Genomic DNA, 288,358 nt, shown 5'->3' on the forward strand with positions numbered 1-288,358 from the left:
TGGTTTAATCTCAAACACGGGATCACCCTTGGGTGGAGGAGGATCCCCTAGGATTTCAACAGGCAAATTGTGTTTCAGAATAGGTCCCTGTTTAAAGAATACTTCATCTATTTCCCTTCTTTCGTTCATAAACATATCATTCTCATGGTCTAGCAAATATTGTTCTAAAGGATCATTAGGAGGCACAGCAATAGAAGCAAGACCAACAATTTCATCTTTTCTAGGCAATTATTCATCACGGGGTTGTCTATGAAATTTAGAAAAATTAAACTCATGAGACATATCACCCAAACCAATAGTAACAACATCCTTCTTGCAATCTATCTTAGCATTAACACTATTCAAGAAGGGTCTACCAAATATAATGGGACAAAAGCTATCTTGAGGGGAACCAAGAACAAGGAAATCAACAGGATATTTAGCCTTCCCACACAAGACTTCAACGTCTCTAACAATCCCAATTGGTGAAATAGTGTATCTATTAGCAAGCTTAATGGTAACATCGATATCTTCTATCTCAGCTGGTACAATATCATGCACAATTTCTTTGTATAAGGAAATAGGTATTTCACTAGCACTAGCACCCATATCACACAAGCCATGATAACAATGATCTCCTATTTTAACAGAAATAACAGGTATTTGAGAGAAACCAGAGTAACCATCTAGAAAGCAAAAATGTGTATGTTTGGATAATATTTCTAGCATTTGATCAATGAAAGGTAAGGGGTAATGATATTTTTAGTAGCCTTATTTAATTCGCGGAAATCAATTACCATCCTATAACCTGTAATAATTCTTTGCGGAATCAGTTCATATTTATCATTAGGAACAACAGTAATACCTCCCTTCTAAGGGACACAATGGACCAGACTTACCCACTGACTATCAGCAACGGGATAAATTATACCTGCCTCAAGGAGCTTTAATATGTCCTTTCTTACTACTTCTTTCATCTTATGATTCAGCCGTCGTTGGTGATCAATAACTAGTTTGGCGTCTTTCTTCAAATTTATTTTGTGTTGACATAGAGTGGGACTAATGCCCTTAAGATCATCAAGAGTATATCCAATAGCAGCACGATGCTTCTTCAGAGTTTTCAATAATTTTTCTTCTGCATGCTCTGAAAGGTTAGCACTAATAATAACAGGATATATCTTATTTTCATCAAGATAAGCATATTTAAGAGTATCAGGTAATGGTTTAAGCTCAAACACGGGATCACCCTTGGGTGGAGGAGGATCCCCTATGATTTCAACAGGCAAATTGTGTTTCAGAATAGGTCCCTGTTTAAAGAATACTTCATCTATTTCCCTTCTTTCGTTCATAAACATATCATTCTCATGGTCTAGCAAATATTGTTCTAAAGGATCATTAGGAGGCACATCAATAGAAGCAAGACCAATAATTTCATATTTTCTAGGCAATTCTTCATCACGGGGTTGTCTACGAAATTTAGAAAAATGAAACTCATGAGACATATCACCCAAACCAATAGTAACAACATCCTTCTTGCAATCAATCTTAGCATTAACATTATTCAAGAAGGGTCTACCAAATATAATGGGACAAAAGCTATCTTGAGGGGAACCAAGAACCAGGAAATCAGCAGGATATTTAGCCTTCCCACACAAGACTTCAATGTCTCTAACAATCCCAATTGGTGAAATAGTATCTCTATTAGCAAGCTTAATGGTAACATCCATATCTTCTATCTCAGCTCGTGCAATATCATGCATAATTTCTTTGTATAAGGAAATAGGTATTTCACTAGCAGTAGCACCCATATCACACAAGACATGATAACAATGATCTCCTATTTTAACAAAAATAATAGGCATGCCTACCACAGGTCTATGTTTATCTTTAGCACCAGGTTTAGCAATTCTAGCAGTCTCATGAGAGAAATAAATAACGTGCCCATCGATATTATCAGCAAAGAGATCTTTAACAATAGCAATATTAGGTTCAACTTTAACTTGCTCACGAGGTGTATAAGTTCTAATATTACTTTTACGAACCACAGTTGAAGCTTTAGCATGATCTTTTATTCTAACAGGGAAAGGTGGTTTCTCAACATAAGCAGTGGGAACAACAGGATCATCATAAGTGATAATTTTTTCTTTAAATTTAATAGGTGCAACTACTTTTGTTTCAATGGGAGGATTATATTTAAACCACTTCTCCTTAGTGAGATCAACATGAGTAGCAAAGGATTCATGGAAAGAAGCTACTATCTCAGAGTCAAGTCCATATTTAGTGCTAAATTTACGGAAACATCGATATCCATAAAAGATTTAACACAATCAAAATTAGGTGTTATACCTGACTCCTTACCATCGTCGAGATCCCAATCTTCAGAGTTGCATTTAATTCTCTCCAATAAATTCCATTTCTCTTGAGAGCTCATGATTGGGGCATGAATATAACATTGACTTAAGCCTCCCCATGCTTGAGCGATGCTTTCTCCTTCGCGAGGCCAAAAATTATATATATAATTACGATCATGATGAACAAGATGCATAGGATAAAACTTCTGGTGAAATTCCAATTTCAATCGCTTATAGTCCCATGATCCCATATCATCACATAGCCTATACCATGTCAATGCATCTCCCTTCAAAGATAAAGGGAAAATCTTCTTCTTGATAACATCATCGGGCATACCTGCAAGCTTAAATAATCCATAAACTTCATCCACATAGATTAAGTGTAAGTCGGGATGTAATGTTCCATCTCCTGCAAAAGGATTAGCTAGCAGTTTCTCTATCATACCCGAAGGAATTTCGAAGTAAACATATTCATTTTCAGTACGTCCAGTAGGTTGAGGAGAAACTATTTGCTCTACCGGTCGGGGTGAAGATACCCCGAACTAGCCCCTCAAAGGATTACTTTCCATAGTAACAAGTGACAGTAAATTTCAGCACACTATATAAATTTTTCCTTACCAAATTCAACCTACCAAAGGCGCTTCACTCCCCAGCAACAGCGCCAGAAAAGAGTCTTGATGACCGACAAGTATAGGGGATCTATCATAGTCCTTTCAATAAGTAAGAGTGCTGAACCCAACGAGGAGCAGAAGGAAATGATAGGCAGTTTTTAGTAAGGTATTCTCTGTAAGCACTGAAATTATCAGTAATAGATAGTTTTGTGATAAGGTAATTGGTAGCGAGTAGCAAGTAATAAAAGTAAATAAGGTGCAGCAAGATGGCCCAATCCTTTTTGTAGCAAAGGATGAGCCTGGACAAACTCTTATATGAAGGAAAGCGCTCCCGAGGAAACATGGGAGTTATCGTCAAGCTAGTTTTCATCACGTTCATATGATTCGCGTTCGACATTTTGATAATTTTATATGTGGGTGGACCGGTGCTTGGGTGCTGTCCTTACTTGGATAAGCATGCCACTTATGATTAACCCCCATTGCAAGAATCCGCAACTACAACAGAAGTATTAAGGTAAACCTAACCATAGCATGAAACATATGGATCCAAATCAGCCCCTTAGGAAGCAACGCATAAACTAGGGTTTAAGCTTCTGTCACTCTAGCAACCCATCATCTACTTATTACTTCACAATGCCTCCCTCTGGGCCCAATCAATGGTGAAGTGTCATGTAGTCGATGTTCACATGACACCACTAGAGGGATGACAACATACATCTCATCAAAATATCGAACGAGTACCAAATTCACATGACTACTAATAGCAAGACTTCTCCCATGTCCTCAGGAACAAACGTAACTACTCACAAAGCATATTCATGTTCATAATCAGAGGGGTATTAATATGCATAATGGATCTGAACATATGATCTTCCACCAAGTAAACCAACTAGCATCAACTACAAGGAGTAATCAACACTACTAGCAACCCACAGGTACCAATCTGAGGTTTGGATACAAATATTGGATACAAGAGATGAACTAGGGTTTGAGATGAGATGGTGCTGGTGAACATGTTGATGGAGATTGAACCCCTCCCGATGAGAGGGTCGTTGGTGATGACGATGGTGATGATTTCCCCCTCTCGGAGGGAAGTGTCCCCGGCAGAACAGCTCCGTCGGAGCCCTAGATTGGTTCCGCCAAGGTTCCGCCTTGTGGCGGCGGAGTCTCATCCCGAAAGCTTGCTTATGATTTTTTCCTCGACTTAAGACTCCATATAGCAGAAGATGGGCATTGGAGGGCCACCAGGGGGCCCATGAGGCAGGGGGCGCGCCCAGGGGGTAGGGCGCTCCCCCACCCTCATGGCTGGTGGGTGGTCCCCCTCTGGTACTTCTTGCGCTTAGTATTTTTTATATATTCAAATAACTTCCATGAAATTTCAGGACTTTTGGAGCTGTGCAGAATAGGTCTCTAAGATTTGCTCCTTTTCTAGCCCAGAATTCGAGCTGCCGGCATTCTCCCTCTTTATGTAAACCTTGTAAAATAAGAGAGAATAGGCATTAGTATTGTGACATAATGTGTAATAACAGACCATAATGCAATAAATATTGATATAAAAGCATGATGCAAAATGGATGTATCAACTCCCCCAAGCTTAGACCTCGCTTGTCCTCAAGCGAAAGCCGAAGTCGAAAAATATGTCCACATGTTTAGAGATAGAGGTGTTGATAAAAATAAAATACAGACATGAGGGCATCATGATCATTCTTATAACAACAACATATATTAGAGACCTACTTGGTGCAAAACTGGGTTTAGTATATAGGTAGATATGGTGGACTCTCACGACAAAACTGGGTTTAGGGATATTTGGAAGTACAAGTAGTATCTCTACTTGGTGCAAAGAAATTGGCTTGCATGAGAGGGAAAGACAAGCTCAACATGTTGGATGATCCATGACAATATAATTCATCTCAGATGTAAGAAAACATAACCCATTACGTTGTCTTCCTTGTCCAACATCAACTCTTAGCATGTCATACTTTAATGAGTGCTCACAATCATAAAAGATGTCCAAGATAGTATATTTATATGTGAACCTCTCTTTCATTATTACTTCCTATTAATTGCAACAATGACCAAAACTATGTTTGTCAACTCTCAACAACTTTTATTCATCATACTCCTTATATGTGAGCTCATTACCCTCCATAAGATCCATATGATCTCTTTATTTCTTTTTATTTCTTCTTTTTTATTTTATTTTATTCCCTCAAGATCATAGCAAAATAATCAAGCCCTTGACTCAACACTAATCTTTATTATATAGCTCATGGACTCGATTACATAGAGGGATCATAAAGCAAAACTCACAACTAGATCATACTAAAACTTTATTCTACTAGATCAAGATATTATCAAAAGGATCAAACTAAGAAAAACGCTAAAGATAAAAGTGATGGTGATATGATACCGGGGCACTCCCCCAAGCTTGGCAGTTGCCTAGGGGAGTGCCCATACCCGTGCGATTATGTGTCCTTTGTTGATGAAGAAGGCGTGGGTTTTTTTGATGGCATAGGCTTCTTCCTTAATTTGCGCTTGAGGACAAAATTTTGATCCCTTAGATCATCGATCTCCTGCTCAAGGCTTAATATCTTCTTGCATAATTCCTGTTTGTTTTCCTGCAAGAGGCGAAAAGGGATAAACTCGATCTTAGGTTTCTTTGCTCTATCAGGGAGGCTTGACTTTTTGAACTCCACATGCATGTCCCCAGGTTGAGGTAATGGGACTTCATCTTCATCTGAGCTCGTCTCCTCTTTTCCCTTGGGTTCATAGTCCTCTTTTTCTTCCCTAGTCCAACCACAATGCTCCACGTCCCCATAGACCTTAGGAGCTGCGAGGTAATCAGCCACATAGCTTTCTCCTTCCGAATCCTGGGACGACATATTGCTCTAATCTGCAGCAGGAATAGCTAGAAAGAAAGACAGAGGATATTTGCATGATACGGTGGTCAAAACCTTCAGGAGATTGTATAATGATTTTTTACCGACCAAAAGAAGTATCGTGAAAGAAAACGGAGTCCGGAAGGCGCACGAGGTGCCCACAAGGGAGGGGGCGTGCCCTCCACCCTCGTGGAAGCCTCGTGTCCTTTCCGGTCTGCTTCTTATTTTCCTATTTTCTTAAATATTCCAAAATAGAGAAAATTGCCATTAGAACTGTTTTGGAGTCGGTTTACTTACCGTACCACATACCTATTCCTTTTCGGAGTCTGAAATGTTCTGGAAAGTGTCCCTTATGTATTCCTCCGGGTTACGGTTTCAATAATATTGGTTTCAACATTTATGGGATTACTTGAGATAAAATGTTTGATTCTTTGACCGTTCACCACCTTTGGATTTGTGCCTTCGAAGTTGTTGATTTTTATGGCACCGGAATGATAGACCTCCTCGATAACGTAAGGACCTTCCAGGGGAATTACCATGGGTTTTGATCTTTCTTCCGTCATTGAACCAATTGAGGGTTTAGATAGCTTAAAATTACCTGATGGTTCTGTGGTGACTGATCACTCACAAATGGAGGGCATTATATGGAATTGTTTTAAAAAACAGAATGGGTTCTTCTAGGGGAATTACCATGGGTTTTGATCTTTCTTCCCTCATTGAACCAGTGGAGGGTTTAGATATTCTCACTAAGCCTTTTGAGAAGGAGGAAATGGACAAGATTGTCAAGCATATGCTAGTTGATAAAGCTCCAGGCCCAGATGGTTTTAATGGTCTCTTCTTCAAAAGGTGCTCGCACATTATTTCTCAAGATTTTTATGAACTGGCCCAGGCTTTCTTTGATGGCACTGCTCATCTGGAAAATATCAATGATTCATATATCACTCTGGTGCCTAAGAAGCCTTCACCTAAAGAGGTGGGTGATTTTAGGCCTATCTCTTTAACAGGAATGGGTCTTAAGTTCCTATCCAAGATGGCAGCCAATAGGTTTCAACAGGTGATTATGCAGTGTGTTCACAAGAACCAGTATGGGTTCATAAAAAGCAGAACAATTCAAGACTGTATTGGGTGGACTTTTGAGTATTTACACCAGTGTCACCAGTCCAAGAGACAATAGTGATTCTTAAATTGGATTTTGAGAAGTCTTTTGATTCCCTTGAGCATGAGGCAATTATGCAAATATTGAGATATTGGGCTTCAATGAGAAGTGGATTCTTTGGATGAAGCAGCTTTTGTCCACAGGTACCTCATCTGTTCTGCTTAATGGAGTTCCTGGTAGGAAGTTCATATGTAAAAAGGGTGTCAGACAGGGTGATCCGGTCTCTCCCCTCCTTTTTGTCCTAGCTGCTGACCTCCTGCAGACTGTAATCAATGACATGTTCAGAAGGGGCATTCTTCATCTTCCTATACCTTGTCATGACCAGGATTAGCCTGTGATTCAGTATGCTGATGACACTTTGATTATCTTGCCTGCTGACAAGGACCAACTTATAGCTCTGAAAGACATGCTTAAGGTTTTCTCTATGTCAACTGGTCTTGATGTGAATTACCACAAATCTTTTATTATTCCCATCAATGTGGACACTGCTGTCATGACAGAATTAGCTGCTGCTTTTGGATGCCAGATTGGGAAAATGCCATTTACCTACCTTGGGTTGCCAGTAGGAACTACAAGGCCCAAAATGGTGGATTTTATGCCTTTGGTGGACTGCATGGAGAGGAGAATGACAGCTAGCTCCTCTTTTTTAAATCAGGGGGAAAGATTACAGTTTCTGAACTCTGCCTTGTCTTCTATGCCCATTTTCTTCCTTTGCAGCTTGGCTGTTCCTACTGGAATTCTAAAGAAATTGGAGAGAATACAGAGATAATGCCTCTGGAGGAAGGATAGGGGTGAGTCTACCCCCTCACTTGCTTCTTGGGACCTTATTTGCAGACCAAAAAACAAGGGAGGCCTTGGTATTCTTAATCTGGGTGTTCAGAATGTGGCACTTCTGCTCAAACATGCAAATAACTTCCTTAATAAAAAGGATCTCCCATGGGTGTCTTTAATTTGGGATTCCTACTATCATGGCAGAGTACCCCAAGGAACTCCTGATTGTGGCTCTTTCTGGTGGAAGTATATATGCAAGGTCATGCAAAACTTTAGGGAGTGTGCTTGGGTTCAGATACATGAAGGAGACACTGCCCTCATGTGGTCAGACAAATGGCAGCTTGATGAACAGGTTTCTAGTCTCCAATCCAGATTTCCTAGGCTCTTTTCTTATGTTAAGGACCCCTGGATCACTGTTAAAGAGTTTTTGGACTCTCAGGACATGTTCCAGCACTTCCACCTTCCTTTGTCCAGCTAGGCTTTTGATGACCTGAACACTCTTCAGTCTTTGTTGGATGGCCACAATAGAGAACCTGGGTCCAAGGATATTTGGTTTTGGAGTGGCACTGCCAAGGGATACTCACCAAAGTTGTTTTACTCACATACTTTTGTGTTAGAGTCCTTCAACCATTTGACAGCTTGGATCTGGAAGTCCTCATGTACAATGAAAATAAAAGTATTTGCTTGGATGCTTATTATGGATAGGTTAAACACCAAGGACATGGTGGAAAGGAGACATTGGCATTTGGAGGATGGAGTAAATTGTGTTCTTTACTTGGAACTACTTGCAAATTGATTGGTCATCTGGTGACTCTATGGCTGAGTTGGTTATCAATGCTAGCAGGAGCTTCAGGAAACCCTTCTTCACTGAAGTGGTCTTTATAGCATGCTGGAATATCTGGATTGTCAGGAATGCTAAGGTCTTCAGGCATGAGAGAGCTGGATTCAATAAATGGAGAAGTGCATTCATCCATGATATTACCTTAATGCAATATAGGGTGAAATCTGCCTATAAGGATGATCTCCTTAGATGGATCTCATTTCTGCCACCTTGAGGCCTGTAATTTTAACTTGTTTCTTCTCCTTCTTCCCTTAGAATAGCTTGATTACCTCTTGTAATCCTCCTTTGTACTTGTACTTGCACTCTCTTTTAATAAAGTTTTGATATGTTGTGGGGGCTTTTCCCTACAGTTCCCAGTCAAAAAACGTAAGGACCTTCCCATTTAGAGAGAAGTTTTCTGCAAAAAATCTTAAACGAGAGTTGTATAACAATACATAATCACCTACATTAAACTCACGCTTTTGTATCCTTTTATCATGCCATATTTTAACTTTTTCTTTAAACAACTTGGCAGTTTCATAAGCCCGGGTTCTCCATTCATCAAGTGAGCTAATGTCAAAAAGCTTCTTCTCACCAGCAAGTTTGAAGTCATAGTTGAGCTCTTTAATAGCCCAATATGCCTTATGTTCTAATTCAAGAGGTAAGTGACATGCTTTGCCATAAACCATTTTATACAAAGACATACCCATAGGATTTTTATATGTAGTTCTATAAGCCCATAATGCATCATCAAGTTTCTTGGACCAATTCTTTCTAGATCTATTAACAGTCTTTTGCAAAGTTAATTTGAGCTCTCTATTACCTAATTCTACTTGACCCCTAGACTGTGGGTGATAAGGAGATGCAATTCTATGATTAACATCATACTTAGCAAGCATTTTACGAAAGGCACCATGAATAAAGTGTGAACCACCATCAGTCATTAAATATCTAGGGACTCCAAACCTCGGTAAAATAACTTCTTTAAGCATCTTAATAGAGGTGTTATGATCAGCACTACCAGTTGGAATAGCTTCTACACACTTAGTAACGTAATCAACAACAACTAAAATATGTGTATACCCATTAGAGGAAGGAAATGGTTCCATATAATCAAAGCCCCAAATATCAAATGGTTCAATAACAAGTGAATAATTCATAGGAATTTCTTGATGTCTACTAATATTACCGATTCTTTGACATTCATCACAAGACAAGACAAACTTACGGGCAGGCTTGAAGAGAGTAGGCCAATAAAAACCGGATTGCAATACCTTATGTGCAGTTCTATATCCAGCATGGTGTCCTCCATAAGCTTCGGAGTGACACTTGCATAGGATCTATTCCTGTTCATGCTCAGGTACACAGTGTCTAATAACACCATCTACTCCTTCTTTATAAAGATGTGGGTCATCCCAAAAGTAATGCCTTAAATCATACAAGAACCTTTTCTTTTGCTGGTATGTGAAACTAGGTGGTATAAATTTAGCAACAATATAATTAGCATAATCAGCATACCATGGAGCAGTCCGAGAAGCATTTATGACATTTAATTGTTCATCAGGAAAGCTATCATCAATAGGTAGTGGGTCATCAAGAACATTTTCTAACCTAGACAAGTTGTCTGCAACGGGGTTCTCAGCTCCCTTTCTATCAATAATATGCAAGTCAAATTCTTATAGCAGGAGAACCCATCTAATAAGTCTAGGTTTAGCATCTTTCTTTTCCATAAGGTATTTAATAGCAGCATGATCAGTGTGAATAGTTACTTTAGAATCAACAATATAAGGTCTGAACTTATCACAAGCAAATACAACTGCCAAGAATTCCTTTTCAGTGGTAGCATAATTACTCTGTGCATTCTCTAGAGTTTTACTAGCATACTGTATAACATTCAATTTCTTATCAACTCTTTGTCCTAGAACAACACCTACAACCTAATCACTAGCATCACACATAATTTTAAAGGGTAAATTCCAATCAGGTGGCTGAACAATAGGTGCAGAAATTAATGCTTACTTAAGTATTTCAAATGCTTCTACACAATCATCATCAAAGACAAAAGGAATATCTTTTTGTAATAGGTTAGTCAGAGGCCGAGAAATTTTTGAAAAGTCCTTAATGAACCTCCTATAAAAACCGGTGTGACCGAGGAAGCTTCTTATACCTTTAATGTCCTTGGGACATGGCATCTTTTCAATAGCATCAACTTTAGATTTATCAACTTCAATGCCTCTTTCAGAAATTTTATGCCCCAAGACAATACCTTCATTAACCATAAAGTGGCATTTCTCCCAATTCAGAACAAGATTAGTTTCTTCACATCTCTGCAAAACTCGATCAAGGTTGCTCAAGCAATCATTAAAAGAGGATCCATAAATGGAGAAATCGTCCATGAAAACCTCACATATCTTTTCACAAAAGTCAGAAAATATAGCCATCATGCATCTTTCAAAGGTAGCAGGTGCATTACATAAACCAAAAGGCATACGTCTATAAGCAAAAATACCGAAAGGGCAAGTAAAAGTGGTCTTTGCTTGATCATCAGCTGACACAGGTATTTGAGAGAAACCATAGTAACCATCTAGAAAGCAAAAATGTGTGTGTTTGGATAATCTTTCTTGCATTTGATCAATGAAAGGTAAGGGGTAATGATCTTTTTTAGTAGCCTTATTTAATTTGCGGAAATCAATTACTATCCTATAACCTATAATAATTCTTTACGGAATCAATTCATCTTTATCGTTAGGAACAATAGTAATACCTCCCTTCCTAGGGACACAACGAACAGGACTTGCCCGCTGACTATCAGCAATGGGATAGATTGTACATGCCTCAAGGAGCTTTAATATTTCGTTTCTTACCACTTCTTTCATCTTAGGATTCAGCCGTCGTTGGTGATCAATAACTGGTTTGGCGTCTTTCTCCAAATTTATTTTGTGTTGACATAGAGTGGGACTAATGCCCTTAAGAACATCAAGAGTATATCCAATAGCAGCACGATGCTTCTTCAGAGTTTTCAATAATTTTTCTTCTTCATGCTCTGAAAGGTTAGCACTAATAATAACAGTATATATCTTCTTTTCATTAAGATAAGCATATTTAAGAGAATCAGGTAATGGTTTAAGCTCAAACACGAGATCACCCTTGGGTGGAGGAGGATCCCCTAGGATTTCAACAGGCAAATTGTGTTTCAGAATAGGTCCCTGTTTAAAGAATACTTCATCTATTTCCATTCTTTCATTCATAAACATATCATTCTCATGGTCTAGCAAATATTGTTCTAAAGGATGACCAGGAGGCACAACAATAGAAGCAAGACCAATAATTTCATCTTTGCTAGGCAATTCTTCATCACGGGGTTGTCTAAGAAATTTAGAAAAATTAAACTCATGAGACATATCACCCAAACTAGTAGTAACAACATCCTTCTTGCAATCTATCTTAGCATTAACAATATTCAAGAAAGGTCTACCAAATATAATGGGACAAAAGCTATCTTGAGGGGAACCAAGAACAAGGAAATCAACAGGATATTTAGCCTTCCCACACAAGACTTCAACGTCTCCAACAATCCCAATTGGTGAAATAGTATCTCTATTAGCAAGCTTAATGGTAACATCGATATCTTCTATCTCAGCTGGTACAATATCATGCATAATTTATTTGTATAAGGAAATAGGTATTTCACTAGCACTAGCACCCATATCACACAAGCCATGATAACAATGATCTCCTATTTTAACAGAAATAACATGCATGCCTACCACATGTCTATGTTTATCTTTAGCACCAGGTTTAGACATTCTAGCAGTCTCATCACAGAAATAAATAACATGCCCATCAATATTATTAGCGAAGAGATATTTAATAGTAGCAATATTAGGTTCAACTTTAACTTGCTCAGGAGGTGTATAAGTTCTAATATTACTTTTACGAACCACAGTTGAAGCTTTAGCATGATCATTTATTCTAACACGGAAAGGTGGTTTCTCAACATAAGCAGTGGGAACAATAGGATCATCAGAAGTGATAACTTTTTCTTCAACTTTAATAGGTGCAACTACTTTTGTTTCAATGGGAGGATTATATTTAAACCACTTCTCCTTAGGGAGATCAACATGAGTAGCAAAGGATTCATGGAAAGAAGCTACTATCTCAGAGTCAAGTCCATATTTAGTGCTAAATTTACGGAAAACATCGGTATCCATAAAAGATTTAACACAATCAAACTTAGGTGTTATACCTGACTCCTTACCTTCGTCGAGATCCCAATCTTCAGAGTTGTGTTTAATTCTCTCCAATAAATTTCATTTGAATTCAATAGTCTTCATCGTAAAGGAACCAGTACAAGAAGTATCGAGCATGGAGCGATTGTTGTCAGAAAGCCGAGCATAAAATTTTTGAATAATCATTTCTCTTTAGAGCTCATGATTGGGGCATGAATATAACATTTACTTAAGATCCCCCAAGCTTGAGCGATTCTTTCTCCTTCGTGAGGCCAAAAATATATACATATATATATATATATAATTACGATCACGATGAACAAGATGCATAGGATAAAACTTCTGCTGAAATTCCAATTTCAATCGCTTTAGTACCATGATCCCCTATCATCACATAGCCTATACCATCTCAATGCATCTCCCTTTAAAGATAAAGCGAAAACCTTCTTCTTGATAACATCATCGGGCATACATGCAAGCTTAAATAACCACAAACTTCACCCACATAGATTAAGTGTAAGTCGGGATGTAATGTTCCATATCCTGCAAAAGGATTAGCTAGCAGTTTCTCTATCATACCCGAAGGAATTTTGAAGTAAACATTTTCATTTTTAGTAGGTCCAGTAGGTTGAGGAGAAACTATTTGCTCTACCGGTCGGGGTGAAGATACCCTGAACAAGCCCCTCAAAGGATTACTTTCCATAGTAACAAGTCACAATAAATTTCAGCACAGTATATAAATTTTTCCATACCAAATTCAACCTACCAAAGGCGCTTCACTCCCCGGAAACGGCGCTATAAAAGAGTCTTGATGACCCACAAGTATAGGGGATCTATAGTAGTCCTTTCAATAAGTAAGAGTGTCGAACCCAACAAGGAGCAGAAGGAATGGATAAGCAGTTTTCAGTAAGGTACTCTCTACAAGCACTGAAATTATCGGTAACAGATAGTTTTGTGATAAGGTAATTGGTAACGAGTAGCAAGTAATAGTAAATAAGGTGTAGAAGGATGGCCCAATCCTTTTTGTAGCAAAGTAAAAGCCTGGACAAACTCTTATATGAAGGAAAGCGCTCCCGAGGACACATGGGAATTATCGTCAAGCTAGTTTTCATCACATTCATATGATTCACGTTCGGCACTTTGATAATTTTATATGTGGGTGGACTGGTGCTTGGGTGCTGTCCTTACTTGGATAAGCATGCCACTTATGATTAACCCCCATTGCAAGCATCTGCAACTACAACAGAAGTGTTAAGGTAAACCTAACCATAGCATGAAACATATGGATCCAAATCAGCCCCTTACGAAGCAACGCATAAACTAGGGTTTAAGCTTCTGTCACTCTAGCAACCCATCATCTACTTATTACTTCACAATGCCTCCCTCTGGGCCCAATCAATGGTGAAGTGTCATGTAGTCGATGTTCACATGACACCACTAGAGGGATGACAACATACATCTCATCAAAATATAGAACGAGTACCAAATTCACATGACTACTAATAGCAAGACTTCTCCCATGTCCTCAGGAACAAACGTAACTACTCACAAAGCATATTCATGTTCATAATCAGAGGGGTATTAATATACATAATGGATCTGAATATATGATCTTCCACCAAGTAAACCAACTAGCATCAACTACAAGGAGTAATCAACACTACTAGCAACCCACAGGTACCAATCTGAGGTTTGGATACAAAGATTGGATACAAGAGATGAACTAGGGTTTGAGATGAGATGGTGCTGGTGAAGATGTTGATGGAGATTGAACCCCTCCCGATGATAGGGTCGTTGGTGATGACGATGGTGATGATTTCCCCCTCTCGGAGGGAAGTGTCCCCGGCAGAACAGCTCCGTCGGAGCCCTAGATTGGTTCCGCCAAGGTTCCGCCTTGTGGTGGCGAAGTCTCGTCCCGAAAGCTTGCTTATGATTTTTTCCTCGACGAAAGACTCCATATAGCAGAAGATGGGCATCGGAGGGCCACCAGGGGGCCCACGAGGCAGGGGGCGCGCCCAGGGGGTAGGGCGCGCCCTCCACCCTCGTGGCTGGTGGGTGGCCCCCCTCTGGTACTTCTTGCGCTCAGTATTTTTTATATATTCTGGAAATAACTTCCGTGAAGTTGCAGGACTTTTGGAGATGTGAAGAATAGGTCTCTAATATTTGCTCCTTTTCCAACCTAGAATTCCAGCTGCCGGCATTCTCCCTCTTTATGTAAACCTTGTAAAATAAGAGAGAATAGGCATAAGTATTGTGACATGATGTGTAATAATAGCCCATAATGCAATAAATATCAATATAAAAGCATGATGCAAAATGGGTTACAGAAGTACCAAAGGGGTGCCCCAAGGGGGGCACAACTCACCTGGGTGCCCTGGAGGCCCAGGCGCGCCCCGGTGGGTTGTGCCCACCTCGGTGGCCTCCCACACCGCCTCTTCGCCCTATAAATTCCCAAATATTCCAAAAACCCCGAGGGTAACCTTAGATTAGAAGTTCCACTGCCGCAAGCCTTTGTAGCCACGAAAAACCAATCTAGACCCCGTTCCGGCACCCTTCCGGAGGGGGAAATCATCACCGGTGGCCATCTTCATCATCCCGGCGGCCACCATGATGATGAGGGAGTAGTCCACCCTCGGGGATGAGGGTTTGTACTAGTAGCTATGTGTTTAAACTCTCTCTCTCTCTCTCTCTCTTGTGTTCTTGAGATGTCACAATCTTGATGTATCATGGGCTTTGTTAATATAGTCGGATCATATGGTGTTTTCCCTTTGAAATTTCGTTTTATAGGATTGAATACTTTTATGGATTTGAAAGCACTTGATATATGTCTTGCATATGAATACTCGTGGTGACAATGGGGTATTATATTGATTCACTTGAGATATGTTTTGTCACTCAACACGCAGATTCCTGAGGTGACATTGGGGTAATCTATGCATATGGGTTGATGCACGTTCTCGTCTTTTGTTTCTCTGGTAGAAATCTTGGGGCACTCTTTGAGGTTCTTTCTGTTGGATTGAGTATTATAATGCTCAATTTGTTTTGGTGTTATTTTAGTACGAACTCTTGATAGATCGATTGGAAAGAATAGCTCAGTGTTATTTTAGGACGAACTCCTGATAGATCGATTGAAAAGAATAACTTGGTGTTATTTTAGTACGAACTATTGGATAGATCAATTGGAAATAATAGCTACAAACAACTTCTTCTTATGTTCTCCGCTAGATAAGAACTTTGGAGTGATTCTTCATCTCACTTTGAGGGATGGTTATATGATGCAATTAGATTAGCATTGTCGAGAGATTGCACTAGCGAAAGTATGGACCCTAGGCCTTGTTTTCAAGCATTGCAATACCATTTGTGCTCACTTTTGTTACATGCTACCTTGCTGTTTTTCATTGTCACTATCACAAAATCAATATCTACTATCATTACTACACTTGTATTACCATCTCTTCGCCGAACTAGTGCACCTATACAAATTACCATTGTATTTGGTGTGTTGGGGACACAAGAGACTCTTTGTTATTTCATTGCAGGGGTGTTTGAGAGAGACCATCTTCATCCTACACCTCCCATGGATTGATAAACCTTAGGTCATCCACTTGAGGGAAAATTGCTATTGTCCTACAAAACTCTGCGCTTGGAGGCCCAACACGAGTCTACAAGAATAAAGTTGTGTAGTAGACATCAAGATCTTTTTCGGCGCCGTTGTCGGGGAGGTGAGTGCTTGAAGGTATATCTTTAGATCTTGCTATCGAATCTTTTAGTTTCTTGTTTTATCACTAGTTTGGTTTATAAAAAGAAAATTACAAAAAATGGAATTGAGGTTGCCTCATACTATTCGTCTTTATAATGTCTTTCATGAAAATGATGGAAAGGAAAATTGTGCTCAATTGTTAGAAGAAGAATGCTATGAAATGTTTGGCATAGAATCCAAGAATGATGAGCATGATTGCAGTGTTGCTAGTATGAATTCATTTAATATCCATGATGCTAGTGATATGCAAAGCCATAAGCTTGGGGATGCTATGTTTGATTAAGATGATATTTTTATTCCCCCATGTTTTGATGTGCAAATTTGTTATAATGGTAGAATGCTCCTATTTATGATGATTACAATGATGAATGTGGGTTTGGAAGAGTGTCAACTCTAGGTAATGATCCCACTAGTTTGGAGGGTGTTGAATCTTATCACAATGATGAAAGTGGATTTGGAGAGGTCATGACTTTATTTAGTGATGAATCCACTATTTTGGAAGAGATTTCAATTGATTATGAGAACAAAGTTTCTATCTATGATGATTATGGTGATGACATGTTTGCTATAAAGAATAATGATAATCATGAAACTTGTTGTCATTATTTTTAATTTTTAATCTCATGATAGTTATTTTGTTGAGTTTGCTCCCACCACTATTGATGGGAATAAATTTGCGTATGTGGAGCATAAGAAAATTTCTATGCCTGTGGATCATGAAAAGATTGCTTTATGTGATAGTTATATTGTTGAATTCATTAATGATGCCACTGAAAATTATTATGGGAGAGGAACATGTGCTTCTACATATCTCAATAATATCAAGTTTCCTCTCTATGTGTTGAAAATCTTGAAGTTACACTTGTTTTGCCTTCCTATGCTAGTTGATTCTTGTTCCCATAAGTTGTTTGCTCACAAAAATATCAATGCATAGGAAGTGGATTAGACTTAAATGTTCTAGTCATTTTCTTCATGATGCTCTCTTCATGTTTCAATTCTTATCTTTTATGCGAGCATCATTGAAATCATCATGCCTAGCTAAAAGGTATTAAAGAAAAGCGCTTGTTAGGAGACAACCCAACACTTTTACCTACAGTTTTTGTGTGTTCACATGATTATGGTACTGTAGTAATCATGTTTTACTGCTTTTGTTTCAATAAAGTGCCAAGTAAAGCCTTTGGGATAGTGTGGATGATAGTTGACTTGAATCTGTGCAAAAACAGAAACTTTTGTGCTCAGTCCAGGAATTTTCAAAATTCACTGGAAAGTAATTTTTGATCTGAATTTTTTAAAAGTTACATATACAAATTCCTTATGTTTTCCTAATTTTTCAGAATTTTTGGAGTAGCAGAAGTACGGTTGTTTTCCAGATTATTACAGACTGTTCTGTTTTTGACAAATTATTTTTTCAATGCATAGTTTGCTTGTTTCCTAGTTTCTATGGCTTATATTGCTTAATATAAATTGTGGAAATGATAAGGTATTGTAGTAATTGTGTGAGAACAATTATGAATCTTGTATTTGACAGTACCAAAGTGAACGATTTTTCTTTATCATACTAACCTATCTCACGAAGTTCCGTTAAGTTTTGTGTCATTGAAGTTTTCAAGTTTTGGGTGAGATATCGATATGAGGAGAATAAGGAGTGACAAGACCCTAAGATTGGGGATGCCCAAGGCACCCCCAAGGTAATATTCAAGGAATATCCAAGCAACTAAGCTTGGGGATGCCTCGGAAGGCATCCCCTCTTTCGTCTCCAACATTATCGGTAACCATACTTGGAGCTATATTTTCATTCGTCGCATGATATGAGTTTTGCTCAGAGTCATTTTATTTTGTTAGGATTTGCTTGCTGCTATTTATAATAATGTTTTGCGTCTTTCATTTCAATAAAAATGTCAAGTATCGCCTCTGCCATGCTTATTTTACAAGTCTATCTGTGGCTGTTTGAAAACAGAAAGTTTATCGCTGTTGCAAAAATTCTCCAGAAAATTCAGAATGTGATAAAATGTTGAAACTTTTTGCACAATAAGCTGTAATAAAGTTTCTAAAATGTGGTAATTGTTCAGAAATTTTTTGAGTCAGGGAAGTATGGTTCCTCTTGCATCCTTTACAAACTGTCCTGTTTAGACAGATTGCTGTTATGTTTGCATGGTTTGCATATGTTTGCTTGTTTAATGATTCTATTTGAGGATAGGAGTATTAAAAATTCAGTGGCATTTAGTATGCAATGTTAAATAATAATTTTAGTAATTTTCTACAGTAGAGAATGATAAGGTTGTGCATTGATTTATACTAACTTATCTCACGAGTTCTTGTTGAGTTTTGTATGGGTCAAGTTTTTGAGATTGAGGGAAAACCGTGATATGAGAGGAATTAAGGAGACAAAAAAGCTCAAGCTTGGGGATGCCCAAGGCATCCTAAATCAACATTTCAAGAAGTCTCAAGCATCTAAGCCTGGGGATGCCCCAGTAGGCATCCCACCTTTCTTCTTCAACAATTATTAATTAGTATCGGTTGAGACTAAGTTTTTGCTTCTTCACATAAGTTGTGCTATTCTTCGAATGTCATTTTGTTTTGTTTTGATTGCTTTTTTAATAAAATACTTAGATATGAAAGTTTTTAAATAAGAGAGAGTCCTCAAATAGCTACCCATTTACTTAACTACTCGTTTGATCTTCACTTATATCTTTCTGGAGTAGTTTGTCATTCACTCTCATGCTTCAGTTAGATTACTTTGAGAGATGAAATTTTTTTATGCTCATGTTCTTCACTTAAATTTAGCTTGTCAAAAGAAATGGCAACATATGAAACTAGTCCCAAAGTGATAGATATTCAAGAGGGATATAATAAAAACTTTCAGGAAGATCATTGGACATAATAAACTTGATTCTTTGTAATAGTTTTGCGATATGATGATATAATATGTGACTCATGTTAATAGTAATTGTTCTTTAGTAAGAATATTGGTGTTAAGGTTTGTGATTCCCTATGCAAACACGAAAGTCAATATCGGTGTCAGTTATGCTTAATGCTCGCTTATGAGTTTCTTGGTTGGATGCTTCTCAATCTTTTTGCTAGCGTTCGCTTGTACTAAGTAGGAATACTACTTGTGCATCCAAAATCCTTAAACCAGTTTTGCCATATGAGTCCACTATACCTACCTATATGCGGTATTTCCGTGTCGTTCTAAGCAAATTTGTATGTGTCATCTCTAATCTTCAAAATAAATTTCCTTTATGTGCGGTATTTCCATGTCGTTTTATGAAACAGTAGGTGGTGGCTGATATTTTTCCATGCTAGATGTGTTATTCTCAAGATGAGTGTTTATTCACTTGTCATTGCATGAGGGTACGACATAGGTATTAGGGATGCCCAGTCCTGAAATGAAAAATGAATTTACTTTATGTTGTCAAATAATAAATTCCTAGAAAAGTGTTGGTATGGACGACACCTATGGATTCGGTTAGCCGTGGAATGTGAAAGTATGGTGGAAAAATGAATAAACTTTATTTTCTATTTGGGAACCGCCTATGATATATCTAGCATGGAAAGTATTGAGAACTACTCGATCGTTTTTGTTGACAGGAAAGGCATGCCACCCAAAAAAAACATCTCTCAATTTCCTCTTTGAGCTCTGGCACCTCTAAAATTCCCTACTCCCCTCTATGAAGGGTGAGGGAGTCCTGGCTTAGGGGGTGTTCGGGTAGCCGGACTATACCTTCAGCCGGACTCCTGGACTACGAAGATACAAGATTGAAGACTTCATCTCGTGTCCGGATGGGACTTTCCTTGGCGTGGAAGGCAAGCTTGGCGATGCGGATATTCAAGATCTCCTACCATTGTAACCGACTCTGTGTGACCCTAACCCTATCCGGTGTCTATATAAACCGGAGGGTTGTAGTCCGTCGCAATCAACTCCATACACAACAATCATACCATAGGCTAGCTTCTAGGGTTTAGCCTCCTTGATCTCGTGGTAGATCTACTCTTGTACTACCCATATCATCGATATTAATCAAGCAGGAGTAGGGTATTACCTCCATCAAGAGGGCCCGAACCTGGGTAAAAAACATCGTGTCCCTTGTCTCCTGTTACCATCCGGCCTTGACGCACAGTTCGAGACCCACTACCCGAGATCCGCCGGTTTTGACACCGACATTGGTGCTTTCATTGAGAGTTCCTCTGTGCCGTCACAATCAGGAAGGATGCCTCCTCCCATCTTTAAAGACGGCGCCGTTGCTAAGGGAGCCTTGGCTGTCGGCCAAACCCTCCGGCTAGGTGGTTTCCTCATGACCGCTTGTTCGGCTGTTGCGCCGACGGTGACCTCTCGGGTCATCAAAAGCAACCTACACGTCAGCTCGGAGCTCGTCGAGCAGCTAGATCCAATGGAGCTCTCTTCTGTAAACGAGCTCTTGGATCGCATCGCCGCCCTGGGGGTCGCTACAGATTACGACCAGGTTGGGTTTAAACCCGACCTAAGAGAAATTAACTCTCCCCAAGTCACCCACCACGTTGCCGTGGTAGAGGCGCAGTGCGGCGACCCTTCATCTATTTTAAGGACAGCTACGTCCGAATTCCCGACTCCTCCAAGCCGGATACCCGCGGAGAGGAGGATGTAACTCAAGACTTGAGCTTAGGATCAGGCAACGGGCTAGATTCGTTGGACAACATCCAAGAACCTGAACTTCAGAGTTCGGAAACTCTTCGGCCTCCGAATCTTGGATTGGGTGAGGTTTCAGATTCAACAACACCCGCCCACCCGAACATAAGCGATCTCTCCCAAATCAGGCAGAGGCCCGAGGAAACAGTACATCATTACTGGGCCAGATTCCTCCAGGTTATGAACAGGATAAAGGATTGCCGCGAGGGAGACGCAATCTCAATTTTCTGCAGTAATTGCACGGACGAGGGAATCCTTAACGCCGTAAGTCATCGTGATATTACACGCTTCGCTGACTTGGCGTCCATAGTACAAAAATATTGTGCGATGGAAAGCGCCTGGAAAACCGAAATAAAATTTTGGGATAATCCGTCCTTGAATAGTAATCCCGTCCGAACTAAGAGGGTGCATCATCATAGGACACCCGGGATAAACACCAAAAAGCCAAAACCCTCTACAGGGCATGGAACCGTACTGGAAAGGTGGCTTGATGGACCCTGTAGAATCCACAGTACAGAGGACGCCACACCAACTCACAGCCTTAGAGCATGTTGGATACTCCGGCAGGTGGCCAAAATTGGCGAGGACCTCTTAATTCTGGAGGCCGCAGAAAGCCAGCCCGAGGACACTAGTACCGTTCTCACAGTCTTCGAGACTTTCGCATCAAACAGTATGCGAAAAAGAACACTCCGCAGCCTCGCCGAAGTCTATCAAGTTGCAACAATAAATCCATGGAGCGACACTGCTATTACCTTCAACGCAAGTGATGAACCTAGATTCCGAACAGCCCGAGCACCAGCCGCATTGGTCCTCAGTCCCATAGTGAACGGCTTTCGCCTCACCAAGGTGCTCATGGATGGAGGCAGCGGACTGAACCTCATTCGGGAACCTTCAAAAAATGGAAATAGTCTGGAACCGCATCGAGCAAAGCAGCACAACCTTTAGAGGAATAATCCCCAGTCGGGAAGCACGCTGCATAGGAAAAATCACACTAGATGTGGTGTTCGGCACGCCGGATAATTACAGGTCTGAAGAAGTCATGTTTTAGGTGGCCCCGTTCAAAAGCGGATATCACGCTTTACTGGGACGGGAAGTATTCTCAATCTTCCAAGCAATACCCCATTACGGGTACATGAAGCTTAAGATGCCCGGGCCGAACAGAATTATCACTCTAGCTAGTGATCCGGACGTAGCACTCCGCGCCGAAAACAAGACGGCCGCATTGGCCCTTGAGGCACTATCCGAAGCCTTAGCGGCCGAGGAACTGACTGCGCTGCGCTCCACGGTTAACAGGGATGATGTGATACTTGATAAGAGATCCAAATCCACATCCTTTCAAGCCAGCTGACGAAATAGTCAAATTCCAGGTCCATCCAACGGACCCGAATAAAACAGCTTCCATCGGGGCACGACTGAACCCTGATGTAGACGCCGCACTGCGAGAGTTCCTACGAGAGAACTAGGACATTTTCGCCTGGCACCCTTCAGACATGCCAGGGATCCCACGCAGGCTGGCCGAACACAGCTTAAATACCCTAAAAGGATTCAAACCTGTCAAACAAACCCTTCGGCGTTTTTCCGAATCCAAGAGACAGGCTATGGGAGAGGAGCTAGCCAAGCTATTGGAGGCCGGATTCATTAGAGACATAAAACATCCAGACTGGCTAGCAAACTTGGTGATGGTACCAAAGAAGGACAAATCCTGGCGCCTGTGTGTCGATTTTAAAGACCTCAACAAGGCTTACCCAAAGGATCCCTTCCCCCCTCCCCCGTATTGATCAAATTATCGATGCCATTGCAGGACATGACTCGTTGTGTTTCCTCGACGCATACTCCGGATACCATCAAATCAAGATGGCAGAATCAGACCAAGCCGCAACAACATTCATCACACCATACGGCCCATTCTGCTTCAACACAATGCCCTTCGGGCTGAAAAACGCCGGCGCAACATATCAGTGCATGATCCAGACATGTCTGGCAAATCAGATCGGCAAAACAGTGGAGGCGTATGTTGATGATGTGGTCGTCAAATCAAGACATGTCGAATCTCTAGTAGACGACTTGAGGGTTACATTCGATAACCTCCAAAAATATGACATCAAGCTCAACCCGAAAAAATGCGTCTTCGGCGTTCCAGCCGGAAAGCTCTTGGGCTTCATTGTATCTGGTAGAGGAATTTAAGCAAATCCAGCCAAGATCCGAGCTTTGTCACAATTGGATATCCCAAAGGACCTCAAACAAATACAAAAATTAACCGGATGCATGGCGGCTTTAAGCCGCTTCATCTCCCGCTTGGGAGAAAAGGCACTACCCCTCTATCGCCTCCTTCGGCGCACCGAACACTTCGAGTGGACGGAGGCCGCCATGGCCGGACTTGATGAAATAAAAGCCATATTGGCAACAAACCCAGTCCTGGCCGCGCCGAACACCGGCAAACCAATGTTACTGTACATTGCAGCAACACATCAAGTTGTCAGCGCAGTGCTCGTTGTCGAGCGGGAAACGGATGGACACAAATTCCCCCTTCAAAGGCCGGTCTACTACATATCCACTGTCCTCACTCCATGCAAATCACGGTACCTGCATTATCAAAAGATTGCATACGCGGTATTCATGGCATCCCGGAAGCTACGACACTACTTTCAAGAGTGTTCCATAACAGTAGCCTCGGAAGTACCACTCAACGATATTATCAACAACCGCGACGCAACGGGCCGGATTGCAAAATGGGCCATCGAGCTTCTCCCATTCGATATAACCTATAAGCCACGGCGAGCTATTAAATCGCAAGTTTTGGCCGGCTTCGTCACAGAATGGACGGAGGTCGAGCTCCCTAAAGAGTACGGCACATATTCAAACTGGATTATGCATTTCAACGGCTCCTAAATGTTGGCTGGACTGGGGGCTGGCGTCGTCCTGACATCCCCCACAGGAGACATAGTCCAATATGTGCTCCAAATCATGTACATGGATTCCAACAATGCAGCTGAATATGAGGCCCTCCTACATGGTCTCCGGATAGCAGTATCCATGGGTATCCAGTGCCTAGAGGTACGCGGGGATTCAAACCTCGCGATATCCCAAATAAATGGAGACTTCGACGCCAAGGATCCAAAAATGGCAGCTTACCGCAACGCCATCCTAAAAATGTCAGCTCGGTTCGAAGGGCCGGAGTTTCACCATATAGCCCGAGAAAACAATCAAGCAGCGGACGTCCTGGCACGCATCGGAGCAAAACGTGATGCGGTCCCCCCAACATCTTTTTGGAAATATTGTTCAAGCCATCCGTAGCGTGGGAGGGGGAACCCGCAAATAACAGCCCGGACCCAGCCGCACCACTCGATGCCGAACAATCTGACACAATTGGAGGCTCTCCCAATGAAATTACACCTTCAGCCCACGTAATAATGGCGGTCATCGCCCCATGGACAGAACCATTCCTAGCCTACCTTACTAGGCAAGAACTCCCGGAGGACCAAAACGAGGCCCGCTGCATAGTGCGGTGATCTAAATCCTATAGAGTCCATGAGGGAGAGCTTTATAAGAAAAGCACTACCGGTGTCCTTCAAAGGTGCATCTTCGAAGAGGAAGGGCGGAACCTTCTGGCTGAAATTCATGCCGGACTCGGTGGTCACCACGCCGCTACTCGGTCCCTTGTTAGCAAGGCTTTCCGTACAAGCTTTTATTGGCCGACGGCCCGGGCAGACGCTCAGGTCCTAGTCCAACGATGCGCTGGTTGCCAACTTTTTGCCAACCAAAGCCATATGCCACCCACCGCACTCCAAACTATACCCATCACCTGGCCTTTTGCGGTCTGGGGGCTTGACATGGTCGGACCCCTTAAAGGTGGGACCGATAGGAAAAAATACTTACTGGTCATGGTGGATAAATTCACCAAATGGATAGAAGCCAAGCCTGTTAAAACGGCCGAATCCGGACCTGTGATAGACTTCATATCCGGGGTTGTACACCGTTATGGCATCCCCCACAGCATCATAACTGGTACAAACTTTATCGCCGACGAGGTAAAACTCTGGTGCAAAAACATGGGCATCAAGCTCGATTATGCTTCCGTCTATCACCCACAAACCAACGGCCAGGTCGAACGTGCAAATGGTCTTATCATGAGCGGCATTAGACCCAGACTGGTGCGGTTCCTCAAGGAATCTAAGACGCATTGGGTAGAGGAGCTCGACTCCGTGCTATGGGGGCTGTGGACCACGCCAAATCGCACCACCGGATACACACCATTTTTTATGGTGTACGGCGCAGAGGCAGTTCTGCCCTGCGACATAATTCATGACTCACCTAGAGTGCGCATGTACGAAGAAGGAGAAGCCGAGCTCGATCGGTAGGACAACTTGGACGCCCTGGAGGAGGAGAGTGACGTGGCAAAAGCCCGTTACGCATTTTATCAACAGCAGGCCCGAAGGTATCAAAGCAGAGAAGTACGGGCCAAAAATTACAATGTTGGCGAACTAGTTCTACGCCTGCCGGATAAGAAGAAGGACAAACTCAAGCCCAAGTGGGAAGGTCCATTCATAATCGACCAAGTCCTGACTGGCGGGGCGTACCGCCTGCGAGATGCGTCGGATAACCGACTCGAGCCGAACCCGTGGAACGCCACCCGTCTCCGAAGATTCTATGCCTAGCGCCGGACTCTGTGTTCGTCTCCTTCCTCTGTCCATTTTTTGCATTTTTCTGTCTTACATTTCTCTCCTTCCCCTCTTTTATTTTATAGCCCTTAAAGGCTCATCTAGTGACGTGCCACTCGCACTCATTAAACCTGGGGGCTTCTTTAACAGAAGCTTATTTATACGGGTTTCACGCCCAACACATGCGTCAAACTTCTGCATGTACCTTTTTCTTCACCATTATATGCATCGATATGACTTAAGTTTTGGCCAAGCTGGGTTGCCTGGCTCCTTTGCTTACCCCTACGTTCCCGATTGTTCGGCTAGGCGGTAAAGGGAGCACCTCTGCGATTGTTACTACCGGGTCAGCCGGATGTGTACCTCAGACTGGGTGAAGCCGAAAGCTAGCGTTCTTAAGGGAATATTCGGTCGGTGAGATAAAAGATGATCTTTTTACTCATTTTATGCACCCCCAGATGCTTTTTCTGCGTCTTTTTACGCAGTCCAGACATGCACTTTAGGGCATGCCTCCCAGCGAAAGGAACCCCTAACGAAACTATTCTCTCTGGAAGATGTTTCTTACTAACCATGTAATATAACATAACTAGTTGGGCACTTGTCTGATAAAGCACTAATGACCCCTACGCCTGGTCTCCACGCATACCATGGTTCTTATATAACCACTATGGTATTCGGACACACTCCGGACCGTCAGGTCCCGAGGTTGAAGCGAAAAGGTCGGCAACGACAAACGATCTACAATCCGGCTAGAAGGCATTACACATGTCAATTCAAAATTACATAGTCATTCTGACTGATTGTATTCCTCTTCTATACCATCTAACAGGTTGTCTAATTTACAGTCCTGCTGGGAATACTTCGCGGCCAACTCTACTTGGCCATACACTAAGCTCACAGGGATCTCCTTCCCGTCAGGCCCCACTGGTCCGACCTCAGCCATGTGGTTTGGGTCAGACTTCGTAAAACGGGTCTTCACCATGGCCCAGGCTTCCCTAGCGCCTTGTCGGCAGGCCGATATCTTCCACAACCGGAAGCACCGCCGAGCTCCCTTCAGCTTCTCCGCAAGCTCTCCAAGGCCCTCGGGCATGGAGTGGTCAGGCCATAAGGCTTGGGCAACACCTCGCATCACCTGCCGAATTCGCTCGTGCAGTTGCATGAGTTCGGGAAAAAGGTCACCCATAGAACCGGGCATTTCCTCTGCAGGACAACCTGTGAGCATACCTACAGACATTACTCTGTTAGTCGACTTCCTCGCCGAACTCTTTTTTTTTCAAAGTTCGTTCAAGCACTTATTGAATATGCCGCGTCGAAGCCGCTGATTCTCCCTCGTGGAGTCCGACAGCTGGCCACAAACATCTTTAAGTTTGACGTCCAGCCTGGTGTTGGCATCCTGAAGATCATTCTTCTCTCGCCTCACCTTTGTCAACATACTCTCACCGGCCTTTAGCTGGCGTAAGAGTTGTTGCTTTTCCGGATCGAGTCCGGCGCCATCTGCAACATGATTTGTCAGATTTGCACCCACACCGCACAATACTAATCTTTCGAAGCGTATCTTACCTCGGGGGGTCTCTTTGGGCTCCCCTGCTGCGGCTAGTGCGGCCTCTAGTTGGGCCTTGCACTTTTCCAGCTCCTGGGACAGTACGGCATTCTTCTCTGTAAGAACCTGCTTATTAAATGATCCTTAAATCAGTTGCTCTAACTATTTCAAGTCTCGGGGGCTACTGGTATACCTATATTTGACCAAAATTTTCTTACCCGTATGTCTTTTACATGCTACTCCGTGGCTCTGGCTAAACCATTTTCAGCGGCACGGAGGTACGCATCTCCCGAATTAAAGGCATCTAAAGCCTCTTGGGAGAAACAAGCATCGCGTAGACCTGTCCGGTGACGCCTGTGGTTCATGGCACTCTCCACTTCAGAATTTGTGGCAGACAGCCTGTCCGCATCCTCTGTCGGAGGAGCGTCCGGTGCGCGCCTTGTGCTCACCTCCGCTTCCTGGCCAGACGTTGGAGCCTGGCTGGTGGGGGCGCGATTGGCAACCTCTCCGGATGTAGTCCGGCAAGGTCTCTTCGTTCTGAAGATAGCACGAACATTAATATGCCCTGACAGAATAGCACCAGGGAAACAGAGGGTGCGCTATACCTTTGCACCGGCATCTCAGTTCGGACTGCATTCCTTTTTGCCCCATGGGATCCTGCGGCCCCTGGTTGGCTAGCCGCCGCAGGTTCGGCCTCCTGCCTCGGAAATCTCCCCTGTAAAACACGGTTGTCATCAGAAACACCGGAATACGTGAGAGTGGAATCTCTCTCAAGGGAATGAGACTCCGGTTTCTGTCACCTAGGAGGCCGGGATTAACCCTGGGTAATCCGCCGTAATGGCTACCAATGTATTGTCCTTGCTTAGCTGATGGAACACTCCGTCGATAAGCTCCACCGATATGTCTGGATCCTCTTCGGAGTCCGGATTGAGGGACCGTTCTGGGTCCTCGGGCTGTGGAGGGCGGCTGCTTATATCCTTTACCTCCTGTCGCAGTTCCTGCATCGAAGTCGTTAGACTACCTATCTAACCATGGGAGTATAAAACAAACGGGCAAGCACAATTGTTCACTTACCCAACTTGGAGGACCGTACATACTGAATCCGGCCCGCGGGTTGACACGGAGGAATTCCTCCTATTCTCCCTTGTACAAAGAGGATAAGATCTTTACTAAGGCGGCGGCTGAGGCCGGCCCCTTACGACCATAACGTGTGGCGTCATCCTCCCCGTTGAAATCCCACATGGGGTGGCCTCTATATTGAAGCGACTGCACCCCCCGCATAATGCATGTGGCCATGACTCCAATCATGGTTAGTCCGGAATGAGCTAACAGTCTTATCCGGCCCATCAGGTAAAGGATGTCTCTGTCACTTTCTCTCTGAGAGCTCCGCGGACGCCATCTCAAGCGTTTCTTCAATGGAGCACTGTTGAACTCAGGGAGACCGACCCGGATAGGGTCCGGTAGCGGGATGTCATCTATATAAAACCATTCCAAAGGCCAGTCCTCGGACGCCTTCTTTGGGGTTCCGGATAGGTATCCGGTCCCGGCGATGCGCCATACTTCGGATCCGCCCACTTGGTATATAGACCCCTTTTGAGAACGGGGCACCAGGCAGAATAACCTCTTCCACAGCGCGAAATGAGCCTCAACGCCTAAAAATAGCTCGCAAAGGGCGACGAAACCCGCAATATGCAATACGGAGGCGGGCGTGAGATTGTGCAGCCGGAGGCCGTAGAACTCCTGAAGCCCGTGGAGAAATGGATGAATTGGAAATCCCAGTCCCCTTATTAGATAGGGAACGAGGCACACCCGCTCTCCTTTAGAAGGATTGGGGGTGCTCTCCGCTTGTTTTCCACCATTGTAGGTGGCGAGACCGGCTCGGACCGGGACCATGTATGCCTGAGGGAGAAATCCCTTGGCCTGAAGCGACACTAACTCGCTATGCGGGATGGTGCAACTCTCCCAGTCCCTGGGCTTGGGACCGGAGGGGCGAGGGGAGGAGCTGCGACAGGTGGTCATGTTCGAATGGACCTTTGCTGGAAGCGCTCTGATGATAACTCGCGGAAAGGAGAAGATGTGGTTTGGACCTAAATCCCCATCCCGTTAAATAGGCGGCTCGTTTATACGGCTAGGGGTGTGGATGTAAAAACGCCCCGACTTTTCGCATTCGTTTGACACATGGAAGACGGCCATTATTGGGTGTGGAAGCCGAGGAACACTACATTACAAAAATCAGACATTATTCCTACAGGTACACAAAATTTGGAGAAGAACCCGCCTTGCAATGCCGAACAATCTGCGCATCGGACTCGTCATCATTGAAGCCTGGTTCGGGAGCTACTGAGGGAGTCCTGAATTAGGGGGTGTTCCGGTAGCCGGACTATACCTTCAGCCGGACTCCTGGACTATGAAGATACAAGATTGAAGACTTCGTCTCGTGTCCGGATGGGACTTTCCTTGGCGTGGAAGGCAAGCTTGGCGATGCGGATATTCAAGATCTCCTACCATTGTAACCGACTCTATGTAACCCTAACCCTATCCGGTGTCTATATAAACTGGAGGGTTGTAGTCCGTAGGCAATCAACTCCATACACAACAATCATACCATAGGATAGCTTCTAGGGTTTAGCCTCCTTGATCTCGTGGTAGATCTACTCTTGTACTACCCATATCATCGATATTAATCAAGCAGGAGTAGGGTATTACCTCCATCGAGAGGGCCCGAACCTGGGTAAAAAACATCGTATCCCTTGTCTCCTGTTACCATCCGGCCTTGACGCACAGTTCGGGACCCACGACCCGAGATCCGCTGGTTTTGACACCGACAAAGGGCCTCTCTATTTACTTTATGCAATTTTTATTTTTATTTTAGTCTCCATTTTCTCTCATGAAGCGCCATCTAAGGGGCACTATAATCTTACTTGAGCATTGGGTGTAGCTAATATGCGAGTGCGTTTCATGAATGGATCAATGATTGAGCATAATGGGGGAGGGATAACTTGCTTTAGTGTTGATATTTTGAAAGACATGGTTGCTTGTTCATATGCTTGGGTATTAAAATCTTCATGTCAAAACTAGACTATTGCTTTGAACCATATAAAAGTCCAAATGTCCATGCTAGAACAGAAAAGAATATGTGATGAACATGTTAGGCAACATTCCACATCAAAAATTCTGTTTTTATCATTTACCTGCTCGAGGACGAGCAAGAATTAAGCTTGGGGATGCTGATACGTCTCCAACGTATCTATAATTTTTTATTGTTCCATGCTGTTATATTATCATTCTTGGATGTTTTATAGTCATTTTATAGAAAATTTATATCATTTTTTGGGACTAACCTATTGAGATAGTGCCTAGTCCCAGTTGCTATCTTTTGCTTGTTTCTTACTTCGCGGGAAATCAATATCAAACGGGGTCCAAACGCAGCGAAATTTTTTGGAGAATTTTTATGTACCAGAACACCCAAGATGGGCAGAGAAGTAGCAGAGGGGTGCCCCGAGGGGGGAACAACCCACCTGGGCACGCCTGGAGGCCCAGGGGCGCCCTGGTGGGTTGTGCCCACCTAGGGGGCCTCCTGCACCGTCTCTTCGCCCTATAAATTCCCAAATATTCCAAAACCCCGTGGGTAACCCTAGATCAGATGTTCTGCCGCCGCAAGCCTCTATAGCCATGAAAAACTAATCTAGACCCCGTTCTGTCACCCTGCTGGAGGGGGAAATCATCACCGGTGGCTATCTTCATCATCCCGGCGGCCAACATGTTGATGAGGGAGTAGTCCACCACTGATACGCGTCGTTCCTATACAAACGGTTTTTAACCCCTTTCCGCGATGACATTTGGAACCGTCGCCTAGTGAGTGTGGGCGATAGGGGGGTCCTTCCCACATGGCCCAGAAACCGTCGAGGATATGCCCTCATGGCACACACGCTCGGCAAAATGAGGTCGTGTGCGACTGACGAGCGCTCAAATACAGAAATAGGTACAATAGAGGTAAAAAATACAATTATACAGCGAAATTGTTTCCGGTCGCAAGTACATCCCACATAGCCAGTCCCCGCTGAACGTTTTTGTTCGTATGTACATCCCACACAGTCGCTCCAAGGAAAACATTTCCGTTCACATATACATCACACACAATTTTTCCCGTTAAATCATTTGCGTTATTGAATGTATCACACACGATCCGTAGAAGAAACTATGTGGCAAAGGTTGTCCACCACACACAATTTTTATGTGGTAAACGTTTGCACAAGGTGTCCTAACGCAAACTATTTTCAAGAGAAAGTCGTGTGTGATTGTTCATTGATCCAACACGTTTTATTCCTAGAAACTATGTGCATTGCCTGAGGTCATCGCCCACGGTATTTTTTCAACAACCGTTTGCAATAGCAAAACCCAATTAGTAGGCTAATTCGCCATTAGCAGGCTAATTGTCCTATTATTAATAATCCATTTATTAATCTAATTGACATTCATATTAAGCACATAATATATTTAATTTCCTTATTAAGGAAGCAAAATTTCATAATTGAAATACATCAGAGTACAACATGATATAGCTTCAGCACTCAGCTACCCCATTACACAACTACACCAGCACCAAGTTTCACATGCAACGTGTAGAACCTTTCAAAATTAGCATCATAGATGGTATATAGACAGATGCATCTCATCTGGAAAACTGCTGAAGCGGAAGGCGAATATTGAGCCTTCATTCATGTTGAAGGTCTTTGCAACTTTAGGCCAGTGCCTGTGCATGATTGACCATCCGTCCTTCGCCCTCTTTAGGAACATTTCAATATTGAATTGTGGGTGTTGTATGAAAACCTACCTCGCCTCCTGACCATAGAGGTGGTTTGAGAGGTAATCATCAGTGAACTGCTTTGGAAAGGCCTAAAAACAAGGATGTGCATAAATATCTTCTCTATATTCGAAATGGGGCAAAGGAATAAAAAAGGCAAGGTATAATAGTTAGTACCATCTTGTAGTGAACTGATGTCTTCTTCATTGTGCAGACAAAGATCTTGTTGTTTTTTGTCGCTAATATCTTTATCCTCACAATCTTTCTGAGTTTCTTGATTTGATTCATATTCATGGACAACTCATTTCCCCATATGAAAAAGGGTCGAATAGTGGGTCAAAACCTCTGATAGCAGGACCTACATGTGCAAGACGAAATTGTTAAAAACCAAAATATTAGAATAGTTCCTGCAGTTGCACAATAATGTGCTATTAGACAAGGGACCATGCACGTGCTAACCTTGATTGTAAACCTCAGTGCTTCCCATTGTTTTCCTGCAACACATATGAGGTAGTTAGTCATCAGGTTAAATATTTACTATAGCCAAATTCAACTTATTCCTCACATGGTATACAATAATAGAATGCACCCACAACTATTGAACATCGCACTACAGAATTGAACCAAACAGTTAACTAAAGACCACAACACAAATAAAACCAAACGTTAACTGAGCACCACATTGCACAATGTATAACCAAACCAAGCATGCTTGACAACTTGGAAATATAGTAATTGTATTCGTTTCTCATGTATTTTGTAAAGATAAATTCAATTTATTTCTCACATGGAAGACAATACAAAATTGCAGCCTGAAGAATTGAACATCACATTTGCAGAATTGAACCACACAGTTAACTGAAGATGACAACTAATTAACAAAACAGTTAATAAGTGAGCACCACACTGCACGACATGTAGAACATATACACTAGAGCAACAGATTGCATGGTAAAATTAGATAGCACAATTCACTAGAATTTGTGAAGGAAAGGCAGGAGCAGCACACACAATGGGTAAACTGAGCATGCTTAACTGGCGTAGCTAGCAAAAGGCAAGGTGCTCCTCCAAGATCTGGGGGTCGGCATGAATGGCAGCCACCGCGACCTCATCTGCGCGTGCGGCCATGATCTGCTTCTCCGCTACCAAATGCTCCTTGAGATCCTGGCTATACTGTGTGTGCACCATGGCTTAGGGCCACGCTTATTTGGTGGAGGGGCCGGTGATTTGGGTGGAAGGTTTCACTCTCACGCCGGCGGGCGTGGCATGTGGAATGTGGACAGAGGAGGAGGATCGGGGTCGGGTGTGGATTACCTGTCTAGATAGACGAGGCCGAGCAACGTGAAGGAGGGTCGCCGACGAGGAGGCGGTGCTCCAAGCAAGGAGTGAAGGTTTCAACTTGGAAAGGAAGGCAAAAACAGGGGAAATGTGGCTTTTGGTAAGGGGGAGGGTGCGGGGAGGTAGATATTTCCGCGGAAGCCGAAAATTTGGAATCGCTTCAGTGAAAAAACTTGCGCGCAAAGTGTCATCAGACACGGTCCCTTATTCAGAACTGTGTACGATATGTGAACACCACAAATGATTCAGATAGCTTAACCTGTGTGTGATGAGTTTGAATGTCAAAAAATTTGGTTCGAATTTCCATGGTTACAGTGGTCATCCACGTCATTGCATAATTTGGGTACACGAAGGAGACTACATCACACCCACACTTCTTAATCAAGCAAGTTCAACAATTAAACAGAGCTAGCTGACCTAAACATTACTCTAACAAATTAAAGACCGGCGCTCTTAATTAAAGAAAATAAAGAGTACTACTACGGCGGTGCTTGTCGATCTCCGCCGCCGTCTCCATGTCTATCTCGCGCCCGACGGTCTCCTGGGAAGGGGCTCCATGGCATCCATCACACCATACTTGGCAAGCATCTCACCATGCGCGTCTGCCATCTCTTTGGAGAAGGCCGCCAAGAGCTGGCCGTGGGCGGACGCAATCTGGGCTTGGACGGGCTCCATCATCGCAAGGTATGCGGCAGAGGAACGGATGGCTTCTCGAACGCTCTCGGCAATTGCCAGCTCTTCGGCCGTGGGTTGCCAACCGTTGTCGGAGAAGCTTCGCTCAATTTGTGCGGTGACCGCGAGGAGCTGGGCATGGGCAGCCTCGACATGGTCGTGGGCGGCCTCCATCAGGGCTAAGGCCACTGCTGCGGAACGGACAGCTGCTATGCCGCTCTCGCCAGTTGATATCCCTGAACCAGATGTTGCTGCCGCCACCTGAGAAGCAACAACGGCCATTTGGGCTGCCATGGCCGCCCGGTCGCAGATTGTGGCCGCGCTCATGCACCTTGTTAGAATGAGCATGGCGGCTGCGGCCGCGCTCTCGCCGGAGTGGGCCACCGAAGTTGCCCTTACGACGCGGGTCCACGTGCCCATCTTTCACCGACGACAATTAAATAGTGAAATGATATCTGGGAAGCGAGCTAGTGTGCTTGAGACGCCGGCTGTGGACTGTAGCCGACGCACCTTCTCGCGTAAGCCATAGGCATACAATACACCGATGGTGCTCCAGGATATTTTGTGCTGCATCTCACATGGTTGGTAATAATAAACTGTGTGCGATCTATTTGATTTTTCATCTTGATTTGAATTACATAATGGGGTCACAGTGGAAATGGACGATGTTTGAATTGCTAGACCTTTTATCTGGAGTAAAAATGCAACTATATGTGTGTCATAAAAGAATTGGAATTATTCAGGGTTCATTTGAACATTTTATACATTAAATTGGTTTTCTAGCCATTTCAGGTGCACAATTCAAAATTAAACTACATGCACATGCTCCAGTGCACCAACATGGGTTGTAAAATCATATATGTGTGCATGGGCTTATGCTTATCTCCCATGCAAGAAATGGGGATGAAATTCGAACACCACGGCATCGTGGCTCTCCGGCAAACATCGACGTACTTGCTTTTGTAATTTTAGTAAATCCAAAATTCATCCGAAATTCATAAAACTTGGCATGCTATCATGGAGCGGCATCAACATGTTGTGGTAAATTTTTTGTCCCATTGGGGGCAGGTTTGGGTATAAGCTTCTCATAAACCAGAGCTTCTCACAACAAGTGTGATGGTTTCGGTAGGGAACGTTTCACCTTTTCTGGACGAAATGATTTCCGTTGCCTCTTCTTGATTTCAATTTTTTTCCTAGTGTCAACATAGAACAACAGGAGTGTTGTGTCAATTTTGTGGATTTTTCGGGCTTCGCTTGGACATTTTTATACATTAACTGAGATTTCTCTACATTCATGTGGATAATTCAAATTTGAACTATAGGCACATGCTCTAATGCATATAAATTAGTTCAAAATTCAAATATGTGTCCTTGGTCGCCCGCTTAGGTCCAATGCAAGAAATGGGAATGAATGTCAAATACCCTACCACCGTCACTTGGCTGCAAACATTGAGATACCTAGTTTTTAAATTCTAGTAAATCCAAAAATTGTCTGAAATTCATGAAACTTGGCATGCTATCATGGAGCGGCATCAAAATGCTGTGGTAATTTTTTTGTCCCATTTGGGGCAGGTTTCGGTATATGCTTCTCACAACGAGCATGATGGTTTCCGTAGGGAACGTCCCACCTTTGGGGACGAAACGATATCCATAGCCTCTTATTGCTTCCAATTTTTTTCTCTTGTCAACATAGAACAACAGGAGTGTTGTGTCAATTTTTGTGATTTTCCGGGGTTCGTTTGGACATTTTTATGCATTAACTGAGTTTTCAATGCATTTATGTCCATAATTCAAATTTGAACTACATGCACATACTCCAGTGCATATAAATTGGTTGAAAAATCAAATCTGTGTCCTTGGGTGCATGCTTAGGTCCCATGCAAGAAATGGGAATGAATTTCAAACACTAGGGCACCGTTGATTGCCGGCAAAACATTGAGATGCATGGTTTTTAAATTCTAGTAAATCCAAAACTCATCTAAAATTCATGAAACTTGGCATGCTATCATGGAGCGGCATCAACATGCTGTGGTAAATTTTTTGTCCCATTTGGGGCAGGTTTGGGTATATGCTTCTCACAAACCAGAGCTTCTCACAACAAGCATGATGGTTTCGGTAGGGAACGTCCCACCTTTCGGGACGAAACGATATCCATTGCCTCTTATTGCTTTAATTTTTTGTCTCTTGTCAACATAGAGCAACAAGAGTGTTGTGTCAATTTTTGTGATTTTTCGGGGTTCGTTTGGACATTTTTATGCATTAACTGAGTTTTCAATGCATTTATGTGCATAATTCAAATTTGAACTACATGCACATGCTCTAGTGCATATGAATTGGTTGAAAAATCAAATCTGTGTCCTTGGGTGCATGCTTAGGTCCCATTCAAGAAATGGGAATGAATTTCAAACACCAGGGCACTGTTGATTGCCGGCAAAACATTGAGATGCCTGGTTTTTAAAATTCTAGTAAATCCAAAACTCGTCGGAAATTCATGAAACTTGGCATGCTGTCATGGAGCGGCATCAACATGTCATGGTAATTTTTTTTGTCCCATTTGGGGCAGGTTTGGGTATATGCTTCTCACAAACTAGAGCTTCTCACAACAAGCATGATGGTTTCGGTAGGGAATGTCCCACCTTTGGGGACGAAACGATATCCATTGCCTCTTATTGCTTCCAATTTTTTTCTCGTGTCAACATAGAACAACAGGAGTGTTGTGTCAATTTTTGTGATTTTTCGGGGTTCATTTGGACATTTTTATGCATTAACTGAGTTTTCAATGCATTTATGTGCATAATTCAAATTTGAACTACATGCACATGCTCCAGTGCATATAAATTGGTTGAAAATCAAATCTTTGTTCTTGGGTGCATGCTTAGGTCCCATGCAACAAATGGAAATGAATTTCAAACACTAGGGCATCGTTGATTGCCGGCAAAACGTTGAAATACTTTATTTTTAAATTCTAGTAAATCCAAAAATCGTTTGAAATTCATGAAACTTGGCATGCTATCATGGAATGGCACCCGACATGCTGTGGTATTTTTCATGTCCATTTTGAGAGAAGGAGCACTCGAATAATGACAGCCAACAAAGGTATTTTTGGAAAAATAGCTGCCACTGTAATATCTCAAATGTTTGTATAATCCAAACCATGTGCGTTCTATTAACCATTCACATGAAGCCACATGTCTTGGTTTTAAAGGCTTTAGGAGGTGCCGTGCGGACAACTACTTGACCTTGACTGAATGGGAGGCATGCAAGCGCAGTCCGGTGCGCAGGCTGACCATGAGGCGTGCAAGCTGTCCTCGAATGCGTAGGCTCACCGAGAAGCGTGCAACCTGTACGCTAAGGAGGCTCACCGGGAAGCGAGCCCTTTGACTTCCATGGCCGCCTGCCTTCCTCTCCGTGTGCGCACCCCCCTCAGCGGCATGGGACGCCGCCGTCGAACGCTACCTCTCAGCACCGCCAGCTGCCGTCCTCCCGCCCCCCGCCCGTCGACCCCGGGACGACATGATGCAAAGTGAGAGTAGGATTTGTGCATCTATTCAACGCAAATGGTTCTTTTGGATGACCTGTGTGCAACCACTTACAAACAATTTGGTGCGATTTGCATGTGTCATATTGGGTACGTTACCATTTGTCAAATGGAAAGATTGACATTTGTTGGTCTAGTAACATTGCCATTTGTCAACCTTGTAACACTGCGATTTGTCGAAATATTAAGCTAAAAATCACTAGCAGTATCTAATTTTTGCAACTAAAATCCAGCAATTAAGCATATATTTCATTCATAGATTAAACAGTCGTTCTTAATTTATACAAATAGTTTAACTCGACAGCTGAACCAACCAAACTTTTCCCCAATTATTGCCAACCATGTACTGAAATAGCGAGTTCAACTATATATACTAGCTAATTTTAAGTACGTTATACAGCTCCAGCACATCTATAGTCAGATGAACTGAACTACTGCGGAGGGGCTTTGTACTACTTCCAACTGCCTCTCCTCTGTCGAGCACGCTCAGTAAGATGCGGAGGAGGAGGAGGAGCCTACCAACGAGCTGGGCAACCGCAATATGGTGCCTGCCGCTATTGCTGCTTCAGCGACGCTCACCTCGAACGCCCTCTGCCGCTCCAGATGACCCCTCTCGAAGTGGTGGTTCTCCTCGTAGATCTCCTAATTCCTCGCCTCTAAGGCGGCGTGTGCCGCGGCCACGGCGGTGGTAAGGATCTTTGCGTACTCGACGAGGCGATCCTCCTCCTGCCACAGGAACTCGGTGTAGCGCGCAAGGTCTCTCATGCACGTGTGGGCATCCACCTCCGCCTCCTGCCTCGGGCAGCAGTGGCGAAGTGTGTGATGACCCTGGCGGTCGACGGTGGGCTGGCGGCCATGCGTTCGGGCTGCGGTGGCAGAGCGGGTGATGGCCATGGTGGCCGGCAGTGGGGTGGCGGCCACGACTACCACCCCCGCCTTCTGGCGGTGTCGGCGGAGCGGGTGATGGCCCTGGCTTTCGACGGTGGTGTGGCGGCAACAGTGACCGGCAATAGCTGCCGACGGGCACTGACGGTAGAGCGTCTAGTGGGTGTTCCGTGCACACCCAACAGGGACGCCACGCGCACTACACTACGCCGGGGACTACGCCGCCCTCGCGGTGTAGCCTCCCAGCTGGAGCTGTCCTCTGATGACAGCGGAGTGGCTGACCGACAACAACAGACCAGTGCCATTGGCAATTGTGGGAGAAGCAGATGAGATAAGCTATATCGAGGGAGGGGAAAATGTGACGCGGGACTCGTCGGCCGTGAGGGCTTTTATAGCAGGCCAATAAGCATTGGGATTTTGGGGGATTTCACCGAGTCGGGAGGGAAGCTTGCGCGAGAACCTGTAAGGTTGCGTGGGAATGGGCTCACCGACGATTCATTGGCGCCACCGTTTGGCCAAAAGAACGCCCCCACGCACTGCGCAAGCCTGCGCTGTAAGCCGTCTGCAGCAGCGGGGCGACAAGACGTGCGAGAGGAGGACGAAAGGCCACATACACATACGGTTAATAAAAAAGCATTTGCCATTTAATTACCTACTATACCCCCGTCCTGGTTTATAAGTATGATTTAACTCATAAAATACGAATGCATGTCGCCAAAGATTATATAGTTGGATTCATATTTGAACATAGTTTCCAATTATATAATTTTTATAACATGCATTAACATTTTTTTGGTTAAATTTGAGGGCAAAGTATGACACATAATATGAAGGGGACTATAGACTAGATGGAGGTGGTTGCACACGGACGCTCTCTACGCAGCGACGCAACTGTCGGCCGGCTTGTAGGCGACCATTTCTTGCATCTTCAAGTGCTCTATGCGTGTGGTTGCTTGCGGTTCAGGCGGCCGCAGCGTGCTCTGCTCGCGTCCCGCCGCGCGCGCTCTGGTCTCGCGTCCGTCCTGGTGCTCTTCCCACGTCCCTCCACGCGCGCTGCCAGTGTTTGGGGCCAGCACACGATCACATACGTTCGTGTGCATGTGCTTGCGCCGGGCGCGGCGCGACGATGGAGTTACCCGCTGCAAAAACTGCCATGCGGACGCGCCGAGAATCCATGCTGCCTGGCCCCCTTTTATTCATATGGCCATTTACCTTCATCTCTCGTCTCACACGACACAATAAGCACACCCACAAGGACACATACAGAGAGGACATCCAATGGTTCCAATGGCGCTTCCCGTGGCTCCAATGGCGCTCCCAGCGACCAACGACGACAATGGCGGGAGTTCACCACACAACACGTCGTGGACACCCATGTGAGGGGGAAGGCTCTCTCGGTGGTGTACACGAACGATCCGGTCTCGGTGGAGAGCTCCATCCAAACTATGGAGTAGTTCCTTGCCGAGGACAAGTACCAAGTGATCGACTTCGGCCTCGAGTACACCATGGGTCGTGCTGGCCACGATCAGTAGGTTGCCGTCGCCTAGTTGTGCGTGTGACATGACGTCCTTGTCTACTACTACCACCTGGCCACAATGCCTTGCGAGCGTTTCTCTAGGTTTATCAACAACTTCGACTATAGTTTCACTGCGGTGGATACCACCAACGATCTAAAAGCGCTCAAGGTTTCGGGCTTAAAATGCCTGAATCTTGTCAACATCCAGCACGACTACAAGGTCTGGGGCAGCGAGAAAGACAAACTGAACTCCCTAGTTGACCTTGCCTAGGCCATCATCGACCCCTACTACATGAAGATGAAGAATGAGAGCAATAAGGACATGAACGCCTAGCATAGTGTGTGGCATAAGAGACTGGATGAACAACATGTCAAGTACACGGCCATGGACACCTACACAAGCTACGAGATGTACAGGCGGATCGTTGACATGAGGAATTGTCTTCTTCCTGACCCGGACGAGGGATCGAGCCACATAGCAGTGGCGTGAGCGTCACAAGAAGTAGATGACTAGATGATCATTTCTCCTACTTTAGAATGCATGCAATTGTTTATTGAGGTGTGTGCGAATGATTTGTACAGTCACTTATGTAATTGGATGTTTATTTCAGTTATATATATACACATGTTATTCTACTATAGACAGAGCAAATCACACGGCTTATTCACAGCAATCATCTATGTTATTATTGGTCTTCTCACACATCTCTGATTACGGACCTATTTGCCACGTATCACACACATCTTGTTCAGTTGAACCATGTCCATTGTGTTGCCTAATCACACACAGTTCATCCTAGTGAACTGTATCCTATACACGCCTTCATTTTGCTGCCCGTCTCTTTTGTTCCTCCTCATCCCAACCAGTTAATTGAACTGAACCATATGCCCTGCATCGCACACGCAACTAAAATCTAAACCATGTTTGATGCATCCATCATCGCAAACATTTTGCACCTTTTTGACAGTTTTTTACACCACCGTTTGCGATTATGGCATCGCACATAGTTTCATCAAAGGGTCTCTGATCATAGTGTCGCGTTTGGACCATCCTGCAGTAGTGCATCCTTGGGGCTGAGGGTTTGTACCAGTAGCTATGTGTGTAATCTCTCTCTCTCTCTCGCGCGCGCGTTCTTGAGATGTCACGATCTTGATATATCGCATGCTTTGTTAATATAGTCAGATCATATGGTGTTTTCCCCTCTCTATCTTGTTGTAAATTGAGTTTTCCCTTTGAGATTTCGTTTTATCGGATTCAGAGCACTTGATATATTTCTTGCATATGAATACCCGTGGTGACAATGGGGTATTATATTGATTCACTTGATATATGTTTTGGCACTCAACTCACGGATTCCCGAGGTGATATTGGGTTAATCTATGCATAGGGGTTTATGCACGTTCTCGTCTTTTGTTTCTCCGGTAGAAATCTTGGGGCACTCTTTGAGGTTCTTTGTGTTGGATTGAGTATTATAATTATGAATTTGTTTTGGTGTTATTTTAGTACAAACTCTTGATAGATCGATAGAAAAGAATAGCTCGGTGTTATTTAGTACGAACTCTTGATATATTGATCGGAAAGAATAGCTACATACAACTTCTTCTTATGTTCTCTGCTAGATAAGAACTATGGAGTGATTTTTCATCCCACTTTGAGGGATGGTTATATGATCCAATCAGATTAGCATTGTTGAGAGATTGCACTAGCGAAAGTACGGACCCTAGGCCTTGTTTTCAAGCATTGCAATACCGTTTGTGCTCACTTTTGTTACATGCTACCTTTCTGTTTTTTATTGTCACTATAAAAAAAATCAATATCTACTATCATTACTACACTTGTATCACCATCTCTTCACCGAACTAGTGCACCTATACAAATTACCATTGTATTTGGTGTGTTGGGGACACAAGAGACTCTTTGTTATTTGGTTGCGGCGTTGTTAGAGAGAGACCATCTTCATGCTACACCTCCCACGGATTGATAAAACTTAGGTCATTAACTTGAGGGATAATTGCTACTGTCCTACAAAACTCTATGCTTGGAGGCCCAACACGAGTCTACAAGAATAAAGTTGCATAGTAGACAGCACAGAGTGGCTGGATCATCCCCTCCAAACGACATTTCTGAAGGGGCGACGAATCCATTCCGTGATCTTGGTCCTTCATGATATTGTCCATGAGGTTAAGACATGAGGACATAAGGTTGTTTTCTTCAAGTTGGACTTCCAGAAGGCCTGTGATTGTCTAGATTGGTCCATCTTGCGGTTAGTGCTTCAGCGGCAGGGCTTTGATGATAGATGGTGCTCTTGGACCATGCAGTTGGTTCGGTCTTCTAATACGACAATTAATATTATTGGTGAGGTGAGACCATTCTTTACGTCCTCTGCGGGAGTGAAGCAAGGGGAACCGATCTCACCACTCCTCTTCAACCTTGTCGTGGATGCTTTAGTTGGCATCCTGGATAAAGCTAGGGTGGCAGGTCACCTCTCGGGGGTAGTTGGTCACCTGATCCCTGGTGGAGGGGTCAGTCACTTACAATATGCTAATGACGCCATGATTATGGTGGAGGGGTCGGACCTGGACATCGTGAATCTTAAGTTCCTACTACTCTATTTTGAGGCTATATCAGGACTAAAGATTAACTTTGATAAGATTGAGGTTATCGTCCTGGGATTTCTAGTGGGAGAATAACAACAGATCGCGGACAACTTAAACTGCAGACTGGACTCATCCCCCCATTACATACTTGGGAATGCCGATGGCCGACTCGAAGATCCTCATGAATGCGTTCGACCCGTTGGTGGGACGAGTGGGATCTTGGGCCGAGCCCTGGCGTGGGCGGCGTACCTATAAGGTTAGAAAATCGGTCCTTATTAGCTCTAACCTAGCGAGCCTCCCCATGTACATGATGGAGTTGTATATCCTACCGGAGTGCATTCATAGCTCTTTCGATAAGGAGGTCGATAGGTTCTTCTGGCAGGTCGCCAATGGCCGCGAGAAGTATCACATGGTCAAGTGGGAGTACATTCGTATGCCCAAGGACCGGGAACTCCTGGGCACTATGGCTTCCCACCGTATGAACATTTCGCTCATGTTGTGATGGGTCTAGCGGATACTATGAGGCGAGGGCGACATGTGGCTATAGCTCCTTAAGTAAAAATACCTTAGGGGTGAGCCTCTTTTGGCCTGATCCTTCTCGGGAGGGTCCCAATTCTGGTGCTCCATCCAAAGGATCAAGGACGACATCCGTCTAGGGATCTCCTTCTCGATAGGGAATGGGGACGGGACCTAATTTCACCTGGACCCCCGGTTAGGTACAGAGCCACTAAGGGTTAGCTTCCCTGGCCTGTTCTAGATCTACGCGGACCCGCTATTAATTGTTTCCACAGACTTCCGATCTGGATAGTGGAATATTCAGTTCCGTCATACTTTTGGGCAAGCAGAGAGTGATGAATGGACTAGACTATGGGCAACCCTACCACAGGTGCTCCTGGACTATCCGGACACTGTGTCGTGGCGGATCTCACCGATGACTGAGTTTCCGTTGAACACGGCATACCGGGCATTATGTTAGTCACCACCCACCCCTGGCTTCCCCCCTTGTGGAAATCCCCTCTGCCCTTGAAGATTAAGATTTTTTGTGTGGCAACTATTATGAGACCGCATCCCTTCGGGGACTAAGGTACTTAAGAGGCATGGCCCGGGTGATGGCTTGTGTCCCTTATGCGCGATATCAGAGACTTGGACCCACATCCTATTCTCCTGTACGGTGGTGCGGGTCCTATGGACGTTTGTCCATGAGGCACTAGGGCCCTGAACCTCACGGAGTTCCTCCAACCCAGTGATACACACCGTACGTGACATCGCCCCTTATTTTGGCTTATTTTTGCGATGATGTGGTGGACTCTTCGGACGACACGTAATAAAATGGTGATTGAGCGAGTCTTTCCGAGGCAAACGTCTGACTCCTTCAAATTCCTTACTTCTCTGCAGCATTGGCACCCGCCCTTGAGGCAGCGTGACCGCGATCGACTTGGCCTCATGCTGGACATGATTTTGGCTACAACGTGTCGACTGTAGTCCTCATAGGGCCGCTTGTCGGCAACCACTAGGTGGCTTTTTTCGTATTTCTCTTATGTTTTTTGGGCATGATTGTGTTGTAGTCCTAATATGTCAATTTTGCATCATGCTTTTATCTTGATATTTATTGCATTATGGGTTGTTATTACACTTTAGGATACAATTCTTATGCATTTTCTCTCTTATTTTACAAGATTTACATGAAGAGGTAGAATGCCGGCAGCTGGAATTCTGGACTAGAAAGGAGCAATTCTGAGATACCTATTATGCACAACTCCAAATGTCCTGAAACTTTATGGAGAATTGTTTTGGAATATATAAAAATATTGGGCAAAGAAAGATCAGAAGGGGACCCACCAGGTGGCCACAAGCCTGGGGGTCGCGCCCTACCCTCCAAGGCGTGCCCCTTGAGCTTGTGGGCCCCCTGGGTAGCCCCCGGTGTCCATATTCTACTATATGAAGGGTTTTGACCTAGAAAAAAAATCATAAAAAGGCTTACGGGACGAAGAGCCGCTGTCTCAAGGCGGAACCTGGGTAGAAGCAATCTAGGGCTCCGGCAGAGCGATTCTGCCAGGGAAACTTCCCACTTGGAGGGGGAAATTGAAGCCATCATCATCACAAACGATCCTCTCATCATGGGAGGACCAATCTTCATCAACATGTTCACCAGCACCATCTCCTCTCAAATCCTAGTTCATCTCTTGTATTCAATCTTTGTCGTGGGTTGCTAGTAGTGTTGATTACTCTTCATAGTTGATGCTAGTTGGTTTATTTGGCGGAAGATCATATGTTCAGATCCTCAATGATATTTATTACCCCTCTAATCTTGAACATGAACATGCTTTGTGAGTAGTTACTTTTGTTCCTGAGGACATGGGAGAAGTCTTGTCATAAGTAGTCATGTGAATTTGCTATTCGTTCGATATTTTCATGCGATGTATATTGTCTTTCCTCTAGGGGTGTCATGTGAACCTCGACTACATGACACCACACCATGATTTGTGCCTAGGGGAAGGGATTGGGAATTAATAAGTAGATGATGGGTTGCTAGAGTGACAGAATCTTAAACCTTAGTTTATGCATTGCTTCGTAAGGGGCTGATTTGGATCCACATATTTCATGCTATGGTTAGATTTATCTTAATTATTCTTTCATAGTTGCGGATGGTTGAGAGAGGGGTTAATCATAAGTGGGAGGGTTGTCCAAGAGTAAGGAGAGCACCCAACCACTAGTCCTCCCAAATATCAAATTATCAAAGTAGCGAGCACGAATCAGATGAGCATGATGAGAACTAACTTGACGATAATTTCCATATGTCCTCGGGAGCGTTTTGCTTTATATAAGAGTTTGTCCAGGCTCCTTTGCAATAAAAAGGATGGGCCACCTTGCTACACCTTTGTTACACTTGTTACCTGTTATTCATTACGAATTACGTTGCCATCAAACTATCTGTTACCGATAATTTCAGTGCTTGCAGAAAACTTGTTTTCATTTCCTTCTGCTCCTCATTGGGTTCGACACTCTTGCTTATCTAAAGGACTACGATTGATCGCCTATACTTGTGGGTCATCAAGACTCTTTTCTAGCGCCGTTGCCGGGGAGTGAAGCGCCTTTGGTGAGTGAAATTTGGTAAGGAAACATTTATATTACGTGCTGAAATTTATTGTCACTTGTCGCTATGAAAAATAATCCTTCGAGGGGCTTGTTCAGGGTATATTTGATACCCACAAGTATAGGGGATCAATTGTATCTCTTTTCGATAAGTAAGAGTCTCAAACCTAACGAGGAGCAGAAGGAAATGACAAGTGGTTTTCAGTAAGGTAATGTCGGCAAGTGCTGAAATTGTAAGTAACAGAGTAGTTTGATAGCAAGATAATTTGTAACGAGCAAGTAACGATAATAATAGCAAAAGTGCAGAAAGGTAGCCCAATCCTTTTGAGGGAAAGGACAGGCCAAAACAATCTCTTATAATAGGCGAAGCGTTCTTGAGGGTACACGGGAATGTCATTTAGTCACTTTCATCATGTTGATTCGATTTGTTTTCGCTACTTTGATAATTTGATATGTGGATGGACCGGTGCTTAGGTGTTGTTCTTATTTGAACAAACCTCCTACTTGTGATTACCCCCCTCGCAAGCATCTGCAACTTTGAGAAAAGTATTAAGGATAAATCCTAACCATTGCATTTGTCGGTGTTCTGGGAACGGGGGTCCCCAGACTTGCCTGCCTGCGGCCCATGGCGTGGCTCTGCAAGCGGGCTCGTACGACCCATCGTCATCAACAAGCATTCAAGACCCTCGTGAGGGGACAAGCCTCGCGAGGCGGACGAAACAAGACCTCCTCGGGAGTGGCCTCACCAGGCTGGCTCGCGAGGGGCGGAGAGATCAAGGCAAGGCAAACCTCGCGAGGTTCCAATGACATGAGCCATGACGATCGAGACCAGGCGGGCGCCAAGCGGCGCCAGTGCGCACAGTGTCCTTGTTTCCTCTTTGGTGCTAAGGAGGCAAGGGCAGGCGAGGAGTACCGAGGCATCAAGCAAAGGTTTCCATATTGGTGCAACAAGACAAAGACCAGCAGGACGGCAAGACAGAGGTCACCATGGAGCCCAAGGCGGCGTCACCACCAGAGACTTTGGCAGGCGAAGACTTCTTTCGTCAGGATAACATGTACTAGTTGTCCCCTTTCAAATTGCCCATTGTTGGCTCCCTTCCCACTCAATATTTGGGAGAGGACCAGAGCCTCTATAAATAGGATTAGACACCACAGTAGGAGGCGGACTAAGCCTCAGCCATCTCATCTCGGACTAGATCCAGCCCATCCTCACACCCACCAAATACAAGAACACCTCACCTCAGGATGTTGTTCTTCCCCTTGCACTGTTCATCCTCACCTCGAGAGGCAATCCACCACACCACACTGGAGTAGGGTATTACACCACAACGGTGGCCGGAACCAGTATAAATCTTGTGTCTCTTATGTTGCGAGTTCGTCGATCTTGCCTTTGAGATCGTGGCGAGGTTGAGGGTGTGAGTTGGTACGGGGAAATATTCACGCACCCCAGTGTTCGAACCTTGAGGGTTTTGCCAGAACCCGAGATCCTACATTTGGCACGCTAGGTAGGGGTGCGCCGGAGTTTTCCTTCCATCGATTCGCGCTCCACCATCTTCACGCCCATTCTCCATGGTTGGCGCCGCCCTTCCGACTGGATCTATGGGTGTCCACAATGACGCTTGGGGGCTCCGAGCCCTTTCTCCCGCCTTGCGGTAGGTGCAGGGGCCACGCAAGTTCAAGCCAGAGATGCCGCCGCGCTACGACGGCGCGGCGGACCCGTCAGCTTTCCTGCTGACGTATGAGGAGGCCGTCCTCAAGGCCGGGGGTGACGACAAGGTCATGGCCAACTGGCTTCCCATGGCCCTCACTGGCGCACCGCGCGTCTGGCTGCTCAACCTCCCCGGATCCACGGTGGCATCTTGGGAGGAGTTGCGTGGCCTCTTCGCTGCATGCTACACGGCGCCGGCGCACCACGCAGTTGCAGCCCTCCTCGTCGGCTCGCAAGCACCACCCTCGGATTGTCATGTCAAGCCGTTCTTTCGCCAGATCGGCGCCACTTCCAAGCGCCCGGGGGCTCCGCTGGGCTGGGCCGCGCCCGAGGCCGACCTCATCTTCGACTCAGGGGATCATCCCGTCTCCACTGTCGGCTCGGGTGTGCTCCCAATGCTTTGCACGCCCACCATCTGCAATGTGTCCGTCACCAAGATGCTCATCGACGGCGGCGCCGGCCTCAACGTGCTCTCCGTCGAGGCCTTCAGCCTTCTTCACGTACCGCTCGAGCGGCTCCTCCCTAGCAAGCCTTTCTCAGGGGTTGGTGGAGGCTCCGCCCACTCCCTGGGGCGGATCTGCCTCCCCGTGACCTTCGGCACGTGCGACAACTACCGCACCAAGCTGATGGACTTCGACATCACCCACATCGGCCTCCCGTACAACGCCATCCTTGGGTACCCGGCCCTGGCTTAGTTCATGTCGGCGACCCATCTGGCCTACAACCTCATGAAGATGCCCGGGAGCAAGGGTGTCCTCACAGTAGTTGGGTACACCAAGGAAGCCTTGATGACGCTCAAGCTTGCCCTCAAGACTGCCGTGACAGCGCAGCCTGCCGACGCGGATACCTCCAAGGCCAAGGGAGCCGCATCAACCAAGAAGAATCATTTTTTCACTCAAGACAATGCAGAAACCAAGCAAGTGCCAGTCGAGGAGGACGGGTTCTCGGGGGCATCCTTTACCATAGGCGCCAACCTCGAGCCTAATCAAGAGGAGGCGTTGGTGAAGTTCTTGCGTGCAAACAAGGAAGTGTTCTCTTGGGAGCCGATCAGCTGGTAAGGGTCCCAAGAGGGGTGATAGAGCACCACCTGAAGGTGTGCCCCAATGTACGCCTCGTAAAGCAGAGGGAGAGGCGGTAGTCCATGGAGAAGTAAGCTTTCATTGTCCAAGAGACCCGCAAATTGGAGGATGTGGGTGTCATTCGCGAGGTTCGGTACCCCGAGTGGCTAGCAAACCCCGTTGCCGTGCCCAATAAAGGCGGGAAGGAGAGAATGTGCGTTGACTTCACCAACCTCAACAAGGCCTGCCCTCAAGATCCATTCCCTCTTCCATGCATCGACAAGATCATCGACTCCAGTGCCGAGTGCGACTTGCTGTGCTTCCCGGATGCGTTCTTAGGATATCACCAGATCAAGATGGCGGTAGAAGATGTGGAGAAGATAGCCTTCCTGACCCTGTGTGGGGTGTACTGCTACACTTGCATGCCTTTCGGGTTGCGCAACGCAGGCGCAACCTTCCAGTGGCTCATGCACATCGCCTTGGGTCGGTAGCTCGGGAAGAACACTGAAGCCTACGTCGACAACATCGTGGTGAAGTCTCGGGAGGAGGGGACCTTGATCCAAGACCTGGAGGAGACCTTTGAAAGCCTCCGTCAGGTGGACTTGCGACAAAACCCGGAGAAGTGCGTGTTTGGCGTCCCTTCTGGTAAGCCGCTAGCCTTCCTTGTGTCCCACGGGGGGATCGAGGCCAACCCAGAGAAGGTCAAGGCCACTGAAGACATGAGTCCACCACATACCCTCAAGGAAATGCAGAAGCTTGCCGGACGGGTGACTGCGTTGGGGTGCTTCATTTCCAAGCCGGGAGAGCGCGCCCTACCCTTCTTCAAGCTGATGAAGAAAAGAGCCCATTCGAGGGGACCCCGGAGGCCGACCGAGCATTTCAAGACCTCAAAAGACACCTGACCAGCCCTCAAGTGATGGTGGCGCCACGACCTCTCGAGCCCCTAGTGCTTTATCTTGCTGCCACTCCCCACTCCGCCAGCGCGGCTCTAGTGGAGGTTCGGGAAGAACACCAAGTGAAAGGCGCATCACGCCGAGCTACGTCCCCAGCAGAGATGACGCAAGACCAGGAGGGCGCCGCAAGGGCTGCAGCAGCGACATCAAAGGATCAAGCTCAGCAGGACGACACCTCTGAACCCGCAAAGGCCCCGACAAGCGATCAAGCATTGGGGGCTCCACCACCTCAAGAGGCACCCCAACTCCCGGGAGGCGCAAGCCTCATCAGCGCAGCTGCCCTTGTCGAGCACCTAGTATACTTCGTCAGCACAGTGTTGCGGGATGCAGGAGCACGGTACCCCATGCCTCAGAAGCTCCTACTCGTGCTCCTGGTGGCCTCACGTAAGCTGCGGCACTACTTTCAAGGCCACCCCATCAAGGTCATCTCGGCCTACCCACTTGAGAGGGTGCTTAGGAGCCCCAACTCCACCGAGATGGTCGCCAAGTGGAACATCGAGCTGCAGGCATTCCAGTTGGAGTTCAGCACCACCGGTGTCGTCAAGGGAGCCGCGCTCGCCGATTTCATGGCAGAATGGATGGACGCCCCGGCGCTTGAAATAGGCGAGGACCGGGCCCTCTCACCTGGAAGTGAGGCTCCCAACGGCTGGGTCATGTATTTCAATGGTGCCTTCGCGCGCCAAGGCGCGGGGGCTGGAGCAGTGCTCATCTCGCCCACTCAGGACAAGCTCTACTATGCCATACAGCTTTGCTTCCAGCAGGGCGAGAAGGTATCCAACAACATTGCAGAGTACGAAGGCCTCATAGCTGTCCTCAAGGCTGCGGCGACACTGGGGGTGAAACGTCTCACCATTAGGGGCGACTCGTAGCTCCTCGTCAACTTCTCCAACAAGGCATACGAGCCGAAGGACAAACAAATGGAGGCATACCTCGCAGAAGTGCGCAAGATGGAGAAGCAGTTCATGGGCTTGGAGTTGCAGCATGTGCCCCAGGGAACCGACAAGGAAGCTGACGACATCGCCAGAAGAGATCCAAGCGACAGCCCCAATAGCCCGGCATCTTCGAGGAGCGGCTCTTCAAGCCATCGGTGACACCACCGCTTTCAAGGACAGCGCAGCCTCGGGAGGAGCGCCCGCAGCCACCTGCCACGGGGTGCCCCAGCCTGTGGCCCGTCTTTGGGAGCGCGTCTACTCTTGGCGCTCGAGCCCCAGGAGGGATGCTGGACCAAGGAATTGAAGGAATACCTGATGCAAGGGACGCTGCCGGAAAAGGAGGAGGATGCGGAGCGTATGGCCTGGCAAGCCACGACATACTGCATCTACGACGGTGAGTTATACAGGAAGCGACCAAATGACGTTTCATTGCATTGCACGTCCAGGGAACAGGGGAAAGAGCTGCTAGCCGACGTACATGGCAGGGACTGCGGGCACCATGCGTCCTCATGAACCCTCGTTGGCAAGGTATTCCGTAGCGGATTCTACTGGCCTACGGCACTCAACGACGCAGCTGAGCTGGTGAGATCCTGCGAGGCCTGCCAATTCCACGCCAATCAAATCCATCAGCTAGCTTAGGGCCTCCAGACCATTCCACTCTCGTGGTCGTTCGAAGTCTGGGGACTGGACATCCTGGGCCCATTCCCTCGAGCGCACGGGGGCTACCGATACCTCTATGTTGCCATCGACAAGTTCACCAAGTGGGCGGAGGTGGAAACTGTCCGTACCATCCCAACTGGTTCTGCGGTCTAGTTCAGCAAGGGCCTCGTGAGCCGTTTTGGAGTCCCCAACTGCATCATCATCGATAATGGCTCACAGTTCACCAGTAATCTCTTCAAAACATACTACACTAACCTTGGAACGCAAATTTGCTACGCTTCAGTGGCGCACCCCCGGAGCAATGGCTAGGCTGAATGCGCCAACGCGGAGGTCCTGAGAGGCCTTAAGACCAGGACCTTCAAGAATAATCTCGAAGCCTAGGGCAGGGCCTGTCACGACGAGCTGTAGTCCGTGATGTGGTCCATCCGCACCACCTCCACCAAGCCCACGGGCAAGACCCTATTCTTCCTCGTCTATGGAGTAGAAGAGGTCCTCCCTCATGAGGTCAAGCATCATTCCGCACGGGTCCTGATGTTTGATGAGACACAACAGGACACCACGCGGGGGATGGACCTCGTGCTGGGGGAGGAACGCTGCCGCGAAGCTGCACTATGGGTGGCAAGATACCAGCAGGCGCTGTGGCGGTACCATTGTCGCAGCGTCCGCTCCAGGACGCTCGAGGTGGGTGACCTCATCCTGAGGCGAGTGCTCTCTAGGGAAGGGATGCATAAGCTCTCACCCATGTGGGAGGGCCCGTTCAAGGTCGTCCATGTCTCCAGGTCTGGCGCCGCGTGCCTGGAGACACATGACGGGGTACCCATCCAGAACACCTGGAACATCCAGCACCTCTGGATGTTCTAGGTCATGTACTCTATTAAAAGGACGCCTTAATATCCCTTTGTTTCCAATAAGACCCTACAGCCACGGGAGGGTAGGACAAAAGATGTCATGCAAGTTCTTTTCCATAAGCACGTATGACTATATCCGGAATACATGCCTACATTACATTGATGAACTAGAGCTAGTTCTGTGTCACCCTAGGTTATAACTATTGCATCAGGAATCGCATCTGACATAATCATCCATCACTGATCCATTGCCTTCGAGCTTTTCACATATTGATCTTTGCTTAGTTACTTTTCTGTTGCCACTGTTACGCTTGCTACAAAACTGCTGCCAGTACTTTTGCCATTGTTACCGCTACTATCATATTACTTTGCTACTAAATACCTTGCTACAGATATTAAGTTTCCAAGTGTGATTGAATTGACAACTCAGCTGCTAATACTTGACAATATTCTTTGTCTCCCCTTGTGTCGAATCAATAAATTTGGGTTGAATACACTACCCTCGAAAACTGTTGCGATCCCCTATATTTGTGGGTTATCACTTTATACATGTGATTACCTTTGTTATAAATCCTCGAGTACTGTGTGTGTCAGCATACCGATCCGGGGATGACACTTAAGAACAGAGACTTGATCCATTCGGGTCGGGTTGCTACAGTTCCTGAGGACACGGGGAAGTCTTGTTATAAGTAATCATGTGAATTTGGTATTCGTTTGATATTTTGATGAGATGTATGTTGTCTCTACTCTAGTTGTGTTATGTGAACATCGACTACATGACACTTTGCCATTATTTTGGCCTATGGGAAGGCATTGAGAAGTAATAAGTAGATGATGGGTTGCTAGAGTGACATAAGCTTAAACCCTAGTTTATGCATTGCTTCGTCAGGGGCTAATTTGGATCCATATGTTTCATGCTATGGTTAGGTTTACCTTAATTCTTCTTTTGTAGTTGTGGATGCTTGCGAGAGGGGTTAATCATAAGTGGGAGGCTTGTCCAAGGAAGGGCAGCACCCAAGCACCGGTCCACCAACATACCAAATTATCAAAGTAACGAACGCGAATTATACGAGCATGATGAAAACTAGCTTGACAGTAATACCCATGTGTCCTCGGGAGCGCTTTGCATTATACAAGAGTCTGTGCAGGCTTGTCCTTTGCTACAAAAAGGATTGGGCCACCTTGCTGCACCTTGTTTACTTTTATTACTTGTTACCTATTACGATTTGCCTTATCATAAAACTACCTGTTACCAATAATTTCAGTGCTTGCAGAGAATACCTTGGTGAAAACCACTTGTCATTTCCTTCTGGTCCTCGTCGGGTTCGACACTCTTACTTATCTAAAGGACTATGATAAATCCCCTATACTTATGGGTCAACAAGACTCTTTTCTGGCGCCGTTGCCTGGGAGTGAAGCGCCTTTGGTAAGTGGAATTTGGTAAGGAAACATTGATATGGTGTGCTGAAATTTACTGTCACTTGTTACTATGGAAAATAATCCTTTGAGGGGCTTGTTCGGGGTATCTTCACCTCGACCGGAAGAGCAAAGTGTTGCTCCTCAACCTACTTCACCTACTGAAAACATTTATTATGAAATTCCTTCAGGCATGATAGAGAAACTGCTAGCTAATCCTTATGCAGGAGATGGAACATTACACCTCGATATGCACCTAGTCTATGTGGATGAAGTTTGTGGATTATTTAAGCTTGCAGGTATGCCCAAGGATGTTGTCAAGAAGAAGGACTTCCCTTTATCTTTGAAGGGAAAGGCATTGACCTGGTATAGGCTATTGGATGATATTGGATCATGGAACTACAACCAATTGAAATTGGAATTTCATCAGAAGTTTTATCCTATGCATCTGGTTCATTGTGATCAGAATTATATATATAATTTTTGCCCTTGTGACGGAGAAAGTATTGTTCACTCTTGGGGGAGGCTTAATTCAACGCTATATTCATGCCCTAATCATGAGCTCTTAAGAGAAATTATTATTCAAAAAAATTATGCTTGGCTTTCTCATAATGATTGATCCATGCTCGATACTTCTTGTTCTGGTTCCTATATGAAGAAGGATATTGAATTCAAATGGGATTTATTGGAAATAATTAAACCAAATTCAGAAGATTGGGAACTCGACGAAGGTAAAGAGTCAGGTATAAACCTTAAGTTTGATTGTGTTAAATCTTTTATGGATACCGATGCTTTTCTTGATTTTAGCACTAAATATGGACTTGAGTCTAAGATTGTAGCTTCTTTCTGTGAATCTTTTGGTACTCATGTTGATCTCCCTAAGGAGAAGTGGTTTGATACGTCTCCAATGTACCTACAATTTTTGATTGTTCCATGCTATTATATTATCTGTTTTGGATGTTTAATGGACTTTAATATACCTTTTTATATTATTTTTGGGACTAACCTATTAACCGAAAGCTCAGTGCAAATTGCTGTTTTTTTGCCTATTTCAGTGTTTCGCGGAAAAGGTATATCAAATGGACTCCAAATGGAATGAAAACTTTGTGGGGATCTTTTTTGGAACAAACGTGATCCAGGAGACTTGGAGTGGACATCAAGGAAGCAGCAAGGGAGCCACGAGGCAAGAGGGCGCGCCCCAGGGGGGGCACCCCACCCTCATGGGCCCCTTGCAGCTCCACCGACCTATTTCTTTCTCCTATATATATATATATATATATATACTCTTATACCTTAAAAACCTTCGGTGAGAGCAATGAAACACCTTTTCCACCGCCGCAACCTTCTGTACCCATGAGACCCCATCTTGGGGCCTTTTCCGGCGCTCCGCCGGAGAGGGATTCGATCATAGAGGTCTTCTACATCAACACCATAGCCTCTCCGATGATGTGTGAGTATTTTACCACAGACCTTCGGGTCCATAGTTATTAGCTAGATGGCTTCTTCTCTCTCTTTGGATCTCAATAGAAAGTTCTCCTCGATCTTCCTGGAGATATATTCGATGTAACTCTTTTTGCGGTGTGTTTGCCGAGATGCGATGAATTGTGGGTTTATGACTTGATTATCTATGAGTATTATTTGATTCTTCTCTGAATTCTTATATGCATGATTTGATATCTTTGCAAGTCTCTTCAAATTATCGGTTTAGTTTGGCCTACTAGATTGATCTTTCTTGCAATGGGAAAAGTGCTTAGCTTTGGGTTCAATCTTGCGGTGTCCTTTCCCAGTGACAGCAGGGGCAGCAAGGCACGTATTGTATTATTGCCATCAAGAATAAAAAGATGGGGTTTATATCATATTGCTTGAGTTTATCCCTCTACATCATGTCATCTTGCCTAAAGCGTTACTCCGTTCGTATGAACTTAATACTCTAGATGCATGCTAGATAGCGATCGATGTGTGGAGTAATAGTAGTAGATGCAGAATCGTTTCGGTCTACTTGTCACGAATGTGATGCCTATATTCATGATCATTGCCTTAGATATCATCATAACTATGCGCTTTTCTATCAATTGCTCGGCAGTAATTTGTTTACCCACCGTAATACTTGCTATCTTGAGAGAAGCCACTAGTGAAACCTATGGCCCCCGGGTCTACTGTACATCATATTAGTTTCCCGTCAACTAGCCATTTCTGTCGCTGTTTATTTTGCAATCTTTATTTTCCAATCTATATCACAAAAATACCAAAAATATTTATCTTATTATCTCTATCAGATCTCACTCTCGTAAGTGACCGTGAAGGGATTGACAATCCTTTTATCGCTTTGGTTGGGAGGTTCTTGTTTGTTTGTGTAGGTACAAGGCAACTTGCATGTAGTCTCCTACTGGATTGATACCTTGGTTCTCAAAAACTGAGGGAAATACTTATGCTACTTTGCAGCATCACCCTTTCCTCTTGAAGGGAAAACCAACGCATGCTCAAGAGCTAGCAACAAGGATTTCTGGCGCCGTTGCAGGGAAGATCTACGCACAAGTCAAGACATACGAAAACTCTTATCCCTCGCATTACATTATTTGCCATTCGCCTCTCGTTTTCCTCTCCCCCACTTCACCCTTGCCATTTTATTTGCCTCTTTTCCGTTCGCCCTTTTCCCGTTTGCCTTTCTTTCGCCATGGCCGAATCAAAAAGGGGTAAGGCTTTTCTCCTGAGTTCTAGCACTTTGGATAGACCCTCTTTCCTTTCTAAGCTCATAAATAATGATGCTATGGAAAGACCTACCGGGGTTATCAATGAGAGTTTGGATAATTTCGATGAAGATGATCCCAGAATCTTTGGTTATTTGCATGATGAGTCTTTGAAAGACACTTGGGATAGGTTATTAAGGATCTGAGCTAGCTATGTGCCCCAATATCAAATTGAGATATAACTAAAAAGCTTTTATGTTGGCTTACCCTCTTCATTCAAGCAAGTTTTGGATTCTATTTTCGAAGAAGGTATTCTTGAGGGGGATGCCATAGATACCTATGAAAAGATGAAAATTATATTTGGCCACCCCATGAGTGAGAAGGTTGAATTCACCTCTCTTTTGTGCTTTTATCAAAATGAAACTATCAAAGAGATGAAGGCTAGCTTAGATGCAAATTTCCATAGTGTGCTTAATCTTTCTTCCACCATTAATGGCCATGTGCTTTCTCAAAATAGAAGGATAAATTCTATATATAAGAAATTTTCTCTTTTCTTTCCCAACACCAAAGATGGTAATACCTAGATCTATTCTTGATTTTATGCCTAGCTAGGGCCGTTAAACGATAGCACTTGTTGGGAGGCAACCCAATTTTATTTTTGTTCCTTGCTTTTTGTTCCTGTTTAGTAATAAATAAATCATCTATCCTCTGTTATGATTGAGTTTTTTTATGTTTTAATTAGTGTTTGTGCCCAGTAAAGCCTTTAGGATCTTCTTGGATGATTGTTGTTTTATCTTGCTAAAAAAACAGAAAGTATGCACTCACGAGAATAATTTTCATTTTTAACCAGGGAGCAATAAAATACCAATTCCAACTGCAGTAGATCAATATACAAATTATTTAGTACGTCCAAATTTGGTATAATTTTTGGTGTTACAGAAGTATTCTAAACCTACATATTACTACAGACTTTTCTGTTTTTCGTGTGTTGTTTGCTTATTTTGATGAATCTATGGCTAGTATCAGGGGATATGAACCATAGAGAAGTTGGAATACAGTAGGTTTAACACTAATATAAATAAAGAATGTGTTTAATACAGTACCTTAAGTGGTGATTTGTTTTCTTATACTAACGGAGCTCATGAGATTTTCTGTTGAGTTTTGTGTTGTGAAGTTTTCAAGTTTTTGGGTAAAGATTTGATGGATTTTGGAACAAGGAGTGGCAAGAGCCTAAGCTTGGGGATTCCCAAGGCACCCCAAGGTAAAATCCAAGGACAACCAAAAGCCTAAGCTTGGGGATGCCCCGGAAGGCATCCCCTCTTTCTTCTTCGTCTATCGGTAACTTTACTTGAGGTTATATTTTTAGTCACCACATGATATGTGTTTTGCTTGGAGCGTCTTGTATGATTTGAGTTTTTGATTTTTAGTTTACCACAATCATCCTTGATGTACACACCTTTTGGAGAGACACACATGAATTGGAATTTATTAGGATACTCTATGTGCTTCACTTATATCCTTTGAGCTAGATAATTTTGCTCTAGTGCTTCACTTATATTTTCTTTTTAGAGCACAGTGGTGGTTTTATTTTGTAGAAATTATTGATCTCTCATGCTTCACTTATATTATTTGAGAGTCTTTTAGAAAATCATGGTAATTTGCTTTGGTTATGAAATTAGTCCTAATATGATAGGCATTCAAGATGGGTATGATAAAAAACTTTCATAAAAAGTGCATTGAAGATGGTGATATTAGAGTCATGCTAGTTGAGTAGTTGTGAATTTGAGAGATACTTGTGTTAAAGTTTGTGATTCCCATAGCATGCACGTATGGTGAACCGTTATGTGATGAAGTCGGAGCATGATTTATTTTTTGATTGTCTTCCTTATGAGTGGCGGTTGGGGAAGAGCAGTGGTCTTTTCCTACCAATCTATCCCCCTAGGAGCATGCGCGTAATAATTCGTTTCGATAACTAATAGATTTTTGCAATAAGTATGTGAGTTCTTTATGACTAATGTTGGGTCCATGGATTATACGCACTATCACCCTTCCACCATTGCTAGCCTCTCTAGTACCACGCAACTTTCGCCGGTACCATGAACCCACCATTTACCTTACTCAAAACAGCCACCATACCTACCTATTATATCATTTCCGTAGCCATTCCGAGATATATTGCCATGCAACTTTCCACCGTTTCATTTATTATGACACACTCCATCATTGTCATATTGCTTTCCATGTTCATGTAGTTGACATCATATTTGTGGCAAAGCCACCATTCATAATTTTCCATACATGTCACTCTTGATTCATTGCACATCCCGGTACACCGCCGGAGGCATTCACGTAGAGTCATATTTTTTTCTAAGTATCGAGTTGTAATTCTTGAGTTGTAAGTAAATAAAAGTGTGGTGATCATCATCATTAGAGCATTGTCCTAGTGAGGAAAGGATGATGGAGACTATGATTCCCCCACAGGTCTATATGAGACTCTGGACGGAAAAAAAGAGGCCATAAAAAGAAAAGGCCCAAAAAAATGAGAGAAAAAGAGAGAAGGGGCAATGCTACTATCCTTTTTCCACACTTGTGCTTCAAAGTAGCACCATGATCTTCATGATAGAGAGTCTCTTATGTTATCACATTAATATACTAGTGGGAATTTTTCATTATAAAACTTGGCTTGTATATTCCAATGATGGGCTTCCTCAAAATGCCCTAGGTCTTCGTGAGCAAGCATGTTGGATGCACACACACTTAGTTTCTTTTGTTGATCTTTCATACATCTATAGCTCTAGTGCATATGTTTCATGGCAATCCCTACTCACTCACATTAATATCTATTGATGGGCATCTCCATAGCCCGTTGATACGCCTAGTTGATGTGAGACTATCTTCTCCATTTTGTCTTCTCCACAACCACCATTGTATTCCACCTATAGTGCTATATCCATGTCTCATGCTCATGTATTGCATGAAGATTGAAAAAGTTTGAGAACATCAAAAGTATGAAACAATTGCTTGGCTTCATATCAGGGTTGTGCATGATTTAAATATTTTGTGTGATGAAGATAGAGCATAGCCAGACTATATGATTTTGTAGGGATAGCTTTCTTTGGCCATGTTATTCTGAGAAGACATAATTGCTTTGTTAGTCTGCTTGAAGTATTATTATTTTTATGTCAATATTAAACTTTTATCTTGAATCTTTCGGATCTGAATATTCATGCCACAATAAAGAGAATTACATTGAAAATTATGTTAGGGAGCATTCCACATCAAAAATTCTATTTTTATCATTTACCTAGTCGAGGATGAGCAGGAATTAAGCTTGGGATGCTTGATATGTCTCCAACGTATCTGTAATTTTTGATTGTTCCATGCTATTATATTATCTGTTTTGGATGTTTAACGGGCTTTAATATACATTTTTATATTATTTATGGGAGTGACCTATTACCGAAAGCCCAGTGCAAGTTGTTGTTTTTTTTGCCTATTTTAGTGTTTCACAGAAAAGGAATATCAAACGAAATCCAAATGGAATGAAACCTTCACAAGGATATTTTGGGAACAAACGTGATCCAAGAGACTTGGAGTGGACATCAAGGAAGCAGCGAGGGAGCCACGAGGTAGGAGGGCGTGCCTCCCACCCTCGTGGGCCCCTCACAGCTCCACCGACCTATTTCCGTCGGATGTTGGGTTCCGGCAAACCCTTAAGGTTCGAAGATTGGGGTGCACACGAAGTCTTTTCCTCCCACCAATCTACGCCCTAGCTCGCTAAGATCTCGCGGACGAACTCGACGAACTCGCAACACAAAAAGACACAAGATTTATACTGGTTCGGGCCACCGTTGTGGTGTAATACCCTACTCCAGTGTGGTGGTGGTGGATTGCCTCTGGGGCTGATGATGAATAATACAATGGGAAGAACAGCCTCCTGAGGTTGAGGTGTTCTTGGCTAACTGGTGTGGGGGGGGATGATCTTCAGGCTCTCCCTTTCTCTCTATCTCTCTGTCTCTCTGTCTCCCTGTCGTCGTCCATGGTGGCGGCTAACTCTATTTATAGAGGCCCTGGTCCTCTTCCCAAATATTGAGCGGGAAGGGAGCCAACAACGGCGGGCAAATTTGAAGGGGGACAGCTAGTACAAGCTATCCTGACAAAGGCGGTCTCCGCCTGCGAAAGGCTCTGGTGGTGACACTGTCTTGGGCTCCACGATGACCTCCGTCTTGCCGTCCTTCTGGTCTTGGTCTTGTTGCACCAAAATGGCAACCTTTGCCTGATGCCTCAGTAGTCCTCGCCTGCGCAGGCCTTCTTAGCACCAAAGAGGAAATAAGGACGCTGCGCTTGCTGGCGCCCGCCTGGTGTCGATCGTCATGGCTCACGTCATGAGAGCCTCGTGAGGTTTGCCTCGCCTTGATATCTCTGCTCCTCGTGAGCTTGCCAGATTAGGCCACTCTAGAGGAGCTTGTGTCGTCCGCCTCGTGAGGCTTGGCCCCTCGCGAGGGTCTTGGATGCCTTGTTGATGAAGATGGGTCGTACGGCCTGCTGGCTTAGCCACGCCACGGGCCGCAGGCAGGCAAGTCTGGGGACCCCCGTTCCCAGAACGCCGACAGTAGCCCCCGGGCCGAAGGTGCACTCTGGCTCGGCTTCGTGGCGAAGCCAAGGGTCAAGTACGGAGCACCGCGGACCCCCAAAAACCTGCGGCCTCAGTTGACGCGTGGCGGTTGATTGGACGTGGGCGTCTCCGCTTCCCCATGCTGCCTCGGCGACTGCACGATTTGACGAGTCCCTACGACATGAAAGGGAAACCATCATTACCTGCGATCGTGAGAGGTGCCGGTTGGCCTTCTCTTGCTATAAATGGGGAGGGGGCTGAGCCCCCGTTGCCCATCTCTTCCTTGCTCGCTTGCTTCTTCCTCCTTGCTCCGCTGCTAACATCAATGGCACCTATCAGAAGGTTCTCCACCGAAGAAAAGGGGAAGGCCCACTGAGATGACCTGGAGCCACTTCCGCCGAAGAAAAGGGCGATCCACCACCGTGACGAAGCGGCGGTGCAGTTAGTGGCGAGGCCTTGGTGCGAGCGGCCTCCCCCAGGGTATCCACTACACCTGTATGCCCAAGACGAGGACTCAGGAAGGCGGAGCGACGAGCAGCGCCGCCAGCGCCGCGCGCTATCGCTTCAGGAATACACGCCGCGGACTCCTCGCGCAAGCTGGTGCTGTGGGCGCCGATGCCCCCAAGCTCTTGGATCCTCTTCCCGCGGTTCTTATCCGACGTGATGCCGCCGAGGGGGCCTCTTGAGATCTGGTTGCAGCACGCCGACTGCGGCACTCCAGCTACTGGAGCGGAGATCGAAGCGGTCCCCACCGGCAAGATCTTCATGACTCGTGGCTCGGGTGAGATCGCGCGGGTCTGTCGTGCGAGGGGCGCCCTCACAATCCTCCTTTAGTACGACGGCGTCTCCACGCTCTTCTTCAAGGTCTTCGATGCTGAGGGCCGCCGCCTGGAGTGCTGCTCCGGAGAGGAGCATGAGGCTGATGCGCGCTCCGCTCGCGACCACTCCAGCAGCAATAGCCCTTGGGAGTCCAGCAGCTCTCCTGAGCTCTACGAGACTCCGGAGACAAGCGACGACAGCTACGTGCCCCCGAGCTCTCGCCACGCTCAGAGCGGTGCTGCCACGTCCGGCCGTCGCTGCCGCTGATCTGGATGGGGTTGGCGCCGGCCTCCCGTGGCCCACTGTTGATGATGGCGTCTGCCACGGGGGGGGGGGGGGGTAGATAGGATCTTCATTAGTTTTAGCTTTTGTTTCCTGCGAAGAATCATGAAGCGCCCCGTGGGGGCATGTAAGGGTATGTAATGTCTTTTGTGCTTATCTTCCCTATTATGAAGATTTGATGAACGCGCGTCCCGTTGAGGCTCGGTCCCCTCTTTATTTCCTCGCAATAGCTTCTTGCTCTACGCCGACAGGTCCCGGTCCCCAGGCAGGCTACATTTGTCGCTGGTATGCCAGGTCGCGTGCCGTGGTCAAGGCCAGGAGGTGTGCTGCCCGAGGTCCAGTAAGAGCCCCTGAGGTGCGATGCTAAGGAGGTCCCCCTTAGCGCTCAAGCGGCCATGGTAAGGGAAGAAAGGGAGTTGATGTGGCCGCAACGGGATTGCGACAAGGCATGAGTGTCCATAAGGACCAAATATTTAGCTGATCCGAGGGCGAGACTTATCTTCTGAACTTCGTGGCGATTCCTGACGCTACGCTGGGGCTGCGCGCCAACTTGTGCGGCATAGCCAGGCCGGCCCATACAAGTTTCCCTCCTCCCATGCTCTCCTTAGTGCTCTGCGTCCTCAGGTCCCGGCCCTCGAGCGAGCTCAGCCGCCGCTGGTATGCCAGGTCGCGATGCCGTGGTCAAGGCCAGGGGGTGAAGGCTGGAGAGCCAGTAAGAGCTCCTGAGTCGCGATGCTCAGGACCCCCTTTTAACGCGCAAGTGAATTGCATGAGAGAAAAGGAGACTCGCCTTGCCGCCTGCTATCCTCCCTGCATGGTCCCTGTGAACAGGCACAAGAAGAACATGGTTTGCCGTTACAGCCGTCAGCCTGCTGCTGGTTGGTCTGGATGAAGTGAAGGCACTGAGGGCCTGGTGAGGTGACGTGCGTGGGGCGTGCCACGAGCTAGACCTCGATCGCTCAGATTTGTCGACGTGGAAGGGACGGACCCGTGCACCAGCGCCGTGCCGATGAGGAGGCCCCGTGGGAGGCGATCAATGAGTAGGTGATAACCATAGGCAGGTTAGGTAGGGAAGGAAAATCAGCTTGGGTAAATGCAGGAATATACATGCCATCGGGTCCGGCCCGAGCGGCTTGGGGATGATGCGGCCCGAAGGGCGCCCGCAGCAAGGCAAGCTAAAAGACATGAGCCAAAGGGATACATTCTGCAGGGGCGGACCCACACGGCCTGGGAATAATGCAGCCCAAGGGGCGCTCCTAGCTTAAACGAGTTTGGAAGATGTCACCTGGTTCTATAGATGAAGCAGAGTTGGTGCAACTAAAGGCGTGTGTCGAAGAAAGGACTCCTCATGAGCCACCGGAGCCCTGAGCCTCGGGAGGCTTTGGGGGCTCAGGAGGCTCCCTGAAGACCGTCTCCATTTCCTCCAGGATGGCGCGGTACCTAGCCTCTTGAGCCGCCAGGTCACGCCCCACGTTGTGCTGATCGGCCGACACCACGCTCGGCAAGTCGAGGGGCATGCGAACGTAGCTGTGTGGTAGGCCCTCTTAACGGCTCACACGTGAAGTCCAGAAGAGCTCCTGAGACGCGACCCCATTGAGCCCCGGGATGTCGATGCAGACATGCAGCTCAGCACCCTCGCCTGGGTGGTGAGCTGCGCCCTGTGAGTGGCTGTCGCCGCGCATGGCTCTTGCGTCTTGTAGTTCCTGTGTGGTCTTGGCGATGAACTCCTGAGCGGTGGGTACCCCTTGCCCTGCGTTCTCCTAAGGAAAACGTGCCGTGTGGCACACCTTCAAGTGGTGCCCAAGCGCCTCCCTCGTGAGGTTGGCAAGGCCTGAGGCCCTCCAGAAGAGAGCCCCCGAGCCCTGCCCGAGGAGGGTGCTGGGCACGCCTTCCTATGTGATGGGGGGAGGCGCCCCTGGGACGGGCGCTGATCCTGATGAGGCTCATGCCGTGATGCCATCCTCCTGAGGTCCTGCGCGACGCAGCTGCTTCTTCTTGGGGATGGCCTCCGGAGGACCCTCACTTTTGCTGTCGGGGTTGTCGATGCTGCAGCTTGGAAGGCACGCTCGAGGGAGCACACCGCGTCCCTTTCTTCACATGGGACCGTGATGACCCCACCGCTTCCAGGCATCTTGAGGATGTTGTAGCCGTGGTGGGTGACCGCCATGAACTTGGCCAGGGCCGGATACCCGTGGATGGCGTTGTACGGCTGGCGGATGTGGTGACGTCGAAGTCGATGAGCTCGGTGCGGTAGTTGTCGCGTGTGTTGAAGGTGACAGGCAGGCGGACCTGCCCAATCGGTGTGGTGGAGCCATCGGTCACTCCTGAGAAAGGTTTGGTAGGCTGGAGCTGCTCGTATGGCACTTGGAGGTTGTCGAATATGTTGACGGATAGGACGTTGAGCCCTGCACCACCATCGATGAGGGTCTTGGTAACCTGCACATTGCTGATGGCTGGGGAACACAACATCGGGAGGATGCCGGTGGTGGCCGAGCACTTGAGCTGATCTGCTGAGTTGAAAGTGATGGCACACTGGGACCACTTGAGTGGGCGCACTACCTCAAGCTTGGGGAGCGCCGCGTTCACCTGGCGAGCGAACCGTTTGAAGATGTATTGAGAGGCTGGGGCCTGGGCGCCGCCCAAGATGCATGCGATTGCATGCGGCTCCTGGAAGCCCCCAGCCCCCTTGTCCTAATGATGATCATCGTTCCTTCTTGGTGGCGATAGCGGGGGAAGACCGGCGTTGCTTTGGGGGCGATCCTCATGAGGCTGGTCCCTCCAGGCCCCCTCACGAGGATGGTCTTGCCAGTGGTCCTCACGAGGCCTGTCGCGCCATTCCTGACGCGGGCCACCACTACAAAAAAAGACACATCCGTGACATTTTGGGCCGAACGAATTTTTTTCTGTCATACATATGACACTTCTATGACGATAATTGTGACAAAACCTGGTATCATCATAGATGTGGTGGGCTCCTACTTCTATGACAAAAAATCATGATAGAAATGGGCTTTTCGTCCTGGGCGGTCCGGAGACGCAGCTGCATGACATTCTTTGGGCTGTCCATGACGGAAAAAACTGTGGTAGAAGCGAGGGGGAGGAAAATTTCGGGGAGTTCCCGGTTACTGTGGGAGGTCGGGGGCCGAGCGATGCGTGTTTCTCTCGTACACGTACGCGCGTGTGTGCAAGGCGTTGGCTCTAACTGAACCAGAGCGAGGCGTTGGGCTCTAACTGAACCCGAGCGATTGCACTGCAGGCTACGCGTTACTGAACCCGAGCGATCGATCGATGGCTGTTAACTAAACCCTATCAAGCAATTCCTTGGCTACTGCTGCTAATTGAAGCCGATCGATGGGATGAACAGTGAGTGTTGGGGGGGGGGGTGGATGAACAGTGAGCGGTGGCGTTGCCTCTGGATGAACAGGACCCCGTGGTGTGGTGGAGGGCTGGATGAACAGTAGACGGTGGAGGGGTGCCCGTGGAGGGGTGGATGAACAGGACCCCGTGGTATGGAGGGCAGGATGAAGAGTAGATGGTGGAGGGGTGCCCGTGGAGGGGTGGTTGAACAGGACCCCATGGTGTGGAGGGCTGGATGAATAGTAGACGGTGGAGGGGTGGTTGAACAGTAGCCGGTGGCACTACAGGAATCTAGTACTTTGCCGTCTGCCATGGCGGACGGCAAAGGCAGGGACGGCTGATGGCAAAGCACTTTGCCGTCCGCGGCGGACGGCAAACAGTGATGGCAAAGATAGGGTCGGCAAACAGGTCCTTTGCTGTCGGCTTTTTATGGCGGACGGCAAAGAGCCCTTTGCCTACAGCGGCTGACGGCAAAGAGGGGGGACGGCAAAATGTTGCACGTATGCCAGCGTCACTCCGTTAGGCGGCTAACGGCGGCCTTTGCCGTCCGCCAGCGGATGGCAAATTTGAGCGCCTCTTTGCCGTCCGCCAGACGACGTCAGCTATACGTCAGCGCCCGCTCTTTTTTGTCGTCCGCCCAGCGGACGGCAAAGGAAAAGTCTTTGCCATCAGCTTGGCTTTGCCGTCCGCCACGGTAGGCAAATTGGCCAAATGGTCCATCCCTAGGAAGCACAGGTGGGCGCCACGTGCACCCTTTGCCGTCTGCAACCGACGGCAAAAGGGTCTTTGTCGTCTGCCGCGGACGGCAAAGAGCCTGCACTGCCTCTTTTTTGTTCTGTTTTTCTTATATCCAACAATTATCACAACAAATATTTCACAACACATATGTATCCATCACATAAATATCCAGCACATATATATCCAACATAATAAATATCCAGCACATATATATCCATTACATACATAGTAGGTTGCAAATAGTTCCATCGATCCATACATATTACAATATGCAAAGTTTCATCATAGCAAGCGAGCAGAATACAAGAAGTGCATCAAAGGAAAAAACAAGAAAAAGCAAGCAATCCATCATAGGAAGCTGGCTTCTGTGAAGTGAATGAAACCTGCAAAATGACAAATAAGAAAGTTAGAAAAAGAAGACTAGAAGAAGAATTAGACTAGAAGAAAAAGAATAGAAGAAGAAGACTAGAAGAAGAAGTATATGCCATATATTAGCTAACTTAGGTGAAATGTATCGTTTATGCGTTAACCTAGGTGAAATGGGTAGTTTATGAGCTATCCTAGGTGAAATGGATCATTTTGGAGCTAAGTTAGGTGAAATGGGTCGTTTATGAGCAAACCTAGGTGAAATGGGTCATTTATGAGCAAACCTAGGTGAAATGAGTCGTTTATGAGCAAACCTAGGTGAAATGGGTCGTTTATGAGCTAAGTTAGGTGAAATGAGTCGTTTATGAGAAAACCTAGGTGAAATGGGTCGTTTATGAGCTAACCTAGGTGAAATAGGTTGTTTATGAGCTAAACTAGGTGAAATGGGTCATTTATGAGCTAACCTAGGTCAAATGGGTCGTTTATGAGGTAACCTAGGTGAAATGGGTCGTTTATGAGCTAACCTAGGTGAAATTGATCATTTTGGAGCTAACTTAGTTGAAATGGGTCTTTTATGAGCTAACTAAGGTGAAATGCCGCGTTTTTGAGCTAACTAAGGTAAAATGGATCGTTTTTGAGCTAACTTAGGTGAAATGGATCATTTTGGAGCTAACCTAGGTGAAATGGGTCATTTTGGAGCTAACCTAGGTGAAATGGGTCATTTTAAAGCTAACGTAGGTAAAATGGATCATTTAGGAGCTAATCTACGTAAAATGGGTCATTTTAGAGCTAACTTGGATAAATTGGATCACTTGTAAGCTAACTAAGGTAAAATGAGTCATTTTAGAGCTAACTTAGGTAGAATTGGTGGTTTATGAGGTCAGTAAGCTTATTAAGTCATTTTGGAGGAAAAGAAGCTAACTCTAGGTCATTATGGTAAGCATATTGGAGGAAATAAAGCTAAGGCTAGGTCTTTATGCATTTGTTAAGCAAAACACTAGAGAAACCGTGATCACGGAGGTGTAGGAGCGGGCTGGCTCACGCTGGTAGCTGGAGAAGGAGCGGGCTGGCTCACGCCGATAGCTGGAGAAGGATCGTGCGATGCGTTTCTGGAGTTAAGCTGCACCAAAGATCATTTCCAATGTCTCGTTAGCATTATGACACTCAAATGTTAAGACTAGCAAGTAATGTCCATTCAAATTAAACTCACCGTGCTCCCAGGAGCAATCACTGGCATCGGCGGAGCGGTCTGACCGGACTTCTCGCACACAGACTGCACATTTGGTTTTCACAACAGAGTCATACTAGCAAGTAATGAGACTCAAAGGTTAAGACTAGCAAGTAATCTTCAAAAGAAACTTACCACAAGGAGCTCGTACATGGCCCTTGCCTGCATGTCATTCCGTGCCCTCTCCTCCTCCAACATCTTTGTCGTCCTCTCCTCCAACTCCCGCTGCCTCTCCGCCGCCTCCGCCAGAAGTTTCTCCGTTCTATCTCTCTCACTCTGTATAGCAGCCTGCAACACCACTCACATGACCATTCGTAATCATTGATGGAAGCGCACACAATGTAATGGAGAAAGATAGCTGAATACGTATAACTAACCTTGAAGGCGAGTTGGACTGGCCGTTCACGAGGCCTTATCTCAGGAGCGGAGCTCGACTGGCGCGCCTTGATCTCCGGGAGAGTGCTAGGACAACAAATAAGTCCATCTCCCATGGCTATGGAGCCATGGGACCTCCCGCCACCAGATATCATCAGCAGCTCTGAATCAATGGGACCCTGGCTCGGGTTAAAGTCCTCCCCTTTCCTCGCCTTCCCCTGATCTCTATATTGCATGAGCTTGTCGTGGGCGGAGATGTTGGTGAAGTTCTTTGGATCATCGAGGTCAGAAGCAGAGAATGCCTTGACCTTCTTGTAAGGGCTAGTGTGGGCCATGGCATACAGGTCGTACACCTCTGGCACCTTATCCGCCTTATTGTAGCGTGCCTGAAAGAGAGAAACAAAGTAAATTAGTAATTAAAGGGCTAAAGCTAGCATGATGAATGAATTGCATGAATCATGAAGCAAACCACATACCCAGTTCCACCCGTACTGAAATAAGTTGGAGCTGCCTTGGTGGTGTGGCACACCTTCCATTTGGGCACGTTTGTCCTTGGCCTCTTTGTGGGTGGCCAGCCATTCTTTTGAGCACCACGCATTGACCAACACCTCCCAACAATCCATCCGATCCGCACACCATCTCGGAGGGGCCTAAGTTAGCAAATAGAAACTTGAGCGCTACGGCTATGAATTACTAAATGAAGGAAGTAAGTACAAGGCCTTAAGAATTACCTTCATGTACTTCTCCTTACTCAAGAACTTATCGCGGCACTCCTGCTTGGGCTTCTTGATACCACACCCGGCGTTGTAGTCTCGAATAGCCTGCACCCGAACCTCATGCCGTAAGTTCTGAAGTAGGCGCTTGCACTCCTTGTGGATAACATGATCCGCCTCCTCCTCGTATCCCTCCTCACACCTGTAGAATGTCTGCAATCAAATGAGACAATGTTGATTAGTACAATTAATAACTAGCTAGTTGAAGATTTTTAATTGTGTAAAGGAGCAATTACCCAGAACTTTCTGATCACGACGTCTGCCCTCGTCTTGCACAAGACACCGTCGATAATCTCACCCGGCGGGGCCGGGGCAGCCAAGTAGTGCTCCCAAGTCAATCCAACCTCTGGAAGCCGACCCTCACCAGGCAACGTGACAAACCCCGGGAAGTTTTGCCAAATCAGAACTCCAAGGACGGAGTTGGGCCGGCAGACACTTTCATGGTGGTCCCAACCCCTGCAGCATGACAAGGCCAACACATCAGTTATTTGAAGAAACGTGAATGCAGAAGGTACAAAAAGATTAAATGCACTTACCTCTCCCCATCAGGGAAAATCAACCACCTCTGCTCGCGGGTCGCCGGCACGGACGGGAGCCGTGTAGCACCACGCTGGTAGACGTTGCCCCCCTCCCCCCTCCTCATCAGTCGGCTCCCCGCCATCATCAGCATGGCCACTCGGCTCCCCGCCATCATCAGCGTGGCCACTCGGCTCCTCTGCCTGACCCGACCAGGTACCCCATCCAGACGTGTGCTCCTCCGGGCTCTCGTGGGCCCAAGTCTCGTGGGTCGAAGGCCCGTCGACCCGAGGCTCGTGGGATGAAGACTCGTGGACCGGAGGCTCGTGGACCGGAGTCCGTGCAGCCTCCTCCTCAGACGAGTCCACCCTAGCAGTCACGTGCTCGGGTGAAACAGCTGGGGGCGGCGGCGAGGAAGGCGTCGTAAGAGTCACCCTACCTCCTCTCCCGCGACCACGTGCTCCACCTCCTCTCTTCTTCTTACCTCGTCCCCTACTGGGCACCGCGGTCGACGAAGAAGGGCCCGGCGGTGTCGCCATACTGTCCAGCAACGCTCGGCGGAGAGGTGCGTGTGGATGGAAGACCTCGGACCACGCGCCGACGAAGAAGGGGCCTCGGCGTGCTCCCGACCAGCACCCACCATCTTTCAACACCTGCCATGACAAAGAATAAACGAAATTAGTACAACATAAAAAAGTACCGACATGAATAATAATATGTATATCACTTAAGTGTATCATCATCAAGTACAACATAAAAAAATTGAATACCTGACACTACTAATAATCTCGATCAGTATCATCAATAAATGCATAATCATCATCATCACTATAATCAATGATGGGCTCATAGGGTTCATTGGCATCAACATGTGCAAGGCCACCTTGACGTAATCGGTCAAGCATTGACAGGTCATCCGCAGCAGTAACCTCTTCTTGTTCCAGCTCTTCTTGTTCCTCCTCTGGGGTGATGTCGGATTCATTGTCGCTGTCTACTTCAATGTTTTGGGGTGAAGTATAGTGGTTCTTGAAACGCTTTTTGGAAAGACGTATCTCTTGGAAGAATTCTCCTTCATATGTGTCTGGGTTAATATGAGGTTCATAATCCTCTTCCTTTGGGGGATAAAGTCTAGCACGTGGCGGCACTTCATAAACGACATCCCAACCTTTCAGATTTGGATTAGTTTGGCAGGCCCACGGTAGATAGAATACTTGGGTCGCCTGTTGAGCCGTAATATAGACATCAAGAACATCTAAATGGGTGCTTTGGTTGATTTCAACTAGCCCTATATGTTCATGAGTCCTTCTAGTCTCCTTCGGCTGAAACCAATAACATTTGAAGACTACGACATGCGGTGGGTTTTCACCATAGAACAGAAGTTCATAAATTGCTTCAACTCTCCCATAATACTCGGTACCTCCTTCGCCGATAGCAGATACACAACAATTTGTAGACTTTTAGTCGGCCATAGATAGCTCTTTGCCATACATATGAAAGCAATACCCGTTGATGTCGTACTTGTCAAATGAACGGACCTTATAGTCAAAACCATTAGCGACTTGTCTCAATTCGGCGTCCATAGACTCTGAATTAGCCTACAAGTTTAATATGAAAGGATTGTTGCATTATGCACAAATTAGCGAATGAAATGAAATTGTCTAATAGAAATTACCGTTTGTTTGAACCAAGAGATGAAACCGGGATAGCCGCCTCCTTGCTTTGCTAGAAGCTCATACTCTTCAACGGAATCTTTTTGGATCTCCGCTCCATATGAGAATATGGCGACGTATCGACTGTAATGACATATCCAGGAATAAGAGCAGTTCAAAGGAAATAGAAGTTGCGAAACAATGTACCGAGAACTTACTCGATGTACGGCCGCACTTCTATCAGGTTGTTGAAGATATACAACGAAATGGTCCGCCATTCTTCGTTATCCAAAGATACTGGATGTGAAACACTAGCTAGTGCGAGATTCCCTTTGAATAGGCTGAGGTTGGATCCACCCTTTTTAGGCTCGTCAGCATTGTACCGAGGCTTCGGATTATGCAAATGATGATTTTTGGCTTCGTAGTGCGCTGTTACGAAGTTTGCCGCCTCCTCTATGATGAATGCCTCAGCCATCAATGCTTCAATTCTACGTTTATTTTTACATTTTTCTTGAAGCGTCTTCTGCATCCTCTCAGTTGGGTAGCACCAACGATTTTGCACGGGCCCCCCCCAATCTTGCCTCGGTCGGGAGATGCAAAATCAAATGCTGCATTGGATTAAAGAAGCCCGGTGGAAAGATCTTCTCTAACTTGCAGATCAACTCCGGCGCCAACTCTTCCATTTCTTCTAGCACGCCAGGCGATAGTTCTTTCGCACAAAGAACACGGAAGAAATAGCTGAGTTCTGCCAGTACTAGCCATTCATCCTCAGGGATGAAGCCACGCAACATCATCGACATTACCCGCTCAATCCATATGTGCCAATCATGACTCTTGAGACCAAATATCTTCAGTTTATCAAGATTCGCTCCCCTCTTTAGATTCGTTGCATACCCGTCGGGGAACATCAACTGCTGTTGCACCCACAAGAGAATTTCCCTCATAGCTGGCCTTCCAAGATTGAACCATGCCTTTGGCTTCGTCCAGTTCTGCTTTCCTTTCGGTTCTTTCATGTTTTGTAACGGCCTATCACATAGCTCCTCCAGATTGACTCTAGCCTTAGTATTATCCTTTGACTTCCCATCTATGCCGAACAATGTACCAAAAAGTGCCTCGGCGATATTCTTCTCAGTGTGCATCACATCGATGTTGTGTGGGCAAAGGAGGTCTTTGAAGTAAGGCATATCCCATAAGCATGTTTTGTGAGTCCACGCGTGCTTAGTATTATACCCCTTGAAGTACCTTGGACGTTGTGGATCTGGCTCGAGAGCGTTTAATTGATCCAGGGTCTATTGGCCTGTCAATGCAGGTGGTGTAGAGTTTTTGACAACTCTACCCCTGATGAAGTTCTTCTTGTCTTTCCTGAACTTATGGCGAGGATCCAGGAACTGTCTATGCATGTCGAAGCAAGAAAACTTGCGACCGGCCTGAAGCCAACGAAACTCAAGAGCTCCCTTGCATGTGGGGCACGGGAACCTTCCATGCACACACCAGCCAACGAATAGCGCATACGACGAATAGCGCATACGCCGGCAAGTCATGCGTCGAGTACATGTACCAGACACGCATTATGAAGTTCCATTTGCTAAAGGCGTCATATGTCTTGAACCCATTATCACAGGCTTCTTGCAATTCGTCCTTAAGCGGCTGCATGTACACATTCATATTTTTCCCCAGATAGTTGGGTCCTGGAATTATCAACGTCAGGAAAATGTTCTTTCTTTGCATAATCTGTCCGGGGGGAGATTGAGTGGATAGACAAATACGGGCCAACAATTGTATTGGGCTGCCGTCATACCAAACACACTGAACCCATCCGTGCTGATGACGACTCGAGGATGCCTCGGATCTGCCGCTTTGTCAGCATGTAATTCATCAAACTTTTTCCACGCAACACCATCCGATGTGTGCACCATCATCAGATTCCCATCTGCATCTAGTTCGGTTCTTTTGCCTGTTTTGTGCCATGTCATCTGTCTGGCCGTCTCTTCGACCATGAAAAGACGTTGAAGTCTTGGTACGATTGGCATATACCGAAGAACACTAACGGGGATTTTGGTCCGTGTCTTCTCACCCATACCGTTGTCTACCACAATATACCTGGAAGACTTGCAAATGGGACAATTGTTCAAGTCCGCATAGTCAAGCCTAAATAAGGCACATCCTTTCTCACAGGCATGTATCTTCTCATAGGGCATCTTCAGTGCACGGAGGATTTTGTCCGACTGGTACAGGTTTGCTGGCATTACATGGCCTTGGGGTAGAAAGCGTCCAAATACTGTCATAATTGTGTCATAGCATTCTCTGCCCAAGTTGAACTGAGCCTTCAGAGCCATTACTTGTGAGATGGCATCCAACTGACAAAGCTCAGTGTGCTCGTGGAGCGGACGTTTTGAAGACTCCAACATTTCATTGAAGGCCTTTGCAGATTCCTCCATCTCCTCGTCCGAATCCCGAGCATTATCATAGTCTTGCACCATGTTTTCCATCCCGGTACCATGCTCATCGGTGCAACGACGATCCACCTCAGCTCGGTCACGTTGGGAAGACTCACCATGAAATGTCCACACCGTATAATCGGGCGTAAAACAACTCTTCTGCAGGTGTTTGCCCATTTCAGCCTCTGTCTTCTTTTCCCAATTGTCGCACCGGAAACAGGGGCACCAGGTTTTCTTTTGGCTATTTGCAAATGCGGCTTGCACAAACCCCTTGGTTTTTGTGAACCATTCAGTGCTCCATTTGTTCTGACCAGTGTGACCGGTATACATCCATGCACGGTCACTCATCTTGATTTTCAGAGCTACTGGACACAAAACAATTATATATGTAATTCACCATGTATATATTCATCAGTTGATCTACTTTGTCAATTTTATTACGTCCATGCAACCTACACTCTAATAGGTAATGATAGGTCCTAATCCCACCCGTGTATCTATAGATTGGGTTCATTTTCCCATGCTATGCTCCGGATCTGACGCAAAATTTCGGCAGCACCTCCCCGCTGTTCTCCTGATACACGTCTCTGCAATAAACAAAGAGGATGTGTACCCGGAGAACAACAGGGGAGGCACTAACGAAATTTATGCGTCGGATCCGGAGCAAAGCATAAGGGAAAACGAACCCAATCTACACATACTCGGTCTGTCCATGGATAGCGTTGGACAATTCGAAAGAATCAAGGTTATAAATATGCAAATGCATGCATATTTATAACTATGACGCTTTCGAACGGGAGACACATATTGGTTACACATATTGATGATTGAAGACACATATATAGCTAGCTATCAAGTTTCATCAGAATAGATCAAATAATTAATGGGGGAGGAGGACTTGTCATTTGTGCTCACCCACGAACGAAGGGGCAGAGCTCGTCAAACGCACGGCGAGGTTGTCGAACACCAAACCTCGCAGCGATGAAACAACTGCACATTTAAAACTACACGATCAACACAATTATATATGATGTTTTTCATAACAAAATCGAAAAATATATGACCTAACTAATAATTCACAAATATATGACCCCATCGGCCTCTGGAATGCCAAAGAACACCTTTTCGGGAGGTGTCGGGGGTCGGGGTGTCATGTCGGTGTCAGGGTGCCGTGTCGGGGTCGGGGTGCTGTTTCGGGGTCGGGGGGTCGGGGTGTCGGGGTAGTGCCGTGTCGGTGTCGGGGTGTTGTTTCGGGGTCGGGGTGTGGTGTCGGGGTCAGGGTGTCGGGTCAGGCTCGGGGTCGGGGTGTCGGGTCAGGCTCGGGGGGTCGGGGTCGGGGTGTCGGGGTCGGGGTGTCGGGTCAGGCTCGGGGTCGGGGTGTCGGGGTCGGGGTCGGGGTCGGGGTGTCGGGGTCGGGTCTCGGGGTCGGGGTGTCGGGGTCGGGGTCTCGGGGTCGGGGTGTCGTGTCGGGGTGCCGGGTCGGGGCCTGGGTACCGTGTCGGGTCGGGTTTTTTTTCCTGTTCTTCTTCTTCCTCTTCTTCCTTTTTTTCCTTCTTCTTCTTCTTCTTCCTCCTCCTCCTTTCCTTTTTCCTCTTCTTCTTCTCCTCCTCTCCTCTTTTTTCTTCTTCTTCTTCCTCTTCTTCTTTTTTCTTCTCCTCCTCCTCTTCTTCTTCTTCTTCTCCTCTCCTCTTTTTCTCTTCTTCTTCTTTCCTAAAACTAAACTAAACCTAAACCTAAAACTAAAAAAATAAAAAAAGGAAAAAACAAAATCTAAACCTAAAACTAAACTAAAACTAAACCTATAAACCTAAAACTAATCCTAAAACTAAAACTAAAACTAAATCTAAACTAAACATAAACCTAAAACTAAAAAAACAGAAAAAAGGAAAAAAAGGAGGCAGAGAGCTCACCTGGGTGGAGGAAGGGGGCGGGGCGGCCTGGGGCGGCGGAGGAGGGGGGCGGGGCGGCCTGGGGCGACGGCAGTGGCGACGGGGCCGGGCCCGGCCGGGGCAGCGGGGCGCGGGGGTGCCGGGGCACCGGGGCGTGGCGGCGCCCTGATGGCAGGGCGGCGGGGGCGGCGGGGGCGACGGGGCGGGGGGGCGACGGGGCGGGGGGCGCTAGGGCGGCGGCGGGGTGGTGGGGTGACGGGGTGGCGGCGAGTAACTGGGGAGAGAAAGAGAGAGAGAGGGGTGGGGTGGGGCGGCTGTTAACGTTAGTGGGGCCCTCCCTCTTTGCCGTCCGCCCCCCTTTGCCGTCCGCCTTATTGCTCTTTACCGTCCGCTAGCAGACGGCAAAGAGGTGGGGGCCGTTAGGTTTTTTTTAGCAGCTCGTCAGTGGGGCCCCTCCCTCTTAGCCGTCCGCTAGCCGACGACAAAGAATCTTTGCCGTCTGCTAGCCGACGGCAAAGAACTGGCTGATGTCAAATTAGGTCTTTGCCATCAGCCAGTTCTTTGCCGTCTGCTTTTTGGTAGCTGATGGCAAAGAGCTTCTTTGCCATCTGCTAGCTGACGGCAAAGAGCTGGCAGATGGCAAAGTAGCTGATTCCAGTAGTGTGGAGTAGCGCGCGGTGGAGGCTGGATGAACAGGAGCCCGTGGAGGCTGGAGGAGGTCGACAGTGGATGAACAGTAGCTCGTGGAGGCTGGACGGGGTCGACGGTGGAGATGAACAGTATCACGTGGAGTCCCGTTTTGCGGTACGCCACACCCCTCCCGATGAACAGGACCACTGTTTCGACCGTAGCGCTCCAACACAAGTCTGTTTCCTCCGTTTTGCGGTACGCCACAGCCCTCCCGATCAACAGGACCCCCGTTTCGACCGTAGGAGGTCCGTTTCCTTCGTTCTGCGGTACGCCACACCCCTCCCGATCAACAGGACCCCTGTTTCGACCGTAGGAGGTCCGTTTCCTCCGTTGTGTGGTACACCAGGCCTCGTATCCATCGCCTCTTCTGTCCAAGCCCTCCCGATGCACACGACCACGCATTCGGTTTCTACCCATGAACACGACGACGACGTTGTTTCTCTGTTCCGACCCAGCCATGTACACAAGCCCTCGTCGTACGTACGTGCGAGTAGGTGTTCGAGACCCCGCCCGTATGTACACATACGTGGTTGTATTTTCTTTCTTGCACCCTGGCCTCTGTACGTACGTGTACATGCTACGTGTGCGCCTCTACTACGACACGTGCGCGCCTCTACTACGACACGTGCGCGCCTCTACTACGACACGTGCGCGCCTCTACATCCACCATTATATATGTACGTACACGTTCGCGACCAGAATGACAACGCTACGTACACTTCGACCAGGTGGGTCCCGACTGTCAGGCACTTCCTTGCGTGCGAAGGTGTAGCTGGTGGGTCTCAGCAGTTAGGGGGGAAACATTTTTTTTGTGAAATACGGTGGCCCGTCCGGTGGGTCCCTGCTGTCAGGTGGAGGAATCATTATTTTCCGCATAATAAGGAGGCACTTCCTTGCTGCCGCCGTGGACCCAGCTGTCAGCCTCTCCATGTACAGTCCACGTCCGATGGAAGTCGTTCCTTGACCATGTTGACCACTCCGCGCCGAGAGCACCAGGGCGGTGGACGACGGCGAGGCCTAGGAAGGGGACGACGCGGAGCCGGTAAAGACGCGGCAGTGGATGCCCACGCAGAGAGGAGTATGAGGGTTCACTCGTTCGGCTGCGGTGTGAGGCTACCGTCGCCGCAGGGCCTGGCCAGCTGTGGGAATAGTAGGGGGCAGTGAGGCCTCCACGGCAGCACAGCCGGCCACGGGAGGCAGGAGCAGGTGGCACGGTCGGCGCTGCTTTGGGCGGCTGGAGCAAGAAGACCAGAGGTTGAATAAGCACTACGGCCGTTGGATGGACATCGTACGGTCACTGGAGCGAGAATCGTGCATATTGACTAAGTTGACAAATCCCTCCGTCCCCGTCAACTTAGTAGGCCCACAAGTCAGCCTCCCAGCAAGGTGGTTCCCAGCTAGCCGGGGTAGTATTCATTTTTTTGTGCGTAATAAGGAGGCACTTCCGGTGGGTCCGAGCTGACAGCGGGGGGAATGTTTTTTCGCGAAATACGGTGGCCCGTCCAGTGGGTCCCAGCAGTCAGGGGGAAATGATTTTTTTTGCAAAATATTGGTGGCCCGTCCGGTGGGTCCCTACCGTCAGGTGGAGGAATAATTATTTTCCGCGTAATAAGGAGGCACTTCCTTGCGGCTGCCGTGGACCCAGCTGTCAGCCTCTCCACGTACAGTATTCTTCCGATGGAATTCGGTCGTTGACCACATTGACCACGGCGCGCCAACAGCACCACTGCGGTGGACGACAGCGAGGCCTAGGAAGGGGACAACACGGAGCCGGGGAAGACGTGGCAGTGGATGCCCATGCGGAGAGGAATACGAGGATTCACTGGTTGGGCTACGCTGCCGTCGCCGCAGAATAACAGGGGGTATGGGTGACTGGAGTGGAGGGATGGCCTGGCCAGCGGTGGTAGTAGTATGGGGGCGGTGAGGCTTCTGCGGCAGCGCAGCCGGCCACGGGAGGCAGGAGCAGGCGACACGACCGACGCTGGTTTGGGCGGCTGGAGCAAGAAGACCAGAGGTTGAAGAAGCACTACGGCCGTTGGATGGACATCGTATGGTCAGTCGAGCTAGAATCATGCATATTGACTAAGTTGACAAAGCCCTTCGTCCCCGTCAACTTAGTAGGCCCACTATACTGGGTCCCAGCTAGCAGGGGGAGTATTCATTTTTTGTGTGTGTAATAAGGAGGCACTTCCTTGCGTGCGAAGATATAGCTGGTGGGTCCGAGCTGTCAGCGGCGGTAACGTTTTTTTCACGAAATACAGAGGCTGTTTCGGTGGGTCCCAGATATCAGGTGGAGGAAATCATTATTTTGCGTGTAATAAGGAGGCATTTCCTTGCGTGCGGCCGTGGACCCAGTTGTCAGCCTCTCCACGTACAGTCCACTTCAGATGCATGTCGGTCGTTGACCACGCTGACCACGCCACGCCGAGAGCACCAGGGCGGTGGACGACGGCGAGGCCTAGGAAGGGAACGACACGGAGGCAGGGAAGACTCGGCCGTTGTTTTTGTTTCCCACGCGGAGGGAAGTACGACTGTACGAGGGTTTACTGGTTCGTCTGCCGTCGCCAGAGAATAACAACAGGTGTGGGTGAGTAGAGGGATGGCTAGGCCAGCGATGGGAGTACGGTGGGGCGGTGAGGCCTGCACGGCAGCATAGCCGGCCGCGGGGAGGAGGGAGCAGGCAGTCCCGCCGGTGCTTGTTTGAGCGGTTGGAGCAAGAAGAGCAGAGATTGAAGAAGCATGACGGCTGTTGGATGGACATCCAACAGTATACAAGCCATATGTGGAAAGCCTCAAATCTGTGGAAAACAGCATACAACCCATCTGCCATTATTTCAAATAATTTATAGCCCATTTGCTAATTCTTACGGGTTTTTTGGAGCCCATATTCTTTATGTTAGCATTACATCCCATATTGTGGCCACGGTTAAAAAATTATACGAAATTTTGCATATGTCGGTGCGGTCTGAACTGTTTTTAATCCCGAAATTTCGAGTCACATTCAGACTGATTTTAAAAATAAATGTATATCAATATAAAATCCAATAAATTGTCCACACATAAAAATCAATGCAATTTAAAATCTCAAAATGAAAAAAAAGATATTTGAAAATAATTGCCGGTTTGATGTGTTTTAAAAATGTACAACCCATTTCTCATTACTGATAGGCCATTTTCTCAGCCAGCCGAATGAAGCTCTCCTCGTCTTGAAAGATTTGCAGCCCAACAGGCCTGATAAAGCGACTTACTTGACAAATCACAAAAAAACTAGGCTAGCCATTTTCAGAAGGAAAAAAAACTACTGGGCTGGTCTGTGGTAAACATAAAAGGAAAGGCTGTCTAGACAGGCCAGAGTGTCCCGCACAGCCCAGTTGACACCCTGCTTCCGTCTCAAAAACAAATTAGATAAATGCCACTCCAATTATGGCGATTCATAAAAATGCCACTGCAATTTCCAAACTTTTAAAAATGCCACTGCAAGTTTTGCAAACTTTGAAAAACGCCACTGCAGTTTGCAAACTTTGAAAAACGCCACTCCAGACTTCGAAAAATGCCACTGAAATGGCATTTTTCAAAGTTTGGAAATTGCAGTGGCATTTCTCAGATACACCAGATTTGGAGTGGCATTTATCAAATTAACCCAAAGCAAAAATGACTGGGCGAGCTGCTGGGTCCCTGGTGTCAGCCGCTCATTGTGCAATTCTCTCGTTTATTGACTACGTTAACAATGGCATGGGACCCAGATGTCAGAAATCCACTAGGCGGAGCCATTTTTTTATTGGCTTGAAATAAGGAGGCACTTGCTTGCGTACTGCCATGACCTTGGCGGGTCCCTGCTGTCATCCTCTCCACGTACAATCATCTCCTGATTGTGTACGCATCAACTTGCTATGCCCACAAGTCAGCCTCTAAACCGTGGAGGACAAATACAACCATTTAAAAAATTAACAGCCCATTCCATACGTTCAAACGGAAAGTTCAACATTCAGACCAAAGTAACAGGTCTGATCCACATATAGAGTACTGAACTTCCACGTTGACAACCATCATAGCCAAGTTAACTATCTACTCCCACTAACACTCTAGTAGCGTACAAGTACTAACTTACTCTTAGCTAACTAGACGATGCCGGCCGCCATCTGCCGTCCATGCTAAACGCCGGCACCGGCGTCCTCCGCCTCACCTCAGACTTGCCAGAGGTGTGATAGGAGGCACTTGCTTGCGTACCTTGTCAGTTTCTTCAGAGGTAGGCATTTTTATTCAAAAAACTAACACTTCGCATCTTGCGTCACAAATAAAACTGCCAGGAGCGTATTTGTAGGCTAGCTAGTGATCGATCAGTAACTTGTAAACACTGAGCAAACAGAAATAAGTAACTGTTAATGCATCTCAATGATTTCCAGATCATATACAAATATGTAGCTCCAAAAGCAAAGATCAGCCACTTCGGATCTTGCGTCGCAACTAAAACTAACTAGTACGATTCCCATACATAAGATCAACATGTTAATGCATCTGAATGACTCACAGATCATATACAAATATGTAGCTCCAAAAGCAAAGATCTAGAAAAAACATCTGTTCTTCCTACTAACATGGATGCTTCTATTGGCCAACATTCAGTACAGACTGAAAGAAAAATTTGTTTGTGAAGTCTACAATTCCTCTTGCAAACATAAGTGGTTTCACCAACAGCTGGAACCATGAGAATGAACCAGACATGATGGAGGAACATGCACTGCAATATGATTTGGTCTTCCCTCGATCACACTGCGAGACTATTTTCGGAATACAAACTTTAACTTAGGCAAAATGATGTCCATTGTATAATCAGACCAAAGCAATGAAGCACCTAGTGTTGGCCAATAAATAGTACAGTACTACTTTTCTGCAGTCCATGAAGTGACTATCCAATCTTTCTGTGTCTATTTTCAAATGGCACTGCATGCAGTGACTATACTATTCTCTTGTGCAGTTCAACCAAAATTGCGGGCACTTTGTTGGTTTGCCAAATAGCAACGGGCAGACATCTCTGTCTGCACAAATATCAAGCAGCTAGTAAACATATACCACACCTTGTATTTTTGGTTTAAACATGTCTCTTCCTCTTAGCATCTGTCATGTTCTGCACTGGACAATCTGATACAGTTATGTTTTGCCCTGGACAATTTCATACTGAATTGATTTACTGGTTCGGAGCAGAAATATAGCGCCTATTCTTCATCAGACCAAGGATATCCATGTTCGCAGTGATGGAAGAGGTGAAATCGATACAACCGAAATTGAGCATCCAATCATTGAATCCTGTCCTGCACCTCCAATGTAGGTCCACCCTGCCAATAAATTCACATGCAAACCACTAGTATTACTATCTAATGACAGTACAAAAAGAGTAGCAAGATAGTAGCAAACCATGTACCTTCGTAATGAACAGCTCATAGTGCCACCAATTGGATATAAAGGTTGGGAAAAAACATGCTCCTAATGTTGAACCAGTTGGACTTTTTGTGTAGTTCCACTAAAATCGAGCATCCCTGTTTGCATAGATATTGAAAGTGTGATTACTCTAAAAGTGGCACTAGTTGAAGCATAGACTCACAAATATAAGCATTCCAATTTCTTAATGGGAAAAGGTAGCAAGACTGTTTCTAACCACCTGTTTGAAGGAATAAATAAAGCAACAACGGCTGATGTGAGGAAGGCATACATAGTTTTTTCTGGAAAAGTGAGCCATTCCTGATCTTTCCTCTTCTTTTAAGCAAATTTTGTGCAGTTCTACTAAAATAAAATGCCATCACCGCCTTGACAATTCAGTGACACTGTACAAAAGGAAATGACTTAACATTACATCATGATGTCAGGTATGTAGTCGACAGGCATTAGAGACAAACATACATAACTCCTCAAGGGAATAGCCGGAGGAGGAGGTGCCCACTCTTGACCTTTCCTCTTGTCTTCATAATTGTCTGTGCAGTTTAACCAAAATAAAATGACATCAGCGCCTTGGCATTTTGGTGACACTGTACAAAAAAATTAACTTATGTCATGAAAGTGAGGTATGTAATCTATAAGCATTAATAGTGCAAAAATCTGACGGGAGTAACAAGTTTCATCGTTGGTATACTGGCTTTGCAACAACATTAGAATGCCTTATAGCTGAAAAATCTTTAATACATCCACAATCAACAGGTAACCCTGAAATAATCCAGTGACATTAAATGGCATTGCTTAAATTTATGGGTGGCATTAGACTGAGAGCAGCATTAGTTAAATGTGGCATCACTTTAGCAGTAGCATTGCTTGACTTGACTGCTGGCGTTATACTAATAGCAAAAAAAGTGGCAATAAGAGCATGGGAGGCACCAGTACGATGTACCTCCACGGACGCAGAGTGGTGAGGGAGGTATGGTTGCCCAGAGCAACAAATATCCAGGCAGCATATGTGGATTACGGTCCCATTTTTGTTCTCTTTAGCCACCTTTTTCCTATGCGAGGACAACAAACCGATCGACCTGGTCATTCTCTATTGCGTTGTCATGCCTTTCTACCCTTCTTCAACCAAGAGACACGAGACTCGTTCCTTAGCTACTGATTTTCCCCTTTTCAACCTAGATGCGGGTTCGATGCCTACTCTCTTGGACAATACAGTCTCCCTTCCTTTCCTTATTCAACCTAGACATGGATTAGTCTGCACGAAGTAGGGTTTCCTTTAATAGTGCAAATTATGGTTTTCATCTACGTGGCCAGCAGAGTAGAGGATAGCAAATTGGGAAGATGGTGGAGTGGAAAAAGATCCACATGCAACGACATAGCAGATGGGGCAATAGAACAAGGTTACGGCTCGAAAAGAGGTAGCATACCTGAGGGTTGGCGGGAAGTGGCTTCGCTTGTGGTCGTCGTCCTCCGCACACACTACGGCAACAAGCTTGGGGACGGAGGCCATGCCGCGCGGGTGCTAGGTCTGAGAGGACGGCCTTGTCGTCAGTGCGTGACCTCGCTCGCCGCCGACGAGTGCGTCAATGCTGCACGTCCTTTTCTTCCCCGACGGATCTGTGACCACCGGTGAGGAGGGAGAGAGGGGCCGTCTTTTTTAGATCTGGAGAGAGGGTGGTAGTGTGAGAAGCAAGTGGGCAGCCCTTAGCAAGAAAGCGCTGAAGCTCCAACCTATATATATCTTTTTTATACTACTAGTACTGGAGGTGGGGTAGTGGTAGAGTAGTTTATATTTTCTCTGCATATAGTACTAGTTAGTCATGCTTCAAAACTGATCGGCACGCCATTAAAAAAATAAAGGTCGATAACTAATGTGGCACCTCAGGCCAACGCGGCCAGATCGCATTTTGCACGAGAAATTACACACCATGTTTCGTTGACATGTGGTCCCGTTCCAACATATTAGTGAGACGACGGCGAGTAGTAGGTGTATTTCCGAACGGACGTGTAGGCCGGGGCGCCTCTTCGTGAACCGTGGCAAACTCGCAACCGTCCACCGACTCTTCGCCTTTCCCTCTCGATTTGGAACTGCTGTTGCACGCTCTTCCTCTCCCTCCTCCATTTTCCTTCAGCCCTTCACCCTTTCTTCTGCCATTGTTCGATCGTCTTCTCCATGGAGGGAATAGGCCGGAAACGACCTCGTTATTCTTGCCCCGATCTTAAAGATGACATGGTGTATGAACTCATTGATCGGTGTGACGTCATCACCTTGGCTAGCATGGAAGGTTCGTTCCAGACCATTCTCGACTCAACTAATAACATCATTGCAAGGAACCCAAGGGTCAAGGAGCGGTTTGATCTCCCCTATCTTTTTCGCCGTGACCTTGATGACTGGCGCCGGGACGACGGAGGCCTCGCCTGTGCAAGTTGATGCCGCTTGATAATGATACATGTGATGTTAAGATGCCATCGCTTGAGGGCAAGGCTTGGGCGGGCGCAAATGGAGATAGGGTTGTTTACATTGGGTCCAACTGCGAGTGGGAACTTGTGAATGTGTACACTCGTCACCGGGTTCCACTTCCAAAAATCTCAGCACACTGCCCAGAGGTTGAGCACACCGGTAATGTACGCATGTTCAAATATGATCATGGTGACTGTCGTCTACGGAAGATAGCAATTTGTCGAGTTCCCAACCGCTCTTGGAATTACAAAAACAATGATGTTGTTGCTATCTTCGACAAGCTTGTTGCCGTCCTTGATGGTTTCACTCGATGGATATTGGTCAAAAATCAGTTTCTGTACACGGATGACTATTGTGATGTAATTGAATACGAGGGCCTTGTGTTTGCTGCCACCACTCGTGGCACTATTTTTGCATGGCATCCTCGTTGTTTCGGTACGTTTGTCTTCCAATGTAATTATAATTGTTTCATCCACATGCATGCGGGTTAGCAAGTTTCCCTTTACTAATTAACCTTCTTCTTGTGTTTCCAAGGTCCTGTGAGCATCCCACCACCTATACTTGAAGATTTTTATAACCAAGGGGGAGATGATGATGGTGATGATCACGAGCATGAGGACGAGCAGCGCCGATATACTCTGTGGCGCCTGGCAACTAATTCCGATGGATCACCTCTTCTTGTGTGTATACAGCCCACTGATGATGTTACTGCTAAGGAAGCAGGTGTAGTCTCCCATGGTCGCACTCTCCGGACCTATTCCAACACCCGTTGCATGGTATTCGGGATGGATACTAGGGTGCTAGCGCCAACTCCTTCTCCCTGGGATAGAATTGATAGTCTTGGAGAAAACTCGCTCTTCCTTGGACAAAACTATCCGATGATGGTGAAAGGCGATCCAACTGCTGTTGACACATTTATGAGAAGCAACTGTGTCTATACCTCGGACATTTATGTGGTTCCCTACCCTGGTACTGATATAGTAGGCCGCTTCATCCTGGATGATCAGTCCTGTGTTGGTCTCCAGATCGACAACTGATGGCCCGTCCCAGAGAATCACTTGTGGTTCAAAGCAAGCATTTCCAATGCCGCGAAATGGTTGAGTTGAAGTTCATTTTATGGCTTGTTATTTGTCGTGTGGTGAAAACTTTAGTATTTATAATGTATCCTCGTTGTCCATGTGGGTTGATGACCTGTTGTACTATGTAATAAAATGATATGCCTGTGATAAACTTACTAAATTTATGAATGGCTTTCGAGTCGCATCTCTGAGTGAGTGGTGCGACGAGGCAAAAAAATATTTTCCAAATACATAATTATACGTGCATTGCAACAGGTTATCGGATGAGGCCAATCAACAATAGTAGTACACTATTTGTACTAGCTTCACATGCTTCGCACGTCGGGCGGGTATTTTTATTGTAGCCATATGTTAATGTGTTCGTTGTACGTATCCAGCACCTCGAATCCTCGATATACTAGTAGTATAGTATATAGTAGGAGTAAGTAGTAGGAGTAGTAGGGTGGCATGGGCCAGAACAAGCATTCACGTCCAGGAGTACGGCACACGCCACCACCACGACATCCATCTGACACCATATTATTTCTTGGAGTCTGTGCAAGAGCAATCTCTTCAACCTCGTTGTTTCTCTAACTTCAGCCATCGCGCGGCGGGCGAGGTGAGGGTTTGTCGATAGTTGGTTTCCTTAACTGCGGTCCCACTTGTAAGGCCAACTCCAATGCACGACCCCAAACGGACCTCCATTTTGCACGAACTCCAACGATAATTTTGACTACTCCTGTAGTAAGTTGGATTAGTGCCTTCTTGATGCATTCATTGTTGATCTGCGGAGGCTCGATCTTGCGTGCTTCTTTCTTCTTCGAGTGTAAAGAAGTAGAAGTTGCTTCCTCGCATCTAGTCTCATGTCTAGCCTCTATTCTATACTAGCTAAAAGTGATAGAACATCTACTAAATAGCGCTCTATCAATATATGGATGTACTCTTCTTCCCAATACAAAAACTTGCATCCATTCTACTCCCTCCGTTGCACAATACTACATGCCTTCTATTTGTTAAAATATATATATGTATCTAGACATGTCTTAGTATATAGGTACATCCATTTTTGGACAAATGGAAGTCAAGTATTTTGGAACGGAGGGAGTACACAATAAAATTTTTAAGTTAGCACAACTAGTCTAATCCAAGAGTAGAAACGAAGATTTGGTTGGGTTCTTCCTCCTTTTGCCGACACGTGGGAAATCCAGCATCCAGGTCGTGTCATGAAAGAAAATAGTGTTGGGGAACGTAGCAGAAATTCAAAATTTTCTACGCATCACCAAGATCAATCTATGGAGTAATCTAGCAACGAGGGGAAGGAGAGTGCATCTACATACCCTTGTAGATCGCTAAGCGGAAGCGTTCAAGTGAACGGGGCTGATGGAGTCGTACTCGTCGTGATCCAAATCACCGATGATCCTAGTGCCAAACGGACGACACCTCCGTCTTCAACACACGTACAGCCCGGTGACGTCTCCTACGCCTGGATCCAGCAAGGGGAGAATGAGAGGTTGGGGAAGACTCCATCCAGCAGCAGCACGACGGCGTGGTGGTGGTGGAGGAGCATGGTACTCCAGCAGGGCTTTGCCAAGCACCGCAAGAGACGAGGAGGGAGAGGGGTAGGGCTGCGCCAAGAAGGAGATTGAATCGTGTCTATGGCAGACCAAAACCTCAAGTATATATAGGGGCAGGGGAGGGGCTGTGCCCCCACCTAGGTTTCCACCCCTAGGGGTGCCGGACAGCCCTAGATCCCATCTAAGGGGGGCGGCCAAGGGGGGAGAGAGGGGGCGCACCACTAGGTGGGCCTTAGGCCCATCTGAGCCTAGGGTTTGCCCCCTTCCACTCTCCCTTGTACCTTGGGCTTTGGTGGGGGTGCGCACCAGCCCACCAGGGGCTGGTCCCCTCCCACAGTTGGCCCATGCAGCCCTCCGGGGCTGGTGGCCCCACTTGGTGGACCACCAGGACCCTCCCGGTGGTCCCAGTACATTACTGATAAAACCCGAAACTTTTCCGGCGACCAAAACAGGACTTCCCATATATAAATCTTTACCTCCGGACCATTCTGGAACTCCTCGTGACGTCCGGGATCTCATCAGGGACTCCGAACAACATTCGTTAACCACGTATATCTATTCCCTATAACCCTAGTGTCATCAAACCTTAAGTGTGTAGACCCTACGGGTTCGGGAGTCATGCAGACATGGCCGAGACAACTCTCTGGCCAATAACCAACATTGGGATCTGGATACCCATGTTGGCTCCCACATGTTCCACGATGATCTCATCGGATGAACCACGATGTCGAGGATTCAATCAATCCCGTATACAATTCCCTTTGTCTATCGGTACGATACTTGCCCGAGATTCGATCGTCGGTATCCCGATACCTTGTTCAATCTCGTTACCTGCAAGTCTCTTTACTCGTTCCGTAACACATCATCCCGTGATCAACTCCTTGATCACATTGTGCACATTATGATGATGTCCTACCGAGTGGGCCCAGAGATACCTCTCCGTTACACGGAGTGACAAATCCCAGTCTCGATTCGTGCCAACCCAACAGATACTTTCGGAGATACCTGTAGTGTACCTTTATAGCCACCTAGTTACGTTGTGACGTTTGGCACACCCAAAGCACTCCTACGGTATCCGAGAGTTGCACAATCTCATGGTATAAGGAAATGACACTTGACATTAGAAAAGCTTTAGCAAACGAACTACACGATCTTTGTGCTAGGCTTAGGATTGGGTCTTGTCCATCACATCATTCTCCTAATGATGTGATCCCGTTATCAACGACATCCAATGTCCATGGTCAGGAAACTGTAACCATCTATTGATTAACGGGCTAGTCAACTAGAGGCTTACTAGGGACATGGTGTTGTCTATGTATCCACACATGTATCCGAGTTTCCTATCAATACAATTCTAGCATGGATAATAAACGATTATCATGAACAAGGAAATATAATAATAACCAATTTATTATTGCCTCTAGGGCATATTTCCAACAGTCTCCCACTTGCACTAGAGTTAATAATCTAGTTCACATTGCCATGTGATTAACACTCATAGGTCACATCGTCATGTGACCAACATCCAAGAGTCTACTAGACTCAATGATCTAGTTCACATCACTATGTGATAAACACTCAAAGAGTTTTGGGTTTGATCATGTTATGCTGTGAGAGAGGTTGTAGTCAACGGGTCTTGCCATATTCAGATCCCTATGTATTTCGCAAAACTTTATATCATAGATGCTGCTACCACGTTCCACTTGGAGCTATTCCAAATTGTTGCTCCATTGTACGTATCCGATATCTCTACTCAGAGCTATCCGGATAGGTGTTAAGCATGCATCGACGTAAGTCTTTATGTCGAACTCTTTATCACCTCCATAACCGAGAAACATTTCCTTATTCCTCTAAGGATAATTTTGACCACTATCTGGTGATCCAGTCCTAGATCACCTTTGTACCTTCTTGCCAAACATGTGGCAAGGCACACATCAGGTGCGGTACTCAGCATGGCATACCGTATAGAGCCTATGACAAAAGCATATGGGACGACCTTCATCCTTCCTCTTTCTTCTGCCGTGGTCAATCTTTGAGTCTTACTCAACTTCACACCTTACAACTCAGGTAAGAACCCCTTCTTTGACTGATCTATTTTGAACTCCTTCAAAAACATGTCAAGATGTGCGTTCTTTGAAAGTACCATTAGGCGTGTTGATCTATCTCTATAGATCTTGATGCCCAATATGTAAGCAACTTTATCCAGGTCTTCCTTTGAAAATCACTCTTCAAATAACCGTTTATGCTTTCCATAAATTCTACATTATTTCAGATAAACAATATGTCATCCACATATACTTATCAGAAATATTGTAGTGCTCCCACTCACTTTCTTGTAAATACAAGTTTCTAGCAAACATTGTATAAACCTAAAAGCTTTGATCACTCCATCAAAGCATATATTCCGATTCCGAGATGCTTGCTCTAGTCCATAGAAGGATTGCTAGAGCTAGCATACCTTTTAGCATCCTTAGGAACGACAAAACCTTTTATTGTATCACATACAACTTTTCTTACGAAAACTGGTAAGAAAACTTGTTTTGACATCCATCTGTAAGATTTCATAATAGAAAAATACAGCTAATGCTATCACGATTCCGACGGACTTAAGCATCGCTACGGGTGAGCAATTCTCATCGTAGTCAACTCCTTGAACTTGTGAAAAGACTCTTTCCCACAAGTCGAGCTTCATAGACGGTAACATTACCGCCCACGTCCGTCTTCTTCTTAAAGATCCATTTATCTCAATGGCTTGCCGATCAACGGGCAAGTCCACCAAAGTCCATACATGGATCCTATCTCGGATTTCATGGCTTCTAACCATTTGTTGGAATACGGGCCCACCATCGCTTCTCCATAGATAGTAGGTTCATTGTTGTCTAACAACATGATATCTAAGATAGGATTACCGTACCGATCAGGAGTAGTACATATCCTTGTCGACCTACGAGGTTCGATAGCAACTTGATCCGAAGCTTCATGATCACTATCATTAACTTCCTATTCAACAGATGTAGGCTCCACAGAAAACATCTTTCTGTGTTGCATCACTCTCTAGTTGAAATAAAGGTTCGACAACCTTATCAAGTTCTATCTTCCTCCCACTCAATTCTTTCGAGAGAAACTCCTTCTTGAGAAAGGACCTGTTCTTCGCGACAAACAATTTGCCCTCGGATCTGAGATAGAAGGTATACCCTACTGTCACCTTTGGGTATCCTATGAAGATGTGTTCGTCCGCTTTGGGTTCGAGCTTCTCTGGCTGAAGCCTTAAGCATCGCAGCCCCAAACATTAAGAAACGACGACTTTGGTTTCTTGCCAAACCAATGTTCATATGACATCGTCTCAACGGACTTAGATGGTGTCCTATCTAAAGCGAATGCAGCTGTCTCTAACGCATAACCTCGAAATGAAAACGGTAGATTGGTAAGAGACATCATAGATCGCACCATATCTCATAGTGTTCGATTACGACGTCCGGATACACCATTACCTTGTGGTGTTCCAGGTGGCTTCAACTGTGAAACAATTCCACAATGTCTTAAGTGATTGCCAAACTCATAACTCAAAAAATCCCCTTTTGATCAGATCGTAGGAACATGATCTTATTGTTATGATGATTCTTAACTTCACTCTGAAATCGCTTGAACTTTTCAAACGTTTCAGACTTGTGCTTCATTAAGTAGATATACCTATATCTACTCAAATCGTCAGTGAAGATGAGAAAATAGCGATATCCACTGGACACTTCAATTCTCATTGGATCACACGCATCAGCATGCATGATCTTCAACAAGTCACTTGCCCATTTCATTGTACCTGAAAACGGGGTTTTAGTCATCCTGCCCATGAGGCATGGCTCGCATGTGTCAAGCGATTCAAAATCAAGTGCCTCCAAACATCCATCGTCATGGAGTTTCTTCATGCATCTTACGCCAATATGACTTAAGCGGCAGTGCCACGAGAAAGTGGTACTATCATTATTAACTCTACATCTTTTGGCGTGAACATGTGTATTACCACGATCGAGATTCAATGAACCATTCACATAGGGTGCATGACCATGAAAGGTATCATTCATGTAAAACAGAATAACCAATATTCTCTAACTTAAATTAATGACTTTATTGCAATGAACATGATCTAATCATATTCATGCTCAACGTAGACACCTGATAACATTTATCTAGGTTCAATACTAATCCCGAAGGCAGATGGAGCGTGCGATGGTGATCTCATCAACTTTGGAAACACTTCCAACACACATCGTCACCTCGCCCTCAGCCAGTCTCAGTTTAGTCCGTAGCTTTTGCTTCAAGTCACCAATAATAGTAACTGAATCGGTATCCAATACCCAAGTGCTACCAGGAGTACTAGTGAGGTACACATTAATGACACGTATAAACTTTGAAGTTGCCAGCCTTATTATCTACCATGCATTTGGGGTAATTCCTCTACTAGTGACCGTTCCCCTTATAATAGAAGCATTTAGTCTCGGGTTTGGGTTCAACCTTGGGTTCCTTCACTGGAGCGGCAACTGGTTTGCCATCCATGAAGTTCCCCTTCTAGACCTTGCCCTTCTTGAAACCAGTGGTCTTGTTAAACCATCAACACTTGATGCTCCTTCTTGATTTCTACCTTTTGCGGTCTTAAGCACCGTGAATAGCTCCGGGATCAACTCCATCCCTTGCATGTCATAGTTCATCACAAAGATCTAGTAGCTTAGTGATAGTGGCTAGAGAACTCTATCAATCACTATCTTATCTGGAAGTTTAACTCCCACTTGATTTAAGTGATTGTTGCACCCTGACAATCTGAGCACATGATCACTAGCTGAGCTATTCTCCTCCATCTTGTTGGCAAAAGAACTTGTCAGAGGTCTCATACCTCTCAACACAGGCATGAGCCTGAAATCCCAATTTCAGCTCTTGGAACATCTCATATGTTCTATGGCGTTCAAAACGTCATTGGAATCCTGATTCTAAGCCGTAAAGTATGGTGCACTAAACAATCATGTAGTCATCAGGATGTATCTGTCAGGTGTTCACAACATCCACAGACGATGTTGTAGGGGTTTGCACATCGAGCGGTGCATCAAAGACGTAAGCCTTTTGTGTAGCAGTGAGGACACTCCTCGGACTATGGACCTAGTCTGCATCATTGCTTACAATATCTTTCAACTTAATCTTTCTCTAGGAACGTATTGAAACAGGGAGCTACAACATGAGCTATTTATCTACAACATATTTGCGAAGACAATTTAGACTATGTTCCGGATAATTAAGTTCATCTTATAAACTCCCACTCAGATAGACATCCCTCTAGTCATCTAAGTGATTACATGATCCGAGTCAACTAGGCCGTGTCCAATCATCACGTGAGACGGACTAGTCATCATCGGTGAACATCTTCATGTTGATCGTATCTTCTATACGACTCATGTTCGACCTTTCGGTCTTCCGTGTTCCGAGGCCATGTCTGTACATGCTAGGCTCGTCAAGTCAACCTAAGTGTTTCGCATGTGTCCCAAGGCCATGTCTATACATGCTAGGCTCGTCAACACCCGTTGTATTCGAACGTTAGAATCTATCACACCCGATCATCACGTGGTGCTTTGAAACAACGAACCTTCGCAACGGTGCACAGTTAGGGGGAACACCTTTCTTGAAATTTTAGTGAGGGATCATCTTATTTAAGCTACCGTCGTTCTAAGCAAATAAGATGTAAAACATGATAAACATCACATGCATTCAAATAGTGACATGATATGGCCAATATCATTTTGCTCCTCTTGATCTCCATCTTCGGGGCTCCATGATCATCGTTGTCACCGGCATGACACCATGATCTCCATCATCATGATCTCCATCATCGTGTCTTCTTGAAGTTGTCTCGTCATCTATTACTTCTACTACTATGGCTAATGCTTTAGCAATAAAGTAAAGTAATTACATGACGTTTATGTTGACACGCAGGTCATAGATAAATAAAGACAACTCCTATGGCTCCTGCCGGTTGTCATACTCATCGACATGCAAGTCGTGATTCCTATTACAAGAACATGATCAATCTCATACATCACATATATCATTCATCACATCCTTTTGGCCATATCACATCACAAGGCATATGCTGCAAAAACAAGTTAGACGTCCTCTAATTGTTGTTGCAAGTTTTTACGTGGCTGCTACAGGTTTCTAGCAAGAACGTTTCTTACCTACGTGAAAACCACAACGTGATATGCCAATTTCTATTTACCCTTCATAAGGACCCTTTTCATCTAATCCGATCCGACTAAAGTGGGAGATACAGACACCCGCTAGCCACCTTATGCAACTAGTGCATGTCAGTCGGTGGAACTAGTCTCACGTAAGAGTACGTGTAAGGTCGGTCCGGGCCGCTTCATCCCACGATGCCGCCAAATCAATATAAGACTAGTAACGGCAAGTAAATTGACAAAGTCAATGCCCACAACTGCTTTGTGTTCTACTCGTGCATAGAAACTACGCATAGACCTAGCTCATGATGCCACTGTTGGGGAACGTAGCAGAAATTCAAAATTTTCTATGCATCACCAAGATCAATCTATGGAGTAATCTAGCAACGAGGGGAAGGAGAGTGCATCTACATACCCTTGTAGATCGCTAAGCAGAAGCGTTCAAGTGAACGGGGTTGATGGAGTCGTACTCGTCGTGATCCAAATCACCGATGATCCTAGTGCCGAACGGACGGCACCTCCGTCTTCAACACACGCACAGCCCGGTGACGTCTCCTACGCCTTGATCCAGCAAGGGGAGAATGGGAGGTTGGGGAAGACTCCATCCAGCAGCAGCACGACGGCGTGGTGGTGGTGGAGGAGCGTGGTACTCCAGCAGGGCTTCACCAAGCACCGCAAGAGATGAGGAGGGAAAGGGGTAGGGCTGCGCCAAGAAGGAGATTGAATCGTGTCTATGGCAGACCAAAACCTCAAGTATATATAGGGGCAGGGAAGGGGCTGTGCCCCCACCTAGGTTTCCACCCCTAGGTGTGGTGGACAGCCCTAGATCCCATCTAAGGGGGGCGGCCAAGGGGGGAGAGAGGGGGCGCACCACTAGGTGGGCCTTAGGCCCATCTGAGCCTAGGGTTTGCCCCCTTCCACTGTCCCTTGCACCTTGGGCCTTGGTGGGGGGGGCGCACCAGCCCACCAGGGGCTGGTCCCCTCCCACACTTGGCCCATGCAGCCCTCCGGGGCTGGTGGCCCCACTTGGTGGACCACCGGGACCCTCCCGGTGGTCCCGGTACATTACCGATAAAACCCGAAACTTTTCCCGCGACCAAAACAGGACTTCCCATATATAAATCTTTACCTCCGGACCATTCCGGAACACCTCGTGACGTCTGGGATCTCATGAGGTACTCTGAACAACATTCGGTAACCACGTATATCTATTCCCTATAACCCTAGCGTCATCAAACCTTAAGTGTGTAGACCCTACGGGTTCGGGAGTCATGCAGACATGGCCGAGACAACTCTCTGGCCAATAACCAACATCGGGATCTGGATACCCATGTTGGCTCCCACATGTTCCACGATGATCTCATCGGATGAACCATGATGTCGAGGATTCAATCAATCCCGTATACAATTCCCTTTGTCTATCGGTACGATACTTGCCCGAGATTCGATCGTCGGTATCCCGATACCTTGTTCAATCTCGTTACCTGCAAGTCTCTTTACTCGTTCCGTAACACATCATCCTGTGATCAACTCCTTGATCACATTGTGCACATTATGATGATGTCCTACCGAGTGGTCCCAGAGATACCTCTCCGTTACACGGAGTGACAAATCCCAGTCTCGATTCGTGCCAACCCAACAGATACTTTCGGAGATACCTGTAGTGTACCTTTATAGCCACCCAGTTACGTTGTGACATTTGGCACACCCAAAGCACTCCTACGGTATCCGAGAGTTGCACAATCTCATGATCTAAGGAAATGACACTTGACATTAGAAAAGCTTTAGCAAACGAACTACACGATCTTTGTGCTAGGCTTAGGATTGGGTCTTGTCCATCACATCATTCTCCTAATGATGTGATCCCGTTATCAACGACATCCAATGTCCATGGTTAGGAAACTGTAACCATCTATTGATCAACGGGCTAGTCAACTAGAGGCTTACTAGGGACATGGTGTTGTCTATGTATCCACACATGTATCTGAGTTTCCTATCAATACAATTCTAGCATGGATAATAAACGATTATCATGAACAAGGAAATATAATAATAACCAATTTATTATTGCCTCTAGGGCATATTTACAACAAATAGAATGGTAGTTGAAGCCACGAGATGTGCATCTTGGGTTAAACTGTAAATAGAATCTTACTACTCTTGAGTAACTCCAAAAGCGGCCACCGAATATCTTTATTGGATTTGTTTTTCATCACCAGCACGTCGAGGTGAAAGATGTGCAGGTTCAGTGGGTCCTCTTGCATTTTCACTGACATGTGGGGCCGCATGTGAGCAAACAGACGATGGGCTCCGCGCGTCCAATGGCTGGCTGAGAAGAGAGATAGAGGAGGGCTGAGCATGGACTGCAGGAAATTTGTTTTACGTACCTCGATATAGGCTCGATATAGTGGGGTGGCATGGGCCATAACTAGCATTCACGTCTAGCAGTACGGCACACGCCACCCACACGAGTCCCATCCGACACCAATTTTCTTCGAGTTCGTGCTACAGCCATCTCTTCTCCCTCCTGTCCTATTTTCTCAGCCATCACGCGGTGGGCAGGGTGGGGGTTTGCCGATAGTCTGTTTGCTCAACTGTGGTCCCACTTGTAAGAGAAAATGCAACACCGCACGCATTCCCGCTTGAGCGGCGTGCCAGACCAACCGTGTGGGGGTGCAACACGAACACGGCAGGCTTTTCCTTTTGAACTCGTAACTTGTAAAATTTGGTTCTGCTCCATGGCGCGACCGATAGATAGAAAATAACGATTTTTCCTAGAGTAATGAGAAGTTTGCTTCTGGCTCCGTTCATGCATGGAGTACGTACAAAAATTATGAAGTTGATGCAAAAGGTAAGATAATTACTGTAGTATCATATACTACTACATGGATTTGACGGAAGGATAAAAATACATACGGATCCATCAACGTTCAACGACATCCTCACGCCCTAGTGCGCCGGGTCACCAACCGACGTGTGAGGAGCGGCGGCGTTGACGGCGACCTCAATGTGCTTCCGAACAGTGCTGTCCAAGGTTACCCTGCGCTCCAAGAAGGCCAGCGTCCTATCGTCCTCCTCTTGCATGTACTAGTCCTTGTGGACGATTTGCACGCAGACGTGGGTGATTATGTCGATGGTGTCTTGCTGCGCCAGGCGCTGCACGGTGAGCGCGACCTCGAGGTGGGCATTCTCTGGTGCGACGGCGGGCAGTCACAGGGCCACTAGTGCGTCGAAGAGGTTGTTACCACAGTGGCCGTTGAGGGTGGCGGCCATCGTAGAGCCTGGGCGCGTTGGCTGGAGGCTTACATCAAAGTCGTCCGCAAGCTTCTTGACGATGGTGAACTTGTCGAGGAAACCAACGAGGACCTCGTCGAACAAGGATGCGAAGCTGTCGTCCAAGAGGCCCCTCGCCCTGGCGGCCTCAAGCAATACTACCTGTCGTGCCGCAGGCCGACGTCGTGGACCATCTGGCACAGCCGGCTGATGCTCACGCTCATCGCCTCCATGGGTCTAGCGTAGCTTCTAGTCAACTGATCTTGCGATTCGAGTGATCACTCAGCCCTTGGTTAGCGTGTGTAGGTGCGTAGGATTTCGTACTACTCCTCGGCGCTCTACTGCACCTGCCTTTGGCTGTATGATAGGTGGGCCAGCCACCCCCTGGGGCTACGTGTCATTCACCTCCTGACCCATCTCTCACATGCACCCTGCTAGTGTATATACTCCCTCCTTTCCGGTTTATAGGGCTTATCTCAAAATTTTAGTTTTTCCATTTCATAAGGCTCAATTTGGTTGTTTTCCATCACATGTTCAGATTCCAAGGTGCATTAAATCATTGCATGCAAGTACTAAGAGAAAATTGACCAATGCATGTAATTTATGCATGCATGCATTGCAATTAATGCATTGGTAAACATACTTTTTTGAGGAAAACAAGAGCATTAATTGGGTGCTTTTGCAAACTACAAAAAGTATTCCACCACTCACCATCTACCTTGGTTGGTGAGAATTTTGAATTGAGCCTTATAAACGGGAAAGGAGGGAGTATAGTGGTTTTATTTTTCTCTCCATATCAACCATTTTATATTGCGTACGTGTCATTCAAGAGTGAAAATATGGTTGCTTCTTCTGACTAATTTACTATGTGATTTGACTGCTCCTTAGTGGCCCCTACACGTACCCCCCCCTACATGTATGCAACAGTCACACGTACACATGGATGCAAAAATGCACACGACGCCCTAATGCATGCATGTCCGAGCACATGACGGAACACACACGGTGATGCTCAAGTGCTCAACCTACACGTGCATGCACGCACATACTCAGTCAGGGTGATCTAGTGACCGTATGAACACCGGAAAATATATATATATTGAGCGCAATGAGCGTATTATGAAGTCCACTGACCGTATTTTTACAAATATACAGTGACAGACAGTGTATTTATCTCGTTTGAAATTAAGCCATGTTAACCGGAGAGGAGGCAGCATGGACTAGCATTACTTTGCTGTGTCCCGTCAACTTGCCGAACGAGGAGAAGGTTGTAGGATGGGAGAAGCTTGCACGCGGTGGCTCGCAGGACAAGGAGAAACTTTTGACTAATGCAAGCTCTCCCTCGCTCAGGCGGTGGACGTGCAACAGTTAATTCGGTGTCAGATTGCCAGAAGCATACTACACTATACTACTAGGAACCGGATGGAGGAGCGTTGGCACTCTTATTATAATTTTAAAATGTGATAAAGCAATCTTCAACACATTTGGTTCTCTTCGAGGGTTCTCTCATGTGATAATGGAAGTTGATTGCATGGAACACTCGCCACAATTCTCGCTTAATTCTGGCTCATATCCTGTTACAAATAGTAGAGCTCAGTAATATTTCCTCTTTTTTTGTTATTCAGCATGTAAACAGGTCAGCAAACCTTGCGGCGCATCTTCGTGCGAACCGTGCTTGTTGCACTTTTAATGTGGCCGAGAGCTGGCTTGATGAAACACCTCGCTTCCTACTTCTTTTTTTGGCTTCCTAGTGACAAGTGTCTTGGCTGATCGTCCTAAGAATGCTTATATATAAATAAAGCTCTCTCATTTACCCGCAAAAAAGATTAAGCCATATTAACCGGAAAGGAGGGAGTATGGACTAGCACTACTTTTTGGTGTGTCCCGTCAACTCGCAGAACAAGGAGAAGCTTGCAGGACAAGGTGAAGCTCGCTTACGCCTTTTGACTAATGCGACATACCCTCGGTGGACATGCATCAGTCCATTCGGTGTCAGATTGTCAGAGGCATACACTGTAGTACCAAACATGCGGAGTACCATCATTGTTCGACTTCACGAAGGGGCAAAGAGCCAAGCGCAGTACTAGTACGCGTACTTGGTTTTGCACCTTCATACTACTCCACCCTCCGTCACAGCTTACAGGGCGAGCTTCATTATGATGCATTTCTCTCAATGCATTTCCACCACGAGAGAGACTTTAGACGTGTTTCATTTAATGCTCAATTAATTAGGGCGTGGTAACCGCAATCAAGTCCACAATTTTCTCTCCATGTACTGTACTACTACGGAGTGCATGCATGTGTGTACCCAGGGTGGAAGCACTGCATGCATGTGTGTACGCATTATTCCCTCTAGTAATAGACGCCGTGCTATAAGTACCAATGCTATTTTTTAGGCCGATCGCTAGTCGCCTTGGTCCCACAGATTTTTTTTCTTTTTCTGAAGCGCGCTGTATAAATAGTGACAGATGGAGTAGTATGAGCGGATTCAAAGAAGAGCGTATTGATGGTTGCTTCTTCAGAGCAACTTACAATGGGAAAGGTGGGGCTTATGATTTGATTGCTCATTACTCACTATTAATGCGGCGCAACGACCGGGCTGAATCTCCCTTGCGGTTGTGCACTACCCCCTCGGTTCTTAAATATACTCCGGAGTATTTGTCTTTCTAAAATATGTTGAAATCTTTGTTATGACGAATAGAATATTTAGGAACGGAGGGAGTACACATACGAAGCAAAATGAGTGAATCTACACTCTAAAATATGCCCGTTTGAAATTTGTAAAAAGACAAATATTTAGGAACGAAGGAGTATAATTTCGTGCATGGCACATGGACCTGGATGATGAAGAGGCTTCTGGCAATGCTATCAAGCTTCCATCATTTGTTTACATAATTGACGTACTATACAAATAATTTTCCAGCGACATGAAATTGTACAATGGTGTGAGCTTTCAGATTTTGTTTCGCGTGTCTTGCCACCGATGCTCTTTCGGAAACAATAAAAAACTAACTTCCTTGCTAATTCATGTCAATTATTAGCAGATCAGAGCTAATAATTACATCACAACTGAAGACAAAGTTGTGAGAAGGTGTTAAATTAAAATTGATACATGCTTTCATTGACAGCAACGTCCCCCAGCTCTGTCTAAATCAACAAGGCATGTTGGGAAAAAGTAGCTATCTGGAGCATGCAACATTTCGATCATTTTGTGCAGTTCCACTAAAATAGAGCTGAGTGTCCCTATTCCAAAGATATCAAGTGTGATTACGATAATAGAGGACTGCTGATGAAATAATAAACACACAAATAGAAGCCGGTCACCTTTGCGATCTCTCTTAAGACTAACTAGTTGGAGAAGATTAGGCTCACAGTTAGATGAGGAGGATAGAGAAAAACCAATCTCCCTTTGTGCAGTCGCACTGAAAGGTAGAGATGTTGCCCGTGTGACATTTTAGTACAACTGCACAAAACACTCTTAAGAAAAAAGTGATTTGTGCAGTTCACCAAAAGGTCGTAATAGCAACGAGGTGAAATGGATAGCCCTGTTTGCGAAAAAGAGGTAGAAAGGAAACAATTACTGGCCAATAACAGTTGATGACACATGCGACGACAAAAAAGAAGCATATTCCTTGTCCTAAGGGAAGATAACAACGCGGTTGTGTTTGTCTAAAACGGTGTGAGGACGAGAATGCAATATGGAAAGTACGCCGGATGAGCTTCATTTTGGGCAAAGAACTATGGAAGATCCACATGCAGCAACATGGGAAAACAGGCAATGGAGCAAGGCCGGAGGGGATACCTGGAGGTCGTCGGGATGTAACTAGGTGAGCGGCGGCGGGCGGAATCTGCGAGCAGGTGGCGTAGGCCCTGCCGCGCCGGAGCTTGGTCAGAGAGAACAGAGTGTACCGCAGATCGAGACGTGCTGCCTCGGCGACGTCGAACGGAGAAACGATGCACTTCCTTCCTTTCCCCCAGCGGACGGGATGCGGCCGAATCAGTGACCAACGGTGAGAGAGAGAGAGAGAGGCCACCGCACTCCCTCTCCCCCGACGGACGGGATGCGGCCGGATCAGTGACCAACGGTGAGAGAGAGAGGCCACCGCACTCCCTTTCCCCCGGCGGACGGGATGCGGCCGGATCAGTGAACAATGGTGTGAGAGAGAGAGAGAGGCCACCGGAGCCTTGTGTGAGATACTCTGAAGAGCGGACTACCTTTTCCTCCATAAAAATCGTTTTATATTCTGTGTACGTGCCATTGAGCGCTATAACTTTATTTAAAAATAACGCGGCAACGCGTCAAGTCGAACTTTGTTTCGTGCACGCGTGGTACACGACCTCCCTAGGTAAACAACCACTACAGGCGTTCAAATTAGCACATGGGCTGCCATTTCGTAAAGAAATGAGCTCCATCGTGTACCCGCGAGGGTGTGGCTGGGCACAAAGCGTGAGTACGTGCACGGTGCACCTATTCTCTTCTTGTATACGTACACCACCTACGTGGGGTTGTGTGAGAGAGATACAAACCTAGAGAGATATAGTGTGTGGGTTCTTGAGAGTTTTTGGGGGGGGGGGGGTCAATCAAAAAATTTAACATATGCAATGTGTGTGAAATAGAGTCCTGGATATAACATATATATAGAGGGGGCGATCCACGAGAAGAGAGTGGAGGTATCATCGGCTTGAGGTGTCTATAGAATCGAAGAGAGGGATGATGTGTGTGTGTGTGCGCGCGCGATCGATAAAGAGTGCCATCGAATTTGTGTGTGCCCACGTCAAACATATAGAGTGGTTGGCCTACTGGAATGTGAGATGGGACATGTGCAGTTTGTCTCTGTGGCATGGATACCTACCTACAGCGCTCGACTATCGGTGTGTGGTGGGGGAAGAGGGAGGCCCAATTAACTATAGAGGTACAATGGCTGGTATATGTGTGGAGGAGGGGAGAGGCCTACCTCATGTATTAAGGAGATCGATCTGCCTCATGTATTAAGGGAGATCGATCGGCATCCATGCATATGTGTAGGAGATGAATACGGTTGGGAGAGAGACAGAGCTAGAGTGTTGGAGGGGGTGGTAGTGGAGTTGCTTCTAACAAATGGTGGGATAGGCTTGCTAGAAAAACGGAGGGCACGCCCGCAATATCAATAAGAGAGGAGATGGCTGCTTGTTGTCTGTGCACGTGCGTGTGAGAGACGGGTCAGGAGGCATGCACGAATGATGTGGGGGACGATGTGGCTGTGGTAAGCAGACGTAACTACATAGGAAGATCAATCACCCTTTGTAAGAGAAAGGAGAGACATAACTTGTGAGGTACGTCGATCGATGGGGGGGTAGTTAAAGTCGATCTAGGTATATGTTGGGAGATCGATCGATATACAAGCATGTGTGTGTTAGAAGCAAATGAGGCACGAGGAGAAGGATAGAGAGAGAGGGATGCATGTAGGAGGTGGTACGAGAGGCATACTATATCGAGGGGGAGGAGTGTGCGAGTACGAGAACGATGAAAAGAGTGGTGGGAGTGAGGCATGGACGGTGACAAGAGAAGAGGGGAAGCTTGTGTTTGTGCTAGGCACACCTGGCTAGAGAGGCATACCGATCGATGTGTGCCATAAAGAAGGAGCTGGGGGGCCTACACACACCATGGGTGAACGACCTAATGTGAAAACACGAATTTGTGCGATGGAGCTAGAGAATGCTAAGGGAGGGTGAGAGGGATGCGGGCATGTGCATGCACAAGAGAAAGTTTGCGCTAGCTACAAAGATAAGAGGGTTGTGTGGGTGTAAAAGACGAATAGAGATCATATATACTTCATTATAAAAAGCAAATTCAGATATTTGAAGAATTTATCATAGTGTTTAAAACCGATGGATGTGTGAATATATATAACGGTGATAAACCTGGCGTGGTTATGAACATGGTATACTACATTTAATATATTTTATCTCTACTCTTATAAAAAACAGAGTTGTTGATGATGGTGTGCCTGCCATCCTGCATTATAGGCCGTCTGATTTATATCTGGCGGATAGCAAGGAAACTTTGATGGTTGAAGTTGGCAACAATCATGATTGTAGATTCTTATTGAAATAGAGAAACGAATTCAAATTTTAGTTCGAATTGCAGCGGTAGTATAGACATTTGGAATGCACTAAAATGTTGGTATGAGTAGGTTACATGCATTATACAGCAAGCGAAAAAATTTAATCGGACATAACATGGATTCATACTCCCTCCTTCCATCTACATAGGGCGTAATGAGATTTTTAAGACCGCCTTTGACTATTGACAAGATTAATAGTACATGACATGCACAATGTGAAAATTATATCATTGAAAGAACCTTTCACAGACGAATTTAATGGTGTGCTTTGTGTAAGTTGCATGCCATATATCATTGCTCTAATATTGTTAGCATCGAAAAACACATTAGGCCCTATATAGATGGAAGGAGGGAGTAGCTTTGAATAGCATTTGTATAGTAAAACGGGGCAAGACTCTCTCTTTGTGTGGTGTGAATAGTTTTATTTTTTTCGTTTTCTTTTTGGTTGGGGGAAGTGCGAATTGATTTGGTACGTACAAGTACAATATTACGACATGTTAGGCGTGTCCCTGAAATTCAACCCGCGTCTTGTTATATCCCGAAAATTCAGATATCGTGCTCCCAGAACTGGCGCCTTCACAACCCGCGCCTTGCTATCCCAAAATTACAACGCGCGCGAAAACTCCCTCCAGTTGCCAAATCCCGACGCGCGAAATCCCCCTTCTAACCCTGAGCCGAAAGCGCCGCTAGTTCAAATCGGTGGGGGGTACTTTTGTAACACACCCTACATTTTGGACAAGCGCGTTCCTAAGTCATGCTTCACCCCCTCCCATCACCCCCTTTTCGCCATTCGAAATCCCAGGCCGCAATAACCTCTCCGCTCCAGCCGCAAAACCCCACCCTCCTCCGTCCGCCACGTCACCGCTGCCCAGCTGGAGCCTCTTCCCTGACGACGTCGTCCACCGCAATAGCTCGATGTCCCTCGTCCACCTCCCCAGATGAGGATCCGTCGTCCATCTCACCGTCCCACCGGTTCAGCTGCCCCGTCCTCCACCTCCAAGGAGCTGCTCCGACGATCGCCTCGTCTATCTCGGCTGCTCCATCCCCACAGCGCCGCCTTAACCTGCTCTACCGGAACCGCATCATCCTCACCGACTCCTCGGATGAAGCCGAGGCCTACTCGGCGCCACCAAAGAGGTTGTACACTCATCGCATCGCACCTTCTCCTTAACTCGACCTCCCGGCGCCGATGGTGCTCTATCCCGCACCCCCATGGAGCGGCTACCTTGAAGCCGATGCCGCAGGTGACAACTCCACGGACGCTCTCCCCCGGTGCGAGGCCCGTTCAGCGGCGGCGTCCATACCAGCCGGATCTGCTGCTCCTGCTCCGGCTCTCGCTCGATCGCTCGCTCGCCCAGCTGCTGCTGCTGCTCTCCCCCTCGCTCGTGCCGCTGCTCTGCTCCGATTAAGCCACAGTTCAGTCGACTGAATCGACTTTTGGGTCAGTCGATTTTCAGGGGTTGGGGGGGCTCGCCGGAGTTAAGGAAGAATCACCTGCAGCGGGGACGGGGGCTCGCCGGAGAGGTACCCCACTATCTATCTTAGGGTTCAGGGTGGGGGGCTAGAGGGCTGGCCAGGGCGGCGGTGGCGAGTTGTTTCGGGGAGGGGAGGCGGCGCTGGGGCCGGCGGTTCGGCCGGTGGTGGCTGGCGGCTCAAGGGGGGTGCAGGTTGAAGATGAACTGCAGGCCCTCCCTAAACTACATGTCAAGTGCCTCTCTGCTACCATTGCGTTCAGTTTCGATAGTAGCATTCAGATTCCACAGTAAATTTCAGTTTTGACATTTAAGTTCAGAGTCAACAGTTTTTACCTCATCTGTTGTAGTCAGGTGGTTTTTGGTGATGTTAATTTTACATCCATTTTACATCATCTATTGGAAATGCTATTAGAATCCCACTTGAGATTGACGATATCTGTCTTGTGCTGCTTCAGCCTTGACGTCTTATGGCTCACCGGAGCTGCTCCAACAACAGAACGATCCATCACAATAGAGCAGTACCCTGGACGCCGTCTACAGATTCCTCAGATCTTCCTCCACACCTCCGACAACCACCTCTGCCTCAACTGCTTCAGCGACCAACCCAATGATGCTGAGGTCGACACGGCTACGGCAAAGAGGTTGTACACTTGTTGCATCACTTATTACTATACATTCCCGTCGATCCATTAGGGCTATTTTGGTTCAACGGAAAAACATCGATCCACTGGTTGTTACCATCACTCTAAATTTCTGCATGCTCTCCTTACATAATCTCACCATATTTTTTTCGTATGCATGTCAGATATTGTACACAGTCATGCTGAACATGTAGAGAAAAAGAGAAGAGTTTTGCGCGGCAATACAATGTCATGCAGACATCGCTCCATGGTGGGTTCAATGGAAAACCCTCCCCACCCCTCTCCAGATTGTAATCCAGAGGAAGATATATGTTCTGAGGCGGATTCAGACGCCACTGACCACTCCTATTTACCCCCCAAGGTGTTTGCTCTACCTTGGCATGATGATTTTAGTCATATCATGCATATGTTGCCTTGCAGTGCCTACTTTTGACATCATATATGTCATCTGCTTAGTTTAGACATGTTCTGTAATGCCACCTGTTTAGTTTCTATATCATATATGGGAATTATGCAGTCTCATGTCTTTTAGCCAGCCATAATATATGTGAAATGTGCAATGCCATCCTGTTTAACCAGGCATCATATATTTGAATGATATCTTGCCCATCCTTTTCTTCATTACATTTCCATTTGTCGACAATGTTTGTACATTAAACTACTCTTCCTGTGAATCAGCCATTTGGGTGGGAGATGGAAAAATCTGGAGTGAAAACAAGGCCTTCAGAGTAGACAGTGCTACCTGTCGAAGCAGATCTCTTGTTGGGTCCCGATAGCTCCACAGAGATGGATTCAGAGACAGATGACCAGTCCTATTCCCCCACTGAGGTGTATGCTCTAACTTGGCATGGTTATACTGCTCATATCATGCATACGGTGTCTTGCATTGCATAGTTTAGACATCATATACACAATATTCAACACCATGTTCTTAGTTCAGACATCATATCGAATGCCCTCTGTTTAGCATATAAATCATATATGTGAATTAAATGATGCGATCCTGATTACTTAGATAACATGTAGGTGAATTATGTCAGGCGATCCTGTTTAGTTATTCATCATATCTTTGAATTATGTTATGCTATGCTATCCAGTTTAGATAGACATCATATATGTGAAATTATGTCATGCTATCCGTTTTAGTTAAACAATATACATGTCAACTATTTCATGCCCTCTTTTTCCACACTATCTATTGCATTTGTCTCGCATACAATGTCTGTACATTCAACTATGTTTCCTGTTTATCAGCCATTTGAATTGGAGCGGGTGATGCCAGTATCTAGCGGACTAAAAACATGGTCTTCAAATAAAACAGTGCTACCTGTTGGTGGAGATAGCACCCCGGTTGTACATGCACAAGAACCAGCCCTACCACACATAACCCAAACTCTCGCAGATTGTACCCCTACTACGATGGACAGAGAACCAGCTTCACCCAATCTAACCCCAACCCCAGCCGATAGTAACCCAGTTCCTGTTGATACATCACCATCTCCACCACAGAGCTCCCAAACAAGAGCAGTTAGTAAGGCAGCTCCAGTGCCCAAAGGGCCAGTACTATCACGGGCGAACCCCAACTCCACCAGTTAGTACGCCTATTCCTGTGGAGGAAGCACAACCAGCTAGTCGTAGTTTAGCATCTATCGCATTTGATGTTGTTAAATCGTATGTGCGTATCTTCTCATCTTGGAAATATTATACTGAAGATGAAGGAAAATGCCAGTTGCATGGTGTTTGTCCAGGAGTTATGTGTAAGTAATGTTATTCATGGCAATTACTTTGCTGTGTCCCATACATCCTACCTCCATGATGGTTATAATACATCAAATTTTCCCATTTTTCTCTATAGAGAAGGACCGATTTGGAAACTCAGGATGAGGTAACCTGTGCTAATACCTCTGCTATCTTCAAGAATGCTTGGTGGCAGTATCAGAATTACCTGAAGAAAACGTACTTCACCGGCAAAGAAACTCATCAAATTCCCTTACGTTCTCCTGAGACACATTTACTGGACGATGACTGGGAAGGCCTTGTTCTGTACTGGTCCCGAACCAAGAATGTGGTAAGGTCTATGAGCTCATTTTCTATTTTTAAGTATTATATTCTTGCGTCTTACTGTACTTTGTTCATGTAGAACAAGTGCCTAAACCTGAAGAACAACTGTTCTAATTTAAGATTCATTTGCTACCATAGGACATAGATATATGTTTGTTTGATGCTTTTATTATGTACTAGTACTTGGCAATAGAAGACTTGGTAGTTTAATCCTGTCCACCTTACTAATGAACTGGTTCACCGAAATGAGTTTCATATACTAGTACATGCTAAACTTGTTATGCGTCTGCTTGTTTCTTCTTTTAGAATGCTGACATAATATTGGGGAAGAGTGCCTTATTAAGCAACGATAAAGGAAGTAATGCAGATAAGGTTCAGGATAGTGACACATCCTGTCTTGGTTTAGTGTTGGATACTGGCCACTACCGCTTGCACAAGCTATTCAAACTCATTGTCTGAATCAGTTCGGTTTGTTGAGTCTCAACTACAAGCTGAAAGACATCAATCAGCTGTGCTACGACAAGAAGTGGAAGGATCGCAAAAGTCCCTAGAGCATTCAGATGCATACTTTCTGGTGCAATAACAAGCGTTGGAGGATTTTAGCGCCAAACAGGACAAAGCTAATCAGCTTGCTAAGCTTATTGCCAGCATGGTGGATACCCAGGATAACATTTCTTGAGCTCTTCTGAAGTTGTTTCAGTTATGCTCTTGTTTTGCTGCCGCGTTTATTTGCACTGGTGGCCATTTTTGACGGCCAGTGTATATGATATGCTGCTTTGTTCCCTATATTTGCACTGGTGGCAAACTTTGATGCCCAGTGGATGTAATATGTGTAATAGTCGTGATAGACTAGCGTTAGTTGCTTGCTTATTTATTTCCTTGTTGTCTTGTTTATTTGTTTGCTTGTAGTCATTGCAGTTCTTTTTCCGGGGTTAACTAGTGGCTGCAATAACCTATTTTTTAAAACTAGGCCACAATAACCATGGGCTAATATTTACTGTAGTGACACTGGGCCTCCTACGGGCCGTAGAAACAGTGGGCCTTTTACGGGCCGTAGAAACTGTAGGCATTCTACGGGCCGTAGAAACAATGGGCCTTCTATGGGCCGTATCATCAATGGGCCTTATACGGTCTGTATGATCGATTGGCCAAACATGGGCCAATAACAGGCCGCATTATGGCCATAAATGGTCTAGAGTTGGAATCGTCCGTTCATGGGCCGACCGTAACGGGCCATCGTTAACAGGACGTATTTGATGACGCTATGAAAATGGCCCAACGTATTAACGGACCACAAACGGGCCGACTGTAACCACGGGCTGAATTTGGCCCACAAGCAGAAAATGACAGTAACGGGCCGTAAGTAAATGAATGCTGGAAATGAGCCCAGTAATAAATGGGCTCTGAGAAGGCCGAAAGATAACATGGGCTGGAAACGGTCCAACGGAATAACGGGCCATTAATGGGTATAAAGTGATACACTGTTCATTACGGGCTAGTTTCACCACGGGCCATTAATGGGTGTAAAGTGATACACTGTTCATTACGGGCCAGTTTCACCACGGGCCGTTAATAGGCCAATAGTTACATAGGGCCTCATATGGGCCGAAAGACATCATGGGCCGTACGTGGGCCAGAAGTGAAAACGGGCTGGAATCATATTGGATGGCCCAGATGACGCTACTGGGCCTAATTCAGATAGGGCGTAACGGGCCTTGGGTTAGCGGGCTGTAAATGGGCTATATGCGAACAGACCGTTAACAGGCTTTCCATGGGCCGGCCCGCCAGCTTTTGACCAAGTCAAACGGGCCGGCCTTTTCACAGGAATGGGCCTCTGTTGGGCCGTGCCACGTGTCGACGTATCATAGGCGCCTATCTGACCAACTGACGAACTAACACATGTTTCGTCCGGCCAATAAGAATTTTACACGTGGAAATTTCCCATTGGTCGGGGCTGTTAACGGGTTATCGGATCCAAAACCCGACCCAATAGCTTAACGGCGTTCTGTTACGGTGGATGCCACGTGTCGGTCACCCTTGACGAAAGCACTTCTGTGACGCGCGATTTATCTTTATGGAAGTGGACACTTCGGTGATGATAATTTTGGTAATGTCATGGAACACTTCTACGACAGCACAGGTATGACTATCTTGGTACTGTCAAAAATTTGTCATGGATGTACATGCATGACAAAAAAGCGACCTACTATGACAAACATGTATCATCACAGAAGTGTATTTTTTTGTAGTGCACGGTCGTCCCAGCGTCCGCCTCCACGTCCTCCTCCGCGGTCATAGCCCCGGTCGCTGCGCTTGGGGCGTCGATTGTAGCGACCTTCTCGTATGGCTCTGAGCTCTTGGTAGTCGCTGGTGTTGTGGGTGTTCAGGTTGTGGAATACGCAGAACGGTCGGCTGTTCTTGGATGACTCGGGCTGATCTCTGCCCCGTTTGGTGTCGGGCTCCGCTGCTAGAACCACTGCTTCCTTGCACTTCACGTTCTTGGCCTTGGCTTTCTTCTCCTATGTGCCCGCAGCTGGAAGCTCAAGGAGAGAGAGGCGCCCCTCCTCAGCTCTTGCGCACTTGGTCGCCAGGTTGAACAGCTCCTGAGATGTGCATAGCTCCTCGTGGATAGCGAGCTCTTCCTTCATCTTGACGTCACGGACACCATCGGAGAACGCAGAGATGATGGCCTCATCCGTGACCTTTGGGATCTTGAGGCGGGTGTTGTTGAAGCGTTGGATGTACTTCTGGAGGGTCTCCCCTGGCTGTTGCTTGATGCGGCGGGCGGTCGCCCGTGGCCGGCAGGCGGTCGCGAGTGCCCTGGAAGTTGGCGACGAAGCGGTCGCACATCTCGTCCTAGGAGGAGATCGAGCCGCGCTACAGGTTCAAGAGCCAGGAGCGGGGCCCGTCCTTGAGAGCCATGGGAAACCAGTTTGCCATGACTTTCTTGTCTCCATTGGCTGCTTCGATGCTCAGCTTGTAGAGCTGCAAGAACTCCGCGGGGTCGGTGGTGCCGTCGTAGCGAGCAGGCAGATCTGGCTTAAACTTGCCTGGCCAGATGGCACTATGCAGCTCGGGGGTGAAGGCGCGGAAGCCGGCTGTAGTTATTGGGGCCCGCTTCGGAGGTGGAGCTTGGTCTTGATGAGGTCCGCGCGGCGCCACCGCGGGCGGCGCATGGTCTTGACGAGGCGGTGCGGGGAGCGCGGGTGCAGCTCCTCGCGGACGAGGGATTTCTTGGCAGCTTCTCTCTTCACACGCGGGCACCGACCGTGGCGGATCACACCGCGGGGCCGCGCTCCTTGGTTCCAAGGCGCCGTCTTTGGGCTGGGGTGGTGGAGGCGCGCCCCGAGCCTCGTCGCTCGTGGCCGGCTGAGGGTGAGGCAGAGAGACGGACAGCGCCGGGGAGACCCCTGCGGCTTGGACAAGCTCGGCGACACGGTCGAGCCACTCCTAGTAGAGGTTCTCGACTTGGCGGTAGCGCAGGAGTTCATTCGCAGCGAGGAGTGCGGCCCGCGCCTCCATTGGAGCGTGGCGTGCATGGGACGAAGAACCAGCCAGGGTCAGTGATGGAGTGGCGGTGCGGCCGTCCTGCCGTACCGAAGGATGCAGAGAAGACGCTTGTTGCTCATTCCACACCGGGTCGGTGGCAGCGTTGGTGGAAGGAGATGGAGAACGACGAGGTGGCCCGCCGATGGGGGCCGTCTGAGAAACGCGGGAAGTGAGGGCAGCCTGACGCTCAGCTCAAGCACGGCCAGCGTCCGCCATGGAGACGATGGAGCGACGGAGCGATGAACTGATGGAAGGGAAGCTACGACGCACCCCTACCTGGTGCTCCAAGTGTCGGATGTGGGGTTCCGGCAAACCCTTAAGGTTCGAACACTGGGGTGCGCGCGAAGTCTTTTCCTCCCACCGATCTATGCCCTAGCTCGCTAAGATCTGGTGGACGAACTCGACGAACTCGCAACACAGAAAGACACAAGATTTATACTGGTTCGGGCCACCGGTGTGGTGTAATACCCTACTCCAGTGTGGTGGTGGTGGATATCCTTTAGGGCTGATGATGAAAAATACAAGGGGAAGAACAGCCTCCTGAGGTTGAGGTGTTCTTGGCTAACTAGTGTGTGTGGGGACGATCTTTAGGCTCTCCCTTTCTCTCTATCTCTCTGTCTCCCTGTCATCATCGTTCATGGTGGTGGCTAACTCTATTTATAGAGGCCCTGGTCCTCTTCCCAAATATTGAGCGGGAAGGGAGCCAACAACGGCGGGCAAACTTGAAGGGGGATAGCTAGTACAAGCTATCCTGACAAAGGCGATCTCCGCCTGCGAAAGGCTCTGGTGGTGACGCTGTCTTGGGCTTCACGATGACCTCCGTCTTGCCGTCCTTCTAGTCTTGGTCTTGTTGCACCAAAATGGCAACCTTTGCTTGATGCCTCGGTACTCCTCGCCTGTGCCGGCCTCCTTAGCACCAAACAGGAAACAAGGACACTGTGCGCGCTGGCGCCCGCTTGGTGTCGATCGTCATGGCTCACATCACGAGAGCCTCGTGAGGTTTGCCTCGCCTTGATATCTCCGCTCCTTGTGAGCCTGCCTGACTAGGCCACTCCAGAGGAGATCTTGTGTCGTCCGCCTCGCGAAGCTTGGCCCCTCGCGGGGGTCTTGGATGCCTTATTGATGAAGATGGGCCGTACGGCCTGCTGGCTTAGCCACGCCGCGGGCCGCAGGCAGGCAAGTATGGGGACCCCTGTTCCCAGAACGCCGACAAATTCTTTTGCCTATATATACTCTTATACCCTAAAAACCATAGGAAAGAGCAACGAAACACCTTTTCCACTGCCGCAACCTTTTGTACCCATGAGATCCCATCTTGGGGCCATTTCTGGCGCTCCGCTGGAGGGGGATTCGATCACGGAGGGCTTCTACATCAACACTGTCGGATCTCGGGTTCCGGCAAAACCCACATCGTTCGAACACTTGGGTGCACGCGAAGATCTCCCCCTACCGATCTATGTCCTAGCTTCGCTAAGATCTCATGGGCTAACTCAACAAACTCGCAACACAAAGTACACAAGATTTATACTGGTTCGGGCCACAGTTGAGGTGTAATACCCTACTCTAGTGTGGTGGTGGTGGATTGCCTCTTGGGCTAAGGATGAACAGTACAAGGGGACGAACAGCCTCCTCAGGAGAGGTGTTCTTGTGGTTGGTGAACTTGTGGTACTTTGGATCTCTTCCCCCTCTCTAGATGAGTCAATCTCTTTCTATGGTGGTGGCTAGACCTAGTTATAGAGGCCCTGGTCCTCTCCCCAAATATTGAGCGGGAAGGGAGCCAACAACGGCCAATTTGAAAGGGGACAACTAGTACATCTTATCCCGACAAAAGCAGTCTTCGCCTGCAAAAGGCTCTGGAGGTGACGCCGCCTTGGGCTCCATGGTGACCTCCGTCTTGCCGTCATGTTGGTCTTGGTCTCACTGAACCGATATGGAAACCTTTGCTTGACGCCTCGGTACTCCGCGCCTGTGCTTGCTTCCTTTGAACCAAAGAGGAAACAAGGACACTATGCATGCTGGCGCCCGCCTAGCCTTGGTCGTCATAGCTCATGTCACTAGAACCTAGCGAGGTTTGCCTTGCCTTGAACTCTCTGCCCGTCGCGAGCCAGCCTGGTGAGGCCGCTCCTGAGGAGGTCTTGTGTCGTCCGCCTCGCGAGGCATGGCCCCTCACGAGTGTCTTGAGAGCTTATTGGTGAAGATGGGCCGTACGGGCCCGCTCGCAGAGCCATACCGTGGGCCGCGGGAAGGAAAGTCTGGGGACCCCTGTTCCCAGAATGCCGATAGTAGCCCCCGGGCCCAAGGCACGCTCGGGCTTGGTTTTGAGGCGAAGCACCGCGGGCCCCCATATCCGGCGACCTTGGTCGACGCATGGCTGTTGATTGGACATGGGCGTCTCTGCTTCCCCATGCTGCCTCGACAACTACCCGACTATCAAAAGGTTGGTGTAGATAGAGTTTGCCTTCACTACTTCGTTTTGCCTTGCTCCAGATCCCCTTTCTTGTGCCCTGCCTCTGAAATATCCAGATCTACTCCCATCCTTTCCCGCATCAGCGACCAATGGCACCCCGAAGGGTCAAGCCCGCCTTGTCACCGACTTGGTACAAGCTAGCTCTCGACGCGCCCAACGTCTTAGAGAAGAATCTCGCCTCCATGCGCTTGCTGACGGCGGGGGAAAGCAACGAGAAGGTGAAGACTGGACTCCAGGCCGGCTCCGACGTGCCGGAGCCTAAGGGAAGCACCTTCTACCCCTTCTTCACAAGTAGCATCGTCGCAGGGCTGGTTCCCCCCTTCTCTGACTTCTTTTACGAGGTCCTTGACCACTACGGGCTGTAGGCGCTGCATCTTCATCCCAACTCTATCCTTTTCTTGTCGATCTTCACCTATTACTGCGAGGTGTACCTCGGCATGATGCCGTCCATGGACCTTCTGTGCCACTTCTTCTTCCTCCGCGTCAAGGAGGTTCACACCTCCGGGTGTGTCAATTTCATCGCGGCCGGCAAGGCCAACTCGATCTCGAAGACGGGGAAGAAAGCCGAAGGCTTCCGGAGCAAGTGGGCCATGATGGACTCCAAGTGTGTCCACCCACGCTTGGCGTTGCCGACAGAGATGCCCCAGTCCAACAAGGGGTGGTCTCGTGCGAAGCTCACTGACGAGCAGGCGACTTTGGTGCTGGAGCAGATGAACGCCGACCTGAAGCTGGGCAACGCGAAGGCAGCAAAGGTTACTGGGGCCATGCTCCTGAGGGAATTCCTGATGCTGCGCGTGGCCCCGCTTCAAGCCCGCACGCGCCCCTTGTGGGAGCTTAGGGATGAAGAGGACAAGGTTCGCTTGAGCCTGAAGGCCTTGTCCGGCTAGGAGCTGGCTGCAGTTCTCTGCCTCCTGGTTGGGGACGACCAGGAGTACCCGCCAAATGTCTTCACTCCCTTGTTCTGCCGCAAGGACGGGGCGCTGGTCGTGGCCTCCAGGCTGACCTTTGATGGGTAAGGACTGGTGCCGCCAGCACCCACCGGGGCCCCTGCGGCGCCGAAGCCAGTGGAGCTGTCTTCTGATGAGTCCCACGGAGAGGAAGTGGGGGAGGAGGAAGACTCAGAGGTGACCCCCGAAGGGATGGGGGAGACCTCCCCCTTGAGCAAAGCTGACATCCTCCATGCCTTTCCCGACGACGACAGGGTCGGCGTCCGCCAGGAAGAGGGGGAGCTGCCCGTCATCCTGACGAGGGACTGGTCGACGTTGATCTCCAGGGACGCTGCTTTTGCTCCGACACCGTCTGGAGCCGCTTCCAGCCCAGCTGTCGCTCCTGCTTCTGCTTCCAGAGCTGGCACGCCCATGCCTCGGGTTGCGAAGCTTTCCGGCTTCAAGCTCACCAAGCTGAGGGTGGACTGCGCTGCTATGGACCAATAAGTGCTTGAGCTTCATCTTGTTCTTGCTTATACTGCTGCCTCCTAACGTTCGTCCTTGTTTGAGCGTCCACGCGTGGGACTGGACCATCTGTAGCGGCCGCACCCCCCTCCATGGAGAAGGGAAACGACAGCTCTTGTACCTGTCCGGCCCTGTCGCCCTCGCGAAGCTCGGAGGGGCGTCGTCCGGAGGAGTCAGCCCACAGGCCCCGCGGGCTACGGAAGTGCCGACGTCCGGTTTGGCTGCTGAGGTCCCGGAGGCTCAGGAGCCCTTGGTCTCCCAAGCCCTGGTGACGACGTCGCCTCCTCCTTCTACTGCGCCATTACTCCCAAGTTCTTCTGCCTCCTCTGCTGTCTTGGAGCGTGCCCTTTCAGAGATGACTTAGCTGCGGGAAGATCTCCTGGGCACGGATCTGCGCCTGGTAACCGGGCGCCTGGAGCTGGCCTCCAGCTGTCTTCAGTCTGACGTAGCAGTCCAAGGGGCACTGAGCCAGACCACAACGACCTCTGAGAAGGAGAAGTGGGCCGTCACTCAAGCTGCGGCTGATCGTGAGGCGGCGCTGAAGGACACCGAAGCCGCCCACGACCGCTGCCGGGCGCTGGTGGTCGAGCTGAAGAGTCTACGTGATGAGCGCGCCAAAGAAGCTCGCGGCCACCAGGCGAAGGAGGAGGAGATGAGGGCCCGGGAGGATGCCATCAAGAACCTCAACGCCGATCTAGGGGAGTTGGCGAAGGCGTAGGCCACTGAACGCAGCCGGCTGGAGGAGCTGGAGCGGAAGGTGGAGGCGAAGGGGATCGATCTTGACGCCAAGGCGAAGGTCCTAGCCGAGGACCGCGCGGCCTTCGCGCTTGTGGACAAGAGGTCTCACGAGGCCCTGAAGTCACTCTATGAGAAGGGCTTGGAGAAGCCGTTGGCTACCAATGAGGACGTCCCCGCCCAGTTGCTTCCCTACTTGGTCGAGGCGCTAGAGGAAGTCGTGCGCGGCATCAGCCCCATGGCAGAGGCAGAGGCTCGCGTCCTTTCCTCAACCGCGCTGACGCGCGTCTTCAGCCACCTCCATCTTCGCGATCCTACCGCATGCCTTGACGAGCTGCTGGAGCCCGTGGCTGATGAACACTGCTCAACCGTCGCCGCATTCGTGAGAGGTCAAGTGGAAGCCCTGCTGGAGAAGTTTGACGCCTTCCCTCCCGCGCCTTTGACCGGTGGTGCAGGTGAAGGCGACGTCACCCAGGAGGGGGGGCACCACTTGCAGGTGTCAGCGGTATCAAGGGATGACTGGCTTGCATCTCCTTTCCTGTTGAAACTCCTACAACATGTGGTGTGCCTCGTGGAGGCGTTTAAACTTGTGTTTGGTATTCGGAGAACAATATGTCTTGTAATATTTGCTTTGAGATTTTGTGATTTTCTTCCTATCTGCTTGATATTCTACATCGGCAGAGCCCGGCCCCACGCATACCTCAACCGCCGTTGGACCGACCGGAGACTAGGACGGACCCAAGGAGTGAGGGGCTACGTGACCAGTTGGGCTCCTGAGACGCGATGCTCAGGAGTCCCCCTTGACGTGCAAACAACTTGTGGAAAGGAGATGCAATGGTAGGTCTTGTGTTCTATGTCGGCAGGGCCCGATCCCGCGCATACCTCAACCGCCGTTGGGCCGACCGTAGAACAGGACGGACCAAGGAGTGAGGGGCTACGTGGCCAGTTAGGCTCCTGAGTAGCGATGCTCAGGAGTCCCCCTTGACGTACAAACAACCTTCATACCTTTTCCTCGTCGAGGCTCGGCTCGGGAGGGGCGCGCGACGACCAGGTCCGAGGGACCTGGCGGGGTGGCGTACGCTCGGGCGTGACCCGAGCGCAGCCCTCGTGCCCAGCCCCCTCACGCGGCTCTCCTGAGAGGAGGCGTTGCGATGAGGCCAGAAACCAAGCCCGGAGGCTCCCTGAGGTTGATACAGCCGTGAGGCCGCCCTTAGTTGTTTATCACCAGGACGGACCATGGCGCTTCCGCACTTGCACGGGCATAGCCGCTCCTCGGTAGTGTCAACTGCCAACGCGGAGCATGGTGCTTCCACTGGTACGTGGGACGAGACTCCCTATTGCGGAGAGCCCCCGGGGCATGTACAACCCTGCCCTGACACGTGGCTTGCACGACAGGGCTAGACGAGGTGTGTGTGGGCACTCGTGAGCTAGCGCGGGACTCACGAGGCCCTACCTCAAGGCGGGTTGCGCCTGGTCTTGATTCTTGTTCGCTGTGGTGGTCCTGCGAGAAGGGTCCTAAAGAAAGATGACCGACGCGTGGCTCCCACGATGGGCGACAATCAAGCAGGTGATAATCTGTAACACCCACGATGCGGCTATATCTCCCATGTGTCGGGGCACGACCTAGAGGCATAAGAACGCAAGAAGAATAAATATTCCATGGCGTTGATGTATTTTCGAGATAAACTTGGAAGAAACTAACATGTGAAATAGAAACCAATGGACCAAAACCACATGTTTTTTGCACCTGCAGATACAACTGAACTTCAGTACATGCCCACCAACTAGTACTATATCTGCATCTCACACGCACAAGCGCGCGTGCACACACACATCACAAGGGAAATAATAAGAATGTACGCTCTCTTTGTAAATAACGAACTTGTGATGAAATATCACATGACTTGCTTGGTACATATTATTATTTTCACTCTCCTATACATATACATAAATTTTTTCAAACTAAAACAGATCACAAGGTGGGGAAAATATAGGTGGAAATTACACACAGAAAAACTCTCTTTTTTGTTGGTCGATAATCTCACACCTGCACATCACGAAACTTGCTGAGATTATAGTGTTGCACACACATCTTTGTGCAGGTCAAGTATAGAAAAGATGATTGCTCAATTACATTGCATCGAACATCTAGCATGCCCAAAATATGAACACACAAATTTTACATTTGTTTAGTAGATCAATCATGGATCAATGAAACTCATGTGAACTGAAGTATCATCAAACGAAAAATAGTCAGAAGACAAATCTAAATGTGAACCTCCTGTGAATGTTACACGTCAAAGCAAAAAATAGACAGAGGCATGCTGGCCCAAGAACTCAAGAAAATGTGTGTAGCACTGTATTACTACACCTCTTCTTTTCCTTGAAGTAGCACTGTATGAAAACACGGATACTTCGAGCAAACAACGTATGATTGTTTTCTCGTTGCTCCCACTCCCCTTCCCCACTATCCTGTAGAATTCTATCAAATGTGAGGCTGCGGATTTCCTCCTCCTCCTCCTTTTCTCTCTAACTGAACTTTTATGTTTGGTAAATTGCTGCTACCCGTTGGCTGTTGGTTCTTGCTTTTGTTGGAATCATGGGTAAGAAAGATAGAAGATAATGGACTGCACTGACTAAATATATGCTAAATGGCTTGATTCTTAATTCATAACATTTTTCTTTTAAAAAATAGTCAAATGTATCCCCATATTGGCGCTTTTCAGATATGACATATTCACGTGTCCATATCGCCCCGTACTGATACATGTATCCGTATTGGTGCAATCTAGCTTAACTCTCCTAGAGCTCCGGTTCCTTGGAAAAGAAAAGAAATATTCTCTCACCACGCGCATAACTATAAATTCCTCTCGAGCCAAGGATTGCCATTGAAGATTTTCTCAATCAATTTCACGGTACAGAAATATCTACATTTGGTTGTGTACTGTCACATCCTAGCTAGTTCATGCATTAGAGTGTTGCATCATGTTTAATTTTCCAGAAACTTGAAATGGGGAGGACAGAACCCCCAGCACCCCCTGGAAACAACTAGGGTTTACTAAAATCATTTTCAATGAACCTGAAATGCCCTTCTAAAAAGTCCACCCTTTTTGTCTTGGGTTAGAACCTCTGACAAAATTGGTTCACAATTTTCTAGGTCATCACAAGATCATTGAATTAAATCATATGTAACTTGCATTTGGGCATTTAAATGCTTGTAAATATTTTAAATGTCCAAATAATCCCAAACTAAAATGTTCCATGTTGGATATGTTCCATACAGTGAGCATGTGCAGTTTGGTGAATCTTGGAAATGCCTAGGTATTTTTCGAAATGCCACAAACTTGCAGAAATAACAGAAAACAGAAAATAAAGGAAAAACCACTTACCTGGCCGCAACCCACCGCCCAGCCCACCTGGCGGCCCAGCACTGTGCTGGCCCGTGCCAGCCAGCTGCTTCCTCCCCGCCAGGCAGGCAGGGAGGTGACGCCGGCGTGCGCGAGCTCGCCATGACGCCACCTGCTTGCCGCTTCGCCTCTGGATGTGCTGGACGATCTCAACGTCGCCTCCCCGAACCCCTGGACACATCCACACGCCCTCTACCTCTCTCCCTCGCCCTCTCCCGCCATGGCCGACGCACCTGCCGCCACACCGCCGACGTAGTCGCGCTCTCCGTTATCCCCGTGCCGCGCCACCATGTCCAGAAGCTCCGCCGCCCTCCTCTCCTTCCAGTAGGCCGAGCCCCGAGTGCTCGCTTGCCCTGAAGCCGCTGCAACCACCTTCCGCCGTCCCCGCCGCACCAGCTCGTCCCCGACCTCGCCGTCTGCTCCGACATGATCGCCGTGAGCTCAGACACCTCTCCATCCTTCCCGTTCTCTCTCTCGAGCACCATAGCAACCGCACGAAGCTTCACCGCAATGTGCCGCCGCCGAGCTCATCGCCGACAATGCTCCGGCCACCCAACGGCCACACCACCTTGTCCACTACACTCACCGCATCGCCAGGAACCCGTAGCACCACTGCACGCCCCTTGCCGTGCCCCCTAGAGACGAGCCCGAGCTCACCCGAGCTCCGACCACCGCCACGCTCGTAGTCGGCGTCGTTTCCGGCGACCCCTAGCCCAACCACCACCATCACTCGACGCGGCTCACTCCCCGCATCACGTAGATGTGCTCCGCCGTCGTTTTGGTCGCCGGAGCACGAAACCCGCATCGCACACCGCGTCTGGCCTCGCCGGCGGCTAAACGCCGGTGAGTTTGACCCCGCTGACCCAGTTTGACCTCGGGTGGGTCCAGTTTGACCCCCCTGGGTCTATGACAAGTGGGGCCCGCCTTGCTAAGTAACCCTGGTTTAGCGCTAAATAAATTTAGTTAGTTTAACTAACTACTGACAGACGGGACTCACTGGTCAGTTTGACCTGGACCGGCTCCTTTGACTGCTGACATCACCATGACGCACTGCTGACGCAATAAGTATTTTCTGGATTTACTTTTATACAGGAAATTCCAAAAAATACTACAAACTTCAAAAATTCATAGAAATTAATCTGTAACTCCAAATGCAAAGATTTATATATGAAAAATAATCAGAAAAATCCAATATTTCCATCTGTAATGGTTTCATGCATGTCAGAACATTTTAACCTTGCTGTTTAAGTGAAACAAGCTAATGCACTTTATGACTTAATATCATGAGTTTTCATTTGAATCTTTGAATCAAATGGACTCAAAGCAACCTGTTTTCAATGCATTAGCCAAGACACACCATATTGCCATGTCATAGCATGCATCATATTGTTGCATATTGCCATGTGATGATTGTGTTCTGTGGTGTCTTTCGTGGTAGGTTCTACCTTTGAGGATACCTTTGAATATCCGACTGAAGGGCAGTACCCTACTACTACTCCATCAGGCAAGCAGCCCCATTGATCATATCGATACAATCCCATGTTCTTGCTCCTGCTCTCATTTACTGCATTTAAGACAATAACATTTCAAACTGCTGTGTGTTGCTGTAGTTGAACCCTTTTCGTCTGCATGACCTGTCATTGCCACAGTAACTAGATGAAACCCACTAGCATGTGTAAGAGTTGATTGAGCCATGTTTGTGTTTCCTACCTTGCTATGCCTACTATGCTTAGAGTTGTGTCAAGTCTGGTTCATCTGGGTGATGGGCTAGAGTGAAATGAATATGTCGGTAATGCGAGTGATATGTTGAACACGATTTGGTAAAGGTATAGATGAGAGGCCATGTAGGAGTACATGGTGGGTTGTCTCATTGGAACCGTCCTAAAGCACCGAGATGTGTATGTGTGATTTAAGAACCAACTACTACCATGCATTGGTCCCGAAAACAATGGACCCTCTCGGCTTCTTAACCACCCAGCTCTCTATCCAGGAGTTGCAACTAGTTTCTGGTGTTTATAGGATATGTGTTGGCGGCTATGCGTAGCGCTGACCCTAGGCGTGGGCTATGATGTGCTACATACACTGTGGTCGGGTATGCCGGGCGCCCGTTTGGCGTCTCGGGACCCTATACACATCGTTCAGGGCCGTATGTGGAAACCTCGGTCGGACAGCCTACGGATGGAACCTGGATAGGCGATAGACCTGGACTAGAGACTTGAGTGTTTAGGTAGGCTGTGGCCTACACCCTCGTTGGGCTTCCGCTTGAAGGTTGTCTAGTACATGTCGTGTAAACGACGATAAGTGGTGAGAGCGTGTATGAATAAGTACACCCCTGCGGGGTTAACATCATCTATTCGAAGAGCCGCGTCCGCGGTAAAGGACTACTTGGTTGCCTATACAGTTCATAGACAAGTTAATGGTTACTATTAAAAGACTCAAGATAAGTGTGAGTATCACGGATGGCCCGCTCGTAGGATGAGGAGGGAGGATCCACGGTGGAGTATTGTGATGGTGATTAGTGGACTCGTGTGCGAAAACTATTTTACAAGCGGTGTCTCGTAGGATAGCTTAGCCAAGAGTCAAAGCTGGCTTGCTGCTATAACACCACTACCTTCTTGAGAATGAGCATGTATAGTAGGATCTGTTGTAAGACTTGCTGAGTACCTTTGTACTCATGTTGCTTTAATTACTATTTCAGACGACAACACCGCCCCATTCGACGGGTTTTACGTAGATCTCGACGTCGATGAGTGACTTGCCACCCAGGTGGTGATTCTGAGCCATGGAGGGCCCTATGTAGATAGACAGGCTTCGTCAAGCCTTCTTTTGTTCTAGTGTCCGTACTCATACTAGTTTGCTTCCGCATGTGCTTGTATGTTTGTATGACTTGAGTGTCCGGTCATGTGACCCCTACCTGTATGAACATGTTATGTATGGCTCTCCGGAGCCCTTAAATAAAGTACTTTGAGTTGTAGAGTTTTGTTGTGATGCCATGTTGTATTTACACATATCGAGCATATTGTGTGTATGATTGAAATGCTTGGTATGTGTGGGATCCGACAATCTAGTTGTTTATCCGTGGCAGCCTCTCTTATGGGGAAATGTAGTGTAGTGCTTCCATGGGCCATAGTAGTCTGCTACAACCCGGTTCACCGGAGTTCTGCTAGCCCAGCACTACTGCTACGGAACACTTGACTGGCCGACATGTGTTTCACTTCGTTCCTGTGTCTGTCCGTTTGGGGAAATGTCACGCGGTGACATCCGGAGTCCTTCCTAGCCTGCTACAGCCCGGGTTCCCGGAGTCCTGTTAGCCCAGTGCTACAGCCCGGATTCACACGCTGCTGACCGACAGGCTCGCTGTTGATTCATGTATGCCTGTCCCCGTAAGTTTGTGCCGCTTTGGGTTCACGACTAGCCATGTTGGCCCTAGTTCTCTATCATATGGATGCTAGCGGCACTATCATATACGTGAGCTAAAAGGCGCAAATGGTCCCGGGCCATGGTAAGGCGACACCTATGGGAGTACCATGCGTGAGGCCGCAAAGGGATATGAGGTGTTACAGGCTAGGTCGGTGTGACTTAGAATCGGGGTCCTGACAGCATTGGCATCAGAGCCGGACTGCCTGTAGGTTCGTTAAGCCAAACTGGTCGATGTCGAGTCTAGAAGTGCTTTAGTTATATGTAGGGGAATTGATAGTGGGAGGGACGTAAGGCTCTTTTACTCATTTACCTTATGCCCTCTGTTCTGAGTCATTCTCTTCTCATTCTACGTGGGTTAAGGACTAGGCTCTCCTCTCTCTATCAAGTTCACGTGTTACTAATCCGTAGTAACTTATAGGATTGTTGGTTACAAACCCAGTTCAGTTTCTACTACTTTAGTATATTGTTAGTTGAACCAGAACCTTGATATGATGTGTTGAGTGGTTTTGCAAACTGTTGTGAATGTCTCAAATCTTTTTCTGAGCATTTACAGCCGTTATGCTGTCTGATTTCTCCTAGGAAATTCTAATGCCTTGCATTATTTCGTGCTTTCAGATGGCCAACCGCTCCCAGAATCAAGTGGTTCCTCTGACTCGGTGCCTCGATGTACCTGGTCACACGGGCATGCTGGCCCGAGTGATGATCGAGACAGGCTATCGATGGTATCCTGAGTATACCGTCGAGGAGTAGTTTGAGACTTCAATCAGAGCCAATACCTTTGTACAGTCAGGATATACCCTTCTTATCCTGGAGCTACTGAGCCCCTCCATTGCTCTTATGGACTTGGGGTTACCATCGAGATGTCCGTGCAGGACGCATCTTACTCGATGATGACTATCATATGAGCCAGAACTCCTTTCTTCAGAACACTGATTTCCGCTACATGCCAGCATCACTCCCTGGGGCACAAGGGTACTATCAGGCTATGTACTGTCACTCTACACATGAGGATATACAACTCCGCACCACCGCAAAGATGCTTGAGGACAAGGACCGTGAGAATCGTGCCTTGCGATTGGAGCTTTTCAACTCTCGTTCTGATCACTGGGCCACTCTGACACGGTTTGCACCTGCCATGCAGGCTGGGTATATGGACATGAGGGACTTGTACCCCGTGCGGTCTGGTCTGACAGATTGTATGGACTGGCGTCAAGTAGGAGGCATCACCCCTCCCCGTGGACCCTGTCTGCCATCGTTTGTTGGACCAAGGCCACATCCGAGTCCCTATGGACCGCAAGCTCCAAAGGACCGACTGTTTCTAGATGATCATGTTCAGCTCCCAGGACATGGTGGTGATCCCTATGAAGATTACTACGGAGACGTCTGAGTTGGTAGTAGCTTCAGTAGTATTGTAATAGTTGTATTGTCCACAGTCCTGCGTGACTCATGGGATACGACTTGGTGTGTATCACGTTCTGGAGGTGTAGAAAAATAATGTATAGGAGCTTGGAATGCCTCCGATGAGATGTAACGTCTTTCACCGTAGTTGTACTCTAGCCTGGTCTTGTACTAAACTATGTACGGTGTGTATGACCGATGGTATATATATGGCAGTTTCTATATTACCATGTCGTGCAAATGAACATCTCAGCATTCTGTGTTATCCATTACATTCTGCACTTCCTTGCCAAGATTGTGCCATCCTTGTCTAAACCATTGTCTTGTTTTTCCTAGGATGGTCAACACCCGCTGTCGTGGTTTTGTCACGGCAGATGTCCTAGAGAAAGGACTTAGTCGTAGAGCCATCGCGACGGGTTAGCTCGAAGGGGTTAAAGCGGACACAAGGACGCAAGAGAGTTTATACTAGTTCGGCCCCTTCAATGAAGGTAAAAGCCTACGTCTAGTTGTGATGGAATTGATGGGGTTTCGATGACTAGGGAGCAAACAAGCTTTGCCTATGTCTCGAGTTGTTGTCTGTCCTCTGAACCGCTGCCGGGTCATCCCCTTATATACACAGGTGACGCCCGTCGGTTCACAGATTCCCAATACCGGCTCATAGATGTGTCCGGTTTGGTCTCTACTTATTCCTAACTTACAATACAAGTTACATACCAACGCCGGTTTACGGCTATAGGCCTTAAACCGACCATGGGCCTTGAGCTCTCATCTGCCTTCTTGGGCTTTAACATAATTAACTACTGATGAAGTTAACCCGGCCCAGATAGGCCAGTTTACGCCCAGTAGTAATATCCCCAACATTAGGCCCCAGATTGATTTGAACAGGTTCATGTCAATCCTTAGCAAAAAATCTTCACCTTCAACATCTTCTTGTAATTTGTTGAACCACCGTGATGTCATCTTCTCTAGTTGTTGTAAACCAGTGTGACATCACCTGTTGTAAAGAACCTTATCCATGATACCCCCTTTTTGTTTTTTGTTTAATAGGTCTCCGACAATTAAGCCGACAACTTCATTTCCAAACCCACGGTCCCTTGATTTTCGCGCCTGACTCCTGTCCCTTGCCTTATAAATAGGACCGAAGGGTCATTTCTTTTTACCCCTTCGTGCCCTTCTGCTTCGTCTTCCTCGCGTCGTCCAGCTTCGGAGCTCCGCCGCCGTCGACGACCTCTGCTCCAACCTTGGCCGCTGCATCACCCTGACTGTACCAGGGCATCGTGACGACCTTCTGTTTCTTCCTCAGCTCCGGTGAGTTCTTCACCTTTTCCTCCATAGATCCGTTTTAGGGTTTCCAAGTTCTTCAGAGTTCATTGTCTGCTTCGTACTCATATGATAGATCCTAGATGAACCTGTGAACCTGTGCTCTGTGTAGCGGTAGTTCTTAGCATCCGCCTTTACTCATATGCCTCAAGACCATAGCTCTACCTATATCTCTACCCATTGATTCGGTATTGTTCCTTTTTGAACCTTGAATATTTTCCTTCTTTTTTGAACTTGCTTCAGATCCGTTGCTATAGAGAAATCTTGTGAAATTTGTTTCTGTATACTTATCTATCTGCAATCTCAACTATTTCAATGCTTAGATCTGGCGGTTTAACTTTATAGAAAAATTGCCAAACCGGTATATACCATTAGTCCCCTTGTTGAACTGCCTGCTACTGTTGCTTCATAAAACTCCGGTTTAGATAGAGTTGTCTCCGGTTTAACATTGTACATACCAGTGCACTTTTAATCAATGTATTTTTGAACCGGGATCTTCTACCTTGTTGCTTCCATCATGGCCAAGCAAGTGTATGAGTGCAATTGGGTTCCTTCTCGCGTCACAGAGGCTGAACTGGACGATTTAGTCCTGATTGGCGCTTTAGGCAGCAAAGATACCATCCATTGGAGGGCTCCTGGCAAAGAATGCCCTCCCACACCTCGAGAAGGAGAGGTTGTTGTTTTCGTAGATCACTTAGCCTGGGGCTTTAAGCCGCCCGGTTCTAAATTTTACCGGGATGTTTTAGCCGATTTCTAGCTCCATCCACAAGATACTGGCCCCAACTCTGTTACAAATATGTGTCACTTCCAAGTGCTCTGTGAAGCGTTCTTTCAATAGGAGCCCACAGTGGAATTGTTCAGAGACCTTTTCCATCTAAACCGTCGTACTGAGTTTACTGACGGCTCCAATACGGAGTTGGGTGGCGTGGCGATTCAGAAAAGGAAAGAGGTCACATACCCTCACGCCAAACTGCATAGCCACCCCAAAGAATGGAATCAGACATGGTTCTACTGCAAAGAAACCTCCCCTGCTGGTGAGAATCCCTTGCCTGGCTTTCGACCGGAGCGGCTCAGCAACACACACCCTTTTCCACAAAGATTGACTGCACAGGAGAGAAGTAAATATGCTCCTCAGCTGTCAAAGCTCAGAGCCTTTGTGGCCAACGGTTTAACAGGGGTTGATCTTGCTCGCTGTTGGATATCATGGATCATACTGCCCCTTAGTCAGCGCTCCGGTTTGATGTGCGAGTATACTGACAGTGTTGATGACCCACTGCGACATTCAAAACTCCAGCTCTCCGGTGAAGAAATCATAGAGGCTGTGCATAAGATACTGAATGAACCGGAACACGTCTGCGCTAGAACCGGCCTGCTTCCCTTCTATGCCGCTAACAAACCGCCAGCTGTAAGATTTTGATTTTTCTCTTTGCTGAATCTGTTATTGATATGTCTGGTCATTGTTTTTAATATCAGTGTCTCCATAATCAGGGCGATGATCCGTTTTGGAGCAAAAAACTACCGCAGGAGAAACCAGGAAAACCAGACAAACCGAAAAGAGCAACCCGGCAAAAGACTAAAGTTGTGAAGAAGACTGCCCATAGGAAAAGAACCACGACATCTTCTAATCCGGCTCCTGATGATGAGGTGGATAATCCGGACTTTGAGGTAGATCTTGACTCACTTGGTTTATTTTTCATGCGTCTTATTGATGATGATATTTTTCAGGATGATGCCGAAGCCAGCCACGCGGATGTTGCAGAGGTAATTATTCTCTCTTCCGATTCAGAAACTTTGCCTTCACAAAAAATCCGCCAGGCAAACCGGAAAGTTAAATTTTCTCATCCTCTTGCTTATTTGGATCCTAAACTTCTTATGAAGACCCAATAACATGAAGCTCGTCGCACCACCCGGCATCGTGGCCAGGTAGTTAACTCCGCCGATTTACCGAACAGTCCGGTTCGGAAACGCCATTCAGAGGTCTCTAATTTGCTTGTTAGTGCTTGTCCTAAAGAGGGCTGCTTTCGTCAACCTCTTAATCCGTCTGACTCCGATTACCAGGTTACTTCCCACTCATCTTCTGGCGAGTCATCGGCTACTCAGCTCCCACCGCTCAAAATGGTGCTTGGGTAAGCTATACTTATTGTGATGTTTGCAGTACATTGCCTTAGAACTTATGTTTTATTTGATTTTTGTTATTCTTCTCAGGGCCAAACCTAGGCCAAGCAAGAAGGCCCACCTGGACAAAGCGGCCGAAGAAGATGTCATTCTTGAAGCAGACAAGACACGCAATGCTGAAGCGGCTATTCCTGAGGATATTCCCAACGATCCACCGCAGCAAGATGATGATCTTATTGCTGAAGAGAGACCTACTGATACCTCTGGTCCTATCCATCAGCCCACAGGCTCCATCCGGATTGAAAGCTCCACCGGTCCAGCAAAACCTACTGACAAGACAACAGCTCCAGTGCAAACCGGCGGTACCAAGGATGTTGAGGTTGTCATTACTGGCACTGGCCATACTGAGCCAAGCAATCCTGTCGCTTTATCCAAACATTCAGCCAAGGAAGAATTTGCTGCCTGTGGCAAAGGCAAGTGGAACGCTGATCTGATGACTTACGCTGCTCTGAACGCTCAAGATATCCATTCCGGCCATCTGAACCGGCTGTATACCAGCCGTGACTATGAAGCCGGTCTGGTTAATATGATGAAAGATAAATATGAGGTAACTTCCATATGCTCCTTCCTGCTTGTATGCTTCCATTCTTGCTGACTCTCCTAGCCCCCAAGGGCCGGTTTGAAATATTCTTTCAAACCGGGACTTAATAATATAAATCTTGATGCTTTGAAATTTGCTGATGTAGCCCCCAAGGGTGTGACACTCCAAACTTTTTATTTGGTTTTTCAGCAAAAACTTTGTTGGTTTTTGAAAAGAGGCCATTTAAATTTCTTTTTCAGAAAACCTTCCTCTTAAAAACTTCTTTGGCAAGGGTTTTTATTTTTGTATCTTCTTCAAACTATGGTGTTTGATCATTTAAAACTCTTTCTCTGATGGTTCCCTTCTCAAAGTATATTTTTGGAGATTATTCTTTTTCTTATAAAAAGAACTCTATGGATTTTTAGGTTTTTCTTATCTTGAAACCACCCATGGTTTTACCATGTCTCCTATAGTAAATCTTCTCAAAATCCCTCCCTCCACCTTTGAACAATCTAAATTCTCTGTCTCAACAAGTCCAAACAAGTTTTGGAATTTTTTTTCAATTATTTTATCTCTCAAATCATTTCTGCCAATTATTTTGAGCCTGAGTGATTTTCAAAGCAAGTACCTCATTGCCTTTGAGTTTTCACCTCAAACCAACTCCCCTGGATTGTCTTTAGTACCCACAACCTAGAACCATCTTGATCCACTCTTCTTCTTTTCAAAAGTTTCAAATTTCACTCACTGCAAGTTTGGACCAGATTTGATAAATTCGATGAAATTCATATCTACACTTCTCCAAAAATTCCACAAAAATTCAGGCAGCCTGCTGGTGCAATGAGAGGCCACCCCACCAAAATTCAGCTCAAGGAAAATTCTCCACATGACAAAATCATTTCGTCGAACACCTGGCCGGCACTGTTTCCGTAGACTTTCAGAAAAATTCAGATTTTCAGAATTCAGTCAGTGTCTATTTTCGTCAGTGACTTGTCATCCATCACCAGTGCCCCCTGGCGCGTTGCGCACGGCCTCTCCTCCCTGGCCAGAGCACCGCACGCATGCTTGGCCGATTCCTGGCGTCGGTGGCGACGAGCCTCGCCGGCGTTGGAAGCTTCTGCGGTGGCTGCGCCTCACGTGGCGGCCAGCGAGGGCCCGAGCCAGCTCGCCACGCCACCCGGCGCCGCCCAACGTTCCCTGGCTCTCCGCGTGTCCCTGCCATGCCAGCCCATGCCCGTGGCACCGTCGCCGTGGCCCGGCAAGCACGGAACATGCTCCCTGCCGCCGACGGGCCCGCGCCGCCCCGTTCCGTCGAGCTCGCCCAAAGCACCCTAATCCAAGCTCGTTTAGCACCTAAATGGAACCGGTGGACCTCCACGATGACGCCCAACTCCCTAAACCTCCCCGACCAAGCTCTGCACCGCCGTAACCTTCGCCGGAGATCCCCGTTCACGGCCACCGCCTCGGATCGCCTATAAAAAGGACCCCGAGCTCGCTCACGAGCACACACCTTCACTGCACCTCTCCAGGACCCTGCCAAGCCACCAGGAGGACCTCGAGGAGGTCTCCTCCCCCAACTCCGGCCGCCCCGATCCGCCTCGGCCACCACCTCGATTCGCTCCGGTGAGGCCGCCCCCGGCGTCCAAATCTCGTCTATAGCCTCCTCTAGCACCCAGTGAGCTAACCCCAGCGTTAATTTGGCCTTCGCAGCTCTCTCCGACGAGGCCCTCGACCACCCGAACCGCCGTCCGCCGGAGCAAGACACGCCGTCGACGTGGTACTCGCCGGCGACCACTACCACCACCAACCGACGCGGAATGGCGCCCTGAACACGGAGGTACCCTCCGATCTCCCTGCCTCGCCGTGGATCGCCGCCGGCGACCACCGCGGCTCTCGGGCACCGTCGAGCTCTGCCGCCTCTTTTAAAGATTCAAACCTGACGGACGGGACCCGCCTGTCAGCCTCTCTGTCCTTTCTAAGTGAAACGTTTTCTGAAAACGTCTTCTGCCAAAGTACGTCACCCCTCTGGGCCGGCGTATTCTTTATCGAATCGTTTTCTGTTTTTATAAGTTAGCCCCTGGAAGTTTTCTGTTTCATTACAGATGGGTCCTTGGGTTAAAACCCTTATAACTTTTTAACAGAAAGGAATTTTTGAGTGATTCTTTTCTGTCCTCTTCAAATTTTTGTCTAGTTTTTTTATCATGTTTATTTGAAAAATATTTGGAATAATTTTTGTGCACCTCACGGTATTCACGATAGCGCGTATATTTTCTTTATACCATAGATACCAAAGGAGGTGACGGGACCGCGAACTTCACCGAGCTAGGCTCCGACTACTCTGAACCAGGCAAGCATGTTTGAACTTTTGATATGATGATTGTTTTGGCATGTTTGCATTAAGTAGTTTATGGAATGTTGCTGAACATACCGACGAATGTCATGTTACATGCAACGATGAGGCAAGTGAGTTTCGAAAATCCATGAGTGGATGGATGTGAGTATGCATGGCCATGTGTTGGCATGAGGATGGGTAAGATGGCAGTGTTGTAGCATGCCAGTCTTATGCCAGGCTATATGACTTCAGTGTCAACCCGTATCATTCCAGTTCCTTCCATTCTTCCTTCCCTGTACTACCACATGTTTTCCGCAAGGAATATGGCTTAGTAAGTTGTAAACCGCTTTCCTGGTACACACCAAAAAGGAGAGGCCGTGATCATCGTTCCATGGCCCTGGATTAAAGCCAGTCATCCGGTCATGGGGCATGGGTGTTTCCGGTTGGGACCGAGAGGGGGGCACCCCTTAGAGCGCGCGTATATAAATTTGATCCCATGCTATTCGAGATTGTGATCTCCCCGTCTCAAAAGTTTTTCTTGGACGATGTCTAGGGTGATTCCTAGTATCGAGAGGTAGGATGGGTATGTACTGGTTAGCTGTGTTTTCTTTAGAAATACCGTAAACGGAACTAGTCCTTCATGACTACGGAAATCCGTTGGCTGTAGGAAAAATTTTGTACCAACTCTGCAGAGTCATATATTCCTTTGAATCATCTATTCCATGTCCAAGTTTGGTGTTATCTTACCTTGACAAATGTCAGTTTTGATGACAGAGACTCCAGTGAATCACATGAGTGCTAAGTCCGGTTAAATGTTTATTCCTGTGGATGGACTAACCCGTTTATTCTCATGAATTGAATATTTATTATGAGTATTATTTACTTGTGAATAAAAGCCCTTTCTGTGATGTCGCTCAGACGTCCGACTGTGGCAGTGTTATATTTTACTTTCAATGAAAGCCCTTTCTGCGATGTCGCTCAGACGTCCGACTATGGCATTTCTTTTAAAGCCCTTTATGTGGCGTCGCTCAGACGCCCGACCATGGCATTTGTTTTAAAGCCCTTTATGTGGCGTCGCTCAGACGCTCGACTGTGGCATTTCTTTTAAAGCCCTTTATGTGGCGTCGCTCAGACGCCCGACTGTGGCATTTCTTTTAAAGCCCTTTATGTGGCGTCGCTCAGACGCCCGACTGCGGTGTGATTTATTTATTTATTTTCCTATCGAGGTGTCGCTTCAGACACCCGATTGGGTTTACAGTTATTTTGTTGGGTTTCCGAGCGGACTACCGCCGACCCCCTTTTTACCTGTCTCGTTTTTACGAATTAATGTGCCACTGTTAATATACTCATGACGCATCCATGCATGCATTTGTTATATCTTACGTCCGAACTGTCTTGCGAGTACTTTCAAAGTACTCACCCGGCTTGTTGATTTGGCCAGATGCTGACGAAGGCGATCTCATGGATGAAGAATTTGATAGCGAGTCCGACGCCTAGAGGAATCCCAGTCAGTCTCGTGCGACCCTGGATTTGTTCACTGTATTATATCCGCTTACGCTAACAAATAAATTCATCGAGCCTCACCTCGACGCTCGATGAGATGCCAGTTTTAGAGTCATGTATCTCACTCCCCGCTGTGTTTTTCCACCACCGCCCTATCCTCGAGTCAGTAGTATGCCTCCACACCACTGTGTCATGTCCGCCATTATGTATAATTATTGGCGTGCTTGTAATAATTTGGTTGAGCAACCGTAGCTCGACCCTGTAATATATTTTATGCTACTGGCTTATTGTATCAAGAATTTGTCTACCGGTAAGGAGGATTTTTCTCATACTGGATTCAAAAGATTGGTTTTCTCAATAAACAATTTTATTGAAAAATTGGTTGTGACAAGCTTGGTACCAGAGCCAGGCTGACTGTAGGAAGCCACTAGGTGCGATCGCTAATTGGTTATTAGCATGATAGAGCCAATTTATATTTTTTCTGCAATTGTAGTCATTTCTGATAGTCAACATAAATTTATGATCTAACCATTCAGAATTTTTGCCTACTTTTGTAGATGGCCGACAACAGCTGCGAGTCTCAGACCTTCGCCAACGTGCCCGATGGGTTCGTCAAGCTTCTTTCCTTCATCGTTCAGGTTGCGATGGGGCCATCTATGCGCCCAGTCTTCACACTCTGCCAGCACCGAGTCAACGACAGTCTGACCATGCACCAGGCCGCGGTGCAGTTCAAGGGAGGGCGTGGTGAGTTACGCCGCTTCCGGTTCTTGGGAAGAGCCATGCCTACGGAGAGGCATGCTATGCAGATGGCAGCCCGCGAGGCGATAGCTCGTCTCAGGGATGTCCTCCCCGTAATGAAGACTCGTCGTTACCGTTATCTTCCATGCCATGTGCCTTACACCTGTCACTACGCATTCTCCTGCCCCAGAGGAGAACGAGACGAGGCTTTTGAGATGCTTATTGAGTATCTACGGGCCCTGGAGGCAGCCTTCGACAACCTGGTGGACGACTTCGTAGCTGCCCGCATGGACTCAGTCCATGGCTGTGCCGCCAATAGGAGGAAACTCCTGCCCACCGCACCGCCACTGACTTTTGTCTTGCCCTCAGCATCTTATGCACCTACTCGTCGCCTACCTTCTACCGAAGAGTTCAACCAAGTCATTGCACCAACTCCAGCGCGCACTGCACCACCCTTCGCGCCCACTCCTATTCGTGTTGTTCCGCCCCTGGCACCCGCTCCGTCCACCCAGCGCAGCTCTACACGTATGGAGCCTATTAGCGAGGAGGAAGTCGATTCCCCAGCCTCGCTACGCCTCACCCTCGGCAGGGCAAAGGAGATCGTCAACATCTCCGCCTGAGTACGCTTAGCCGCCATGCAATGTACCGCTTTGTATGATATGTTTATATGTACATATGTTGTGAGAAGTAGCCTGTTTGCGCATCATGTAGGATCTGGAGGAGTGCACTAGCCTAAATAACATGTCAGGATTATGTACGCATATCCTGAGTGATGTATTGTATAATTACTGTCTGCGTGTAAGATATGTAATGAGCAGTCCTTCTTCGCGCGCAAATCGATTTGTTTTTTTTCTTAAGTAAGCTTGGTTATTTAATTTATTTGCCAGCTTTGTGCATTTATGGAATTGTTTTTGCGACTCTTTTCGCTTTTCTTATGGGTTTTACAAAATATATCCCCAGAGTGAAAAATGTCTCGTCCTTGGACTCGCTCCATGCCAACTCCACCAGAGGAAAATTATGATACACAACCCAGCAACAAGTTCACACAGGGACAGTCGAGCCAACAGGACAGTGAATCGGCACTTTCACAAATGTGTCGCCTTTATGAGCAGAGTCAGCAACAACATCGGGAAATGATGAACCAAGTCATCAACATGGGAAATCACCATGGACAGTATCAGCAGCATTCCAAGTTATCTGAGCTACAGAAGACACGTCCCCAAACATTTTCTCATACTGACAAGCCTCTTGAAGCCGAGGATTGGCTTCGAGATATGGAGAGAAAATTAGTTATTGCAAAATGTTCAGACCCCGAGAAGGTACTATATGCTCTGCACTATCTCACAGGAGCAGCTGCATCATGGTGGGAGAATTATCTACACATGCACCCCAACGAAAGTGATATAACCTGGGATGATTTCAAGGAAGGTTTCCGTGGTGCACACATTCCTAAGAGTATTATGAAGATCAAGAAGAGAGAGTTCGATGACCTCAAACAAAGGAACATGACAGTGTCAGAATACAACGGTCAATTTACTCTATTGTCTCGCTACGCCAATGAAGAACGTATGACTGAAAGCAAGAAGATGGAGAAATTCCTTGACGGTCTGGCGCCCGCGCTTAAATGCCAACTGGTCATGCACACTTTTCCAGATTTTAAGACACTAGTGGACAAAGCCATTACTCTGGAAAATGAGAGACGTAGCTTGGAGGATTTCCGCAAGCGAAAAAGGGACCAGATTACTCTTGCACGAAACCACCGAAGCAAGACAGATTTTCAGAAAGGTGGGACACACAAACCTACGACAAACATCTCACGCCCAACCAAGAATTTCCATGCAAGGGACAAAGAGTTCACATATCGCCCAGGCGTTACTTGCTACGCTTGTGGAGAAGAAGGGCACTATGCCAAACAGTGCCCCAAGCCAAGGAACTCAACCCCGAAGCCAAACAATGGTGGAAATAATTCAGCACCCAAGCGCAACAATTTCAACCCCAACAACAACCACAGGAAGGGTCATCTAAACCACGTGACCAAAGAAGAAGCACAAAATGCTCCAGATATTGTACTCGGTACGTTTCCTGTCAACACAATACCTGCAATGGTTTTGTTTGATTCTGGAGCTTCTCACTCATTCATTTCGAAAAGTTTTGCTTTGCAAAATAATTTTTCGATGCTTCCTCTGGAAAAATCCATGATCATCAAGTCCCCTGGATTTCAGCATGTTACTCAGAGTTATTGCCAAAATGTGGTTATTGAGTTCGAAGGATTGGAATTTCACGCCAATCTTATCATGTTGGAAAATAAAGGACTGGATGTCATCCTAGGGATGGACTGGTTAACCACCAACAAAGGTTTTATTGACTATTTCAACCGGACCGTAATTCTCACACACCACCACGGGAAGACAATAAGAGTGTCAGCCAAAGAAAGAAAAATACCCCGGCAACCGAGATTGAATAAGGTGGACATTTCTGAGCTAAACAAGGTTCCAGTAGTGTGTGAATTTCCAGATGTATTCCCCGAAGAACTACCAGGCATGCCACCAGACCGAGAGATAGAATTCAGCATTGAGCTAGCCCCAGGAACCACCCCCATATACAAGAAACCATACAGAATGGCACCATCCGAGTTGATTGAGTTGAAGAAACAAATAAAGGAATTACTGGACAAGGGATACATTCGAGCCATCTCCTCACCTTGGGGATCACCAATTTTATTTGCCAAAAAGAAAGGATGGAACACTGAGATTGTGCATAGACTACCGAGCACTTAACATGGTCACAGTCAAGAACAAATACCCGATGCCACGGATAAATGATTTATTTGATCAGCTCGCTCAGCCCAAGGCATTCTCAAAGATTGAGTTAAGGTCAGGATACCATCAATTAAAAGTGTGAACAGAAGATATCCCCAAAACAGCCTTCACCTCCAGATATCGATTGTATGAGTTCACAGTAATGCCTTTTGGATTAACGAACGCCCCCGCATATTTTGTTCACCTCATGAACAAAGTATTTATGAAGTTTATGGACAAATTCGTTGTGGTATTTATCGACGATATTCTGATATACTCCAAGACACCAGAAGAGCACGTGGAACATCTCAGGATTGTGCTAGGAGAACTCAGGAAACATCAATTGTATGCCATGTTCAGCAAGTGCGAATTTTGGCTAAGACAAGTAGGCTTTCTAGGCCACGTGCTGACCCAAGACGGTATCGCAGTGGACCCGGAGAAAGTCAGGGCCATACTTGGCTGGAAGTCACTAGCCAGCGTAACGGACATACGAAGTTTCTTGGGAATGGCAGGATATTACCGCAGGTTTATTGAAGGATTCTCCACCCTAGCCAAGCCAATGACGCAGTTACTCAAGAAGGATAAGAAGTTTGAATGGACAGAAGCCTGCGAGAAAAGTTTCCAAGAGCTAAAACGGAAATTAACGACAACACCGGTATTAATTGTGCCAGACATACACAAGAATTTTGAAGTGTATTGTGACGCATCCCGAAAAGGCCTCAGGTGCGTGTTGATGCAAGAAGGCAAGGTTGTCGCATACGCTTCAAGGCAACTTCGCAAGCATGAGGAAAATTATCCCACTCATGACTTAGAAATGGCAGCAGTCATTCATGCACTCAAGGAATGGAGGCATTTCTTACTTGGAAATCGATGTGAAATATACACGGACCATAAAAGTCTCAGATATATTTTCACACAGCCAGAATTAAACTTACGGCAACGACGCTGGTTAGAATTGGTAAAGGATTATGATGTTGGTATCCACTATCATCCAAGAAAGGCAAATGTAGTGGCCGATGCTCTTAGTCGGAACCCCAGCTCCAACGAAAACAGTCTGCAAAGCTTGAGACCTGAATTCCAACAAGAATTTGCCAAACTCAACTTGTTAATGATCGCGGAAGGCACCATATCAAACTTGGAAATAAAGCCCGACCTTGTGGAAAGAATTAAAGAAGCTCAGCCTGGTCACCCCAGCATTGAAGGAATTAAAAGAAAGGTGAGTATGGGCAAGGCCTCGGAGTTCGTCATAGGCGATGATGGAATATTACGGTACGGAGACAGACTCTGCGTGCCAAATATAGAGGACCTCAAACAGCAAATTCTAGCTGAAGCCCACACCACTCCATATTCGATCCACCCTGGAGGAACCAAAATGTATAAGGATATTCAGGAAAGATTTTGGTGGCACGGTATGAAGAGGGACATAGCCACATTTGTTGCATGTTGCGATTCTTGTCAACGCATAAAAGTTGAGCATCAAAGACCAGTCAGACTACTACAACCAAACAAAATACCTGAGTGGAAATGGGATGAAATAGGGATGGATTTCATTGTCGGACTACCTCGGTCACGACACGGGAATGATGCCATATGGGTCATCACCGATAGATTAACCAAGGTGGCACATTTCATTCCAGTAAAGACAACCTACAACACTCAGAGGCTTGCCAGGATTTACCTCTCCCGTATAGTTTGTCTGCATGGAGTCCCGAAGACTATAATATCCGACAGAGGCACTCAGTTCGTCTCGAGATTCTGGGATCATTTACAACAGGCTCTGGGAACTCAACTGGCCTTCAGTACAGCCTACCATCCCCAGACTGATGGACAGACTGAATGCGTAAACCAAATTTTAGAAGACATGTTGAGAGCATGTGTCCTCACCTATGGAACCAGTTGTGAAGAAAGCATGCCATATGCCGAGTTCGCATACAACAACAGTTACCAGGCCAGCCTGCAAATGGCACCTTTTGAAGCCCTATACAGACGAAGATGTCGTACCCCGCTAAATTGGTCAGAGACCGGAGACAGCCACATCTTCGGCCCAGACATGCTCAGAGAGGCCGAGGAAAAGGTTAAGCTAATCAGGGACCGACTTAAGACAGCTCAAAGCCGACAGAAAAGTTATTACGATCAGAAACATCATGGGGTCAATTTTGAACCCGGTGAATTTGTGTACCTACGAGTATCACCTATGAGGGGACTGCAACATTTTAAGATTAAAGGAAAGCTAGCGCCAAGATTCATCGGACCATTCTGTATAGTGGCACGAAGAGGCACGGTGGCCTACCAGCTAGACTTACCCGAAGAATTATCCGATGTCCACGACGTGTTCCACGTCTCGCAATTGAGGAAGTGCGTAAGCAACCCAGAGAAACAAGTACCCCATGAGAACATTGACATGCAGCCATACCCCACCTATCGGGAACGTCCAGTAAAAATATTAGAGGACTCTGAAAGGAGGACCCGACAGAAAACCATCAAGTTTTTCAAAGTTCAGTGGAGCAATCACGCCGAAAGTGAAGCAACATGGGAAAGAGAGGATTTTCTTCGGACAGAGCACCCACACTTATTTAAGGATCAGCTGAAATCTCGGGGACGAGATTTTTCCTAAGGGGGTAGGTGTTGTGACACTCCAAAATTTTTATTTGGTTTTTCAGCAAAAACTTTGTTGGTTTTTGAAAAGAGGCCATTTAATTTTTTTTCAGAAAACCTTCCTCTTAAAAACTTCTTTGGCAAGGGTTTTTATTTTTGTATCTTCTTCAAACTATGGTGTTTGATCATTTAAAACTCTTTCTCTGATGGTTCCCTTCTCAAAGTATATTTTTGGAGATTATTCTTTTTCTTATAAAAAGAACTCTATGGATTTTTAGGTTTTTCTTATCTTGAAACCACCCATGGTTTTACCATGTCTCCTATAGTAAATCTTCTCAAAATCCCTACCTCCACCTTTGAACAATCTAAATTCTCTGTCTCAACAAGTCCAAACAAGTTTTGGATTTTTTGAATTATTTTATCTCTCAAATCATTTCTGCCAATTATTTTGAGCCTAAGTAATTTTCAAAGCAAGTACCTCATTGCCTTTGAGTTTTCACCTCAAACCAACTCCCCTGGATTGTCTTTAGTACCCACAACCTAGAACCATCTTGATCCACTCTTCTTCTTTTCAAAAATTTCAAATTTCACTCACTGCAAGTTTGGACCAGATTTGATAAATTTGATTAAATTCATATCTACACTTCTCCAAAAATTCCACAAAAATTCAGGCAGCCTCTTGGTGCAATGAGAGGCCACCCCACCAAAATTCAGCTCAAGGAAAATTCTCCACATGCCAAAATCATTTCGTCGAACACCTGGCCGGCACTGTTTCCGTAGACTTTCAGAAAAATTCAGATTTTCAGAATTCAGTCAGTGTCGTTTCTCGTTAGTGACTTGTCATCCATCACCAATGCCCGCTGGCGCGTTGCGCACAGCCTCCCCTCCCTGGCCAGAGCACCGCACGCACGCTTGGCTGATTCCTGGCGTCGGTGGCGACGAGCCTCGCCGGTGTTGGAAGCTTCTGCGGTGGCTGCGCCTCCCGTGGCGGCCAGTGAGGGCCCGAGCCCGCTCGCCACGCCACATGGCGCCGCCCAATGTTCCCTGGCTCTCCGCGTGTCCCTGCCATGCCAGCGCACGCCCGTGGCACCGTCGCCGTGGCCCGGCAAGCACGGAACGTGCTCCCTGCCGCCGACGGGCCCGCGCCGCCCCGTTCCGTCGAGCTCGCCCAAAGCACCCTAATCCAAGCTCGTTTAGCACCTAAATGGAACCGGTGGACCTCCACGATGACGCCCAACTCCCTAAACCTCCCCGACCATGCTCTGCGCCGCCGTAACCTTCGCCGGAGATCCCCGTTCACGGCCACTGCCTCGGATCACCTATAAAAAGGACCCCGAGCTCGCTCACGAGCACACACCTTCACTGCACCTCTCCGGGACCCTGCCAAGCCACCAGGAGGACCTCGAGGAGGTCTCCTCCCCCAACTCCGGCCGCCCCGATCCGCCTCAGCCACCAGCTCGATTCGCTCCGGTGAGGCCGTCCTCGGCGTCCAAATCTCGTCTATAGCCTCCTCTAGCACCCAGTGAGCTAACCCCAGCGTCAATTTGGCCTTCGCAGCTCTCTCCGACGAGGCCCTCGACCACCCGAACCGCCGTCCGCCAGAGCAAGACTCGCCGTCGACGTGGTACTCGCCGGCGACCACCACCACCACCAACCGACGCGGAATGGCGCCCTGAACATGGAGGTACCCTCCGATCTCCCTACCTCGCCGTGGATCACCGCCGGCGACCACCGCGGCTCTCGGGCACCGTCGAGCTTTGGCACCTCTTTTAAAGATTCAAACCTGACGGGCGGGACCCGCCTGTCAGCCTCTCTGTCCTTTCTAAGCGAAACGTTTTCTGAAAACGTCTTCTGCCAAAGTACGTCACCCCTCTGGGCCGGCGTATTCTTTATCGAATCGTTTTCTGTTTTTATAAGTTAGCCCCTGGAAGTTTTCTGTTGCATTACAGATGGGTCCTTGGGTTAAAACCCTTATAACTTTTGAACAGAAAGGAATTTTTGAGTGATTCTTTTTCTGTCCTCTTCAAATTTTTGTCTAGTTTTTTATCTTATTTATTTGAAAAATATTTGGAATAATTTTTGTGCACCTCACGGTATTCACGATAGCGCGTATATTTTTTTTATACCATAGATACCGAAGGAGGTGACGGACCGCGAACTTCACCGAGCTAGGCTCCGACTACTCTGAACCAGGCAAGCATGTTTGAACTTTTGATATGATGATTGTTTTGGCATGTTTGCATTAAATAGTTTATGGCATGTTGATGAACATACCGACGAATGTCATGTTACATGCAACGATGAGGCAAGTGAGTTTCAAAAATCCATGAGTGGATGGATGTGAGTATGCATGGCCATGTGTTGGCATGAGGATGGGTAAGATGGCAGTGTTGTAGCATGCCAGTCTTATGCCAGGCTATATGACTTCAGTGTCAACCCGTATCATTCCAGTTCCTTCCATTCTTCCTTCCCTGTACTACCACATGTTTTCCGCAAGGAATATGGCTTAGTAAGTTGTAAACCGCTTTCCTGGTACACACCAAAAAGGAGAGGCCATGATGATGGTTCCATGGCCCTGGATTAAAGCCAGTCATCCGGTCAGGGGGCATGGGTGTTTCCGGTTGGGACCGAGAGGGGGGCACCCCTTAGAGCGCGCGTATATAAATTTGATCCCATGCTATTCGAGATTGTGATCTCCCCGTCTCAAAAGTTTTTCTTGGACGATGTCTAGGGTGATTACTAGTATTGAGAGGTAGGATGGGTGTGTACTGGTTAGCTGTGTTTTCTTCCGAAATACCGTAAATGGAACTAGTCCTTCATGACTACGGAAATCCGTTGTCTATGGGAAAAATTTTGTACCAACTCTGCAGAGTCATATATTCCTTTGAATCATCTATTCCATGTCCAAGTTCGGTGTTATCTTATCTTGACAAATGTCAGTTTTGATGACAGAGACTCCGGTGAATCACATGAGGGCTAAGTCCGGTTAAATGTTTATTCCTGTGGATGGACTAACCCGTTTATTCTCATGAATTGAATATTTATTATGAGTATTATTTACTTGTGAATAAAAGCCCTTTCTGTGATGTCGCTCAGACGTCCGACTGTGGCAGTGTTATATTTTACTTTCAATGAAAGCCCTTTCTGCGATGTCGCTCAGACGTCCGACTGTGGCATTTCTTTTAAAGCCCTTTATGTGGCGTCACTCAGACGCCCGACTGTGGCATTTCTTTTAAAGCCCTTTATGTGGCATCGCTCAGATGCCCGACTGTGGCATTTCTTTTAAAGCCCTTTATGTGGCGTCGCTCAGACGCCCGACTATGGCATTTCTTTTAAAGCCCTTTATGTGGCGTCGCTCAGACGCCCGACTGTGGCATTTCTTTTAAAGCCCTTTATGTGGCGTCGCTCAGACGCCCGACTGCGGCGTGATTTATTTATTTATTTTCCTATCGAGGTGTCGCTTCAGACACCCGATTGGGTTTACAGTTATTTTGTTGGGTTTGCGAGCGGACTACCGCCGACCCCCCTTTTACCTGTCTTGTTTTTACGAATTAATGTGCCACTGTTAATATACTCATGACGCATCCATGCATGCATTTGTTATATCTTATGTCCGAACTGTCTTGCGAGTACTTTCAAAGTACTCACCTGGCTTGTTGATTTGGCCAGATGCTGACGAAGGCGATCTCATGGATGAAGAATTTGATAGCGAGTCCGACGCCTAGAGGAATCCCAGTCAGTCTCGTGCGACCCTGGATTTGGTCACTGTATTATATCTGCTTCCGCTACCAAATAAATTCATCGAGCCTCACCTTGACGCTCGATGAGATGCCAGTTTTAGAGTCATGTATCTCACTCCCCGCTGTGTTTTTCCACCACCGCCCTATCCTCGAGTCAGTAGTATGCCTCCACACCACTGTGTCATGTCCGCCATTATGTATAATTATTTGCGAGCTTGTAATAATTTGGTTGAGCAACCGTAGCTCGACCCTGTAATATATTTTATGCTACTGGCTTATTGTATCAAGAATTTGTCTACCGGTAAGGAGGATTTTTCTCATACTGGATTCAAAAGATTGGTTTTTTCAATAAACATTTTTATTGAAAAATCGGTCGTGACAAGATTGGTTCAACTTAGCATAGTTAAACCGGTACTTTAAGTAATTGAAACTGCCGCATCAGAATATATATGATCAAATAGCCATTATCCCCCAAGTGCCAAGTTGAATACTTGTATTGATCTTGGGACTTTGTAAGAAATTGAAAGATGAAGATCGAATATGCATTAGCCCCCAAGTGCTAAGTGCAGGCGGAGCTGAAGACGAAAGAAAACCAAGTCATCGATCTTCAAGAAAACCTAAAAACCCAACAGGCTGAAACCTCCAAAGCAAAAGAGGAATTGGCCAGTTGTTTAAGCGCCATGGAACAACTTAAGGAGAACTTCAAGAAGAAATGGGCGGATTGGGCCACTGAAAAGTCCGCTTTGATCAAACGAGCGGAGGATGCCGAGGCTGCACTAAAACCAGTGACAGATGAACTGACCAGCATAAAGCAACACGTTCATGCCATGACCACTGCTATCTTTGGTAAGCCAGCTTGCCTTCTGAATTGGCTCTGCCTTCTTATAGAGTCGCCGGTTTATTAACCCTTTATGGTATTTCAGGGACACGCATTGGTCACTTGGGGTCAGATGTGCGGAAGAAATTGAAAGCCGCCTATACATTGGTTGAACAATTGTATACTGGTGCCCAGCGGATCATCTGTACCGCGTCTCATAATAAACTGGCTCCCACTTTGATTCAAGATACCCTGATGAAACTGTCAGTGCTTCCTGCCCGGGTTGAAGAGCTGAAGAAATCTGCTGCTCGAACCGGTGCAATCAATGCCTTAATCCGGGCAAAAGCCTGGGTGCCGGATTTTGATCCTATTGAAGCGGCTCAGGGCTATCCCAGCTTGAAGGAAGACGGTTCAGAATTTGGTGAAGCGGATCTGCGAGCAATAAACTGGGAGGTATGTCCGCTAGCTTGTCAGTTGGCTAAGGAAGCAGACTTGTCTCGTTATCAAGCGCAATATGACAGTCAGAACAAGCGAATAGCTACACCAATCCATGAATCGGAAAATCTGATCCCTCCAATCCGTAAGCATACTTACGCTCCCGATATTGACCCGTCATTGCTGATCCATGATGAAGCTGTTTTTCAAGCATTAATGGGAATCGACTGGACAACTGTGGATTTCCAGCCACTGGGTAGAGAAACGGAAGCTGAAGTGGCGTAGGATGACCCACAACCATCAGGCCAGGATGGTGACCAAGCTTGAACCGGAAGCCGGTTTTAAAACTGCCTCTCCCTTGTGAAAAACAATTATATTATTATGGGCACCATGTTGCCTTGTAATAGGCTAGCTGATACCTTTGATGTTGATATGCCTTCGTGCATAACTTGTTCTTCCTGTGGTAATGAACTTTCGAAAACACTTTCTGAAATGAGAAATTTGTCAAGTGCCACCGCAGTTGTACCGTCAGGAGGAATATGATGTCTGTATATATGAAATCAAAACATCCAAAACAAAATTTTAAGTATATGATCAAATTTTTGAGATACATAATACCTGCCAGCGTTGAGTGTGAAGTTGGCTTGGCCAATCTTGAAGTGGAGTTTTGCAAACTCACACTGTTGGAGGAGATAACATCTCCTGTATATATATATATGATGCTGGTTTACCATGTAAACCGTGCCGGGTTATAATAAACACCGTGTTACTCCATAAGAGGATTTTAACTACAAGGATCAAACCGGACAAATAGTCTCCGGATTGACGTGAACTGTGTTCCGTCAATTGATTGGTTAAAAAACTTTGTCGATTTATGAAAAACACAATGAAAAGCAAAAAAAACCCGTCAAAGAAAAGTGTGAAGCAAAAGCCAAAAAAGGTTTATTTAAGCTGATCAAGTGGCGTTACCATGGCCAAACACGACCAAGCTCCCGTTAGGTGTAACTATGGTTCTAGTCAGCCAGGTCCCAAAATGAAACCGTGGCATTTATGCTGACCAAATGGCATGGTCATGGTTCGTGTTCGACCAAGCCCCCAAGTGATTCTGTGGCCTTAGGCCGATCAAGAGGCATGACTGGTTCAGACATGACCAAGTCCCCAAGTGATCTAGTGGCTCTCGCCTATCAAGAGGCATGGTATTGGTTCGGACACGACCAATCCTCCAAGTGACATAACACGATGCTTTTAGCAAAGCGAACTCAAGGGGTAAACCGGAGGCCTCTTTAGAGAAACTCTGTGTAACCTCACATGATGTAAAAGAACAGATACCCTGCTTTAGCTGAGGTTCCGGTTTATTATATTTAATCATAATATATACATTGTCGTAATATGTACATACGTATAGCCAATGGCTCAGGTATAGTAAGGCCGAAGATGAGCTATATTCCACGGCCTGTTAGTCTCCTCCTCTGATGTACGTGAGTCTTTATGCTCTCGAATATCGATCGGATAATACGACCCGTTGTGCAGATTCTTGCTGACCACGAAAGGCCCCTCCAAAGGTGGGGATAGCTTATGCATATCAGTCTGATCTTGGATGAGCCGAAGCACCAAATCTCCTTCCTGAAAGGTTCTAGTTCTAACCCGGCGACTGTGATAACAACGAAGATCCTGCTGGTAAATCGCCGATCGGGTGGCTGCGATGTCACGCTCTTCATCCAAAGCATCTTGCCGTGCTGTCTCGTTGTCCGCTTCAACATAAGCCGTGACACAAGGTGAATCATGACGGATATCACTGGGGAGAACCGCCTCCGCTCCATAAACCATGAAGAACGGTGTGTATCCTGTTGATCTGTTGGGTGTTGTATTGATGCTCCATAACACAGATGGTAATTCTTCTACCCAACAACCCGGCGTTCACTGCAAAGGAACCATGAGCTGGGGCTTGATGCCTCTCAAGATCTCTTGATTAGCTCTTTCTGCTTGACCATTGGATTGTGGATGTGCCACTGATGAAACGTTGAGCCGGATGTGCTCCCGTTCGCAGAACTCCTTCATAGCACCTTTCGACAAGTTGGTACCATTATCTGTGATAATACTGTGCGGAAAGCCAAACCGGAAAATCACCTTTTTGATGAACTGAACCGCCGTGGCCGCATCACACTTGCTAACAGGTTCTGCCTCCACCCACTTTGTAAACTTGTCAACCGCCACCAGGAGGTGGGTCTTCTTATCTTTGGACCTTTTGAAAGGCCCAACCATATCCAGCCCCCAAGTCGCAAACGGCCAAGTAATTGGAATCATTCTCAATTCTTGAGCCCGTACATGAGCACGCCTTGAAAACCTTTGGAAACCATCACATCGTCTAACCAGATCCTCTACATCAGCATGAGCAGTTAACCAATAAAAACCATGGCGAAACGCTTTAGCCACCAGAGACTTTGAACCGGCGTGGTGACCACAATCTCCTTCGTGGATCTCACGCAAAATTTCACGGCCTTCTTCCGAAGACATGCAGCGTTGAAAAGCTCCTGATATACTACAATGATGCAACTCGCCGTTTATGATAGCCATGGACTTGGATCGCCGGATTATCTGCCGGGCTAAAATCTCATCCTCTGGCAAATCACCCTGGTTCTTCTACGCTAGGTAAGGAAGTGTCCAATCTGGAATAACATGAAGAGCCGCCACCAATTGAGCCTCTGGATTAGGAATAGCCAAATCCTCTTCACCAGGGATCTTGACCGACGGGTTGTGCAGCACATCCAGAAAAACATTGGGGGGGACCGGTTTGCGCTGAGAGCCCAGCCGGCTTAAAGCGTCTGCCGCTTCATTTTTCCGCCGGTCCACGTGGTCCACCTGATAGCCTTTGAAATAACCTGCGACAGTATCCACCTCACGACGATATGCTGCCATGAGTGGGTCCTTGGAGTCCCAAGTGCCAGACACTTGCTGAGCCACAAGGTCCGAGTCACTGAAGCACTTAACTCGACTTAGATTCATCTCCTTAGCCATCCGGAGACCATGGAGCAAGGCTGCATACTCAGCTGCATTGTTAGTACAAGGGAACATTAAACAGAGAACATAACAAAACTTATCACCTCGTGGGGAAGTTAATACGACTCCAGCCCCCGAGCCTTCCAACTGCCTGGATCCATCAAAATGGATGGTCCAATACGTATGATCCGGCTTTTCTTCAGATGCTTGCATTTCCGTCGATGAAATCAACAAGTGCTTGAGACTTAATCGCTGTCCGAGGCACATACTTCAAACCGTACGGCCCCAGCTCTATGGACCACTTTGCAATCCGGCCAGTTGCTTCCCGGTTCTGGATGATATCTCCCAAAGGAACAGAACTGACCACCGTAATTGAGTGCCCTTGGAAATATTGTTTAAACTTCCGGCTTGCCATAAAAACTCCATACACCGTCTTCTGCCAATGCGGATACCTTTGCTTTGACTCAATGAGCACCTCGCTGATATAATAGACCGGACGTTGAACCAGATGCTCCTTACGTGCCTCCTTTTGCTCCACCACAATAGCTACGCTGACCGCCCGAACATTAGCAGCAACATATAGCAGTAACGGCTCCTTGTCAACGGGAGCGGCAAGCACAGGCAGATTGGCCAATTGCCGCTTTAAGTCCTCTAATGCTTCATCGGCAGCAGAACTCCAGACAAACTGATCCATCTTTTTCAACATCTGATACAAAGGGATTGCCTTCTCACCCAGCCGACTGATAAACCGGCTTAGCGCAGCAATCCGGCCTACCAGGCGCTGAACATCGTTGATACACTTCGGTTTAGCCAAGGAGGTGATAGCTGTGATCTTCTCTGATTAGCCTCAATTCCCCTATTGGACACTAGAAAACCCAATAGCTTGCCCGCCGGTACAGCAAAGACACACTTGTCCAGATTAAGCATCATCTTGTATGTTCTCAGGTTATCAAAGGTTTCCTTCAAATCATCAATCAGAGTCTCCTTCTCCCTGGATTTAACCATGATATCATCCACGTAAGCATGTACATTACGGCCAATCTGCTTGTGAAGACAATGTTTTACACACCGTTGGTAAGTTGCCTGGGCACTCTTGAGCCCGAAGGGCATAGACACATAGCAGAAGGCTCCAAAGGGAGTTATAAATGTTGTCTTCTCCTGGTCCTTAACTGTCATTTTGATCTGATGATAGCCAGAATACGCATCCAAAAAACTTAAAGGCTCACAACCCGCCATAGCATCAATAATTTGATCAATATGGGGGAGGGCAAAAGGATCTGCTGGACAAGCTTTATTAAGATCTATGTAATCCACACACATGCGCCAGGTGCCGTTTTTCTTGAGGACCAGCACCGGATTGGCAAGCCACTCGGGGTGAAAAACTTCAACAATAAAACCAGCTGCTAAGAGCCTGGCTACCTCTTCTCCAATCGCCTTGCGTCTTTCTTCATTAAACCGGCAGAGGAACTGTTTCACCGGTTTATATTTAGGATCCACATTAAGTGTGTGCTCAGCGAGTTGCCTCGGTACACCTGGCATGTCGGAGGGCTTCCATGCAAAAATGTCCTGATTCTCACGGATGAACTCGATGAGCGCGCTTTCCTATTTTGGATCCAAGTTGGCACTGATGCTGAACTGCTTGGACGAATCGCCAGGTACGAAGTCAACAAGCTATGTTTCTGCTGCCGATTTGAACTTCAGGGCCGGATCATTCTCCGTAGTTGGCTTTTTCAACGGAGTCATGTCCGCCGGATCAACATTGTCCTTATAGTACTTCAACTCCTCGGTGGCACAAACTGACTCTACATAAGCCGCATCTCCTTCCTCGCATTCCAAAGTGATTTTGCGGCTTCCGTGAACCGTTATTGTCCCCTTGTGACCCGGAATCTGGAGCTGCAAATACACATAACAGGGTCGAGCCATAAACTTGGCGTATGCCGGTCGCCCAAACAGGGCATGATATGGACTTTGGATTTTCACCACTTCAAACGTCAATGTCTCCGACCTGGAATCATGATCATCCCCAAAGGCCACTTCCAGAGCTATCTTACCAACGGGATATGCTGATCTGCCAGACACTACACAATGGAATACTGTAAGTAGACGGTTTGAGATTCTTATCTGTTAGTCCCATACGACGGAAGGTCTCATAGTACAGGATGTTAATGCTGCTCCCTCCATCCATGAGCACCTTGGTGAACTTATAACCTCCCACCTGAGGCGCCACCACCAGAGCCAACTGACCCGGATTATCGACCTGGGGTGGGTGATCCTCTCTGCTCCATATGATTGGCTGTTCAGACCAACGTAGATAATGGGGTATGGCCGGTTCAACAGAGTTGACTGCCCGCCTCTGAACCTTCCGGTCTCGCTTGTCCAAGCTAGTGGTAAAGACATGGTACTGCCCACTATTCAACTGCTTTGGGTTGCTCTGGTAACCTGACTGTTGCTGCTGTTGGTTGTAACCACCCTGGTTGTTCTGACTATTTTGACCATTATGTCCGCCCGGATTACCATTAAATCCTGAACCGGAACTTCCTCCACCGTAACCCGGCCCAGACCCTGAGCCACCGCCAGATTCGTGATCATACCGGAAATTATTAGAATTCTTGAACTCCTGCATAAAAAAGCAATCCTTCCAAAGGTGGTTTGCTGGCTCCTCCTTCGTCCCATGTCTTGGACAGGGCTGGCTTAGCAGATAGTTTAGGCGGTTTGGGTTAGGGTTGGGTGCTCCATTACGATTTTTCGGCCTACCCTTGCGTCACTGGCCATTGTCCTGTGCGTTGGTATTAGCCACAAAGTCCATGTTACCATCCGCTTTATGCTTTCCTCCTCCGCCATTGCCTACCAAGTGATGCTGCTGACCTTTGGAGCTGCTGTTCTTCTTCCCTTTCCCTGTCTTGTCATCATCAGATTCGGGATCCTTGGTACTATCAGAATCACCATATTTCACCAAAGCCGCCATGAGGGTCCCCATGTCGGTGCAATGACGCTTCATCCGTCCCAATTTCAACTTTAGGGGCCCAAACCGGCAGTTGCCTTCTAGGGTTAATACTGCGGTGTCAGCGTTGATGTGGTCTGAGGAGTGCAACACTTGTGAAACCCGGCGCACCCAATGAGTCGTTGATTCTCCTTCCTCCTGGACGCATGCCGCTAAGTCTACTAATGACATAGGCTGTTTACAGGTATCCTTGAAATTGCTGATAAACCGGGCTCGTAATTGGGCCCATGAACTGATAGAATTAGCTGGCCAGCTTTTTAACCAAGTACAGGCCGTTCCTTCAAGCATCATGGTGAAGTGTTTCGCACACGCCGTGTCATCCACATCAAGCATTTCCATGGACATATCATAGCTCTCCACCCATGTCTCTGGAGGTTGATCCGCCGTGTAATTTGGTATCTTGTGCGGGCCTTTGAAATCCTTGGGCAGGTGCACGTTGCGTAAAGCGGGGATAAGGCAAGGCACCCCCAAAGAACTAGAAGTAACACCAGGTTCGATCGAGATGGTTGGACGAACCGGCGTGAGCTGCCGAGCCTGAAGCTGTGCGGCTAACTCGGCCTCCTTGCGCGCTCGGGCCCGGTTCAGCACTTCCTAAGCGTCATCAGCACCACCCGTCGGGTTGTTGCCACGGGGTGCTCCACGTCGTTCATTACTCGACACTACTGGTTCATCCATATGTTTGCTATAGATCCGGCTTGGACGGGGGATCGAGTGGATCCAGTCGCGGCTGTACGAGTACGCTTCCTGTTGGGCCAAAGCTGTCCTCAGAAGTTCCTTGACCCGTCGCGTCTCTACTGCCTGCGGCGAGTCACCTTCAATTGGAATGGCCTCCAGCCGTGCAGCAGCGGCAACAAGATTGTCCATTGGGTTGGAGTAGTGACCCGGAGGTGTTAAAGCATCCTGAGGTATAACGATGTTTTGACGAGGCGGGTCCATCTGACGAGGCTGAACCGATGCACCAGTCCCAGGGGCTTCTGCCCGGTTCCCCTCCAACGGATTGCCGGCTCTTGGTCCTGGAGTGTTGAAAAGGTCTCTGGCCTCGAAAACCGGAGGTAAGCGGGATCGGTGCTTCCTCCTCATGACTTCATGCGACGCGCTCTGGTCCAACATAAGCCTGTAGGCATGTGCATCTAAAGCGGCCCGCTCTGCGGCCATCCTGGTGTCCTCAGCCGCCAGATCAGCCTTGGCCTGGGTGATCTGTTCCTTTATCTTTGCAATCTCCATGTTGTGTACGTCCTGATCTGGCGGATTAACTTCCGCCATAAGCACAACCAACGCATCAAATAGTTCTGATAGAACCTGAGCCGGCGGGCGCACAGGGCCTCCTGCACCGGCAGCCGTCGCCGCTGCTGAACCGGAGATTGTTGCCGCGGCTGTCGAGGAATGAAGCGCTGCTTGTGTTCCGGTCATGAATATTCCAACCCGGTTGGGCAGATCAGAGGGGTCCGGAATACTGTCGCCATCGGAACAACTCCCAATCCGTCCATCTTGTAGCTGATAAAGAGATTTGGTTTCTCCGGTCGAAGATTCGTCACCGGAACAAATGACAGTCGCCCCGCGAAATTCTGATCCGTCCTCATAACTTCCTCCATGGACGACTCCCACGAAGGCACGCTTCATGGCCGGTTTAACCCGGGTGGATTGCACCTGCTGAGCTGTCTCGACGAGGTCGGTGCAGATGTCCGGCTCAGGGCCCGGTCCACCGATCTTGCCAATGAAAACGTGAATGCTACCAAAGGGGACCCGGTACCCGTACTCAATTGAGCCGGCCTCGGGGCCCCAGCCTGCGTCGTCGATGTAGAGCTTGCCGCGACGACTCTTAGTCATCCGGCCTACAGCGTAGCCCTCGAGTCCTTCAAAGCGGCCCTCCAAGTACCGGAAACCATCGTGCGATAGCCCCACGGTGGGCGCCAACTGTCGTGGTTTTGTCACGGCAGATGTCCTAGAGAAAGGACTTAGTCGTAGAGCCATCGCGACGGGTTAGCTTGAAGGGGTTAAAGCGGACACAAGGATGCAAGAGAGTTTATACTAGTTCGGCCCCTTCAATGAAGGTAAAAGCCTACGTCTAGTTGTGATGGAATTGATGGGGTTTCGATGACTAGGGAGCAAACAAGCTTCGCCTATGTCTCGAGTTGTTGTTTGTCCTCTGAGCCGCTGCCGGGTCGTCCCCTTATATACACGGGTGACGCCCGTCGGTTCACAGATTCCCAATACCGGCTCATAGATGTGTCCGGTTTGGTCTCTACTTATTCCTAACTTACAATACAAGTTACATACCAACGCCGGTTTACGGCTACAGGCCTTAAACCGACCATGGGCCTTGAGCTCTCATCTGCCTACTTGGACTTTAACATAGGCCGGTTCAGCACCCGCAACAACCCTGCTGCCCCGGAGCAGGGTGAAGCCCGTGCAGCTAGGGATGAGAATCTGCCTCAACCGCCTTTTCTGGCCGAAGTTATGCTGGAGGCAGAAAGAAACAAGCGTTAGACTAACCTCTTGCTGGAGCGGATTGAGCAGAATAATGCACGTCATCAGAGGAACGACTTGGTGTCAATCAATGAATTTGTCAAGTTGTACCCACCAAAGTTTAATCATTACATCGAGCCCCTCGATGCAGATGATTGGCTTTGCAGCATCATCCATAAGCTATGTTCTGCCAATGTAGCTGAAGCTGATAAGGTTACTTACGCTGCCTATCACCTCGAAGGCCCTGCTAGCCTTTGGTGGGAAAACATTAAGGCTATGCGCCCGCCTGGCTAAATCACTACTTGGGCTGAATTCAGTGAGGCTTTCCGTGAGCATCACATTCCGGAGGGTCTCATGGATCGTAAGTGGGAAGAATTCTGCAATTTCACCCAAGGCAGACTGACCGTGGATGCATACAGCCGTGAGTTTGGAAATCTGGCACGTTATGCTCCTGAAGAGGTATCCACCGACGCCAAGAAGCAGGCAAGGTTCCGCAAGGGACTTAGCCCCGAGCTTCACTGTGATCTCCGTCTGCACGAGTGCACCTCCGTTTAGAAGCTGGTGAATAAGGCCATCAGTGCTGAGACAGGTTAGACTGACTATGATGCTTCATGTAGCACTCCCGTGACTTTGGTTCTTCATCCACTCTGGATCTCAGAAGCGCCGGGTGCGGATTCCAAACACAGCTCTGCCACCCAGGTTCACTCCGAGGCCATCCTTTGAGGTGCCTCGCCCCAACCAGTAGTTCGCACCTCCTAAGACCTATGGTGGCCGTGCTGCTAATGCTGCTCCACGCCCGAATGTTGTGACATGCTTCAAGTGCGGAGAGCCGGGTCACTACAGTCGAGAGTGTCCCTAGAACAACAACCCCAACCAGTCTGGAAAGTCCGTTGGCCGTGGTAAGCCAGCGGGAAAGGTACTTTATGCCAAGCCAGCCACCACTACACGTGGCCATGTCAACTATGTCTCAGCTGAGGATACTCATGATGATCCCAACGTGATCCTTTGTACGCTCCTTGTTAACTGCCATCCGACATCTGTTCTTTTCGATACTGGAGCATCTCACTCATTTATTTCTGAGAGCTATGCTCAAGTGCATAACACGACATTCTGTGACATGCCCACCACCATGGAAATTCAAAGCCCTGGCTCTAGATGGAAAACTTCTAGAGTAAGCCATGGGACTGAAGTTCTTGTCGATAGACTTGTCTTCCTTGCATCACTAATAGCTCTTAAGTCCTCAGACATAAACATCATCTTGGGTATGGACTGGATGTCAGCCCATTATGCTAAGATTGATTGCTCTACTTGAACTGTTCAACTTACTCATCCATCGGGCAAGACAGTCAATGTTTCGACCCGAGTGTCTGAGCATCAGCTCTACTCCCTAAATGCCAACCTCTTCCAGACCTTGAAGATATTCCGGTAGTCCGTGACTTTCTGGATGTCTTTCTAGAAGAACTGCTAGGTGTTCCACCTGACAGGGATGTCGAGTTCGTGATAGACCTTGTTCCAGGAACCGTCCCGATCTCTAGAAGACCCTATATGATGGCACCCGTAGAACTAGCCGAGCTTAAGAAACATCTCGATGAGTCCTTGAAAAAGGGTTTCATCCATCCTAGTTCTTCTCCATGGGCTTGCCCCGTCCTCTTCATCAAGAAGAAGGATGGAACGAATCGGATGGTTGTAGATTACCGACCTGTCAACTTGGTCACTATCAAGAACAAGTATCCGCTCCCCAAGATCAACGATCCGTATGATCAGCTCGCTGGATCCTCAGTCTTTTCCAAAATGGATTTGAGGTTGTTCTACCATCAAATCAAAATCAAAAATGGGGACATTCCCAAAACGGCCTTTGTTACTCGTTATGGCCAATACGAGTACACCGTCATGTCCTTCGGTTTAACCAATGCCCCAGCCACCTTCTCTCGGTTAATGAACTCGATCTTCATGGAGTATTTGGATAAATTCGTCGTGGTATACCTTGACGATATACTCATCTACTCCAAGAATGAGGAAGAACATGCCGAACATCTAAGGCTGGTATTGACGAAACTTCGAGAGCATCGCCTTTATGCCAAATTCTCCAAATGTGAATTTTGGTTGCCATAAGTGACCTACCTAGGTCATGTAATCTCTGGTAAGGGTATTGCCGTCAATCCCGAGCGAGTTCAAGCTGTCCTTGATTGGACTCCACCTGAGATAGTCAAGCAAGTTCGGAGTTTCCTTGGCTTAGCGAGCTATTGTCGCCGCTTTGTCGAGAATTTCTCCAAGGTTGCTAAACCTCTAACTGAACTCCTCAAGAAAGATAAAAAGTTCGAGTGGACCCCACACTGCGAGTTCAGCTTTCAGGAACTGAAAAGACACCTGACATCTGCTCCCGTACTGGTACCACCAGATTTCTCCAAGGACTTTATTATCTATAGCGACGCCTCGTGACAAGGACTAGGTTTCATACTCATGCAAGATCATCAGGTAATTGCCTATGCTTCACGGTAATTACACCCACACGAGGAAAACTATCCCACACATGATCTAGAGCTTGCAGTTATAGTCCATGCACTCAAAACATGGCGACATTACCTCTCGGTAATCGTTGCGAGATTTACACCGATCACCAAAGCCTGAAATACATCTTCACCCAACCGGATTTGAATCTCAGGAAAAGACGTTGGGTCGAGTTGATCTCAGATTATGACTTAGGGATAACTTACACCCCGCGAAAAGCCAATGTTATGGCTGATGCACTAAGTCGTAAATCCTATTGTAACAATCTGATGTTACAACAAGGTCAACCACTTATCCATGAGGAATTTCGGAAGCTTAATATTCACATTGTTCCTAGAGGATTCTTATCCACCCTGGTGGCGAAACCTACCCTTACGGATCAGATCATCAAAGCACAGAAGGTAGATTCGGGAATCTCCCGTATTAAGAGAAACATTAAGAAAGGAGTCACGAATTATTTCTCCATTGATGATCAAGGTGTCGTATTCTTTGGAAAGCGCTTAGTGGTTCCCAAGGCATGAAACCTGAGGCAGCTGATCCTTAAGGAAGCTCATGAATCCCCTCTCACCATTCATCCCAGTAGTACTAAAATGTATCAAGACCTACACCAAAGGTTTTGGTGGACTAGGATGAAGAGAGAAATTGCTCAATACATTGCTAGTTGCAACGTCCGTCATCGTGTTAAAGTAGAGCATCAACAGCCTGCTGGCACCCTTCAACCTTTGGCTATTCCTGAATGGAAATGGGATAAAATCGGTATACATTTCATTACCGGGTTTCCCAGGACCAAGAGAGGGAATAATGCTATCTTCGTCGTTGTCGATTGTATTTCCAAAGTAGCCCACTTCCTACCTGTTCGTGAGAGTATAACCACTAGCCAGCTAGCTGACTTGTACATCTCCCGAATAGTGTCTCTTCATGGTGTTCCATTGGAGATTAACTCAGACCGTGGAAGTCTATTCACCTCTTGATTTTGGGAAAGTTTCCAAAATGCTATGGGAACTCGTCTCTCCTTTAGCACCGCCTTCCACCCCCAATCAAGTGGTCAAGTAGAACGAGTCAATCAAATTCTGGAGGATATGCTCTGAGCTTCGGTCATCTCTTTCGGTTTGGATTAGGAGAAATGCCTCCCATTCGCCGAGTTCGCTTATAAGAATAGTTATCAAGCTAGCTTGGGAAAAGCTCCATTCGAAGTTCTCTATGGACGAAAATGCCGAACGCCTCTTAATTGGTCAGAAACCAGGGAAAGACAACTCTTTGGTCCGGATATGATTAAGGAAGTAGAAGAGCATGCTCGCATTATTCATGAGAAATTGAAAATAGCCCAATCTTGTCAAAAGAGCCAATATGACCGCAAACATAAGCTCATGACTTATGCAGTCGGTGAGAAGGCTTACCTTCGGGTTACTCCTTTGAAGGGAACCCATCGTTTTGGTATCAAAGGAAAATTGGCTCCTCGTTACATTGGAAGCTTTCGCATTCTTGCCAAATGAGGAGAAGTTGCCTACCAATTGGAACTACCTCCGCATCGTTCCAGAGTTCATGATGTATTCCACGTTTCTCAACTCATGCATTGCTTTGCGGATCCTATCCGTGGAGTGGACCATGAAACGCTTGATCTCCAAGATAATCTCACATATCAGGAATACCCCGTTCGCATCCTTGACCAAGCCGAGCATACCACTCGACGCCATAACGTCAAGTTTCTCAAGGTTCAATGGTCACACCATTCCGAGAAAGAAGCCACATGGGAAAGGGAGGACCGTCTTCGACTTGAGTACCCCACCTTCTTTCCGCCGGACCCTAAATCTCGGGACGAGATTCTTTTGAGTGGGGGTGAGTTGTCACATCCTAGCTAGTTCATGCATTAGAGTGTTGCATCATGTTTACTTTTCCAGAATCTTGAAATGGGGATGACAGAACCCCCAGCACCCCTTGGAAACAACTAGGTCTTTACTAAAATCTTTTTCAATGAACCTGAAATGCCCTTCTAAAAAGTCCACCCTTTTTGTCTTGGGTTAGAACCTCTGACAAAATGGGTTCACAATTTTGCAGGTCATCACAAGATCATTGAATTAAATCATATATAACTTGCATTTGGGCATTTAAATTCTAGTAAATATTTTAAATGTCCAAATAATCCCAAACTAAAATGTTCCATGTTGGATATGTTCCATACAGTGAGCATGCGCAGTTTGGTGAATCTTGGAAATGCCTATGTATTTTTAGAAATGCCACAAACTTGCAGAAATAACAGAAAACAGAAAATAAAGGAAAAAACACTTACCTGGCCGCAACCCACCGCCCAGCCCACCTGGCGGCCCAGCACTATGCTGGCCCATGCCAGCCAGCTGCTTCTTCCCCGCCAGGTGGGCCGGGAGGTGACGCCAGCGTGCGCGGGCTTGCCACGGCGCCACCTGCTTGCCGCTTCGCCTCTAGACGCGCTGGACGATCTCCACGTCGCCTCCCCGAACCCCTGGACACATCCACACGCCCCCTGCCTCTCTCCCTTGCCCTCTCCCGCCATGGTCGATGCACTGCCGCCGCACCTCCGACTTCGCCGCCCACTCCGTCGTCCCCGCGCGGCGCCACCGTGTCTAGAAGCTCCGCCGCCTTCTCTCCTTTGAGCAGGCCGAGCCACGAGTGGTCGCTTGCCCCGAAGCCGCTGCAATGACCTCGCCTGACTCCGCCACCGCCGGAGATCCCTTTCGCCGTCCCCGCCGCAACAGCTCATCCCCGACCTCGCCGTCTGCTCCGACGTGATTGCCATGAGCTCAGCCACCTCTCCATCCTTCCCGTTCTCTCTCTTGAGCACCACAGAGACCGCACGAAGCTTCACCGCAACACGCCGTAGCCGAGCTTGTCGCCGACGACGCTCCGACCACCCAACAGACACACCACCTTGTCCACTACACTCACCGCATCGCCAGGAACCCGTAGCACCACCGCACACCCCTTGCCGTGCCCCCTAGCGACAAGCCCGAGCTCACCCGAGCTCCGGCCACCGCCACGCTCATTGCGGGCGTCGTTTCCGGTGACCCCGAGCCCAAGCACCACCACCACTCGACGCGGCTCACTTCCCGCATCACGTAGATGTGCTCCGCCGTCGTTTTGGTCGCTGGAGCACGAAAGCCACATCGCCCCACCGCGTTTGGCCTCGCCGGCGGCTAAACATCAGCAAGTTTGACGCCACTAACCCAGTTTAACCTCGGTGGGTCCAGTTTGACCCCTGGGTCTATGATAAGTGGGGCCCGCCCTGCTAATTAACCCAGGTTTAGCGCTAACTAAATTTAGTTAGTTTAACTAACTACTGACAGACGGGACCCACTGGTCAGTTTGACCTGGACCGGCTCCGTTGATCGCTGAGTCGCCATGACGCACTGCTGACGCAATAAGTATTTTCTGGATTTACTTTTATACAGGAAATTCCAAAAAATACTACAAACTTCAAAAAATCATAGAAATTAATCTGTAAATCCAAATGCAAAGATTTATATATGAAAAATAATCAGAAAAATCCAATCTTTCCATCTGTAATGGTTTCATGCATGTCAGAACACTTTAACCTTGCTGTTTAAGTGAAACAAGATAATGCACTTTATGAATTAATATCATGAGTTTTCATTTGAATCTTTGAATCAAATGGACTCAAACCAACCTGTTTACAATGCATTAGCCAAGAGACACGATATTGCCATGTCATAGCATGCATCATATTGTTGCATATTGCCATGTGATGATTGTGTTATGTGGTGTCTTTCTTGGTAGGTTCTGCCTCCGAGGATACCTTCTAATATCCGACTGAAGGGCAGTACCCTACTACTACTCCATCAGGCAAGCAGCCCCATTGATCATATCGATACAATCCCATGTTCTCGCTCCTGCTCTCATTTACTGCATTTAAGACAATAATGTTTCAAACTGCTGTGTGTTGCGGTAGTTGAACCCTTTTCCTTTGCATGAACTGTCATTGCCATAGTAACTAGATGAAACCCACTAGCATGTGTAGGAGTTGATTGAGCCATGTCTGTGTTTCCTACCTTGCTATGCCTGCTATGCTTAGAGTTGTGTCAGGTCTGGTTCATCCGGGTGATGGGCTAGAGTGAAATGAATTCGTCGGTAATGTGAGTGATGTGTTGAACATGATTTGGTAAAGGTATCGATGACAGGCCATGTAGGAGTACATGGTGGGTTGTTTCATTGGAACCATCCTTAAGCACCAAGATCTGTATGTGTGATTTAAGAACCAGCTACTACCATGCATTGGGCCCGAAACCAATGGACCCTCTCGGCTTCTTAACCACCCTAGCTCTCTGTCCAGGAGTTGCAACTAGTTTCTGGTGTTTATAGGATATGTGTTGGCGGCCGTGCTTAGCGCTGACCCTAGGGGTGGGCTATGATGCGGTAGATACACTGTGGCCGGGTATGCTAGGCGCCTATTTGGTGTCTCGGGACCCTGTACACATCGTTCGGGGCCGTATGTGGAAACCTTGACCGGACACCCTGCGGATGGAACCTGGATAGGCGACAGACCTGGACTAGACACTTGAGTGTTTAGGTAGGCCGTGGCCGACACCCTCGTTGGGCTTCCGCTTGAAGGTTGCCAAGTACATGTCGTGTAAAAGCTGGCTTGCTGCTATAACTCCACTACCTTCTTGAGAATGAGCATGTATAGTAGGATCTGTTGTAAGACTTGCTGAGTACCTTTGTACTCATGTTGCTTTAATTACTGTTTGGTATGTGTGGGATCCGACAATCTAGTTGTTTATCCATGGCAGCCTCTCTTATGGGGAAATGTAGTCTAGTGCTTCCATGAGCCATAGTAGTGCGCTACAGCCCGGTTCACTAGAGTCCTACTAGCCCAGCACTACTGCTCCGGAATACTTGACTGGCTGGCATGTGTTTCACTTTGTTCCTGTGTCTGTCCCATCGGGGAAATGTCACGCGGTGACATCCGGAGTCCTGCCTAGCCTGCTACAGCCTGGGTTCCCGAAGTCCTGTTAGCCCAGTGCTACAGCCCGGATTCACACGCTGTTGATCGACATGCTCGATGTTGATTCATGTATGCCTGTCCCCGTAAGTTTGTATCGCTTTGAGTTCGCGACGAGCCATGTCGGCCCGGGTTCTCTGTCATATGGATGCTAGCGGCACTATCATATACGTGAGCCAAAAGGCGCAAACGGTCCCGGGCCATGGTAAGGCGACACCTGTGGGAGTACCGTGCATGAGGCCGCAAAGGGATATGAGGTGTTACATGCTAGGTCAGTGTGACTAAGAATCGGGGTCCTGACATGTACATTCAAAAGACATGGGCTTTGTGCAAGATTTGGTTAGTCCACACATGTAAAAAAGGAAGAAATGAGGATCACTTACAGACTTCCTGCTTCTGAAGAAATGCAGTCAGAGGAGAGAACAGTCATCTGACATGGTACCCATGTGATGGCCTACTGAGGAGGAGGGGGTGGACTGCTGCGACGCTCTGGCAGTAGTCAAGCATCCATGTAGTTGGGAAAACGCACCTCAGGTGATTGGTTGTGGAAGGGGCAACGTGTTAGACAACAGCGGCTGCCGGAGGTAGTTGGTTAGTGGTGGGCGGGGGGGCCTGGCAGCCATGTTTGCTGGGAGCATCGCCGATGGCAGCCGGTGGAGGATGTGGCGGTGGCGGTGGCGGATGGAGGATCTCGGACATGGCGCTTGGTGAGGCGAGGCACGGAACTCATGGTGTGGGGGCTGGCGCTGCGGTGGGGATAAAGTGTGACGGGGCAATGGCAGCGGTGGCGCAGGGCTTTCGCGACGGTTAGATCCGATGGTGGCGATGGATTGACCCAGGATGGAGGTGGCTTGGCAGTTGAAGCAGGGGGGAGGCGACCACCGTGGTTGAATCCTAGTGGAGGGCGGTGGCAGCGCGGGATCCTGGTTGACGGCAACGCGCGTCACCGACCCCAGTGCCGGCGGAGGTGGGTTGGTGGTCCGGGGCGCCTCCACGCTTGGAAGTTGCGGGAGGGCAGCGAGTGGGTGGAGGTGGGAGGTGGGGGTGCCGGCGGCCGGACGATTGGTGGCCGTGGGCCCGGCGGTGGCGCGTTGGGTGGTCGAGGCAGCGGCGCGAGCCAGGGTGGGAGGCACGAGATGCAGTTGGGAGATCGAGGGAGGTGGGGTGAGAGGATCGTGGGAGGAGGTGGAGGTGGATGATTTTTTTCCCCTTTGCCGGTCGGGGTGGGTTGCTCGGGATCTCAGGAGAATATCCGTCGCGCCCTTATAGGGGCCGACCGTGATCCGAATAACTATTCTAATCCTAGGATCAGAATAGTGATACTCTCTCTCTCTATATATATATATATATACACACATAAACACTATTCTGATCACGGGATCAGAATAATATTCTGATCACAACCTGACCTGCCCCGCTAGTAGTACGTTGAACTTCCCTGTGAACTAGGTTGAACTTCCGCCAACATTGCCCAAATGGGGCTTGCGATATACCGATGGAAAGCTATGGACACCAATATCATGACCCAACTTAATTTTTTTGCAAAATATAAGCAGTTTAAGAGCAGTTTTGAAAACCGTTTTTTCTTCGCACAAAAAATGTGAATCGTATTATCGATCGCATTTCTAAACCGTTTATCGGAATGAGGCATATAATATGGCGTTGGAAAGCTGCTGCAAAACCGCTCCTTCCACATGTTGAAAGTTTTCTCTAAATCCCTATGGTTAAAGAGTAATTTGAAAAAACATAAAATTTTGTAAACCAAACAACTGAGTTCGTTTTTTTGATGTCATTTCTAAACGGCTAATCCAATGGAGGCATATGATATGGCGTTGGAAAGCTTATGAAAATGCGCTACTTTTTCATCTGGAAAGTTTTTTTGTAATTTTGAATGGTTGAAGAGTAATTTAGAAAATGGTCCAAGTCCTACCGAGTTCGTATTTTCGAGCTAATTTTTTAACCATGCGTCTGAATGCAGCAAATGATATGGCGTTGGAATGCTTGAACAAATGTGCAACTTTTTGTATGTATTGTTTCTCCCGATTCTTTACGGTTTTAAGTCAGTTTTGAAAATGGCAAAAAACGTATTTTTACCGTAATTTCTACAAACTTTATTGGAATGGGGCAAATAATATACCGCTGAAAAGCTACGGAAAATGCGAAACTTTTTCATGTTGATGGGTTTCTCTAATTCCTAGCCGTTTTCAAGTAATTTTGAAAACGGCGGGATCATGCGTTCTGCCTTTATCGCGAAAGGGATTCTTCGAAAATGCACCGCGTGAAGAACCTGAACTTCTCGGCGCGTGTACCTGAACTTCACTCTATTTTTCACATGATTTTTTGCTCGTAGGTCTCCATCCACTGCTCGTAACTCTCCATCCATTCACCAGAATTGAGCAGGTGATATACTGATGGAAAGCTGTTGTAAGCACGCAAGTTTTCCATGTTGATCACCTTTTCATACTCGCGACAATTTTAAAAGTTTTTCATCTAAAATTCATTCAGCGTAGTAGTTGAACTTCCTGCTGTTTTCACGTTGAACTTCTGTGACGTATTTTTGTTTGTAATTTTCTCATCCATTCGTTAGTGTTACAAAAATAATATTTCCTTTTGTACAAATGTCTCTCACAAGAATTTTTTGAACTTTCTCCGACCGAGGACTTGAACTTACACAAATGATATTCTTGTTGTTTTGAGGAAAATTAAAAATGGCGAGATCATGATTTATGCGTTCATCGCAAACGAAAATGCACTATGTGAAGTAGTTGAACTTCTGGGGCATGTTTGTTTGAACTTCACTCTGTTTTTGACGTGCTATTTTTTGACGTGTTGTTTTTGCACTCCGTGAAGTAGTTGAACTTCTGGGGCCTGTCTGTTTGAACTTCACTCTGTTTCACTTTATTGTATTTTTATTATATGAAATACACACCATGTAGTACGTGAACTTCCGATCGTTATCACTCTGAACTTCTCTCTGGTTTGAGAGAATTATTTTAAAAAACAAAAAACAACATATATTTTTTTGTATTTTCGATATCTAAATACACGGTGAAGCACTCTCACAAGAATTTTTTAAACTTTTCCTCGCCGAGCACATGAACTTCTAGCAATCATTTTTTTCGTATATGAGTTGTTTTTAAAAGTGCAAAAAATAGCTTGTGTTTTTTATTTTTTTAACAGGTAAATCCTATGTTTTAATAAACTCCGAACTTCTCTATTATTTCAATTTGAACTTCACCTTTTCATATTTTGAGTAAAGAATTGTATTAGATTTTTATACGGAAAAAATCGAACATGGAAATACAAGGTGAACTTCTCTCACAAGAATTTTTGAACTTCCTCGGACAGAGCACTTCAACTTTTTCAACAAACCTTTTAAGCTTTTTGTTTTCGATTTCTTTATATTCCTATCTGAAACACATTTTCATGTATTAGTTGAACTTCCCGTTGTTTTCGTCTTGAACTTCTGTCACGTATTTTGTTCAACTCTCACAGAAGAATTTTTTAAATTTCTCGGGCCGAGCACTTGAACTTCTAGCAACAAAACGTTTAGTCTTTGCTTTTCCATTTTTTGTTTCATACAAAATGCACACCATGTAGTACGTGAAATTCTGGGAGTTATCAATCTGAACTTCTCTCGGTTACGTGAAAATATCTGATTGTTTATAGGCATCAAATCGCTCTAACTTTAGTGTTTGAACTTCTTTTGTGTATTTCTAGAATGTGAAGATTGGAATTTTGTTCGAAACATCGAACTTCTTTGTTATTTTCAAATTGAACTTATTGGTTTTATTTTTTAATAACTTTAAAAATCCGATTTTTAAAATAAATATCAAACTGCTCTGCTCCGCTTTTTCCAATTGAACTTCTTGGTTTTATTCTCTAGTAATGAGAAAACCTGCGTTTTTTACATACATTTGAAGTACTCCATTTTTTTTTAAAATTGAACTTCTTGGTTCGGATCTTAGTATTGGGGGAAAATAGCAGAAATGGCATTGTTTTTTTGTTTTGTTTTTTGAGCTTCTAAATCGAAGTTTTTAATATACTTTGAACTTCTGCATTATTTTAATTTGAACTTCACATTTTTTTGTTGAGTAAAGAATTGTGTTTAATTTTAAAATAAACATCGAATTTGAATTTTTTTTCAGTTCTTGAACTTCATGGTTGATTCTTTAATAACAACGAATATTTTTAGTTTTTATGGTAAAGTCTTAGATTTTCATAAACATGAAATTACTTCGTTATTTCAATTTTAAACTTCTAGTGTTTTGAAAAACAGAAAATTTTCTTTTTTACATCATGTTTTTCGGTTTTCCTTTATTTTATTTTGAACTTCCGCATTTTATTCTTGAGTAACAAGAAAAAAATCTGAGTTCTTTATAATCTTTGGACTTCTCTGTTATTCTAATTTAAACTTCACATTTTTATTTCGAATAAGGAGTTGCTATTTATTTTAATAAATTTTCGAACTTCTCTATTTTTTTAAATTTGAACTTCCTAATTTTACTTCTAAAATAATACAGTTTTTAATAAGCATCAAGTATTTTTTAATTGAACTTCATACTTTTATTTTCAGGAATGAGAAAAACAATGCACGCATGCATTTTGCACGAGCACACAACCACACAAACAAATACACACTTTTTTTGAGTGGAAAGAAGAATGAGAAGTGATCAAGTTCCTGTCCGTGAAATCTCAACCTTTGAACTTTTCTTTAGCTTCGCTGTTGTGCTACAAGAACAGAAAGGCGACAATGTGCAAATATCCACAAGAATAAATGGTTGCAGCGTCTCTCTCTCAACGGAATGCCTCCCAGATAAAATTCCTCGATGGTCCAAACACTGATGCATCTGAAGTTCATGAGAGAGCAGAGGAGCAGTGTTCGCTGCATCTTGTTACAGCCACACATATGGGTAGAAGGCGGACCTGCACGACCGGCACATGGAGTTCAACGACGGTGTGGCTGCTGGAAGGTGCGCTAGAGAGGGACTACCGATGTTGGGCAGTCGGGCATTGCACCTGTAGGTAGCCTCATCTACCGGCGCACTGGACAGCGAGCAGAGGAAGCAAGGGGAGACAGGGGGCGAGCGGAGAGTAGCGTGGGTTGTTGAGGAACATAACAGCCGACACCGGGGCGCGTGGGGGAGCCCCTGCATCATTTTGGATCTGCCTAGTGTCCATGGATCCAGGCTCGTGGAGGAACGAGGCACCCTCAATCCAGTATGCGGAGGCGGGATCCGACGACTGCTGGAGGCGGGAGCTCGTAGACGAGCGCCGACGAGAAGAGGTGGCGTAGGGGCTAGGCCGCCAGCGATGGAGCTCGTGACTGGGGGTGGCGGCTCTGGTGGCCGGCAGCACTTGGGGGTGGGGGGGGGGGGTGGGCCGCGGCTCTGGTGTGTCAGGACCCTGATTCTAAGTCACACCGATCTAGCCTGTAAAACCTCATATTACTTAGCGGCCTCACGCATAGTATTCCCACAGGTGTCGCCTTACCATGGCCCGGGACCGTTTGCGCCTTTTGGCTCACGTATATGATAGTGTCGCTAGCATCCATATGACGGAGAACCCGGGCCGACATGACTAGTCGTGAACCCAAAGTGGCACTAACTTATGAGGACAGGCATACATGAATCAACATCGAGCATGCCGGTCAGCAACGTGTGAATCCGGGCTGTAGCACTGGGCTAACAGGACTCCGGGAACCCAGGCTGTAGCATACTAGGCAGGACTCCGGATGTCACCGCGTGACATTTCCCCGAAGGGACAGACACAGGAACGAAGTGAATCACATGCCGGCCAGTCAAGTGTTCCAGAGCAGTAGTGCTGGGCTAGCAGGACTCCGGTGAATCGGGCTGTAGCGGACTACTATGGCTCATGGAAGCACAAGACTACATTTCCCCATAAGAGAGGCTACCAAGGATAAACAACTAGGTTGTCGGATCCCACACATACCAAACATTTCAATCATACACACAATATGCTCAATATGTGCAATACAACATGGCATCAGAACAAGACTCTATGACTCAGAGTATTATTCATTAGGCTCCGAAGAGCCAGATAAAACAAACATGGGTCTCATGACCCAACATTCAGAGCATACAAGTCAAAGCACATGCGGAAGCTTAATATGTCTGAGTACAGACTTCTACAAAAGAAAAAGGCTGAGAAGCCTGACTATCTACCAGATCCTGCCGAGGGCACAAGATCGTAGCTGAGGTAACAAGCTAAACGTTGAAGTCCACGCGAGACTACTAGCAAGACTGAAGTCTCTGTGCAAAACATAAAATAAGCAAACGTGAGTACAAATGTACCCAGCAAGACTTACATCAGAACTATCTACATATGCATCGGTATCAACAAAGGGGTGGTGGGGTTTAACTGTAGCAGGCCAACTTTGACTCATTGGCTAAACGGAACTACGACTGCAAGCAACTCTTTTGAGGTGGCGCAGAGTCCACATATTCACCATATCAATACACCACTATGGATCCGCTCCCATCTCCCTACGAGAACGCCATCCATAGCACTCACGCTTATCTTGCGCATTTTAGAGTATCCACTTTCACTTGTCTATGAACTATGAATGGGGTCCAAGTTTCCATATCCGAGGAATTCGGCTATTTGAATAGATAATGATAACCCTGCAGGGGTGTACTTCTTTACACACGCTCTCGCCACTTATCGCCCTGTACACGTCATGTATGTCGGCAACCTTCAAGCGGAAGCCGGGCGAGGGAGTCGGCCATGACCTGACTAACCAACAAGTCTCTAATCCATGTTTATTGCCTATTCGGGTTCCATCCGAAAGGATATCCGGCCGGGGTGTCGCTCACGGCCCCAAACGATGTGTGAAGGGTTCCACTTGGTACACCGTGCCACTGTGCCTAGTCTGTCCCAAGCCCACCAGTACCGGGTGCCACTTGGTAGACTACTAACACTACCTACAAACACCAGAAACTAGTTGCAACTCCTGGACAGAGATCGAGTTGATTAATAAGTCAAGAGGGGCACTTAAGCATTCCAATGCGTGGTAGTAGTTGTTCATGGATCACAAACACAGAACTCAGTTCCTAAGGATGGCTGCAATGAGACAACCCACCATGTACTCCTACATGGCCTCTCACCGCTACCTTTACCAAATCATGTTCACACACTTAGCTCTCAATAGTAGGACATGTTCACCACATTCCAATTCATCCCCGATGAATCAGACCTGACTCAACTCTAAGCAGTAGCAGGCATGACAAACAAACATGAATGTGTAGGCACATCAGGGCTCAAACAACTCCTACTCATGCTCGTGGGTTTCATCTATTTACTGTGGCCATGACAGGTCATGCAGAGGAAAGGGGTTCAGCTACCGCAACATGTAATCGTTGTAAAGTTGTTGTCCTAATGTAGTAAAAGAGAGCAGGAGCGAGAGAGTAGGATTGTATCGGAACGAACAAGGGGGTTTTGCTTGCCTGTCACTTCTGAAGATAGTATAGTTCTTCATCGGTGTCATCGATCTCATCATCGGAACCGCGTTTACTGAGGGGGAACAAATACCGGCAGCTAAGAAAGAACTCAATCAACACATGACGATATGCAACAATATGATGCATGCTATGACGTGGCAATATGAATGTGTTTTGGGCTAATGCAAACTAGAACATATTGAAATGAGTCCATTTGAACCAAAGATTCAAATGCAAACCCATTTTATGAAGTCATATTAGTGCATTAACTTGTTTCACCTAAACAGCAAGGTTAAAATGTACTAACATGCATGAAACTAGTACATATGGAAAGATTGGATTTTTCTGATCATTTTTCATATATAATTTATCTTATTTGGAGTTATAGATAATTTTCTATGATTTTTAGAAGTTTTGGGCATTTTCTGGAATTTCCTGAATAAACTTAAATCCAGAAAATGATTTATAGCGTCAGCATGACGACTGCACGACGTCAGCAGGTCAACAACGCCAGTCCAGATCAAACCTGACCGCTGGGACCCACACGTCAGTGTCTCAGGGCTGCTTTGGGTGGATGACAGGTGGGCCCGGTCAATGCTGACTAGGCCATGGTCAGAGCTGACACGTGGGGTCCACGGCATTAGCACTAATCTAACAGAAAAATTAGACTAACCTAATTAGGCTCAAGGGCCCACATGGTAGTGGCTCAAGGGGGTGTTTAGAGTGGTCATTAGCAGCTAATGAGACTGCCACGGCAGCATCACCGGAGCTCAAAGCCGATGACCTGGGAACGCGGCGGTGATGATCGGGACGGCGGCTCCGGCGACCAAATCGATGGCCGAGCCCATCTATGAGGAGCTGGGGCTCGTGCGCATCCAACTGTGGCAGGGGGAGGGCGCGAGGTGGCCGGAGTTGACGACGGCGAGCACTTTGGCGGCGGCCGGAGACCGGCGTCGGCGGAAACGATGCTAGAGCGAACGACAGGAGCAATGGGTGGGGGTTTGGGCTTTTGGCATCGCGCTGAGCACGGTGGTATGCTCAGACGCGACGTGCGTGAGCTCTAGCCATGGCAGCGACACGGCCGCCAGCGACGGGTTCTCGGGATCGACAGAGGCGACGGCTACGCGGCGAAAGCGATCTCGGGGAGAGAGAGGGGAGGCGTAGGAGCTCACAGTGGAGAGGAAGAGGTGGTCAGCGAGCTCGGAGGTGACCGGAGTTCAACAAATTGGGCGACGGCGACCGGCGGGTCTGAGATAGAAGACGAGCTCGAAGGCATCTCTTCAAGGCGTCCGGGCTCATGGGACTGGGCGTAGAGGGCGCCGCAGCGAGGCGGTGCTCGTGGGCTAGCTCGCTTGGAGTGGGGAGGTCGGTGGCTACGACGCACGGTGATGGTGGCGACGGCTCCATTCGGTGGTGCTGTGGGAGAGAGCAGAGGAGGGGGAGGGGGTCCAGGGAGAGAGCGAGGGTGTCGAGAGGGAGTGTGTGGCATCGCAGATGGAGTCCAAGGCGACGAGGGGGCAGCCAGGCAGGCAGCTGCCGGCGTGGCACGCCGCGGCGCCGTGGCTGTCTTCTCCTCTGCCTTCTGGCAGGAGGAAGAAGACGCCCCTGCCCTCGATGGGCCGGCTAGGTGGCTGGGCTCCCAGGTGGGCTGGGCTTGCAGGTAACACAGGTAGTCTCTCTCTCTCTCTCTCTCTCTCTCTCTCTCTCTCTCTCTCTCTTTCTCTCTCACTTTTATTTCTGTTTTTTCTATTTTCTGCTATTGTTTTTGATTTAGTAAAAATACTAAACCACTTGGTAAAATCCTGAAAATAATTTTAGGCACCTTTGAAATATTTCCCAACAACCCTCAAGTACTTTCAGGATTATTTGGACATTTAAAAATATTTATAAGATTTAAATGTCCAAATTCAAATACTTATGGATTAATTCAAAAATCCAAAGTGTCCTAGAAAAATGTGCACCACTTTTGGCAGAGGTTCTAGACCAATCCAAAGATGATGAACATTTTTGGGAAGGCATTTCGGGTTCATTGAAAATATTTTTATTTGAACCTAGTTTAATTCTTTTTGATGCTAGGGTTTGGTCAATCCCCATTTCAACTTAAATAGAATTTAAACATGATGCAACAAGATGCAAAACACCAGGCAGTACCATAAGCTAGGGATGTGACAGCTCACCCCCACTAAACAAAAATCTCGACCTGAGATTCAAGACGTGAGGTAAGAAGACAGAGGGGATACAAAGCTAGCACGATCTTCATGATCCAAGTGCCCTCATCAAAGATGTTGATTTGTTCTACCACATGATCTTGACATCTTGGCCTTCAAGATCTTTGTCCAACACAACACGAAGGAGAAAGGGAAACTCTAGAAGGATCGATCTTCTCGAAGATCGAACAACTCAGGATCAACTCATGGAATGAGACGTAGGAATATCTCTTGAGCTAAGACACGAGACACTCATCGGGGTGATAGGTAATAGAAGGTGGTGGCTTGATTTGGTAGGAAACAATTCCACGCTTAAATAGATGGTGAGGGGGTTTCAAGGTAGCGAGGAGTTAAGTTGCCCATGATACCATAACGAGACATCTTAGGGGAGATGACTCATAGAGTTATTGCCTTAAGTGGCAAAAAGAATTACTTTTGATACGGAGATCATTGAAACTCTCTATACCAGCCTAAGGCAATTCACCAACAATCATTTGGTGAAGTTCAGAGGAATGGCATACCTGGACTAGAATGGATGATGTGGACTACCTTGTTAAAGACAACGCAATGGATGATTTTTGCTTATCATCGGAAATGGATGGGACTCATGGTAAGTCCACTTTTGAAGATGATATTGGACAGCAACTACCGAGAAGGGCAGCCCATGGGGAATTGGCACAATGGCGGTGCAAGCTAGGAACAAAATGCAACTGTTTGGAATGTTCCAACCATCATATCTGCCTGAGATTCAGATCTGATTGGTGATAGGATACTTCAGACTCAGCATGTCTGAAAAGAAAGTTTGCAACACAAGTCGATGAGATGGCGTTGCAAGATTCTCAGGAAATGAACTACGATAGCAAGCTCCAAAACATGAGCTGGTTCTGCTACAAACCTATGAACACGCTGTCCAAGACAAGCATGACCACATAGTAGTCTTACAATAAAACACTACCGGGTTTAGATGGGGAACCATCATTGAAATAACGAAGTCTTGTGCATGTCCGTCTGGGCCCTTCGGGAATAGCGTTTAAACTTCTTATCCTTGAACAAATCAATCAGTGGCTTCGTGTGCTAGGGATACATATAGAATGAAGGTTGCAAGTCTCCAAGCCATAGAATACTTTGCACATGTGCATGACTGACTTGGGATGATTCCAGAGGAAGCAAAACTAACTTTCTCGAATTCACGGCGGCAACTTTTACCAAATGCACATGAATCAAAGGTAGTCACTTCTTTCATCCAAACATATGCTTCATGAACGAAACACGAAGAAATGCTTGCACAAGTTTCCAACACTAGCTTGATGTTCGACATGAGCCATGGAGAAGATAAGATGATGCTTATGGGCTCAACAACAAATCATAAAGATTTCCATGAAGATGGAATCCCACAACTATGTGAACAAAGCAATAGCATTGGTCAGAACAAATGATATAATGGTGGATGCTCGAGGATCAACCCCAAGTAATACAACACTACGAACATCATTGGTTCTGATTTGATTTGGTGATAGCCCATACTCAAATCAAAGCTTTGACAAGACAATAAGTCCAACAACTGATCACGAGGACCAATCGATGAAGATATCATCTTTCTTCAACACACACACAAAAGATATCCCTTGACACGAACTAAGTCAGACAAGCTTTTATCTTCCAACTCTCCAAGTTGTTGTTTAGCTTAACCAACTAGCTCAGGGGTATCCAACACAGATTCTTGGAGAAAGGGTGGTTTAATGGAAAACCAACTTGATCACAAACTCAACATAACAGTCAGGGGACAACCTGGTGATACTTCCGAGAAGATATTCGGAAATCACGAACCACCGATATGTTATTAAGCTCGAAAACAATCTTGCTTTTCAGGGCAAGACAATATGATCAAATAAGTGAGGGTTGGCACAATCCCAACTCATTGATCGAAGTGGTGCACCAGAAATATGGACTAGGTAGCACGATCAATCTTAGGATGATGATTCAATAACCAACACGCTAAGAATGAGAATATTGTCCATTTACTACAAATCAACGAGTTGCTCGGAGTATTGATTTCACACATCACAATTCACTTGTCGGCATTCTGGTTACAACAACACGGAACCGAGGAATGAACAATGATGGCAGGAAGTATCACTAAATCAAGAATTCATAAGAGGTGGTGCAATTCTCATGACATTCTTGATAAGAGAGAAGGTGACACTCCACGGTAGAACAGAGCAAAAGCTAGATTGGCATTTGGATCCGCGGATTACATCTGCTTTGACCCAATACTAGAAATGGATAAGGTACTGGAGTTTGTTTCTCCTAGTCATTCCAGAATAGAATGGCTTGACGGACCACACGAATGATAGGCACCGATGAACGAATGCACACATACTCTTGACTATCAATTGATAGATGATGGTCGGAATACAAATGAAGAGGGACAACTCAAGGGGACATATATCTTTCTGAGTTGTGGATGTGTAGATTAATATGTCGAACCAAGTTCAACAGGTTTCTTCCAGATACCCATTCAGAAAGGTAGGACTCGCAGAGTCACAATTATGAATGGAGAACTCCTCAAGAGTACTCTGATTGTGATCTTTTGGTTCAAATAACTTCTGCCATATTGGCTCATGGTATTGGAAGAATGATAAACCACAGACCTCGAGGACTATCACAAAGGTTACTAATATCCTAAAGGTACGAGCAACACTATTAACACGAGGTAAGTAGAGTGAATCTTGGGTCAAGAACCCAGGAGTAGAATACCTACTACTAAATGGCATCACGGGATGCTTTCGAGAATGGTGGCCAGAATCATCACACCGGGAACACAAAACATGGCTAGATTACTAGGTGACTCCCTAAAATACCTAGGGTCATAATAATAGCCCCAACATATATACCGAGGCAATAGAGTACCTCAACACACCGATTAGTGTGCTTAATCTGACCAAAAGGACATCGGGAGCGGAAAGAAAAGATTTGCAAATGCATCAGATTGTTTAGAAACCTGGGATGACTCGGACAACATAACGGTTGTAAATGCTCCAAATGATTTGAGACATCCGACAAAATGGTGGCATAGCCACTCAACATCACAATATCAAGGTTCTGAGGCTAGCTATGAACATATGGAAGTAGTAGGAACTGAACTGAGGCTTGAACTCAACAATCCTAGGCAACTACGGTTTAGTACCACGTCAGCCTGAGAGATAGAAGAGAAGCCTAGTTCTTAACCCCGTAGAAAAGATAAGATGACTCAGATCAGAAGGTCATGAGGATAAGGAGTAAAAAGAGCCTTACGTTCCCTTCCACAATCAATTCCCTTATATAACTAAAGCATTTCTAGACACGACTTCGACCAGCTTGGCTTGGTAATCCTACAGGCGGTCAGGCTCTGATACCAAAGCTGTCAGGACCCCGATTCTAAGTCACACCGATCTAGCCTATAACACATCATATCACTTAGCGGCGTCACGCACGGTATTCCCATGGGTGTCGCCTTACCATGGCCCAGGACCGTTTGCGCCTTTTGGCTCACGTATATGATAGTGTCGCTAGCATCCATATGACAGAGAACCCGGGCCGACATGACTAGTCGTGAACCCAAAGTGGCACTAACTTATGAGGACAGGCATACATGAATCAACATCGAGCATGTCGGTCAGCAACGTGTGAATCCGGGCTGTAGCACTGGGATAATAGGACTCTGGGAACCCGGGCTGTAGCAGGCTAGGCAGGACTCCAGATGTCACCACGTGACATTTCCCCGAAGGGACAGACACAAGAACGAAGTGAATCACATGTCGGCCAGTCAAGTGTTCCGGAGCAGTAGTGCTAGGCTAGCAGGACTCCGGTGAACCGGGCTGTAGCGGACTACTATGGCTCATGGAAGCACAAGACTACATTTCCCGATTAGAGAGGCTACCAAGGATAAAAAACTAGGTTGTCGGATCCCACACATACCAAGCATTTCAATCATACACACAATATGCTCAATATGTGCAATACAACATGGCATCACAACAAGACTCTACGACTCAACGTATTATTCATTAGGCTCCAAAGAGCCAGATAAAACAAACATGGGTCTCATGACCCAATATTCAGAGCATACAAGTCAAAGCACATGCGGAATCTTAATATGTCTGAGTACAGACTTCTACAAAAGAAAAGGGCTGAGAAGCCTGACTATCTACCAGATCCTGCCGAGGGCACAAGATCGTAGCTGAGGTAACAAGCTAAACGCCAAAGTCCATGCGGGACTACTAGCAAGACTGAAGTCTCTCTGTAAAACATAAAATAAGCAAACGTGAGTACAAATGTACCCAGCAAGACTTACATCAGAACTATCTACATATGCATCGGTATCAACAAAGGGGTGGTGCGGTTTAACTGCAGTAGGCCAACTTTGACTCAGTGGCTAAACGGAACTACGACTGCAAGCAACTCTTTTGAGGTGGCGCACATGAGTGCACATATTCACGATATCAATACACCACTATGGATCCGCTCCCGTCTCCCTAGGAGAACGCCATCCATAGCACTCACGCTTATCTTGCGCATTTTAGAGTATCCACTTTCACTTGTCTATGAACTATGCAAGGGGTCCAAGTTTCCATATCCGAGGAATCCGGCTATTCGAATAGATAATGATAACCCTGCAGGGATGTACTTCTTCACACATGCTCTCGCCACTTCTCGCCCTGTACACGTCATGTACCTCGCAACCTTCAAGCGGAAGCCGGGCGAGGGAGTCGGCCACGACCTGACTAACCAACAAGTCTCTAATCCATGTTTATCGCCTATTCGGGTTCCATCTGCAAGGAGATCCGGCCGGGGTGTCGCTCATGGCCCCAAACGATGTGTGCAGGGTTCCCAAGCCCACCATCCGGGTGCCACTTGGTACACCGTGCCACTGTGCCTAGTCTATCCCAAGCCCACCTGTACCGGGTGCCACTTGGTAGACTACTAACACTACCTACAAACACCAGAAACTAGTTGCAACTCCTGGATAGAGATCGAGTTGATTAATAAGTCGAGAGGGGAACTTAAGCATTCCAATGCGTGGTAGTAGCTGTTCATGGATCACAAACACAGAACTCAGTTCCTAAGGACGGCTGCAATGAAACAACCCACCATGTACTCCTACATGGCCTCTCACCGCTACCTTTACCAAATCGTGTTCACACACTTAGCTCTCAATAGTAGGACATGTTCACCACATTCCAATTCATCCCCGATGAATCAGACCTGACTCAACTCTAAGCAGTAGGAGGCATGACAAACAAACATGAATGAGTAGGCATATTAGGGCTCAAACAACTCCTACTCATGCTAGTGGGTTTCATCTATTTACTGTGGCAATGACAGGTCATGCAGAGGAAAGGCGTTCAGCTACCGCAACATGTAACTGTTGTAACGTTGTTGTCCTAATGTAGTAAAAGAGAGTAGGAGCGAGAGAGTAGGATTGTATCGGAATGAACAAGGGGGTTTTTCTTGCCTGTCACTTCTGAAGATAGTATAGTTCTTCATCGGTGTCATCGATCTCATCGTCGGAACCACGTTTACTGAGGGGGAACAAATACCGGGAACTGAGAAAGAACTCAATCAACACATGACGATATGCAACAATATGATGCATGCTATGACATGGCAATATGAATGTGTTTTGGTCTAATGCAAGCTAGAACATATTGAAATGAGTCCATTTGAACCAAAGATTTAAATGCAAACCCATTTTATGAAGTCATATTAGTGCATTAACTTGTTTCACCTAAACAGCAAGGTTAAAATGTTCTAACATGCATGAAACTAGTACAGATGGAAAGATTGGATTTTTCTGATCATTTTTCATATATAATTTATCTTATTTGGAGTTATAGATAATTTTCTATGATTTTTAGAAGTTTTGGGCATTATCTGGAATTTCCTGAATAAACTTAAATCCAGAAAATGATTTATAGCGTCAGCATGATGACTGCACGACGTCAGCAGGTCAACAACGCCAGTCCAGGTCAAACCTGACAGCTGGGACCCACACATCAGTGTCTTAGGGCTGCTTTGGGTGGATGACAGGTGGGCCCGGTCAACGCTGACTATGCCATCGTCAGAGCTGACACGTGGGGTCCACGACATTAGCACTAATCTAACAGAAAAATTAGACTAACCTAATTAGGCTCAGGGGCCCACATGGTAGTGGCTCAACGGGGTGTTTAGAGTGGTCATTAGCAGCTAATGAGACTGCCACGGCAGCATCACCGGAGCTCAACGCCGATGACCTGGGAACGCGGCGGTGATCATTGGGATGACGGCTCCGGTGACCAAATCGATGGCCGAGCCCATCTATGAGGAGCTGGGGCTCGTGCGCATCCAACGGTGCCAGGGGGAGGGCGCGAGGTGGCTAGAGTTGACGACGGCGAGCAGTTGGGCGGCGACCGGAGATCGGGCGTCAGCGGAAATGACGCTACAGCGAACGGCAGGAGCAGTGGGTGTGGGTTTTGGGCTTTTGGCATCACGCTGAGCACAGTGGTATGCTCAAACGCGACGTGCATGAGCTCTAGCAACGGCGGCGACACAGCCGGCGGCGACGGGTTCTCAGGAACGACAGAGGCGACGGCTACGCGGCGAAATCGAGCTCGGGGAGAGAGAGGGGAGGCGTAGGAGCTCACAGTGGAGAGGAAGAGGTGGTCAGCGAGCTCGGAGGCGACCGGAGTTCAAAAAATCGGGCGACGGCAACCGGAGGGTCCGAGATAGAAGACGAGCTCGAAGGCATCTCTTCAAGGCGTCCGGGCTCGTGGGACTAGGCGTAGAGGTGCGCCGCAGCAAGGCAGTGCTCGTGGGCTAGCTGGCTTGGCGTGGGGAGGTCAGTGGCCACGACGAACGGTGACGGTGGCGACGGCTCCGTTCGGTGGTGCTGTGGCAGAGAGTAGAGGAGGGGGAGGGGACCAGGGAGAGAGTGAGGGGGTCAAGAGGGAGTGCGTGGAATCGCGGAGGGAGTCCAGGGCGACGAGGGGGCAGCCAGGCAGGCAGCTGCCGTTGTGGCACGCCGCGGCACCATGGCTGTCTTCTCCTCTGCCTTCTGGCAGGAGGAAGAAGACGCCCCTGCCCTCGGTGGGCCGGCCAGGTGGCTGGGCTGCCAGGTGGGCTGGGCCTGCAGGTAACACAGGTAGTCTCTCTCTCTCTCTCTCTCTCTCTCTCTCTCTCTCTCTCTCTTTTATTTTTGTTTTTTTCTATTTTCTGCTGTTGTTTTTGATTTAGTAAAAATACTAAACCACTTGGTAAAATCTTGAAAATAATTTTAGGCACCTTTGAAATATTTCCCAACAGCCCTCAAGTACTTTCAGGATTATTTGGACAATTAAAAAGATTTATAAGATTTAAATGTCCAAATTCAAATACTTATGGATTAATTCAAAAATCCAATGTGTCCTAGAAAAATGTGCACCATTTTTGGTAGAGGTTCTAGACCAATCCAAAGATGATGAACATTTTTGGGAAGGCAGTTTGGGTTCATTGTAAATATTTTTATTTGAACCTAGTTGAATTCTTTCTGATGCTAGGGTTTGGTCAATCCCCATTTCAACTTAAATAGAATTTAAACATGATGCAACAAGATGCAAAACACCAGGCAGTACCATAAGCTAGGGATGTGACATGGTGGTCCGTTGGCATTGGGGTCTGTTGGTCGGCGGCAAGAGAGGCGACGGGGTCGGGGTCGGGGGCGGAGGTGGTGCGCTGGGGCCGAGGGGCCGGTGGTGGGAGCCGCGCCGGAGTTGGGGGCGGTGGCGGGAGGTGGTCGGGAGATCCAGGAAGAGAGCGATGCGGTGCGGGAGGAGGTGGGGGTGGGAATGGTCCGGTCGGGTGTTTTGTTTTCTGCGTTTTCCGGAGTTTGGGAGGCCCGACAGAGCCCTATATAGGACTGATCATGATCCAAATAACTATTTTGATCCCGGGATCAGAATAGTGCCACTCTCTATATATATATATAGACACACACACACACACACACAAATATATATATATATATATGTGCATGATACAAGTATATGACACTCTCCACTATGAGTAGCCTAAGTATAGCCTATATAACTAAAACACCCACATATAGTTGTAGTAGGTTTTTTTGACTTTATATGCACTACAATGCAAGGTAAGTGCAAAAAATGACTTACACATAGCATACGAGACCTGAAAATGGGCCGGAAAAATCAAACCAAGGGTATATCTGCGATTGTTTACCATGATTTTTTTCTGAGGCGAAACAATGTAGTAACTGGTGATTTGGAGTTTCTACTTTTGGAAACTATGATCCTTCTTGTGATCGTAAGAGCACGCCACAGTGACACAATGATTTTTGTTATTTTCCGGACTCTATATGCATTTCCTGAAATTAAAATACCAATAAGGCCTACGCCTCTGGCCGCACCCTGCAGTTGAACTGTTTGAAGTTTTTCCCCATTTCACAGACAATGAATGAAAACTCGCAAAGCAACACACAACAATGAACTCGTGTTTTCCTTCAAACAAAAGTATTATGTTAGTTAATGTAAATGTTTTCAAATAGCACACAGTTCACTCACGAAAGATGTGCGTACACTAAACCGTGGCTGATCCCCCCCCCCCCCCGCCCCCACCCCCCTGCCATGCGTTCGATCTGAGTCATGCGTTCTGATTGGCCAGACCCAAACCCCATGGATCATACATCTGCACCATTGGATGCTCCTTGATCGAATGTCGATCCTCATCCCTTTCGACAGAACATCCAGTTCTGGTTCATGTAAATATTTTCAAATAGCACATGGTTCACTCACGAAGCCGTGTGCCTACCAAACCTTGGCCGATGCCCCCCTTGCTGCGCGCGTGATCTAAATTGTGTGTTCTAATTGGCCAAAACCCAAACCCCACGGATCGTACGTCTGCACCGTTGGATGCTCCCAGATCGAACGACAATACTCATCCCTTTCGACACGAAATGCAGTCCAGCTAGGATTTGATTTGTATGCCAAAATGCACGGTAAATGCCAAAAAAATGTCTTAAATATAGCACATGAGACCTGAAATGCGCCAGCAAATCAAACCGGTGGTATAATGGTGATTGCTTAACGTGGGAAAAATTTAGAGGCGAAACGATGAACTCACATCTTCATTTCAAACGAATTTTTCTATCTGTGCACACGAGCGCTTAGAGGCAACCATTTGCATAGGCCTTTCCGCGCAGCAACTAGGGATATTTTTCAACCTTTTAATCTAGGCCGCCAACACCCCCCCCCCCCGACAGCTGGCCCGCGTTTCACTCAAGTACTCCACCCAATCTCCATTGCCAGCCCACCCCAGATCCATAGCAGAACCCTCTCCGGCGCTAGCATGCTCACCCCGGCCGTGTGCCCGCTTTTCGGCGTCAAGCCTACCTCCACTACCGTTCCCAACATGCGATTGTCCGCACCTCATTGTCTTTGTTTGCTCGCCAGCCACCCTCGAGCTTATCTATCCTGTAACCCTCGACTCTCCTGTGGTCCGGTCAGGATTGCATTAAGAAACATGTTAGTTACTGCTCTCCATCGCGGTGAGGCATATTTCCTCGCAATCACTCCTCCTATTTCGTTTCGTATGTTCCCAAATTCGCTATAAAATAACGGAGAGAGTATATATGTTCATTATCTACCTTCCTAACTAGTACATATAAGTTGTATTTGTTCCAATAAGTTACTGTCGATTTACAGATCGCGGGCGCCCAAGTCACACAAACTTAACGAATTAGCCATACATTTTCTAAATTATTGCATGACATGTTTAGACAGCTTCATACCAAGTTGGTAGTTTTATGCTTATCCTCCTTTCCCGAGTTTCACATGTGTTCTCTGTAGATGCCGAGTAGCAACGACATCACTCATGCTTCAGGCGATGTATGTTCATCTGATTCTAACAACCCTAGGTCTTCAGCAGATTGTGAGGGATCAAGTAATCTTGAACGGGATAGAGCTGCAGCAATTACCCTTCCGGTCAGGACACGGAGGAACGCTCCAAGGAAGCCCACACACCAGCCTAAAGGTGTATATGAAGTAACCAAGATCGATTTAAAGTCTTGGGCTCCAACTGAACCAAATAAAGCATGCACAAGGTTCAGGAGTGTGTGTGGATTTGTTGGCAGCGCAAGGCTCAGCATTAATCTGCCGGGGTTTCTGAAGGCTGACACAGAAACACGGCAAAGGATAGTCTGGGAGATCATGGATCACTTCAATGTTCCAGAGCAGTGGAGAATGCAGGTGGAACATGCTGCACTGAAGAAGGTTAGGGATGCAGGTGAAACTAGAAGGGAGGTAGTAATAGTACTCTAATAGCTAACCTTGTTGTGATGACTATTTATGACATGGCACGGACCTGGACGGAGGAACTACCTCTACTTTGACAAAACTTATAGAAAAATGTATCAGCATTCACAATGTCAAATCAATATTTGTATACTCATTATGAAATGTAGTTTCATAAAAGATATATTTGGTATTGTAGATATTGATATTTTTAGTATAAATTTGGTCAAAAACTTTGCAAACTTTGACTTCACACAAATCTTACACGGAGTAAAAAGGACCAGTGGGTGTATCATGCATGCAGAGTAGTCAAAAAACTTTCTCATTTATAGCCATCCGAAGTCTCAAAGGGCGCGACCACGCGAGGGAGGCGAAGGTCGTGGGAGGCGCGACGGTTGATGGTTGACGGCATGGCATGCGAACACGCAGAAGCTATACTGTCAAGCCTACGATATGGGTCTAGTAGACGTGACATCTAGTGGGTCCCGCATAGTACTAGAGAACTCTTTGGGGGCATGCAGCCATTTATCCACTTGGCAAGCTAGTCACCCCATGTCGTTTGCACGCCCTACTCGTCCCCGTCTTCTATACCATACAACAGTTTGCTCCCAGTCGTCCCATCCTTTCACATTACACCAGTTCAGCTTCTCCTAACCCGCCACCAAAATCCATCGCCTCCCAAATCTCCATGGTCACCGCTGAGAACCAGGTTAGAACCATCATCGGCGATGAGTTCATCGTCATCTACACCCGTAGATCCGCGACGATGGAAGCATGCCTTGCTCGCTTCCAACAAATGTTCCAAAGTTCAAAGGATGAGTAGGTCGCTGGGCTAGATGTTGCGTACACCATAGTCCTGGAAAGCAAGAAGCTTCTAACGGAGGCAGAGAAGAAGAAGCCTTTCATGATCTGCGTTTGCGTACAAAACATGTGCTTGGTCTACCACATATGCCATGCCAATGTTAGGTGTCAGGATTTTGAGTTCTTCCTCAAGGACAAAAGAGTGAAATTTGTTATTGTAGACTTTACGAACGATAGGAAAGTCCTTGGTCAGATAGGCCTCGTTGTAGGCCAGCCCTTCGATCTCTAGAAGGCAAGCCTAGTGTCCTCCTCTCAGCCTTCAATGCTGACCCTGGCGGAAGCCATGGTTGATCCTTTGTATGCTCAATTGAAGAAACCTCACCAGGAGTTTCATCGTGCAAGGGAGTCGAAGAATAGTAGATGAAGATCACATCCTGTATGCAGCAATGGATGCCTACCTTTGTTTAAATATCTAGAAGGGTTGGATGAAGAAGTAGAGCCCAGTGTTCGATTCAAGCAAAGAAGTGTCGGCGAAGAGGAAGAGAAAGAGGGACGAGGACGAAGTCGAGGACATGGACTCGCACTCCGAGTAAGGTGGCAGTGATGTCTCTCATGCTGGTTCTACTGCAGTGTCAAGCACACTAGTTGCTTAGTTTTATATTAGGGGTGTGTTGTGCTGAGCCCCTAGCATAACTATGTTTATGTTCTTTCCTATTATTTAAACTCTTTAGTACGTACAGTAGTACTAGTATGTCTTACTACTTTTCTTCTTTGTAAGTGCATCTAGTGCCAACCCTAGTTGGTTTTGGAGTATTGATGACAAACTTGGTTGAGGGACTAATGTTTTTGCGAGAATTGCAGGATAACATAGGTAGTAGTCCCTTATTGATTTGGTTTACCTACCAGAGATGACCACTATAAATGCATGAAGACATTGAAGACAATGGTGGTTCGTTAAGACATTCATGCTGAATATAATGACATGTCGAGACATTCACTTGAAGACTATGGAGTGTGAAGACATAGTTGTTTTGTAGTTTCCTTTTCTTCTTTATTGAGTAATAGGAACCACCGCACTGTTAAGTGGGGTCCAAGTGAACAAAGTCAGAGTGACTAATGTGATGCTCAACCAAAATCCTATGTCTTCGAGCGAAGACAATGAGAGAAAATCTTATCCAAAGTTGGATGAGTCAGCTTTGCTTGTAGCCCAAGTCAAGTTGTCGCGTGTATTTGAAATCCGCCCATTGGACATGTGTCAGTGCCTTAGTGACCCAGGGTCATTTCGAACTGTCAGTGCAACAGACCCTGGGTCCCTTGCCTAGACTGTGCACATGCATAAGAACGGAATTGAAGCATCAGCTGGAGTCAAAGATATATTGAAGGACTAAGAGATTTGAAGAACCAACATGCAGCTCAGAGAGATCAAGATCAAGATAGAGGAGTAGAATATCGGCAAGAGAAGGGCCTCCCTTGCCGGACAGACGAGCCCGGCAAGGGGGCAAGGGCACCACCAGAACCAACCAAGGTATCCCGGTAGGGCCTGCCGGGGCTCGTAGAGGCAAAATCACCCCACCAACCACTCAAGCGTGACCCATGTTGTCAATCAGTGCGGTGTCAAGCTGCATGATGATTAAGTGACAGCCATTCGCCATGTGGCAGCCATTTCCTATAGAAGGCACATGTAGATGACACCCATCCTATGACTTGTCAATCAAACAAGCGCATTGCTAGTGAGATAGCCCGGGAAGCCTTGCCGGGCAACCAGTCATGTGACACTAAGCGGTGCATTTAATGCACCCTGTCAGCCCATAGAGTTTGGCATGATAGCACTATTTGCTATCATATTAGTGGATAATGACCATTTTGCTAGTGTGGTGACCCCTTAATCTATAAAAGGAGGCACATGGCACCCTTAGGATGGGTTGGAAAGTTGAGGAACCCGCACCCCGTACGTGCGTAGTCGCCGCTGCCATATGGCGACCCTTGCTGAGCAAGTGTACTGTGTTGCATTATCCACATTCCACCATCAATCCACCAAAGCAGGAGTAGGGTTTTATGCCTCACGGTGGCCCGAACCTGGGTAAATTGCATGTGTGCTATCTGCCATGCTGCCGCGCGCTCGTCTGCTCTTTATGCAATGCGACGTCCCCCTGCCGAACTAGCAAGGGACCTCCTGGTCCCATAGGTGGTCGTCGATATCTCGCGACATCTTTGGCGCGCCAGGTAGGGGGATCGCTTGCGCGAACCTGAAAGTGTGTGCAGCGCGTCATCTTCATCACCATCTTCGTCTTCGACGATGCCCTCGACCATGGCGCCTAAGAATAAGAAGAAGAAGTCCGGGCCTTTGGCCAAACCGTCCACCTCGAAGGCTCCACTGCCCGCAGCCTCAGGCGCTTCGGAGGATGCAAAGCCGAGCGAAGACGTGAACACTGCTAGGGGTGTGGTTGGAGAAAGTGGTGCCATCGCCACTCCCCCTATGGCCAACACGAGGGCTGGAGATGTTGGAGGAGAACAACATCAACAACACCTCAGCGGCCATGCTCTACAAAGTGTGGGCGAGGGGTCGCTCCGTCTACGCCCTTTCCCCCGACAGATGGGACACCTGCAGCAACGGCGTTCGGTCCGCGGTGAGCCATTGCCGCCCGGCCGCCCCCACCGTGGGAGCAACCGTGGCCCATGTGTCTTCTCTCGGATGAGTCAACCAAACTGCTGCGCTTGGTGGAGCTACTGACCCATGAGCACCACCGCCGCGCGACTCCGCTGCCCAGGTGGTCGCCCCACAACTACGTGGACGCGGCACCGCCACCGTCGCTACCGCTGGCACCATCAGGAGCCAGGGAACGGTGTGACCAACGTCATCGACATCCATGCCAAGCACCGCCACAGAGACTATGGCGCGAGCTCAGCTACTGTTAAGGTTTCCACCCACGGCTGAGCAGATGGATGAATGGCGTGCCACCATCTAGAGCCTGCTCAGTTTTGCTGAAGCTAGGGGCTCACGACGAGCCGGCCCACCACAGCCTCCCCAAACAACGGCAACCGCCCGTACTGCTGATCGAATGGAGGGGGCCGTCCCCTCGGTGCAGTCCCCACCACGTCAGCCAATGCAGACGCGGCTGAATCAACATGCCGACAATGTCTCGATGGCCTATTCCAACCCTCGAGCGCGCCTAGGACAACGTCAAGCCCCGGAGACTAGGCAATGGGGAGATGCGCGCATCGACATAAATCGACGCTGCGACGACCTCCGCCAGACCGATTACTGAACGGCCTCGGCGTCGACAAACCTGTGCTCGGTGTTGGTGGGTTCCTACCTTTTGAGGTTGGCTTCCCTGCCTTTACACGAGAGTTGCGGCAAGTCCGTTGGTCGTCCGTTCGCATGTTCAGGCCAGAGATACCTGAGAAGTACGACGGAAGGCTGAACCCGGCAGAGTTCTTGAGCATCTACACCATCGCTGTTCAAGCTGCCAGGGGAAGAGATGAGAAGGTGTTCACCAACTACTTCCCATTGGCCCTCAAGTCCAACGCGAGGTCTTGGCTAATGCACCTGCCAGAGAACTTCATTTCGTCTTAGGCAGATCTGTGCCATGAGTTCATCAATGCATTCACCGGTGGCCACCAAGAGCCCGACAGACCTAGCGACCTGCAACTTCTCAAGCAGAAAGAAGGAGAAACTCGCTGTAAGTATTTACAGAGATTCAGTAAAGTCCATAGGAATATTCCAAATATCCATCCGGCAGCCATTATAGCAGTCTTCCAGTCCAATGTGCGCGATCGTCGCATTCGTTCTAAGATGAATGTGTAGTTGCCCAAGACTGTGACTGAGCTATATATGATGGTGGATAAGTGTGCTTGGATGGAGGAAGGAAGGAAGTTGCCCGGAGAGGAGGATTGCATCAACGTTGATTCAGAGGATGAGGATGAATCAACTAGCTAGAGAAAGGGTAAGAAGCGCAATAAGAAGCCAAGAGATAAAGCAGTGATGACTGTAAAAGTTTTGGGCACACCTAGTACCGGCAAGAAGGCTAAGGCTGAGGGCCCCCGCAAGGAAGTTGCCACTTGCATAGCCTATCAGGAAGCCGCTGCCGCTGACAAAGCTGGGAAAGGTGATGGCCTGTACTGCAAGATCCACCGGACCAAGGGCCATGTTCTTCAGGAATGTTACCAAGTTGAGTAGCTTGTCAAGAAATAGAGGGCAAAATATGAAAATCTTGATAAGGAAAAAAGTCAGAATGCCCCTAGCAGAAAGGGGTGAGGCGGTGAAGCAAATTGCCCCAACAAGCCCTATCGGAACCAAGGAAAACCCCGCCAACGGTCAGCAGAAGGAAGTTTGTGATGATGAGAGTGATGAAGGGAATGAAGAGGAAACCAGTGAGCAGGAATTTCAGAAGGCCACTGAGGCTCTATGTGTTGATGGGGATGCATCTTTGAACACCTCTGTCGGTGTCAAAACCGGTGGATCTCGGGTAGGGGGTCCCGAACTGTGTGTCTAGGCCGGATGGTAACAGGAGGCAGGGAACACGATGTTTTACCCAGGTTCGGGCCCTCTTGATGGAGGTAAAACCCTACGTCCTGCTTGATTAATATTGATGATATGGGTAGTACAAGAGTAGATCTACCACGAGATCAAGGAGGCTAAACCCTAGAAGCTAGCCTATGGTATGATTGTTGTTGTGTATATGGAGTTGTATATGATCTATCGACTAGCCTGGCCCTGGTTTATATAATGCACCGAAGGCCTAGGTTAACAAGAGTCCTAGCCGAATATGCCGGTGGGGAGAAGTCCTTGTCTTGATCGCCAAGTCTTTGTGGAATCTTCCTTGTATGCGGCAGCTGTCCGAACTGGCCCATGAGTATATGGACATGGGGGCCTCGGCCCAATCTAATAGATCGGGAGACGACGTGGTGAGTACCCCCTAGTCCAGGACACCGTCAGTAGCCCCGTGAACCGGTCTTCAAGTTAGGGACGCTCCTCGATTCTTCCGAACTGTTCTTCATCTTTGGTCGCCGGTCTTGAAAACTGGTTCAACAAATCTTCTCATCTTCTAGCTTGAGGATCGCCGAAATGCATTCGGCGAGTTTACACGTCGGGTATCCGAGGAGCCCCTTTAAGTTTCCGGCCTTTATCAATGCCTTGTTATTTTTATGCCACACCTCGGGTTTGAAGTTGTTCTCGGGAGGCAGTGTCCTCTTGCGTCCGAGCTCTAACGCCGGACTGTATTCGAGGTATCTTTTGCAGCCGAGCACCAATGCCGGACCGCTTCCCAGCTCTAACGCCGGAATGTATCCGAGCTCCAACGCTGGACTATGTATCCGAGCTCCAACGCCGGACTGTATCCGAGCTCCAACGCCGGACTATATCCGAGGTGTCATATCACCTTGGTTCAAAAAAGTTTGAAGGAGTTTAGCCGAGCTTAATGCCGGAAATACCCTCTATGGAGCCAGCCACTAGCGCCCGAGCTTTATGCCGGACTGCTTCCGAGGTGGTGCACCACCCCGACTATGGCCTGATTTTTTGTCAATATTTTTTATTGGTGCAATTTATTCTCTGTCGAGATATATAGCCAGTAGCCCTCAAGGTGTGTATCGGTCTAAAACCCGAGATGCACATGAAGGATGACATAAGACCGCTGATCCCAGTAGCCGCTGAGACTCAGGTTGATTTGCAAAATCGTCCTGAGGATCAAGTCCTAGCTCGGCAGAATACTTCGGGACACAAAAGCGGCGTGCTCAGTCCTCAAGACTCAGGTTGGGTGTGGCCGACCAACCTAAGGATCAAAATCTCCTCGGAAACTATATTGCACATAAAATTTTCTGCATTGGACAAGCAATGCAGTAGCCCCCGAGACACTGGTCGGGTGGCAACACCAGATCAGGGGATCGATGTGCCCCTTTGATATTTGTAAATAATAAGCCCGAAGCCCAGTAGCCCCCGAGCCTTAATGCGGGCACGGGTGGCCGAATTAAGGATCAATATCCATAGTAAAATCACAAATTATGTGTAATGACTCTATGTATCCAAGTACTTTACGTCATTAATGCTCGGATCCGCATTGTACAAAACTTTGTTGACCAACCATCGGCTTCCACCTCCTTGGCCAGTAGCCGAGGAGTGTTTGTCCTACTTTATAAAGCCTTTATGAGGGCAAAGATTTACGACAAACAAGGCAATCTGGCCACACGGTTTTATAAACAAAGGTACGCAGAGAGATATGTTATATTACTGTTTAACAGAAAAATGTATTCCAAAGAAAATAGTCCCGCTATCGGTTCCTTTCTTTGGGTTGTCATGCTAAGCATAATCATGAAACCTCAGCTCGAATGTAAGAGCAAAATATCGAGGATTTAGTTTGGGAGGCCAGTTAATAGCCCCCGGTAGTGTTCGGCGACAGTCGAGGTCAAGCCGTAAACACTTCGGCCAATGTTATGAATGGCCCGTCATAGTCATCGGATCGCTGACCAGTTTACGCTTATTGTGACAGTCAGTTTTCGGCTTTCTCCACTAAGGTGCTTAACCATGTGAGCTAGAAGCACAATCACAGTGGTTCTCCCTTTGCACGCCTAGCCGAACAAAACAAACGTAGGAAGCAAGTGCAGGAGCCGGGCAACCCAACTATTGACCGAAGACACAATTCGAAACCGATGCATATATAGAAATATCTGAGAATGTTTTTGCCGAATCCCTAAAGGTGTCCGGCGTTGCACTGCGAGACTAATGCTGGAAAAGCACAGATAGTTTAAAAGTGCCAAAAAGCTTGGAAAACCAAGAAACGTCAGTAAAAACATGACGTCCGAACAAGATCAAGTGTTCGGTGCCAATCCGAAAATTGGTCTCAGAAAAAAAAGAAGTGCTTCTGTCGTGCTTTAACATGATACATCCTATCTCAAGACCCAACCTCCTATCCCGAGGGCGGAGTACTTCTCATTAGGCCAGTTTAGCAAACTAAACTCTAGCGACTTTGAGAGAAAAATTAGGCTCCCCGGCTAGTGACCGCACACTCGCGTCGAAAAAGGGAGTGATAAATAATAATAATAATAAAACTTTGCAACGAATAAGAAGAAGAACACATATTATAAAACGGCCAAATAAACTTAACAGCCCCAAGTGACTTGAGTAAAAGAATGATTCCATGTACCGAAGTACTTATATCATATCTATGTTCAACCGAACTTTAAACGCGTCTTAACCGACCGTTGGCTTCTCCCTCTTCGGTTAAGGACCGAAAAGTGTTATGTACTCCATCGGTCGAGAATATCGACAGTGTTTCCCATAACCAGGCAATCAGGCCATAAGGCTGTAACAGACAAAGCGCGCTCAGGGAACTTGTGCTATATTACTGCGAAGAGTAAGAAGCATCTTCAAAGAAAATAGTACCCCCACCCATACCTTTCTTCGGTGCTCATTGTTATTATGAGACTTGTGTAATAGATTTTTTGTACTCATGAGTTCCGTTGTGTGCCGACCATCATTGAATAACTATAAGAGCGCTAGCTTTCGGCTTCACCCAGTCTGAGGTCCGGCTCGAGTGACCCGATCGTGACAATCGCAGAGGTGCTCCCTTTACTCCCTAGCCGATAAATCGGGAACGTAGGGGTAAACACAGGAGCGAGGCAACCCAGCTTGCAAATCGCTTAAGTCAATGTGGTGCATATTGTGGCGTAATACACGAACAAGGAACGAAGCCGTACAAGTATAATCATATGCAAGAGGAAAAGCTTCATAAAGGAAGCCCCCAAGTAAACGGGGTATTTGAATTTATGCGTCACAAACAAAGTTTGGACAAGGAAATTTTTTACAAGCAACTTTTTTCCAAAAAAGTATAATGCTTGGTCGAACCGAACGCAAGTTAGAAATTAAAGCTTTGAGCATGAAAGCGACTTAGCTGGTTAAATGTGTTTGGTATTGATGACGCGGGCCGAGCTTGATGCGGGGCAAGGTTCCATCCCTCAAGCCGGTCCCGAGGTGGCGGAGCGGAGAGCTTGACACGCCGAAGAGGTGACATAGCACGATCAATGCATACCGGCAGAATGACGCCGAAGTCCCCGGATCATTTTCCTGTGAACAAAAAATAGTGCAAACCGGAGATAATAGTAATAATGATAATTAAAAAAAATCGTTGCATAATAAATAATTTATGCAAAGTGAGTAATAAAAGAAATATGGCCTGGCGCCGAAGTCAATGTCCATGCAGGGCGTCGGCGTGATGCGGTAAAGGCGTGGCAAAGCCTGAATTCGCAGGTCGGTCCGAGCTCCGGATGCGGCGTTCGCCGGACTATGTACGGAAACTGACCGAACCACCATGCGACTGTCATTAATGCGGCCACCATTTGATAGACCTGTGTACATATGATGTACAAACCAGAGTAATAATTCCTTGGGAAAAATGAACCCAAACATGCAAAAAATACTGGGATTAATAGCACCTGGTTTATTTGTTGTAGCAATCCGATGGAAGGTGATTCTCAAAATTGTGACTCGCTCGGCACACCCATTGCCTGATGGGCGATAAAATGACGACATGGCAATGCTGGTAAAGGTTGGCTCGCCGAGGCAAAGCCCTTGGCCCAGCTAACGTGATGGAGCTGGTTGGCTAGTGACGCCGAAGTGTCCGGAGTAGGTTGATGAAGAGATGGCGAAGCCCCCGGTCCAGCCGAGATGTCGAAGCCTCGATGTCAGCCGATGAGTCGAAGTAGGTCGGCGTGATGGACACCAGCTTGAAGAAGCAATAGTGCGGCCCTGTCGATGCAGGTCATGACGTGGTTGATGCCGGCTTGATGAAGCGACCGTGCGGCGATGCTGGTATGCCCACTAGTGTAATCCGTGGGGCGGCGATGTTAGTGATGATTTATTCTTCGTGATGCCGGACTCTTGTTCGGCTTGCCGAGATGATGATCCGAAGAAGTTGAGCTCGGCTCAACAAAGTGACGCCGCGTCTAGCGCAGGTCGGCAGCCGTGGAGTAATATTGCCGGACTGGTTTGACACCAGCATGATGTTGAAGATCATGTTCAAAAGATCTTAAAGTTAGTGGGATGTGTTCGGGAACAAAACACAATACCCCATACAAAACTTCCTTCAAAAGGGATATCCGAAACCCCGTTCATAAAAAAGATGAACTCGGGTCGGATTTGTTTTCGCGCAGAAAACAGATCCAAAAAGTGATGCACTAATCGGAAGGTTCCCGGAGTTTGGACGGTCGGATCGAGCTGAAATTTTGAGAGGTGGTAGATATAGGAATTCCGCAGCCTATCAACGGTTGGATCTTCCAAAGGACATCCGAGCTAGAAGCTGGACACCACGCCCTAAACTCATCCAAATTCCCATCCAGATTTGACAGGGCTCCAGTATATCGTGGATTGCCAAAGATTCCTCCATCGGAACTCGACGAAATTTTCCAGGGTTGTTATAGACTCAATCCCTAAAAATTCCACCAAAGCGATCGTCAAAGCGATACTCGAGGAGGTGGTGGCGGCAGATACGAGTTCGCTGTCCAAAAAAACAGCACGGTCGCTTGAGGGCAATGTTGACATTGAGCCCCCGAGCTCCATAGATGATTCCTCCGTGATCTTGATAGAGATCGGAGTTGATGTTTGATGAAGGCCCTCGTCCGTACATGGTGATCCGAACACGGGGCGAAATTCTTGGTCGAACCAAGGTGACTAGTCGAGCTGGTGACGAAGATGCCGTAGTCGCAGTTGATCTGCAGGCGAGCCATCGATCCTTTTGTCGATCACACAGCGGAACTCTCAATGAAAGCACCAATGTCGGTGTCAAAACCGGCGGATCTCGAGTAGGGGGTCCCGAACTGTGCGTCTAGGCCGGATGGTAACAGGAGGCAGGGAACACGATGTTTTACCCAGGTTCGGGCCCTCTTGATGGAGGTAAAACCCTACGTCCTGCTTGATTAATATTGATGATATGGGTAGTACAAGAGTAGATCTACCACGAGATCAAGGAGGCTAAACCCTAGAAGCTAGCCTATGGTATGATTGTTGTTGTGTATATGGAGTTGTATATGATCTATCGACTAGCCTGGCCCTGGTTTATAGAATGCACCGAAGGCCTAGGTTAACAAGAGTCCTAGCCGAATACGCCAATGGGGAGAAGTCCTTGTCTTGATCGCCAAGTCTTTGTGGAATCTTCCTTGTATGCGGCAGCTGTCCGAACTGGCCCATGAGTATATGGCCATGGGGGCCTCGGCCCAATCTAATAGATCGGGAGACGACGTGGTGAGTACCCCCTAGTCCAGGACACCGTCAACCTCCCACCGCCAGCTCAAGCAATGGGCACGAGAGATCGATGATGTGGAGCCAGCACCAGAGGCCTGGAAACCGCTCAAGTGGTCCCGCATGCCAATCATCTTTGATGAGGAGGATCACCCTAACCGCACCGCCGCGGCAGGATGCTTGCCTTTGTTGGTCTCCCCAAAAATTTGCAACCTCAAGGTCACAAAGATGTTAGTGGATGGCGGGGCCGGTCTGAATCTGATTTCCCCAGCAGTCATCAGCAAGCTTCAGATAGGAGAGTAAGAGCTAGATGTTACCGGCACGTTTCAAGGAGTTAACGCCGATAGGAGCCATCCTAAAGGGAAGATTATGTTGCCAGTGACGTTTGGGGGAGAACTAAACTACCGGACAGAGAAGGTTGTGTTTGACGTGGTCGATCTCCCCATACAATGGGATTCTAGGACGCCTGGCCCTAGCCAAATTCATGGCAGCATCCCACTATGCTTATAACACTCTGAAGATGCCAGGGCCACTGGGAGTCATCACTATCCCGTCAGATGAGAAGGATAGAATTATCTGCATGGACAAGATGTATCGTGATGCAGTCACAGCAGAAGCTGCGGCAGCAACGGTTCCCGCCAAGGAAAGTAAAGGAACGAAAAGGGATTGTAGGACCTCCAGCAAGGAGTCCGGGAAGCGTTCCCCCTCTGAGTGCACGACACCCGTTTAGGACGTGTCGGAGTGTTCCAACAGCAAGAGATCAAGGTTGCTGCACCCTAAGTGAAGAAGGTCCCGGCAGGGTTGGCTGGCATTGATGGCACTTTCACCATCAGCTCCACCCTTGATGACAAATAGGAAAGCGTGCTCGTTGCCTTCCTACGGGCGAATATCGATGTGTTTGCCTGGAAACCATATGATATCCCCGGTGTTCCCAGGGAGGTAATCGAGCTCTACCTTGCTGTCTGCCCACACGCCAGACCTATCAAGCAGAAAGTCTGGAAGCAGTCCTTGGAGAGGCAGCAGTTCATTGCCGAGGAAATCAAGAAATTGGAGGCAGTTGGTTTAGTTAGAGGAGTACTGCATCCAACATGGTTAGCAAATCTATTGGTAGTCCGGAAGGCTCATGGGAAACGGAGGCTTTGCATTGACTTCACAGACCTCAACAAGGCTTGCACGAAGGACCCATTTCCCTTGCCGTGTATCGATCAGATTGTGGATTCCACCCCAGGGTGTAATTAGCTCTCCTTCCTGGACGTATACTCCCGATATTTCCAGGTCTTCATGTCCAAATAAGATGAAGAGAAGGCATCATTCATCACCCCATGTGGTACGTACTGCTTTGTCCGCATGCCATTCGGACTAAAGAGTGTCGGGTCCATCTTTGCAAGGGCAGTTCAGATTTGTTTTGAGCCACAATTACACAGAAACATAGAAGCTTATATAGATGATATCGTGGTTAAGACCAAGGATAAGACCACTCTTGTCCAGGATTTGGAGGAGACGTTTGCTCATATGCGCAAGATCAACTTGAAGCTCAATCCGAAGAAGTGTGTGTTTGGAGTCCCCTCCGGCAAGCTACTTGGTTTCTTCGTGTCCCATCAAGGGATCAAAGCTAACCCCGACAGGATCAACACCATCGAGCAAATCCAAGCACCAAGGACAGTTAAGGATGTGAGACGCTTGACGGGATGCGTTGCCGCCCTAAGTAGATTCATTTCCATGTCTGCCGAGCTTGCCTTGTCGTTCTTCAAAATTTTGAAGAAGGCAGGGCCTATGACGTGGACCCTAGAAGTAGATGCAGCTCTGCAGGAGTTGAAGGCCTACCTGTCATCTTTGCCTACCCTGGTTGCACCCAAACCCCAAGAGTCGTTCTTGCTGTACTTGGCGGTAACCAACCAAGTGGTCAGTGCAGCCTTGGGAGCACAACATGAAGTGGATGAGGCAGAAAGTGGACATATAACAGCAGAGTCAGAAAAGGATCAGAGCAGCAGTGAGCATGGCAATGAGAACAACCCCAGGGACGCGTCAAGGAAGAAGGTGGTGCAGTGCCCAATATACTTCGTCAGCTCCTTGTTGCAAGGGGCTAGATCGAGGTACTTGTGCATGCAAAAGTTAATTTTTAGTCTCAGTATGGCCTCAAGGAAACTGCGCCAGTACTTCCAAGCCCATGAGATCATGGTTGTTACTTGTTTTCCGTTGCAAAGGATACTTCGAAACCCTGAGGCTACCGGCGGAATAGTGGAGTCGGCTCCGGAGTTATCTAGCTTTGGTTTTAAGTTTGAGAGCACATCAACCATTCAGAATAGGGCACTGGCAGAGTTTATTGCAGAATGGACGCCAACCCCTGATGAGGAAGTGATAGAGACAGCTATCCCCGGCAAGGAATCACCCCAAGAATGGATTATGTATTTTGATGGTGATTTTTCCCTACAAGGTGCAGGGGCTGGCGTGCTTCTTGTTGCCCCCTCCGGGGAGCACCTGAAGTACACCATCCAAATGCACTTTTCCCAGGAAGAAGCCACCAACAATACAACTGAGTATGAAGGGCTCCTTGTCAGGCTTAGAATTGCAGCAGAATTGGGAATCAAGAAGTTGATCATACGAGGAGATTCGCAGCTTGTGGTGAGACAAGTCAACAAGGATTATCATAGCCCATTGATGGAAGCATACGTCGATGAAGTGAGTAGATTGGAGGAGCACTTTGACGGGTGGCAAACAGAGCACGTACCCCGTGTGGAAAACAGCATAGCTGATCACCTGTCAAAGTGTGCTGTGCAGAAGCTTCCTGTGGAATCAGGAAATTTTGTTCTATCAACCCTCTGTATCACCAACCACAATGGCCCGGAAAAGGAGAAAGTTGGACTACGGTAAGCCTCTCCCGATCGAGCCGTCCGCTCCCGGCAAAGACCCTGCCGGAAACAACTCCTCATAGCCTGCCGGACCACCCCCTCTAGCCGGGCCAATGGACCCCACGAACGAGGCTGGTGCTCCTGCAACCGAGGAGGTGCCGCTAGTCCTCGTCGCCGAGCCCTAGGCTCCAACTTGGGCAAGGCACATCGTCCGCTTGCTCCAAACCGGAGAGCTTCCCGTTGACCAAGATGAAGTTGAGAAAGTAGCCTGGAGGGACAGTATGTATCAGTTTGTCGATGAAACTCTATACAGAAGGAGGCCCAACAGTGTGAAATTGAGGTGTGTCTGCCGAGAAGATGGAAATGAACTGCTGGTTGAGATTCACAGAGGAATGTGCGGCTCACACATTGGATCAAGGGCATTAGTTGGGAAAGCATTCCGGCAAGTGTTCTATTGGCCCACATCCCTCAAAGATGTGGTCGACCTTGTCACAACATGTGAAACCTGCCAGTTCCATTCCAAGAGAACACACCTGCCTGCCCAAGCCCTTTAGACAATCCCTTTATCACGGCCATTTTTGGTCTGGGGGCTCGATATCCTTGGCCCCTTCCCCCGAGCAATCGGGGGCTTTGAATTATCGACAAGTTTACAAAGTGTCCGGAAGTGACTGCCATGAGAAAGGTGGCTGCTCAGTCAGCTATCAAGTTCTTGAAAGAATTGGTGTGTCATTTTGGAGTTCCGGCAAGGATCATCACCAACAATGGTACCCAATTCACGAGCCACGCCTTCATGCAATATGTTCATACCCTCGGATGCAAGAACTCATTCGCCTCTGTGGAACACCCCCGGAGCAATGGGCAAGCTGAGAGGGCGAACGATAAAGTGCTGCGTGGACTCAAGACAAGAACTTTTGATATGCCATAGAAGCACGGCAGGCGGTGGATCGAGGAGCTGCTGGTAGTTCTCTGGTCTGTCAGAACGACACCTAATCGAGCTAGCGGGCAGACTCCCTTCTCCCTGGTCTACGGGGCAGAAGCAGTTATCCACACAGAACTCATTTACGGGTCCGTTTGAGTGCTTGCCTACAATGAAGTAGTGCAAGATCAGCACCGGCATGACGACACTGTGCTACTCGAGGAGAACCGTCTCCGGGCTGCTGTGTGCTGAACTCTACCAGTAACCCCTGCGTCACTATCACAGCCGCAGGGTTCATGCCCGGTATTTTGAGGAAGGTGACATTGTCCTTAGGCGTGTTCAGTTCGCCAAGGGTACAAACAAGCTGTCACCAAAGTGGGAAGGCCCTTACCGGGTGGTACGAGTCACCAGACCCGGCGCAGTCCTTCTGGAGACCGGAGGTGGCACTCAGTTGCAAAACTCATGGAATATTGAGCATCTCTACAAGTACTAGCCGTAAGGCGTGAGGTTACCGGGCACTACCCGGCAGCCACCCTTTTGTACAGGCCTTGCCTTGGCTGCATGTAACCCCTTGTCCAAAGTCGGGGCGATGACCCCGTGCAAGAGAAAATAAAGAAGCATTGTAGAGGGGGGCCCCAACTAAAATTGCATGCATGCATGAGCACACCAAGATCACTACATAAGCATCTCATGAGCATTTGCATATGCATATAGATAGGATTTCATCCTGCATTCATTCTCATCTATATGAAGTTTCAGGTTCCTGCCAGGAACTTGGCTTCGGCAAAGGGCGAGAAGATTGCACGACATGGTGCTCCCCGGCAAGGCTAAACAGATAAGTTTTATCTCTTGTCCATAGTGTTCTGTAAGGCTATAACTTTGCATGACAAAACCTCGCCCCTCCTTTGAAACTTAGGCGCTCCCATTCATGACTTGAAAATTGCTTCGATCAGGATGGTCGCAGTTGCCTTTGGTAAAAAGGGGGAGCTGGCGGGGGGCTAACCCCTCTGTCTGTTCCCCGGCAGACGTAGCTCTCCGGCAGACAAAGAGGGTACCGGCAAGATATCCTGCCGTGGAAATCTCATTTATTTACATTAAAGAGGCATTCCACCTCTGCATGGACATACACATGCACGGGTTCCCAACAGAGTTCGTCTTTTTCATTCATATGCTGATACAAGTACAAGCATTGCAGAACACAAAAATGGACTCGAGAGATTACATTATTTGAATTAAAATTTGGCGATTGCCTACAAGTTTAATATTGAAAAAAGATAAGTACGCCATTATGCCTTTGCCCCTGTCTATCTCCTACAGGAAGAAGTCAAAGGAGCCAGAGGCGGGAACAGCTGGGATTCGGCGCCTCCCCAGGATCAGGATGACACCGCTCCTCGATAGGGAGGAAGAAACCAGAGGGTAGGTGTGGATGGTGATGCTGCCGGAGGACCAGATGGGAGGCACGGAGTCACCGGCAAACGCAACACGTCGGAGCAGACAACCCCGTTCTTGACACGTCATGGGTTGTCATTGCCATCCACATCACTACCACCCAAAGACCTTGGCACGACCACCACGCCGGGCTCGCTGCTCTCTAAATCCTCCCATAGAGAGCATGGTCGTCCCCGGGAGCCATGACGTTAGAAGCCACCGTACATCACGAAGACGTATGGGAAAGCCGGAAGCCTTCCATGTACCATGAGAAGACCGCGCCTAGGAGGAGCTAGATTCACCCCTATTGGTGACGAATCTCTCCTTCCTAGTGCCGCGAGTGGAAGAAGAATGGGGAGCGATTGACTACCACGCGCCATGCCCGCTTCGAGCTAAGACATGGTGTCATTCGTGTCCCCTCCCACTAAAGTCAAGGCCACGGGTGACCCGGCGGCAAGCACTCTGTGGTTGCCACTCCCAGCGTCGGTGTCGCGCCGCCCGAATCTTGCTCTCAGATCCAGGGGAGATCTCATGCTGGGGCCTAGGGGCTGGCCCCAAGCTCTTCTCTTCGGCATCACTGACAGAAGCAGAAAACAAAGGAAGAATAGGAGGAATGCGAAGGTGGATGACTCCGGCCTCCTCCGCCCCTCCCTCTTATGGTCCGCGTGGAGGAGGGCAGCTGCTCCATCAATGGGCGGGCACCGTCCTCCTCCACCAATTCAAGGGGGCGGGCCCTCTCCAAGATGCTCTCCCATGCCACGTGCCTTCATTACCTGCCCCACGCGATGCATACCGCATGCATGGCCAAGGATAAGAGCGCGTAGCGGGAAGACTAAATTGGTAGTTTCTACCCCATGCGTTAAAGTCATTGACGGGCCATTACTGGAGCGGCCCCACCACTATCGACTTTACACCACACGTGAGAAACCCGGAAACTGGCCCGAAATCTAGGCTAATGAAGCAGCTATGGAAATCTCAAGGGGCCAACCCCTTCAGCAACCCTGCCTGTGCACTTATTAGGCCCTATCCCAACGACGGTCAGTAGCGCGTTCGGGGCAGGCCCGGGGGCTTTTGTCGGTGCAATAGACCCTGGGTCCATTGCCCAGACTGTGCACAGGCACAAGAAAGGAATTGAAGCATCAGCTGGAGTCAGAGATTGAAGGACCAAGAGATTTGAAGAACAAACATGCACCTCAGAGAAATCAAGATCAAGCCAGAGGAGCAGAATATCGGCAAGAAAAGGGCCTCCCTTGCCGGGCAGGCGAGCCTGGCAAGGGGCAAGGCCACCACCAGAAGCAACCAAGGCACCTCGGCAGGGCCTGTCGGGGCTCACAGAGGCAAAATCACCCCACCAACAACTCAAGCGCAACCCATGTCGCCAATCAGTGCGGTGTCAAGCCGCAAGGTGATTAAGTGGCAGCCATTAGCCGCATGGTGGTCGTTTCCTACAGAAGGGACATGCAGATGACACCCATCCTATGACATATCAGTAAACCAAGCGTGGAGCTGGAAGATAGCCCGGCAAGCCATGCCAGGAAACCAGTGATGTGACACTAAGTGCTACCTCTTGAGCACTGCGTTTGTTTTCCCTTGAAGAGGAAAGGGTGATGCAGCAAAGTAGCATAAGTATTTCCCTCAGTTTTTGAGAACCAAGGTATCAATCCCGTAGGAGGCCATGCATGAGTCCCTCGCACCTACACAAATAAATAAAATCCTCCAACCAACACAATTAAGGGGTTGTCAATCCCTTCACGGTCACTTACGAAAGTGAGATCTGATAGATATGATAAGATAATATTTTTGGTATTTTTATGATAAACATGCAAAGTAAAGAAAGCAAAATAAACAGAAAAGGAAATAGCTTGTTGACGGAAGATTAATATGATGGAAAATAGACCCGGGGGGCATAGGTTTCACTAGTGGATTCTCTCGAGAGCATAAGTATTACAGTGGGTAAACAAATTACTGTTGAGCAATTGACATAATTGAGCATAGTTATAAGAATATCTAGGTATGATCATGTATATAGGCATCATGTCCGAGACAAGTAGATTGACTCCTGCCTGCATCTACTACTATTACTCCACACATCGATGGTGTAACGCCCCGAGACCGATGTGCCAGGTGTCTTCCAGTTATTTGCTGTTGTTGCCTTGTCATTGCTTGCGTGTCATGCAGCTCATATCATGTCATCATGTGCATTTCACTTGCATACATGTTCTTCTCATGCATCCGAGCATTTTCCCCGTTATCCGTTTTGCATTCCGACGCTCCTATGCCCTCCGGCAGACCAACACCCCTCCAAAATGGCCTAAAACCCACCTAAACCCCCTCCATCATCTCGGTCGCTCGATCACAATTGCGTGGCCGAAAACCACACCTCATTTGGACTCTCCTAGCTCCCTCTACCTATAAAAGAGCACCCCTCCCCGAAATTCCGGATCATTTCGCCCCTAACCCTAGATCCCTTTGTCCTCGCGCCACCGGACAAACATCTCGCCGCCGGACGCGTCCACCCCGCCGCCACATCACCCCGACCAATGGAGGCTCGCCACGTCGCCAACGCCGCCTCCCTCCTCCACTCAGGCGCCGCCACCTGGCCCGAACCGCCGCTTCTCCCACACAGGCTCGGGAGGCCCAGATCCGCCCCCCCGGCCCGGTGCACCGCGCCCATCGCCTGGTCGTCCCCGCCGCCTCAGGTGCCCCGCGCCACCGCAGTTTCGTGTCGCCGGCCGCCCACCGTCTTGCCCCGCCGCCGCGCCTCGCCTTGAACCGCGCCGGCCGATGAGCTGACCGGCGCCGCCCAAGCCTCGCCGCCTGCGGCACCTCCGCCGCCTCCGCTCGTGGCACCGCCCGGGTCCGGCCTCGCCGCCGTACCGCTCGCCAGAGCGCGCCGCCTCGCCGCCCAACTCCTCGCCGCCGCCCGCCTCCGGCGACCGGAGCTCGCCAGAGTCTCCTCTCTGGTGGATCTAGAAAAGGTGGACTAGATCCACCACTCCCCCGATGCAAACGCCTCCGTCCAGATCCGGATCCCTCCGTCCTCCATGTCTCCGTCCCGGGTTGACTTTCTCGGAGAGGTCTAATTTTCGACCAAGTCCCAGTAATTTTTATGCATTTTCATCGCATCATAGCTTCATCACCGTTGATCCGATTCATGCGTGTAACATATTGAAATGTTCGTCTCGACAAGTACATCATTTAATATCATTGCATCATTTTCATTTGAGCTCATCTTGATGCCTGAAATGTCGTTGGAAGAGGGCTATGTCCTGATATTGTTTTTATGCCATATGTTATTGTTGTTTCCTAGTGATCCGTGCCTCTTTTGAGGATGATCAGTAAGAATGTTTTGTTAATATTGTGGTGCTCTATCCATCCATGTCTTTGTTTGCATTTATGGAGCACCCTAGCTTGAGCTAATCTAGCTCTACTTTTGCTATAAAATGTTCCTCGAAGATTGTTAACATGTTTAGCGATTTTGCCGAGCTTGTTGTTGTTGATCCGTGCATGCTATGTTGTTGTTCTTGCCATGTCTAGATTTTATGCCATGTCTTCTTTATGGGTGTATGCTTAGTTTTTCATGCAATGCCTTGTAGTGAGTGCATCGAGCTCGTAAACATGCCTACTCATTATCTATTTTGCCATGCTCCAGTTTTTCACTAAGTCTGAATCTGTTTCTGTTTTTACTCTGTTCACATGTTCGCAATTGTATTTTCTGATCCCTTTTGGCTCAAGGTCACTAAGGGACTTTTGTTATATGCATAGAGTAGCTTCATGCCATGCCTTGATTTGCCATGATATGTTCCTGTAGCACGAAGTTTTCATGCTCTAAACATTGCTTCCTGATGATAAATTCCTGACATGCTGTTAATTTCACCAAGTCTGAAACCTGTTATCTTTTGCACTTTTGCCATGCTTGTTTGAACCTGCTATTGATTGAATTAGCCGTAGCTCAGTGTTCATCTTTTGTCAAGCATCATGAGTGGATCCCTGCCATGTATTTTGTTGCCATGTTTGAGTGTTGTAGCATATTTATCGTGATGCATTAAAAGGCTACTTGCCGTTTATCGCAGACCGGTGCCATATTTGTTTTGCTTGTCATTTCCAAACCGTGCATCCGATTCCGGTGATCTTTATATCGATTTCGACCAAGTTTAGGCCATGCAGAGGGATTTCCAAGTTTAGGCCAGGTTCAATCATTCCTTTCCAAATCATGCATATGCATCACATACAGCATCCCGCATATCATGCCATGTTCATGTGTTGGTTGTTTACTATGTTGTGTGCTTATTTCCGGTCTTGCTTCTTCAGTTTGGTTCCGATAACGTCACATTTTTGAGGATCTGTTCGACTACGTCCGTTTGTCTTCTTCATGGACTCGTTCTTCTTCCTTGCGGGATTTCAAGCAAGATGACCATACCCTCGAAATCACTTCTATCTTTGCTTGCTAGTTGCTCTCTCTTTTGCTATGCCTATGCCGCGATACCTACCACTTGCTTATCATACCTCCCATATTGTTAAGCCAAGCCTCTAACCCACCTTGTCCTAGCAAACCGTTGTTTGGCTATGTTACCGCTTTGCTCAGCCCCGCTTATAGCGTTTCTAGTTGCAGGCGAAGATTGGAGTTTGTTCCATGTTGGAACATGGATATTTTGTTGGCATATCACAATATCTCTTATTTAATTAATGCATCTATATACTTGGTAAAGGGTGGAAGGCTCGGCCTTATGCCTGGTGTTTTGTTCCACTCTTGCCGCCCTAGTTTCCGTCATATCGGTGTTATGTTCCCGGATTTTGCATTCCTTACACGGTAGGGTTATAATGGGAACCCCTTGACAGTTCACCTTGAATAAAAGTCCTCCAGCAATGCCCAACATTGGTTTTACCATTCGCCACCTAGCCATTTCTTTCCCTTGGGTTCTGCAGACTCATGGGTCATCTTTATTAACCCCCCCTGGGCCAGTGCTCCTCTGAGTGTTGGTCCGACCGAGTAGACTACGGGGCCACCTCGGAGCAACTTTAGGTTTGGTTTCACTCGTAGGATGTCTCATCTGAGTGTGCCCTGAGAACGAGATATGTGCAGCTCCTCTCGGGACTTGTTGGCACATTCGGGCGGTGTTGCTGGACATGTTTTACCATTGTCGAGGATGTCTTGCAACTGGGATGACGAGTCTGATTGGATTGTCTTGGGAGAAGGAATATCCTTCGTTGACCGTGAGAGCTTGTGATGGGCTAAGTTGGGACTCCCCTGCAGGGATTGAACTTTCGAAAGTCGTGCCCGCGGTTATGGGCAGATGGGAATTTGTTAATGTCCGGTTGTAGAAAACCTGAAACTTAACTTAATTAAATGCATCAACCGCGTGTGTTACCGTGATGGTCTCTTTCCGGCGGAATCCGGGAAGTGAACACGGTGTTGGAGTAATGCTTGACGTAGGTTGTTCTAGGATCACTTCTTGATCATAGTTTGTCGCTCGTGCCTTTGCCTTCTCTTCTCGCTCTCTTTTGCGCATATGTTAGCTACCAAATATGCTAGTCGCTTGCTGCAGCTCCACATCATACCTTTACCCTTCCTGTAAGCTTAAATAGCCTTGATCGCGAGGGTGTGAGATTGCTGAGTCCCCGTGACTCACAGATACTTCCAAAACCAGTTTGCAGGTGCCGATGTTGCCGAGTAGGTGATGCAACCAAGCCCAAGGAGGAGCTCGATGAAGATCTTGTCCTTTGTGTTGTACCGTTTCCAGTTGATTAGTAGTGGAGCCCGGTCGGGACGATCGGGGATCTGTGTAGCATTTGGCGTAGTCTTCTTTTATTTTGGTTCCGTAGTCGGACCTTGAGTGTATTTGGATGATTGTAATGCTTTATTCATGTAATTGTGTGAAGTGGCGATTATAAGCCAACTATGTAACTCTTTTCCTTATGTATTACATGGGTTGTGTGAAGATTACCTCAATTGTGACATTACTTTCAATGCGGTTATGCCTCTAAGTCGTGCTTCGACACATGGGAGATATAGCCGCATCGAGGGCGTTACAAGTTGGTAATCAGAGCCTTCCCCGACTTAGGAGCCCCCTGCTTGATCGAATCGCTGGCGTTGTTGAGTCTAGAAAAATGTTTTGGGTCAATTAGGATTATATATATCGGAGAGTAGGATTCTTTTTACTCCTCAGTCCCTTCGTCGTTCTGGAGAGACATCCTGACGTAGAGTTTTGACTCTTCTCTTCTCAAATTTCACTAAAAAATTAGGATCACACGGGTATCTTGGAATCGTTCCGATGGTTTTGTGACGAGAACATTGTTCTTGGTGCCTCCTGTCATTTAGGGGTTGTGGCAGTGTCCCGGGGAGTTGAGCTCCAAGGTGTTGTCATCACAATTTTATCGTTGCAGTTCTGGAATACCCGAGTTCGCCGACATCGAAAATATCTTTTTGCAGTTGTTGGTGAGATAACCTCGACGCCACCCAGTACTGGGGCGGGAGTTCGGGAGTATTGCCATAACTCGTATAACGGATGCTTTTCGAAGGTTGAGGTAAATGATTTCCGAAGGTTTCTTGGTTATGTGTTGAAGGATGGATACAACTGGATGTAGGATTTGCTAGTTTTGGGTGAGATATTATCCTTCCACTGTATCCCCAACACCTGATTGCATAACCGGAAAGTTTTGGGAGTTTATAAGTGGGAATTCAAGTAGCTCTTAGGATATCTTTCCGACGGATGTATGATATGAAATTCGGGTTCGACGTCTAGTGGTCCGCCTATCCACGGTTGGTTTTACAGTGGTCTAGTTGTGTCTTAAAGAGTCCTTGCCTATGCCGACTCGGGAACACTTCGTATGTCATGTGCACTGCCTTGTACATGATGGTGCTGTACGATCGAGCCCGTGTAGGCCCCACCACGAAATCTTCGGACGAAATCTCTATCATATGTTTGTTCCGGCTTATTTTGCAAGCCAGTCCTTTGTTTTGTTTTTAGTCGTGGTATTCGAGTTGCTTCAATGTCAAGTGTTGGTTCCATACCTTTCCTAAACGGTGTTCTCATATTTCTATGTGAATACTAATCCTTTATGATAACCAAGATTGTCATGTTAATCCTTTTCAACCGGTGTGCTTCTCTTCAAGTGGATCTGATCCCTTTTTCCCATCCGCAAGATCAACTTAAGTCTTGTCAACGTTGTTTGTTTCATCCGTCCCAAGCTGCCTTTGTTTTGCCGCCCTCCCATACTTTTTCTTCAAGGACTCGGATTTCTTAATCAAGAATCCATTTTATTCATGTGAAGTCTCTTCATTTGTTTCTTTCAATGTTCTTATCCGGTGATTCTTAGGAAGATTCTAATGGAGCTTCAAGTTCATCATTCTTCGTTCTTTTCCTTCTCAAGTGGATTAAATTCAAGCCTTCAGTGTTGTTCATATTCCTTTCCTTGTTTCAAATGACTTCTCATGCCGGTAAACCTCTTAATCATTCACTTCTCAATATTCAATTGTTCCGGAGTGCTCAAGATATCTCAAAGATTCGTGTTTCCACTCTACATTTGTTCAACCTATTTCGAGATTGTTATCTCATTCAAGACATTTAATTCAACCGGCGCAATATCTCTTTTAAATCTTTTCAACGGTGTTTCTTTTGAATGGGCCCTAACCCACATGTCTTTTCCCAGGATCTTACCAGACTCTTCTATTTTCCCAGAGTTACTCTCACATTCTTCTCCAAGTTTGGCGTAAGAATGAATTATCATCGGTCATATGTCTTCCTACAAGATCAGTCAATTTTTTTTCATCGTTGGTTCAACCTTTCTATTCGTCATCCCGGAGTATCTCAACTGTTCATGGTGGTGTTTCTCTTTGTCATTCTCAAAACTTGAAGACAGAAGAAGAGTTTCTCTTCAATCTTATTCATTCTCTACAAGATTCATGATGCTAGCTTACTGCCATCCTCTCATAAATTGTTTTTGATTTTCAGAATTCTTTTCAACCATCTGGAGCAATTCAAGAGTCTTCTCGGCTTGATTATCCGGAGTCCATCATTTCAGGTTTATTCATTCCGGCTGTTAGCTATCATTCTCCAAATCTTACCGGTGCATCATTCAAGTATATTCTCTAATCAGTGCATGATCTCTTCCCTCTCTTGTATCTAGATTGTCTCAAGTATCTTCGTTCTTTTCACAATTCTTACCCAGTGATTCATCCCTTTATTTCCTTCCTTTTCAATTCTTACGGTAGTTCGTTCAAGAGTTCTCTTCCTTGGTTAGCATATCAATTTATTCGTTCTTCCAAATTCTTACGGCGGTTCCTCCAAGATTTTGTCTTCCTTCGTTCATCATATCAATTTATTCATTGTTTCAATCCGACCGATGATTCGTTGAAAACTTTGTCAAGTTTTCGTGATATCTCTCTTAATCTTTTCTATGAGAATAAGTAGTATGCCAAATCCGTTGTTTGTCATCAATTTAAATTGGTGAAGGATACGCATAACGTAATCCTTATTCTTGTTCATCCAAGTGATTAATTCCCTATTCCGGAGGTTCAACAAAAAATTCTTGGGTTCAATAGCTCATCTTTCTTTTCCCGGAGTTCCTAGCTCTCGCAATTACATCACCATGGAGATTCATCTAAATCATTGCAAGGCTTCATCCTTATTCTTTTCATCCTCCATTTCGTTTGATCATTCTTTTATTACCGGAGTTCCTCATGGTGGTTCGCCAAGGATTCTTTTCATTCTTCAATTGTTTTTCAAGATATCTCTCGAAGCGATGATCCGCCAAGATATACTTCAAGTTTTCTTCTTCTCGCAATCCGGAGTGCATTCTTTCTTCCGTATCATTGGAGGTGGTATTATGTCATTCTTGATAATTTGAGTTCATGTTTCATGATTCACATGTTGTTAAGAATGAGGTATTTTAAACCCATCAATCTCTTCTTTGGGGTTATCTTGGGTTATAGTTCACCTAAAGCCTTCCCTAAGGTTTGTTGCTATCTATGGTGCTCATAAATGACCCAAGTTCTTCATTATCCTCCCGGTGAAATAGCTTCTCGTCTCCTTGTAATATCAATTCAATCAAATCTTTTTCGTAAGTGGCAAGTTGTCACCTCATAATTTTGAGATGTCCTCTATAAGTCCATATCAAGCTAATCCTTTTCGTTGTTGATAATCCAACAACTCCGTTCTAGCCTTTGTTGGAAGCGTGCGCATGCCAAGATCTTGTTTTCTACTTCGCTCATTCCATTCCATTCTCTCTTTTCCTCTGGAGGCATTGTGATGTTGCTCTCTTCTACCCTTCTTCTTGTTCTTGTCAGGACCTTGTTCTTTTCATGCTTATCCATTTAACCGGAGTATTGTGCCCTCTGCTCAAGTTCTTTTCATCTTATCAAGTCTTGCATAATTTTTCAACTGGAGTGCTGCTCGAAGTTGTTCTTCCTCGTTACTCTTCTCTACCGGAGTGCTTTCAACTTGGTTCTTCTTTGTTGCATTCTTTCTTTCAATTGTTCAACCTCTCAAGGTTCGTGGTTTCACTCGTTTTTCGAAGAAGCAACTTAGTTTTACCTCTTCTTTTTCTCTTCCGTTTTTCCCTCCGGTGCCATTCTAGATCTCGGGACGAGATCCTCTCGTAGTGGTGGAGTGTTGTAACGCCCCGAGACCGATGTGCCAGGTGTCCTCCAGTTATTTGTTGTTGTTGCCTTGTCATTGCTTGCATGTCATGCATCTCATATCATGTCATCATGTGCATTTCATTTGCATACATGTTCGTCTCATGCATCCGAGCATTTTCCCCGTTGTCCGTTTTGCATTCCGGCGCTCCTATGTCCTCCGGTGTCCCTTTCTACCTCTTTTCACGTGCGGGTGTGAAACGTTTTCGGATTGGACCGATACTTGTCATGCTGCCTTGGTTTACTATTTGTAGACCTCCTGTCATGTTTTGTACCATTTGAACTTCGTTTGATACTCCAACGGTTAAATGAGGGACCGAAAAGGCCTCGTGTGTGTTGCAGCCCAACACCCCTCCAAAATGGCCCCAAACCCACCTAAACCCCCTCCATCATCTCGGTCGCTCGATCACGATCACGTGGCCGAAAACCGCGCCTCAGTTGGACTCTCCTAGCTCCCTCTACCTATAAAAGAGCACCCCTCTCCGAAATTCCGGATCATTTCGCCCCTAACCCTAGATCCCTTTGTCCTCTAGCCACCGGACACACATCCCGCCGCCGGACGCGTCCACCCTGCCGCCACATCGCCCCGACCAATGGAGGCTCGCCACGTCGCCACTGCCTCCCTCCTCCACTCAGGCGCCGCCACCTGGCCCGAACCGCCGCCTCTCCCACGCGGGCCCGGGAGGCCCAGATCCGCCCCCCCCCCCGGCCCGGTGCACCGCGCCCGTCGCCTAGTCGTCCTCGCCGCCTCGGGCGCCCCGCGCCGCCGCAGTTTCCCGTCGCCGGCCGCCCGCCGTCTTGCCCCGCCGCCGCGCCTCGCCTTGAACCGCACCGGCCGACGAGCTGACCGGCGCCGCCCACGCCTCACCGCCTGCGGCACCTCCGCCACCTCCACTCGTGGCGCCGCCTGGGTCCGGCCTCACTGCCGTACCGCTCGCCAGAGCGCGCCGCCTCGCCGCCCAACTCCTCGCCGCCGCCCGCCTCCGGCGACCAGAGCTCGCCGGAGTCTCCTCTCCGGTGGATCTAGAAAAGGTGGACCAGATCCACCACTCCGCCGATGCAAACGCCTCCGTCCAGATCCGGATCCCTCCGCCCTCCACGTCTCCGTCCCGGGTTGACTTTCTCGGAGAGGTCTAATTTTCGACCAACTCCCAATAATTTTTATGCATTTTCATCGCATCATAGCTTCATCACTGTTGTCCGATTCATGCGTGTAGCATATTGAAATGTTCGTCTCGACGAGTAAATCATTTCATCTCATTGCATCATTTTCATTTGAGCTCATCTTGATGCCCGGAATGTTGTTGGAAGAGGGCTATGTGATGATTATGTCAGATCTGTTTCAGCAAATGACCTTTTGTCATTTTTGCCATGATTAATGTGTGCATGCTATGATCCTGATCTCTACATGTGTTTTGATGAATGCCATGCCATCTTTACAGGCGTGTATGCCATGTATTTTTATGATCTTTGTGGTGACTAGCACAAGCATGCAAAGTAGCTTACTCAATGATGCTGATTTGAGGGACTTAGAATTTCACTAAGTCCTTGTCCTCATATTGTTTTTATGCCATATGTTCTTGTTGTTTCCTAGTGATCCGTGCCTCTTTTGAGGATGATCAGTAAGGATTTTTTATTAATATTGTGGTGCTATATTCATCCATGTCTTTGTTTGCATTTATGGAGCACCCTAGCTTGAGCCAATCGAGCTCTACTTTTGCTATAAAATGTTCCTGGCAGATTGTTAACATGTTTAGCGATTTTGCCAAGCTTGTTGTTGTTGATGTGTGCATGCTATGTTGTTGTTCTTGCCATGTCTAGCTTCTATTCCATGTCTTCTTGGTGGGTGTATGCTTAGTTTTTCATGCAATGCCTCGTAGTGAGTGCATCGAGCTCGTAAACATGCCTACTCGTTATCTGTTTTGCCATTCTCCAGTTTTTCACTAAGTCTGAATCTGTTTATGTTTTTGCTATGTTCACATGTTCACAATTGTATTTTATGACCCCTTTTGGCTCAAGGTCACTAAGGGACTTTTGTTATATGCTTAGATTAGCTTGATTCCATGCCTTGATTTGCCATGATATGTTCCTATAGCATGTAGTTTTCATGCTCTAAACATTGCTTCCTGATGATAAATTCCTAACATGCTGTTAATTTCACCAAGTCTGAAACCTGTTATCTTTTGCACTTTTGCCATGCTTGTTTGAACCTGCTATTGATTGAATTAGCCGTAGCTCCATGTTCATCTTTTGTCAAGCATCATGAGTGGATCCCTGCCATGTATTTTGTTGCCATGTTTTAGTGTTGTAGCATATTTATCCTAATGCATTTAGAAGGCTACTTGCCGTTTATCGCAGACCGGTGCCATATTTGTTTTGCTTGTCATTTCCAAACCGTGCATCCGATTCCGGTGATCTTTATATCGATTTCGACCGAAATCACCTCATCTTTCCAGTGGCACTCTTGGATTTCCAAGTTTAGGCCAGGTTCAATCATTACTTTCCAAATCATGCATATGCATCACATACAGCATCCCGCATATCATGCCATGTTCATGTGTTGGTTGTTTACTATGTTGTGTGCTTATTTCCGGTCTTGCTTATTCAGTTTGGTTCTGATAACGTCGCGTTTGTGAGGAACCATTCGACTACGTCCGTTTGTATTCTTCATGGACTCGTTCTTCTTCCTTGCGGGATTTCAAGCAAGATGACCATACCCTCGAAATCACTTCTATCTTTGCTTGCTAGTTGCTCTCTCTTTTGCTATGCCTATGCCGCGATACCTACCACTTGCTTATCATACCTCCCATATTGTTAAGCCAAGCCTCTAACCCACCTTGTCCTAGCAAACCGTTGTTTGGCTATGTTACCGCTTTGCTCAGCCCCTCTTATAGCGTTGCTAGTTGCAGGTGAAGATTGGAGTTTGTTCCATGTTGGAACATGGATATTTTGTTGGGATATCACAATATCTCTTATTTAATTAATGCATCTATATACTTGGTAAAGGGTGGAAGGCTCGGCCTTATGCCTGGTGTTTTGTTCCACTCTTGCCTCCCTAGTTTCCGTCATATCGGTGTTATGTTCCCGGATTTTGCGTTCCTTACATGGTTGGGTTATAATGGGAACCCCTTGACAGTTCACCTTGAATAAAACTCCTCCAGCAATGCCCAACATTGGTTTTACCATTCGCCACCTAGCCTTTTCTTTCCCTTGGGTTCTCCAGACTCAAGGGTCATCTTTATTAAACCCCCCTGGGCCAGTGCTCCTCTGAGTGTTGGTCCGACCAAGTAGACTGCGGGGCCACCTCGGAGAAACTTGAGGTTTGGATTTACTCGTAGGATGTCTTATCTGAGTGTGACCTGAGAACGAGATATGTGCAGCTCCTATCGGGATTTGTCGGCACATTCACGCGGTGTTGCTGGACTTGTTTTACCATTGTCGAGGATGTCTTGTAACCGGGATGCCGAGTCTGATCGGATTGTCTTGGGAGAAGGAATATCCTTTGTTGACTGTGAGAGCTTGTGATGGGCTAAGTTGGGACTCCCCTACAGGGATTGAACTTTCAAAAGTCGTGCCCGCGGTTATGGGAAGATGGGAATTTGTTAATGTCCGGTTGTAGAAAACCTGAAACTTAACTTAATTAAAATGCATCAACCGCGTGTGTTACCGTGATGGTCTCTTTCCGGCGGAATCCGGGAAGTGAACACGGTGTTGGAGTAATGCTTGACGTAGGTTGTTCTAGGATCACTTCTTGATCATAGTTTGTCGCTCGTGCCTTTGCCTTCTCTTCTCGCTCTCTTTTGCACATATGTTAGCCACCAAATATGCTAGTCGCTTGCTGCAGCTCCACATTATACCTTTACCCTTCCTATAAGCTTAAATAGTCTTTATCGCGAGGGTGTGAGATTGTTGAGTGCCCGTGACTCACAGATACTTCCAAAACCAGTTTGCAGGTGTCGATGTTACCGAGTAGGTGATGCAACCAAGCTCAAGGAGGATCTCGATGAAGATCTTGTCCTTTGTGTTGTACCGTTTCCAGTTGATCAGTAGTGGAGCCCAGTCGGGACGATCGGGGATCTGTGTAGCATTAGGGGTAGTCTTCTTTTACTTTGGTTTCGTAGTCGGACCTTGAGTGTATTTGGATGATTGTAATGCTTCATTCATGTAATTGTGTGAAGTGGCGATTGTAAGCCAACTATGTAACTCTTTTCCTTATGTATTACATGGGTTGTGTGAAGATTACCTCACTTGCGACATTGCTTTCAATGCGGTTATGCCTCTAAGTCGTGCTTCGACACATGGGAGATATAGCCGCATCGAGGGCGTTACAAGTTGGTAATCAGAGCCTTCCCCGACTTAGGAGCCCCCTGCTTGATCGAATCGCTGGCGTTGTTGAGTCTAGAAAAATGTTTTGGGTCAATTAGGATTATATATATCGGAGATATAGCCGCATCGAGGGTGTTACAGACCGCTATCCAGCATGCATCTAGAGTATTAAGTTCAAAAGAATAGAGTAATGCTTTAAGCAAGATGACATGATGTAGAGGGATAAACTCATGCAATATGTAATAAACCCCATCTTGTTATCCTCGATGGAAATAATACAATACGTGCCTTTCTGCCCCTACTCTCACTGGGAGAGGACACCGCAAGGTTGAACCCAAAGCTAAGCACTTCTCCCATTGCAAGAAAGATCAATCTAGTAGGCCAAACCAAACTGATAATTCGAATAGAATTGCAAAGATAACCAATCATACATAAAAGAATTCAGAGAAGATTCAAATATTGTTCATAGATAAACTTGATCATAAACCCACAATTCATCGATCTCAACAAACACACCGCAAAAGAAGATTACATCGAATAGATCTCCACAAGAGAGGGGGAGAACTTTGTATTGAGATCCAAAAAGAGAGAAGAAGCCATCTAGCTAATAACTATGGACCCGAAGGTCTGAAGTAAACTACTCACACTTCATCGAAGAGGCTATGGTGTTGATGTAGAAGCCCTCCGTGATCGATGCCCCCTCCGGCGGAGCTCCGGAAAAGGCCCCAAGATGGGATCTCACGGGTACAGAAAGTTACGGCGGTGGAATTAGGGTTTTGGCTCCGTATATGGTAGTTTGGGGGTACGTAGGTATATATAGGAGGAAGAAGTTCGTCGGTGGAGCAACGTGGGCCCCATGAGGGTGGAGGCCGTGCTTGGGGGGGGGGGGGTGGTAGGCGCCCCCCTACCTCGTGCCCTCTTGGCTGCTTTCTTGACGTAGGGTCCAAGTCCTCTGGATCATGTTCGTTCCGAAATTTATGTTCCCGAATGTTTCATTCCATTTGGACTCCGTTTGATATTCTTTTTCTGCGAAACTTTGAAATAGGCAAAAAACAGCAATTCCGGGCTGGGCCTCCGGTTAGTAGGTTAGTTCCAAAAATAATATGCAAGAGTATAATAAAGCCCAATAATGTCCAAAACAGGATATAATATAGCATGGAACAATAAAAAAATTATAGATACGTTGGAGACGTATCAAGCATCCCCAAGCTTAATTCATGCTCGTCCTCGAGTAGGTAAATGATAAAAACAGAATTTTTGACGTGGAATGCTACTTGGCATAATTTCAATGTAATTCTCTTAATTATGGTATGAATATTCAGATCTGTTAGATTCAAGACAAAAGTTCAATATTGACATAGAAATAATAATACTTCAAGAATACTAACTAAGCAATTATGTCTCTTCAAAATAACATGGCCGAAGAAAGTTAACCCTACAAAATCATATAGTCTGGCTATGCTCCATCTTCACCACACATAGTATTTAAATCATGCACAGCCCCGATGACAAGCCAAGCAATTGTTTCATACTTTTGGTGTTCTCAAAACTTTTTCGATCTTCACCCAATACATGAGCGTGAGCCATGGACATAGCACTATATGTGAAATAGAATGCTGGTTGTGGAGAAGAAAAAAAGGGAGAAGATAGTCTCATATCAACTAAGCGAATCAATGGGCTATGGAGATGCCCATTAATAGATATCAATGTGAGTGAGTAGGGATTGCCAAGCAACGGATGCACTAGAGCTATAATATATGAAAGCTCAACAAAAAGAACTAAGTGGGTGTGCATCCAACTTGCATGCTCACAAGACCAAGGGCATTTTGAGGAAGCCCATTATTGGAATATACAAGCCAAGTTCTATAATAAAAAATTCCCACTAGTATATGAAAGTGATAACATAGGAGACTCTCTATCATGAAGATCATGGTGCTTCTTTGAAGCACAAGTGTGGAAAAAAGGATAGTAGTATTGTCAATTTTTTGGGCCTTCCTTTTTTATTTGGCCTTTCTCTTTTTTGGGACTGAGGGAGTCCTGGATTAGGGGGTATCCGGACGGCCGGATTATATCCTTTGGCCCGACTGTTGGACTATGAAGATACAAGATTGAAGACTTTGTCCTGTGTCTGGATGGGACTCTAATTGGCGTGGAAGGCAAGCTTGGAAATACGGATATGTAGATATCCTTCCTTGTAACCAACTCTGTGTAACCCTAGCCCCCTCCGGTGTCTATATAAACCGGAGGGTTTTAGTCCGTAGGACAACAACAATCATACCATAGGCTAGCTTCTAGGGTTTAGCCTCTTCGATCTCACGGTAGATCAACTCTTGTACTACTCATATCATCAAGAACAATCAAGCAGGACGTAGGGTTTTACCTCCATCAAGAGGTCCCGAACCCGGGTAAACATCGTGTCCCCTGCCTCCTGTTACAATCCGCCTTAGACGCACAGTTCGGGACCCCCTACACGAGATCCGCCGGTTTTGACACCGACATTGGTGCTTTTATTGAGAGTTCCTCTGTGTCGTCATCGTTAGGCTTGATGGCTCCTTCGATCATCAATAGCGATGCAGTCTAGGGTGAGACTTTTCTCCCCGGACAGATCTTTGTATTCGGTGGCTTCACACTGCGGGCCAACTCGCTTGGCCATCTGGAGCAAATTGAGAGTTACGCCCCTGGCCACCAGGTCAGGTTTGGAAGCTTAAACTACACGGCCGACATCCGCAGAGATTTGATCCTCGAAGGATTCGAGCCCGTGCCGAGCGCGCCGCACGGTCATGATGAGCATGATTTAGCTCTACCATCGGACAGTGTTCAGGAGACCGCACCGGCAACCGCTCTGACCCTTAATTCGGAGCCAATTGCGCCATCCATGGACGGGTGGATAGACCCCGCCGCGGAGGCCGCATTCTCAGTGGCGATCGAGCCGAGTATCGACCTTATCCTTCACGGGAGCCGTGACTCCGAACTGCCGGATTCTTCCCCGGCCACGGAATCCGAACCGCCTGCGCCCGTGCCTATCAAATCCGACTGGGCGCCGATCATGGAGTTCACCTCCGCGGATTTCTTTCAGCACTTGCCCTTCGGCGACACACTGAACTCATTAAGGTCTCTCTCCTTGTCAGAAGAGTCCTGGCCGAACTATGTCTGGCAGGATTGGGATGCGGATGACGAAGAAATTCGCCGCCCACCCACCGCCCACTTAATAGCCACTGTCGATGATTTGACCGACACGCTCGACTTCGACTCCGAAGACATCGACGGTATGGACGACGATGCGGGAGATGAACAGGAACCACTGCCCACAGGGCACTGGACATCCACCTCATCATATGATATATACATGGTGGACACACCCAAAGAAGGCAATCACGACGGGACAGCGGAGGATGACCCCTCCAAGAAGCAACCCAAGCGCCGACGTCAGCGGCGCCGCTCTAAGTCTCGCCAAAGCAAAAGTGGTGATACCGGCATCAGAGATAATGGCACTCCGGACAGTGCCGAAGATGACAACAATCCCCTCCAGCAAGATTTAGAGTAGGAGGATGGAGAAGCAAGCCCTCCTGAGAGAGCGGCAGATGGAGAGGCAGAGGATGATAATTACATGCCTCCCTCCGAAGACGAGACAAGCCTCGACAATGACGAATTTGTCGTGCTTGAGGATCCCGTCGAGCAAGAGCGCTTCAAGCGTCGACTTATAGCCACGGTAAATAGCCTTAAGAAAAAGCAACAACAACTTCAAGATGATCAAGATTTGCTAGCTGACAGATGGACTGAAGTCCTTGAGGCCGTGGAATATGAACTCGAACGCCCCTCCAAGAGTTACCCAAAGCGCAGGTTGCTACCCACAAAAACTTCTAGATCCACAAAAACGACCTTCAAAGGCGTCATACCAGGTGTAGAGGCCCATTGCACAGGCTCAGTCACACTGGAAGTGGTCTTCTGATCCCCGGATAACTTCCGAAGCGAGGAGTTAATCTTCGATATAGTCCCTTTCCGCAGTGGCTATCATGCACTGCTCGGGCAAACCGCATTTGCGAGATTCAATGCGGTACCGCATTATGCATACCTCAAGCTCAAGATGACAGGACCTCGGGGGGTCATCACAGTCAATGGAAACACAAAGCGCTCTCTCCGCACGGAGGAGCACACTGCGGCCCTCGCAGCAGAAGCACAAAGCAGCCTCTTCAGGCAATCCACCAGTTCGGTGATTAAACACCCGGACACCATCAAGTGCGCCCGGAGTAATCTGCACCAAGACCGCCTGGCACGCTCCGAGCTCGCATAGCAATGCGGCCCCCACCCCAGTCCCCGCCAAATGGCGAAATCCGTGCCACGCGTACATAATTACGCATTGAAAATACCATGGGCATAGGTGGGGGGGGGGCACGACTACAGCACGCCCCAAAACGCGGCTCAACCGCACTAGGGACTTCCTGCCTTATTATTTTTTCTCTCTTTCAGGACTTTACTCTCTGGAAAACCCTCCAGCAGTACGATTATCAGACACACGATACAACAACCAAGGAGGCAGAAAGCTACATCGCATCATGGAATTCCTAGGTGGTCTCTGATAACGAGTGAAATACCTGCTTTAAATACCATTCCTCAGCTTACCCTTGGAGGGGACATATCAAATAGTCCTACTTTTTGCTTATCGCACTACTTGTATCATTCTGCTTTGACGCACCTTTTTGAATAAACAATGCATTCTCTATTCTTTTATATATATGTTCATTCATGACATTCAGCACCCGTACACTCTGGTAACGGCCAATACACCAGGGGCTTAAGCATACCCCATAATACGGCGTGAGAAGGCCAAACACTTTCGGTAGTGCGGCACCCCAAACTTATAGCATTATATGCATCAGCTCCGAATCATGTCTTGGGTCAATAGTTGGGTTTGCCCGGATCCCATGTTTTGGTACCTTACGTTCCGCTATATCGGCTAAGGTAGCACTGGGAGAACTACTGCGATTGTGCCCCGGTTCATCTGGGCAAGCACCTCCGTAGAGAAAGCTAAAACTGACTGTCATGATAAGGCGAGAGCCGGTCGCTGTTCGAGAGGTCTCGAGTCCCTAAAGACTTATGCCGCTTAGAGTGAGGAGTCGGCTTTGTCCGTCTTAAGGCGTGTATAGCACCCGGAATTCGGCCTTCCGAATACTAGGGGCTTAGCCAAAATTTAAAATTGTAGACTTCTATGGCTATGTGAGAGTGATAAAGTATTATAGTCTGATTGCCTTGTTCGTTGTGCTAAGCACCTCCCTCGAAGGACCTAACAATGGGAACAAGAGTGCTCCGATTTATCCTGAACACCCCAGCACTCGTGGCATGGGGGCAGAAGCCGGCGACTGTCCATCTCTCAGATTTAATAAACAGCCGCACAAAAGGTAATAGTTTAAATTCAAACAAGCGTTGCATAGCGCATATGAACAAGTTTTCATAATACAGGATCACACGAGCAAGTTCATTCAAAAATTACATCCTTTGCACACTCGTCCGCCACAAGACGGTCACCCTTCAGGACACCCTCATAATACATTTCGGGGTGGTGATTCTCCTTGCCCTGCGGCGGCCCCTCCTTCACCAGCTTCTCGGCGTCCATCTTGGCCCAGTGCACCTTCGCAGGGGCAAAAGCCCGGCGTGCACCTTCGATGCAGACGGACCGCTTTATGACTTCCAGCCGTGGGCAGGCATCCACAAGCCGCCTCACCAGGCTGAAGTAGCTGTTGGGAAGGAAGTCGCCAGGCCACATCCGGACTATAAGGCCCCTCATGGCCTGTTCAGCCGCCTTGTGCAGCTCGACCAGTTGCTTCAGCTGGTTGCTCACAGGCATCAGGTGTTCGGTCCCAGTATACTGAGACCAGAACAACTTCTCCGTCGAGCTTCCCTCCTCGGCCTGGTAATACTTCGGGCATCCGACACGCTGCGGGGCAAATCTGTGAAAGCTCTTGGAGAGCTCCGGACTCGGGTAAGTAACAAGTAATTTACTTTCACATGCTTGCTTTGCATATTGAAGGCCTTACCGGCCACTATCTTCCTCATCACCTCAATTTCATGGAGGGCCTTTTGGGCTTCAGCCTTGGCATGCTTTGTGCTCTCGAGGGCCGCGGCAAGCTCGGACTCTCGCGTCTTCGAGTCAAGCTCCAAAGCCTCGTGCTTCTTCACGAGAGCCTGGAGCTCTTGCTGCACCTCGCCCACCCGTGCCTCTTGTTTTTCCCGCTCGGTGCACTCCTTGGCCGCTTTGTTTTCGGCCTCGGACAGTGCTTGCTTCAGGGTCGCCACTTCGGCCGTGGCCCCTGGCACATCCATGATGATCCTATCATTTTGCAACCGCATCTTTATATATATATATATATATATATATATATATATATATATACAAGGCATTACTTACCTTTGTTCTCCTCGAGCTGCCTCTTGGAAAGACCGAGCTCTTTCTCGGACCGCTCGAGGTTCTGCCTTAGTGCAGCGACCTCCGCAGTCAATGCGGCACAGATCAGCAGTGAAGCCTGCATACGCATATAGACATACTTATATCAGACTCCTGCAGATATTATTTGATCCTCTATTCGGCTTTTCTTTGTGAACACCAAACAGAGCATCAGGGGCTACTGTCTATGCGGTAATATTTTCCCATATTTTTAATACTTACCTCAAAGCCTGTTAGAAGGCTGGCACAGGCTTCAGTCAGTCCGCTCTTGGCAGACTGAACCTTCTTGATCATCGCACTCATAATAGTGCGGTGCTCTTCATCGATGGAAGCGCCGCGAGGCGCTCCCAGCAGGTTGTCCGGTGCCTCTGGATGGACAGAGGTCACCGGCACGGGCGGCTTGCCCCTCTTCGAAGGGGCCACCTGCCGGAGTCCGGAACCACTGGAGGTTCTGGCGCGGCGTTCGGCTGGGGGCCGAACTTGGAGCCCTTGGGAATCTTGCTCCCTTCGCGCTTGGAGTCCGGAAGGTCGCCTCGAGGCGCCTCCGGGACTGTCTCCCCCCCGGCTCGGTGCCCCTTGAGACAGTACCTCGATATCGTCTGTAGGGAGAGGAGAGGAGGCGGTTGGAAGTGTATCACTATTCATATCCGACGAGTCCAAGGAACCGTCCGACGAGGATACGTCGATACGGGCTCGGGGTGGACTGTATAATCATATTCGACATTAGGAGAAGCAGTGCAACAAAAGTATGCTATGAGTTACTCTGGTATCCGAATACTTACGACTTCGCCAAGGGCTTGGCCCTGAGTAACCACTCGTCTTTACCGTCAGCGGCAGTGGTGGAACAGTCCGGAAGGAGAGTCCTTCCCTTCTTGGACCCTTCGGCCTCCCCAGTTGGGGCAGCCTTCCTTTTCTTGTCTCCCCCGGCTGGAGGGGGAGAATCTTCATCTTCCTCCTCGTTTTCACGGGAGGAGTGCGTCTCGGAGTTATCGGACAATGAGTCCGATACCACCTGGTGCTGGGAACTCTTTCGGGTTCCCGTGGCCTTCTTCTTGGTCTTCTCCGGCACCTCATAAGGAGCCGGAGTCCGCATCTCCGTCAGGAGAGCATCTACATGGTCTTCGGGCAGAAGGGCCGGACAGTTAATCTGCTCCGATGTCTCCACCCAGTCCTGTCAAAGGCATGGGAGCTCAGACCCCGCACGTGGTTAAGCTATGGGAAATAAAAACCCTACCAGATGTACAGAACTTACCGGATTCGCAGGGCGCTTCGCACTTAGCCTGCGGGCATCGGTAAGAGAAGGGGGGACCTCAGCGCCCTTGAACATCACCTTCTAGACGTCCTTATGCATCGTGTCAAAGAGCTCGCGTATAGTCTGGTGCTGGGCCGGGTCGAACTCCCATAAGTTGAAAGCCCGTTGTTGACATGGGAGGATCCGACGGAAGAGCATGACCTAGACTATGTTGACAAGCTTAAGTTTCTTGCTTATCATGTTCCGGATACACTTCTGGAGTCCGTCCAGCTCCACCGATGAGCCCAGGACAGGCCCTTCTCCTTCCAGGAAGTGAGCTGCGTGGGGATTCCGAATCGAAACTCGGGGGCCGCCACCCAGTTGGTGTCGCGTGGCTTGGTGATGTAGAACCACCCCAATTGCCACCCCTTTGTGGTCTTGACGAAGGAGCCCTCGAGCCATGTAACGTTGGGCATTTTGCCCACCATGGCTCCACCGCGTTCCGCTTGTTGGCCGCCTACTACCTTCAACTTGATATTGAAGGTCTTCAGCCACAGGCCGAAGTGGGGCCGGATGCGGAGAAAAGCCTCGCACACGACGATGAATGCCGAGATGTTGAGGATGAAATTCGGGGCCAGATCATGGAAGTCCAGCCCATAATAGAACATAAGTCCGCAGACGAATGGATGGAGGGGAAACCCCAGTCCGCGGATGAAGTGGGGGAGGAAAACCACCCTTTCATAAGGTTCCGGGGTAGGGACGATCTGCCCCACGGCTGGCAGCCCGTGCGTGATATCCGCGGCTAAGTATCCGCCCCCATGTCGTTTTTTTATGTATCCCTCCGTGACGGAGGAGACCATCCACTTGCCTCCCGCTCCAGACATGTTTGGAGAGAGTTGAGGAGAAGGATGTGGACTTGGGCACTGGAGCTCGAGTGCGCGAGAATGGATGAGCAAGGAGGAACAAGGCGTGGGTAGAAAAAGGTGAAACCTTATCCCTTTATAAGGGCGGACAAAAACTATGCACCCCCACCAGCCTGGTAAAACTCGCTTATCCCCCGAGCGCTGTAATTGATGATGCGGTTGGGTTACCCACGTCCGTATTGACGGGAATCCCGTAATAAGGGGACACGATCTCTGCTTTGACAAGACGTGCCAAGGAAACCGCCTCACGAAACACGCTCAGATAGGTTATGAAAAACGATTCGAATAAAGACCTGGCTATGGTGTGATGTCATGCTACGGGGTACGTCAGCAGATTAGATTTGTGGAAATATTATTCTCTCTACGGTGGTATGTGGAACTTGTTTTGCAGATCCAGACACGATCCTCGTGTTCAAAATCTTCTATGAAGTATTTGGAGAAGGAACCTGCCTTGCAATGCCGAAGACAATCTGCGCGCCGGACTCATCGTCATTGAAGCCTGGTTCAGGGGCTACTGATTGAGTCCTAGATTAGGGGGTATCCGGACAGCCGGATTATATCATTTGGCCGGACTGTTGGACTATGAAGATACAAGATTGAAGACTTCGTCCCGTGTCCGGATGGGACTCTCCTTGGCGTGGAAGGCAAGCTTGACAATACGGATATGTAGATCTCCTTCCTTGTAGCCGACACTGTGTAACCCTATCCCCCTCCGGTGTCTATATAAACCAGAGGGTTTTAGTCCGTAGGACAACAACAATCATACCATAGGCTAGCTTCTAGGGTTTAGCCTCTTCGATCTCGTGATAGATCAACTCTTGTACTACTCATATCATCAAGAGCAATCAAGCAGGACGTAGGGTTTTACCTCCATTAAGAGGGCCCGAACCTGGGTAAACATCGTGTCCCCTACCTCCTGTTACCATCTTCCTTAGACACACAGTTCGGGACCCCCTACCCGAGATCCGCCAGTTTTGACACCGACAGGGACAATACTCTATGAATGATGATCATCACACTTCTATTTATTTACAACTCAACGATTACAACTCGATACTAGAACAAAGTATGACTCTATATGAATGTGTAACACCCACGATGCGGCTATATCTCCCACGTGTCAGAGCACGACTTAGAGGCATAACCGCATAGTAGGCATGTCGCAAGAGGGGTAATCTTTACACATCCAATGTACTGAACAAGAAAGGATAAAGAGTTGGCTTACAATCGCCACTTCACACAATACATAAATATAGCATTACATCATCCAGAATACAATCAAGGTCTGACTATGGAACCAAATAAGGAAAGACAACTCCTAATGCAAAAGATCCCCGATCACCCCGACTGGGCTCCAGTACTGATCAACTGGAACGAAACAACACAACGAACACGATCTTCATCGGGCTCCCACTTGAGCTCAGTTGCGCCACTTGCACTGGTATCATCGGCACCTGCAACTGGTATGGGGACTCAGCAATCTCACACCCTCGCGATCAAGACTATTTAAGCTTATGAGTAGGAAAAAGGTAGTGAGGTGGATCTGCAGCAAGCTCTAGCATATATGGTGGCTAACATATGCAAATGAGAGCGAGAAGAAAAGCAAACACGGTCATGAACTAGAAGTGATCAAGAAGTGATCCTGAATCTACTTATGTTCAAGCATAACACCAAAACCATGTTCACTTCCCGGACTCCGTCGGAAAGAGACCATCACGGCTACACACGCTGTTGATTCATTTTAATTAAGTTAAGTGTCAGGTTTTCTACAACCGGATATTAACAAATTCCCATCTGCTCATAACCACGGGCACGGCTTTTGAAAGTTCAAACCCTGCAGGGGTGTCCCAACTTAGCCCATCACAAGCTCTCATGGTTAACGAAGGATATTCCTTCTCCCAGGAAGACCCGATTAGGCTCGGAATCCCGGTTACAAGACATTTCGACAATGGTAAAACAAGACCAGCAAGACCGCCCGATGCGCCGACATCCTGATAGGAGCTGCACATATCTCGTTCTCAGGGACACACCGGATGAGCAATCCGTACAACTAAAACCAGCCCTCAAGTTTCCCTGAGGTGGCGCTGCAAGGGGCTCTAGTTCGGACCAACACTTAGACAAGCACTGGCCTGGGGGGTTAAAATAAAGATGACCCTTGAGTCTGCAGAACCCAAGGGAAGGTGATAGGTTGTTAGTGCAAATGTAAAACGAAGGTTGGGCCTTGCTAGAGGAGTTTTATTCAAGGCGAACTGTCAAGGGGTTCCCATTATAACCCAACCGCATAAGGAACGCAAAATCAAGGAACATAACACCGGTATGACAGAAACTAGGGCAACAAGAGTGGAACAAAACACCAGGCATAAGGCCGAGCCTTCCACCCTTTACCAAGTATATAGGTGCATTAAAGTAAACAAGATATAATAATGATATCCCAATAGTAATCCATGTTCCAACATGGAACAAACTTCATCTTCACCTGCAACTAGCAACGCTATAAGAGGGGCTGAGCAAAGCGGTAACATAGCCAAACAATGGTTTGCTTGGACAAGGTGGGTTAGAGGCTTGACATGGCAATATGGGAGGCATGATATAGCAAGTGGTAGGTATCGCAACATAGCAAAAGAGCGAGCAACTAGCAAGCAAAGATAGAAGTGATTTCGAGGGTATGGTCATCTTGCCTCCAAAGTTCTCCGAGTTGACGTAAGCTTGATCCTCGTAAGTGTACTCAATGGGTTCCTCGAACACGTAATCGTCTCCCGGCTCTACCCAAGGCAAGAACACAAGCAAAAGAAACCACAATCAACCACGGTGCAATGCACAAGCAACATGATGCAAAACATGGCATGATATGCGGGCATATGCGTGCTCCGAAAGGAAAAGAATGAACCAGGCCTCAACACGGAAAACCAAGTGCACCGCTCGAAAGATGAGTTGATTTTAGTCGAAATCGATATAAAGATCACCGGAATCGGATGCACGGTTTGCAAATGGCAAGCAAAACAATAATGGCATAATCCTGCGATTAACAACACGATGTCATATAAAATGCAACAAGAAACTAAGCTACTGCACTCTAACATAGCAACAAAGTACATGGCAGTGATCTACTCAAGATGCTTGACAAAAGATGAACACTGAGCTACGGCTAAATCACACAATAGAAGGTTCAAACAAGCATGGCAAAAGTGCAAAAGATATTAGCTTCACCGACTTAGAGAAAATAACATGCGAGGAATTAACATGATGAAGCAATGTTTAGAGCAAGATAACAGCATGCTACAGAAACATGACATAGCAAAGCAAGGCATGGAATGAATCTACTCAAATTATATAACAAAAGTACCTTACTGAACATAAGCCAAAAAGTATCAGAAGATATAATGGCACCCATGTAAACATCGCAAGTTTTGTTAACAGATTCAGACTTAGCAGAAAACCGGACATGGCAAAAAACAGAGTTATGAAGGCATGTTTGCGAGCTCGATGCACTCAACACAAGGCATTGCATGACAAGCTAATCATACTACCAGCAAGAAGACATGTTCAAGAAGCTAACCATGACAAGAACCATCTCATAGCATGCATGGATCAACTACAACAACCTTGGCAAAATTGATTAACACGTAAACAATCTGCCAGGAACATTTTATACCAAAAGTAGAGAAAGGTTGAGTCATGCTAGGGTACTCCACAAATGCAAATAAGGACATGGATGGATAGAGCACAACCATATGTCCAAACAATCCTTATTGAACATACTCAAAAGAAGCATGGATCTCTCTGTAGCAACATGAATACATGGCATAAAAATAACATCAGGGAAATGACTTAGTGAAAATCTAAGTCCCTGAAAACAGTAATATTACAAGAGCTACTTTCCATGCTTGTGCTAGTCACCACATTGATCACAAAAATACATGGCATACACGCCTGTAAAGATGGCATGGCATAGCCCAAAACACATGTAGAGCTCACAACCATATGCAGCACACAATAATCATGGCAAAAATGACAAATGCTCAAACTCTGCTAAGAAACAGGAACTAACATTATGAAGCACTCTTGCAAAAGCAATTTGGGCATCAAGATGGACTCAAACAAGCACGGTGCAATGGAACAAAATGAAGAGGACATCCTAACGAACATTTGGACATATAATACACTCCAAATGGACACACATGCACAGAGTTATGACAGGATGAAATATGCATCAGAATGTTAGGGACTTAGCCGGATTTTGAAAAAAAAAGAGGGCGAGCGATGGATAGTAAAACAGCGCCTTGTCGAGGGATAAGGCGGGGGCGCACTCACCATGGGCCTGGCCCAGGTCGACCGCGAGGAGGAGGCAGGCCGGCACTGAGGCTATGGCCCATGCATGGGGCCCATACGGAGGGTCAATGCGGGCGCGCACATTGGGCTCCTCCCGATCCCGCACAACGACGGCGGCATGGTCGCCAGATCCGGGCGAGGGCGGCGGCCTCGCTGGATCCCGGCGCGAGGACGACGAAGGGACGGCGCGGGTTGCCCGACGGAGGCGAGTGCAGTCAGTGGCGGAGGAGAGGAGCTCAGGGCGGCGGACGGGCGCCAGCGGGGCCGGCGGTGAGGTCGGAGGACGCCGGGCGGCGGCGACCTCGTCGGAGAAGCTATGGTGGCACGCGGGCCGGGCGACGGAGATGTGCGGGCCAGGAGGCGCGGTGGTGCGGGCTTCGGGAGGCCCGTGCGGGCCCTGGCGGGCCGGTGGGTGAGGCGCGGCGGCGGGGACATCCGGCATGACGTGGTAGGCTGTGATTCGCCGGTGGCAGCGGCGCGGACGCGTCCGACTCAGACGGACGTGTCCGGCGGCGCGAGGAGAGGGAGAGCTAGGGTTAATCCATGAATTTTGGACGGGGAGGACAAATATATACGTAGAGGGAGCTAGGAGAGTCCAAATGAGGTGCGGTTTTCGGCCACGCGATCGTGATCGAACGACCGAGAGGATGGAGGGGATTTTGATGGGTTTGTGGGCTGACTTGGTGGGGTGTTGGGCTGCAACACACATGATGCCTTTATGGTTCCCCGGTTAACCGTTGGAGTATCAAACGGACTCCTAATGGCACGAAACTTGACATGCGGTCTACCGGTGGTGAACCAAGGCCGCTTGGCAAATCTCGGTCCATTCCGAGAACCTTTAACACCCACTCACGAAAAGAGGCAAAAGGGGGCGCTAGAGGACATAGGAGTGCTGGATTGCAAAACAGACAACGGGGAAGATGCTTGGATGCATGAGACGAACACATATGCAAATGCGATGCACATGATGACATGATATGAAATGCATGAAACGCAAACAAATGACAAGGCAACAACAGCGAATAACTAGAAGACACCTGGCGCAATGGTCTCGGGGCGTTACAGAATGCCTCCGGCGGTATACCGGGATAGCAATGATGCATGAGTGACTTGTACAAAAGAATTCTGAACGGTGGCTTTGCCACAACTAAAATGTCAACTACATGATCATGCAAAGCAATATGACAATGATGGAGCATGTCATAGTAAACGGAACGGTGGGAAGTTGCATGGCAATATATCTCGGAATTGCTATGGAAATGCCATAATAGGTAGGTATGGTGGCTGTTTTGAGGAAGATATATGGTGGGTGTATGATACCGGCGAAAGGTGCACGGTATTAGAGAGGCTACCAATGGTGGAAGGAAGAAAAGTGCGTATAATCCATGGACTCAACATTAGTCATAAAGAACTCATATACTTATTACAAAAATCTATTAGTTATCGAAGGAAAGTAGTACGCGCATGCTCCTAGGGGGATAGATTGGTAGGAAAAGACCATCGCTCGTCCTCGACCGCCACTCATAAGGAAGACAATCAATAAATAAATCATGCTCCAACTTCTTCACATAATGGTTCACCATATGTGCATGCTACAGGGATCACAAACTTCAACACAAGCATTTCTCAAATTCACAACTACTCAACTAGCACGACTTTAATATCACCATCTCCATATCTCAAAACAATTATCAAGTATAAAACGTCTCATAGTATTCAACACACTCATAAGAAAGAAAGAAATATAATCTTGAATGCCTAACATAATTAAAGCAAATTACCACTCTGTTTTGTAGGACTCTCAAAATAATCTAAGTGAAGCATGAGAGAACAATAGTTTCTATAAAACAAATCCACCACCTTGCCCTAAAAGATATAAGTGAAGCACTAGAACAAAAACAATATAACTCAAAAGATATAAGTGAAGCACATAGAGTATTCTAACAATTTCCGAATCATGTGTGTCTCTCTCAAAAGGTGTGTACCGCAAGGATGATTGTGGAAAACTAACAAATAAAGCCTCAAATAATACAAGACGCTCCAAGAAAAACAAATATCATGTGGTAAATAAAAAAATAGCTCCAAGTAAAGTTACTGATGGAAGTAGACGAAAGAGGGGATGCCTTCCGGGGAATCCCCAAGCTTGGGCTTTTAGGTGTCCTTAGATTATCTTGGGGTGCCATGGGCATCCCCAATCTTAGGCTCTTGCCACTCCTTGTTCCATAATCCATCAAATCTTTCACCCAAAACTTGAAAACTTCACAACACAAAACTTAAAGTAGAAAATCTTGTGAACTCCGTTAGCGAAAGAAAACAAAACACCACTTCAAGGTACTGGAATGAACTCATTATTTATTTATATTGGTGTTAAACCTACTGTATTCCAACTTGTCTATGGTTTATAAACTATTTTACTACCCATAGATTCATCAAAATAAGCAAACAACACACGAAAACAGAATCTGTCAAAAACAGAACAGTCTGTAATAATCTGTAGCTAACGCAAGTTCTGGAAACCCAAAAATTCTAAAATAAATTTCTGGACGTGAGGAATTTATCTATTAATCATATGAAAAAATAATTAAATAAATATAACTTTCCAAATAAAAATGGCAGCAATTCTCGTGAGCACTAAAGTTTCTGTTTTTTACAGCAAGATTAAAAAGACTTTCCCCAAGTCTTCCCAACAGTTATACTTGGCACAAACACTAATTAAACACAATAAACACAACCAAAACAGAGGCTAGATAAATTATTTATTGCTAAACAAGAGCAAAAAGTAAGTAATAAAAATAAAATTGGGTTGCCTCCCAACAAGCGCTATCGTTTAACGCCCCTAGCTAGGCATAAAAGCAAGGATAGATCTAGGTATTGCCATCTTTGGTAGGCAATCCATAAGTGGCTCTTATAATAGATTCATATGGTAATTTAATTTTCTTTCTAGGGAAGTGTTCCATTCCTTTCCTTAACGGAAATTGGAATCTAATATTCCCTTCCTTCATAATTGCACCAATTATTCTAAGGAAAGGTCTACCAAGAATAATAGGACATCAAGGATTGCAATCTATGTCAAGAACAATAAAATCTAAGGGCACATAATTCCTATTTGCAACAATAAGAACATCATTAATTCTTCCCATAGGTTTCTTAATAGTTGAATCCGCAAGGTGCAAGTTTAAAGAGCAATCATCAAAATCATGGAAACCTAGCAAATCACACAAAGTCTTTGGAATCGTGGAAACACTAGCACCCAAATCACACAAAGCATAACATTCATGATCTTTAGTTTTTATTTTAATAGCAGGTTCCCACTCATCATAATTTTTTCTAGGGATAGAAACTTCCAACTCAAGTTCTTCTTCATAAGATTGCGTCAAAGCATCAACGATATGTTTGGTAAAGGCTTTATTTTGACTATAAGCATGAGGAGAATTTAGCACGGATTGTAACAAGGAAATACAATCTATCAAAGAGCAATTATCATAATTAAATTCCTTGAAATCCAAAATACTGGGTTCATTGATATTTAAAGTTTTGACCTCTTCAATCCCACTTTTAACAATTTTAGTATCAAGATCTAAAGACTCCGAATTTTTGGAATGCCTTCTAGGTAAAGGTGGATCATATTCAGTCCCATCATTATCAAGAGTCATACTGCAAAACAAAGATTTAATAGGGGACACATCAATAACTTTTAGATCTTCATCTTTATTATCCCCAAAATTTTCCGGCTTAGTGATCATCTTATTAACTAAGGTGGCCTGCTTATCTGAGACTTCAGCTATTAACTTCTCAAGGTGAGCAATATGAGATTTCAAACCATCAAATTCTTTAGTCACATCATCGAGCTCTTTATTCATTGAACCGATAAAGCTTTTTTGTTCCTTAAGCTCATTTCTAAAGAAATTATTATGCTAAAATTGTAAGACCATAAAACTCCGGACGTTGCTTTCGATCTCTTCTAATCTTTTAAGGTGATGATCACCAAATCTAGGTAGAGCCATCGTGACAAGCAAGCAATCCAACACACAAGTAGACAATAGACGGGCAAAAAGAGGCAAATAGAGAAAGAGAAGGAGGACGGAGAGAGGGGGCGAATAAAACGGCAAGGGTGAAGTGGGGGAGAGGAAAACGAGAGGCAAATGGAAAATAATGTAATGCGGGAGATAAGGGTTTGTGATGGGTACTTGGTATGTTGACTTTTGCGTAGACTCCCCGGCAATGGTGCCAGAAATCCTTCTTGCTACCTCTTGACCACTGCTTTGGTTTTCCCTTGAAGAGGAAAGGGTGATGCAGCAAAGTAGCATAAGTATTTCCCTCAATTTTTGAGAACCAAGGTATCAATCCAGTAGGAGGCCACGCACGAGTCCCTCGCACCTACACAAACAAATAAAATCCTCGAAACCAACGCAATAAAGGGGTTGTCAATCCCTTCACGGTCACTTACGAAAGTGAGATCTGATAGATATGATAAGATAATATTTTTGGTATTTTTATGATAAAGATGCAAAGTAAAGAAATAAAAATAAATGGAAAAGGAAATAGCTTGTTGACGGAAGATTAATATGATGGAAAATAGACCCCGGGGCCATAGGTTTCACTAGTGGCTTCTCTCGAGAGCATAAGTATTACGGTGGGTAAACAAATTACTATTGAGCAATTGACAGAACTGTGCATAGTTATGAGAATATCTAGGTATGATCATGTATATAGGCATCATGTCTGAGACAAGTAGATCGACTCCTGCCTGCATCTACTACTATTACTCCACACATCGACTGCTATCCAGCATGCATCTAGAGTATTAAGTTCAAAAGAATAGAGTAACGCTTTAAGCAAGATGACATGATGTAGAGGGATAAACTCATGCAATATGAAATAAACCCCATCTTGTTATCCTCGATGGCAACAATACAATACGTGCCTTGCTGCCCCTACTGTCACTGGGAAAGGACACCGCAAGCTTGAACCCAAAGCTAAGCACTTCTCCCATTGCAAGAAAGATCAATCTAGTAGGCCATACCAAACTGACAATTCGAAGATACTTGCAAAGATAACCAATCATACAAAAAAGAATTCAGAGAAGATTCAAATATTGTTCATAGATAAACTTGATCATAAACCCACAATTCATCAGTCTCAACAAACACACCGCAAAAGAAGATTACATCGAATAGATCTCCACAAGAGAGGGGGAGAACTTTGTACTGAGCTCCAAAAAGAGAGAAGAAGCCATCTAGCTAATAACTATGGACCCGAAGGTCTGAAGTAAACTACTCACACTTCATCGGAGAGGCTATGGTGTTGATGTAGAAGCCCTCTGTGATCGATGCCTGTTGGAGATATGCCCTAGAGGCAATCATGTATGATGATATTTCCTATGTGTTTATGAATAAATATAGTCCCTGGACATTATCAATGATGTGTATCAGCAAGTACGTGACTTGTTTGTGGGACTATGCATTGTATGATGACTGTCCTAAAAGGTCCCTAGTCGAAAGGGCTGTGTGGATGCGCAGCCAACTAGACTAGCATATGACACGGTCGATGGCTTGGTCTCACTAGCCATGGAGCATTGGATGCTAAACGGATAATATGGACTTGGAAGGATCTGGTCGGATTCGATGTAGTCGGATCCGAGTCAAGATAAGGTCCAAGTCGGACAGACCCAACTATGAGACGCGGCGATATGTCATCTGTGAGTCTCTAGTACTACATATGTTCTATGTCCTAAGACCTGAGTTGATGCATGTACTCGAGATGGTGACAGACATGCTTTGGGCCGACCAAACAGTACTTCGTAATTGGGTAGTTATAAAGGTAGGTTTCGGGTTTGTCCGGAACCATGCTGCGAGACGTGGTCGAGCAAGATGGGATTTGCCCCTCCGATCAGGAGAGATATACTCTAGGCCCCTCGTGTGATCCGACCAGGATAAGCATGGCCATGCAACAAGGATTATGAGATAATCCGGTTTGTGGTCGGCATCACTGGAACGAGAAAGAGGTTGGGCTAGCACAAGGATGACAGACTCTCCTTGAGCTCAAAAACATATATCGTGTGGCAAAAGGAATGGAAGTGTGATGTACAGGTTCGCTAACCAGCTTCATAGTCTGCTTGGTGTTCGGAATGCCTTGCTAGAGGCCGCTACCAACCATGCAGTTCGGAGGTGATCCGAACTATGACCAAGCCGACTTGAACCTAAGGGGTCGCACGCTTAAGGGAAGGAACCTACAAGGTCGGATCCGAGGACACTGGTCAGATGTGATCCGAACTGTATTCAAACTATGGCCGAGTAGACTTATGGGCTTTAGGGTCCGTGCGATGTCCAAGTGTTGAGCCCGTGACGGACGCCTATATATATAGTGGAGGTGCCGCATACTCACACGGTTGATCACTTCGGCACTGTCACTAGGGTTTGCATGTGTTGCGAATAGACACCTCCAATCACCGTCGGTTGTGTGATCGGAACTAGCAGTCCACCGCACGACGTTCCTCATGCACGCGCGAATACCGTTAGAGGCGGTGCACTTGCACCGCTCCGGTGAACCTGTACGTGGGAACCGACCACCGGTTTTACGAGGGAGATCGGACAAGGAGGAGACGATCTACGTGGGCGCGCTGCCCCAACTCTTCTTCCGCTACACGACACTGCACGTCTAGTGGTAACGAACTATGATCCATCTCCCATAGCATGTTCTTGGTTGTTCTGCGCGTAGGAAATTTTAATTTGCAGTCGATGCACCCTACCGTAGATCCCAACAATGCCCCTTCGACGGAGCTCCGGAAAAGGCCCCAAGATGGGATCTCACGGGTACATAAAGTTAGGGCGGTGGAATTAGGGTGTTTGCTCCGTATCTGGTAGTTTGGGGGTACGTAGGTATATATAGGAGGAAGAAGTACGTCGGTGGAGCAACATGGGCCCCATGAGGGTGGAGGCCGCGCCTGGGGGGGGGGGGGTAGGCGCGCCCCCTACCTCGTGCCCTCCTGGTTGCTTTCTTGACGTAGGGTCCAAGTCCTCTAGATCATGTTCGTTTTGAAAATCATGTTCCCGAAGGTTTCATTCCGTTTGGACTCCGTTTGATATTCTTTTTCTGCGAAACTCTGAAATAGGCAAAAAACATCAATTCTGGGTTGGGCCTCCAGTTAATAGGTTAGTCCCAAAAATAATATAAAAGTGTATAATAAAGCCCAATAATGTCCAAAACAGGATATAATATAGCATGGAACAATAAAAAATTATAGATATGTTGGAGACGTATCACTAAGCGGTGCATTTAATGCACCTTGTCAACCCACAAAGTTAGGTATGATAGCACTATTTGCTATCAAATCAGTGGATAATAACAATTTTTCCATTGTGGTGACCCCTTAATCTATAAAAGGAGGCCCATGGCACCCATAGGAGGGGTTGGAATGTTGAGGAACCTACACCCCGTACACGCGTAGTCGCCACTGCCATATGGCGACCCCTGCCGGGCAAGTGTACTGCATTGCATTATCCACATTCTACCATCAATCCACCAAAGCAGGAGTAGGTTTTTACGCGTTACAGCGGCCCAAACCAGGGTAAATTACTTGTGTGCTCTCTGTCATGCTGCCGCATGCTGGTCTACTTTTTGTGCAATGTGGCGTCCCCCTACCGAACCAGCAAGGGACCTGCTAGTCCCATAGGTGGTCGTCGATATCCTGTGACACAGACATATCATGTCGGGTTGCCTCAAGGCTATAAATTGCCCACCCCCTACACCATAAATTGGTGGTTTCTCATAGTTAGTGCACGGCTTTTGTCGTCTGAGAGCAACCCACCTCCGAAGCCTTTGAGAGAGAGAGGTCCTTGCAATGACAAAGCCCAAAACACCAGAGCCAAAGAGTGCTAGGCATCACTAAAGTCTTTCTATCCGCGTGACCTAAAGACTTGTTACACTTGAGGACTATGAATCCTCGAGCCGGTTAGGCATCGCGTTCTGAGCATACAAGGGCCATTGTGGATCACCGGTGAACAATGTCTGAAGTTTTGGAAGTCTACCTTGAAGACTTACTAGAGTTACTGGGCAAGGACTGCGTGTTCTTAGCTCAAGAAGAATAAGGTGAAGACGTGGTCTTCCGAGTTCAATCTCAGCCTCCCTAACCAGACGTACAGTTGTCACAACAACTGGAACTGGTCTACCAAATCCTTGTCTTCACCAACCAACTGGTTCTATCCCCAACTTCTTTATTTTTCAGTTTGTCTTCGTGAAGTCATTGCTTGTCAGTCTGATCTGATTGACTTCACGGTGTGAAGACTATTACCTATTTGGCTTCATACTGTCTTCCATTCTAATCCATTCTACCTAGCTGTCGATAGTCTTCGTACTTTCACTACATTGCTTATTTGACTATGGCTTGTCTAGTGTAGTCTATCTTCCGCTGCATATCAATAGTTTCATTTCATTTGTTTGTCTTCAAAGACCTTATGTTTTGAAGACTTCCATAAAAATCACCTATTCACCCCCCTCTAGTCGATAACTAGCACATTCAATTGGTATCAGAGCAAGGTGCTCCCTTGTTCTGTGTGATTCTGTTTAACCACCCGGAGTTTTAGCTATGTCAACTGCAGGGATAATCAAGTTGTTCGTTGCGTGCCCAATCTTTGATGGCACTGATTACTCCTACTGGAAGAATAAGATGCGCATGCATCTTAAAGCCATTGACGTCGACCTCTGGTATATCGTGAAGATAGGCATTCCCAAGGTCGGTGAAGGTGTCACCGCTACTGATGTCAAGAGGTTCGCTCAACTTGACTCGACCGCCAAGAACATCATATGTGGTCATCTAACCAAAGGACGGTATAGCCATCTGAGTGCACTGGAAACCGCAAAGCTAGTCTTGGACTGGCTGTGCAAGGTCAATGAAGGCGTCTCTACTTAGAGAGACTCGAGGATTGATGTTCTTCCCAACTACAATGAGAATGTCCAGCTCACATTTGATCGCCTCACTGATATCACAAATGAGCTTTGCGCTCTTGGCACCAGTGAGATCACCAAGCACGAAATCATGAAGAAGCACCTGAGATCACTTGACAACTCATTTGACACCCTGGCCCTGATGATAAAAGAACATCCTATCTTCAAAGATCGTGATCCGTCTGACATACTTGAGAGGCTCAACACACATGAGTTCCAGCTATCTTAGAAGAGAGACATCTATGGCCCCGACTATGGTCGAACCCGTGCTTTGAAGGCAAAGGTTGTTTCCTCGTCTGAAGAAGAATCTGACTGTAGTTCTGAGGATCCTGATGACATTGGAAAGGAGCTAGCTATGCTTGTGAATAAGTTCCAGAAGTTCTCTAAAAAGGATCGCTTCGGCAGGTCTTCAAGATCTAGCTCAAGAAATGGTGAGGCTTCCACTCGTGACCACAAGAAGAGAACATGCCACAAATGCAAGAAGCCAGGCCACTACATCCTTGAATGTCCTCAATGGGACAAGGAATCTAAGAAGAAGAAGAAGAAGAAGAAGAGCAAGGAATATGATTCTAACGACAGGAAGAAGAAGAAATCCTCAAAGTCTTCCTCAAGGTGTTCATCAAAGTCTACGTCTCACAAGAAGAGCTCATCAAGCAAGGATCGTGCATTCATTGGCAAGGAGATGGATTTAGAGGAGGAGTCTGCTTCTGAGGAGGCGGAGGTGGAGTCCGAGGAGGAGTCTGATTCAGGCGTGGTAAGCCTGGCTGTAGCTTCGGCATTCGTCGCCAAGTCCATCTTCAACACTGAAGACTATGGTCACGTCACCAACGCTGAAGCCGATGATGAGGACGACTCTGCTGAGACCTACTGCTTCGTGGCACGAGGTGCCAAGGTAAACTCACGTGATGCTTACTTTCAAACATCCAGTGAAGATGACTGTGAATGTGAATACAAATGTAGCTACAAGACTCTTGCTAAAATTGCAACTGAACAACAAACTGCTATGGAATATATTTAAAAGTGGCTAGACAAAAGAGATGACCTGTTGGATGCGGAAATGAATCGAACTCAGTCCTTAATTGAAGACATTAAAAATCTTCATGTTAAGTACGAAGAACTTAAAAGTCGTCATGAAACTATCTTAGCTACTCATGAGAAGCTTTCCTATGATTATCTTCGAAGGAAGCAAGATCTAGAGAATCTGAGAGCGTCTCATAAAGATCTTCAAAAAGAGTTCCACTAGGGAGATTTTGTGCCACCATGTTTAAAATGTCTTGAGCGTGATAATGTTGTCTCTATTGCTGAATGTTCTACTGGTGCTAATGTTGCAAAATCTTCAACTGCTGATGTGGTGACTAACCTCTCATCTGAGGATACCACTACTATTGCTGATGAGAATTCTAGGTTGAAGACATTGCTTGAATAGGCATGTACAAAAGCCTCAAAGGGCTTCAGACACTATGTGATGTCCTCAAGAAACAGATTCTGAACCGAAACCCTAGGAAAGAGGGTGCTGGTTTTGACAGGAAAATGAATGCTGATGGTTCATACTGGAAGCCTGAGCAGTACCCCAAAACCACATGGGTTGCTGCAAAGGGCCCTTCAGTGGACCCATCTATGTTATCTGGCTTCACTTGTGCTAACCCTATTATCATTGATGAATCCTTTGATGGCAATTATAAGTTGTTTAAGAATCAGAATGGTGAAGTGTTTGCCAGGTTTATTGGTACTAACTACAGGAATGGACCACCCTTGAAGAAGATCTGGGTGCCCAAAAGTTGTCTTGACAAGCTTCCTGTGAATGTCATCATGACACCACCTGGGAAGAAAACAAACCCCAAACCAAAGGCTTCATATGGTCCAAAGGCTTCATACAGACAGAGGACCCCCCAGGGTCACCCTAATGCCAATGTTCTGCAGGGAAACCACAATTAGACTTATGAATATGAGCGTGTTTCTTCAAACCGCTATGTTCATAAAAGCAAGAACTTTTCTGCTTATTCTTATGAGGATTATTCACCTCCTGCATGGCCATTTGCTAGGGCTCCAAATCCAACGTTCTTAGATGCTACACTTAGACTCATTGCTTCTAGGCCACCCCTGAAGATGTGGGTGGTTAAGAAGAATTAACTTTCTTTTGCAGGGAAAGGTCTCCAGCCGGATATCAAAGGCATCAGGCACTAATGTTGGGGACCTAAAACATCTTGTGGGATGCAAGATAAAGTGCCAAAATGGTCTCACTATGTATTTCGTCCCAGGGTTTCTTGACAATCATCCTATCTATCCTAACAAGGATCTGAACTTTGATAGTATGCTTGGTCGTCAAATGTTTATGCTTCACACTTCACTTTGTGAAGCCTATCCACCAAACTGCACTGTAGGATATGGCTCCAAAGGCTACTGAGTGTATTATGGACAGTGGATGCAGTAACCACATGACTGGTGATCGAAGTCTTCTTATGGATTCAACCCTACGCTCATCTAACAAAAGTCACATCACATTTGCTGACACCGGTAAAAGGTATTGGGTCTAGGTAGAGTTGCAATCTCAAAGGATCAGCACAAGGATAAAGTGATGCTTGTTGAATCCCTTGGTTTCAACTTAATGTCTGTCTTAGTGCTTTGTGATCTGAACATGATTGTGATATTTGGGAAGTATCGTTGCCTTGTGCTTATGGAATCCAACAAATCTCTAGTCTTCGAATGGTATCGAAGAGGCGATCTTTATATGGTAGACTTCAACGCAGGACCACAGCTTGCTATATGTCTTCTAGCAAAACCTTCAAAGTGTTGGCTTTGGCATCGGAGGCTAGGGCATGCAGGCATGAGGAACTTGCACACTCTCGCAAAGAAGAATCATGTCATTAGCATCGAGGGTGTCAATTTGAAGAAGGATCATCTGTGTGGTGCCCGTGAAGCCGGAAAGATGACAAAGGCCAAGCATCCCTCGAACACAATCATCACGACCACACGTCCCTTCGAGCTGCTTCACATGGACTTATTTGTCCCTACTCACTACTCTACTCTTACTACCACTGCATGCCTCTATGGCTTCGTCATTGTTGATGATTACTCAAGATACACATGGGTGCACATAATTCTCTACAAGACTGAAGTGCAGGATGTCTTCTGACGATTCGCCAATCGTGCCATGAGCAACTATGGCATCAAGATCAAGCACATCACAAGTGACAATAGCACAAAATTCAAGAACACTAGCCTCGACAATTATCTTGATACATTGGGAATCGCACATGAGTTCTCTGCTCCATACACACCTCAGCAGAATGGCATCGTGGAGCGCAAGAACAGAACCCTCATTGAGACGGCATGTACGATGCTTGATGAATACAAGAATCCTCAAGGAAATTCTGGCCTGAAGCCATTGATACTTCTTGACACATCATCAACCGTGTTTATCTTCACAAGTTCCTAAAGAAGACATCATATGAGCTCCGACTGGTAAGAAGCCAAATGTTAGCTATTTCAGAGTCTTTGGTGCTAGGTGCTGGATCAAGGATCCACATCACACTTCAAAATTTGCACCGAAAGCACAGGAAGGTTTTATTATTGGTTACAGAAAGGATTCACACTCCTACAGAGTCTTCAACCTCTTTCACTACAAAGTAGTTGAAACTGTGGATGTGTTGTTCAATGATACTAACGGCGCGCAAAGAGAGCACCTGCCAAATGTGCTAGATGAAGCTACACCAAGTGAATCTATCAAGCTTATGGGTACTGGAGAAATCATACCTACACAGGAACAGGCTGAAGAGGAAATCATCATTTCTGCACCTAATCAACATGAAGACACTGCTCAGCCTAGAGGCAATGCTAAAGATGATGACAATGATCAGCAAGGTAAAATCTTCGTCCAGTACATCCCACTACAAAAAAATACACTTCCGTGATGATACGTGTTTGTCACAGTAGGTCACGTTTTCTGTCATGCTTGTAAGTCCATGACAAATTTATGACAGAATCAAGATAGTCATACCTGTGCTGTCGTAGAAGTGTCCCATGACATTACCAAAATTATCATCACAGAAGTGTCCACTTCCATGACGATAAATCACGCGTCACAGAAGTGCTTTCGTCAAGGGTGACCGACACGTGGCATCCACCGTAACGGAATGTTGTTAAGCTACCTGGTCCGGTTTTGGATCCGATAACCCGTTAACAGCCCTAACCAATGGGGATTTTCCACGTGTAAAATCATCATTGGCTGGAGGAAACATGTGTCGACTCACTGTTGGGACAGATGTCATGCACTCATTGGACTCAAAGCGCCTATGATACGTTGACACGTGGCACGGCCCAACAGAGGCCCATATAGGTTAAAAACGCCAGCTCAATCAAAGGCCCGTAGTACTTACTCAAGTACTAGTGGGCCAGCCCAATACCGACCTGCTTAATAAAGGCCCATTTACGGCCCGAAGCTAGATCTGGCCCGTTAATTGTTCGCCAAATATTTGGGCCCAATTACAGCCCAGTGACTTTCGGCATGTTAGAGGCCCTATGTAGACATGGGCCCATTTCAGCCCGGTGTGACTTTTGGCCTGGGAATGGCGCTTGCTACCCATGGGCCATATATGGTCCGACAGGACATCAGGCCCACTAACGGCATGTGATAAAGGTGGAAACAGTTAAGCCCAACGTGACTTTGGGCCTGTTAAAGGCTTGTCGCATAATTCGGCTTGTTGATGTCTGTACTAAGCTTTTGGCCTCTTAAGGGCCCATGATATCAGTGGGCCAACTAAGGCCCGAGATATGTTTCGGCTTGGTAACTGCCCGTGATATAACTGGGCCCAAAAAGGCCCGGTCTACATTTCAGCCTGCTGAAGGCCCGTCGACGACTAGTGAAAATTGAGGCCCAATATGCATTTCGGCCTGCTAAAGGCCCATGGTTTCATCTGGGCCATAACAAGCCAGTACAATATTCACCCTGTTAATGGCCCAATGCTACCTAGGCCAAACTAAGCGCTGGGTCCACAAAAGGCCCAACTAAAATATATGTCGGTGTAAGTTGTGGGCCTCGTGCAAAGTGTGAAGCCCCAATGATTCTGGCCCAAGAAAGATGCAAGCCGGCCCAATTGTGGCCCGCTAAACACCAGGCCCGTTAGAGGCGAATGTTTCGGCCCAGTCGACTACATCTGATTTTTTCAGCTAGCGAATGATGGCAGTAACTAGTAGGAATTAAGAATAAACCTACTCTATACAATAAAGAAATTACGGCATAGTAACTAAGAATAAACATAAACCTACACTATACAATAAAGGATTTGTGGTATATTACATCCACTGGGCATCGAAGTTCGCCACCAGTGATCATAACACGCAACGAAGAAGCATATTACAAAAACTGGGCACCATTGTAGCGTAACAAAATAATACTGAACCGAGACCACTTCCAAGACAGTTCAAGAAAGGTTAGCCTTGTGCGGGAACTGCGGTGCAAGCTGCTGAGCAAGGCTGTGAGACCGGCCTAGCATGTCGGTCATAGCTTCCAGGTGTAGCTGTTTAGCGATGAGGTTCTCATTGGTGTTCTCCGCAATCTTTCTTAGAGATAGGACTTCAAGTCGAAGTTGAGTTGCAGAATGCCTTTCTGCTAGAACTTGGGACTGAAGAAGTTGAACTGATTCAAACAACAAATTCTGTGAGCTTGTCTGACTGCTAGTCTCAAGTAACTTGAACACTGCATCAAGACAAGACTTTGGGGTTGTCTCGCTATCTTCAAAATGTTTTTCCTTCTTTCCTGCAATATATGTTGGGTTTGTCTCACAACCTTTAGCGGACTTGTGCATGCCATCAGGCATATCACCCTGAAACAAAGCAAAGAGATGACAGGTTTTGCACGTGTATAAACAAAGATGATAACTGTGTTGTCAATTCCATCCAATTTCAAATTAGAAAATAAAGAGTAAGTTCAAAATATCAATAGCATAATTTGGCATTGTTCATAATGCGGGGAGCTTCACCACACTACCAGATTACCATGTCAACATAACAAGCATAGATGAAGGGCAAAGAAAATCATTGTATCTATTTTGGTTAATGTGCATGGCATGTTGTTCATATCATCAGCCACATCAATAAGATAAAACATGAGATTAAAAGGTGCAAACGTGGGCTGCTTCACCACATAGTGGATTATAGACCCACAAAAACAAGCATACATATAGGGAGTATTGAGGAATGTGCATGGTATAAATGAGGAATTTGGTTTTACAAGTAAAACTTAGAACTTACGGTTCTTGCGAACATGCATTTTGGTAGAAACAACAAACTAAACAGCAGTAAATGATAGGAAGTATGAGCAAATTAAACAGCAGTTGAGGATAAAGGCTTTAGAAGGACTGACTTACATTAACAGTTAACACCGGCTTTATAGTCATGCACCTTTGAAGAGTGGTCTATTTTTGATGAATCTCGATAGTAGTGATACACATATTCAAAATGTTGAAGCCAAAAGATGCAGAGTTGATAATGAAAGTGCAACTTATTTGTGGCACTGTCGTTTAGGTCATATCGGTGTAAAGCGCATGAAGAAACTCCATACTGATGGACTTTTGGAACCACTTGATTATGAATCACTTGGTACTTGCGAACCGTGCCTCATGGGCAAGATGACTAAAACACCGTTCTCTGGTACTATGGAGAGAGCAACAGATTTGTTGGAAATCATACATACCGATGTATGTGGTCCGATGAATATTGAGGCTCGTGGCGGATATCATTATTTTCTCACCTTCACAGATGACTTAAGCAAATATGGGTATATCTACTTAATGAAACATAAGTCTGAAACATTTGAAAAGTTCAAAGAATTTCAGAGTGAAGTTGAAAATCATCGTAACAAGAAAATAAAGTTTCTGCGATCTGATCGTGGAGGAGAATATTTGAGTTACGAGTTTGGTGTACATTTGAAAAATTGTGGAATAGTTTCGCAACTCACGCCACCCGGAACACCACAGCGTAATGGTGTGTCCGAACGTCATAATCATACTTTACTAGATATGGTGCGATCTATGATGTCTCTTACTGATTTACCGCTATCATTTTGGGGTTATGCTTTAGAGACGGCCGCATTCACGTTAAATAAGGCACCATCAAAATCCGTTGAGACGACGCCTTATGAACTGTGGTTTGGCAAGAAACCAAAGTTGTCGTTTCTTAAAGTTTGGGGCTGCGATTCTTCTGTGAAAAAGCTTCAACCTGATAAGCTCGAACCCAAATCGGAGAAATGTGTCTTCATAGGATACCCAAAGGAGACTGTTGGGTACACCTTCTATCACAGATCCGAAGGCAAGACATTCGTTGCTAAGAATGGATCCTTTCTAGAGAAGGAGTTTCTCTCGAAAGAAGTGAGTGGGAGGAAAGTAGAACTTGACGAGGTAACTGTACCTGCTCCTTTATTGGAAAGTAGTACATCACAGAAAACTGTTTCTGCGACACCTACACCAATAAGTGAGGAAGCTAATGATGATGGTCATGAAACTTCAGATCAAGATACTACTGAACCTCGTAGATCAACCAGAGTAAGATCCGCGCCAGAGTGGTACGGTAATCCTGTTCTGGAAATCATGCTACTAGATCATGATGAACCTACGAACTATGAAGAAGCGATGGTGAGCCCAGATTCCGCAAAGTGGCTTGAAGCCATGAAATCTGAGATGGGATCCATGTATGAGAACAAAGTATGGACTTTGGTTGACTTGCCCGATGATCGGCAAGCAATTGAGAATAAATGGATCTTCAAGAAGAAGACTGACGCTGATGGTAATGTTACTGTCTACAAAGCTCGACTTGTCGCAAAAGGCTTTCGACAAGTTCAAGAGGTTGACTACGATGAGACCTTCTCACTCGTAGCGATGCTTAAGTCTGTCCGAATCATGTTAGCAATTGCCGCATTTTATGATTATGAAATTTGGCAGATGGATGTCAAAACTGCATTCCTGAATGGATTTCTGGAAGAAGAGTTGTATATGATGCAACCAGAAGGTTTTGTCAATCCAAAGGGAGCTAACAAAGTGTGCAAGCTCCAGCGATCCATTTATGGACTGGTGCAAGCCTCTCGGAGTTGGAATAAACGCTTTGATAGTGTGATCAAAGCATTTGGTTTTATATAGACTTTTGGAGAAGCCTGTATTTACAAGAAAGTGAGTGGGAGCTCTGTAGCATTTCTGATATTATATGTGGATGACATATTACTAATTGGAAATGATATAGAATTTCTGGATAGCATAAAGGGATACTTGAATAAAAGTTTTTGAATGAAAGAGCTCGGTGAAGCTGCTTACATATTAGGCATTAAGATCTATAGAGATAGATCAAGACGCTTAATTGGACTTTCACAAAGCACATACCTTGACAAAGTTTTGAAGAAGTTCAAAATGGATCAAGCAAAGAAAGGGTTCTTGCCTGTGTTACAAGGTGTGAAGTTGAGTCAGACTCAATGCCCGACCACTGCAGAAGATAGAGAGAAAATGAAAAATGTTCCCTATGCTTCAGCCATAGGCTCTATCATGTATGCAATGTTGTGTACCAGACCTGATGTGTGCCTTGCTATAAGTTTAGCAGGGAGGTACCAAAGTAATCCAGGAGTGGATCACTGAACAGTGGTCAAGAACATCCTGAAGTACCTGAAAAGGACTAAGGATATGTTTCTCGTATATGGAGGTGACAAAGAGCTCACCGTAAGAGGTTACGTTGATGCGAGCTTTGACACTGATCCGGACGATTCTAAATCGCAAACCGGATACGTGTTTACATTAAACGGTGGAGCTGTCAGTTGATGCAGTTCTAAACAAAGCGTCGTAGCGGGATCTACATGTGAAGCGGAATACATAGCTGCTTCGGAAGCAGCGAACGAAGGAGTCTGGATGAAGAAGTTCATATCCGATCTAGGTGTCATACCTAGTGCATTGGGTCAAATGAAAATCTTTTGTGACAATACTGGTGCAATTGCTTTGGCAAAGGAATCCAGATTTCACAAGAGGACCAAGCACATCAAGAGACGCTTCAATTCCATCCGGAATCTAGTCCAGGTGGGAGACATAGAGATTTGCAAGATACATATGGATCCGAATGTTGCAGACCCGTTGACTAAGCCTCTTCCACGAGCAAAACATGATCAACACCAAGGCTCCATGGGTGTTAGAATCATTACTGTGTAATCTAGATTATTGACTCTAGTGCAAGTGGGAGACTGAAGGAAATATGCCCTAGAGGCAATAATAAAGTTATTATTTATTTCCTTATATCATGATAAATGTTTATTATTCATGCTAGAATTGTATTAACCGGAAACATAATACATGTGTGAATACATAGACAAACTTAGTGTCACTAGTATGCCTCTACTTGACTAGCTCGTTAATCAAAGATGGTTATGTTTCCTAACCATGAACAAGGTGTTGTTATTTGATTAACGAGGTCACATCATTAGTTGAATGATCTGATTGACATGACCCATTTCATTAGCTTAGCACCTGATCGTTTAGTATGTTGCTATTCTTCATGACTTATACATGTTCCTATGACTATGAGATTATGCAACTCCCGTTTGCCGGAGGAACACTTTGTGTGCTACCAAACGTCACAACGTAAAAGGGTGATTATAAAGGAGCTCTACAGGTGTCTCCAAAGGTAGATGTTGGGTTGGCGTATTTCGAGATTAGGATTTGTCACTCCGATTGTCGGAGAGGTATCTTTCGGCCCTCTCGGTAATGCACATCACATAAGCCTTGCAAGCATTGCAACTAATGAGTTAGTTGTGAGATGATGTATTATGGAACGAGTAAAGAGACTTGCCGGTAACGAGATTGAACTAGGTATTGGATACCGATGATCGAATCTCGGGCAAGTAACATACCGATGACAAAGGGAACAACGTATGTTGTTATGCGGTCTGACCGATAAAGATCTTCGTAGAATATGTAGGAGCCAATATGGACATCCAGGTCCCACTATTGGTTATTGACCGGAGACGTGTCTCGGTCATGTCTACATTGTTCTCGAACCGTAGGGTCCGCACGATTAACGTTACGATGACAGTTATTATGAGTTTATGCATTTTGATGTAGCGAAGTTAGTTCGGAGTCCCGGATGTGATCACGGACATGACGAGGAGTCTCGAAATGGTCGAGACATAAAGATTGATATATTGGAAGCCTATGTTTGGATATCGGAAGTGTTCCGGGTGAAATCGGGATTTTACCGGAGTACCGGGAGGTTACCGGAACCCCCCGGGAGCTATATGGGCCTTAGTGGGCCTTAGTGGAAAAGAGAAGGGGCTGCCCAAGATGGGCTACGCGCCTCCCTCCCTCCCCTAGTCCTATTAGGACAAGGAGAGGTGGCCGGCCCCCCCTCTCTCTTTTCCCCCTCCGCGAATCCTATTCCAACTAGGATTGGGGGGGGGGGGAATCCTACTCCCAGAGGGAGTAGGACTCTCCTGGCGCGCCACCCTTGGCCGGCCAGCCTCCCCCCTCTAGTCCTTTATATACAGAGGCAGGGGCACCCCAGATACACACAAGTTGATCCTTGAGATCGTTCCTTAGCCGTGTGCGGTGCCCCTGCCACCATATTCCACCTCGATCATATTGTAGCAGTGCTTAGGCGAAGCCCTGCAACGGTAGAACATCAAGATTGTCACCACGCCGTCGTGCTGACGGAACTCCTCCCCGACGCTTTGCTGGATCAGAGCCCGGGGATCGTCATCGAGCTGTACGTGTGCTAAGAACTCGGAGGTGCCGGAGTAACGGTGCTTGGATCAGTCGGATCGGGAAGACGTACGACTACTTCCTCTATGTTGCGTCAATGCTTCCGCAGTCAGTCTGCGTGTGTACGTAGACAACACTCTCCCCTCTCGTTGCTGTGCATCACCATGATCTTGCGTGTGCGTAGGAAATTTTTTGAAATTACTGCATTCCCCAACAACTGTAAGGTATTCTGTAAACATGTACTTACCGGGGTGTCCGGATGGTTGCCGTCTAGGCCGACATCTCTAGCGGTGTCCGGCCATTGCCTTCGTTTTGCGAAGACTAATCTCCACATTCCTTTGTGCGTTGTGCCAAAGAAGTTCTGAAGAGTCTGCGGCCCTTCTGGATTGAACTCCCATAGGTGGAGAGGCCGTCACTGGCACGGCAGGGTCTGATGAACTAGCATTATATGAACGATGCTGGCTATGTTGATGTCCCTCTCAATGAGGTTCCGGATGCGACTTTGAAGAGTTTGCACATCATTCGTTGATCCCCAATCTAGCCCCTTATTAATCCATGATGCAAGTTGAGTAGGAGGGCCGGGTCTAAATACGGGCGCAGTCGCCCACTTGGAGCTGCGGGGCTCGGTGATACAGAACCACCCCTGCTTCCACAAATTGGAAGATTTGGCAAAGGATCCTTTTAGCCAAACGACGCTAGCAAGCTTGCTTACTGCAGCGCCGGCGCACTCGGCCTGCTCCCCCTCTACCACTTGCGGCTTCACATCGAAGGTCTTGAGTCACAAGCCGAAGTGTGGAGGAGTTCGGAGGAAGGCTTCACACGTGATGATAAACGTCGAGATAAGAAGAATAGAGTCCGGGACCAAATCATGGAAGTCTAGTCCATAATAATACATGAGCCGTCGGACACAGGGGTTAACTACAAATCCCAACCCGTGGAGGAAGTGGGACACGAACACGACCATCTCGCCGGATCTGGGGGTGGGAATGACCTGCCCCTCGGCGGGAAGCCGATGATGGATTTCAGCGGTCAGGTACCGCGCTGCCCAAAGCTTTGCAATGTCTTCCTCCGTGACAGAAGAAGCTACCCACCAGCCTTGATGGCTAGATCCGGACAAGGTTGGGGCTACTGGCGACGGAAGCCCGGGAGTTGGAGCTCGGGGTAGTAGGAGTTCAGGAAGAGGCAAGCGTGGACCAAAAAGACGGGTATGTACCCCTATATAAAGGCTGCAAATATCAAATGTCTCCTCTCGGGCCTCAAAAACTTGCTTGTTTCCAAGCAATTGTACCCAAGCGACGGTTGGGTTACCCACGTTCGGGTCGACAGGAATCTCTTAAAAAGGGAGGCAAGAACTCCGTTAGGATAAAATACGCCAATAATGCCACGTCCTGGGATGTGGGGCGACGGGTCGGCTAAAACGGTTCGCAAATAAAGGCTGGGCATGGTGTTATATTACCAAAAAGTGGTCAGTGGGTTGAACCCATGAAATATTATATCCTCTACGGTTGTGCATACAAGTCCGGATACAATCGCTATCTTGATGTTCGGATAACAAGGAACCCACCTTGCATTGCCGAAGACAATCCGCGCGCTGAACTCCTCGTCATTGAAGCCAGATTCAGGGGCTACTGTGGGAGTCCTGGACTAAGGGGTCCTTGGGCGTCCGGCCTATTATCTATTGGGCCAGATTGATGGGCTGTGAAGACATGAAGACCAAAGACCATACCTGTGTCCGGATTGGACTCTCCTTGGCGTGGAAGGCAAGCTTGGCGACCGACTATGAAGATTCCTTCTTATGTAACCGACTCTACGTAAACCCTTCAGAACTTAGACTCTATGTAATCGACTCTTCAGAACTTAGACTGTCACACCTCAGGGTCTTCATTGCTTTCGGCGCCGTCCGGAGTACTATTTTCTCAAGTGCCATTGTTGCTGCGGTGTGACTTGGGGCAGCGTTTGGGGCGCCGGAACTTAGAATGTGACTCGGGAGTTTTAACTGGATCTCCCTTGTCTTTGCCGCGAGGCTTTTTAAGCGTATCGATCATGTACACGTCATGTGAAGGGGTGGCCATCTTGCGCCTGATGACTGGCGGGTCTTGGCCTTGCTCCTTATCTGCATCGTCGTCTGTACTGTCAATGTCTACGGAGCCAGGAGTGGGCATGTCGGTTAAGTCCTCGACAGTGGCTATGAAGTGGGTGACGGGTGGGGAACAAAATTCTCCGTCGTCAGCCCCTAGTTTGAACCGGACATAGTTCGGCTGCGAGTCTCCCGTGAATGAAAGGTTCTTTAAAATTTTAGCACATGGCCCAAACATGAGTGCTGAAAAACTTCTGCGGCACTGAATTCGTAGATCCACAACCGATCTAGCTCGGTGTCCGCAAGCGTATATGGTCTGGGATTTATAGCCAGAGACGAATCCAGAGTTCTATTGACGCGGATATTGCGAGGTGCCGAGTCCGTGTGCGGCTCCAATGCTGCAGACTCTGTGGCTTCGGATGGCACGATCTGCTCCGGTTCTAAGGCCGTTGCAGCAAAAGGGACCATCTCCCAGATGTGATCTGATGACAGATTTAAGTCATGTTCCTCGGAGCGAGGGGGAGCGATCGCTGCAGTCTCAAATCCATTGAAGATCAAGTCTCCACGGATATCCGCGATGTAGTTCAAGCTTCCCAACCTGACCTGGTGGCCAGGGGCGTAGCTATTGATCTGCTCCAGATGGCCGAGTGAGTTGGCCCGCAGTACGAAGCCGCCGAACACGAAAATATGTCCGGGGAGGAAGGTTTCTCCTTGGACAGCGTCGCTATAGACGATTGAAGGGGGCATCGAACCTTTCGTCAATGGCACAGTGGAACTCTCAATGAAAGAACCAATGTCGGTGTCAAAACCGGCGGATCTCGGGTAGGGGGTCCCGAACTGTGCGTCTAGGATCGATGGTAACAGGAGACAGGGAACACGATGTTTACCCAGGTTCGGGCCCTCTCTATGGAGGTAATACCCTACGTCCTGCTTGATTGATATTGATGAGTATGATTGTTACAAGAGTTGATCTACCACGAGATCGAGATGGCTAAACCCTAGAAGCCTAGCCTATATGACTATGGTAATGAAATATATCCTTTCCGGACTAACCCCTCCGGTTTATATAGACACCGGGGGGATCTAGGGTTTACATAGAGTCGGTTACATGAGAAGGAATCTTCATAGTCGGTCACCAAGCTTGCCTTCCATGCCAAGGAGAGTCCAATCTGGACACAGGTACAGTCTTCGGTCTTCATATCTTCACAGCCCAACTGTCTGTCCCATGGATAACAGGCCGGACGACCAAGGACCCCTTAGTCCAGGACTCCCTGAGCGCCCATGGTTGGCGCCCACGGTGTATGAATGGGGCTGACAGGAAGGGCGGTCGTGTCACGTCTGAGTGAAGTTACAAACCTGCCCCTATTGAAAATATTTGCCTACATCGAATTCAGCCGAGTCGAGTTTGTTTTGCCGCCCACCATGTATGAATGGGGAAATGGAGGGAAAAATAGAGGTCTTTCGGACGAGCTTGAATCAAATGTGTTTTGCCTCCCATATTTGGTGCCAACCGTGTCGGAATGGGCTCAGAGGCAGTCATGTCACATCTAATTGAAGTTACTATCCTACGTCTACCCCTATTTAGAGCAGTGGAAATCGGGCCGATGGATTGTCCGTGTAATGGGTAGACAGTAATTACCATCTCCCAAACACTTGGCTTCAGGCAGCTGATACGTCTCCAACGTATCTATAATTTTGATTGTTCCATGCTATTATATTATCTATTTTGGATGTTTATGGGCTTTATTATGCACTTTTATATTATTTTTGGGACTAACCTATTAACCCAGAGCCCAGTGACAGATTATGTGTTTTCCTTGTTTTAGAGTATCGCAAAAAAGGAAAATCAAACGGAGTCCAATTGACCTGAAACTTAACGGAACTTATTTTTGGACCAGAAGAAGCCCACAGAGTATCGGAGTTGTACCAGGAGAGCCCCAGGCTGCCCACATAGTATTGTGGACAGCCCGGAGGTCCACCAACGTACTTTTTCCTCCCATATATACCCATATACCCTAAAAACTCCGGTGAGCACAATAGATCGGGAGTTCCGCCGCCAGAAGCCTCCATAGCCACCGAAAACCAATCTAGACCCGTTCCGGCACCCTGCCGGAGGGGGAATCCCTCTCTGGTGGCCATCTTCATCATCCCGGTGCTCTCCATGGCGAGGAGGGAGTAGTTCGCCCTCGGGGCTGAGGGTATGTACCAGTAGCTATGTGTTTGATCTCTCTCTCTCTCTCTCGTGTTCTTGAGGTGGTACGATCTTGATGTATCGCGAGCTTTGCTATTATAGTTGGATCTTATGATGTTCCTCCCCCTCTACTCTCTTGTAATGGATTGAGTTTTCCCTTTGAAGTTATCTTATTGGATTGAGTCTCTAAGGATTTGAGAACACTTCATGTATGTCTTGCGTGGGATACCCGTGGTGACAATGGGGTATTCTATTGATCCACTTGATGTATGTTTTGGTGATCAACTTGCGGGTTCCGTGACCTTGGGAATATATGCATAGGGGTTGGCACACGTTTTTGTCTTGACTCTCCGGTAGAATCTTTGGGGCACTCTTTGAAGTACTTTGTGTTGGTTTGAATAGATGAATCAGAGATTCTGTGACGCATATCGTATAATCATACCCACGGATACTTGAGGTAACATTGGAGTATCTAGGTGACGTTAGGGTTTTGGTTGATTTATGTCTTAAGGTGTTATTCTAGTACGAACTCTAGGATAGATTGAACGTAAAGAATAGCTTCATGTTATTTTACTACGGACTCTTGAATAGATCGATCAGAAAGGATAACTTTGAGGTGGTTTCGTACCCTACCATAATCTCTTCGTTTGTTCTCCGCTATTAGTGACTTTGGAGTGACTCTTTGTTGCATGTTGAGGGATAGTTATGTGATCCAATTATGTTATTATTGTTGAGGGAACTTACACTAGTGAAAGTATGAACCCTTCGCCCTGTTTCAACGCATTGCAATACCGTTTGTGCTCACTTTTATCATTAGTTACCTTGCTGTTTTTATATTTTTCAGATTACAAAAACCTTTATGTATTATCCATATTGCACTTGTATCACCATCTCTTCGCCGAACTAGTGCGCCTATACAATATACCATTGTATTGGGTGTGTTGGGGACACAAGAGACTCTTTGTTATTTGGTTGCAGGGTTGCTTGAGAGGGACCATCTTCATCCTACGCCTCCTACGGATTGATAAACCTTAGGTCACCTACTTGAGGGAAATTTGTTACTGTCCTACAAACCTCTGCACTTGGAGACCCAACAACGTCTACAAGAAGAAGGTTGTGTAGTAGACATCAGCAGCCGCCATGGGAGTGGACATTTTGTCGCTTTTTTCGAATTTTGGGACAATAAGCATCCATGTTTACCCTGGAACTAAATTTGTATCCACTTTGTATTCCTATACAAATCTTTATAACTCATTCTATGTGTTTTTATATATATCTTCAAAAGGACAACAAAGATGTATTCCACTGTCATATATGAATATGGTTTACAAATGCCGATACTCAAATTCAGAAGCTATAATCTAGTTTAAGGTGAATTCGAATATTTGGAACACTTCATGTCCAACTCAAATGTCACACGCAGCATAATGTGTACTCACATTTAGATATGTACACAAGAGATGTATCAAGATTCAAACATCGAGTCAATCAACCAAGAATGCACAGAACTAACAGGCATATAAACACTTATAGAGTGTATGGATCAATAATATGAACTAACATACATAAGCCAGGCCGCTGTACTTTTCTTTGCTACAACAGCATCCTTTTTTTAGCCAAGCTACTATAGCATCTTGGCCCTTTCCGATGCGTGCCACTTATGGCCCGTCTATACTACTATTATTGTTGAATGCACATTCAGCCCGATTGGCATATTTGTAGGTATAGCACAGCAATCAAAATGAAATGTCTCTGTATCTTATCAATTAATATAGACTTGTGCTCAAATAAAATTACAAACAAAGAAACAAAAAACAATTATTACATGATCTCTAAAAAAATGGTTTGATTGATTACATGAACAAACAACACAAAGGTTATTCAACGATGGAAAGAACATTTCACCTATGATTTACCAAGTGGGAATTTAATTTCCCTTTTTCCTTCAGGACCTTAACAATGTGGTCAGTCTCAGCTTGCTTCGTTTTGAAATCCACCAAATATTTAATGGTTGTCTTGAGTACTGCTATTGATTGTGCTGTTTGCTTCCTCAACATGTCAACTTCATATCTAAGTGTAGAAGTAGAATCTCTTTCTACCACTAGTTCAGCCTCTAGAGCATCAACAGTTGGCAATTCATAATGCATGATTTGGCCAGTGCCACTGCTGTGGGATGATACAACGTCCATGGGGACCTCGCTCTTTGATCTTGGGCTAACCTGTTTTGCCATTAAAGTTCTGATTGGATTCAGAAAAGTTGAAGTTAGCAAAACATCTCAACTGGGAGTTATAACAGCAAACCAGTTAAACAAATAAGGAATTAAAGAGTTTCAATCCGATGCTGAAAAGTAGTTATTAACATCATTGTAACCCGTTGTTGCAGCAGGAAAGTAGTTAAACAAACAAGTAGCTATTTAAGTTCAGGCAAACAGGTAATTCTTAACAGTAAGTATCAAATACATAGATAGGCGTAGTCTATAATAGGATTAACAAGTTGTGGCATTATGTAATCAGTAGCAAACTAAATTATGCCAAGCAACGTCATTGAACAATTTTGCAATAAGTGGCTAACTAAAATTTCAAGAAGCAAGTAACTGAACTTATGCTAGTTCTTTGTACAGGCACACTGCAACTTCTTTTTCTCTTACAAGGTTGTACGAAGGAGTCCATGGCATCAATTGCTTGGATACGCAGTCCCAATACTTCTTTCTTCCCACACTGTATTGGTAAGTTGAATGGTTAATCTGGTAAGATGGTGCGTCCTTGATATGTTATATGAGGACGTGTAGTCAGACTAGTTGTAGCCACACACATCCAACCAGCTTTTACTGTATATATTTCATGCGATTACTTTTGGCATATCGAGATCTAAGCAATCTACAATAGGATGAAAAGATTGGCATCCTTCACATTATTGGCGAACTCAGTTCATAAAAACAAGCAATTCAACCATTCTGTGGGTAAATCAAAAGCGCCACTAGAATATTTTTCACTACCCCTATCATACATGCAAAAGGGGCGACGCCACCATAGGGGCTGGTATGGGCGTCCGCCTCAGGTGGCTCGAAAGTGTGCACCTAGTTTGAGTCATCCAGGTTGGCCCATACTAGTTTTGTTCGTCCCAACGCACGAGCAGGCAATGTAAAAAATGAAGAAAAATGTTTCAATTTGGATAGGCTAATAACATAAGTGCAAGGCAGGCCCTATAGCAGGCTCGCGGCCCAAACAAGCGCCTCCCATATCGATCAACGGCATGGAAAATCCCAATTCATCCGCTCCAGCCTCCAGTCTGGTTCGCTCCTAACCTAGCCGCCGCTGGACAGACCGACACAGCACTTCCTTGCGCCCTCGTTGTAGGGTGGTCGCCGGGCTTCAAGGGAACGGAAGGACAAGAAGATGAAGATCCAACCCTGGGTTCAGCCTGCGTGGGAGGCAGCAGCGGCAGCACAGGCATGGCATCGAGCTTGCACAAACGGACAGTCACAGCTTGCAAGAGTAGCATGCGCAACGAGCAGGTACATCACATCCCTGATTATATCTAATTCAACTCTTCAATTTCTGGCCAATAGTTAAACCTGGCGGTGTTGTAAAACTGCTTGTATGTAGGGAATCTATGAGAAAATGAAACCAATTTCTACTTATTTTATAACTCCCCCAATCAATACTGAACTGACTAAATCTGATGAATCTAATCAAGTTTCCGATGCAAACATCCAAGCTCATGTTGTTCTTGAGCCTGAAGTGTCTAATGAACAGACTGCTAATGAAGGATTTGATGCAAACATTTTACATGCTCCTGGTGATGAACATATAGTGTCTAATGAGGCATCTAATGCAAGCATTTTGCAAGCTCCCATTGAAGGATTTAGTGTCTAATGATGATCTGCTATGTTGAGAGAGACATAGAGATTTGCAGGCATTGATGACAAGCAAATTATAGTGCATTTTCATGCCTTGAGGAAACGTCGAGGCCATCTACCAGAAAGTCCCCGTATCATGACAACGTAGCATAAATACTTTTCTAATCTGTTGTTTGAAACTATTGGCATACTTGTGCAGGATAGATATATTGATATGCAGTTTGCGCACTGGTTATAGGTGCAATTACACTTCGATATTTTCAGCCAGAGAACGAATAATTCAAGCAGGTACAGACCATGTTTGTAGTCCTTGTACACCATGTTGCATTTTGTGTTTTTTGGTGCTTGCATCATTTAGTGTTTATAATCTGAACTACTTTGGATCATTAGCTGGTTTTCAAAGTGCATGTAGCTTCACATTTCTCAAGTTATGTTGATTTCCGGAGTGCAAGTGCCTTCATATTTTTTAAGTTAAATGTTCGCCCCTGGTAACTTGAATTCGTGGATCCGCCACTGCACACAAATCATACACGAATGCTAGTACGAATTAAATGAAATGCAGGGACTTACGCTAGCTCGTTGTACAGGCTCACTGCAGCTCTGCTTGCGCTTGGGATGTTCCATGTACAAGTCCATGTTACCACTTGCTTGGATGTGCAGGCCTTGTGCTCCTTGCATCCCCCTCTGCATTTTTGACACGGCGAATGGCTGATCAAATAAGAGGAATCGACCTTGCTGTTGTACCGGAGGACAGATACTTACAAGGTTATACGGGTGTGCAGGATGTGTACCAGATCCCGTAGCGCCGTCATGCTTCGCTAAAAAATGGATTTGCTTGTTTCAGATGATATCTCTAGAAGAAATAAGAGTTAAAGTCAGAGTTGGATAGGCGTGTAAGCTAAGAGAGCAGTGAAAGGATATCCAAACATCGTCGGAACAGTGCACAAGGGAGTGATGTGTGGATACCTAGTTCGGGCCGGCGTTTGGGCATGCTCGCCTAGCTAGAGTGCGGGTCACTTCAGAGCCGTTGAGGGTGATGCGCTGGCATTGGCTGACCGCGCACGGATGCAGATCTTGAGTGGCAGTGAAGCGCTATGATGCGGTGGACGAGACCGTTGGTGAAGCCCCAGCGGCCTCGGGGGGCAGAGGCGCGACGATGTGCTCTGTGAAGTAGCCTCGGTGAGCTGGGAGACGGCGTCGGTGAAGCGCACCTGATGAGGTGGAAGTCGGTGTATGTGAGGCACGTCGGTTGCGGCGGCCGACATTGTCGGTGTACCACCTGGTGCGGTAGACGAGGGCGTAGATGAGGTAGCTCCGGTGCGGTGGTGAAGCGTGACCGTTGTCGTCATCGTCGTCGTCCGACACAAAGGTGGGAAAGAGACGAGATGAGGGGCGATTCAAACTTTGCTTGGGTTGGCGGTGAATTAGGGATTAGAGCAATCTGGGCATGCAAGGGGATGGTGGAGAAGGGAGATTTTGTAGGGCTGGAATTGGGGCCGCCAGATATTTCAATCCGAAACGTGGAAGCGCGAACTTATTTTGTCGTCGTCCTTTTTGGGGGGTGGAGGAGGAGGGGGTGGGTGGCTGGGTGCTAAGCATCCGTCCGACACACGCGACCACCACGACACGACCCTGGTCTGCCTGGTGCGCCTACATTTGAGAATGCTAACGAATCTTCTTTCATTTGCAAACGAATCTGTATGTATTACCATGCCCGTGTTTTCCTTGCAATAATTAGTCATTCGAAACGAGATACTATAAATTAATTAATGAGGAGTTATTTGAAAAAAAATCGAAACGGTATCCACGCTAACGTGGATTAGAGTGTGTGTCACATAATTAGTTATTTGAATTAGAGTGTGTGTCACATAGCGATCTCCAATTCTAACGTGGATTTCGCATTTCACTGTATCCACGCTACTTTTTTAATACAAATTCATATGTATATGATGAACACCATGGTAGTGAGAAAACTTTTGGATGGATTCAAACATATGACCTACAAAATAGCACAACAAATCGAGTCAATGTCAACTTTTCGAAACCTAGTATGGCACGAATTCGAAATAATTACCCATATGCATGGTCCTCAGTTCAAATCTTACAATGTACACCGAATTGAAACATCGATATTAAGTCTCGTACTATCTACATTCAAATGTTGTTTTTAGCCCCCCCCCCCCCGCACACACGCTACATACTTCCTGTATCGGTCAATCTTCCTCTCCTAACCACCTTAGGAAGCTATCGGTTTCCAACACACATCCATTCTTTCTCTCCATGTTTCGATCTCTAACTCTCTCAACTACACAACCCCCTTTTTCCACTCTGTTACGAAATGTATTTACCTCACACACCCGCCATTGCACCCCATGCCGAGCTCTCTCTTTCTTTCTCTCCCTCTCACCCTCTCGCACTAAATACATGCATTGCCTATCTAGCCCCCCAACCTCTCGTGCGCACGCACGCACGTTGTCTATCTAGGTCACTCCCTCGAGACTGTCTCACTCTTTCTTCCGCACGGCGGGCCACACTCGCTCAATCTCGCTCTCTTTATCTGAGTCTCGTTTAACCTCGTTTTCTTTCACACACAAATGATATATCTCCCTGTTCGGGCCTCGATCGACACACTCTATACTCTCTCACGCAGATTGTCTATCTAGGTCAGTCCATCGAAGCCGCCCCCACTCTTTCGACCTCATGGCGGGCCACTCTCTCTCTCCCTCTCTCTCCCTCTCTCTCTCTCTTTGTATGTCTCGATTGACCTCGCTCTTTCTCGGACAAAAACGATATATCACCATGTTTGAGCCCAATTCGACTTATTCACATTGTATACTCTCTCACGCACATTGTCTATCTAGGTCACTCTCTCCAACCCGTCTCACTCTTTCGATCGCACGACGACCCTATGTGATCGATTGACCTTGCTTCCTCCCACGCACAAAATATATCTACACGTCTGTGACTGGATCATCTCTCAAGCTCTATCTTACAGCCCTCACCCTTGCCAAAAGCTCAATCGGACAATATCTCTCCAGAGCATATATATTTGTTCAATGAATGTCGGACCACACTCACTTTGTCTCTCTATCTATATGTCTCTCGATTGACCTCGCTTTCTCACGCCGTATCTTCCACACATTGAAGCTACCTCTCCATCCCTCGCAAAGCCGGAGCTATTTACATTGCGAGGGGCACTCCAACCTTGGATTAATTTGTGTAGGCATTTATTCCGGTCGGTTTAGATTATATTTTCGTAGCATTCGGCCCACAACTACTCGAAACACCGTTGCAACCCCCGCAACTCCCCTAGTTGATTTCCCTCTGGCTCGGTCATCGCTCTCTCGCACGTCCTTTCTCGCCTTCAACGTCGCACCATGGTATTATTGCAAAAAACTCTGTTGTTCTCTTTAATTATTATAAATAAGCTACAAAACTACACACCGATAGTCCACTTGGAATGGAACAAATTTCGACCCACAAATTAAAGTGCTACAAACTACACACCGAGGGGCCCACATGTCATGAAACAAATTTGGACCCATATACAAATTAAAAAATAAAGGACGAGGATCGAACATGCGACCAGGGCCTTCAAGCCGCACGTCAATAGGCAACATACGTAGAACAACAATGTTTGTTGTACCTCCCTTTGTTCACATAATGTTTTTATATTACCACAGCCTATTTAATTGATAACATGTAATATTATTTTTAGTACTATTCGCCTTCACTTACTGGTGGGTTCCATGTGTGCTCTCTCTCTCTCCTCCCCTTCTGCGTTTAGACGCACGGGCAAACACGAAGAACTCGCGGGCGATGTTGCCGTTGACCATATCTGGACGCGTTCACAAGTTACGGCACCAGTTTCACGTGCTAGCAGCACTAGTCAGTGTGTACGTGCAATGCACGTTAATTTGGAAGTATATTAAGTGCATGCGGATATTAAGTAGGATATTATTTGCGTGTTATTATGTGATTAGCACTATTTTTGGCATGAAATTAACTGCACGCTAAACGTGTTGAGCGCTCGACATTGAAGCAGTCTAGGTCGTTGGATGACAAGGAATACATGTGGCTTGATGACGTTTTATATTTAATTTGATACGGCTCTAGCAGAACATTCAATCGATCAAACCATAGATTTCGTTCAGTCTGACTCCGACTTTAAATTATACGACGATCGAACTAAAATAAACAGAAATGATAAAAGTTTGGATTTTAAGCATGGCAATCCGAACGTTTTTCATGGAAAATTTAGATTACGCGGCGGCGGTGAGGGCGTCTTGCAGTGGGAAGCGGCTCCTCTGCCATGCTCTGTGTGTCGTCGGGCCACTGACCGACGGCGACGGCGGCGCCTTGCGCCGTTGTTGGCGTACTCCTGGACGTTGGCCTAGCTTCAAGGAAGGCCAAAATGTTCTGGACTTCGGAGCGAGTCAACTGGATGGAGGAGGCGACTGGCGTTGGTGCAAGGAAGCGTTCGACGGCGGCCATCCATGCCGCTGAGGGGGGCACTAGCACTTGCGTGGGGACAGGCGCTGTCAACGGCGCGGCGGAGACATTCATGTGCACGGGCATCGGCATGGGCGCAGGCGCATGCGTTGGCAGGTGCACGGGCACCGGCACAGGGCATGCGCATTAGTGCACGCGCAAGTGCATGCGCTGGCAGGTGCACGAGCGTGTGAAAGTCGGGAGGGACCTCGTGGAACCCCGTGGCATCAAGCTCGGCGACAATGTGCGGCTCCCAGCCCATCAATGCCACGGGGATGGGCGTTGGCATAGTCGAGGCGACGAGAGCAGGAACGGGAGCGGGCACAGGCGCGGCGTCTTCCCGCAAGTCCAGTTCAAGCTCATCCCAAAGCACCTTATGTTCTTGAGACTCCGGCTAGGTGTCTTCCTCAGGAAACTGTAAGACTAAGGGTAGACCATCTTGATGCAGCATGGCGTACATTTAGGTCAGGCTGGTTGGAGGTAGACGATAGGAGAATCAGAGAGGAAGAGAGAAGATTGTAGCGATACCGGGTAGTGCGGGGTTGATTTTAAACTGCGGCACCAGCGACATTAAAAGTGGGAGCAGTTGGGACGACAGTGGGTGGCGGAGCCTGGTCAAAGGGCTTGCCTCCCGGTGAGCCTGCACAACGGTCTGCTCGCACGCCTCCCTGCTAGCCGGTGCAGCGGTCTTCTCACACGCCTCCTGTCGACTGACATGCTTTCTCGGACGGCACCTGCCGATGAGAAGTGGGACTCATGGCGGCACATAAATGCACATAGTTTCAATAGTGAAAGCATTCGCCTTAACATGATAGGTCTTTGTTCCAAAATACCTTGGCTCTTCATTTGTGCAACTTGTCGTAAGCAGCTTGTCTCAAATTGAAGAAAAAAATTACAAAGTAATATTTGTGCCATATCACGTGACCATGCTCCGTTTCAAGAATTTATGGTCACTTTTGGATTTTCTGAAATTTAAGATCCATGATTCGAAACAATATCACATCCTGCATCATGCAATAAATTTTCAAGCCATACATCTGTCCTGTTGTATTTCATAAGAAAGGATTTGGTTAAACATTTTGCTTAGTTAGACTTCAGACAAGTTATATATGCAGAGCAAAAGGATAATCCCTCTGTATCAGTGCATTGCCTAATATATTAACTCAAGTACTAGGCACGAACAAAAGCACTCAATTATGTGCTCATCCTAGTGTAGTAGTAGTAGTAGTAGTAGTAGTAGTAGTAGTAGTAGTAGTAGTAGTAGTAGTAGTAGTAGTAGTAGTAGTAGTAGTAGTAGTAGTAGTAGTAGGCAATGCAGTTGACGGGTGACCTTGGCGAGCGGAGACCGAGGGAATTGAACCGTGCTCGGCACAGTAGGTAACGTTGTGTAGTTACTAAAGCATCCCTCCATTGTTCATTGGTAGTCATTATGGAACGGGGACATCAAGGGAATTTCCTAGGGCTGGAATTCTGGCCACTAGATATTTCGACTCAAAACACGGAGGCTCAACTAGTTGAGGTTGCCTAATGTGCGTACCACGCACGCCACTAGAAGGACACGAGCCCTTTTTATATATTTTTAGGATCAACACGCGCCAAGGTCTGGCTGGTACGCCATTGGGTCCTACCATTAGAGAATACGAAAGGAACCTTTTAAATTGCCGAGCGAATTTATGTGTATTACAATGCCCGTATTTTCCTTGCAAATATTAATCCCAACGTGGTAATTGATTTATGACGAGTTGTTGAATTAGAGTGAGTTTGTGATATAGTGATCTCAACGTGGATTTCACATTTGATGGTATCCCTGGTAAGTTTTTCAATGCAAATTCAAATTTAAAAGATGAACAATATGGAGGTGAGAAAACTGTGTATGTATCAAGCATATGACCACACACACACACACACATACACACACAGAGAGACACCCACACACGAACACAACAACAATCCAATAAGTATAGTGCATCTATTTTTCCAAACCATGCACGTATGACACGAATTCAAAAATACTCCTTCTGTTCCTAAATATTAGTCTTTTAGAGATTTCAACAAGCGACTACATACGGAGCAAAATGAGTGAATCTACACTCTAAAATATGTCTATATACATCCGTATGTGCCAGTCCACTTGAAATCTCTAAAAAGACTAATATTTAGGAACGAAGGGAGTAAAATGTAAGACATGCATGGTCCTCAATTCAATATTTAAAACGAACATGAATATTAAGTCTAGTACTACAGTACATGCAAATGTTGTGTTTAATTAGGCGGAGCTATGATTGTCGGGGGTCACCCCCTCGACCTTAGATAAAATTGTGAAGCTCTGTTTAGGGTTGTTTAGATTATATTTGTCCCCACCCTCCCAACCACCGATTGGTTGTGCACCCCCACCCCTCCTCCCCGGGAGAATATCATGTGCCCCCATACCTTAGATGCTATATGCCGATACGAGTTGCTTGGAGCTTGTAGATCTGAGATATAGCAGCTCACATGATGTCTTAATATTTTTACAGGAAACCTTGATGAGTTTGAGAATTGCACACAATTTGTACAAAAACTACTCAGATGCCCTTGGATCCCATATCCAACGACCTCGAAGCTCGTATCACCGTAGCATCTAAGATGAAGGAGGACATCATATTCTCCTGTATGTAAGAATATCATGTGCTACCACACCTTAGATGCTTTGGTGATACAAGCTCTTCGGAGCCGTTGGATTTGTGACCCAACACCTCCTCGGTGGTTCGAATGGTTTTTTGCAGAAAAGCCCCCAAAGAGTTCGGCCACTGCTTACAAGCACAAAGACTGCTCAGATGCCATTGGATCTCAGATCAAACGACCTCGAAGCTCGTATCACCGTAGCATCCAAGCTGCGAGAGCACCTTATGTTTTCTCGCACGGGAGAATATGAGGTGCTCCCGCACCGTAGATTCTATGGTGATACGAGTTCACGGAGATCTAACGGCCCACAGTAGGAGGTTTGAATGTTTTTGCAATATACGGCTGAGAGAGTTTGGGAATTGCGCAGAAAGTACAAGTACTACGCATGTGCCATCTGATCACTGATCATACGACCTAGATGCTCATATCACCGTAGCGGGTAATTAAGCTACGGGGAGCACCTAATATGAGCAACGGGGAGCCGTTGGATCCAAGATGCAGCGGCACACACGAGGCCTGAATGTTTTATTTGCAAAAAAACCTTTGGAGAGTTTGGAAATTGCGCATAATTACAAAGACTACTCCCAAGCCATTGGATCTCACTTCCAACGGTGTAAAAACTCGTATCACCATAGCATCTAAGCTGCGGGGTGGATGTGATATTCTATGCCGCTGTCATTTTTGTTCGTAAACTTGCAAAATACGTGTAACTTGTGCCGTTACTTGTCTAACCGCGCAAAGTGTTTGTTCAAAAAAACCATCCTACACTGAAATATCGGAACAACACACGGGGGTCCCACTTGTCATTAATCAAATTTGGACCTAAAACTAACAAATCTGAAAGACGAGATTCGAACTGGCAACCTGGACTACAAAGCGTAAGTCGATAGCCTGAAACAACAACGGTTGTTGGCTTTGTCCCATAACTTGATTTTATACAGTATTACGTTGAGTAGAGTAGAGGGAGTGCCTCGTCAACACGTGCATGACCGTTGACTCACTTACTGGTGGGTCCCAGGTCTGCGATCTCTCTCTTCTCTCCATCGTCTAACCTTTGCACGGGCACACACGAAGAGCGGCGCTAGCTTGCCGTGGTGTTATTACAACTAAAAAAAGCTTGGAAAATAGAAGAATCGCCTAAAACAAGAGACGTTGTGGCTGGTCGAGACGGAGCTAACCACACCTATCCTCCGTGCCATGTTAGCATGATGAAGCTGTGTGGCTAGTGGGGTGTTTTCGACCGACTGGCTGGGTCCCGAGGTCGAACCATAGGTACGACGTCTGATACAGTAAATTTTTACACGCACATTTTTCCTCCATGCCGAGACATGGCAGACCCTACCGCACGGTTTCGGGGTCCTCCTGGGTGGTGCACGCATATATACTTCCTGACGTGGGACGCCCTACCGCGCATTTTCGCCAAAGCAAGTAAATGAGTCGTCAAATCACGAAAGACCACTTTTCCCGCCGAGTACATCAGTGAAGCATGGTGCCTAGCTAGTTGGGCTAGTTCGACCGATTAGCTAGGCCGCCGCCACATTTGTTTTTTCACCCCTTTTTTATCTACTTGCTGACAGGTAAATTTAAATATCCACCGCGGCATTGCTCTGGTGTTTGAGTGCGGCAGGATTTTTAATTTTTTGATTGACGGGAGCAGGCACGCCAGGATTTTTAATTTTTTGATTGACGAGAGCAGGCGCGGCAGCAATTAGTCACGATGACTCCTCCTGTAAAACCCACTGCTCCCTGAGGTGAGAAGTCTTCTACTGGTGTTTTACCATGGTGAAAACCAAAAGATCCCTCGCTCCATGGCTGGCTCCCTCCGCCTTCCCGTAGATTGCATTGCCTTTCAGCCATTTCACCCCCTGCATCACCAATGTCGTGCGCCTCGAGAAGCAGAGGGACTTCGGTGGTGTTTAGGCGCCCTCTGCATGGGCATGTCCATGTCCATGTCTCGGCGCAACATGACTGTTGGATCAAACTCAGACGGTGCAGATCAGTCACTGTAGCACATAGCGTCTGGGTGTGTTTGGTTGCATTCTCATCTCAATATACTCCTCTGTCTAGGTGTGTAAGTCACCTTAAGAAAACCAAATAATCCCAAAACACTTAGGCACGGTACATTAACTCCCCCCCCCCCCGCCGTTTCTTGTTTTGTGACATATCAACCAATAAGAGACATGGGTCGTGCATGCTTTCAATGACTTGAGACTAATAAACATGACATGAAGTGGTTAGTTCATTGCATGCAATGCTATTAATTAACAAAAAGACATTAGGTTTTCTCGTTTTCCTCTCTGCCTTGGTCGCAGTGCACAACATAAGATGACGTACACACCTAGATGGAGGGAGTAGTTGTTTCCTCTTCGTGTATTTGTGTTAACCTACTAGTGTGGAATCATGCACCCTTCATGCACTCTGCCAAACACCCAAAAGTGGGTCGAGAAGGGAACTTTTGCTCCCATCCCGTGCACCCTTCATACACCCTACACTATTGGTGCTTCATATGGTTCATGTTTCGTGGAGTACTGTAGCATTGTACTCTCCGTGCGTTGTAGACCTAGTTCTGTTAACATTGATCTCACTGTTCATTCTCGACTGGACAGCCGAGAAAGCGGTACTATGTTACTACATTACTGTTCATATAGTTGACATGCGCACAACATCATTTGTTGTCATCATATCTTACTACACTAGCAACAAGATTATGTAGTACTGACGTATGAACCACTGCACATGCCTAGTAGTAGGAGCATTGTGTATGTTCAAGTGGCTGCCGTGTTTCGCACTCCTCCGTCGTAAGAGTGGAAACGCTTGCTGTGATCATTTGTTTCTTCAGAAAATAGTGGAAACGCCCTACCGTGGGGATCCTCCTCCAGCCATGCACTAAATTACTCACTTTCGCCGACGTGTGGGACCGGCAGCATCGGGGTCCACCAACCATGCACTAAATTACTCCGTAGTAGAGTGACGGTAGACTACCCCGATCGAAGCGCCGCAGTAATGCCCAATGAGCCGTCAAATCACAAAACCCCCTCCTTTCCAGCAGTAAGTTGGACGGACGAAGCAACCACCATTTCACTCTTCTCTCTCAGCTTCCTCTCTACCCAACTCGCTTCTCCCTCATCTTCTTCCTCATTTCTTCAAGAAAACCCCGACCTACTTCTGCCATTGTTCTTCTCTCCCAAAGAAGGAAAGTTGAGCGCATCAATGGTGTTGATTCTGGCCAAGGCCCGATCTTGCAACCCTGAGACTGATCCTATAACTCCCTCTCTTTTCTTCTTTTGGGTTTGTGATTATGGTTTATTTTCTTTTATTTCTATTTGACAGTTTCTTGATGGACGCCGGAGCACCAGCCGAAGTGATGTCTATGGCTCTGGCCAAAACCGTCGAGGCTCATGGTACGAAGAAGTGTAAGCACCCTGCCGAGACTACCGCAGACAAGCTCAAAGCCATCGCCCTGTCCACGCCCCCCCTCTCTGGGATCCCTCATTACGCAAGTCCAGGTAATATCTCTTCTTGACGATCTCTTCTAGTAGTACAACTTTCTGGGTGATCTTGCATGTGATTTTTGTGTGCCAAATGACGGTTCTAAATTCCTCTTTCGACCAAAACATGCGAGAGGTTGACACTGATTTCTTATAGATTACTTTCAACTACTCCCTCTGTCCCAAATTTCTTTTCTTAGATTTTTCTAGATACGGATGTATCTAATACTAAAATGTGACTTGATACATCCGTATCTAGACAAATCTAAGACAAGAATTTTGGGACGGAGGGAGTACTTTATGAACATCAATGCAACCTTAGAAGAGGGTATATTTGCCTCAGTAACTTGTGTTATGGATATTGCAAGTAATCCCTCTGCTCCCATGCCTTTGAAGACATGTTCTAGTGTCTTTGTTCACTCATTTCTATGCGTATATGTAGTCATATATTGAGTATAATATCGAAAATCATATTATATTTCTGAACGGAGGTAGTAATAAAATATGGTTTCTGTTTGAATTAGAACCAGGTCCGCGGTGGAGATGAAGTTCTCAAACTCATGTTGTGTGAACTGGAAGACCTGAGGATGAGTTCTACTGCTAAACTATCCAGCTGCTTTGTCCTTGTCGCCACGTGTCCTGAACTAGTGTTTTCCTGTAGCATTGTTGTCAGGTGTGTTATTGAGGCTGTACTTGACCACAAAAATTTCATGGTTGTGCCTTCGATTACGAAGGGTGTGATTCTTGAAAAGCTTCCCAACAAATCTGATGCAGCATGTCTTCATGATCATGTTTATGAGTGGAAAGACCACTCTGTTAGGTTCTCCAAGGTTGACGAGATGGTGATGGTGTGTGTAGACATCTCTCATGAAGTCCATGGCCTAGTCAGTTATGCGGGGTTCATCCCCGTAGGTCGGTGGCAAGAAATAGTCTGCAGAGTTTAATTAGTGCAACTTTGCTTGTCTGTAGTAAGTACTATTGTTCAGTACTTGATTTGTGTTTGTGAACCCTGTATTGTTTATTAGTACTGCCGCTTTTGGTGTGTGGTCAGTCCTGAGAACGGTCTATGTTAATGTCTGTCCACTCAATTCAGTCTGTATATTTTGAAGTATCCAGATCATCTTTTTTGTGAGGACGGTTTATCAATTATGGTTACACTCCAATATCTGTATGCATTGCAGGGTTTATCGCACCCACCAGGATTTCCAGTCCCATGGATGTTCGGTCCATACGATTTGTCACGACCTTTGGACTGTCCTGCTTGTGGGAGTAGGCGGGGCCCCTGCATGCCACCCGTAGTTGGACGATCAATCTTCTGTTTAGTACTTCAACATAGTGATTTCCTGGTAAGGATTCACTCGTGTCACATCAAGTAAATCTTATTGATTTACTGTCTAAATCTTATTGATTTAATGTCATGTTTTCTTTCTTTTCCTGCAATTTTACGATGCAGGTTTTGCCATGTGACATTCATCACAGAATAAACCGTTTGGTTTGCTCTACGATGGCTATTTTTGCAGGTTTCACTTCTTATGTCGTGTCAGTAACGAAGGCACTGTCCATCACTTATATTACTGGAAAAAATTGGATCAGTCTGTTGTCTGAGTACAAGCTGAATCCCTATGATGAACTGCAGTTTGGTTTAACAAAAACGCCACAATTAGTCCTTCTCGCGTTTAAAAGAAATGAAGAAAAAAACTGGATCACGGTCACGAAGCCTAGTCAAGTTAGAAAGCTGATCATAGCAGACCAGACACGATCGCCGCTGTCTCGCACATCGGTACCACCTTCAGCAACGGATCGAGCACCGGCAGTTGCTCTAGCACTGACAGCGGCAGCAGCTCAGTCTGATCCAGCTGAGGATTGGGCACCGACCGCGTCAGCGGATCAGGCTGATCTACCGGAGGATCGGGCATCGACACCGGCACCTGCTCCGACACCGGCACCAGCTCTACAAGGAGCACCATCTCCGGCAGCAGCAGCGGCTTCGGCACCTGCACCAACACTTGCACTTGCATCTGCTCCGGCCCGTGCAGCGGCAACCGAACGAGCAGTTGCACCGGCAACAGACTGGGCTGCAGTTCGCACTTCATATACCAAAGTCCTTACAAAAACCGACATGTCCACCTTCTTGGTAAGCATTGGCCGCCCAAGTGTTTCGTTCTTTTTTCTTTCCATGTTGTTTCGCATGATTCACTGTGTTGATCTAACTGTTTGGGTATGTCTTCTTGTTTGCAAACAGAGAATTCCTAGAGCAACGAGGGAGTCGTTCAACAATCCGGGCGACAGCGGCCAAGTTTCTCTTACCATGCGCAGCCTTGGTGTGAATGAACCTGCTCAATATACCGTAAGTACAAAGGATGGTCGCATGATGATTGATGCTAAAGGATGGTCAAGGTTCAAATCTAAATCATATCTTGCGGTAGGGGATGATCTCAAAATCGAACTTTCTCGGCAAGGAGAGCTGGTCCAAATCAACTTTGAAATTCTTCAGTAGCAGCACGCAACTGCCGAACTGATCTATCCTACGAGAGATTTTGATGTAATAATCTGGCATGGTGAAACAAGTGTCCTGTGTGTATAAGTAATACGACAGTATTATTTATCACATGGTATATCGTTGATAGAATTGCAACTCTCATTGCTGGTTAGGAACTGTCGTTCGATTTCATTCCAACAGCTGCGTGCTTTATTCAATTTTGTGTATTCGCCTTGCGACAGCATCTAAAACCAGCGCCGTACCGATCGCTTGCAATATGAAAAGTGCTGAGGTAGAACACATGGGCCCCCAAACATGCAGGGTGGGCCTGCGGCCCAAAGTCCAGAACCGTGAGCCTGTCTGAGTATTATATTCTCAGCTGAACCCCCATAATGCCCGTGCGTTGCACGTAACATCAAGATGCATTTGTATGAGTATTTTATCTTGTGAGAGAAAAGGATGAACGAGGGAAGGCCTTATTTGCAAATGTGGAGAGGTGTGTGGGTACCTTTTTGCAAAATTGCCATAGTTTCCTTCCTATCCGTCAGATATAAATCGGACGGCCTATATTGCAGGATGGCAGGCACACCATCATCACCAACTCGTCTATACTGTGTTAAAAACAACTCTGTTTTTTATAATTATATATGTTATATATATTCCCTTGATTTTTCTTATGTATAAAGTTGTGATATAAAAGATTTGTATATTTCTTTACAGAGGGAGTATCTCTCTGTCAAAAATATATTTTTGTGTAACTAGTTACTCCTGTCTTTCTACTTCCTTTCGCTGATATGTGGGGCATCCGGCAACGGGGTCCACGTGCCATATGCACAAATTAGAGTGCACAACTGCATGGTAGACACACCCCGGTCGTAGCACCGCAGTAATGCCCAATGAGCCGTCAAATCACAACCCCCCCCTTTCCAGCTTTAGCAGTAAGCTGGACGGACGAAGCGGCAATATTTCACTGGCCTGAATCCCCTTCTCCCTCATCGGCTTTTTCAGAGAAACCCCCTCTCGGCGATTGCATAGGGTTTTCTCATGGAGAACCAGGTACGAATTCTTCATCCATCCCCGATAAATCCAAGTCCCTTGGTCGCGGGTAATCCTAGGATGGCAGCCGCCGCCGTTGATGCATTTTTCTTCCTACTGAATCTAGTGTGTTTCATTTGCAGTGCCCAAAGTGCGAGGACCCTACAGGTTTCTGCGCCCTCGGCGAGACGCCACACTTGTTCCTTCTCATCCTAACACAGGATTTTAAAACGCGCACAGTATGTTCCTAGAATCCTCTTTTCTATCCGGGAGGGTGGGGTTTTTTTGAACATGCTGTCGACTAATTTGGAAATTTGGATTGCTATATTTGGATAAAAGGTACTACCAGTACGATGGTCAACACTGACGTGAAGGAGGAAGTTATTTCTAGATTTGGATAGGGAATACATTGTGTTCTCATATTATTTTTCCTGCAGTGCATTATTTGCTCTGCCAGAACACATGTACTCAAGATGCTCGGCCTTGCCATAACTGAATACACCAGTTTAATGGTCACAGTGAAGACAAGCCATGGATATAAGTTCCGAGTTGGGTTCATGAACCAAGAAGATCGCTGCTTTTTTATGGCCGAACTTGGATAAACTTTCTCAAGTGTTACGGACTGAAAGTTGGCGCACGAATGTTGATGGAAATAGCAGAACCTGGTCTCATCTTCACTGCGATCTTCCACCCCGACGTCGTTCCAATTGTTCATCCATGTTAGTTTTGTATCTGGTTCTTGCTTGTTGCCTCGATTACTTCTTAATCCACCTATTCTGTCTAACTAATCACAATTTAACTTTAGAAGTAGCAACGAATCTCTCACGAAGATGCTACTTCTAACTAATATTTTCTTATAATTGGTGGCACGTGTAGGTTTTTTCAGAGTTAAGCAGGCTGCTCGTTTGTTATTCTGTAACAACTCGGCTGTTACTGATGGCACTGAAGTTGACTGGGACGACATCCACAAGTTCCTACACTTTATTGATCGTCTTGAGGTCCTTGTGGGGCGTTTCAATGGTGGAAGGCCACGTGGGATATGTGTGCCACTGTTGCATCGTTGAACAGGTCCAACTGTGTCGAGAAACTTATGGTACGAGTTGTTTTCTGTTATATATGTTGTTCACAAACTATTGCTTATACACAGTTTTACAGTTGTGATCTTCTTGAAACAGAAACTGCCCAGTTCTATTGTTCCTATACAGATGCCTGACCATGGTCGGGTCAGACTTGCGCTTGGTCACAACATGATGTTTATGTCGACCTACTCCATTCCCCTTGGAGGTGAAAAGATACTTATTCATGGGTGGTCTCAAATAATGAAGGCCTGTCCATCTTAGAGAATAGGACAGAAGATTATGTTCTTGCTTTTCCATGGCTCTAATGTGAATATACTGTTTATTGACCACATTGCGAGATGAAGCCGCTTTCAGAAGGTTGTGGATGCGCGGGGTGGTGCCTGGGCCTTGTCCTGGGGCTTGCGGCCTCACCCTTGTTTAACTGTAGGCAAAGTAGCACTGTTCGAGGCGTGCTTTGTATGGTCGAACCTGTATAAGTACTCATACTACTTTCAGCTATGGTTGTTAAGTGCCCCTACTGGTTTCAGTTAAGGTTGTTAAGTACTCCTGTTGCTTTTACAGTCTGTCATGTTTCTTCAGTCCTGTCTTCCTCCAGCCGCCAAAACCAAACCAACGCTGGTGGGCCCGCCTACTTCCGCCTCCCATGGCTGGCTGCGCCTCAGCACACGCATCGTTGCCCCACCGTCTCCTAAATCGTTAACGCCGACGTTCGAGGCCTCGCCGTCGTCCTCCATGCACTTTGGTGCACTCGCCATGGCGCCGCCCTCTCGCGTTGTCAACATAGTCAACAAACAACAGGAATCGGTAGAAGTGCGTGGAGAGGATGACAGTACAGGCCCACCATGTCAGCGTATGGAAAAATAAAATTCTTCCTCCTTGTGTTTTCCTGACATCTGGGACCCACGACATTGTGAGCGTATATAGTCAATAGACAAGAGAACAGCACAAGATCGGCTGACACCTGGGACGTAGCTGCTTGAGCAGTATTTTTTTGTTATTGTTGAGACGGAGCAGGGTTTGAACTGGGCTGTGGCCCGTCTAGCCCAGGCTTATATTTTATGTTCACCATGTGACCAGCCCAGCTATTTTTTTATGAAAATGAGCCCAGTTTATTTTTTCTAGAAGAATACCAAATCCAGGCCTATTTATTTTTCTACGCCCTGATGGGCTGCAACTCTTTCAAGACGCCTGCAAATCTTGAAAGTAATATTAAATTGGTTGTAAATATAAAAACAAATGACAAATTGGCAATTACTTTATAATTTCTGAATTTTTTCACATTTTCAGATTCCTATTTCACTGGGCATTAACCTAATTTAAATATATCTTCAAAGTACTTTAAATCTGGCTCGACATTTCAGTATTAAAAATAGTTTGGAACCCACGGAAATATGCGAAATTGGCCTTGGCCAACCAAAAAAACGCACTGCAATAAATTGCATAAGAAGTCGCAATGAGCTATATATAAATTATTAAAAAAGAGGGAATGGTATGACTTATGGGCCTATTAAGTTGACGCGTATGCAAGATTTTTTTAGTTATTATATATGTCAACAAACGATTCTAGCAGACGTAACCGTTGGATGTAAATTCAATGGTCATCGTGTTTCTTCAATCTCTGATCTTCTTGCTCCAGCCGCCAAATCCAGCGCTGGCGGGACCGCCTGCTCCCGCCTCCCGTGCAGGCCTCACCGCCCCCTACTACTCCCACTACTGGCTAGGGCATCCCTCTACTCACCCACACCCCCTGTTATTCTGCGGCGATGGCAGCCTCACACCGCAGTCGAACCAGTGAACCCTCATACTCCTCTCTGCGTGGGCATCCACTGCCGCGTCTTCCTTGGCTCCGCGTCGTCCCCTTCCTAGGCCTCGCCGTCGTCCACCGCCCTAGTGCTCTTGGTGCGGTGTGGTCAACATGGTCAAGGAACGACTTCCATCGGAAGAGTACTGTCGTGGAGAGGCTGACAACTGGGTCCACGGCAGCCGCAAGGAAGTGCCTCCTTATTATGTGGAAAATAATTATTCCTCCACTTGACAGCAGGGACCCACCGTATGGGCCACCGTATTTGGCAAAAAAATGTTACCCCCCTAACTGCTGGGACCCACTGGACGGGCCATCGTATTTTGCAAAAAAACATAGCCCCCGCTGTCAGCTCGGACCCACCGGAAGTTCCTCCTTATTACGCACAAAAAATAAATACTCCCCCTATTGGTTGGGACCCACCTTGGTGGGAGGCTGACTTGTGGGCCTACTAAGTTGACGGGGACGGAGTGCTTTGTCAACTTAGTCAATATGAATGATTCTAGCTCTAGAGACCATACTATGTCCATCCAACGCCCATAGTGCTTCTTCAACCTCTGGTCTTCCTGCTCCAGCCGCCCAAAGCAGCGTCGGTCGTGCCGCATGCTCATGCCTCCCGTGGCCGGCTGTGCTGTCGCGGAGGCCTCACCGCCCCTACTATTCCCACCACTGGCCAGACCATCCCTCTACTCACCCACACCCCCTGTTATTCTGCGGTGACGGCAGTCTCACACCACAGCGAACCAGTGAACCCTCATACTCCTCTACGTGTGGGCATCCACTGCCGCGTCTTCCCCGGCTCCACGTCGTCCCCTTCCTAGGCCTCGCCGTCGTCCACCGCTCTGGTTCTCTCGACGCGGCGTGGTCAACATGGTCAAGGAACATCTTCCATCGGATATGCACTATCCGTGGAGAGGCTGACAGCCGGGTCCACGGCCGTAGCAAGGAAGTGCCTCCTTATTACGCGGAAAATAATTATTCCTCCACCTGATAGCGGGGACCCACTGGACGGGTCACCGTATTTCATGAAAAAAACATTCCCCTGACTACTAGGACCCACCAGCTACATCTTCGCACGCAAGGAAGTGCGACCGGGAAAAAATTTGATTCGCCCCTCTGACTACTGGGATCAACCAGCTACATCTTCACACGCAAGGAAGTGCCTGACAGTCGGGACCCACCTGGTCGAAGCATACGTAGTGTTGTCATTCTGGTCACGAACATGTACGTACATACTGGTCGATGTAGAGGCGCGCACGTGTCGTAGCAGAGGCGCGCACGTAGCATGTACACGTACGTACAGCGGCCGGGGTGCAAGAAAGTAAATACGGCCAAGTACGTACATACGGGCAGGGTCTCGAACGCCAACTCGCGCGTACGTACGGCCAGGATTCGTGTACATGGGTGGGTCGAAACGGAGAAACAACGTCGTCGTCATGTTCATGGGGAGCCAACCGGCTGGGTCGGAATGGAATGTGTCGTCGTGTTCATCCGGAGGGCTTGGACGGAATAGCCGATGGAAACAAGGCCTGGCGTACCGCAGAACAGAGGAAACAGCCTTGTGTTCGACTGGCCACATTCGAAACGGGATCCTGTTCATCGGGAGGGGTCTGGCATACCGCAAAACGGAGGAAACGGGCCTCCTACGGTCGAAACAGGGGTCCTGTTGATTGGGAGGGGTGTGGCGTACCGCAAAACGGAGGAAACTGACTTGTGTTGGAGCGCTACAGTCGAAACGAGGGTCCTGTTCATCGGGAGGGGTGTGGCGTATCGCCAAACGGGATTCCACGAGATACTGTTCATCTCCATCGTCGACCCCCTCCAGCCTCCAGGGGCTACTTTTCATCCACCGTCGACCTCCTCCAGCCTCCACCTGCGACTGTTCATCCACGGGCTCCTGTTCATCCAGCCTCCATCGCGCGCTACTCCACCGGCTACTATTCAACCAGCCCTCTCCACAGGCTCCTGTTCAACCACCCCTCCACGGGCTACTGTTCATCCAGCCCTCCACCTTCTACTGTTCATCCTGCCCTCCACGGGGTGGTCATGTTCATCCAGCCCTCCACGGGGTCCTGTTCATCTAGCCCCAACCAGCTCGATTGATCGGGGTCCTCTTCCTCCAGAGGTAACACCACGGGGTCCTGTTCAACCACCCCCTCCAGGAACTATTCATCCACCCCCCCCCCAGCAACGCTCACTGTTCATCCAGAGGTAACACCACGGGGTCCTATTCATCCACCCCCACCGGGAACTGTTCATCCAAACCCCCCAGCAATGCTCACTGTTCATCCAGAGGCAGCATCGATCGGCTTTAGTTAGCAGCAGTAGCGAAGGAATCGCTCGATCAGGTTCAGTGAACAGCCATCGATCGATCGCTCGGGTTTAGTAACGCATAGCCTGCAGTGTAATCAATCGGGTTCAGTTAGAGCGCAATGCCTTGCTCGGGTTTAGTTAGATCCCAACGCCTCGCACCCACGCGCATGCATGTATGAGAGAAATGCACATCGCTCGGCCCCGACCACCCACCGTAACCGGGAACACCCCGATATTTTCCTCGCCCTCGCTTCTACCACGGTTTTTTCGTCATGGACGGCCCAAAGAATGTCATGCAGCTGCGTCTCTGGCCCACCCAGGACAAAAATCCCATTTTCTATCATGATTTTTGTCAAAGAAGTAGGACCCCACCACATCTATGATGATACCGTGTTTTGTACAATTATTGTCATAGAAGTGTCATAAGTATGACAAAATAATTCGTTCGGCCCAAAATGTCAAGGATGTGTCTTTTTTTGTAGTGTCCTGGCGTTGCAAATGAAGTCCAGATTGAGAAGATAATTGTTAGCATCAATGCACCTGGTCCACTCACTCATTCAAGACCAACACAGCTAGCAAACTTTTGTGGGAGCTTTGCATTTGTGTCCATATCTGAACAAAAGAAAGTTGATGAAGCCTTCATGGAACCTGAATGGATTCAAGCTATGCAAGAAGAGCTTCAACACTTTTACCTGAATAATGTATCGGAGCTAGTAAAGCATCCTGATCCTCGCAAGTACAATATCATCGGCACCAAATGGATCTATCGCAACAAACAAGATGAGCATGGTCAAGTTGTTAGAAACAAAGCTCGTCTCATTGCTCAAGTTTACACCCAAGTAGAAGGGATTGACTTCGATGAAACCTTTGCTTCTATGGCTAGGCTTGAAGTCATTCGCCTACTGCTAGCCTATGCCAACCACAACAACATTATTCTGTACCAAATGGATATAAAGAGTGTCTTCCTCAATGGAAAAATTGAAAAGAAGTGTATGTTGCACAACCACCTAGTTTTGAAGACCCAAAGCGTCCTGAGATGGTACACAAGCTCAAAAAGGCACTGTATGGCCTCAAACAAGCACCTCGCGCTTGGTATGACACACTCAAAGACTTCCTGAAGAACAAAGCCTTCAAACCAGGTTCTCTAGATCCCATTCTCTTCAAGAAGACATATGATGGTGAACTATTCGTATGCCAAATCTATGTGGATGACATTATCATCGGCTGCACTGACAAGAGATACAGTGATGAGTTTGGGCATATAATGCAAGAGCAATATCAAATGTCCATGATGGGTGGGCTGAAGTTCTTCCTTGGTATTCAAATTCGTCAGCAGAGAAACTACATCTTCATATCAAAAGAGAAGTACCTCAAATATTGCCTGAAGAAGTTTGGAATGCAAGACTGCAAAGGGTACACGATGCCAATGCCAACCAAAGGCAAATTGGGCCCCGACGACAATGGTAAAGAGTTTGATCAAAAGGTATACTGCTCCATGATTGGTTCTCTCCTTTACTTATGTGCATCTAGGCCTAATATAATGCTTAGCATTTGCATGTGTGCCCGATTCCAAGTGGCACCAAAGGAATCGCATCACTTAGCCGTGAAGCGAATTCTTCGATATTTGGCTCACACCCCAACACTAGGATTATGGTATCCAAAGGGCTCACAGTTTAATCTATTTGGATTCTCAGATGCTGATTATGCTGGTGACAAGGTTTATCGCAAGTCCACTTCAGGCACATGTCACTTTCTTGGACGATCTCTTGTCTGTTGGTCTTCAAAGAAGCAGAACTGTCTATCACTCTCCACTGTTGAATCTGAATACATTGCAGCGTGATCTTGCTGCGCTTCGCTTCTATGGATGAAGCAAACTCTCAAGGACTATGGCATCATAATGAAGCATGTGCCACTCTGCTGCGATAACGAGAGCGCCATCAAGATTGCTCACAACCCAGTTCAGCACTCGAAGACAAAAGCACATTCAAATTCGTCATCACTTTCTCAGGGATCATGTGTTGAAGGAAGACATTGACATCATTCACGTCAACACTGAAGAGCAATTGGCAGATATCTTCACAAAGCCCTTTGATGAGAAAAGGTTTTGCAAGCTGCAGCATGAGCTAAATATCTTAGAATCCTCAAATGTCCTATGAATGGACACACATCCTAACACTTATGCATGTTGATGACTTAGATGTGCAACACATGAAGTAATGTATACCTTCAATTAATGAAGACTTACCCTCTAAGTGTGAATAAATTAATGCGGAATTTGACTTTGGAGCACCACGATAATTGTGCACCATGTCTGGGTCTAATACTTCCTATACGGTGGGTAGCGCCACCACCAAACTTTCTCGAAGATTTTCATTTGGCATCACAATTAAATTATTTTCTTATTTGGTTTGTCTTCAACATTGATTTGACTTCACAGTTTATCCTCGCAATGTTGATTTGGATTTTCTGATATATTAATATGTATATATGTGTGTTATTTCCTCTACAGCATTCACTTATAACTATGTCTTCAAACTTGCCATTTTCTGAACTAAGTGAATGTGATCGGACCCTAACCCCTTCTGTGCTTCTTCCTCAAATTCTTTCTGTCTAGTCATATGCATTCTGTTGACACATGTCGAATGTCTTCACTGTGTCCTTGTCAGCTCAAGATACAAGGACACACATTTAAACTATTGTAATGTTATATCTCTTTTGCCTGAATACCGGAGAAGTCGGAACGACCACCCGACAAACCAGGCGCGGGACATGTAACAGCTGTCAATGAGTTGCATGCATGCCACGTGTCCAACAGATGTGAACCGCCAAGGGCACCTGTGTAATTGCACTGTGCAGCCCTTCACCTTATAAATACACACCCACGCGGTCATTATCTCCTCTTCCACCTCGCCATCTCACTCAAACCCTAGCGCCACTGCTAGCTCGTTTCGGCACCAGAGACGAAGCACTTAGCTACCGCGACTTCTTCGGCGCCATATTCACGTGGGCCGCGGACCTCGTCTTCTCTACCTCCGCTGTAGGTGTCTTCTACCGCCAAGTTAGGGCGCGGGAGATTCGACTGCTAGGCATCCGTTCCGCCCCGTCTAGCAGTTCTTCTAGTGGTAAATAAAGTCATTTTTTCACTTTTTCGATTTGTTGAATCTATCCACTTCACCCAAAAGTGGTTTCTAAACTTACAAATCTGGATCTTTCTAGTTCTGAATCTCATATCTTGCAAGTATATTCACTTATGCATCACAACTAGTTAGATTCCTCACTTGTACTTATTCATGGATTCATAACATCTGGAACCAACTCACTTCAAATAATTGAATGTCTCCGCACTATGACGTCAATGTCTTCCAACTGATTAATCTTCAAAATCATCTAGGAATGCATATGACCTCTTCCCCTTCCCTCGCATCTCTAATGTTGTCACAAGTACATGTCCATGGGAGAATCCCTTGGTTCTCATAGTCTGCATTCATTTGCAGAATACTTACAACATCACATTGATTCTCCTGAAGCCAGTTCTTGTTTGACAAGTCGTTGGAAGCCGTTCACTGTTTTGAAGACTCTCTGTCTGAATATTATGGTGACTGAAAAATCTGCAAGGAAAGGTGGAAGGCAACGCCGTGGCAATACTGCTCTGGACCTGCCCCCAGATCAGTATGAACTTTACAAGTCTGATGATCCTAAGGAGAACTACAATCAGTGCGAGACCAGAATCCAGTGGATCAGAAGATATTGGCCTGAGCAATGGTTCAAGTGTAACTTCATCACTCCTAAGTATGCAGAAAAGAATGTTGTTAAGCACCCATGGGGCAATATTCTTTACAAGAATTTGCCACCCAAGACGAAGCCTAAAGCTATTGCTCAAGGCTTCTATTCGTGCATGGTCCGCGGGCCTCAGCCTGAAAATGCCGACGCATCATCTCTTCGATAGTGTCGTCATGATGATCTCTTCAAGCATAATGTTTGAGAAAATGACCACGGGTAGCCTCATCAGCTCCCCATGGTATTTCAAGCCATCGGGGCCAACTGTGCCCCCTCACACCTCCTCGACAAATGACTACTCCCTTGAGCCGGCTGGTCCAAGCGGCCGGCTGCTAGAAGGCGGCTACGAGGCGGCCGTCTTCTAGCAGGCGGCCCCTCTTGCCCTCAAAGTTTGCACCTACATCACTACGACGGGACGGGGCGTGGCTATAGTGCGGCCTGCACCCCTGAATCCTAGGCTGAGTGCGGCTACAGCGGGCGTACCTGGGGGACGCCCCCCCCCACCCGGCGGGGTACTGTAGCCACACTGCACATGACATCACCTATTGCCTAGGGAGTTATGCTCAACGATGGCCTATCGGTACGGCCAGCAGGCGAGGAGCCCTACTTGTCGGCAAGCCCAAGAAGGCGGCAGATCTCCAGAAGGCGGCAGCGGGGGGCCGCCGCCTCCAAGCAGGCGGCCCCTCCCGTCCTCAAAGTCTATGCATCATTAACCAGAAGAGACGGGGAATGGCTATAGTGAACGCCCACCAGGTGGTGGTACTGTAGCCACGTTTCCCCCTGACAAAGCCTCCATCATCAGTAGCAAGGCTACAGTGCGAAGTGATTAACCAGACCCGCGAGCGGCAGGCACGGCCTGTCGGCCAAGTACACGACAGCCGATGGGACCCACCAAGCGGTGGGCCCCAGCAGCCGGCGGAGAAGCCGGCGTCTAGAGAGACTGATAGTCAGGTGCTACACCCGGTCTGATTACCATTGTACCCCTAGGGGGTAGGCCTATATAAACCCCCCAGGCCACCCATGCAAAAGTTCAGAACCTGAGTAGACACACACACACACATAGAGAGAGAGAGAGGGGGGAGTAGGGCTAGCCTTGCTCATCTTCCTTCTCTAGTCAAACGGCTCAAGGAGCAATCTTGTAGCTACCATTGTTGAGATAGTGATCATGCGGAGACCCTGCAGAGTAGGACTAGGGGTGTTATCTCCTAGGAGAGCCCCGAACCTGGGTAAGATCCCTAGGCGTATAAGATCTCGCTCACTCCCGCTTCTAGAGCCCGACGATGTACTCTTGTCCCTATACATGATTAGCCATCCTTTGGCATATGTCGCACCACAAACCCAACACACAACTTTTTGTTTGCAAAGGAGTCTACTACCAAGAACAAGAAGGCATTTGGACTCAACTTCAACCCTTGTCCATCTGCTCCAAGGCCTGATGGCACACGCGAAGCCAATCCAAATGTCATCGGCCCCTTCAATGGCTTCGATGGTCTTCTCTCCCATATTGCAGCTCAAAGGGCCATAGTAGATCAATCTGCTAATGACGCAAACTCCGGGGATGCGCCTACAACCCCGAAGCAGAAGAAGAAGCCAAAAGCTTAAAATCCCTCTACTGCTCCAAAAGCTTCAACTGTGAAGCCCGTGCAAAATACACCCCCTGAACCAAGTGTGCAGTCTGAAGATCAATCTCGTGTCTCCAAGAAGGCCAAGAAGCCCAAGAAGATTTCTAGGCATGACCTTACTCTTGCTGCCATACTGCGCAATGAAGACAATACCATCAATCTGTCAAGTGATGAAGATTTTGGAGATGATGCTCTGGAGATGTTAATCAAGAGCAAGCAAGAAGCAAAGATCTTCCAACATTTGTCTTTGTTCGATGCTGGTATTCTCAATAACTTCATTGATGAATGGTTTGAGGATCAAAGCATCAACCATGATGATCTGTAGTTGCCAGTGGGCATCAACGTCACCTTTCAAGGAGCCATTGCCAACGAACTCTCCATAGCTAAGAAAATCATTGGGCTGAAGAGCAAGATCGATTATGAGAAGGCTCAGTTCAAGAAGCAGATGGCCAAGTTCGGTGTTGCCGATGTGCAAAAATTCAAGCAGATGATGCATGACCTCAAAGACCAGTTCAACAAGAAGCGTGAAGAAGCCAAAGGCTCATGCGAGCACATGAACTATTATGTGCAGAAGTGTGTGCAAGCGCATAATGAGGCTGAGAAGAGAAAGGCACTTGGGCGTCCTAGCATCGACCCCAAGATGGCTGCCAAGAAAAGCAAGAAGTCTGTTGCAGCTAAATCAAAAGCTTCAAGGCAGGGCTAACCAAGCATTGTCTTCCCTACCAGCGTGACTCGCTCGAAGCCAAAGGTCCCCTCAATAGCTTCTGAGCAAAAGAAGACAAGGCAAGTTGAGGCTAAAGCTAGGAAGAGGAACCACCATGACACCTCTGATGCTGCTCCCTCCAAGAATAAGTTGAATACAAAGGCTTCAAAGTCTTCAAGAAAAGAGTGTGCTGCTGCCCAAGAGCCCCTCACAGTTGAACCAATCTCTGTTGCACCTCCTACCAACCACGAGCACCGCCTTGTGATTCATGAGCCTGCTTCTACAAAGGCTCTAGAAAGTGAAGAGATTCCAGTTATTGACCCCAGCGCAGCTGAACACATTGGTCGTGAAGACAATGTTGATGATGATGAAGCCCTTCCTTAGCTTGAACCCAATCCCGTATCATCGCCTGCTCCCATGAGTAGTGAACTTATTAGCATTGGTCGTCCCTTGACACTAGTTGCTCAAGACAATTCATGGGTAGAGCAACAACCTGACACCCCCTGCAAGATGAGATCCCCCGTACTCCACCAGCTCAAGTCACCACTCCGGTGCTTGATGATGACTACATGGAACAGACCACTCCCTATCCAAAGGCGTCGCCGACATTTTGCAGGCTTCGCAAAGGCCTCAGGCCTCAGGTCTCCATGTCAAGCATACTAGAAGAGGATGTGCACCAAACCAGATCAGTAGCACGCCAAGTGTTCCCTAAAGCCATCCCTTTTGTGTCTGCCTCTGAGTCTGAAACCAAAGCTGCTGGGGACATTCTAGCTGCATTAGCCGATGAAGAAAAAGAACAAGAAAGAGAAGTTATTCCCCCTGTCATTGATCCAGTCATCCAAGAAAAGAATGTGATTGTGCCCGACCCTCCTGTTGTTGAAGCCATGGAGGTTGAAGCCAATGAGGCTGCCACCACCAACACCACTGAAGCCAATGACAATGCCATGGCTGAAGACAATGTGGAGGCCGAAGCTAATGTTGCCCCTGAAGACAACATGCAACCAACCTCCTCTGATGTGGCCATTCCTCCACCAAGGCCTCACACAATGGAATTAGCCTACAACCATGGTGGTGAGCTTGTGACTATCATATGGCCTATTATGGTTCCACCCACTGCTCTTGGCCCTCAACATGACTACCATGTGGAGCAAAGGCCTCAAACTCATATGCCAAAGCCAAGATTGCCAAGGCTTCCCGGTGCTGCAACTACCCCAGGCTCCTTTGATGTGCAAAGCTTCAGGGCGCACAACACTTTCTTCGACAGTGCCAAGAACCCCTACAACAACCCCAAGATCACCTTCGATAGGTCATGGAGCCATCAGTAACGCAGCTATTACAAATGCATTCTATACAACCAGGACCATATTTTTCCTCATAAGTGTCGGCATTCCGGGAACGGGGGTACCCAGACTTGCCTACCAGCGGCCCACGGCATGGCTCCATCGATGGCATGGTATGGCCCAGCTTCGACATCAACAACCCAATACATGTTATTTTATATTTCCTTATATCATGATAAATGTTTATTATTCATGCTAGAATTGTATTAACCGGAAACTTACTACATGTGTGAATACATAGACAAAACAGAGTGTCCCTAGTATGCCTCTACTTGACTAGCTCGTTAATCAAAGATGGTTAAATTTCCTGACCAGAGACATGTATTGTCATTTGATGAATGGGGTCACATCATTAGAGAATGATGTGATGGACAAGACCCATCCGTTAGCTTATCATAATGATCGTTAAGTTTTATTGATATTGCTTTCTTCATGACTTATACATATTCCTCTGACTATGAGATTATCCAACTCCCGAATACCGGAGGAACACCTTGTGTGCTATCAAACGTCACAACGTAACTGGGTGATTATAAAGATGCTCTATAGGTGTCTTCGAATGTGTTTGTTGGGTTGTCATAGATCAAGATTAGGATTTGTCACTCCGAGTATTAGAGAGATATCTCTAGGCCCTCTCAGTAATGCACATCACTATAAGACTTGCAAGCAATGTAACTAATGAGTTAGTTACGGGATGATGCATTACAGAACGAGTAAAGTAATTTGCCGGTAACGAGATTGAAATTGGTATGATGATACCGACGATCGAATCTCGGGCAAGTAACATACTGATGATAAAGGGAATAACGTATGTTGTTATTGCGGTTTGACCAATAAAGATCTTCGTAGAATATGTAGGAACCAATATGAGCAACTAGGTTCCGCTATTTGTTATTGACCAGATATGTGTCTCGGTCATGTCTACATAGTTCTCGAACCCGTAGGGTTCGCACACTTAACGTTCGATGACAATTTGTATTATGAGTTATGTGTTTTGGTGACCGAAGTTTGTTCGGAGTCCCGGATGAGATCATGGACATGACGAGGAGTCTCAAAATGGTCGAGAGGTAAAGATTACTATAATTAAAGGTAGAATTCGGACATCGGAAAGGTTCCGAATCATTCAGGTATTTTACCGGAGTACCGAGGGGTTACTGGAACCCCCCGGGGAAAGATATGGGCCGTATGGGCCATAGGAGGGAGGCTAACCAACCCACAAGGGGCTGGTTCGCCCCCCACAAGGGATGAGGCCGAATTGTACTAGGGAAGGGGGCGCCAACCCCTTACCTTCTCCTACTCCCTCTCCTTTCCCCCTTTCCCCCTCCATGAGAAGGAAAAGAAGGGGGGACGAATCCTACTAGGACTAGGAGTCCTAGTAGGACTCCCCCTTACGGCGCGCCCCCAAGGGCCAGCCTCCTCCCTCTCCCTCCTTTATATACGTGGGCAGGGCACCCCTTGGAGACACAACAATTGTTCCAAGCCGTCTGCGGCGTCTCTCTCCACAGTTTGCTCGTTCGGTCATAGCGTCGTAGTGCTTAGGCGAAGCCCTATGCGGATCACATCACCATCACTGTCACCACGCCGTTGTGCTGATAGAACTCTCCCTCGACCCTCTGCTGGATCAAGAGTTTGAGAGACGTCGTCGAGATGAACGTGTGCTAAACTCGGAGGTGTCGTACGTTCGGTACTTGATCGGTTGGATCGTGAACACGTTCGACTACATCAACCGCGTTAACCTAACGCTTCTGCTTTTGGTCTATGAGGGTATGTGGACACACTCTCCCCCTCTCGTTGCTATGTATCTCCTAGATAGATCTTGCATGATCGTAGGAATTTTTTTGAAATTGCATGCTACATTCCCCAAGAGTGACATCCGAGCCAGTTCTATGCGTAGATGTTATATGCACGAGTAGAACACAAAGAGTTGTGGGTGATAATAGTCATACTGCTTACCACCAACATCTTACTTTGATTCGGCGGTATTGTTGGATGAAGCGGCTCGGACCGACATTACATGACCGCGTTCATGAGACTGGTTCTACCGACGTGCTTCGCATACATGTGGCTAGCGGGTGTCTGTTTCTCCAACTTTAGTTGAATCGAGTTTGACTACGGCCGGTCCTTGTTGAAGATTAAAATAGCACACTTGATGAAAAATCGTTGTGGTTTTAATGCGTGGGTAAGAACGGTTCTTGCTAGAAGCCCGTAGCAGCCACGTAAAACTTGCAACAACAAAGTAGAGGACGTCTAACTTGTTTTTGTAGGGCATGTTGTGATGTGATATGGTCAGGACGTGATGAGATATAAATTGTTGTATGAGATGATCATGTTTTGTAGAAGTTATCGGCAACTGGCAGGAGCCTTATGGTTGTTGCTTTATTGTATGAAATGCAATCGCCATGTAATTGCTTTACTTTATCACTAAGCGGTAGCAATGGTCGAGGAAGCAATAGTTGGCGAGACAACAACAATGCTACGATGGAGATCAAGGTGTCAAGTTGGCGAGAATGGAGATCATGACGGTGCTTTGGAGATGGAGATCGAAGGCACAAGATGATGATGGCCATATCATGTCACATATTTTGATTGCAAGTGATGTTTATCCTTTATGTATCTTATTTTGCTTAGTACGGCGGTAGCATTATAAGATGATCCCTCACTAAATTTCAAGGTACAACTGTTCTCCCTGAGTATGCACTATTGCTATAGCTCGTCGTGCCAAGACACCACGTGATGATCGGGTGTGATAAGCTCTACATTCACATACAACGGGTGCAAGCCAGTTTGCACGTGCAGAATAATCGGGTTAAACTTGACGAGCCTAGCATATGCAGATATGGCCTCGGAACACGGAGACCGAAAGGTCAAACGTGAATCATATAGTAGATATGATCAACATAGAGATTTTCACCATTGAAAACTACTCCATCTCACGTGATGATTGCACATGGTTTAGTTGATATGGATCACGTGATCATTTAGATGACTAGAGGGATGTCTATCTAAGTGGGAGTTCTTAAGTAATATGATTAATTGAATTTTAATTTATCATGAACTTAGTCCTGATAGTATTTGCAATTTATGTTGTAGATCAATAGCTCACGCTATAGCTCCCAATTTATTTTTGATATGTTCGTAGAGAAAAATAAGTTGAAAGATGATAGTAGCAATGATGCGGACTAGATCGGTGATTTGAGGATTATCCTCATTGCTGCACAGAAGATTTATGTCCTTGATTCACCGCTAGGTGACGGGCCAATTGCAGGAGCAGATGCAGACGTTATGAATGTTTGGCAAGCTCGGTATGATGACTACTTGATAGTTTTGTGCGCCATGCTTTACGGCTTAGAAATGGGACTTCAAAAACATTTTGAACGCCACGAAGCAAATAAGATGTTCCAAGAGTTGAAATTGGTATTTCAGACTCCTGCCCGAGTCGAGAGTTATGAGACCTCTGACAAGTACTTTGCCTACAAGATGGAGGAGAATAGCTCAACCAGTGAGCGTGTGCTCAGAATGTCTGAGTACTACAATCGCTTGAATCTAGTGGGAGTTAATCTTCCAGATAAGATAGTGATTAATAGAGTTCTCTAGTCACTATCACCAAGTTACTGGAACTTCGTGATGAACAATAATATGCAAGGGATGACGAGAACAATTCCCGAGATCTTCACGATGCTAAAATCGGCGAAGGTAGAAATCAAGAAAGAGCATCAAGTGTTGATGGTTAACAAGACCACTAGTTTCAAGATAAGGGGCAAAGGAAAAGAAAGGGGACTTCAAGAAAGAATGGCAAGCAAGTTGCCACTCCCATGAAGAAACCCAAAGCTATACCTAAGCCTGAAACTAAGTGCTTCGACTGCAAAGGGAATGGTCACTGGAAGCGGAACTACCCCAAATACTTGGCGGATAAGAAGGATGGCAAAGTGAACAAAGGTATATTTGATATACATGTTATTGATGTGTACTTTACTAGTGTTCGTAGTAACCCCAGGGTATTTGATACTCGTTCAGTTGCTAAGATTAGTAACTCGGAACAGGAGTTGCAAAATGAACAGAGACTAGTTAAGGGCGAGGCGATTCGAAGGTTGATAAGATCACCATTGCACACTCCCTCTATCTTCGAGATTAGTGTTGGACCTAAATAAATGTTATTTGGTGTTTGCGTTCAGCATGAATATGATTGGATCATGTTTACTATGATATGGTTATTCATTTAAGTCAGAGAATAATTGTTGTTCTGTTTACATGAATAAAACCTTCTATGGTCATACACCCAATGTAAATGGTTTATTGAATCTCGATCGTAGTGATACACATATTCATAATATTGATGCCAAAAGATGCAAAGTTGATAATGATAGTGCAACATATTTGTGGCACTACCGTTTTGATCATATTGGTGTGAAGCGCATGAAGAAACTCCATGCAGATGGGCTTTTGGAATCACTTGATTATGAATCATTTGATACTTGCGAACCATGCCTGATGGGCAAGATGACTAAAACTCTGTTCTTCGAAACAATGGAGCGAGCCACACACTTATTGGAAATAATACATACCGATGTATGTGGTCCGATGAGTGTTGAGGCTCGTGGTGGGTATCGCTATTTTCTAACGTCCACAGTTGATTTGAGTAGATATAGGTATATCTACTTAATGAAACACAAGTCTGAATCATTTTGAAAAGTTCAAAGAATTTTAGAGTGAAGTGGAGAATCATCATAAGAAGAAAATAAAGTTTCTGCGATCTGATCGCAGAGGCGGATATTTGAGTTCCGAGTTTTGGCCGCCATTTAAAACAATGTGGAATAGTTTCACAACGCACGCCACCTGGAACACCATAGTGTAATGGTGTGTCCGAACATCGTAACAGTACTATATTGGATATGATTCGATCTATGATGTCTCTTACTTATCTACCACTATCGTTTTGGGGTTATACATTAGAGACAGCTGCATTCACGTTAAATAGGACACCATCTAAATCCGTTGAGGCGACACCATATGAACTATGGTTTGGCAAGAAACCTAAACTGTCGTTTCTTAAAGTTTGGGGTTGCGATGCTTATGTGAAAAATCTTCAACCTGGTAAGCTCGAACCCAAATCGGAGAAATGTGTCTTCATAGGATACCCAAAGGAGACTGTTGGGTACACCTTCTATCACAGATCCGATGGCAAGATATTCGTTGCTAACAATGGATCCTTTCTAGAGAAGGAGTTTCTCTCGAAAAAAGTGAGTGGGAGGAAAGTAGAACTTGATGAGGTAACTGTACCTTCTCTCGAATTGGAAAGTAGCTCATCATAGAAATCAGTTCCAGTGATACCTACACCAACTAGAGAGGAAGTTAATGATAATGATCATGAAACTGCAGATCAAGTTACTACTGAACCTCGTAGGTCAACCAGAGCACGTTCCACAACAGAGTGGTACGGTAATCCTATTCTGGAAGTCATGTTACTAGACCAAGACGAACCTACGAACTATGAGGAAGCGATGATGAGCCCAGATTCCGATAATGTAACATCCCAAAATTCTAAATTTTTAAATGTTATATTAATTAAGTAATAATGATTGCTTGTGTGCTTTGTTGTGTGAAGTTTGAAACTTTTTGAAGGTTTAATGAGATGGAATAAAAGGACTTTCCCAAAATTTTCCATTTGAATGCCTATTCAATTTTGAGTTCGAATCCTTTCGAAAAACCCTCTGATAAACAAATAAAATGAGAGGAGGAAAATGACACTCCAAAATAAAAGACAATGTTTTGTTTGAGATTCAAATTAGAGGACTATATGCAATTTATTTAAAATCCAAATTCCTTTTCATTTTGGAGTTATTGCAAAAAAATGTTTTTTAAGTATTTTATTTGGTCCTGGAAAAATGTTCACAATTTAGGAAATTTTATTTTGTGAATTTTGATATATAATATGCCTATGGAAAAACTTATATTTTTGTATTTGTTATTTTTCCGTTTACCTTTTCTATTTTTATTTAAAAAGAAACTCTATGTGCGGCCCGTAACTATCCGACGCCCACGTGTGCAACATAGTCAGCAGACATGCCCATAGCTTTTTTATTTATTTGTCGGTTATAGTTGGAGAAAAAATGTTATTTTCAGAAATATTTCTTTTTTCTTAAAAAAAGTTAAAAAAACTGCAGCGCTCATGCGCCGGCCGGCAGAACCCGTGCGTTTTTCTCTTTTCTATCTTTTCGTCTATGTTTAGTCCCACATTGCCTAGCCTTTAACCTCTAAACTTATTTTCCACCTATAAATATAGAACCATAGAGCCTCCAAAAATCATCCAACTTGAGTTAAATTAATATTTTGGTTTGACTAACTTTCTAAAAATATATATTATTTCTTCTATCCGGCGGGAATACTAGAAGTCGTCTCCCCTTTGAAGTTGTCTATTTTCTACGTTGTGAAGGTATTCTCTTCGTATTTTATTTTATACTTCTGTAGTTAGTATTTCTAGACTAGTATGCGGTAGAATAATTATATTTTCAATTAGTCTCTGTATTTATACATTAAACCTAGAATTCTTTTAGCCATACCTATTTTTTTCGTAAAACAACTTAGCCCTGATTTTTCAAATAGACATAACTTTTCACCCGTTTATCCAAATTAGATGAAACCAATGCCTACAGTTTCATCTTGATTCCACCTAGCCAGACAACCTATCCCATCAACTTTTTGAAATTTTCAAATTTCGAATATTTGTTCAGATTCATATCCAGACTTCTTTTGAACATATCTTTTTATCTATAACTCCGTTTGCGATGAATCCAATTGCGTTGGATTCGTATCGAAGGAATCTTTCCATTCATATATTAGTGTTATATTTTCAACATATAATTTTGATCATAGTCAGATTACTCTAGTAGTCCACAAAGAGTTATCACACAAAATTCTAAGCAAATTCAATGCTATGTTGAATTACTTGTATCTTTTGGTCCGTTATTTCCAATCTAGTAATTCTTCTTCCTACATGTTCCTATTGACTTCCTACAGCATCATTACTTTCAACTTTTAAACCTTTCAAACTATTCAAACCTTCATTTGATCATATCTTTTAAACTTTAGCGCATTTTTAATTGATTCCTTTTGCAATTGAATCCCTAGACGTAATCTATCATCTTGAGCCAACACCACACTTTATCAATAAAATTAAGAACTGATCTTGCAAAATAATTTGATTTTGTTCTTTTGGAAAAAAATTCAGTCTTTCTTTGCCTTTTCTTTTGGATCTGTGAGTGATTGCTTATGTGTGGTTATAATTGCTTGCTTGCGATATATTGATCGGAGTGTGACGACTAGAACTATTAGGAATTATGAGTGCGAAGAATCTTCATCAATAGTACAAAGCAATTTCACACCTTGATCATATTTTTCTATACCCAGTTTTTACTATGCCTTAGTTCACCCATACAAATTTGCATGAGTAGGATTGGAAATTGGGATCTGGTATGTAGTTCATGAAGTAGGAACCTATGATCCTTGAAACACCCTGGGAATATTCGTTATGTCATATATTGCTTAGCCATGCTAGTAGACGGGGATTTGTATGTGTGAGATTCATGCAAGTTATGAGAGAAATAATAATTAAGGGTAACTTAAGGTGGAAACATCAAAACACATCAATAATTAAGGGTAACTTATGAGAGAAGTGGATTATTGGTTGATCTCATCACTCTATTTAATCAATGAAATGGGTTAGTATTATTAGTTGGTAATTTTGGGATTGAGTTGGAGGAACCTTCTCAATAATGGCATAAACTTGGTAGTAAAATAAAAATGTATTCCTTTATTGTAAGGAAAAATTAGCTTTACGCAAAATTAAACTTAGAGCCTCCACCAACCAAATATGAATATAGAGATAGATATTTTCATTATTATTCTATGGTGTGAAATTGCCAGTACATTCAATGTACTAACCTACATGGCTGCAACGTCTCATGTTGGAGGAATCATACGATGGGTAAGTGATACGTTAGGGTTATGATGTCTACACTCAACTTTGTCGTTGGTGTTGTTGGGACTCCACAACTTTGTTGTTACTTCCGCTATATGGATTGAGGTAATAGTATTTACGTTACTCTATACATGTGATTGAACTCTGTTAAACCTTAGAATGGTAGAACGATGGATCCATGTACAGGCAAGCATTGCCAATTGTGGGTTATACGGCAATATTCATTCTAGACTCATTCTCTGTAGGAGCAACCATAAATTGTTGACCACCATGAGATTTTCGATAGTTGTTTAGCATTAGCGACAGGCCTGTCAACCAAGAAGACCCAGTCTCGTAAGAACGTTACTCTAATGAAAGGACACGTGAATTTGAGGAAAAGGTTATGTCCTTACTGGAAGAGCACCAATGAACAAGTTATTCCGAAGTTACAAGAAGGCCGACACCGTCAACCCAAAGGATGGAGTACATGAGTTTTGACGGAACCATAGACATGCTTTTAAGCGTGATAGCACCCCAGACATTTTTGGCCAATGGATTTCCTGGAAGACCCCAAACCCTAACCCTTTTCTTTCTAGCCTTTCCGAATCTCAAGGACGAGATTCATTTTAAGCATCGTAGTTTGTAACATCCCAAAATTCTAAATTTTGGAATGTTCTATTAAATAAATAGTTTTGATTGTTGTGTGAATGATTGAGTGAAATTTAGTGCAATTTGAAACTTTCTGAAAGTTGAATGAGAGGGAATGAAATGACTTTCCAAGACTTTCACTTCCCTTTTGATATCAAGGAATTCAAATTCGTCTCTTCACAAAACCCTATAGTGAAGATAATATGACTTCTTCCATTAGAAGTGAAGTGGTTTTGAAAAGAATTGAATTCCATCTAAAAACATTTCAAATTCAGAAACTTTATGCAGCTCAATGATTTCATGAGAGAGGATAAAATGACTTCTTCAAAGATGAGTTGGAAGTTTCAAAGAAACAACTTGAAACACACCTTGAAGTTATTTGAATTTTCAAATTTCAAATTCTCTGAAAATTATTCAAAAAGTGAGAAGTAATATGACAGTTCAATATTTAGAGGCATTTGGAATATATTTGGCCAAGGGGAAAATAGAAAAGTTTTGAAATTGGTTTGAAACTCAAATACAAAACCAATTATGAGTTCTTTCGTTTTTATATAAATTATTTTTCTCCAAATATAAGATATATGGAAAATAGGGTAAAATGATTTCCTAAAATAGAAAAGTGGAGCAAAATAAATTTGAAATCATTTTGGTATTTTAAATCATTTGATTTGAATTTTAAATGCAATAGTAGCACTATTTGCCTCATTTGAGTTTTTTTTAATTTTATTTGACTTTGGAAAAATGTTCATGATTTAGGATTTCGTTTTCTGAACATTTTGATACATAACATGTCTATGTATAATTTAATTTATTTACTTTGGTTTTAGTTTTTATTTGCTGTGATTTATAAAACAAAAGGGATGCCCAGCCGCAGGCCACCGCTAGCCAGCACGAGTGCCAATCAGCCCACAGCCGCACGAGCTCCGAAGCGCTATGGCTCGGTCACCGTTCCCTCTCGCTCCCGCCCGTAGCCACTGACAGGTGGACCCCACGCCCTTCTTCAACCTCGCGCAAAGCTCGGGACTGATTTCTCCTCACTCACGACTGCACCGATCCCGAATCTTGCTTGATTCGGCTTGATTCTTTTTCCCTCGTGCATGCCTGCCTCCCTATATATATTTCCCTTCCTCCGGTTATATGATTTTTGGCAACAAAAAAACTAGATAACCCGTGCCCTAGAGCTTCATCCTGATCTCGCTGGAGCTTCTCCACACCACCTTAGCTCCGCCACCTTACCCCGCCTCCCCACGCCTCTGCCACCCACCGCCATTGACGCCATCTGCTCCGCCACCTCGCGCTAAGTCTCCCAGTGCTATCACCTGTCGACAAGACCCACCAGAGTCGCCGCCTCCATCTCGTCCACCATCGACGGAGCCCCAGTTCACAGGAGCTTCGTCGAGCTCGCCCCTCCTCACCTCGTCGTTGCCGAGGATACCCGCCTCCACCATCAGGCATGCCATGCCAAGCCACGCCTCCCAGAGTCTCTGCCCGACACCGACGAGCTCCGAAGCCGCCGCCCCGTTCAAGCCAACGCACACACCGTCGTCTTCGCCAAGTCTGGCGCCGCCCAACTCTTCTGTCCTCGGTGAGCCTCCCTCATCCATCCAATCCATAGTAGATGGCCTAGATTAGATACAGATTTTATTTTCATTTTCGAACCGGTATGTGTTATATTGAGGTCATCCGCTAGTTAAGTTCCGCAACGTACAACTATTAGCAAATCGTGTTGCGCCACGTAGCTCATGAAGATCTATTTTTTTTCATTTTAGCCGTAGCCGCCGAAAACTCTAAGATTCGGTCATCCGCCTTTGGCGCTCATGAACTCGCCTTGCTGGCCCAACCAAAGCACGCCATGTAGCATCGCCCGATCGCTACTGTTTTTCTTTTATTTCCGTTTCTGTTTCTAAAATAGAAATAGTTTCAATCTTAGATTGCTTGTATCTTTTAGCCTACTTAATATTTTTGAGTGAATCCAATTGCACTCTGTCACAAATTTTATGACGTTTCTGTTAGTGACTTGAAATATGAATTTGCGTGTTTTAAAATTGAATTATTTCAAATATGCTTCAGACACAGTTTTGGATGTAGTTTGAGTTCCAAAATATTTTTTTGATTGACTCTTTTTGCTCATAGTCACTTATGGTTTTGTCTAGCAGTATGTTTGATTTGGGAAATTTTAGGAAATTCCAAATTAGGGTTTTTGGTAAAACTGTACTGTTTAACATAGTTTAGGGTTATTTTCTTTTTTCTTTGTATTTAAATGATTTTAAATTAAAAATTTGTCACTTTTGGCAAACTTAGTTTTTTCTGTTATTTAACACCAAACAATTATATTTTTATTTTAAAATTTTATTTTCTTTAGTTCTGTATGAAAACTTGTATAGGTCATATATAGTTAGAGTTTTATAAAAGCTTTTTATTTGTTCTTTTTTCTACTAAAAGTTTATGAAAAATTCTTTCTGTTATTTTGATAAAAACTCTATTATTTTAATTTATTAGTTTAGTATTTTATTTCCCATTAAGTCTAGTTAGGTCGATAAACTAAAAACTCTATAGTTTCCATGTAGTTTTCCTTGAATTTTTTTTGGATTTCGATTTGGTTTTCTTATGGATTTCTTGCTTGTATTTTGATTGTGTGTTAATATAATTGATGGAATTAACTCCTAGAGTGTTTTGCTTATGGGAATGCTATGTTTGACTTAATAAATTTTAAACTAAGTGGCGAATAGTTCTACCAAGTTACTTCCGAGAGCATTAAAATCTTCACCAAGTAATACCAGGCAAGTTCACTTTGACCATGTTATTTGTACCTATGTTTTTATTGCATCTAGTGTCAGCATTCATAATCCCTCTAGTAGTGATATTTACTTCTTGCAGTTCTGTAGAATGCATGAGGTAGGAACCCATCTCCCTGTTATCAAGTTTTGGATGTTATATAGTTTTAATGCTACGCTATAGTAAACGGGGTTTGTTATGAGTGCTCGGGAGTGATGTGAAGAAGGAGGACTCTATGTCAATGACGACAACTCCATGATGGCATCTACAAGGACTACATCTTCAAGGACTCAATACTTCAAGACTCGAGACAAAGAATTCAATATACCTATGGGTGGACAATGCTTAAGAAGGGTACATTGGTGTGCCCAGTACTCAGTGATTCCAGAGAAGCGCCATGATATCATGCGGAAAGCTCCACCCAAGCCAAAAGAGACAGAAGAATACTTCATGCCCGAGAGCTTACTTGTGCAACCGCAAGTCACTATGGGATCTGGCTTAGTTGACCTTAGTGGTGACTCTAGCTAGGACGCTGCCAGTAGATGTACAACTACGGTAGGATTGGATGGGCACCAGACAGTGGTCAGAGGAACTCTTCAGAAGACCATGTTTCGATCGTCCTGTTTTCAAATGATCTGAAGTGCGAGGACGAAAAGGGAGGGATCAAATCTTGTGGGTAAAGTGTACAAACCTCTCCAGAGGGTTATAACCAAATCGATTAGCCGTGTCCACGGTTATGGACAATTTGAGCCTTTGGACTTGGATCTTTCTCGGAACTCTCAACACCAGATCGAAAACTTAATTGTGGGTAACTGATGATGATATGGGTTATGAGACATCGGTTGGCGGAACCATGCCATGTATAGGTATCTGCTTTATAATAGAGATTTCCTGGACTATACTTTGTTGTAGGGAAAATAAAATTAGCTTTTATGCAAAACAAAACTCAGACCTAGAGCCACAGAGCCATATTGCATATAATATAGTTTTATCATATGTTTTTCTTACAGTGATCTTGCCAGTTCATTCCACGTACTGACCTACACGGCTGCAATATCTCATGTTGTAGATATTATTTCTCCGACAAATGAGTTTTGTTGTTGGGTTACGGTCTACAGTCAACCAGCCAATGGCGTTGATGGGACTCCACACCCAATTGTTTGTTTTCGCTGTGACTTATGAGGTATATATATATATATTAGTTTTACGTTATTTATACATGTGACTACACTTTGATATATACATTGATATATTGTTGTGCCAGCATACTGATCCAGGGATGACACAGATACACAAAGACTTGACCGTTTGATGGCACAATACATCTCCGCCGTATCTATAATTTTTTATTGTTTCATGCCAATATTCTACAACTTTGACAAACTTTTGGCAACAATTTGTATGATTTTCTTGGACTAACATATTGATCCAATGCCTAGTTCCAGTTCCTATTTGGTGCATGTTTTTTGTTTCACTGAAAATCCATATCAAACAAAGTCCAAATGCGATAAAAATTTATGGAGATTTAATTTGGTATATATGTGATTTTCGGGAAAAGAATCAATGCGATACGATGCCCGAGGGGCTCACAATCTCATAGGGCATGGCCCCTACCCTGGTCGCGCCTAGTAGGCTTGTGGCTACCCCTTAAGGCAGTTGGGGCCCTTCATTCTCCGCGGGAAAGATAAATTTCGGACAAAACCCCCTCAAAATTTCTGCCCAATCAGAGTTACTTATCTCCGGGAATTTAAAAAATGATTTCGTACAGAAAAGAGGAAGGAGAAAAACAAGAGAACACACAGAGAGAGATGTA

Source organism: Triticum aestivum, chromosome 7A, assembly GCF_018294505.1.
Source record: "Triticum aestivum cultivar Chinese Spring chromosome 7A, IWGSC CS RefSeq v2.1, whole genome shotgun sequence".
Taxonomy (NCBI): domain Eukaryota; kingdom Viridiplantae; phylum Streptophyta; class Magnoliopsida; order Poales; family Poaceae; genus Triticum; species Triticum aestivum.